Source organism: Mesoplodon mirus, assembly GCF_964341445.2.
Source record: "Mesoplodon mirus genome assembly, chromosome: 8".
NCBI lineage: Eukaryota > Metazoa > Chordata > Mammalia > Artiodactyla > Ziphiidae > Mesoplodon > Mesoplodon mirus.
In genome coordinates, this window is record NC_138984.1 from 36,670,006 (window position 1) to 36,958,363 (window position 288,358).

The 288,358-nt window shown below is 38.7% G+C and overlaps 1 protein-coding gene across 2 annotated transcripts; it reads left to right on the forward strand.

The window, feature by feature from the left end:
• The first annotated feature begins 1,421 nt into the window (after nucleotides 1–1,421).
• SATB2 (SATB homeobox 2) lies at nucleotides 1,422–193,623 on the forward strand. 2 transcript variants are annotated; one of them, XM_082630128.1, is made up of 11 exons: nucleotides 1,422–1,842; nucleotides 6,210–6,437; nucleotides 28,001–28,177; nucleotides 77,899–78,025; nucleotides 79,149–79,272; nucleotides 94,343–94,445; nucleotides 114,814–115,286; nucleotides 136,341–136,553; nucleotides 140,946–141,101; nucleotides 157,888–158,085; nucleotides 190,558–193,623. In XM_082630128.1, exons 2-11 carry the CDS (start codon nucleotides 6,269–6,271, stop codon nucleotides 191,017–191,019), a joined length of 2,202 nt encoding a protein of 733 aa, XP_082486254.1. In that variant the 5' UTR covers nucleotides 1,422–1,842; nucleotides 6,210–6,268; the 3' UTR covers nucleotides 191,020–193,623. The 2 variants fall into 2 exon arrangements, with proteins under 2 accessions (XP_082486254.1, XP_082486253.1); XM_082630127.1 differs by lacking the exon at nucleotides 1,422–1,842 and adding an exon at nucleotides 4,901–4,978.
• Nucleotides 193,624–288,358: the final 94,735 nt, after the last annotated feature.

Below are 288,358 nucleotides of genomic sequence, written 5' to 3' on the forward strand. Positions count from 1 at the left end.
GGGGGAGGGGTGGGGGAGAGGCAGGCCCGCGTGGGTTCCTAGGAGTCGTCAAAGGTTGTTGACGCTGGCCATTCCCATAGAATTTTCTCCTGTGCTTGCGGCAGTGGAGGGGAAAGGCGGCACAACTTTCCCGTGTTCTCTAAGGTGCAGCGCACGGCCGGGAGGGCCTCTTGGGTGACCGGACCTGAAATCCTGGGAGCCTGGTGATAGACTCTGGGCACAGGCCACGGCGGCCCAGCAGAGAGCCAGGATCCCACGCCCAGCACCCGGCACCCTGCGCCGGGGCAGTCGGGCCTAGGCCGTCCCGCGCGGGCATCAGGGAAGGAAGGTTGGCCAGAGTTCACAGCTAGCACGGCACAAACCTCGGTGTCGAGAGACAGAAATCAAGAAATGTTGTCATTAAAAGTGCAGGCCATAAAATAAAGGAGAAGAAAGGCCTGACGAGAGATAGAGAGAAAAAGGAAGAACACGGAAATAAGAAAAAGCATATATACTTAAGCCCAGCGTATAAAGACCCGTTGATTTTTAAAATAACAAATCTCGGTGTGATTATGAAAGACAGACGACCTTTGACTAAATAACATATGAAAAAAATTGGGAGTGGGGGAGGAAGGGGGGAAAAGTCTGAGTAGATTCCCGACAAAAACGTCAGTGAGAAGCAATCTGAGGTATAAAAATGTCCCCCAAAGTGAACTTTATGCTTTGAGCACTGGCGCAAACTATCATGTAATGCGCAAAAATGCGTTCGGGATCAAATTATTTTTTAAAAAAGTAATTAAAACCAATTCTTTTCTTGAGTGTGATTTTGTTTTAAAACTGTTTGGAAATAAGCCACTTGAGGAATATAAAACAAAGCCAAACAAAACTTTTGAATCATCATAATTTATTTACTGTTTTAAAAAGTAGAATATCCTAGCAAAAGGTAAAAATATTATTTAAAATTTCTTATTGTCGAAATTAAACATGCTGGAAATAATCACTTACTTCAGTTGAAATAAGGTCAATACAAAAATTGTGTAGTAAAAAGCTTAAGTAATTTGAAACAGAAAAGGCCTTCATTAGAGACAAAACTCAAGGGGGAAAAAAAAAACCCCATACCGGGCATATATCACAAAAATCCCTAAAACTCTTCCTTTTTAAATCGAAAGAAATTTGTAAAATTTCTAAACACAAATCTCCAAACATTCAAAATACATTTCTGGTAATAATTCATAGTATTTGACATTTTCTTCTATGTTAAATGCAATTTAAAATTTTTGAGTTCTTTTGCCCCAAATGATAGATTTGTTCATTACCAAAAATGATCAAGATTAAACTCCAATTAAGAGAAAAATCAATGAATTAAAAAAAGTGCAGAATCTGAAAACAAACTAGCCACAGTGTACATTTAATTGTACTTAACTGTAAACTTTATTTAAATCGCCCGTCTCAGGAGTTTAATAATTTAGAATCAATAGTTCCTTTCAAAACATAATAAAATATTTACACTTTATAAAATATTAACCGATTAACAATACGGCTGTGTTGTTTATAAGAGTGTAACTGAAGTCCCCATAATCATGCTGTTGACATAAGCCTGTGAGGTTAGCGAAGTGATCCTTCGCAAAATGTAAATGAAGATCTTCAGACAGTGGTGTTTATAAAATAGCTCATTAATGACTTAAGATTGAATCGCTCCAACCATTCGCATCATCAGATATAATAATAGTGACGAATCAGACAGGAAAGATCCTGGCTAAACCATTTGCATTTTTTTCCAGAAGTACTGAAGTCCTAATATCACCAATTCTTCTAAGTTCCTGGACATTGATCCGGAGGAGGGTTCTGCAGTTCAACACCAAGGTAAGGAAAGAAACAGCATTATTATCGTTGTTAAGTTATTAATAAGAAATGCGCCTTTTCCCTATTTTGAAAACGGGCTTAAACTTTTGACAGTGGTAGTAGTTGGCTTTTGCAACACCCTCTTCCCATTCCGACTTGATATTACAGATTTTTTAAAAAAGTTTGTCAGTCGAACTTACAGTTTGTTTCTTTGCAGCCCCAAACCTTTTAGCTACCACCACGAAGTTGGTTTGCTAGAGCCACTTTGTTCTCACAGACTCCGAATTGTGCATTTTCTCTAACCCGTTCTTTTAGGGAGGTGGGAGGGGGATGAGGTTGTGGAGGGCGATGAGGTTGTGGAGGGCACAGGGAAAAGCAAACGCAGCCTAAAACCCCCAGGCTGGCTCCCCGAAGCTTTGCTATCCATCTCGCTTCCTTTCTCCGCTCGTCTCCCACCGCCTCTCGGGTCGCCTAGCGCTCCTTTGGAACTTGGTGGGCGGCGACTGGGTGCGGGGTCCTTCGGATTCTGGGCTCTGAGACTTAGGTCGGGGGCAGGTTTCACTTCTGGGACCCTTTCTCTTCCAGAGTCTCCCCCGCCTCCCAGTTTCCTGCTTTTGAGGGGAGGCCAGGTGCACGCCGCGCGCCGGTTGAGTGCGGCGAGTGGACGGCGGCCTGGCCCCGGGTACACTGGGCTGACGCGGCTTCCCGCAGCGGCTGCACCCGACCGAGATTTCCATAATTGCCCCCCGAGCGCGTTTCCCGAGATCGAATTTAGTTTGGCCCTCTGGCGCCGCCGTAGAGTCAGCGCTTCTTAAGGGAGACCGGCGGCTCAGGCGACGAGATGGTTGGGAGTCCTCGGGGTCCCAGGGGTTAGGAGGGAGAACCAAGGTGTGCGGGAGCGACTAGAGATACCGCCAGCTCAGGGGGCTTCATTGGCCTCAAGACGGGCGGGGACGCGTCCACATTTTCCCGCTTCAGGTCGGGACCGCGAGTGTCAGCCGGCGCCCCCGGGGTCTCGCGGGGGCCGCGGCTCCTGCCCACGTGCTTTCTTTAAGGAGGTTCCGCGTCCAAGAGGGATCTTAGGGACAAAAGCGCGGCCAGAGCCCGGCCTGCTCGGCTAGCGCCCGGGCCACCTTAAATGAGCACCACGGCCGGAGCCGGGCTACGGGCGACTGCGGCCGCGGGAGTCGGCAAAAGTTTGTGGCTCAGTTACGCCTTCGCGGGACCTGCTGGGGACGCCCCCGCACGGCCTCCCCCGGGATGGGGAGGCCGGGTCCCCACCGCACAGCTCTGACCGCGCTCTCAGCCTAGGGCCCGAGCGGCTTGGGATCCCAGGAGTCCCAGCCCAGCAGCCAGCGGACAGGGAGCCCCGCCGCCCTCGCTGCCACCGCGTCACGGCCTGCAGGCTGCCCGGGCTGCGCCGCTCGAGATGTCGCCGGCGCTGCGTGCGCTCCAGGGACGTCATCCAGGGATGCTCCCCGCCCTGCGACCCTCCTGCAGCCCCCTTCCCTGTGCCACCCGCCGCCCGGCGGGCAGTGCTGGTGCTCCTGCCATTCGGGACACCCGGGCTATTGTTCTGGACCCACGGCAGCGCCAACTCTGAGGGAGAGGCGGCCTTCCTAGCGCGTGCGGCGGTGCGGCGGGCCCGGACGGCTGGCTCCGCACGGAGGGGGAGCTCGCAGGCACCGGGAAAAGTTGTTCGGAGGGGCGGAGGCGGTGCGTGGTGGGCGGAGGCGGTGGGTGGGGGAGGTGATAGCCCTCCTATCTCCAAAGTCGAAAGTACTCCGCGTAGTTAGCAGAACCCGGAGCCGAGGCAGCCGTGGTTGCCTCCTGCGCGTGGGTCTGTGCCTCCGCCGGGAGACGAGGCAACCAGCGCCTGCCTTGCCGCCGCCTCCGAGCCGGGACTAGTGCGCCTCAGGGCTGGGCGAGGCAGCCGCGCCCTGGACCCGCCGCGAGGAGGAGGAGGAGGACGAGACCCCGGGCCCCAGCTCCCGCCTGCACCCGGGCGCACCCACCCACCAGCCGCGGCCACCGCCTCGCGCGGCCCTCGGTTCCCTGCCAAAGGTCCCCCGCCGCGCCGCGCGCGCGCGGTCCTCGCCACACCGCTCTCCCACCGCCGGCTCTCTCCTTCCTTCTTCTCCCTCCTCCCTGCTTCCCACCCGCCCCTCTCCAGTCCCTCTGCCTCCTCTGCAGCTCCGCCGCTGTTCGGTCGCCGGCCTCACAGCGATTGATTGATTGATGTTTAATTTCCTGCCAGGCGGGGCCCCCTCCCCCCGCAACCTCCCCGGCCCTCCTCCCCGCCCCCCCACTCTCCTCCTTCAATGCGGTGGACCAGTCTGGCTCGGGTTTAGATCTTTTCCCCCCAACCCCCATCCCGAAATAACCCAGAGACTTCCCCTACCCCCACCCCAAATTATTATTTTGAAGGCGCTAGATCTGGGGACGGACAGGGGGAGGGGGAGAAATCGGAAACCGAGGACAACCCAAAAGGACTCACTTTGCCTGATGACTCAACGCAACTAATAATCATCTCCCTCTCACTGTGTCTCTCTCTGCGGCTTGTCAGTGAGTCCGGCTTCGGCTGCTGGCGGCGGCGGCCGAGAGGGGAGAGGCTGGAGGTGACAGCTTGGGCGACGGCCGCTTTTCCTCCCGCGTGCGGTCCCAGGTCCCTGCGCCTTCTCGCTTCTCGGTGGCACCGGCCCTACGGCTCCGGCCGCGCCTCCTCGCGAGCTAGCCGCCCTGCGAAGCGGCAGCCCCGACCCGCCTCCGCCGCCTCCCAGTTTTCAGCCCTTTCTCGCCAGAACGGGTCTCCTTCCCGAAGGTGTGAAAAGGCTTTTTCAGCCTCCTTCTCTCTTCTCCCCTCCTCCGTCGCCTCCTCCCGCGCTCGCTCGGGTGTTCCTTTGGAGGAGCCCTCCTTTCCCTCTTCTCCTCCCTCTACTCCCCCCACCCCCATCATCAGCATCATAACAACCATCGCCGCACTAAGAAGACACCCTGACCCAGGACCCTAAACGTTTGGACCTGGGAAAGAGGAAAGGGAAAGGAAGACTAGGAGAACACTGCAAGGCAAATCACCAGAAACTTTCCACCCTGGATTCTCTACTTTTGCTCCATGGACAGAGCCCCAGCCAGCCAAGTTACAGACAGACTGTGAGCAGTAAGTACTCAGCGCGAAGGCGCCCGCGCCAGGCTCGGGAGTTCGGGGAAGCCCCGGGTCCTGCTGAGTTCCCTCCCCGCAGCTCTCGCGCTGTTCGTTAGACAGCGCAGCCGAGGGAGTCCGGGCGGAACCTTCGTCCTCAGCCCTGGCGCTCCGTCTCTGCACCACTCGCATCTCTTCTCACCTCTCCTCTGCCACCCCCACCTTGTCTCCTTGAGCCGTGGCGACGCGGCTTCTCCCACGGCCAGAGCGCCCGCGAGGATTCCCAGCGCACTTTGTTGTGCCGGGTTCCTCCTGCTTCTTGGGGATGTCAATGACAATGTGAGTGCCGTTTCATCAGGTGTTTCCTCCGCCGCCGCCGCCCCCCAAAAATCCGGGGGTGCCGAGATCTGCGGGTTCCGTGAGGAGCGCGCTGCCAGCCAGGCGACCCAGGAGACAACTTTTTGGAGAGATTTTAAAATTGGGGTTGATGAAGGCTGCTCCCGCACCTAATAATTTAAATGCTTTTGCTTTTGTAATTTATGCGGAAGAGCTTTTTAAAAAATCGCTCAGGATCGGATGAAGATTAGAACGTTCCAAAATAATAACGATTGTAGACCCCGCTTGAGGTTATTCTGATGAATTCCGCCAAGTGTTTGGGGATGCTTATTAATGTGGAATCAGGGTTGATTTTGTGCAGAGTGTGTGTGTGTCCCAGGACGTGCTCGGTAAAGGTAAAAAGCGGGGATTCAAGGGTCTTTTTGGCGGGCCTTTGCCTACTGCCCCGCGATTCAGAGCGCATTCTTCTTGTGGTTAATTTGTTTTCATATGGACTTACGTACACCCGCACCCACTCCTTGAGTGAGTGAGATGTCTTCTTAGGAAGTTCACTTCTTCCTCAACCCTGACCCCCCGACAGCAAGGTCGGCGCACCGGGGAACGGTTTATGCCAACCCTGTCCCAATGAATGGATTACTTCTGGGCGCCCTGGGCGGACTTCGTGACCCAGAGCTAACTTATGGGAGCAGCGATTGGGCAGAGTCGCGGCACCCCAAGTTCTGGGTTTCCTTTGGGCCGCCCAGTGTAAGGTTGGGACCGGTTTCCCTGTTCAGGCCCCTCGGGCAGCGTGGGAGGAAGTTTGTGTGGCTTTGGTGCAGCGCTCTGCCACTGGCCTAAACGTCTATCACGTGTGTGAGCGGTTTTCCCTCTTTTTTTTTTCCCTCCCCCTTCCCCCCCCCCGCCCCCTCCCTAGGTCCCTGTGCATTTTATTGCGACCTGCCGGTGGGAACTTTGTCTCCGAGTCGGAGCAGCATGGAGCGGCGGAGCGAGAGCCCGTGTCTGCGGGACAGCCCCGACCGGCGGAGCGGCAGCCCCGACGTCAAGGGTCCTCCCCCGGTGAAGGTGGCCCGGCTGGAGCAGAACGGCAGCCCCATGGGAGCCCGCGGGAGGCCCAACGGCGCCGTGGCCAAGGCCGTGGGAGGTAACAGCCCGGAGCAGGGAGGCGCGCGCAGCCCGCGGCCGGGTGATAAAGGCCCGGGTGTCAGGGTTCAGGTTGATTAGGCGATGTCGCGGTGTAGGATTACAGGAAGTGAATTCCAGGTTGCCAAATAATGCCCCCGTCGCCTCTCCTCTGCAACTGGTAGCTTCATCTCGAGTTAAAACAAGAAAGTGGTTTACCCGGAGGGTGGCATTTTTTGGGCACTTTGCCACTGTGTGCTGAGGTGTTGGCAGGTTTATGTCACAGCCAGCTAACTGTTTCTAGATTTTCCTAGAGAGCTTTTTAGTGATTTAACTCTTTTGCCTTGCCTCAGAGTATCTGTTGTAGGGATGAAGTCTAGGTGCGTTCGCTTTTATGGACTAATGTTTAATGCTCAGGTTAGTACAGGAGCAAGTGTTGGTGTTCCTTTGTAGTTAGGACAGTGCTTCGAGACAAATGATTAACAACTGGGAATATTTCCAGCCACATTTCAAGTGGGAAATAAGGAATCACTACGAATCTGTCAGGCCCTTAGAGATTTTAATGCTACCGTTTTTTTAAAAATAAAGTTTAAAGTCATATGCATTTGTAACTTTGTTATGAATTATAGCACAACAGGTAAAAATAACATAGTAGTCTTATTGACTACCTGCTGTTTTTCTTTCCAAGAATTCGATATTACTTAAAATCTCTCGTAGTTTTTGCTACTTAAACAACCACTTTCTTTTAAAGTGGTTAGGGAAAGTAATTCTATAAAATAAAGATATGCAAGAAGTTTAAACATTATTAAAATATTTTGAGGTTTATATGACATTTCCTTAGTTGTTTTTTAAATATAAACGCACAGTTCTACATGGCATGCAGTTTTTTTGTGTTTGACATAAATTACAAGTTTAATCTTTTTTTTTTTTTTTTTTGCTTCTAAAGACTTTTTCCCCCTAATATTTTCAGTAGTAGCCTGTTTAATATAATTCTTATATTGGCCAGCCTGAAATGAAACAAAACCCTGGCAAAAGTTAGTGATAAATTCCCATGTTCTAAAGAGCCATAGTTTGTATTTCCAAGTAAAGCCTTAATTCGAAATATCCACTCCCTTTTAAAGACATTTTATAAACAGACAACAGACAATTTATAAAAGAACAGGTTTTTATTTTTACTTATTTTGCTATTACTATTTCTTCATGGTAGACATTCAAGATGGTTTGCCTTAGTTCCTTATATTAATCATCTCCCTTGAGAAGCACTCATTCTCTCAGTTTTAAAAGCTTTAACAAAATTATTTGACCATAGATTGTGGCTTGTGTATCTTTCATTTTAGGGACTTGAAGATATACTTTAATGAAGCAAAAGAAAACTTGATAGTTTTGTGACTCACTTTTTAGAAATAGTGTTTATTAATGTGTTGTCTTGAGATTGAAGCAATAACTTTGGACTTTTCAGATCATTTTTTAGTATATGCATATAAGAAAGAAAAATATATGGTGAATATGGTGGGACCCAATGTGAGATGGTTATGATAAGTTCTGGTAATGTTGGATTGAAATCTTTTGGAAATCCTTGGAGAGGATGTGTTCTCAAAGTGGCCTTATGCATTAAAGAAAATAACCTGGACTGAAATTTTGGTTTCTTTCTAAGCTCACTAAATTGAAAGAAGTCTCTAAACATTTTAGAATGTAATGGTTACCAATCGTGCTTCCCTACAAAAAGTTTTTTTTTCCCCTGTATCTTACTGAAGGAAAGAAACTGCCTGATTTTGTTGACCTAGGGATACCCTCAGTGTAAAATTGTGGTTACTTTTCATATTTTCTGAGACTATAATTCACATTTGGCCACTTACCATAAATTTGATATAGACAAATATTATTAAGTCTTGGTGAGGAATAATAAATTTGTTTCGACAAGCGCGTATAGTCACTTTTTTCTGAGCTTTAACTTAATTTAGTAATATCAAAGGTCTTAGCTGCTTCCCAAACTGAAAATAAAGATGACATTATTTTGTCTCAGTAAGTACCATTTATGATACTTAACAGTAAAGCGGTTACAATAGTTTACCTATGGTGGATTTTTAAAGATTTTTTTTAAAAGAAAGGTTTTACTCGATAGAACTTAATAGATTGTTTGGAAAGATTTTAATTTAGAAAGCTTTCAAATATTACAACTTAGAACGTAAAATTTCAATAGTACAAAGTTTTCTTATGAATGTTAATGATTATTTTGTGGGTTTAAGTTTTTATAGTTTCCAAATGTACATTGAGGTGTTAATAATTTTATTTCATTATGACTTTTAATCATGTATATAGACTGGAGAAAAGCAAAGCCTTTTTAAAAATGCACATTCTAAATTTTAAAAATGTTTAAAATATATTTCTATTTAGTCGTCCTTTTATAATTGAAATAAGTTTTTTTTTAGAACATAGAGTAAATATAAAATAGATTAGATTTCTATCACCCTACCTCCTTTTGTTTAAATTTTCTTTATGAAGCAATATAATAAGTATAGAAAACTACAAAAATATTTGTAGCTCTGCATCATTTATCACCATTTTCAGACATATTGCAGTCTTGTCAATGTTGTAAAGACGGCTATAATAATATATATTTTAAAAATAGAGCTCAAAATGTTGGGAGGGTGTATTTGTCAATCTTCAGTGATTCTCTTTTTAAATGCTCTCCCCCTAAAAATAGGGGAAATCATTAAGTTAATTGGTTGCTCAATAAAATGTCAGTTTATCTTACTGCTTCTGATAAACAGGTGAATAAATGCCTCTGAATGCATTGATTGCCCTAATAAATTCTGTTGCTGTTATTCTACCTTTTTTAGGGAGAGAGAGAGTTTGCTATGATTTTGATGAGAACTAAAAAAAAAAAGAGAGAGACATAATTTTAGTGTCTGGATTTGACTAGATGAGGTGGTAGAAACACTGTCACAGTCTTCAGGGTTCTGTTTTAATAGGGGACTTAAGAGTGTGTTGTTTACAATGTGGTTAGCTTTAGAAGACTATTAGAAAGTAGATCAATTTTGTTTTGTATTTCTAACACTTTGTAGGCTATATTTGCTCTTATCTAAGCAGTGCGTTTTAAAGCATGTATGTAATAAAATATAAGTGCTCATATGTGTATGACAGTCAGCTTTTATAGAAGGTCCTGGAAAAAAAAAAAGGCTAATATCTCTTTAAAAAACATATGAAGGCTGGGAGAGAGTTTAGAGCAAGCAAGAGCACCATGGTGTTGACAGCTTTATATCCCTGCTGGGTAACATTCACTTACTAGAATTGGCGTCCTCTCTCAGCTAGTAATTCACTCCATAAGGATTTTGAAAAAGGATGATTAATGGTGGGGAAATTTATATTTGTGAAATTGTTGATTAAAACTTACAGATCTTTTTGAAGATTTAGAAAAAGAAAAGATTATTAAGGATGATGAATATAAGAATCAGATGATCCTTTTACCACCATTATCATAAGTACCTAAAATGTTCTGCTGTATGTAATGCTTCAGCCACACAACCTACAGCATAAAATGAAAGTGATGCCAATCAAGTTTCCAGAGGAAACAAGGCATTCTGCTTTCCTCCTGGACTGCTGAAAGGCGCTGGCCAGTTGTTCTTTAATAGCAATAAATTACTGTGCTTCATTCATTGTTAACACAAGCATTTTCATTTTTTAATGTTTGGCTTAAAGAAGAACTTTTCAGACAGCTTTATTTAAACTGAATGAACAGCGCTTGAGTATACCAGATGGTGTATTTGCTGATAGGAGGCATTAAACATCAGAAATCTTTTTGATATTTTTCATTTTCCTATGAATTTTGATGACTTTTTTGTGTTAAATCTAATAGAGTTCAAGGAAAAATGTTTAAACACTGAGAATATCTTGATTTTTTTTGAAAAAAATTAGCTTTTTGGGGAAAAATTAGTTTTTAAAATAACTTTAATTTTGTTGAAGAATTGTCTGTTGAAGTTATCTTGTAACTCTTTGACCCGAAGTAAACCTATTCTTCTTGCTACCAGGCAGCCCTTTCAAGAACATAACTGTCTTGTTGCAAGGGGAAAAAAAATCATTATGCAATACACACTGATGTACTCAAATAGGGAAGCAAATGTGATCATGATTGTTGCGCAGGGCCTCATTTAGAGCTGAACACTGTCTACAACAACAGTTAGTTTAATCGTCTGCATGTGGAACATTTCCTTTTAGATAAGAGTAAAAGAAATGCAGTTCAGGTCAGGTGTAGTCACCATATGAGCAGTTGTAGAGAGATGTTTGACTTTTTGAAAAGAGGGCAGATATGAAAGAGTATAGATATTGACCTATTGAAATGTATGAAATATTTAGAAATTTGAAACGTATTGTCAACATAGGCAAAATGGAGAAAACTCATTAAATTCATTTTAACCGAGGATGTATATACCATTATGCTTGTAGGGAAGACTCATGTTATTACCTTAAAAGTGAAAAGGTTGTATTTCGGTCTTGTACTCCACTTTTTTTTTTTTTTTTTTAAGGGTTTAAGATCTTTTAAATAGAATGAACTTAGGCTTTGGGGTCATCCAACAATCTAGCATGTCCTCTGTAGTTTTGCTGAGGTAGAAAAATAGCCCTCTCTAAAGTGTTTTCAGTCCTTGGCCTGTTATTAAAATAAAGATATACTTGGTTAAAAAAATATATGCAATGGAACATACACATTAAACAGAACATAGGGTATCCGCCCCTCAAAGTCTTGAGCATAATTTGATGTTTTGAGTAATTTTGGAAGCTTTATATTCCATCATAAAAACCCCACTGACCATTATATATTCAAGATCATCTGCAGTGAAATGTGTGTGTGTGAGTGTGTGTGTGTGTGTGTGTGTGTGTGTTAGAACTACATAGATATCCCTTAAGGCATCTGTTTTCTAACCACTGCAGACAATAAGCAGTATCCTCTTTTTTCAGGGGGTTGTGACTAAGAGTATCAGTCTGTACATATTAGATATCCTGTGTTAATTCTTTTCTCCTTGTGCGAATGTGTGTATATATTTTGCCTATCTATCTCTGTAGGGAGGGAAACAGACTAATCATACTTTATTAGATATCTAAGCATATTAATTTTGAGTTATTTTAAGAATATGGAAATCAGTTTTATTCCAGGCAAGACATGGTAATTATTTGGTATATCTGACAAGGCGTATCTGGTAAGCAGTCAAATTTGGTGGTGCTACTTCGATAATTTAAAACTCTCTTTTTTTTTTTTTTAAGATTCAATGTGGAGACAGTTTACATGATATATAAAAAAGACAAATTGACAGAGTTAGATGAATTTCAAATTGTATTATTTTCTGTGGTCTTTTTAGAGTTTTTAGGTTTCTTTTTTTTGACTGAAAATAAGGTAGAAAACTTTATGTTTCCAGTATAGAGCAAAATGACAATTTTTCATCATTAAAAAAGTTTTTTATAACTAGGAATCTCACATTAGGTGCAAAAAACATGTACATAGTTTATTTCATTTCAAGAAGCCAAACTTTATCTTACATAGCATGTAAATAAAGTTATTTATACTCTTTTACCTAATAAGTAGGCTTTTTTTTTTTTTAACCTATGTAACTAACGTGTGGTAACATAGTTTTACTATCTTCCTTACATGAATGCTGAGATACAATGGCATTTTGGAACATATTTAAGGATGGAGCGTTTGACAAAAGTTGTATGTGTAACAGTTTGTCAGTGGAAAGTGACAAGTGGGAAATGACAAATGAAATGTTGGCATCATCACTCTTTATTTTGATAAAAATGTCTCAATTTGCAGTGATATAATACTGTTTCATTTTATTTCATGAGTTGTGTGAGATGCATAAGGGGAATTTAGATTTTGTGAACGGAAAATTAGCAGCCTAAACTCTCTTTTCTGAAGCTTTGGCAGCAAGTTCCCCCTCCCCCCCAACTCCCCAAGAATAAAAACAGCAGTGAAATGTTGGATCTAACTCATACATTTTAACTCATTACTTTTTGGAAAAAAAGAAAGAAAGAAAGAAAGGAAGGAAGGAAGCAGGGAAGGAAGGAAGGGACAGGGAGAGGGAGAGAGAGAAAAGAAAGAGAAGAACTGAAAATGGTTTCAAGTAGGAGACATTTATGCTTAGCTCAAAAAATGACGAGAGTTTGCCTTTTGTTTTCTTTATAGCGATTTAAAGATGAGTGATTTCCTTCTGCTGACTTTGTATTGGGCCTTTCTCACTTCCAATTACCACTGCTCTCCATCCTTAATTTAGGGTGTCAATGTGGAGAGCCGTGAATTCCTTTTATTTTAAGGTGCAACAGAGGTTTGGAAATGTCTATGTGTTAAAAATTGATTTTTATATACAAAGGATTCATCATCCTACTACTTACGGGTAATGTGATAGATATTTCAAAGTCAAAGTAGACTGCCCTGAGTGGAATTGAGGTGTGAGTTAAAACAAAAGCCAGTTGAGGACTTACAGATTTCCAAAAAAGTACAGATGTGGCCTCTATAGTGTGTGATTTTCTTTATTTTTTGAAGTCAGTGAGCAACCAAACATTTATTTTCTTCTTTTACATGAAACAAGCCCCACAAGGACTTCATGCTATATAGTGTTTATGTAAAAATGCTCTATGGTGGAGTTTTCAAAATCATGGAACTCCATCTATACATATAATTTTTTTTGCTTTCAATTAACAGAATTGTTTTGCTGTTTAATAGCAAGTGATTTAAAAATTGTGGTAACATCAGGATAATTACGAGGCAGTGAAAGGCTTCATCAGAAATTGTCTTTTACAACTTGTCTTTGGCTTCTCATTTGCAAAGTTTTACTTATTCCAGATTTTTTATTAACCAGGTAAAAATGACCTAAAATGGAGTAAATGTGCCATAGACATACAATTATGACAATTGGGTTTATGGTGTGTATTTTTTCCATTTTTAATTGATGTGTATACCTTTAAAAAATTTTTAAATAAACTAATGAATATTATAGTTATTAGTTTGACAGATGCTTAAAATGAAGAAAAACCCTTAACAGAAATTTAAAGAATTTTAACCTTGCAATAAAGTTATGAGCAAATTATGGCAGTCTTATATTGTACTAAGAATATTATTTGTGTTTATGACACATTAGGGTCGTAAAACCCTCTGGGGGATGTATATTTCAATTTTAATTGCTCCCAGTATTATTACTGTTGGTTAGTGGGTGAGGCAGATTAGGTTCTGCCCTTAACTAGTTGCCTTACCATTGGAATGGAGTTCTACTTTAGCACAGTGGGCTGTTAAACTATAGCATAACGTAACAAAAAAGTTTAAAAAGTTAAGGGGAAACCCTTCAAGCTACCGTATATGAAAAGGGGTGCATTTCACACCAGAGTAAGTGTTTGGTGCCTACTGATGGTTGCACAGTTATTGAAGTGTGCACAGCAGCTCAGTGACTTTCTTTGTTTTGTTGAAGACTTGCACAGATATGAACAAAATTAATAGAGACTCTAGTTAGAGAAAACGTTTTCCAAAGCACTAAGATCTGACAGAGGTGATTTTCACTTTTCATAGAAACAATTTTAATTTCATAATGTTAAGCACAGATATCTTTTTATTTCTTTTAAAAATATTTTTTACTTTTTAAAAAATTTGGCTAGAAAGCAAGTGTATCCATTCTTTTATAACTGACTAAGATTGATTTTTAAATTTCCTGATTATTCCCCATATTAAAATTGCATGTTTTTCTTGCATGGGTTCCAATTATTTATACATACATATAAGAAAAGCAAAAATTGATAGCTTGTAAGGAAAACGAATTCATATCAAAACTTCAAATAGCAATGTTTTCAAAACATTATTATTATTTCTTTTTGTTTAACAGAACAAGAGCTTTCTTTAGTCATAACCCAAAGATGCTAACAGAGCGGCGTGATAAATGTCTCTTTAAGTGTCGTAGTAAAAGAAAATGACATGCCTTCTGAGGCAGTGGAGAGTTTATGTTGTTTCGGACCCATTTCCCAAACAGTGATCGAAAACAGATTACAATAACAATTATACAGTCAGAAGATGCAATATCCATTTCTGCTTTAATTGAGTGAAAGAATAATAAAAACATCATTAAGAAAGATGAGGGGGACCTGTCACACAACGTACACATTTTTAATCTTGAAGAAGATGCAGAATAACTCCAGTACTTTTCACTTACTTTGCTGTATTTATTAGCTAAAATCTGTTTTGGGGAGAGACCATTTGGTTCTTGTTCCTCCCTGGGAAGTTCAGAGAGGAGCCCCCGGGAGGTAGTTGCTCAGGAGACATGAGAAGTGCTCACTGATTTGTCTTCATATACAGTTTACAATGGGAAATCAGTTTCTTATATTCCACCTGAGGTGTAACTACCTTCTCTCTTTCTCTCTCTCTCTCTCTTTTTCATCTATGTAAATGGGAGTAAAAAGTAATGAATGTTCCTCTTGTTACAAAGTCCTGCAAAGTAAGGGTTAGGTGTGGTCCCTGGATCTGCTGTTCTTCCTCCCCTGGCTGAAGCGGGGGGAGAAAGTTGAAGGTGAATAATGAGCACCCTTATTTTTTCTAGGTTCACGTGGGGTTGTTGGGGACCCCGAGTTTCCACATGGACACATCACCTGACATTCATGTAGGTGACATAGACTGTCACCTGAGATGCATAGGCTCTGGCCTCCATCTGCAATCATTGGAACCACTGAATCGATAATCCTTCACAATGCTGAGCCTCCAGCCCTCATTACCCAGAGTAGAGCTTTCAGCAACTTGGAGCGAGCTGGCTGGCAGCCGCTGAAATCAGTGGCTAGCGTTCTGTTCTTTCACCCTAGGCTGTATTTCTTACTCTATTCATAGAATTGCGTGTGCCTGGAAACTTGGGTGATGACAGTGGAGTTAGCCCAGACAGTGGAGTTAACCCCTGCTCGTTGTGGGGATACTAAAACCGCAAATGGTGTTGGCCATCAAAGCAGCTGGAGCCCAAGGTTGGACTTAGTTGACAGAGTTAGAGGAGACTGTTTCTTTGGTCTGTAGCTAAGAGTTTTCTTGGGTTCAATATTTAAAAACCTTCCTGAGAGCAAAATGAAAGGAATAAGGTAGGCAGTAAACCCTTCCTGGTGGAGGTCTCATGATCCCAGAATTGTCCCAAGCATAATCCCTTTCAGACTGGAATTTATGTCATACAGCTCAAAAGGCTTTTTAAAAAAAAAAAAAAAAAATTCAGTTTAGAGAGTCTAGTTAATAGTGCCTTCATTAAAATACTTTTGTCAGCAAAAGGTTTTTCAGTTTTAACATTTACATAACCTAACATCATCGAGGAATGCCACGAGCTTTAAGGGTCTATTAGTGGTTCCGTTTTTTTTCTGGGCTTTATAATTTAAACCTAAACATTAATTCTGGGAGGAACTTGGCATAATGTCTTTTTGCCTTGGAGGGAATTTTTGTTGTACAATCAAAAAAAAAAACCTATATATTTTTTCATACAGTCACCTTCTCCATGTCTCCCCTCCCCTAAGTAAATAGCAGTTAAATAGTCAAGGTTTTAAAAGGGCTTATTTAAATCAAAAAAAGAAGTGATTATTTAGGTGAATTTAACAATTTTCCATTAGTTCATATTGCAAACTAGTGCTTTTGATATTAACAAAAAAGATCTGTGAGGCTGCTAATGCAATGAAAATATTTTTCCTCTCTCTCATACTAAAGTGATGTGGCAAATTTTTTTAATAAAATTATATTTGAGAACCCTTGAAAGTTACAAATCAGTTACCTGTCTTATTTATTAGAAGCTGAGAGACGTAAAAAATTCTTTATGTCACCTGAAATTATAGCATTGACTAGGAGGAAAGAAGTTGGGATCTCAGTATTAAGTAATAAAGGGACTAAGTTTCCCAGTATATTAGTTTTTTTGGAAAATATACTTAAATTAGGATTCTTAAAATGATCTTTTAAATATATGATATTAATACTATGTGAACGTTGAGTTATTATAGGAATCTGGTTACAAGGTAATTGTGAAATCAAGAAACAATTGAGGAAACCCTGTGACGATCAGTTGCCATGATATGCAAACCAGAAAGTGTTCAGAACGCGAGGAAGAATGCATGCCTGGAAATCGCTCATGGAGGAGAGTGAGGCTAAGCCAGGGTTCTCCCGAAGCTTTGCCGGCTTTCAGCTTACCAGGCTCCATTTAGACAAGATTTTGTCCTGTATGTAGGTTTGGCAGATGTGGTATTAGATGACCAAACACCCTTCATTATTGAGGAGCAGTATTATAAGAGGAGCAAATTGTTCACTGAAAGGGAAGTTATTACACATTTAAGACCCAAGTAAAGACATTTTACAAGGGTAAACCAGGTGATTCTGATTTTTTTTTCCTTCTCAAATGGATCTCCAGGTAATATTCAGCACAATCACTCTATTTACAGGTCCATTCATATAGTAAGCTTGAGCCTTCAGCACGTTTTTACAGGTAACTTATAACCAAACCCCACCGCCCCCCAAACTAGAGCTTACTACTGAAAGCCTGCCAATGCCGTCACAAATGGTCATTACTTCCCAAGAGACTTGGAGGAGAAAAAGAACTGGAGGGGAATGCCATGATTTCAGTAAGAACCATTTTGCTGCATGTGTATATTTTTGCTGCCATGGCAAAACTGTCTGGGGGCTGACCTTCATATTCAGAACTGATACCGCACACTGTCCCATGGAAATGTATAGAATTCCAATTAGCACAGGGTCAGAGTATAAATGTACCTCTTTTCACACTGTTCCAAGTGGTTAGTGGAAAACAAGCTGCAAAGTAATTCCCTCAGTCCCCCAGTAAAAAGATTTATAGCAAGATAATTCTCAGCCCCATAATGGGAGTGTTGTAGGTTTGCGTTTGATATTTATAAGACTGAAATACAGTCCATGTACCCAAACTAAGCATTTATTGTAAACAAGTTAACTGCCGAGAGGTTATATTCTGTCCAACTGATGTGTAGCTTGAAAGCAGGTTTGAGGGAGACAGTTCTTTTTAACCAAGGAAGGCTTCTGAGACGCAGCTCTTTTCTTCCTTTGCTGTGAGTCAGTGAAGTCGTCTTTCCCACAGCCAGCCTCTCATGTATATAATAAACACAGGCTTGCTCTCTGAAAACATATCTGTTTGTCGATCCTACTTCTATTAGCAAAATAAAGAAATGAACGTATATTCACCGAAGCTGTTAGGTATAGTCTCTTTTATCGTCTTTACCTGGACCTGGGCAGTGATGGTGCTAAGATAACATAGTTGCTGTCAGTATGGCAGGCAGGTGAGTTAACCCACAAGCCTAAACCTACGCCTCTGAGTTAACCTCCAAGAGAACCCCTTTCTCCTTTAATGCAAATTTTGAAAAAGAGCCTTTGCCTTGTCTTTCTGTTATCTTGTGTTGAGCTTGTGAGATAACTATTTTGAAATTGTGGCCTCTCGGGATGGGGAGAAACTATACTAATATGCTTCATTTTATGGCTCAGAAATTATTCTAGAGTTAAAGAACTTGTGAATCCAGGGAATCTAAGGAGAATGAAATCTTTCTGAGGTTGAGATATTCCATATCTGGGATTACCCCCAATTTAAAATGGTACAGTGCTCTTCCAGGGTTTCTGTGCTTTAAGTAAGGTAGACACTTACAGTTTCTTTAGGATAAAGATTTATGACTTTCTTTTTTTCCAGGAGAAAAAAAAAAAAAGGGGTTTTGTGACACTTTTCAAAGATAGTTAAAAATGGAATAATATTCCTCCTTTGGTTGGGTGGTATCCTTTAGATAACATTAAGAATGAGAATAAGAGTTTCAATGGATTTACGTGCAGTGGCTGAAATGGTCTCTTTGGTTTTTTAATATCAAACTTAATAGTGTCTTTTGGAATGATATAAATTGTAAAGGGGATGTCAGAATCATAACATGAAAAAAAAACAATATAATAGTTTTCTCTGTTCTGTTATTCTTATTTAAGTAATTGCTATAAATTGTACAGGTACATATAAGCTTAAAGTATCTTGTGTGGGAAGTATTCCATCAGTGGGAACCCGAGTTTCCCCAGTCTGTATGCTGGGTTTTATTAACTTCATCTCAGTCACGATAATAATATCCTATGTATTGCCATCCAGAGAGCCCAGTGTACCCTTAGGGGACTGCAGAATACACAGCATGATTTTGACTTTCTTGCTCTCTCCTCCTGTTCTTTTCTTTTTCTTCTCCCAGTGTTAGCCATTTCAAGGACCTGGTTGCTGTTACATCTCAGTGGAGGCATTTGTTGGGTATAAGAATGAGAGTGGCTTTTAGTGGTTGGGAAAGGATGGTAATGGCTGCCTGTCTGTTTAAGCTCGGCCTTGTGAAATCTGCATTCATTTCACAGTGACGATCTTTATACATCTATTAAACATCCATATATGTTTTGCTGTTTGAACCCTAAACATAGACAGTAGGATTTCCTCTTGTAAGGGAGAAAGTCTTTATTTTTCACTATAAAAACTTTACCTTTTCAGGTTTTTATTTGATAAAAATCTCTCCACTCTAGTATGATTTCCTTTGGGGCTTTGCACCACTGTTTGATCTCAATTTTTAATAATTTTGGTGAGTTAAACTCCCCAAAGAAAACATGCTTGTGCTCTGAAATATTCCCACTAGAAATCTGGGTAGTCTTGTCTTATTGAGAGCCGAGTGCTTGATTCCTTTATTAATTCCTTGCTAGAGAACCTCAGTACAGTTAAGCTTTCCTTACCACTACACTGGAGAAATTAATCAAGGGTTTTAATTTTAATTATTAAATTAGATAAAATAACATTTAAGGCAGAGCTCAAAACCTGAGATGACGAAGCAAATGTTAGTATAAAGATAATTTTTATTAACTCCTTTTTGGACTCCTGGGGCTCTGAGTTGCAAATAGCTTTTCCAGAGAGGATAATAAGAATGAAGGGAGCGGCAACTACATCTCTAGTTCAACAGTATTTAAAACATTATCCTCCCAGAAACCTCCAGAATAAAATTTTACTTAACGGAGGAAGGAAATCCTAATGTTGATGAATTATGGTACAGTCATTTCAGCATGCCATTGAGTCTCAAGGCTTACTAATATATACATTTCTAACCCAGTGAAAAAAGAACCTCAAGAACTTAGTTTTGAACTTGGGGATACTTACACAGTATGCCATATGTTTGAACTCTTCTGTGATACACAAACTTGCATATTCTACTTTTTTTCCTTTTCTTAAATTTTTTTTTTGATTCTGGGATCAGTAAACATTTTGTCTCTCTGTAGTTACTACACTTAGAAGAGATGCCGCAGGCCTTCAGTGCAGGACATGGGTAGGACTGCAGATAAGATGCCCAGGGCTCCAGGATGTGCACAGTCACAGAGCACAGTGCTGCTACCCAACAGAGTCCTACACCAGTTGACTGTGATGCCTTCGTGGTGATAAACCAACAATTTCTGTGGACAGTGGTCATGCAGGGCCCTGTGGTCTGGTGCGCTTCCCCCATTCAGGAGTGAGCTCCTGAATCCACTTGTGCGATCCTTTCCTAGAAAGCTTTCCTTGTCTACCAATGCTGAATGCTGTGTAGTAGGGCCAAAGTGATGTGGACAAGTTAGGTGGCAAGGGAGTCATGGGACTTCAGAACCGGTACTGCCTATTAATGGTGGTTACTAATGTCTAGGTGGAATTAGCATTTTGTTAAGATAAACAAACATTTCTTTTGGGCCTGCTGCAGGTCAGCCTGGGAGTGGAAGGGAGAGTGGGAGGGTGAAGCCTTAATCTAAGTCCAGTTCATGTTGGAGAAGGAAAAGACCGGCCTCTCCTTCACTCTAACTGGACATTCCTGACAGCTGGGAATTTAGTTCCTTGGGTCAGGCTTGTTGTGGCTGTGTTCCCAGGTGTAGCTCAGGCATTTTTGTTTAGATAAGTAGCCACATTGTGCCTCCTGTGTGCCTGTGAAATCCTGTTTTGCAGATTTCCAGGCCAACTTGATCGTGCCACTGCATTTCTATAACTGAAGAGTATTGAGAGACCTGGAGTTTATCCTTCAGCCTTCAGATCTGACTTCAGGTTGAATGGTGGCCTCTCAGTTTGGGGACAGGCCTGGAATCAGAGGTCTGGAAGACCAGAACCCGTCTCCCTTCCCTACCACTTTAAACCCAATTTGAGCCTTTGGGGTGATAAGTGAGAGGACCAGAGTTTACTAGGCCATCCCTACCCCTGGCCTATTTTTTGTTCTTATCTTCCAAAGTTAAGATCTGCCCCAGGGGCTGCACAGTAGTGTCTGGTTTTACTAGAGAGATTTCTGAAAATAAAATATTTCTTGGTAGTCTTACCTCTCCCCACATCCCCACAGAGGAAGTGGCATCAAGGAACTATATTGTTAAAACTTTACTTGGAGGCGTAATTCTCAGGTCTAAGCAACTGGGTCATGGATGAACAGATCATCGAATTTCTGCATATGTGGCTTCATTTGCACTCAGAGTAATTATTAAGCGCATTTTGCCTTCCGTAGGATTGACTGGTCCTCCACCTGTAAACAACCCAGGACTTCCAGCTGTCCCACCTCTGTCTCAGCTCCTGCTTCCTCTTCGGGAAGAGTTAAAAACAAAACCAACAACAAAAACAAATGAATGAATCCTTCTGAGAATCTGTAGTTCATAAGCAAAAGACAGAAAGGGACTTTGGAAAGTGGAGCAGTTTAGGGGAGCTTGGAGGTCCTCTGGGCCACCTGTGGATGGCTCCTTTCCCCCAGATGTTTTTGCTCTCCCCCCCAAGACTGGGAAGCATGTTTTTCTTTATGACAGTACCTCAGTTTCTTTCCATTAGAAGTTAATGTGGAATACAATGTACTACTTTTACAGTGAAAATATATCTGAGGAAATTAAGGGACTGCCAAGCCATTAAAACAGTGAAGTGTAGCATCTTTTTATTTATTAATCTCTTTGGAATTTCAGCCCCTGGGGGAATGGGAGGCTGGAGTGGAATGTGGAGCCTGGGGCCACCAGAGCTCAGGAGGTTAGTCCCTGGGAGTAAAGAGCAGGGGCAGAAAAGAAGAGAGTAGGGAAGACACACTGGATCCATGTTGGAATTTTGCCTGGGACCCCAAGAAGGAGGTGAGGAACACCCTGTCCTTTCTTTCTATCTCTGGTAGCAATTTCTTGGCGCTCAAACCTGCCTTTATTGTTTTAGGGTGGGAGGAAGCATCTAGAGGTTAATATTGGCGAGTTCTTTCTATTCTTGTCTGTGACGCAGGGTGTGTGTGTGAATGTGAGTGTGTGCTTGTGCATGCGTGAGAGGAACAGAGACAGAGAGGGAGAGGGTATGAGGTTGTAGAGCAAGGAAGTGGTTGTTTTGTTTTTCTAGTAAATTTGCAATAAGAAAAGATAGTTGCCACCCCTCACTCCCTTCTCTGCCAGTCCTCTGGAAAACGCTGTATTATTCACTTGGTTTCCAGGGTAGAATTTGCTTCAGTGTTTCTGGGGTTCTATGATTTATCGATTGTGGTGGTTGCTGAGCGTGATGTTTTACTCCAGGTTAAGTTTTATACAAAGAACAGATATATATGAGAGACTCTGCCCTAAAGCCTTTGTAATCTTCAACTAGCCCAGGGACCTCCTCAGGTAATAGAACCATATCTACTGCCAGCCCGAGGGAAGGGAGTGGGCCCTGTGGCTGCCTTTCTTTTGGAAACAGATGGTTTTAGGAGCCCTTTGAAAGAGGGGAGGAGAAAGGCTGGCCTCCTGTCATCTCAGACTGACTCCTGTCATTCAGGGGGCAGGTCCAGGAATGAAGGTGGACCCAGGAGGCAAAGGGGCTGGGGAGGAGACCGGAGCCCGTGGACACCACACTAGAGAAGGACCCATTATTTGAGCCTTTCTTTGTCTGTGAGAGACTGAAGGGCAGGATCTGTGTTTGGTTCCTCCTCTGCGCCCAGCATAGTGCCTGACAGGTGATAGGCCATTGAAAGGTAAATTCACTTACAAGCGACGCAGGTCACCCACTGGACACAGCAAGTGTGGTGAACGGTCCTTTACTAAAAGCGCACGCCTTTAGATTTCTGTGGACATGGGCTTTGGAGTGTTGTTTTCGACCCCCAAGAAAGCTGCATGCTTGGGATTTAAAGTTGGTTAATCGGAGCTGCTCCACTCTTTCTTCTCCTGGTTTCTTTGGACATCTTACTTATCTTCCTATAGTTTCAGCTTCCTCATTTATCAGATGAGAGTAATAATAACCCTCCCACAGGGTAAACGTGGGGAGGAAACAAAGGTAAGTATGTATGTCAGAGTACACGATGACTTAGGAGGCGCTGTGCAAATGAGAGTGTTGTTTTGTGTCCAGCTCTTCGCAGAAGGCGGTAGAACCCTGTCATCTAGACCCCCTGCCTCCGGCCCTTCTTTCATCTTTCTCTGTTAGGTTAGATCTAGCCCATTAAAGAGTACTTGTTCCTCGGGTCACATTCATGCCAGTGTCTTGTCATTTCCTGAACACTGTAACTGTTCTCTAAAATGAAGGGAAGGGAAAAAAAAGCCTTTCTTTAATAAAGAAGTTGGATTGATATAATTAGGAATAAAACAATAGCCTGCAATTTGCTCAGTGATACGGAGAAGATATCACGTTAGATATTGGAGTTTAACTAAGAATACATCTGTAGTCAAGTCTCCTAAGATCTGGAACACAGACGAAAGATAAGTGAAGGGCATCAAGACAATCGCACAATTGTCCTGCTTATCAGTTTGTGGTGTATTTAACCTGGGTCAGAAAAACCGCTGTATATGTTGGTATTTGGCAGATTGCTTAGAGCAGCTTTGTCTGATCAAAATGTAATAAGAGCCGCGTGTATAATTTTAAATTTTCTTGTAGTTTCTTTTAAAGAAATGGTAAAGAAATAGGTGAAATTAATTTTAATAATACATTTTGTTTAACTCAATGTATCTAAAATATTATCTCTACATGCAGTTCATAAAAAAAAGTTTTTGTGTTAAATATAATTATTTTTTATTTTTTGGTATTAAATTGTTGAAATTGAGTGTGTATGTCACACGCCACATCTCAGCGCAGGACTAGTCAACATTCAAGTGCTCCGTCACCACTTGTGGCTCCTGTATTGGACAGGCAATTTTAGAATATATTTTAGAATATAAAGTATGGTGCTTTTAACACTTTCACCCTCTTGCTCTGGGGCCTGTTGAACATTTTAAGACTTAATTATTTGCATCTTCAGTAATTAGGCCATTCAGTGATTATTAGTATAATTTTTATTCTGAAGAAATGCTTTTTAGGAAGTATCATGAGCATTGATTATGGACCCTGAAAAAAATGATTGGTCTCTTGTTTTCCTCTGTAAAGTGGTATTAATAATGATTTTGTAAAAAGAAAACCAAATAGGGACTTCCCTGGTGGCGCAGTGGTTAAGAATCCGCCTGCCAATGCAGGGGACACGGGTTCGAGCCCTGGTCCAGGAAGATCCCTCATGCCGCGGAGCAACTAAGCCCGTGCGCCACAACTACTGAGCCTGCGCTCTAGAGCCCGCGAGCCACAACTACTGAGCCCGCGTGCCACAACTACTGAAGCCTGCGCGCCTAGAGCCCATGCTCCGCAGCAAGAGAAGCCACCGCAATGAGAAGCCTGTGTACCGCAACCAAGAGTAGCCCCCGCTTGTTGCAACTAGAGAAAGCCCGCGCGCAGCAACGAAGACCCACAACGGCCAAAAATAAATAAATTTATAAAAAAGAAAACCAAATAGGTTTCATTATTTGAGGGCTACCTGTCAGACAGTTTAACTACCTTCCACTGTTTAATTGTCACAACCAGTCTAGGATGTAGATGTTATTGTTCGCATTTTAGCTGGGAGGAGTTTGAGCCTCAGAGAGGTCAGGTAAATTTCCCAGGGTCACTCCCACAGGTTAGTATGGCAGTGCCAGCACTCCACCTAAGAGTGCCTGCCCCTGGGTGCAGAGCGGCCCTTTCCCTGCACGCCTCTGTTCCCTCTGTTCCCAGGGCTGTGCTGGTGAAGACCAGGTTAACGCTTCATCATTATGCGCGCTTCTTCAGAGATCATGTCATAATGAAAGTGACAATTGAGCATCATAACTAATGACAGTTGGGAAAATGCATTTTTCCAGTAGAGAAAGTCCCGTTGCTTATTTTTCCTCTGTGATAACAGAATTAACCATTTATCCCTATTGTCAGGACAGCTCTTAATTTTTAGCAAATGGCTAGGGCTGTGTGCCTGTCCACTAGATTAAACCATTTGCTTACCTCCTGCAATTGTAAAAGGCTTAGTGAGGCTTATAATCAAAAGGTTCAAAGTTCTCTACTTGATCATCTGAAGATGGGTCTGTGCTACAATAAAAGAAAACTAATGCCATAAGCCGTAGGTATAGGGCTAGAACAAGAGTGTCTTTCTTTTTCTTCTTGATCATTTCTCAATTTTTATAGATGCAGTTTAGTTTTATTGCTGTTATTCTTTTGTTGAACTTATCTATTAATTCTTCCCATTCTTTAGTTTTTGAAGTGCTTTCCACATACTCTCCCTATTCTTTCATCCACTGTCACTTTTTTCTTTTTCTTCCTTTTTTTCCCCCTCTTTTTTCCTGGACCGAATGGGGGGACAAAATGGATAAATATATTTTTTTGATATATATTTCTACTCATCCTCTTATAGTTTTCTTTCCTAGGGATTTGCTGTTTTTAAAGGCATTTAAAACCTATGCCTTAATTTTCTTCTTCCTTAACATTTGACTTCAATGGTACTGTTTTACTCGTTTTCATTTCTCTTATCATTGTCACTAGTAACTGCATCTATTTTTCCCGCCTTCTTCTTCTTTTGTAAAAATTGCGTTTCATTGTTTAGGTTGATCCAATTCTACTAAAAAGGTACATTTTTTAGTCATTAAATATAACCTGTTTATGATCGTTTTTGGTATCACATGTATATGTGCTTTCAGAACAGATTCTGTTATCATACACTTCTGATTAATACTGTTTTGCTTTATAAATGACTTCAAAGGCCTCTTTTCTCCTTCTTTTTTTGACAGTAGGCGATTGCCTATGAGGGACTGGCACTTGTGTTTTGGCTGTGAGGAGTTACTGCTGTCATGTCATAACAATTGCTTCCTTTACTCACTGAACTAAAATATTTAGGAAATATTTTGGTCATTGCCATTTTCAAAACATAAATCTCTACATGGTATAGATCCTTGTGCTTTAGTATTGTATTTCATCTCTAACTCATGAACTGTTAATATTACTAAAAAATATTAATGGGGTCTTAAGTGTTTTCAGTTGACCATAGACTTGAGGAAGATTTGTGGTTCCTAAGTAATGGATACATGATAGCTTGTGGAGCAACTGGATTCATTTAAAGGTCTTATCTGTGATTCCCAGATGAGTGACACTTAGATGTTGACATTAGGAACTGCACATGGATTTTCAGCTTTGAAACTTATGTACACACAGGTATTAGTGGTGAAGTAGCTTATGGCACCACTGACTGCACGGCCTTATGTGTGCTTACGTTTAAATCATTAAAAAAAGAAATCAACCTACTTCCTTGGACAAAGATCATATACCAGTATGTGAGAGTTAAAAGGTCTAAATGGGGGCTATTCCCTGCTGGTAAGGACTCTCATGAATGGGTCCTATAAAATGCCATTATGCTTGCTTAGGAAGATTTTACAACACTTTTCAACTGCATTGAGGGCAGGAGCAAGGTAAGGCTTGTTTTCATTTGTATCACTGGAGCCACGAGGGATACCTGGCACACAGTGGGTGTTCAGGGAGTAAGAATTGGATAAATGAATGACCACAGAGACAATTTGGAGGAAATCTATTTTATATTATTCACTACATGTCTTACATGCAATGGGGAATAAGCCGGACATATAAGTAAATAAGCATTTGATATGTCAGTGCTGGTCACAATTAAAAAAAAATGTTTTGTAAGGCACCGTGTGGCTAGGCTCAATTCTCCTCTTTGTGTAAAACAATCAGTCTGCTCCATCCTTATTTCCTATGTTCCGTGAGTCTTATACCATGGATAGTATGTGAGCAATGGACGATAATGCTGCTTTGTTGTTCCTTGGCGTGAACACTAAGTTAATAGTTGTCCCAGGTCTGGTATTGTGTGGCTTGCTAGTCTGTCGTGCAGGCTTAGTAATAACTACCGTGATCTTTAATGATAACAATTCTTAATGAGTATTATTATTGTTAATAATGATTATATTTAATAATCACATCCAACACTTACTGTCTTTACTAATAATAATTAGCACATGGGAACCAGTTGCACCACTGTATTATCTTTAGAAGAAAAATCTAAATCTGTGACCTGGTAGTTTGCAGAGTATCTCTTCCCACCCTCTGCTTTCCAGATCAGAGTGAGTCAGGAGGCTTCTAGGGTCTGGGCAACAGGGAGGGGCTTCTAGAGAAACTCCTCTGCCTTCTGTGTGTGAGAGGCCATACTTGCATGTGTCATTTTACGCAGAGGTCTTATTTTTATTGTGAAGTGCCATCATCATGAACAGCCCATCTTCCACCTCCCCCATCTCTCCACCTGCCCACTCTTCCTTCATAACCTTTGATTTTTCTTGCACGAAGAGAAGACCTGGAGCAGATCCTTACTCCGTAACATACTAATCTGTGTGAATTGTGTAGGGCAGAGTCCATGTTTATTACTTGTATGTTGGTAAAACTTTGATCTTCTTTTGCCATGGCTATGTTTAGATTTAAATACCTGTATGACTTTTTAAAAAAAATAAAAAACATTTTATAAAACACCTTTGGCGAATTAAACATTTTTTAGCTTTTCACATATTGATACAAAGGAGAGAAATATTTCAGTGACAACAGATTTCAACAGATTTTCAACTACACTAATTTGCTTTACTCTTTAGGGTAGTTTACTTCTTTTCTTTGAAAACCAAGCAGAGGTATTCCTTTCCAGTGATAACTGGTGTTATTATATAAAATAATAATTTTTTTAAAAGATTCATAATTGTATGTATATTTTGACATAAATTAAATGTCAGTTAAGGCTTACATGAGCAGGGTATTTTCAGGTTAGTTGATGGCCTGTTTACCAGGATTTAGAAAGATAAAAGATACAAGAGGGGCTTCTTTTAAATTCCTATTGATTTTCTTGTACATATTCACATAATAGCTTAGGACCATTACTAGGTATCTTACAACATTTTTAGACAAAAGCAGATCGGATCTGAAAATACTAGTCCTGATTAATAGTTAATGATAGGACCATAGATACGAGGATGCTAGGGTCTGGAAGGTCACTTTGATCTCACCTATGCGCCGGCTGTGAACTTGAGGTCTCTCAGTCAGGACACCTCTGATTGGTGTGCTCCACTTTTTAATGACTAGAATCTGAGGGCTTCTTCCACTGCTCGGGGCAATTCTGCTGCAGTCTGATAGTAATAATGGAGGGACCCCGCCCCCCCGCCACAGTTTTCCCATTAGGCCCATCTGACTAAGAGGCTTGTTTAATCCAAACCACTGTCCACAGATGATAACTGTCTCTTCCCTTCTCATGATGACTGGGGTTTGCTTTGTAATGTTTGTGTTTTGCTCTTGGGTTTTGTCCCTGCAGGTTTGATGATTCCGGTCTTTTGTGTGGTAGAGCAGTTGGACGGCTCTCTTGAATATGACAACAGGGAAGAACATGCGGAGTTTGTCCTGGTTCGCAAGGACGTGCTTTTCAGCCAGCTGGTGGAGACCGCGCTCCTGGCCCTGGGCTACTCCCACAGCTCCGCGGCGCAGGCACAAGGTATTCTCGCGTCTCCCCTCTCCTCCCCGTGCCTCGGGTGTGTCATGATTTGAGGAAGAGTGTGTTCCCCGAAATAATTCTCCAAACAGGGATCGGAGGAGAGTGGTTACATCTAACATCTTTCCCAAACAGTGAACAGCAGGATGTTTCATGGAGAGTCTGGTTTTCTGGTTGCATTGGCAAGCATTTGACCAGTACCTCTAGAGCCAACAAAATCCCATTTCAAGCCATCACTTGCATTTCAGAGTGATCATCTTGGGTTTTGTTGCATTAATAACTCTTTATTTTCTCTAAGTCCCCAAATCGGTATTCTCAGAGTGCTGAGACATTTGACTCCAAACTTATCCAAACTTTAATATGTGAATTATAAGCTTTTAGTTTTCTAAATTTATTTATTGCTTTGGGCCTGCCACTTTTGCACATTATGATCAGCTTTTAGTTAAATAGAAAAAAATGTATGCCTCTTATATACTGTACTTTTGTATCTCTGAAAACCTCTCTGTAGTTCTGATGTGGTCCATTCATTAAAAAAAAATGCTCAGTCTCTTTGTGATCAATTCATTTTACCTATTTAATTAAATATAATTAAATATTAAAATCGCATCATTATTTCAGTGTGAATTGTACAGCACTGGGGAATCCATTGTGAGCTTGTGTTGCCCATTGTTCTTTTATGCCAGTTAATTGACAAAACAAATAGCAAAAATATCCCCAAACCTTGGAGAATGGGAAAATAAATTTTTGACCCAATGGAATGATTATCTTTGTTTTTTAGCTGAAATTATTGAACTGTATAGATTATGATAATGGTTAGAACTAAAGGATAGAAACAAGTGACTTCCAGGTCTTGTTCCATATATTTATTTCCTTTATTACTGCCCTTACTTAACATTTGTGTATGTGCCATGGATTTTTGTTACTTTTTCAAATGAATTCCTCTTCATATACTTCCTAAGAACTATTAGTCCAAGCCTCTATTTATTGAGAGAAGGAAACTATGAGAAATTAAACAGTTTATAAAAAGTTACAAAATATGGTGACCAAAGACATGGGATTTAAATTCCCCAGCTCTTGACTCTGATTTTGTAAGCAGATTATTACTGTTTAAAAAAAGTTTTAATTAAATATTCAAATTATATCTTAGTTCTACCAAAAAAGCAACTCATCTGAAACCAGGAGGTCAAGAATGTTTTTCCAGGGCCATGGATTATTGTGAGTTGAAGTGCAGTCTGAATCCCAGCACTTGGCCTGTCTGGGTGCAGTAATACATACAGCTGAATTGTAGAGTCCACTGCTTTCAAAGCAGCGTGATAAAGGATGATTCATTTCCTTTCCCCGGCAACTTTCCTTCTTGTGTGAGGGATTCAAGATTTGATCCCGAGCAAATTGCGTACTGGGCACCATTGCTTTTATTTCATGCTATGTACCTAAATGAAATAAAAGAATCCCCCCTCCTTCCCCCACCGTAAACTTTTCATGCCATTTTAGGGATATTTTTCTCTGAATGTAAAGGTCATTGTATCCCACTGCTTGCATCCTGGTGTGCCAGCTTCCTGTTTGACAGGGCTATCCATCTCAGTTAGCATGGCTGCTCAACACGCCGTGAGCTCACATGTGGAGCACAGAGCACTAAGTGGCCAAGATTTGATTTTTGGCACATGCTCAGGGAAGGGGCTCTCAGGAAATTTGCACGAGGGAGCCACACTGTTCCATTCAGTGGTGTGGACTGAGAGTTCTGCTCACCAAGGTGAGATCCACTAGCAAGAAATGTGGTCTACAGTGGAGGATTAAAGAAAAAAAGTCAAAAGTGAATATTTGCTTCCCCAAAGTTTTTGAAAACCACGGTTAAAAATGACTAAATATTACACTTTTTAAAAGTTGAATCAACATCCTGAAGGTGCTCTAGATCATGATATAGTTTATTTTGTGGGTAAACAAGGGTTTTCTCGATAGGTCCTGTACTATAATTTTACAGAGGGGGAAGAAAATCACAGTTTGTTTATTTTGTTTTAAATTAGATTGCTGATCTCTGTTTTGGGTAAATGGAAAAACTTGGAATTGTTTATTTGCAAATGAGTGTATTAGATCTCTGTTGTCATTCAGATCATCACACTTGTGCATTTTGCTGCGTATTTATTACAGATGAAACAGAATGCATGGTAAGACAGGTCGTTCATGTGCTGGAGAAACAGCAGAGTGGGAGGAATCTAGAAAAGGAGGCAGAACAAAATGTGACTGCATAGCTGAGGCCTGAGGTTTTATGTGTCTAGTTTTTTGTTTTGTTTTGGTTTTATTTGTTTGTTAGTTTAGGTAATTCCCCCAAGATGGGAAAGTCATTGGGTGACCTGCTAGCAAATGCATTTGTGGCAGAGAAACTGAGTGTTTCTGAACCTCTTCTTCCTGTGTTGGAAAAGTTGGGCCAAAGTAAACTTCAAGGAGAGCTGGTTTCGTGAGCCTACTTTACAAATTGAGACTCTTGAAATGTGATTTTTCATTTTGACATGACCAGAAAAGAGCTTCAATAATTGAATTGGAATAGTGTTCAGATTAGCAATGTCATTATTTTGGAGTGATACTCACGTTCCAATGAGAGACAGCATACCCATGTTCTTGTGGGCATAGGATAGTCAGTTTCTTTTTCTGAGATGGCATTTCCTCCAGGTGAGCTGAAGAGATTTTATTAAGAAAGAATGTTTGCTTATAAAGAATGACAGAAATTCCACTAAAATGGAATTTAGGGGTTGCCAATCCTGCCCCCCCTCCCCATTTTACAGTACCTTCTTTATTTGAAGCCAGATATTTGGACCCAAGAGAGGATAAGGGCACAAGATAATGTCATAAATCATGGGCATTATGTTTTTAACTGACCTAAACCCTCCGTATCCCAGAACACATACCATTTACTCTCTGTGATTCTCAAGGATATGAGATGCAGGATTCATCTGACCTGCTGTTTTGCATATGCAAAAAGCCTAAGGATGGCAAACTCTTGGCTTTTTCCAGAATAGGTAGCCTAAAGTCTAATGAACAACAAGCACGTTTTATGTTATATGTTGAACTATGAGTCAATATATGTGGATCAAAAGTAGTCTTCCAGTCTTTTGGAAGAGGAGTATTAACCTAGGGGACTGCTCTGCAGTAACCCTCCCCCACTAAACTCTTCATTCCCTTTATTCGTCTTTCTTGTTTCCTTTTCATCCTTTCAGTTTTGCTCCATAATGCTTTTGGTAATAGTCATGGGCCTCTCTGCATTGTCGAGAGAGTTCTTTATCTCACTGATTAAGTAGCTATTTGTACTTGCCAAGGTGGTTGGTGGACTCTGGGAGGTGGCAGTGATGGCAACGTGATTCCTCACTGTGTACATTTGACTTAATTTGTAAATGGATATCTTATCTTTTTCCTGCTTCCTATTTAAAATTTATTTTAAAATTTATATTAAAATTTATTTTTGACAAGAAAATTTTATTTAAGAACAAACATGCTGAACAATAAATAAGCAAAAATCCTTTCTGGCTGGTTATTTTTGGGGTCATGAATATGTAAAAATTATGAGTTCAAGAGGAAGTGTTATTAGTCACCGGTTTTTCTTATTTGTGTTAGAGTAATTAAGTGTATATAGTCATTTAAAATGATGTTTTTAACAAGTGACACAAAAATGCATTTAATACAATGTTATGTGAATCAAACAGAGTGCCAAATACAGTCTCAATTATATAAAATTTCACTTATATGCAAAAAAACAAAGGAAATATATTAAAATATCATCTGGGTGGGTAGTGGGATTATGTGGGATTTTCTTCTTTTTCTAATCAGAAAAAAAAAAGTACAAGATTCCACTTCCTCTGTGAATTCCTCTCTGAATAAGTGGGAAGTTGTTATTTTCACCATATTATCCAATTTTGATAAACAGTTCACTTTGTCCCTAATTTATCCATAAGTGTGAAAACTTGTACATGATACAGATGCATTTCTGTTGTTTTTTCAGTTTAATATTAAAAAAGGAATCAGGAAGTCATTAATGAGCCCCTGTGATGTACAAAACAAGGGATTTCTTAGAGTTTTTTTTTTTTAATTTATTTAAGTATAGTTGATGTACAAGGACTTCTTAGAGTTTTAATAGTGCTAGGTAACATAAATTGAGCAATTGCTATTTGTCAGACACTATTCTAAGAGATTTACATGTACTGACTCATTTAATTCTCATAACAGCTCTCTGAAGTAAGTTATATGTTTCCCATTTCATAGATGAGGAAACTGAGGCAAAGAAAGAGAGAGAAGTAACTTTCCCTGGTGCACAGGGCTAGTGGATGGAAGAGTTGAGATCTGAAGGCTAGTTAACCACCTCCTGAGTCAGAGTCCTTAACCACAGGGCTGTCCGGTGACAGACCTGATCACTGGGAATGTAGACTTGGGGTAGGAGTCCATTCTTATTTAATGCTTGTTCTTTTGCTCTTTGACATAAGGCCTAAAAGGCAGGACTTTTGGGATTGGGTTCTTACTAAATATATAGTGATTATATTTATTTGATAATGATTACATATATTCAATAATGATAAATTATACATATTTCATTTCCATGATGAAATATATAGAGATATTTCTTCAAGGTAACTGAGACGGATTTTGTTAAAAACAAAAACCTCACAGAATTGTTTATTGAAACCAACTCCTAAAACTAAAAAGTGGGCCTACAGTAGGTTGAGTAATTCAAATATACATTTTTTGCTTATGAAGCCAAAATGATTCCTGATATGGAAATAAAGCATATTCCTTAGCAATTCTCATCTTCAAATTAATTAATTCAGTAGTATGAAATGCCTGCTGTGTGTCGGTCATTGTTCTAGGTTCTGGGGATAAAGAACTGAAAAAAAAAAAATCTTGCTTTCATGGAGCTTACAGAGAAAAGTTTAGTATGTGGATGACTAGTTGATTTTCACCCTCTAAGCTCAGAAATATTGAATATTGAGGCTCAGAGAATAGAAATGCATATAAAATTTGTTTACAGGTCTTGTGCTAATTTTTAACTAAATGTTCATTTTACTCCTGAAAAAACGCTTAAGAATTTCTCTTCCTCTTGTTAGCTTTTGGAAATAGATGACGAGATGGGAAATAATGGGTTAAAACTTCTAGGAAATCGTACTTTGCTTTATTAAAGGAAAGCTGTTTATTTGCCTCTTCTGTCCATTGTTGTCTTCATTTAAAAAATAGGCCTAATGTTGGCTTTGATTTTTATTGGTGAAACTGTTCCGCTCTCACAGGCCCATTTCTTCAGAACCCAAGGGTGGTACTTGTGCTAGGCATTTAGTCGATGTTAGAAGAATGAACAAATGAACTTGAAGATATTTATTACCCTGGAGAAATATGGATTCCTAAAAAGTGCCAGTTTACTGTCTTTAATTATTAGATTTGGACTCATGAACTGGAAACTATTTTGTTCCCTTATAACAGAGTGATACATAGCACAATGTGAAGTCTGTAGGAATGCAGTAATTGTTTTCTGACTGAATGAAAACAGTTTTTAAGGTTCTTTTTTGCTAAATTTTATCCATGAAGAATTTTTTGTGTGTGTGTATCACTGTGAAGTTGGCTCCCATTCATTAGCTATTTTTATCAGAACTGAAATATAATTTAACTCCTTATTGATCAGCTATCACCATTTCCAGGTTATTCTGTGTCATCATTCCACAGTCAGTGATGTTTTGGCTATGCTTGGGGTGGCAAAACACTCCAATAATAACTGTTAGACTCAAAGAAGTAGTTATTCAAAGGGTACTTAGGGGATTGCTGAGATCCAGATTCTTCTGATCAAAACTTAGAGATGTTTTGTCAGTATTTATCCGGACCTCATCTGTTTGAAGGCATTGTATGTAGGGTGAATAATTTCAGCCTATGAACTAGTAACTATGATAAGAATAAATAGAATAAGATTTAAAACCAAAGCAGTGAGAATATTTATATAAAAAAGAATGGAAGTAGAGTTCCCTGTGCTATACAGCAGGTTCTTATTAGTTATCTATTTTATACATATTAGGGTATATATGTCAATCCCAATCTCCCAATTCATCCCGGCCTGCCCCCGCTTTACCCCCTTGATGTCGGTATGTTTGTTTTCTACATCTGTGTCTCTATTTCTGCCTTGCAAACCAGTTCATCTGTACCGTTTTTCTAGATTCCACATATAAGCATTAATATATGATATTTGTTTTTCTCTTTCTGACTTACTTCACTCTGTATGACAGTGTCTAGGTCCATCCATCCTCTCTATACAGTAGAAACTAACACAACATTGTAAAACAACTATACCCCAATTAAAAAAAAAAGAACTACCATATAACACAGCAATTCCACTCTTGGGTATATATCCTAAAAACACCCCCAAAACACTAATTCTAAGATACATGCACCCAATGTTTATAGTAGCATTATTTACAATTGCCAAGATATGGAAGCAATCTAAGTGTACATCAACAGTGAATGGATACAGAAGAGGTGGTACATATATGCAATGGAATACTACTCAGCCATAAAAAGAGAATGAAATTTTGCCATTTGCAGCAACAGGGATGGACTTGGAGGGCATTATGCTAAGTGAAATAAGTTAGACAGAGAAAGACGAATACTGTATAATACCACTTATATGTGGAATCTAAAAAATAAAACAAACTAGTGAATATAACAAAAAAAAAAAGAAGCAGGCTTACAGATATGGAGAACAAACTAGTGGATACCAGTTGGGAGGGGGAGGGGCAATACAGGGATGGGAGAGTAGGAGGTACAAACTATTTGGTGTAAGATAGGCTCAAGGATGTATTGTACAACACAAGGAATATGGCCAATATTTTGTACTAACTAAATGTAAAGTAACCTTTAAAAATTGTATAACAAATTTAAAAAACCTTTTTAAATAAAAAATATTTTATATTACAAAAAGGAATGGAATGGCTTAATTTATGTATTATTTATTTATTATTTTACATATTATTCATTTATTAATTATCATATACTTTCCAGTGGACTAGCTCTACAACATACCACATATTGGGAAGAACTTTACATAGAAGCTACTGTTAAGGTAAATTTCATCGTTAGAAATGAATACAATTTCATTTTAAGTTATTCAGTGCTTGAAATGCTCTGTTCTTAAATTAATTATCTAAAATGTTATGGGAATATATAACATATACAAAGTTGAGAGACTAGTGTATTAAATACGAACTCATCAGCTAGGATCACCAATTAGCAATTTATGGTTGATTTTGTTTCATCTACGCCTTACCCGTTTCGCACCTCTCTCCCACTGGATTATTTAAAATAATCCTAGACCTCGTATTTTGTCCATAAATATTTTACTGTGTCTCTTAAAGACTATTTTAAAAACATAACCACAATACCAGCATGACGCCTAAAAAGAAAGAAAATGATTCCTTAATATCATAAAATATCCAGTCAAGCCTCAAATTTTCCTAATTATTTTATATATATGTATATATTTTTAGTGTTTGTTTATTCACATCAGGAGCCATACTAATCTATATATTGCACTTGGTTGATGTGTCTCTTAAGTCTCTGTGGGTTTCCCATTCTCTTAAATTTTAAAAAACTCTAAAACTTAGGTTTGCAGCTTTAATTCAGAATTATTTTTATTTTGCTAAACTTAATGAAAACCCTAATCCTATAAATGCCTGCAAATACTGTGATTTCAAATAAAAAATTAATAAGCTTAATCATAACCTTGGAAAGGAATTCAGAAAAATCACTTTTTGTTTTTCTTTTTGAGAGAGGATGGTTAAAAGACATATGTTGTCTAGAGCTGAAAGGTTTTTCATGTTCTAAAAGTTTGACATTCTCCCTACTGCAAATGTTTTAAATGATCTCTTGCCTTGTCTTTCTTAGTTTCTTTCTTTGGTTCTCTCTCTCTTTTTTTCTACGTTTTCTTCTTTAATTAAACTCTTATGTTTGGGAGACTCTCAGAAGTTTTTTCTTCATAAGGGCAATGTTGAAAAAAAGGTACATATTTAGAAATTTTAGGCCTTGGAGCAAACTTTTAACAGACAAGCTGCTTTTTACAAAATTCTGTGGCTCTCAAAAGAGAGCTAAAAAAGTTACCCAAAATTGCTGTTAACCATGTTTCAACCCTCATTAGAGCTGGATGGGCCAAAATATAAAACACTGGCTGGGCTGACACAAATCTCTAACAAGCCCCCATGCTCTTCCCTCCTCTGCTATATAAAATTAAATATTCATGTATGTGTGTGTGCATACATATTTGTTCACCGGCACATAGAAAAACGTGAAACACTACTTTTTAACTAAATGCCAGGGGAAAAATAATGCTCGTCTTACTTTTTTGTCTAATATATACTTAGAAATGAATATCTAATATAAGTGTTTATAGTTCTGTATTCCTTATGTTTGTTTATATTGTCATAAATATGTTATTTAAAATATATAAATATGTAATTATGGCTCGTTTAAAGGTCAGCTGATGGAATTATTGTCTACAGGTAAATTTGTAGAGGGTGAACACCCCATCCAATTTGATTTGTGGAATGCCTAGCTGTTGGGTAGGAAGTACTTGATAAGAAGTGTTAAGGGCAGTGAATTAAAAAAAAAATCTGATCTCACTTTACATCTGACCTTGCAATTTCTGCCAGAATGTACAGTTGAAAAGATCATTATCGGTGGAAATAATTCATTTAAAAAAACAGGCTTATTATTTTCTCTATTATGATGGAAGGGTTTAGCAATGTTTACAGTTATCTGTTTTGTTTGGGGCAATTGGCCATGGTGGCCATTAGCTTTGGTGTATTTTTAAAACTGCTTAAAATCCTTCTTTTTGGAATTTGGGCATTAATGCCAAAGACGTGGAGGGGACTGATCATCTTAGTTCTGCGTTTTGACATTCATGTAAAATGATCCAGGTTAAACAGATTGACCCACAGTGATATGTAACTTTTATTTAATAATTTAAGTATGTCCCATTAAAAATATACAGCTCTTGAGGAGTTATGAGTAGGAAACCTACAATCTAAAACTGGTGATACTCTGATACAATTTATATTGTGATTAATTTTTTATTCTATTCCCTTCAAGAGTATAACTGTCTTTTACTAATGTATGGATTTAAAATGCAGGGTAGAGTCATTTGCTGAAGACCCACTCTTTTTTGTGCTTTAAGAAGATGCAGTAGCGATTCCGTTAAAGGAATTTATTTGGTAAAAAGCACATTCAATAATGATACAATAGACAGTGCTGTTACCTTTTGGGTAGATCCTTTATATTTAAAGCTCTCCATTGGTACAACTCTCAGTCTTGGTGCTATACCAATCATATTCCAACTCTTAATAAAGTCTGTTTTGACATTCATGATAAACAGTGAAAAATTCTTGGCCATAGAGCATTTTGTAATATTCCAACGCTTTTTAAAAACTCCCTGCTTTCCTTTTTTTTCCCCCTTTTTTATATGGATAAGAGCTCTGTCATCTAAATCTTATCATTTCAGTTAATTCTTTGCGAAATTGTGAAATTTCAGAATTGTAGGTCCTTTTACTTCTTATTTTAGTGTACATTTTACTTTATGTCCAAATTTTCTCAGATACAATTATAATTGTATTTAAGCATTTTTATGGGATAGCGACTCCACAGTAATTCATTCATTGCATAGTGTCAGTTGGTGGGCAGCTTATTTGTGACTTATGTAGGCACCTTGGCACACGAAGAGGAGCCCTGCAGTGTCAGGAGCCCCTTCTGTCTGCAGTGTGACAGAGCTCAGAGGCGGACTGTGCGGAGGCAAAGGGTATAGAGCAAGCGTGCAGCTGGCTGTTGGTCACTCCGAGGCTCCTTGGTTTGGTTTCCGAGGTGCCACGTAGATTTCACATGATTGTGATGAGCATTTAAAATCCAGTGCTTTGAAAAGCAATTTTTTTTTTGACAGTAGCTTTGAGAGTTTTAAAGAGTCATATCAAGGTTCTACTTGCTCAAAAGCAGTAATTGGCAAAATTATTTGTGTGCCAATGAGGGAAAACACAAAGGTTTTTCCCTGTCTGCCCCTTTTTGGTTTGAAGAAATACCACCCAGGACAGAACGGCGAATCTGTGCTCTTGTTTTACAAGTTCCTTACTGGGTTGGAAAAGATCGCTGCAGGCTATATGCAAATAGACAGTGCCGAGGTTTCTCTCAGTTTCCAGCTCCAGCTCGGCAGGGAAATGCATCCAACACATTCTTTCTGTCGGTTTTGTAAATCAAAGAATGAGATGCAGGAAGGCTCACAGCACAGTCAAACCTCTGTCCTCAGTGATTTGGCTCTACAAGGCCTAATAATCTCCCAGGTGTGAAAACTGGGCCCCCCATCCTGGGAGCCAAGCTAAGAGGGTGGTCTGTTCTTAATCAAAAGCTTTGACCAGTTTTACCAGCTTAAGGTGATACTCCAGAGCCAGAGTAATAAATAAAAATTTAAGTGTCGTGTTTTATTATTATGAATACAGTGGTTCCTTAAGGGAAGAGGGAGATTTCTTTGAAAGGGCGTCTGATTTAGATACTCTGCAAGGGAAGAGAGAGATCAGAATTATTTGGGAAGGAAGCACTTTATTAAGATCGTTAGTCTTTTAGAGCATCGTTGGAAGAAGTGTAGCTGAGTTTTACTGTTCCCTTTACAGAAACTTCTAAAGATTATACCTTAATTTTCTGGTTCTTTCACACCCTATGATATCATTCATTCACTTAACAAATATTTCTTGAGTGCCTATTATGTGTTGGGGACACAGTGAAGAACCAAACATACAATGCCTCCGCCCTCAAGATACATTCCAGTAGGAAAGATAGAAAATAAACTATAAATATATAATAAAATGTTTGGTAGGACCTGGCAATAAATTATGCTTATGTTGACTCTGTTCTCTCAATCTTGTCTAGAAGGAGGTTTTGGCAAATTTAGGCTTCTGGAAAGTAGCCGTTTAGCCAGAACGAACTTGGAAGGTTTTGAATGGGGTTTGAGGATTAAAAATAAAATGATGTAGGTACTGAAAAGGGTAAGCCTCAGTTTTCTGAGAAATTTACCTATTTGGACTATCTCATGTTTGGAATAGGATAAATGTAATATGTCAGAATTAGCTTAGACTAAGCCATAGTTTAGTTTTTGCGAGGGAAACTGAAACTTTTACATAATAGACATGCTATGAATATATTTGATAGAGTTAATATTGTTAACTAATTAGTAATATTAAGCTCTACTATTTATTTACTGCTTCTTATACACCAGGTACTGCTCTAGGTGCTTCACATATATTTGCTCATTCAAACCTCATAATAACCCCCATGAAGTACATGATATAATTGTCCACATTTTACCAATGAGGAAACTGACATTCAAAGAGGTAAACAGCTTAGCTGACACTAAAAACCAGCTTCAGAGAATGTGTACTTAACCAATATCCCCTTCTGTGGCATTATATTTGTAGTCTGCCAATTTAGTCTAGAATTCAAACTCATAGTAACTATATTTTACAGGCATAAACCAAAGATTGACATTTTGGAATTGGTAACTGAACATATCTATGTTTAAATTGAGTGGGGAGCTTGTTTTGAGTTTAAATAACAAAATGGAACTTGCTGTCTTGGGATGGCATTTTATGAGAATTTATTTTGTGAGACCCCCATTTTTGTATACCTAAGCTGCTTATAAACTTATAAAGTAAAAAACAACTTTTTCTAATACCAAGCTAGTGCTTGTTAATTATAGAAAACTAAAAAATACAGAAAAAGGACAAAGAAGACAAACCCCCCACACCCTCCCATTGGACCAACCACCTAGAAATAAATGTAGGTAACATTTTAGGACACTCCTCTTTAGTTACAGTGCTAGGCATTTTTTTACATAGTTGAGGTCATATATGCAATATTTTCATCTGTGGTTTTTCACTTAATATTATAATGTATAATTTGCATATTCTTTGTTATTATTTCTAATATTTTATAATAGTCAAGTTTTTGGTTTTCAAAGCAAATGTGAAAGATTCATTTTCTTTTGATGATCTAGAAGGATTTAGGAGTGGTCAGTAAATTAGGTGTTAAGTACAGAGGCTGTGCCTAGGCCATGCTGGACAATCAGAGTGACCAACTCCACTGTTTACGTGAGAACATAGTTATCCTTTGAAAATAAGTTTCATGTAAGTTATTTCATTGCAGGGACTTCCCTGGCGGTCCACTGGTTAAGACTCCAAGCTTCCAATGCAGGGGTCGTGGGTTCGATTCCTGGTCGGGGAACTAAGATCCCACATAATGCGCGGCCAAAAAAAAAAAAAAAAATGGCTAAGTTAGTTCATTGCAGGTGAAAGGCTGATTATTTAAAAAATAATTTTGGCATTGACCTGCTTTCTTCCTTACCTCTGCCTTGTGGTAAAGAGTTAAGTTTTTTAATGTGGGAGAAGAGTTAAAAGACATTGTGTCATTCAGGAAACCTTAATTGATTGCTTATTTTGTTTTTATAACAGTCTCGTTCTTACCACATTTTGGTCATTCTCCTCTTTAAAAAACACATACACAGCATTGTGTGGGTTAGTTACTGAGCGCTTACTAGTTTCACAATGACAGTCCTGTGTTAACGATGTCCCTTGGCCCAGGAATTAATAACTGATGACAGCTTGTCTATTTTTTAGCCTCTGGTTTTTGCTCTGTGCAGTAAGATGGAGATTTTCTGAAAGAGTCATTGGGGAAAACTCTTAGGGAAGGTTTCTCCTGTGTTTGAATTGACTGAGCACAGCTCACTATGGGAGGTAGGGAATTTGTCAAACAAATCATGAAAACTCCCAGGCTTGCAGGAGCAATGAGCTGTAATCCCTTTTTGGTGGTTTGTTTCTAGAGGACCTCAGATCCTGCTGGGCATGGGAAAGAGATGATCATCTCTCCGTCTCCCTTCTGTATTTTATACTTCTAAGACTGACCCAACTTCTTTTCATAGTCTTCTCTGTAGCTTAGAAGGTGTGAGATGGTCCTAGTTAGAAGTCAGATGTATTTGGCCACCTACCCTGCACCCTTTCCTAACAGTGTCATCGGTACCATTCAGCTCATCTCCCTTTTGTGTGCTTTTCTGGCATCATTCGGCTCACACTGAGGTCTGTCCTCAGAGGTAGGGATCACTCGCTTCCTATGTGATAGTGTTGGTGGCTCTTGGATAGAGAGAAGTATTTGACTGCACTAAATATTTAGGTGGGTTTTCATAACGGGCATAGCAAGGATTGGTCAGGATTTATGTAACCCAAATCAGATAGCAGATGTCAAAATGTACTCATGTGACCAAAAATATCAATTCCTGTGAACAAAGAGTTTTAATTATGAAACCAGTGTTTTATTGTGAGATGTCTTACATAACACATTAAGTTATAATTTGCTACTATTTTCCTTTTTTCACTTGTAACCCCTAGTGGACATTAAAATGCACCCATTTGCGGTTTAAACAAATGCAATTAAGACCAATAACTGCTTTTCTGTCTTACTTATTAAAGGGAAATTTCCTGTTGTGACTAATAAGATTATGAATTTGTCTGAATCTCTCAGCAGGTACTAATTCAGCCAGGTAAATGAAAAAGAATAGGCCCAACTCTGTTGTAAATCGGGGGATTAAAACACTTAATGGGTGTCCCCCCAGGAGACTGAGGTGTCATTTAGTACTTAGTCAGGAATCTTGGCTGCATTGTCTTGAAGTTTACAAAATTAACCAATTTATCACCCCAAAAAGGATGCACCAATAGGATATTTTTCTCTTGTCTATCATTGGAATACCTCGGTATTAATCAGTAAGACATAGTTTTGTTATGTTTTCACCTATGTTCAGTCCTTAAAAAAAAAAGGAGTGGTGTGCATATTGTTGCTAATTATAGTGCTAGTGAACACAGAGCTTACTGTGTGCCAGGCATGTGGCACATTTAATGCTCCCAAACCGTGTGTGGCATAAGTATGATTATCTACATTTTACAGCTGAGGAAACTAAGGCACCGAGAGGTTAAGTGAATTACCCCAGGGCGTCCAGCAAGTAAGTGATGGAGCCATGATTCAGATGTTCAAACCCAGGCATTCTGCTTCTTGAGACAGTGGCTTAGTCACTATCCCCTGCCTCTCTATGGTATCATTAGACATTGTTGTGATAGTGAATATAAATAAAAGCCTAATACAGGGCCTAATATAACTAGACTAACTCATTAAAATGCTACTTATTTTCCCCTCTTTTTCCTTTATTTATTTATCTTTTCTTCTTGTAGTAGATTGGGAGACAAGAACTTCAAAGACATTATGAGTGCATTCTACTTAATCTGAAATATTTTGATGCTTCTGGAAAAGTGAGATGACTTAATTTCATATATAATTGCATGGGGAATTATAAATTATGTTTTCTAAAATACCTATGACACTAAACCACAAAATGAACAGATAAAACTGATTTGTTCTCTGACAAATCAGGATATATGGCAGTGTTTTCATTGCAAGTGCCGTTCGTGGGGATGGAGCAGCTGAGTGTGCTACAATATGACACAAACGTTCCCAGGCAGCACTGCTTTCACACGGGCATCATGAGGTGATTTACAACACGTACTAAACATTTTTTGAAAACAGTGTCAGGCAAAGCCCAGGTTGAACTTCTAAAGTCATGGAATGCAGATATATTTTTCTAACTGACCTTCTTTAGCATTAACTTACTCTTCAGAAATAAGGTTGTTTTATCCTGTGGAGAGAATGGACTATTTTCAGGGCCCTGGGGGAGTGACATTTAGAAAATTCTGTCTTAAGTGCATTTAATAGTTTCCTGGAAGGTATGTGTTGTTCTTCTGGAGGGTAATTTATTCATAGTAAGACTGAGTAATAATTCCTTTTTCTTCCCACTGGACTAAAAACAGAGTGTGTTGTAGGTCTCTGTGTGGTGAAAGGCTAAAAACTCAAAATTTGGATGTTGTGAGCTCAAGCACTTCTCAAAGGACCTGTGTCCGCAAGCTGCCACAAGTCATTTGTTTGCCCTGAATTTTTAAGTCTTTGAAATGTGTGGAACCAAAATAGTTCTGTTTGTAGTACTAGGGAATCTGGGAAAATAAGTGTTGTCTTCTGTGTGGGAGAGACTGATGTGGGTTGATTGCTGGTAGCACCTAATCATTGCGTTGGTTTTGTTGGGCGGTGATGGAGTTTTCACTGAGTCTGCCAAAATCACTCACCTGGTCCCTTTTGTGATCCGTGACAGGTGATTTATGATGGGTGGGTAGGAACAGGAGGGGAGATCAGATCTTTGGGTCAAAGACAAAAACAGAACTCCATAAGGCAGATCTTGGTTTATTTTGTATGAGATTCCAGCCCGATAGATGAATTCAGACATAACAGGAGATGCTATTGTGTATCACTAATACTTGTCTTAGATGCTTTATTTAATGTTTTCTTTTTGGGTACGTTTTTTATTATGTGCAACAAAAAGATGGTTGAAAATGGTTGTCCAATTTAAATGTGAGAGTTTATTAAACAGACCAAATCAAACAACAGATAGTATTGTACAGCACTGTGAGCAGGCAGAAGGAAACCAGGCTAAGTTTTGAAAGTAAAAGTCACTGATAACATTTCACAGTTGTACATTAGTTTTAAAAAAAATATTTAACTTCCAACTTAACGAACATAAATGGTTAAAAGCATATGGGTTTCCCAGTTTCTTTTCTTTAAGACATTGTTAGGAATTGTTCATGGTGAACAGTTGATCAAGTGTCTCCTGTCAGACCAGCTGAGAGCTATCTAATGTGGTGGGACAGGGCTTTGGGTCTCCAGTTCTGTGTCTCCTATGGTGCTGCTCTTGTTGAGGACGGGATAGTATAGTGTGTTGTTAGGTGTTGTGAAGTCGGGAGAGTGACTGCTGGGCTTTTAGCCTTGCTTTTACCACTTCCCAGCTCTGTGACTCTCTGCCCCTCATCCTCATCTACAAAGTAGGGGTAACAGGGACTTTCCTGGCGATCTAGTGGTTAAGACTCCATGCTTCCACTGCAGGGGGTGCGGATTAGAACCCTGGTAGGGGAAGTAAGATCCCACATGCCCCGTGGCCAAAAACAAAAACAAAAACGTTAGCACTGACAATAATCACCTCCTTCCTAGGGTTGTTTGGAAGATTAACTGAAACAATCCAGATAAGGAGCTTTACACCGGGTAAGCTGGGTACCTGTTAGTTGCTAGTATAATTACTATTGTTATTATTATTACTTTACAAAGCAGAAGCTAGACATAATGTGTTAATTTCTTTTGTTTTCTGTGATCTCCATTCATAGAGCCCCTCATTCTGAGATTCTGGATGTGAATTACCAATATTATTTCCATAATCATTTTGATTTTCTTACAGTATAGGAAGAATAGATCCTCTGATATTCATTGTGTTTTGATCAACAAAATCCTATTCCATGGCTCTGCATCAACTTGGAAAAGAATTGATTTCTTTTTTTGTAGACAAAGTATTCTGTACTACGTTGATTTCACTTTTTTCAAAGAATTTAATCTGTATTTTATATATGCTGACAGAAATTTTATAAAATTTCTCCCCCCACGTCATCTGGTTGAAATTGTGTGTTTTAAAAAATGAAATAGCCTTATTAATAACAAATTTAAAAAGTTTTACATTTCACTAATGGCTTTGTAATAAAATGAGCTAGTTTTTAAGTCAAGTGACAAACACTTTGTGTCTGTTCAATCTTCTCCTTCTACAGCGTTCTAAATATCAAGTTACCTCGGTACAAATGCAGCTTGACTACAGTGAAACCATCTAGTTTAACACAGCTTTTCCACAGTTGGGTTGAAAACCAGGGTATTTCCCCTCTCATTCCTCTTCCAAAATAGTTGTTCATATCTTTTCTTCTGATGTGGTTCCACTTGTGGGACTGCCTCAAAGCAAATCTGGGGCTGTGTGGAGCGGAAGGAATGTAAATGTTTTCCCTGGGGACACATTGTCAATAGGTATTTGTGTCCTAGAAAATTTGAATGTCATGTTACCTTTGAATCACGGCTCCTTCTTTTCATTCTCCTTCCTGGAGCATCTCACAGGAGATAGCTTCACTTTGGTACACTTTTACCTGGACTAAATGATCACAGCTTAAAGAAAAAAAAGTAAATAGTGGTATTTGTGTGACTAAAGAGGCCAACTAGATAAAGATATTAGGTCACGTTATGCTATATTCAGTTACGTTGCAGCATGATGCAGTTAGCTTGCAAATAGGGCAATAAGAAACGAACCGGCAGTGAACTCCAAAGTAGCAGTTTTAATTTATTGTGATTTATTAATTTCTTTCCCCTGATTTCTGTAGTCTTCTTCCATTCTCACTGTTTCTCTCCCTTTTCTTAGTATTTAACATATTCCTGTCTCAACGTTACTTTTCTGATTACATAAGTCAATATTTCTTTTTTTCCCCTTAATATTGTTCTTTTGGGTATGCCAGATCCAGTGTCAATGTGAATAAAATTCAAAGTTTAAATCAGAAAAAAAAAATTCCTGTCTCCCCTCCCTGCCCTTTTTTGAGCAATATTCTATTATTAAAAAAAAATTAAGCATGCATTTATTACTTGTGGGAAAATACAGCATTTGAAGACCTTTTTCCTGCCAGCTAGTAGATGTGTGGTCCCACTGTGTTTTGGTGTGTGTTTATTTTAATATTAGAATGACCAACTGAAAGCTATTAATACTCTAAGGAAAGTATAATTATGAAGGTAAATCTGTATCAAAAATTGCATGGTGTACCTCAAAGTCAAATATAATTATTAGGGGATAGTCTCCTATTTGATAATTATCCATTCATAGATTTGTACATAAAGTAGTGTTTTTAAAATTGTGTATTTTTAAAATTCATTCAATTCCCCACAAAGTATAATCCACTAGATTTTAAGCAAAATAACCCACTTTGGTATAATAGAACCACACCTATATCGAAATAACTAAAACACACTAAAATAGAAATATAATGTTTCTTCTGCCAAATATTATGATGACTCCTGCCAAGTCCTGGTGCCCACTCCCTTCTGGATCCAGTTGTCCTATTTTTAACTTGCCCGAGTACTCACCCCGGCCGAGGCCTGTGCATCTGACAGCTACCCTTTACCCTGTGGCCATTTGCAGTGGCAGTGGGAGCAGCAGTGATGCTACAAGTCGGTTGACAGGCTTGATGGGGCTGGGAGCAGCCTGCAGAGAAGGACAGCTCACAGGGAGTGGTGCTGGGCCTGGAGGCTGCCCTCAGAGGGCTTGGAGAGTAGGATGGAGTCTCACTCCAGTCAGGAAGGAGACAGGCTAGACCAGGAGGGGCACAGTGCAGGTGTCACGGGGACTAGCTTCTAATCATAAAGGTTTACATGGCCACCACAGACCTGTAGGGGAGGCATTAGAGAGGTAATGGGTCACTGGACACCTAGCAAGCACAATCTCATCTGGGGAGTGAGGGATGAATTCATTTAACGCAATTTCTCATGAATGAAGGAGTCACCTTCCCATCAAATCAAATATCTACAGATTTTAATGCAATTTTGATATTATTATTGTATGTTATTATTGTATGTTATTAATGTTCATTCATTTTAATGCAGCTTTGCTATTATTATTGTGTTATTATTGTATTGTATTAATGTTCGTTCAGTTATTTTTTAGCCAGCATGCATTTAGTATTAAATGCTTGTTAAAGCAATATCATTTTTAATTATAGTATACATAGTAGCTAATAAGTTAAAACAATACTATAAGGCACCGTCAGTGATACATATGGCTAATGATTAGCAACTTTCCTCAGAGATTTACAGTAATATTGATGACTTAGTCTCCATTCCAATTAATAGTGTATGTAACAGTTACTTTGTTTTAGCTTACTTTGAACACTTACTTGGCCATTGGGCAGATGACAAACTTAAGTCTTCTGGTGTTTTTTTCTTTTTGGCTGTGCCACATGGCTTGTGAGATCTTAGTTCCCTGTTCAGGGATTGAACCAGGGCCCACGGCAGTGAAAGTGCTGAGTCTTAACCACTGGACCACCAGGGAATTCCCAAACTTAACTGTTCTGTTACGGAAGATAACGTTTTCTTTAGGGGCTTGCAGTCGTGGAGCTAGTGCGAGTTATAGGAACCCTGTACCGTGAAGAAGGACAGCATGTTTCTCGCTTCAGGTCCTATATTTTAATATGTAAATGTTATGGCTCTCATTCTTATTTGAGTTATTTTTGTTTTTTAGATTGTATTCAAATTGCACAGGCTCTCATCCTGTAGACTTTTCCTTCTTTTATGATTCCCAACTTTTTGCTGTCTGAACTGAATGCTTCCTCAGTATTGCTAAGGTGTAGCCTTTACGTAATCAGAACACACTGTTCTTCTGCCCTTGGCCACCCCGTCCTGCTCTTTACCCCTGTCTAGCTGCCGGGGATCATTTCTGGAAGGACAGGTGTGTGCTGACGGATCCCATTGAGACCCTGCTCCTGCTGGAATCATGCTGTTTCATTTGGGATCCACAGGGAGAGCAGTGACCAGCTAGAGGCTTTTCTTAAGCAGAAGCCACATGGTGCTCCGAATGGAAGGCTTTTGCAGACTGGGGTTTGTTACAGGCGGGAGAGGCTGGCGCAGGAGTCTTGAGTGAGCGCTTTGACACACCGAGTAACAGCCCATTATCACTTGTGCTGGTGTCAAAACAATACCGCAGTTTACTCCTGCTGTCACACATGCTCCCTCGTAAGTCATTAGAGTGCTGGCGTGGACTCTTTCCCGGAGCAGTCAGAGATGCATTAGGAGAGGGGGAAGTGTTTATTAATTCAATTTAAGAAGTGCTATTAATCATCTGCTCTGTGTCAGGCGCCGGGCCGGGGTTGGAGGGGGGGCTTCCATGCCAGAATGACAAGGTCCTGCCTTCAGGGTGCCTCTTGCCTAGGAGAGCACACGAGTGCAGGGGCTGTGGAGTCATCTTGGAGGGGGCAGACAAAATGACTTGGAGAGTTCAAAATGGGGAGACATCTTACCAGGTTGGAGGGATCCATGTAGACTGATGAGGGAAGTGATGTGTGAGAGGAGCCTTGACAAGACTGTAGGATTTTGATGGGCAGAGATGAGGTGAGAGAGGCAGTTGGCAGGGAGTTCTGTTTAGCTGGTAGGCAGGGTGTGTTTAGGGGAGCTATCAGGACTCAAGAATCTATCATAAAGAGCTGTGGATGCCAGGTTGAAGAGTTAATGTTGATTTAGTGGCCTCCTGCGTGAGACCTCTGCTGAAAGGTTTTTGAGTCTGGGCAATGATATGTTAGGAATATGTCACTGCATAGTAAGACGTTAGTTTAGGTATTAATCAGTTAAGATTGCAAGTGACTACATGTAGCAGAAACTCTACGGTGGTAGTTTAACCACATAGGGGCTCTATTTGTCTTACGTAGTGACCCATCCAGGATAATACAGTATTTCCCAGTGCTGCCAGGGACACAGCCTCCAGCTGTCTTCCTGGCTTCTCTTCTTATGTTTGCTAAATGGCTGCTGTACCTCTAGACATCCAGTGCAGATTCCAGGCAGGAAGAGGGTGGGGAAAGAAGGACAAAAGGCCCAATCCCTCTCCTCCTGAAGCTCTGTCTTTATTATTCTGGAAGGGCTTTCATCCCCTAGGACTTTGTCATTTCTCTCAGTTTCAGGTCTAGAGAGCCTGGGAAATCAAATTTTTTATTTGACACAGTGCTTCTAAGAAAAACATTGGGATTCTTTGGGAAGAAAGAAAGGGAGAGTGGATATTGGGTAGATAGGTAGCAGTGTTGGCCGCAGCTTGTTTGTGAATCTGTCGTGGGAAATCAGGGAAGACTGAGAGCAGAGGGGCAGAAAGCTCATCGTGCCAGCAAGGATTTCTGATTCGATTCCGAGAGAAAAACTTCAGAGTTTGGTTTCAGTTTTAGGTTTGCTTAGTGAAAGACTATGGGACAATGAGTTAGGAAAACTAGGCTTTAAATCTGGCACTATTATTAAAAATGCATGTTTTTGAAGAAGTCACTTCTCTGAACTTCAGTTTTCTTATCTATAAAATTGAGGACTTCAAAACCTGTGAGCCAAAATCTATGATGCTAAGAAACGATTGCATATGTGCTTTTGAATACTATTCTCAGATTAAACACTGAGTAAGTTATAAAAATAAACATACGGATTATGAGAAGATATAAATTTTATTTAGAAATGTTTTCTTCTAATTTGAGGAACCAAAGAGCTAGCACAAGCATTTCATGTATTAATTTTAAATAAATTTTTTAAAACAACATTGTAATATTCCTTGGCACTGGTGTTTTCTGTTATCAACTATACTTGCATTTAGTTACTGTAAGCGAAGTAGGAGATAACAGATTCACTCCTGAGCCCCTGCTCTAACAGGATTATTTATAATGTGACAATTTATTACACGGTCTTTTCCTGATAAATAGCTCAATTACATTCTCCATATATTTTACAGTTCCATCTGGGACAGCTCGTACCATGCAAAGCAAACTTGCACAGTTTCTATTTTTCATCTGTGACTTGTTCCCGTTAGGGGAGGTGTTGTCTCTTTTGATCCATCCCTGATTTCCTCCCAGGCCCACCATGACAAGGTACACATGCCTAGCTCAGATGTGTCCACATTGTTTAAGTAAGGAGGGAGATTCAAAGAAATAGAAAACCTGGCCGCTGCCCTTGAGGGACTTATTACTTAGTTGGGAAAAGAAGACAAAGACACCTAGAATTGAGAACAGTACAAAAGACGAACTAACGAAGTGCTGGAGCAGGCATTGTCGTCTCTGTGTGTTGGGGGGTCTGTGTGTTAGTGGGGCGACTGGCTCACTCATTTGCTTACTCTCTCACCTTTTGGGGGGCTTTTCTTCATCATTTGTCCTGAGAGTTCTTGTAGCTTTGATTTCTCCCTTTCTGTCGCTTCTTTCTGTTTGGTCTACAGAAATGCTCAATCAAGACTGCCCCAAACTGAAACAGAGATTCTCAGTATTTATTCCCTGACTCAGGCCACCACCATATTCTATCGTTTCCTTGTTAAATGTATTCAAAGGTTGCATCACTCCATTCTTCTAATCTAGCTTCCATCCATCTCAAATCACTTTTCACCGTGCTTTTCTAGTCACCACATTTAGGGGCCCCATGATCTAGCTTGTCGTCTTTGCATCCCCTTGCAATCATGTAACGGCTTGCATTTTCTGCCCTCGTTCAGAGTTGAATTTCTCCTTGTTCCTCAGATGCACCATATTCTCTCATGAATCTTTGTCTTTATGCATTTTCTGAAATGTTTATTCTCTCTCCAGGTTACGTGGGACACTTAAGAACCGATTACAATTGTAGTTATCATCCTAGGAGGATCATCCACTGTCCATTCACCAAATAGCATTAATTAGTGCTTTCTTCTCTATGCTCCTAGAGCACCTATCTTTGTAACAGCAGTTAGCACAATAGATTCTAGTTTATCTGTTTACCTATCTTTTCTCCCCTGGTCTGTGAGTTATTTTAGTCTAGAGACCATGTACTGTCCACACCCACTGCTTGCCGTACAGTCCATACTATTGATACGTTATAACCACTCTCATTGCTAAAATACTGGCTTTAGAATCACACTGCTGGAGTGCATATGTTGACTACCACTTGCTTGCTTTGTGACATTGAAAAAGTGTGCAAACTTCCATGAACCTCAGTTTGTTTATCTGTAAATAAGAATAGTACCTACCCTCATAATGTTGGGAGGATAAGATGACATACAAGTAATGTTCTTAGCATAGTGACTAGAACATGGTAGGTATTCACGTTAATAGAATATTTGTTAAAAACTATGTTAATAAATAGAACAATACTCATTTGGTGGTAATACTGTCTACGGCCTCTTTCACTTTTTGTTTGAATATAAATATAAGCAAGGAAAATTAAAGGGGGTTGTCGTGCATACATATGCTTGGTGAGCGTCTGGATGACAAACTCTACTCAATAAAGATGAGATCTTTATCCTAAGAAGAAAGAAACTACACAAGATCAGTAAATGCCATTTATTAGCAATTACTATTTGGGCTTCTTTAATTAGAAAAAAGCCGCTAGGCATCTAAGATCACTAATAGAGCTTTAGAAGTAAGAGGCACAAAGGACTTTTATGACTTTTTAGAAAACTTTTTATTTTTGTATTTACAAAGGTGAATGTAAATGTTTTACCAGGACTTAAGTGTATGTTTTGATCTACTTTTACACTTATTAACTGCTTCTAGGAGGAAAATTCATCATAGGTTTTAACACTTGCTTTTATGATAGCCTTATGATGTCATTCTTGTGTAGTATACTGCATTAAAAAATAAAGTGACCACCCTGAGAAGTCGGTTAAAATAATGGAGCGTTCATTCTTCTTGAACTGCAGCCTAAAATATTCCATAGTTAAAGTTATAACAACATGCTCTGGGAGGTCAGTTTTTCAGAGTTGTCATCTCCCTTCAGGATTGGAAATTGGTAAAGATGACAATCCCCTGCATTCTTTGTCCAATTCTTTGGGAAGATGATACTGGAAAATACTGAGTTCTGATAAATGAGGCATTAATAGGTCCTATTCTGACTGTCAAGTTATTTGCATTGAGGAATGGGTGGGTGATCTGTAACAGCAGTTTAACTCAAATACCAGTTGAGATGAGAGTATTCCGCCCCAAGGAACAATGGCTCGTTTTACAATGTGGCCACAAAATTCAGCATGGTTGATCCTAGCTGCCTCAAATATCATTAAACTAACCTCAGAGCCTGGGATTAAGTTTGGCTGACCAAGTGTCCTTTTCAGGTCAGAGTTCAAGGAGTCCTGGTAAAGTTTCAGGGAGCAGGGAACACAACCTGCCCTTGATATATTTTCAACAAAGATTTTGTTCTATAGAGTTTTAACAATCCCTCAAATACCCTTAACTGCTAAAATAACACAGAGAAAGGCAGTTCATAGTCTCTAAAATAGTCTGTTTACACAGGTTATTAATGACTCTGGCCTATAGAGTGTGTACAAACCAAAAAGAAAAGTCAGTGGGGTGGGGGATGGCATTGATGGAGAGCGAGGGAGCCGTGCTGACGCACTTCCTCTCCGCTTCATTCTTTGCACTCCTGTGATTAAATCCAGACTTAGCAGTGGTATCATTACATTGGGAAGATGAGCTACAGACTCTTTTGAAGTTGAATTTCTTAACATTACCCCCTGCAGTAGAAAGGGCATTCGCACTGTGACCAATCTTTAAAAACAAACCAATGCTAGACAGCATGCATATTTTAAGCAAGATTCCTCCTTTATTAAAAACTTGACATTTGTTGCAGGTGATGTTATAACACCATGGCATAGAAAAATCTAGTTTTGATTTTTTAAGTAAGGTATTAAAAATATAAAGTAGGCAGAACTGTGGGGCACAGATTAATTTAGCCATGATAAATGTGTTAATTCACCATCTTGTCCATGGAACAAGCTATTCCTCGGGGAAATGGTATTAACTATGCAATATCTTATAGCTGAATAGTGCTCTGTAAAATGTTGGAGATTTACACATGATCTGAATTCAGCTTTCTACCTATTATTTTATTCAATGCCTTTTGTACATCAATAAATCTACTATAAATTCCCCCCCCCCTCCAGTGCAGTGTAGATCACAGCTGAGTAGTGTGTGGGGCTGCCTGTGAAAAGGGAAAAACTGGAATGGACTATTAGGATTGGGGTTGAGCCCTAAAACATAATTAGAGATCATCTCTTCCCACCTCCCACCATATTCCGGAATCTCCTCCAGTTTCTCTGGTGGAGTGTTACTAGTCTGTGCTTCTAGGGATGGGGAACTCACTCCTTTCCGAGGCTATAGATGTCTGTCACGTTGCTCTAGTTTGATCATTTCCTGAGGATTGTAAAAGAATAAAGGAAACAGTCTTCAGACAGAGTGTACCAATACTACTTCCTTTGTAGGACAGTTAAGATATTTGGAAAGTAACGATCATGCCCTCTCTAAGACTTCCTTTCTGTAGGCTAAACAACCACAGATGTCTGCGTGTATATTTGGTCCCTCTTCTATCCTTTCATGCTCTGTATCACCCTTGTCTTTGGTTGCTCTCCAGTTGTCCATGGCCCTTTGAAACTAACTCATCTCATTACCTCACATGTGATCTTGACTTTCTAGAAATGCATTAATTGTTTTTGGCAGATGTTCACAGTAGTGGCTCATGTTGAATAACCTTAATGTAATCAATTTTCGCTCTTTTGTTTTTTTTGCAAGAATTTAGGGAAGGTCAAAATTTATATATATATATATCTGTCATATATACTGTATATATATCAGTATACATGACACTAATATATTAATTCTTGGTAAATTTCATTTTGCCTTATCTATTCAAGTGTTAATGGCCCACTGAGATAATTTTTTAATTAATTAATTAATTTTTGGGCTGCGTTGGGTCTTCATTGCTGTGCGCAGGCTTTCTCTAGTTGTGGCGAGCAGGGGCTACTCTTTGTTGCGGTGCGTGGGCTTCTCATTGCGGTGGCTTCTCTTGTTGTGGAGCACGGGCTCTAGGCACGCGGGCTTCAGTAGTTGTGGCTTGCAGGCTCTAGAGCACAGGCTCAGTAGTTGTGGTGCATAGGCTTAGTTGCTCTGCAGCATGTGGGATCTTCCTGGACCAGGGCTCGAAGGTGTGTTCCCTGCATTGGCAGGTGTATTCTTAACCACTGTGCCACCTGGGAAGTCCTGAGATAATTTTTAATCTAAATTATATTATCAACTATATTGGCTTTGTGGACTCTACCCATTTTATAAGCATCTTCATCCAAATCATTAGCAAAATGTTGAATGGGCAGGGCCAAACACAGAATGCTGGGTCATAACCCTGAAGACCACCTTGGAGGCTGACTGTTTACTTGGAGACTAGTTATTATTGAGCAAGGCACAAACTACCTAACTGTACTGTCTGTCTGGTCCACTAAGGTATCATGAAAGCTTTTCTCAAATATTTCTGCCATTCTTATACCCCTGGTCAAAGGACGTGATTTTAATTTGGCTTTATACTTTCTTTGTGGACTGAACTTTTTTTACTTCTTACATTTTGAACTTGGAGTTAACAGTTTGACTTGTTCTGGAATTCTTCTATTTCTTCATGATTTTATGTATGTATGTATTTACTTATTTTTACTATCGGATACCACATCTACAAATTCCTCCAATACCCTGGGATGTGAGTTTTCTGGGCCAGGAGGCTTACACTCGTTTACAGCAGTCTGATGTTCTTTTATGACTTTATTTCCTGTATTAGCTTTCAGGGCCTTCTCAAGCCGTTGTTCTAGCATTTCTAGTTTGAAGCTTCTTTTGCTTTAGCAGAAGAAAATGGGGATAGATGGGTAATTGGGTAGTTTTGCCTCCAGTCTTTTCATCTTTTTACATGATATCATCTCCCTTAAACAGTTGTCCTGTCTTTTCGTAGATCATCATTTGGTCCCTGATTTTACCAAACACCTTTGTGAATGTTAGCAGGTTTCGCTTGTCTCAGGTGTTTTGGGGCTGTGCCCTCTTTGTTAAGATTCTTTTAGAGATTCCTGCTTATTTCTCCACTCTACTTTCTACACTCTTTATGTAATTTTCAAGTTTTAAGCTCATAGGAGAACTTCCGAGGCAGCCACACAGAAGGCTTTCTAGTGCAGTGTTCAGATCCTGACCTCATTTCTTACTAGGGGAGCTGACCTTAGGAGAGTACCTGAAATTCTCTACACTTCATCTCGAGAATGGGTTCAGAGCCCACCTTACTTTAGGACAGTTTTAAAGATTAAGTGAGTTTTTTTTTTTTTTTTTTTTTTTTTTGCGGTACGCGGGCCTCTCACTGTTGTGGCCTCTCCCACTGCGGAGCACAGGCCCCGGACGCGCAGGTCCAGCGGCCATGGCTCATGGGCCCAGCCGCTCCGCGGCATGTGGGATCTTCCCAGCCCGGGGCACGAACCCGTGTCCCCTGCATCGGCAGGCAGACTCTCAACCACTGCGCCACCAGGGAAGCCCTAAGTGAGATTATTTTAATGACCAATGAGTGGCATCATATTCAATGAATGTTATTCTTATTACTGTTATTTTTCACGACGATGCCCATTCATATCTTTCCCATTTTTGTGACTGTACAGGCATTTTTACAGCCTCACATCTCTTTTAAACCATCTCCCTCAAAACAGCACTATCCACAGAATCACACCCATACTTTCAGCTTTTTGATGTCTGCTTTCCTAAGCTATAGACTACATACCTCTTTCTAACAATGTCATTGCTTAACTTACTGTAAGTTTCAGGAGAAGCGGGCTTTTGTACCTCTGAGACTCCTATGGCTCCATATCTTTCAAGTTTATTCTTTTGATTTAAGCCCAGCATAGTTTAGCTTCATAAAGGTGTTCCATATGCTTTCCATAGTGAGTGCCATGAGCCAGATGACTTCTGGGGGTGGCTTATGGCTCTTAAGATACTAACTAAGCTCTCAGAAGGCTCTGTGGAAACCTCTGTTCTTCAAGGGGGTAGACTGTCAGCTGAAAATGTTGGTATTTCCCTGGGTTTTCTCACAAAGGAGTATACATGGTGAAAACTAAACGTATTATTAGCATATAGGGCTGGGAATTTAATGGGCTTAGGGAAAAATAAGTAAGAATTGTGGAAACATAATTATGAAAATATAGGGTTTCACCGTGTTTACATTTTAACTTCCTACCTTGTTAGGTGTGTTAATTGTAAAGACTGCCTGCTTTTTATCTGTAGTATGCAGAGAATAAATAACAGTACTTACCACGGACCATGCAATATTCATATAATTAAGCATTCCTAAATTTTTGGAATTCCTAAGTAAGAATGAATTTGAAAGTGTCTGGCCCTGAGAGCTTTTTTCTTCTTTTTTCCCTTTTAAGAATATATATTTATATATAGAAATAAGCATGTGGAGTTTGATTTCCTTACCATGAATAATTGTACTAAAATATTTCTAGGACATGTTCTAAGTTTGCAGCTCTATGTGCGAAGGTTCAGAGAATACTTTTGAGGAAACTCCTTTCGTTTTCCCTGAAAAAATGATAGTGGTAGAGTACTTAAAAAAAATGTAGCTCCCCTGTCTCACCCATCACTTGCCTGTTCCCCCTGGCCTTCCTATACTTCCCCTGGGGAGACACTCTCTATCCTAGTATCTCCCTGAGGGGCCTGCTTTGCTGTGAGGTACTTCTGTAAGTGCAGATTCCTGGGCTTATCCTGACCTAATGCATCCAGTCCCGTGGTGGCAGACGCCAGAATCTTCATTTTCACAAATTCTTTTTTTGTTGGGCGGGTCTCATGTCCCCAGGTTTTGAGAACCACCTCTCCAGTCCAATTGTCGCTGGCTTCTATAATGTCAGATGAAACCAACATTATGCAGTGTTCCTTCCGAAGTGCTTTGTTGTTGAAGAACAGGCTGCTGGTGGGCCAGAACAGATTGTCACCATGTAAATGGGGTGTCAAGGGACATAATTTTATGGGCTCACACCTATCTCTCAGCCAAAGACATTTCAGGTTAGTCGTGTGCCTGCACTGGTAAAGGAATATAGTCTCATTTGAACTGGGACAACCCTAGTTCTGGGTACATTCTGTGGTATTATATTTGCCAACTCATATTCAGCCCATGCATTTATAATTACTCAACTGTTTCCATGCATTGAGTCATTGCAGAAAAGCCGCTTCTTTGTAGAACCTCATTAAGATTTCAGCTGCTAACAGATTTTATTTTACAGTTCCAGCTTTCATGATATTAAGATATGGAGATTTAGGCTTCTGGGAGGGGTTATTTACAAGTTTAAAGCTCTTAGCTATGGGAGCATCACAGTTATTTTAAGGGCATAACCAAAAAGGGGAAAAAATGGGTAGTCCGGTGTTCTAATCAAAGTAATGTAATACTATGAAGGCAAAAATAAAGAATACCAAATTGTTTTTTAAAAAATTACTTGTTTGGGATTTGCATGATTTTATTTAAAATGTCTTTTAATTTAACGCAATGTTTTTATAAATGTTATTTAAAATTCTGGGGGCCTAAAAAGGCTCACATAGCATTAAAGCACTATTCACAGTGTTTGTATTTTTTTTTAATGAGTATACTTTCTTTATGCTAAGTATACATGGTAAATGAATAATCTCTGGCTTAACTGGCACATTTTTCTTTTGTGGTTTCACCCAAAATTATACTGAGCCATTTTATATCCTATATTGCTCTTTACCATGGTATTTTAAAACTTTCTTCTAAATAATGTGCACTATTTTAATTAAGGTAAGTAACCATTAACTGAGAGTTATTGGTTATGTCAATTAGAGCTGCCACTTATATTTTACCTTCTATCTGTTAACATAATAATCATTCTTTAGGCAGCCCACAAAGGGAAGTGAGCTAAATCAGAGCAAGCAGGTCCATGTCAGGAGTCAGGAGTGCTAGTCTTTGAGAAGTTCTTATCTCCTTCCTTGTCATGGTGTTAGCATTGCTTTCACTGAATAGGCATTGGCTGCTTGTCCTGTTTGGTAATCCTCTTTGGTATTTCCAGAGGGGAAGTCTTACTCATCCAGCACTTAGGGGCCCTTCTTTCCCTCACTGGGCATCTGTCCAGGGATCATTTACTTGCTGATTTGTGCCTGGTGTCCTTGCCTTACCTATTCTTTCTCCAGCCAGGTGATAAGAAGCCCCTTGTTGACATTGTTTTCTGACTTCCTGTGGTTTGGTGTCCTGCCACCCCAGGAGGCACTGTGTAGATGTTGCTGGATAGAGGATGAAGACTAGGAGAGGAGTTAATTTCTGCTAACTGACCAGATTGATTTAATTTGCTGGTGCTCCTATCCAGCCACTTTGAATATCAGGCTTTCTTGCTTAATATCCTTTTAGGCAACATCGGAACTGTTCATGTTTCTATCTAAAGGTTTCTAAATTGGACGATTTCTCATCTGAAAATAGTCTAGAATTTATAAAAGAACAGAGATTTCTGAATGCAAATAGCTTCCTTTCGTGTGTAGGTTGTTTTGCTTAATGATTTGCAAGGAAAGCACAGAATTTTAACAGTAATAAATTCATCCATTATAGGAAGTTTGAAAAATACAAAACAGTGGGAAGGATAAAGTAAAATTGCCCTTTGATATCACCTGTGGTCCAAGATATTTCTTATCTTAAAAGTTTTGCTGATAAAGTTAAAGATTTCTACATCCCTTTTAGTTTCTTTTCCTTTCCCTCCTCATAGGCACAGGACTATATTTGTATATACTTAATATAGCAAACATTTTCCGTGGCATTAATTTTTAATGATTTCCTAATGGTTGATGGTGTGGGTTATACCATAATTTACTTAACCATCCCGTTTGTTTTAGGCATTTAGGTTGTTTAGAGCTCTTCATTTTTGCAGATAACTCTTTAATAAATATCTTTGTATTTGATGTCCTTCTATGTTTATGACCAATTGGAGTAATGTTCAATACTTTTTAAAATTCTCGACTATATTCCCAGGTGACAAATTCATGATTAATTTTCACTGATATTTAAGATGTTAAATCGTCAGACTTCAGGCTTTAAATTTAACTTAAAACTTAATGAGTTTTCTTGTTATTATAGTTAACCTGGAGTTAGAAAATACTTTAAGTAGAATTCGGGCTGGTGAAGGGCTTTATTGTCCTGATTTAAGGGTCAAACTGAAGAATTTATAAAGCATGCCTGCAATTACAAGACAGCTATATCTGAGTATTCTAAGGTATAGCAGTCATTTAAAATGCATAGCATTCATAGTATTTAAATGTTTTATTATGAAATATGGCACACTCACAGAAGAATATGTCATGTATACGCTTAACACTAAAGAGTAAATAGTAAGACAAGTACCCTTGTGTTCACCACTCTGCTTAGGAAATAGAATATTACCAGTACCTATGAAACTTCTTCATGTTCTCAATATGATTGGTGTTTGTTGTCATCTGCGTTTGTGTTTGTTTTCAATGTCAAGGAGCTCAGTGATATTGGGTAAGAAGATTTGTAAATGTTTAATCATCTTCAGTTGCACTGCTTCCACCTCATCCAGTTGACCATCCCTTCTCACCTAGCCTGTTGCAACAGCCCTCAAACTGGCTTCTCTGCCTTTCACTCCTGAGCCACTTTAGTTCAGGACCTCAACACAACACTCCCTCCACCCCAGCCTGCCAGAGTCATGGCTTAAATACAAAAACTGAATAATGCCGTTCATTTACCCAAAACCCTTCCCTGGTTTTCTGTTTGATTTAGACTAAAATTCAAATACTTGCTGTGACCTGCAAAGCTCTTTCTAACCTGTCCTGGCCTCCATCCTTAAGCACTTACTCTCCCCATTTCTGCTCTCAGCCACACGGGCCTTCTTTAAGTCAGCCTAGGCCAGATCTTTCCTGCTTCATGACCGTGTATACATTCTTTTGCCCACTTTTGCTCACTACCCTGTTTTCACCACATTTTAGTGAAAACTTTCCTTTTCATTCCTTGAGCTGTTTTCCCTATCTGATTATTCTTTCTCATAACATCCTATTATTTTGTGCTTAGCACTTGTTGAATTTCTCATTTTGCCTTTGCTTATTGGTTAGACCTAGTAGACTCTTAAGTTTCATGAGTGTGGGCACCATGCCTATCTTGTTCACTACCGTGTACTTCTAATACCTGGGTAAACACTCCAGAAATGTTAAAACAATTGAATGAAAAAATTTAATGCTGCATTTGGAAGAGAATATTAACGTTACAAAGCTTTTTATGTTCAAAAATGATACATATTGGGCTTCCCTGGTGGTGCAGTGGTTGAGAGTCCGCCTGCCGATGCAGGGGGCACGGGTTCGTACCTCGGTCCGGGAAGATCCCACATGCCATGGAGTGGCTGGGCCCGTGAGCCATGGCCGCTGAGCCTGCGCATCTGGAGCCTGTGCTCCGCAATGGGAGAGGCCACAACAGTGAGAGGCCTGCGTACCGCAAAAAAAAAAAAAAAGATATATGTTATTGTGGTCCAACAAAATACAACTGATTCAGTTCATTGAATTAGGCCTACATTCCTGTACCACCTTTTGCTTGCATAAATATATTATTTTTAATTCTGACTGACCCATTTATTAAATGTGAGCAATTTAGGTTTAAATACTCCATTAGGGATTTATTTTCTCTCAAGTGCTTATCATAAGTATTTAAAATAGAAAGATTTAGGCAACATAATATAGTAGAAAGGATCTTGATATAATGGAAAGAATGTGGGCTTTGGAGTCATAAAAACTTGAGTTTAAATAGTAGATATGCTGTTTGTTAGCTGTATAATCTTTGGAAACTACTTAACCTTTTTGTCCTCTGGTGTTCTCATCTGCAAAATGTGATGATAACATCTACCTTATTGGTGTGTTGAGAAGATCAAAGGAGGTAAGATATGTTAAATCCTAGCACTGTGCTTCCCACAAGATAGGAACTTAATTCATGATATTATTATTTTCATAATTATTGTTAGAAGCTATGTGCCTATAGCAAGCTGCTTAATCTTTTCCTGCTACTATTTCTTAATCTGTAAAATGGGGATAATTCTTACTTTATGGGAATAACTTGAGGATTAAATGATACAGTGTATGAGTGTATTGATGTAGGACATCTAGAGCAATTCTACCTGACTCGTAGTTGACCCTCAGTCAATGAATAAGGGTGATTGATAAAAAAGGACTTGAGATCGAGTTACTTAGTGGGAATTTGGAGTCTTTAAATTCCATTGATTCATTCAGTACCTATTTATGGGGTGTCTGTTTGGTGCTTGGCTCAGTGCTACAGCTGCAAGGATGGCTAAGATGAAACTCCATGGAGTGGCCTACAGTTTAATGGGGAAACGGGATTTTACATGAACTGTTTAGTAATTTACCTCATGAATAAATACCAGCATAGTGAGATTAATTATCTTGGGGGGAATAGGAAAAGGGCTGTTCCATCTGGAGGTATTGTTGGAGTTGGATTTCAAAGGCTAAGCAGGAGTTCTTCAAAGGGTAAGAGGTGCCATGATATGGGGAAAAAATATTGGCTATGACATCAGGCACACCTGGCTTCCAGTCTCTGCCACTTAACATCTTTGCGATGTTAGGCAAGTTATTTAGCTTAATCTAAAATGGAGCCTCTCATATCTATGTCATAGGATTTTTGTGAAAGTTAATACAGTGAGAAAGTGTTCAGCTCATAGTAAGGACTTATGTATGTGGGTTCTTGCAACCACCTGGAATTTTGTCCTCTATCACAGGAAATTACAAAATGACCTCCACTCCCATGGGTCCATAGTTATACTGTCTTTATCTGGTCAAACATGAATTTTTTTCACTTGGTTAAATCTTTTTTAGATCTTTGTTTTTAAAAGTTCAAAGACTGACTATTCATCACGACTTCAGATTCAACTTGTTAGAACATTTACTTGGCTCTTTAGGAGCTTCACTCTCACTCATGGTCAGAGAAAATACTGTCCTCCTTCCCCTGGGATTCTAAACAAGAAATCAGTCTTTTTTTTTTTTTTTTTGCGGTACGCGGGTCTCTTACTGTTGTGGCCTCTCCCATTGTGGGGCACAGGCTCTGGACATGCAGGCTAAGCGGCCATGGCTCACGGGCCCAGCCGCTCCACGGCATGTGGGATCTTCCCGGACCGGGGCACAAACCTGTGTCCCCTGCATCGTCAGGCGGACTCTGAACCACTGAGCCACCAGGGCAGCCCAGAAATCAGTCATTTTAAACTCTTTGTCATCCTGCTTACTCTTTATAATGTCAACAATGGCAGCTTACATTTGGTTAGCAGTTTAGAATTTACAGAGAACCTGAATTCGTATTACTTCATTGAATGCTCTCAACAACTCTTGAGATGGAGGCCATTATGATCTTGTTTACAGGGGAGGAGATGGAGAGGTACAGAGGGGTAAATGACTTGGTCTTCTGATTCTAATCCAGTACTGCTAACTTGATAGCACACCTGCCTTTCTCTTTTGCCTGTCTTCAGATCCCATCATTCCTTCCAAGGTTGCCAGCATTCATCCTCCTTTTTCCTTTAGACTGCAGCAGTCTTGTTTAGTTCTGTATGGCCCAGTTTATGCAGCAGTCTCCTATGACCTAGATTCTGTAGCTCTAGGAAAGCTTGTACCTGCCTTTTGTTGATTTTGATAGATTGGTATTTCTCCATCATTTCTTTTTTTTTTTTTTTGCGGTACGCGGGCCTCTCACTGTTGTGGCCTCTCCCATCGCGGAGCACAGGCTCTGGATGCGCAGGCTCAGTGGCCATGGCTCACGGGCCCAGCTGCTCCACGGCATGTGGGATCTTCCCGGACCGGGGCATGAACCCGTGTCCCCTGCATTGGCAGGCGGACTCTCAACCACTGCGCCACCAGGGAAGCCCCCTCTCCATCATTTCTTGATGCTCTCCAGTGGCTTCTCATTGCCCCGTGAAGCAACTTCAGGATCCTTTTACATTCCTCCTCAAAACCACCAGTGATTCTTCATTTCTTTTTTAATAAAATGTTAAATTTTTATTTATTTATTTTTGGCTGCTTTGGGTCTTCGTTGCTGCACATGGGCTTTCTCTAGTTGCACTGAGCAGGGGCTGCTCTTCGTTGCGGTGGGCGGGCTTCTCTTGTTGCAGAGCACGCACTCTAGGTGCGTGGGCTTCAGTAGTTGTGGCTCGTGGGCTCTAGAGCACAGGCTCAGTAGTTGTGGTGCATGGGCTTAGTTGCTCCGCGGCGTGTGGGATCTTCTTGGACCAGGGCTCAAAGCCATGCCCCCTGCATTGGCAGGCGGATTCATAACGACTGTGCCACCAGGGAAGCCCCTGATTCTTCATTTCTTGACCTTAATTCCACCATCTGTTGAGATGTGGCTTCTCTGAAGTGGAGCCATTTTTCTTGTAACATCCTTGGGCTCCTCAGCACCCTCCTAAGCACCTTCTACATGTCTTTCTAAAACAGCAGAAACCAAATTCTTCCATGATGGCTCTCTCTTGGGACACCCATGTCTATATTAACTCCATTTAAAAAAATTATTTGATATACTTACCTTTGTGAGTGTATTCTTCTTTTCTAGATTTTGTGTGGCTTACATTACTCATCATTCATTATTGCTGAGTTATTTTTCAGAGTCACCCAGGCTTGAACTGAATGACTTAGATTATAAATTCTTGGGCTATAACGAGCACTGTCATTTAAAATTATTCTACGAGCAGCAGAAGCCAGTGTTGAGATGATAATGGTGATACTTAATATAATGTTTTTCTCTGTTAGACAGATCATAGGTTTATAAATAATGATTAGTCTTGGAATCTCTGCTAGCTGCAGCTTGTTTCCCACATTCAGGGTATATTTCCATTTAGCACGTCTTTACAAAATATAAAAACACTAAATTCAAATTCAAATTGATAAAAAATTATACTGTAGAGGATGTGAAGATCTATTACAAGATATGACTTTTTTTTAAGCATTTGTGATCCCTGCCCACTCCTTTGCCTAGCACCTTTTATTTTGTTATCTTTGTTTTAGTAAATAGCCATTCAAGAAGATGGTTTTGCACAAAAAGAATGAAAATAAAGGCATGAAGGAAAATGTATGCACTACCATCTCCTTGTCTCTCCCTCTGAGATTTTATGTATGCTCGGCTTCAAAAACCAGTTTAAAAATAAAAAAGATGAGGGCGGTTGCAATCTGCTCCATTTTATGCAGATTAGGTATGGCCCTCAGGCACCTGCCAAATTGCTAATATGGCCTTCCAGTTGGGTCTGATTAGTGTCAACCCAGATCTTCTTTTCCATTGAAATAGAAATATATTTGCCGGGAATAAGTTAACAACAGAGGTGATATTTTCACTAATAACCGTGGGTATAACCGTGTTTTACTTGGACAGTTTCTCAGTGTAGATGAAGCAGACTAACCTGGACATTTATGATTTCCTTCACTCTCATGTGGCTTCTACTCCCTGAGGACTTTGGGGTTTCCAGAGTCCAGTGGGACTGTGACTTCCCTTTGTGCTATGATGACTTTGAAAGGTCATTTTCCTCTGCAGTCCAAATGCAAAGCGTTATTGTCTTTTTTTTTTTTTTGGTAAGACACATCTGTAGGCTTTACATTTGCAAAAGCAAATACCTTAAATTGTCCAGAATGAATGTTTGTTTAAGGATACCCACTCTGGGGAATTGAATTTTTGGATTATTGCAACAGTTATTTTCAGTGCCTCAGGGTGAAGCATTAATTATCTTCCAAAAAGATAATTGAGACAGCAAATATGGAAATCTCAAGCATCTCTTATGACTCTATTAGAGCAGATTTTAAGAAAATATTTTGATAGCAATGATTGCGTTTTGTAGGAAAAGAAGAATAAAAGGTTTGCATGACCAAGCAGGGGCTGGAAGTTCAGGAAGAAAAAAATTGGGGCCCTATCTCCAGATTTGGGTGCATAAAGAGTTATAGAAAATAGAGTCAACTTTGTCAGTCATCTAAATCAAGCCCATTTTGAAAATCGCTGCATATTTAATGTGAGCAGTATCTCCTATGGAGTCATTTTGTAACTCAAATTATTTTTTTGCCAGTGGAGGAGCAAGAAACATATTAAATAGTTGACAGAGTCTACATCATCATGACTAGACCAGAGAGAGAAGTAACTGTGCCCCAAATACTGTAATAAGTTCTTTATGTGGGTTTGCTTCACATGGAATGGTTTATGGATGAATAAAAAAATTTGTTTTTTAGGGCTCTTATTCTGGTTTATTATAAGCATTATTACATGCACCACCCCACCCCAACATTTTGCATAATTAATTAATTACCATCAGGTAATTCAGTAGCAGGGACAAGAATTACAAAGCTCTTGTTTCTCATTTCTTTATTTTACTTGGTAAAATGCAAATTGAATGCTAAAATTAATAGTCATATAGATGTGATTGGGGAAGAAATTTGCAATCATTTTTGAACTCATAGTTCTTAGAACATAATCATGTTTCAGTATTACTATGCCAGCGTTTTTTTGAGCCTCTACTAAGTGCCAGTCATCAGGTGAGGGCACTCAGATGAATGAGATAGTCTCTGATTGATTAAAACTAGTTTTGAGATGTTTCCAAGTGTGTAAAAACCACAAATTGATAAATAAATGTCCATGGGCATTTAACTTAAGTACATTTAATGAACTGTGAATGATATGGAAAAGTATTTTATCAGAACTTAAAATTTAATAACTTATTCTTTGTTTCTGGTGTGAAATAATTTTACTGTGATATTGGATAACTTTAACTGCTTTCTTCTAGTATAGCAACATAGCAATACCATGATAAACATAAAATAAACACCCAGTTTGGATCATTATAAAGTAAATATGATAATATACTGTTGAACAGCTAAAGTGAGCATAAAAGGAAAATTTGGGCCCATGAAGGTACATGCTGCTCATCAACATATGAAAGAGTAGACATGAAGAAAATCAGTCTTCTTGTTGTAAATATTTTCTATACTCCTCCCATATATCATAGAATATATATGTTAAAACAACAAAATAAAGTAACAAAAAGTGAAGTAAACTGATTTTTTTTTTTTTTTTTTTTACATTTGACTTAGTGACCTGACTATGTTTTTAAGATTTGTGATTTTTCCTTCCTGTTAGAGGTGGAAAGGTGATGGTGGCTTGACATTAGAATCAAAACGAAACACCACTCAAGATGTTTCAAGAATAATTGAATTAAAAGTCCGCTTGATATCACAGCTCCTGTGGGCTTCTTTCCAGCCTTTTTTCTAATGGAACACAACAGAAATTTACAGTATTAGGTCTCATATAATCCCTGTCTTCTCCTTGTCTTCCTTACCAGTTTTTATTTTTTAATGCCCTGAATAAAAATAAGTCTGTTTATATTTTGAGGAGCTTGTGTATCAATGATTCCTAGGGAATTTCTTAGTATTTATAATTAGATAATTTTGAAATTTCAGTACCTTGCATAATACTTCCTGAATGAATTAGATTTATTTACTTATGTGGGTTATGCTAGGGGCTTAGTTCATATACAAATATATCTTTAAGGAGAGGAAATTACTTATTTGTGGAGGTATAAAACACTATAGTTCTTCTATTTTGTACTATGGAAATGCAAAATTGATCTGAGTGTAACTTACTTTTCTAATAATTGGTTATTGTCTTTCATTCACATAAAATAATCCCTGGGGAAAGCCACTCTTAGCTAATAATTTTAATGTAAAGAAGTGATGAGCACAATTATATTTATTCAGGTAGCGGTCCATTAGTAGTCTGTAGGCAGCAGCTTTTGTTATTTAGTTAGAAGTGCAGTTGGCAGAATGATATTCAGTTAAAAACAATCCTGATTGAGCCACGTTCCCTTTTTTGGTTGATATGAAAGCCATTGTTGTTTTGCTCACCAACTGGCAGACCTTCAATTATCCTGAATTTAGAAGTTGTTTACTATACTTTGAAAGTTTAAAAATGAGCCCTCCTTGAGAAACAAAAAGCTGGGTGCTTGCCATTTTTAAATTTTTTTATAGAAAAGTAGAATTTTAATGAAAGAAAAATCAATCCACCAATTCAATGTTGAGTTTATTTTCACAGTTTTGAAGTCTTAATGTGTTTTTTAAATGCTAGTAATCAAAGCCACCATTATTGGTCCCCAAAGTATTTGGGCATTGTTTTGACTTAGAGTGTCAGAGCTGTGAGGTGGAGATCATCAGTAAGTCTCTGTGGGTGGGGTGGATTCCTTGAGAAGATTTGGTTTGAGAGTTTCAATCCCTCAGGCCTTTCTCCGTGGCTTCAACAGCTGTCTAGAATATCTGGTCTTCCTGGATGTCCAGGGTGCCAAGAGTGTGAAGGCTCAATTTTCTACTTGTTGAGGGTTAACAGGATGCTAGGGATGGAGTCCGGGTAGGAAACATCAGCTGAACCTGCCAGGTGAGCTAGTGCTGCCCATGGGCCATTGGCAGAGTGGCCGGCCCCCCTCCCTCCTCACTCCCTCCCCCTCCCTCCTTCTTCCCTTCCCATCTCTCCTTCCTCCCTTCCTCCCTCCCTCCCTTCCCATCTCTCCTTCCCTCCCTCCCTCCCTTCCTTCCTTCCTTCCTCCCTCCCTCTTTCTTCCCTCCTTCTACCCTTTCTCCCTCCCTTCCTTCCTCCCTCCCTCCCTCTCATATCTTTGTGCCTCCACCATCTGCCAGGAACTGTGCTTACAGTCTAGTGAGGAATCGAGACAATAAGTATTTACAAGTACAGAGGATCTCTGGGATGCTTTGCAGCAGAGGGCAGGGGTGAGATGCAGTTCCTGACCTCCCTCTCAGATTGCAGCCACTCCTAAAGATGGTAAGATTTCCTGCTCAAAGAAATTAAGTGACTTGCCCCAGTCACTGAGAGAACAATTTCCAAACCCAGGCTCTTTTGACTAAGTCGGGTGACTTGCCATGTTGGCCAGTGACATTTTGGAAGATTCACGTTTTTGCTTAAGTAAAAACATTGTAAAAAATGTAATGCTTACCTCTTTTATGTTAACTTACAATTCATGAATGCCAGCATATGTTTATGCAGCACTTTATAATTTTCAGTGCCATTTAGCTCATGTTATTTTATTATAATTACCATTTTGTGAGCCAGGCAGGGGAATTTTTGTTGTTGGTGGTTTTATTCTGGTTTTGCTTTTAAATCCCCATTTTATAGAAGAGAAAATAGGTGCCCAGAGAGGTTAAGTGAGTTCCCCATAGGTGCAGAGCTACAGCCAACAAGGTTCAGATCCGACACCAGACCTGGGTATCCTGATTCCCAGTCTGCTGCTCTTTCAGACAGAGTGGCTTTCTTGTTTCATGACTGTCATGCACACACTGTATTTTAGGCATCCTCATGCTTATGGGCCTGTAGCTAGGGTTGTATGAACAGTTAAACTGTCACGGCCCTTGCCTTCTGGCAGCATATAATGTAAATAAGGTAAAGAGTTTCTGGAGTTTCTGCCTATACAGGAAACCGTTTTCTTCTGCTATCACCTATTCTGCTCATGCCATATCCTGCAAACTTAAGGAGGTCTGTAACTTTGTTACAATGCACTCCTAACTCTATTTTCCTTCTCATGTGCCAGAACTTTCTCCTTTCTCTTTGCTTATCCTCCTTGACAGTAGTGAGGGTATTTGCTGGTGAGTTGGAAAAAAGGAGTCTGGGAATCTCTTGGTTTCCTGCCCTTCTTTTGAGGAGAATCAGTGGATTGATCTTCTCCTTGCTCACGTTCTCATTTTTACTAGACGCTTGGGCAGTGCTTCCCAAACCTGGTTCATCCTCAGCATCTCCAAAGATCTACTCTGGAGCTCCTGTTCCACAAGTCCAGGTGGGGCCCACAACTGCTCTAGGGATAAACTTGATCTTGAATGCTTTAGCCATTCACTTAATGTGGCCACTCTCAACAGGACAGTCTTTACTAAACTGCAAATTCCTGGGAATGGGGAGAAAAAAAAATCCATTTCTGACCTTCCCCTACCCTCCAGATCATCTGAAACTGTTTAACCCAGCTACCATGGGATAACTAGACATCCTGTCAGGGATAATTGTTAAGTCTGTACTACAGTTCGGTTACCCATTGATTCACATGGCATTTTTCTGACATGGCTGAATATTTTAGGGGGCTCAAATAGACCACTGTCATCACCATGTAGATTGTGACTATAGATCTACCTTTTATTCACTTAAAGAAACATTTATCTAATGAGAGCATACCTCATATGTACTGGGCCTTTCGCTTCTTTAGTATAGCCGTTAAAATGGTAGTGCCATATTTAAAAGTTTGGTTTGCCGCTTTTAAATACGATGTTTCCAAAAACTGGAAATCAAGGAACTATCAAAACTTCTTTGAATGTAAAATATCTGAAACCTGCAAACCATGTACATTTTTAGATTTAATAGTAGAGTATATGTGAAGATGTACTGAAAGTAAAACTTATTAAAATGTTCTTAAAGGAAACCCCCAAGAATTTAAACAAAACAAAACCCCTCCAAATTAATAGCAGTTGCCATTTTGTAATCATTATAGCTGTATTTGCTTCCATGTTTTGTAGTTTCTTAACAAATTACTGTGAAATTAGGTTAGTTGGAACATGAATAAATGTACAACATAAATGAGTATACTTTTGCCTTCATATTATATGGCAACATTTTCTTTGATAATCGACATGCCCTCATAATATTTCCCTTAAGATCAGATATTATATAACCTTAAATTATAAGAAACAGAATATGCCTGAAGGACAATTCTGCAATATATAATTGGGAGCATGCAGTTGACAGAATTTCCGAGGGTGTTGAGCCCAGTGACAAGGTACCTGGAAAGCTGGGTCCTTAGGGAAAATTTGTTGCAACATTTGAGCTTCCATCTGAAAAAAATACATGTAATTAATTAAGATGGGAAATATTCATGCATAACTGTATTTTTAGATCTTCAGTGCATACTTCTTACCCCAGAGGATGCAGAAACAGTGGCTAAACCTAAGTTATGAATAGCATCTGCTAGAATATAGCAAAGCATGTTTTTTTAAAAGAGTATACATTTTCCCCTGTGTCTTTGATTATTGAAGATACTTTAGGGGGACAAATGCTAGAGGAAAATCTCTTTATGCAAATGTATTTCTGAGTTGAAAGGAGGAGAAGTTTGTTTGTGTTACCTGCCAAAATTAATCATTTAATTCTAAACTCTTTCAGATAATGATTAAACTGAGAACAATAATAAGAAAATATATACCAGATGAAATAGTTTTTAAGCAGTGGCAGAAGCTTAGAACTGATCACAAATAATTTCTCATAACGCTTTTCTTTCTCATTTGTCCTATTCCCCCATGTAATAGTTTTAAATGGCACTCTTATGAAATAAATAACTAAACACCAACCATATTTTTTTCATATCCTGAACAATATTTTGGCTGTTTTTCAGAAGAATCGGAATTCTGAAAATTAAATAAAGGTTTCTAAAATACCAACTTCAGAAAGTTTTATTTAATTTGTGGAATAATTTTGTTCTCTCTTTTTTTTTTCAATAGGGTCTTTATTAATTTAGTCTAGTTACTTAGTGCTTATATTAAATAATCTAATAAAAGTAAGGGTTATAACATAACGTTTCCCAAATGTGAAGCAGCATCTATTACATGAGACAAAATCTTTATGCTGCAAAATGTAAAAACCATGTATTGAATTACAAGGCATCAAATGGTACTGTATGTATTTTTTTAAGTAGAACATTTTTGTAGCATAAGGGGGTAGCCAGCTCAAGAAAAGATTGGCAGACAGCTGTGTATCACTATAGTTTATTCAGAAAGTGCTCTAAAATTCATATTTCAGTTTTTCAAGGCCAATAATATTCCTTATGATCATTTCTCCTGATACAGATATGATTTAAGATTAAAGTTAATGTCCTAAAGAGTAGAAACCTACCTTATTTGTGTTTGTCACTAATACCCAAATTGCTGCAGGTAGAGCTTTCTCTGTGTGTTTGTGTGTGTGTGTGTGTGTGTGTGTGTGTGTGTGTGTGTGTGTGTGTTTAGATAAATTCATTTAACCAGTACAGCCTCAGTATTTATTCTGAATTGTCAAATCATCTGTTTTGGTCCGGTGTTTTCTTTTGTATTGTTATAAATACAGGATTAAGTGTATTGTAGATTCCCAGACAAGTATGTTTTGAGGTTTCATTAATTTGTGTATGTTATAATGGTACTTGAATAATGTAAAATGCTGGAAGAATGCTATTTCATTTACCATTTACTTTTACCTCAGTACAAGACATTTGAAATACAGATAGTCTTTAAAATCAAAACAATGTGTAGGAGAGTTTCAGTAAATTGTACTGGGGTACTGCTAAGCTATGGATTAAAAAAGGAAAATAGGGCCTCCCTGGTGGCGCAGTGGTTGAGAGTCCGCCTGCCGATGCAGGGGATGCGGGTTCGTGCCCCGGTCTGGGAGTATCCCATATGCCGCGGAGCGGCTGGGCCCGTGAGCCGTGGCCGCTGGGCCTGCGCATCCGGAGCCTGTGCTCCGCAACGGGAGAGGCCACAACAGTGAGAGGCCCGCATACAGCAAAAAGAAAAAAAAAAAAAAAAAAAGGAAAATATGTACACTTCAAAAACCATTTTTGTTTTGCCTTTTTTCTCTTTCCTCATTGAAAAGTCATTCCTACCACAGGTTTCACAATAATAACTACAATTTATGTCCTTATGCTGCTACAGTTTGATGATATACCACAGTCAGGCCACAGGTTACAAACACAGGCTGAGTTATTATATACTGCTGGGTAGTGATTTCCTGTGAACTGATTTATGGATAAATAATTCTATGTTCTTATTATATAGGACAGTTTTTAATTTCTTTAACAAAGCATAGCTGAACAACAGAAAATTACATGCTATAGCATAGGGACACGACCACTCTGAGGAGGATAAACAGATGCGATCAATGTCATGAGTTCTCCTATTTTTAAAAGGGGCCTCATCAGCAGTTGGTTTATTGTGGAAATAATACCGCTAACCAGAAGCCCCAAGGCTTAGTTACTCTGAGACTGGGATTTTTTTATTGATACTCTTTTGCTGAGATCTTTTCAGGGAGTTAATGAAATGTATAAACCCTAGCCTTTAGATATTAAAGCTAATGTCTCATTTTTTTCCCAGGCTGAGTTTTCATTTTGCTTTGAAAATTAATGTTAAAATGCACCTGGAATAAAAGAAAATTATTCATTGGGCTCTTCTACAGGAATACTGCTGATATCTTGCTGGTTTCCTATATCTGTCTCACAGATAATTTGTGGGCTTTATTCTACAATATACCCAACATATACCTATTTTATCAGCATCTATCTGTATGCTACCACAAACCATGAGAGCTGTTCTCTTGTACTTTATAGGTGATCTGTTGCAGGCCTTCATGAAATAAATATTTCTTATATTTGAGGTACAGGGGATAAAACTATCATTTTGGTTTATTTATTTATTTATTTATTTATTTATTTATTTATTTTTTGCATTACGCGGGCCTCTCACTGTTGTGGCCTCTCCCATTGCAGAGCACAGGCTCCGGACGCACAGGCCCAGCGGCCATGGCTCACGGGCCCAGCCGCTCCGCGGCATGTGGGATCTTCCTGGACCGGGGCACGAACCCGTGTCCCCCGCATCGGCAGGCGGACTCGCAACCACTGCGCCACCAGGGAAGCCCCATTTTGGTTTATTTTAAGAATGGTTTCACTTAGCTATGTGTTTAGCGATAATAAGCTTCTCTACTCAATTGTGAGCTCCATAATTACAGGGATAGTGTGTACTGGGTTATCTTTGCATCTTAGTGACTTATGCTGGAGACACGAAAGAAAAATTTGTTAAATGAATGATGACTAATGCTTAATACAAACCCTTGTGATGTTTTATTGCTTATATTGTATTATCGGCACATTTTATTTATCACTCAGAAGTGATCGACTTTCTAAAAACTTGAATCAAATATTGATGAACTGTAACGTGTATTATCACCACTCTTGTTTTCACATAGTTAGAGGTACGAATGATATGAATGATGCATATGAATTATGCATCTACTGAGAAGAGTATTTGGTTTCTTTGAGATGGGCTATAAACTGATAAAAATAACAAATACATATGAACACAAACAGCTATTGATATTTCTCTTTGTGATACATCCACTCTGGCAGAATACTGCATTGAGAGAGTAAAAAACTGGTTTCCATTATTGCATCTTTTTAATTTTAGACAAACATTGCCTCCATTCCCAACCTAATTTTATGTCACTAATGGGAAGTTTACCTACAGTTGCATTTTTTTATTTGGTCTAAAAGCATTACATGAAGAGTGGATTGGTCCTCTGTATTTTAGTGAACAGATTTGTCTAGATATAAACACTTTTATTTATATTATGCTCAATTCAATCATGTTAACATTTGTATGAATTTCAACCCCAAAATAAAGGCCCATAATTTGGGACTCAAAGACCTTGAAATTGCATCTGTAATAATCCTTAGCACCAGGCATTTTGTAAATGTTCACAGATGATAAATTCTTTGGAAATAGGAAAGATGATGTGGGAAACAATGTTTATGTCTGAAATGGCACTATTGAGGGAGAAGATTTTTTCCAAAGAAGCTGGCTCTTCAGGCCTTGTCACATGTTTGCTCATTGGTCTCATACGTTCCTTTGTTTAACATTAAATGTCAAGACCCTGCCCCATGTGTGACTGTGTGATTGGGCACTGGCACACAGGCAGAGCTGAGTAGAAAGAATATTGGTCCAGTAGTTAGAAAACTTGTCAGATGAAGCCCTGGGGCCTAGTTCTGGCTGTCACCCACAGATGTCCTTGAAAACTCACTCTTCTCTGATCTTCACCTCACTTTCAGGTGTAATACTGACCCCCTGCTCTCCTTGTGAGGATGAACTAATAGTTTGGAAAAAAACACTTCATAAACTGTAAAGTAACATAAAGGGATATTGTGATAAAGTAAGCTCCTTCTAAGATACACAAACTAACCAAGAGTATTTGTTGTGCAGCTGTATAGAGAAAGGAATTACTTCAGGCTGGGTTGATCAGAGTTGGAATTATTCTTGGTGCAGAATTTGAAGAATGTGTACGATTTCTAGAAGTGAATGCATGGGATCAGTACTCCAGACAGAGTGAGAGTGTGATATATATATTCAGAGAAGAATTGGGAATTGCCATTTATTGAGCATGTACTGTGTGCCTGGCTGGGCTTGAGGGTGTGTGTGTGTGTGTGTGTGTGTGTGTGTGTGTGTGTGTGTGTGTAGAGTACTATCTAATCATCATTAGTTTTCCTCATATTTTGGATTGGGGCTATAAAACCTACTCATGGAGTGTAAGCATTAGAAATAATTCTGTATACTTATAGTTATGCTGTTTTTATTGAGATTTCTCCAACACTGCGAGTCAGATATCCCCAGTGGGAACATAACCTCTCTTCCTTCTTTGTTCACCTTCACTGTACTGAAGCATTTCTTTGGGTCCGTATCCCTCCTTAGGGGGAGCCAGGAAGAGGCTGTTATAGTTGTTAGATACACCTATCTGGATTATTTCAGCTCTTTTTTTTTCTCCCCTCAGAATGCTTCCCTTTTCCAATCCACCTGAATTCCAGTATACGTTAATCATCCTAAAGCTTTGATGGTGTTACGTCTACACCCAAGAACTTTCAAAGATCTATTTTCCCCTAACTTTTACTGAGCACTTATTGTGTGCCATCCCACTGCTACATTCTGATGCTCATTTTAAGTCTTGTGGCAACCCTAAAGAGTAGGCACTGTTTTTATCCCCATCTTACAGGTAATGGAAACCAAGCCTTAGAGAGACCAACTAAATAACTTGCCCAAAATCTTGCAGCTGACAAGCAGAGGAGGCTGGGCATGGACTCACCTCTGACTCCAGGCCTTGCTCCTGCCTGACCTCTGACCCATATGGTGCGTTACTGAGCTGGGCATCTGAGGCCTTCCAGACTTGGAACCAAGATCTTTTCCAGTCTTTGCTTCTGAAGTGCCTCACACTTGAACCAGTATGACTTACAGGCTACTAAGAAGAGCGAGTGATTGATGTACAGTCTTCCTTTGTGATTTAAAATAATGAGGGCCTTTTATAGGCACTTGACTAAATTAAAGATTAAATGATATTGAAGTCATCCTTGAGTAAATATTTTTGAAATAAATTGACTGTATCTTTCTTTTAGGGAGCATTAAAAGATGTCTAAATAATTACTGTAAATGATTAATAGTTGCGATTAATGATATCCAGGCTCTGTACTAAGGGCTGTACATTCAATCTGCACAATATTCTTATGAGGTCAGTACTTTTATTCCATTTTACACATGTGAGGACTGAGGCATAGAGAAATTAAGTAACTTGCTACAGTTACATGGTTAGTAGGTGGAGGAGGCAGGATATGAACAGAGGCAATTTGACTTGGAAGCCGGAATTCTTCGTCACTATGGTCTACTGCTTCCCATTTTGATTTCCTCAATTAATGCTTGACACCAGCCCAAGAAATATTTTTGTCTGTTTTATATCAGGGAAGGAGGACCGTATTTCCAAAGGGGGTTAACACTTTAGACAGAGACCTTATTTGGAGGAAAGGCTTATTAAAAAGAGTTACTCCAAGTCCGTGCCAGGCTGGAGGACAGCAGCCTCTGGACATCACTGTCCTACCGGATCTGGTTCCTGCAGACTCTGGTAGGTAGTTGAGCAAAGAGCATGACTTCTAGGTGAAGGTTAGTCAATATGGTGCAAAAAAGAAAAAGCACACGCGCTTCCCATTGCCTGAAAATAGCATGTGTCAGCAGCTCTCTTCCAAGATGTAGAAACCACCCTGTAGCAGCTGCTCTCTGTGGAGGCATTAAGTGTTGTGAAGACACCTGTATGTGTCTAATTCCAGCCCAAACAAGTCTCCTTCCGGCTCATCAAGGTGGGGAGAGAATTTATCTAAATGGAGATTACTATTTTCAATAGAGTGACTTGTCTGTCATTTCCTGTAGAGATTCTTCCCCCTCCCCCTTTTTTAAAATTGAGGTATAATTTACATACAATAAAATATATGCATATTAAGTGTTCAGTTACATGGATTTTGACAACTTTCATACCCATGCAACCACCAGCCAAAACTAGAAAATCCCCTTTATGTCCCTTTCCAGTCATGCCCCTGCTGTCAGGAGGTAACCACATTCTGACTTCTCATAGATGAGTCTTGCCTGTTCTTGTATTTTATGTAAGTGAAATCATTCAGAGATATTCTGTTGTCTCTGGCTGCATTGTGGTATAAGCTTACAGCGAAACACTCCTCAACAATAAAAAGGAATGAACACTGACACACACAATGGCATGGATGAATTGCCTCTAGAGTTATGCGTTAAAGTTTACAGGATTCATTTGCTTCATGCTACCTTCATATTCTTAGTAACCAGAATGACCCACAAAATTGGCTTCTTCTACTTGCCTATGATAGTGTGCAATTGCTGACTTCATTTTTTCTCCATCTAATCTCTTATAATAAAATATCATCTTTAGAAGATGGTCAGTTTATACTCAACTTATGGGCTATCACAATAATGAGGTTTTAAGGGGCTTAAAATTATGGAGTGATTTTTTTAAAAAAGGAACTATGTTAGACATGTTACATGGTATCTTTTTAGTACTTTCAAATGTCAGAAGGAGTAAAGGAAGCCACAAAGCAGACTCAGCCTCTCCTGGATGGCTGTCCAGTAGGCCCTGGATGTTCATTTTCATGACTACTACATGCTGTGTGCTGTGCACTTTTCATTGTCATGAGAGAGAATGTTAGGAAAACTATCCCCACAAGAAAACAGCTTTTCTTGGCAAGTGAAATATGATTTAAGGAGCCAGAACTGGAGACATACGGTACTATGAATGAGAGCTGTGTTACTTTATTGGATCTGAGTCCAGGCACTATTTATACTGCAGCATATTCAGCACCAGATTGTTAAATCTTAATACTGAAACAGTGCATCATTTTAATATTTTTGTTCTGTTTATTCCCTGTTTTCAAGCATTATGTCAAGCTTTGCGCATTCATTGATTTCATCTTGGACAGGACGTGTGCCCTGACCAGAAAGTTCATTTCCTATTATTGAAATTTCGCCCCATAGCTATAAAGCAGCATTTTTTGAAGCTTTTAAAAGTTCACTTGTATATACAGGTGTTCTCTGTCTTTGGTGATAAAATATATATTTTTGAAAGAACAGTGTAGTTGGACTCACCTGCATTGTCAAAAATAAAAATAAAAATGCTGTTTCTCTTCTATCACTAAAATATAGCTGTTTTGGATATGGGACAATTTTTGATATCCTGGGGACCACTGGATTTTTCATAACATACAAATAAAATGTTTGTTACTGTGTTGTTTGTGAAATGGGCTTCTCTTTATTTTTCTTCATCTATGTTATATGCGCCCTGTGCACCAGATAAGATGGGTCCATCTTGTGAATAACTTAGCACTTTCACCGCGTGTTGCTGAAGCTGTCCCATCAGTCTGCCCAAGTTTGACCAGGATTTTTATTCTCTCTCCATTGTCACGAGCATTTACCATATGTAGCAGGAAACCCGCAGGGAAAGGGTACCACTGTCACTGTAAAAAGAACTGAGGAATTAAAAAAGAAAAAAAAGAAGCTGAAGGCATCTCTGCTATTTCGGATCTGTGGTCAATCATTGTGCTATGGAAAACAAGCCCTCTGCCTCGTGAAATGTGAATCTGGAAGTGAACTCTCACGGCTTCTTCAGCTCCAGATGCTATTCGCACTGGGGTTCACACCACAACCAGGATGTGACTGTGTGTGTGCTGAGCCCACACACAGGAATTTTCTTGTACAATTCAAAACCGAATCTTATATTTACTTAAGCCTTGCTTTTTTTTTTTTTTTTTTTTTTTGTCTATGAAATCAGCAGTTCGGTATATTTAGCATCAGTCTTAAGTTAGACTGTGAAACAAGACTTTGGGGGAAGGAAGTAACCGTATGGTTTTCTAAGTAATTTAAGAAAGAGGAAAACATAAAAAAACTGATTGTCCATGATTAAACCTCATCCTTTCGTTCTCATCTTCCTGTATAGTTAACTCAATTGTCAGCCAGAAAGAAATAGTCTATTGCACTGGGTTGTAAAATATCTCTGAGTGGGCCTTGAATGTTGACTATTGGATGACCTTCCTAACATTGAACAAACAATGGGAGGGTTTAATAAATAGCAGATATGTGTTTATTATGTTTTTCTTCCCGGTGCAGGAATAATCAAGCTTGGGAGGTGGAACCCTCTCCCCCTCAGTTATGTGACAGATGCACCCGATGCGACAGTGGCCGACATGCTGCAAGATGTCTATCACGTTGTGACGTTGAAAATCCAATTACAAAGGTGGGTGTCTCTGAACATCTGCCCTTCCTAACTCTCAGAGCTGATCTGTTGATCATAGAGTCTCTACAGAGATCAGCTCATCCTGTCTTTGTTAATTTCTAGACATTGGATGAAATGAAAAAAAAAAAGAAGAAGGGGGGTGCGTCACCAGGCATCTTTATAGTCCACATTCCAACTGTTTTATGTTTTGTTTTCAGAAGCAGTGAAGTGGTAACCTAGGGGAAGCTTGATAAATCATTAAAAATCTGCAGCCTTTAAAGGGGAACTTTCCACAGCCCCTAATTTAATGAGTCCTCTGGTTAAATGCTTAGCACATAATATTTGAAGAATAAACACCTCTGCTGTTTCAGGCTTGTGTTTGAGGGGTGAGTTTGGCGTCCTTGTAGCCTGCTTACCAAGAAGGTGCTGGCACTGGACGTCTCTTGCTTTCCTCTCTGGTGGCCTGCAGAAGTTCTGGGGATGATTTCTTTTTTTCAGCTACAGCATCCAGAGCAAATTATGCCTCTAAAGAATCTAGAGTTTCTCTGCAGAGTCTTGTATTGTAAAGTGCCTGCAACTCATGTGATTTAATGAATATTGTCCTTTACTGTAAAGGTTTTGAATCTACCCCTTTTGGAGAATTTACACTTTAATAGGGACCCACCATTCCTGTCCTTGTCTAGGAATGCTTTAATGTCTTTTCTTTAGTTAGTTTTTTGTTAGCGAAGTGACATCTCTGGATTGTTCTATGAGGGTGAAGGATAGACCTTCAAATTTGATGAAGCATTTGTTCACATTTAACCTTAGGAATGTCCAATAATTAAGTTTAAATAGTGGAAGTTTATAATCACACTGTCATGCCATTTCTATCAGTAGATTGGAGAAATCCTGTTTTAAAAAATTGGCATTTCTTCATATCCGAAGTGACCGGTTTTCTCAGGCTAGTGTGATAACCAACTGAAAGAGACCATGATGGGCTCTATCAAGGTCCTAGAGAAGCAGTTTTGCTCCCTTCCCCTCATTTTGGGCCCACATTCAACCCTGTTCTTTGGTGGTTCTCCTAATGCTTCACAGGACCCAGGGGTGACTGCTATACTCTGCATTTAAGGGTTTGCACGTCATTCGTTCTTGCTCTGTTTTCCAGTTGTTCGAAGTTGGAAGACTTGCCTGCGGAGCAGTGGAACCATGCCACGGTCCGCAATGCCTTAAAGGAACTGCTCAAAGAGATGAACCAGAGCACATTAGCCAAAGAATGCCCTCTCTCCCAGGTCAGTGTCTTCAGGAGAAATGAAGAAGCCAAGGGTGGGCTGTCTGGCAGGAGGGCACTCCTGCTCAGACAGCTGTCTTTTATTTATATTCACACTACATCTTAGGTGGAAAAAAAATATGGAGGTTGTGGTGCTTTTTTTTGTAGAGGAGAACTTATCACTTATTGAGAGCTCTGATATAGTGGGAGCCACATTAAAACATTTTACACTCACAGTCTTCAACTTCTCACATATGTCGTAGGAGGTAGGTATCAGTGTCTCCATTTTACAGATCAAGAAAACAAGGCTCAGAGAAGCACTTTACCTGCCTAAGCTTACTCAGCTGGTTAAGTGGCAGGTTGCAACGCTAGCTGAGACCTCCCTTGCCAAAGCTCAGGCTCCAAATCACTGTGTTCCTTGGTCAATGAAATGGGTCAGCCATGCCAGACCCATCTTAATTTGTTTTTTTTTTGTTTATTGAGCCTTTTCTAGGTCTAGGAGAGAGAGGTGATCTTTGCATGATACGCACTTGCAGAGATTTGGGAGTGAGTTCACCACATGAAAATGCACCATGAGAAAAAGTGATACTCTGTTTTTACTGAACTGATCATAAACTAAAACCAGCCACAAAAATAAGAGATTGAGAGGGTCAAAGGGAGGAACAGCAGAAGAAAGGGCTTGCGGTTCCATTTGTGTTCATGGGTGAAGGCCCCACTTTTCCTAATGATAAGATAATATTTTGGTGGCTATGGGGAGTGGCTTAGAACTGCTGTGAAATGAACTCAGGTTAACATTATTTAAAGCCATGAATGGAAATCCATTTTCTGGTGTGAGTTGCTACACTTGATTTAAGACAGTAGACTGACTACATGTCTGTCAAATTCAAGGGAAGATGACAAGAACCTTAGAAACTTCATGTGTCCTGAGCTACGTTCCAGGATAATAATAATAATAGTCTTTGGAGGAAACGGGAAGCCTAGTGGTTAAGAGCTTGCATTGTGGAATCAGTCAGGTCTGGATTCGTGTCGTGACTTACAAGCTTTTGTGACCTCATCTTTATAAGCCTGTTTCTTTGTATGTAAAACCAGGAGAGTAATAGTTCTAAGTCATATAATGAGGAGTAATGAGATAAATCACATAAATTCTTGGCCTGGTATGTCGCATACAGTGATACTCCATAAATAGTACCAGCTGTTATTCCTGAGACATGATATTATTGGTGTGAACTGAATAATTTTTATATGCGTCTTGGAGAGTGTTTTGGAATTTAGATTCTCTGAGACAAAGCCTGCTATTAATATTTTTGCTTCCAGAAAATCAGGACGGCATGTACCTGAGTGGTAGATTGAAGGGGACACCATCAGTTACATCCCTACTTTTGTGCTTACAGCTTTCACATAAGCCATTTCAATACCTACCTGTAGGTATGTACATAGGTGCTAAAGCTTGTTGCTAGAATTTTGATTTATTCCAATGTGATTGCTTATGAAGTTCTAAAAATAAATATTTTGAATTATTCTGATCATATACAGGGACTGGATAAAGAACAATTTAGGGAAAAAATTTCAATCATTTCTCCTAAATTTTACGATTAGTCACAATTAATTTTCTCTTGGACTTACTTGAAAGTCAAATTGGGCTTTGCCTAGAAGTGGACAAGGTCCTAACAATATCACCAATTCAGAATTTTATCCAGGGCTTTTGAGGCCTATGGGAATTTGGTCAACATTGATCTATTGTGATTATTAGGTTTGGTTATAACTATAAAATGTGGCTAGAGGGACAGCCTGAGTGGAAAGAACCCACATTAGGGGCTGAGCACCTTGAGCTCTCATCTCAGTAATTTTTTTGTTTGTTTTTTTTGGCCATACCAAAAAAATGTGGCTTGTGGGATTGAACCCGGGCCCCGGCAATGAAAGTGCTGAGTCCTAACCACTGCACCGCCAGGGAATTCCTGAATCTCAGTTCTTTTATGTTGAATGTGTGATCCTGGGCAAGCCCATCAACTCTCAGAGCCTCATTAAACTCGTCTGTAAACTGGGCATGATTGTATCCACATATGTCACATAATTTGCAGGGTTGTCTTGAGATTCAAATGAGAACATCTTTACCCCTGCTGTAAAAATCCTCTTTTCTCCCCCCGTTTTCTGTTCTAATTGCTTGCCCACCTAGTTGCCCAACCTAAAAAGTTTCTTTGCTGCCACTCTCACATTAGATATAATGGATCTACCACCGCTGTATCTAAAATCTTCCTCCTTCGTGCCATTGCCTTGTTTAGACTTTTGTCACCTCTCATGTGAAATATTTTCAGTCATCCCACATCATAATCTTTCTTCTGCCACCTGCTTCTCCAAAGCTAACATTGTGCCATTTCCTCGTCTACAAGCCTCCAGCGACTCCCCCTGCTCAGCCTGTAGGAAGAACAGACTGCATAGCATAGCCCGTGTATACCGTCAAGATGCCACTAACCTGATTACCCACCAGTCGCCTTCCTCCCTCTACCTGCATCCACTCTGTGCTCCAAACCATGCAATTAATTGTTTTGAAACATTTAACATTGCTCAAACTTCACCAAAATATTCCCAAGGGTGGGAGCAACCTAATTAGTACCATTAGCACTTCAAGTTTGACAAAGCAACTTCTTATGTTACTTTTACAGTCCATGAAAAGTAATACACAGTTTACTCCATATACCTGTGTTTTTGCTATTTTTAAAAATGCCATAAAAATCGCTTTACCTGTTAAATTATTAACCTCCCCTGTCCACATGAGAGTAGTCCTCAAGGGAGATGTGCCATGTTAATCTGTGGCTTCGGTGGCCCCTGCACACAATGATGGTGACCTCAGAGTCCTGCAGTGTGACACTACCTTGCTTTTGCTATGCAATTTCTCTTAGCTAGCGTGTACTACTCTCTCCTCTTTTTTATTTATTTATTTATTTATTTATTATTTTATTTTTTTTATTAGTTTCTGCTTTATAACAAAGTGAATCAGTCATACATATACATCTGTTCCCACATACTTTTCCTCATGCATCTCCCTCCCTCCCACCCTCCCCATCCCACCCCTCCAGGCGGTCACAAAGCACCGAGCTGATCTCCCTGTGCTCTGCGGCTGCTTCCCACTAGCTATCTACCTTACGTTTGGTAGTGTATATGTGTCCATGCCTCTCTTTCGCTTTGTCACAGCTTACCCTTCCCCCTCCCCATATTCTCAGGTCCATTCTCAAGTAGGTCTGTGTCTTTATTCCCGTTTTACCCCTAGGTTCTTCATGACATTTTTTTTTTAAATTCCATATATATGTGTTAGCATACGGTATTTGTCTTTCTCTTTCTGACTTACTTCACTCTGTATGACAGACTCTAGGTCTATCCACCTCATTACAAATAGCTCAGTTTCATTTCTTTTTATGGCTGAGTAATATTCCATTGTATATATGTGCCACATCTTCTTTATCCATTCATCCAATGATGGACACTTAGGTTGTTTCCAGCTCCGGGCTATTGTGAATAGAGCTGCAATGAACATTTTGGTACATGTCTCTTTTTGAATTATGGTTTTCTCAGGGTATATGCCTAGTAGTGGGATTGCTGGATCATATGGTAGTTCTATTTTTAGTTTTTTAAGGAACCTCCATACTGTTCTCCATAGTGGCTGTACCAATTCACATTCCCACCAACAGTGCAAGAGTGTTCCCTTTTCTCCACACCCTCTCCAGCATTTATTGTTTCTAGATTTCTTGATGATGGCCATTCTGACTGGTGTGAGATGATATCTCATTGTAGTTTTGATTTGCATTTCTCTGCTTGAGGAAATCTTTCAAATTCCAGCTGGAAAGTCACTGCTGGTGAAGAACCCTGACCTTCTGATGAAAGTAGTTGCTTCTTCTGCTTTTAGTAGCCTTTTGGACACACCCCTGTCACAGCGCTTATCACAGCCTGTTGTTAGTGTTATCTGCCAGTTCTCATCACTTACTGGACTGCCCACAATAGCAGAAAACATCTCTTATCTCCATGTTCTCAGCATTCAGCACAATGTATATCTTTTTTTTTTTTTTTGGTGGTACACAGGCCTCTCACTGCTGTGGCCTATCCCGTTGTGGAGCACAGGCTCCAGACGCACAGGCTCAGTGGCCATGGCTCACGGGCCCAGCCACTCCGCGGCATGTGGGATCCTCCCAGACCGGGGCACGAACCCGTGGCCCCTGCATCGGCAGGCGGACTCTCAACCACCGCCCCACCAGGGAAGCCCAGCACAATGTATATCTTGCATGTTGTTGTTACTCTAATGCAGGAGTTCTAAACTTTGGCCCAGTTGAGCTTTGGGGCTGGATATTCTTAGTGGTGGGGGAATGTCCTGTGGTCCTGTGTATTGTGGGATGTTTAGCAGCATCCCTGATCTCTATCCACTAGATGCCAGTAGCATCCCCCCTACCCACACCCCCTGCCCTGTGACAACCAAAATGTCTCCAGACATTGCCAAGTGTCCTTTGATGGGAGGAAAACCACTCTTGGTTGAGAGCCACTGCTCTAATATATTAATTTAATAAATTCAATATTAAAATGTTTTAGAAAGTTTTATAAAGTGTAAAGTTTTATTATTTACAGTGTTCTTGGCAGCTGTAAAATGTTTTGAACGAGAATACAGTGAATACAGTACTTTGGTGGTTGATGCCCAGTACATTTTCAATCAAACAGGGGCTCAGTTCTGTTACTTAGATATGGAGGAGATTTGATTTAGGCTTCTGGTATGCTGTGTGATTATGGAAAATCTCACTGAGGTAGTCCTTCTCAGCCAGCATGGGCATGTAATGTGGGCACCTGAATTAATCCTATGGCTGTTACCCTGAAACGTTCCAGATTATTCACTTAAATTGCATAGCTGGATTGCATTTGGTGTGGAGATAAGCTCACTCATTTTGTTGGTGGTTGTCATAGAATAGGTGCATACATTTTTGTTCAATCTGTGCAGTGTGAAAAAGAATGAATTTTTGTTCTGAGACAGTGAAACAGTAATTAAAAAACGTATTTTACCAGCTTTAGTGGAGTCCCAGTTAAGAGTCAGGTACTTTACAATGGGCTGGGGGTACAGTGGTGAGGATGAGAGAGAGATGAAGCTTTCAGTGTAGGAAGAAGAGTGTGGAGCACCAAATACTACTAACTTTAAAGCAGAATGGTAGATTATTGGGCTATGTAAAATATTCTCAGTTCATGAGTAAAAGATGACTGCTTTTAACATAATTCTCCCTTATTACTGCCAAGCCAAACCATATTAGGTATTTCCTCACTTAAGTTTGGCAATTGCATAAAAGAATGATTCAGTGGCTAATATATATTTTCTTGACCATCCCAGTGGGCTACAGTTCAGAAGAGCAGCCTTGAAGGCAGAAGGAAAGAGTGGAAAAGTCCATAAAAGGGCAACAATTGTAGGCTGAGGCATATATATTTAAAGGGAGGGAAGTCATGATTTAGCTGTACTCTGTCTGGCCAGGTGCTTGGAAAGTATAGGTTGTGTTTGTGTGTCTCTGTATTTATTTTTGATTTCACCTTTCAAAATGTGTTTAAGTGCTGACAGCCTCTTCCTTTTCCTCTGATGTCCCCCTGAGTCACCACTTCCAGCCTCTTCCATCAGCCCATAGTCTGTCCCAAGCATCCTAATTTCCTGTACTTTAGACCCAGGTCTCCCTTATTAAAATGGTCTCTAACTGTTCCAATTTGAAAACATTATGAACACATCTTTCTGTGGCTCACTAATTTTTTTTTACTGAAGGAAGAGTTAAAAGACAAAACCCCAGGTCCTCAAGGTTTCAATCCATTAAACTAAGAAGAGCTAACAGTGCCTGCCTTGATCACCTCATAGGTTATTAGGATGATCCAGTGGAATGACAATTTGCAAATGTAGGCGCACCTTCCAGTGTCCCCCTGCCTCCCCTCCTAACTTTATCTCTGCGACACTAGACATGCTTTAAAAAATGTTTTTTGTGGTAAAAATACATAACATGAAATTTATCATTTTAACAAGTTTTAAGTTTACAGTTTTTAAGTTTACAATTCAGTGGTATTAATTACATTTACATGTTGTACGACCATCACCCCCCCACCATCTATTTCCAAAATTTTTCATCGCCCCAGACAAAAGGTCTGTAACCATTAAGGAATAATTACCCATTCTTCTCTCCCCCAACAGCCCCTGGTAATCTCTATTCTGTTTTGCGTCTCTATGAATCTGCTTATTCTAGATGTCTCATAAATGTAGAATCATAGAATATTTGTCCTTTTGTGCTGGCTCATTTCACTTAGCATACAGATGCGTTTTTAAAACAGCTCTGTCCCATGCCCCTGGTTGAAGTTCTATTGCCAAATATTTGAGGAGCAAGATGACTGATGGGAGGTTTTTTTTTGTGGTACGCGGGCCTCTCACTGTTGTGGCCTCTCCCGTTGCAGAGCACAGGCTCTGGACGCGCACGGGCCCAGCCGCTCCGTGGCATGTGGGATCTTCCCAGACCGGGGCACGAGCCCGTGTCCCCTGCATCGGCAGGCGGACTCTCAACCACTGCGCCACCAGGGAAGCCCTGATGGGAGTTTTTGAACTGTGAAAAGGTTACTAGATTTCCAGTATGATGGTGCTGTAGCGTTTATATAGTCTTTTAAAGACACAGATTGTAAGATAATGATTTATGTCACCCTAGGCAAGTCTTGCCCATTTGGGGATCATTAAAGGAACAACTTAAATGTACAATATGCCAAAATAATGAGGCAGTGGAATCAAGCAGCCAATTGGGTCAATAGAAAAGAACAAATTGATCATGTGCTCATCTACGGACAAGTGACTGATCAACTGCCTGGACCAGTACTGTCTTAACCAGTTGCCACATGTTCATTTCATTTAATCTTAAATTCATGGGTGTAGTGGGGATGCATCCTGTCCCGTGTGAACGAGGTGCCAGCTGTCCATTTCAGTTATTTTCATGCAAGGTTGTTTTAGATCGTGGCCCAACCTCATGAACTCTTGTTGAAGAGGGCTCACAGGTGACAACTTCTAAATAATTCCCAGCGGGTGATTGAGATGACCATCTGAAATGATTGCATGGAGAGGAGAGAGCCGGCGTCCGCTGGCTCCACCTCTTCTGTGCTAGGCCTTCTATGCGGATCAACTCTGAATCCTTACAGCCTCTGAGGCAGGTATCAGTATTCCCCTTTCACAGACGAGGGTGCCCCTGTCAGACAAGCAGACCATTCGGCAGTCCCCTAGGGGAGGAGCTCTCGAATCAGCCCAGAGGAAGTGTTTCTTTCCACTAGAATGGCAAAAGCTTTCCATTCTGATAGTATAACCCAGAAATGGGGATGGAAAGGGACAGTAGAAAGTGGCCAAGTAGCATTAATTTTTCATGATAAAGTAATTCCTCCAAATTATTTTTTTCCCTTTCCTATAACCTTAATTGGAGTATCATTATGATCTCATGTTTAATATGTTATTTAACATATTACCAAGCAGAATGACAAGGCTGAAAACAAGCAAAGAATGCATATATCATTCATTGCCTGCATCATGCTCTGTCCTCTGTGTTCAGGTGGGAAGGGAGGCCGTGAGATGCCAGCTTCTCCCCCTACTTCTTGCTCAGACGGGGCATTCTCACCTATGGAACATGTAACCATTCACTTTGGTTTTCAAATGTTCTTTTTTACAGTGAGTGTATTATGCATCTGCAGTTTAGCTACTCTTAGTATAATTTTGCTGTTCAAACAAATCTCACTAAGCCAAAGGGAAAGTGGTGAGAGATACCCAATTATTTTATCTTTCTTTTTTGGGGGGAGGAAAAGGGGATGGTCAGATCTCTGTCTTTCCAAGTATATTGTACAAATCATCTTAACCTGTGTTTATTGTTTTGCTTTTTCTATTAAGTTTTAAATTGCCTTTAGGTTCCTTAGCTTTCTCTGATTCTACACTTCTTAACTCATATAAGGGGCTGAAACTTTTTGTTTTATTTTTTGTCACCTTGTTTCTTGCTTTGTCTAAAGCATTGGTTGCAGAATCCGTTTGGAGCTTGTGCTAGCTGATGGAGATGGTGATGAACATTTCCCATGAAACAGTGTGGCCTGGTGGTAGCGTCTCTTTGTGGTGCTTCCTGATGCTATTTGACTTTGGGCAAGATGCTTCTTCATTCTGAGTTTCTGAGCCCTTGGTTTGAAAAATGCAGCCATACTTATAATCACAGGTGACATCTCTTCTCTGGGCTAGTCAAAAACAAACAAGTGAGTTTAAAATTTGTCTCAGGAAGCTAAAAGAAAATTTATTTTTCTTAGCTATAATTTCTACTTAGCTGTAATAAGTATTAATAACAATGCTATAATATTCTCTTGCAGTTGGCATAGAGCAAATTCAAATGAGCTAATAAGCTTTGCAGTAACTAATTCTGATATATTTTGATTTCTCAAAACCTTATGTTATTAAAAAATAACTTGTAAGTATAAGTGGCAGATGTGCCAGAGCGACTGCAAATGAGGAAACTTAGATTTTTATCCCCCATCTACAATCTTCATATTTAAAATTTCATGATTGATTACAAAGAAGCCTGAAACTTTCAAAATTTTTTCTGTAGTTAGGAAGACATGTTAATAAACCCTCCTATTTATTTTAATATGTAATATTTTTCATAAAATAGCTTTGTCTACAATCACTGTCTGTGTGCTGTTTATGGCTGTGACTGAGTATGAGAGGGGCTGCCTCGATTGCCCATCGCACACGTCCTCCTCCTTTCTTTCTCACATCCCACCACCATGAGAAGTGAAGCATGCTTCCTAAATGCAAAGTCATTTTAATATTATTAGTCAGTTAATATTAGCCTATTTAATTATAATATAAATATTAATATTTAATAAAACATAGTCCCTTTGTTTAAGTGTTAAAAATAACAGCACACATGTCTTCTGGGTTATTTGTATCAGTATTGCTTTATATTAACATGGATACTGAGGAGGTGGCTGTATTCTGGATTGAAAAAGTGACTCATATCATGTTCATTTATCAAAAAGATGGAGGTATTCTAAAAGTCCAATTGTCTGGTTGCTCTTGAATGATTGGAAAACATAAAAGAGCAATGTAGACTACAAAGTTATATACATATTTTAAAAAGCAGTGAATGGAAATTAGATATTTTTTGGCAGGGTGGTAGGTGGGAGAGATTTTAATTATTACTCATCCCATTTTGCAGCAACTGTATCTCATCAGGTCTAAGATGCTACTGATTGTAAGATGCATCCCAATTTCAGTGATGTTAAAATACAGTCATCCCTTGGTATCCCAGGAGATTGGTTTCAGGACCTCCATGCGGATACCAAAATCCTCAGATTCTCAAGTCCCTTGTATAAAATGACATAGTACTTGCATATAACCTATGCACATCCTCCCATATACTTTAAGTCATCTCTAGATTAAATGCTATGTTAATAGTTGCTGAGGTGTGTGTAGAAAATTCAAGTTTTGCTTTTTGGAACTTTCTGGAATTTTTTTTCCCCAAATATCTTCAATCCACAGTTGTTTGAATCCCTGGATGAGGAACCCATGGATACGGAGGGATGACTGTATTTTTAAAATGTGGCTGTAGAATGGATGCAATGTGGTAAATACAGATTCTCTGTGCCCCAGGACCTCTGGAGAACACTATTCCTTGTAGAGTAAAAGTCAGCATGTGCTGGGTCTGTGTTAGCCCCTTTCAATTTTGTTTATAATGAATTAAGTTTTGATGTTTTAAAAGCAAATTGACATAACATTAAGATGACCTTGTAGTGTGCGTCCAGAGTATTCTAGCGAGGCCTAGTGGTTCAGACTCAGGCTTTGAGAATATAGCAGTCTAATTTAGGGTTAGAAAATGTTCATAATTGAAACTGTAATGGTAAGACATAACATGACCTTTCATCTTAAATATCCCCAAGATGTACCTCTTCTGTTTTTAAAGCTCTCTCAGGTTGAATTATAAAAATTTGTATCAGTAGAGCTACTTTAAGGGTCAACTAACTGTAAAGACCTGCAGGGAGTTAATATGAATAATAGGTGCCACAAATTTGAAGAGACATTTCTGGTGACTGAAGTTTCTCATGTTATAGGATACTGTCTTTATTTGCTACCCAGTTCCTTTGCTCAGTTCATAGCTTAAACCTATTTATTTTTTGTTCTGTGGTCAGCAGAGTTAGAAACTCACTTATAATAATATGGGGAAGAGAACAAACCTGACTGAGTCTCTGGGTAGCCAACTCCTTTTTTTCCTATTACTTTTTAATTATTATTATTATTTTATTATGTACGTTTGAGATGTACAGCATTTACTGTTTGACATCTGTGTATACTACAAAGTGATCACCACCACAAGTATAGTTACCCTCCAACACCACACAGCTGAGCCCCTTCACCAATTTCACCCACCCCGAAACCCACCTCCCCTCTGGTAACCACCAATCTGGTCTCTGTATCTATTAGTTTGTTTTTATTTTATTTTTTTTTAAGATACCACATGAGTGAAATCATACAGCATTTGTGTTTCTCTGATTTATTTCACTTAGCATAATGCCTTCAAGGTCCATGCATGTGTTGCAAATGTCAGGATTTCATTCTTATTTTATGGCTGAGTAGTGTTCCTCTGTGTATATATACCACATCTGCCAACTCTTACTTATTATTTTTTTATTTTTATTTTTTTAACATCTTTATTGGAGTATAATTGCTTTACAATGGTGTGTTTGTTTCTGCTTTATAACAAAGTGAATCAGTTATACATATACATATGTCCCCATATCTCTTCCCTCTTGCGTCTCCCTCCCTCCCACCCTCCCTATCCAACCCCTCTAGGTGGTCACAAACCACCTACCTGATCTCCCTGTGCTATGCGGCTACTTCCCACTAGCTATTTTACGTTTGGTAGTGTATATATGTCCATGCCACTCTCTCACTTTGTCACAGCTTACCCTTCCCCCTCCCATATCCTCAAGTCCATGCTCTAGTAGGTCTGTGTCTTTATTCCCGTCTTACCCCTAGGTTCTTCATGACCTTTTTTTTTTTCTTAGATTCCATATATATGTGTTAGCATACGGTATTTGTTTTTCTCTTTCTGACCTACTTCACTCTGTATGACAGACTTTAGGTCCATCCACATCACTACAAATAACTCAATTTCGTTTCTTTTTATGGCTGAGTAATATTCCATTGTATATATGTGCCACATCTTTATCCATTCTTCTGTTGGTGAACACTTAGGTTGCTTCCATGTCCTGGCTATTGTAAATAGAGCTGCAATGAGCATTGTGGTACATGACTCTTTTTGAATTATGGTTTTCTCAGGGTATATGCCTAGTAGTGGGATTGCTGGGTCGTATGGTAGTTCTATTTGTAGTTTTTTAAGGAACCTCCATACTGTTCTCCATAGTGGCTGTATCAATTTACATTCCCACCAACAGTGCAAGAGGGTTCCCTTTTCTCCACACGCTCTCCAGCATTTATTGTTTCTAGAGTTTTTGATGATGGCCATTCTGACTGGTGTGAGATGATATCTCATTGTAGTTTTGATTTGCATTTCTCTAATGATTAATGATGTTGAACATTATTTCATGTGTTTGTTGGCAATCTGTATATCTTCTTTGGAGAAATGTCTATTTAGGTCTTCTGCCCATTTTTGGATTGGGTTGTTTGCTTTTTTGTTATTGAGCTGCATGAGCTGCTTGTAAATTTTGGAGATTTATCCTTTGTCAGTTGCTTCATTTGCAAATATTTTCTCCCATTCTGAGGGTTGTCTTTTGGTCTTGTTTATGGTTTCCTTTGCTGTGCAAAAGCTTTTAAGTTTCATTAGGTCCCATTTGTTTATTTTTGTTTTTATTTCCATTTCTCTAGGAGGTGGGTCCAAAAGGATCTTGCTGTGATTTATGTCATAGAGTGTTCTGCCTATGTTTTCCTCTAAGAGTTTGATAGTGTCTGGCCTTACGTTTAGGTCTTTAATCCATTTGGAGTTTATTTTTGTGTATGGTGTTAGGGAGTGTTCTAACTTCATTCTTTTACATGTAGCTGTCCAGTTTTCCCAGCACCACTTATTGAAGAGGCTGTATTTTCTCCACTGTATATTCTTGCCTCCTTTATCAAAGATAAGGTGACCATATGTGCGTGGGTTTATCTCTGGGCTTTCTATCCTGTTGCATTGAGCTATATTTCTGTTTTTGTGCCAGTACCGTACTGTCTTGATTACTGTAGCTTTGTAGTATAGTCTGAAGTCAGGGAGCCTGATTCCTCCAGCTCCAATTTTCATTCTCAAGATTGCTTTGGCTATTCGGGGTCTTTTGTGTTTCCATACAAATTGTGAAATTTTTTGTTCTAGTTCTGTGAAAAATGCCAGCGGTAGTTTGATAGGGATTGCATTGAATCTGTAGATTGCTTTGGGTAGTAGAGTCATTTTCACAATGTTGATTCTTCCAATCCAAGAACATGGTGTATCTCCATCTATTTGTATCATCTTTAATTTCTTTCATCGGTGTCTTATAATTTTCTGCATACAGGTCTTTTGTCTCCTTATATAGGTTTATTCCGAGATATTTTATTCTTTTTGTTGCAGTGGTAAATGGGAGTGTTTTCTTAATTTCACTTTCAGATTTTTCATCTCTAGTGTATAAGAATGCCAGAGATATCTGTGCATTAATTTTGTATCCTGCGACTTTACCAAATTCATTGATTAGCTCTAGTAGTTTTCTGGTAGCATCTTTAGGATTCTCTATGTATAGTATCATGTCATCTGCAAACAGTGACAGCTTTACTTCTTCTTTTCTGATTTGGATTCCTTTTATTTCTTTTTCTTCTCTGATTGCTGTGGCTAAAACTTCCAAAACTATGTTGAATAAGAGTGGTTGCCAACTCCTTTTTAAATGAGTGTGAACTGACTCTAGTGTAAGACCATCTGTTGATGAAACCAGCAGAAGCCCAGATATTCATTTTCTTGCCACATAGATTGACACTGGCCTCTAACACAAGAGTGTTAATGAAGATGCATCTGGGGCAAAGACCAAGTAGGAAGTCCAGGGAGTGGGGAAATGTGGATTATCTGAGACCAGAGTAATGTGGATTTGTGTCCTGGTCTTATGTGCCAGGAAGAGTTGAGGGGCAGCTTCAGGCCGCACTTAAAACACGTTCCATTTTAATCTGCTTTCTAGATCACTTTGTGATAGAAGGTTTAGCTCTGGCTTCTGCCATGGCTATATATCTTATGCCTTTCCAGAGGATAACATTCATACAAACAATGTAGAAAGATGACAAGTACATTTGCAGTTATTCACATAAACCAGAGTAGCTGGTGCATCTGTTATTAGGCTGCTTTCATGTTAAATTTTTCATTATTTTGACATTTCAGTTTGGCATTTTAAAATTTCATCTTTGTCCCTTTTCATCTGTTATATTTCAGTGACTCAGATATCCCACATCAGAACTGTGTTAGACACAAGGGAGAGGAAAAAAAAAGAAACAGACATAGTCACTGTCCTCAAGGATCTCACAAACTGGGACAGAGAGAAAAGCTCAGCCCAGAGAGGGAAGGAACTAGCCCAGCTAGCCAAGAGACTTCTTTACTCCTTTGTTAATAACATACAAAGCAGAACCCTGCCTCAGGAAGATTAGGATTCCATTGATCCTCTAAGGCAGCAGGCAAGGCTCCAAGTTCTGTGATACACTCAGGTGAGAGTGGCTCTTTGTGTTCCAGGGCTGTGTTCAGATCCTCAGATTAAAAGAGTTCTCTTTACTATCTCCCCTTAGAGAACAGAATTGTCACTTGGAGATCAGCAACTGCAGGGAGGATAGCCAGCCATCTGCTATACAGAAAGAACCAGAGGTTTCTGTGAATTGAATTAGGACGTCCCTCCCCCATCAGTACTGCATAGTGATTAAAAAGAGGGAGTCTGTGGGCTTATAGAGGAAACTGTCTTAAATGGGAGTCTATGCAGGACTGTCTACTGGCATTTGAACCTAAATAACTTGTCAATGCCTTGATTTATTGTTATCCTTTTTATCTTGACTACTCTGTCGAAATGACATTAGAAGTTCCAAGATTTCCCTCAACTGTTCCATATCTGGGGAAAACTTTTTTAAGAAAGATGAGATTTCAAGGCAGGATATAAAGCCTTATGTAGGTCATTTGGATCTCTTGACTCGTTTGTGTCCATTTGTTTTTAGACAGAATTTGCAGAAATAAAATCTATGTATAAAACATATACATGTACTATCACAGTCATTCAGGTATAAGTTAACATCTGCCACGAATGTTGGTCCAAACATGCCATATTGACTGAAAACATATATCTGTATGAAATTGAATTCAAGGTGTGCAGTTATAATTTTTAATTTTTCAGTGGTAAGTTAGGTTATGCTCCCTTTCTCTTTCCTGTTAACTGCAATTTCAAACAAATCAGCTAAAGGGTTGAGCTGAGGAGAGAGAGGAATATGAAGAGCAAGAAGGAATCAGGTACTTAAACACTCAAAGTTTTAGCTTTGATGCATTTTTGCTTGAAACACAGAACAAGTGTTATGTTTAGTTTCCCCTGCTCTAAAATAGCACTGTTAATTTTTTCATTTGGTGAATTTTCACACAAGTGCTAATCACACGTTTCTATAAATTATATTAATTTAACTTATTTCCCTAAATGTTGTTCTGTAGTGTGTAGCACGGATGTTCTCAGATTCTTGGCTGTGTAAGCTTGTTGCAGTTGGAAGCGGAACAGAAACATCTGAGAGGCATTATTTGGATTACAGATGCAGGAGCATCTGATCTCACCTTTTGCTCGGGTTCCTAAATCACAAGTGTTCTTTCCCTTTGCATTCAATCTGCGTGTCCTGCCCCCTCCATCTTTGACCTTGCTCCAGGGTTGGTTTTATGGAGAATGCACTGTCATCGTACAAGTTAAAGGGATAGTAAGTTTCGTTAATCATATTTAATAGTTTAGTTTGCAAGAGGGTGACTGCTTCAAATTTAAAAGACAAAGGAGATTGGTATGGACTATAATGTGCCCTTTCTTGTCCCTGAAAAGGAATGCTCATATTTATGGAAAAATAACTGTTTTTTTTTTCTTTACAGAGTATGATTTCATCCATTGTAAATAGCACATATTATGCCAACGTGTCAGCAACCAAGTGCCAGGAGTTTGGGAGATGGTATAAGAAGTACAAGAAGATTAAAGGTAAACTGACTTATTTTTGAAGCCTATTTTCAGTTTCTTAGGTCAAGGAGTTGTTGATTCTTGGGAATTTATGCTAATTTAGATACAGTTTTTAATAAAATTTTATATACTTTTTTATAAAGGTAGGATTCTTTTTTTAAATTGAAGTATAGTTGGTTTACAATATTGTGTTAGTTTCAGGTATATAGCAAAGTGATTCAGTTATACATGTATATATATATGTATATATATATGTGTATTTTATTCAGATTCTTTTCCATTTTAGGTTATTATAAGATATTGAATATAGTTCCCTGTGCTATACAGGAAAGCCTTGTTATTTATCTGTTTTATATATAGTGGTGTTTATCTGTTAAGTCCATACTCCTAATTTATCTGCCCCCTTCTCCTTTGGCAACCACAGGTTTGTTTTCTATGTCTGTGATTCTGTTTCTGTTTTGTAAATACGTTCATTTGCATTATTTTTTCGAGATTCCACATATAAGTGATATCATATAATATTTGTCTTTCTCTGTGTGACTTCAGTCAGTATGATGATCTCTAGGTCCATCCATGTTGCTGCAAATGGCAATATTTCATTGTTTTTCTGTGGCTGAGTAATATTCTGTTGTATGTACATACCACATGTTTATCTATTCATCCGTTGATGGACACTTAAGTTGCTTCCATGTCTTGACTGTTGTAAATAGTGCTGCTATGAACATTGGGGTGCAAGATAAGATTCTTAATATTTTCATCAAGAGATCCAGATTGGCTTCCTTAGAACTAAGATGGTGTTAGAACTAAAATAAAATTCTTAGCATAATATATGAAGTGTGTAGTTTTCACAAGAGATGCTTGTGAAGGCTGAGATCTTTAAAAATATTTTGAAGTTGTATACTTCAGGGAGGCATGTCTATTTAAAAAGCTCAATCAATAAATCATTTTCATTAATTTATTAATGAAAAAAGCAGTCATTCTAGGTTAAATCAGCACTTATAGTTTAAGTACCAATTAGCAAATTGAAATGACTGTATCAGGAAATTTTTGGTCAGAAATGGAGTTTTGATGTTGTGTTTATTTGGAGACAGTTCCAGAACAGTGGTTAAAGCAAAGGGACTCTGCAGTCAGGAGGACTTGTATTCAAATCTTTGTCTTCTGTTTACTAGCTGTGTGAGCTTGAACAAATTATTTAACTTCACCAAGACTCAATCTCCTTATCTGAAAATTAGAAGTAATAAAAGTAAGTCACTGGCTAGCTGCGAGGACTAAGTACGTTAATACTGGCACAAAGCAATCTCTTAATAAACAATAGCTGTATAATATTGTAACAATAATTAATAGTAGTAATTCTACTAGCAGCAATATATTATATATAGAATTATATCTGGTCCTGAATATACCATTCTCATATAATAAATGGCATGCTATTTAGGCCATCCAGCCCTTTAAATATATGTGATATTTTGCCTTTGCAAATTTGTCAATGCTGGAAAAATTCTGTTGTTCTCACCCCACTTCAAATGCTATTCAATTCAAATGCGACCAACCCCTGAGGGGATTGGGGGATATTTTGATAACAGAACAGGTTGATGTTTGAGGGTCCTTCTAGTTCATATTTTGCATGATTATGACATCATTCATCATGCTTTATTATAGGTTTTCAGAGACTTGCTGATGGTTCACTGCCCCTGTTGAGAGGGTTAAATGACAATTTATGGTGGGCAGGTAAAAGTAAAGGATTAATTTATTTGTTTTTACTACCTGTAGTTTTCCTCTAGGGAGACAGTGTGGAAGTAATGCCTCTTGGCTGTTGAGTATTTGGGAGTTTGTTTACAAGGTTACCTTTTGAGAAAATGAGCCTTGTTTGCATTGGTGACACATTTCTGATTACAAAGGAATGAGAGCATTTTATGCTAAATATACAATTTATAAGCTAAGTCAAGTTGTTGAACTACCCAGGAGAAATTAAGTTCACTAAAAATTGAATTAAGATCCATTCCTTTTCAATATATTCTAAAATTCTTAGGACCCTCTAGTTTCTGGCTTGGGTACTTGCTTTACAATGTTATTAATATTAACTCTTGTAGAGGATAAGATGAATAACTCCTTCTCATTATAAGACATGATTGTGTGGTTCGGAAGTGTTTCTTTTCTGTAAGTGTTGTCTCCAAGTTTTTCCTTTAAAATCAGATTGTTAAAGTGCTTGAACAATATCCTCTTTGGCTAAAAATCAAAAGAATCACACAGCTTCAAGGTCATTTGTTAGATCCAATTTACTTGCTATTATAAGAGAAAGGAAGAGAGCGTTCTCTTTTAATAGTCTGGAGTATAATTCCAGATTCAAAAAGACTGGAAACTCTTCACTCTAGTGTTTTCAGAATCGCCACTACAGAATCTCTGTGTGTGTGTGTGTGTGTGGTTTGTGTGTGTATATATCTGTTCACACACACATTAATACATATGTCTTCTACTTTTCTCCTTTCTTTCTTAGCAAGTCAATTCTTCAAGCTCTATTTTTTTCTTCAAGATAGTAAATGCACAGTTAAATCTTTAAGTGCCATAAAAGCAGACTGAGACCTTGATTTCAATCAGGAGGTCAAGGATCCACACCTGAAGAGGTGGCCAGATGCTGTGTACACATGCTATTCAAAGAGATGGAGCTAGTCATTGCTGTTAAAAAGTGTGTGTGTGCATGTGTGTGTGTCACTAGGAGGAGAAAAGGGAAGGTTAAGGTATGTGTGAAGTAAACACAAGCTGCCATAAAACAGTTCAAGTGGTGTTGATTCATCAACCAAGGGAGTGGGAGGAAAAACAAAGAATTCATGACAGGTATAATGGTGTCGAGAAAATAAACACCCCAGAGAAGTGCATTTTATTAACTTTCCACCTTCAGAGAAAAGGAAGTGTTGGACCTATACAGGAACATTTCAGTCCTTACAAGCTTTATGCTGTGAATAGATGTCACTGTGGGAGTTCCTATCTAGTAGAATCCATTTCTCATGAGAAAGCAATGATTTTCTTTGTAAAATTTCTATTTGTGTCCATCCATTTTCAAAAAAAAAAAAAAGTAATGAATTTCAAATCCGGAAATAAAGTAGCAAAACCAGAATTCTACCTTAGGGCTCTTCCTGAGAGCGCAGAAGTCAGAGTTCTCTGTCTTTCCTTGTCTCCCCTCCCCCACCTTGTTTCCATTCCATAGTTACCAGTTTACATGTATCATTGCTGATATTCAGTACAGAAGAAAATCTCAAGCTAGCTTACTGATGTCTCAAACTAAATGCAGGCTACATTGTTAAATATGTTTCCTATTATCTGCTAATGTCTGTTTTAATAAAACAGTGGGAACTAAATGGTTGCTTCTTAATCAAAACCATGATTTCCCAAACATAAGCTATGTGATTCTGTTACAAATTGCCACATATAGATCTCCTAGGTCAAAATTTTTTTCTCTTCTCATAGAAATAAACAGTAAAATAATTATATACTCTGAAAGATCAAAGTAAACATGACTAAAACCTGGCAAAAATAAAAGTCTACTGAAAGGTTTTAGGAAAAAAAGATCAGATTGCAAATTCTATAGTTAATGCTTAAATAAATATGAGAAAAATGAATAATCAATAATTTGATATCATTAAAAACAGATGTAAAGACTATATACAAATGGAATTGTCTAAATTTTGAAGTAAACATTTTAATGTGCATTTTTTGAATTTGTTGTTATTATAGCTAAACTATTTACACTTATTCCTTAAAAAGTCCTAAGTTGGTTTGGCTTAGCATGTTAACGTTATTTTCCCCAGTGATCACAGCAAAGCACATTCTGTTTACCTTTTTCCTTTAATTTCAAAGGCAATCATAGTTGACACAGACATATTTGAGTTAACATTAGTGTTAATTCAGGATAGATGGGGAGACAGTTTGTGTACTCTGGTTTTAAAGTTCAGAATCATGAACCTGCTACCCAGGAGTTTTTGATACTGAAGAAAATGAAGTGGTTGAATGTGGTAGTTGGTTGGTTCAGATGGCATTTTTTTAATTGCTGTTCATCTCATGCTGTAATTGCTTCTGGCCTAGATTTTACAGTATAGCACTCATAAGCTCCCAGGATTCAGAAAAATACATACATTTTGTGGAAAAACAAAACAAAACAAAAAGACCAATATTAACGGTTGTTTAATGTGTAGGAGTCTTAGTGTTGGACCTAAGGATAATCCACTGGGACCTAGAAACATTCATGCTATTAATTATTTTCAAGAATTCTGAGGGTTATGTGGGATTTACCTATCAATTTTGCTTTCATAGGTTCTACGCATTTTATTAAAACAATATTTTTAACTTCTTCTTTTGGATTAAGTCTATTTAGACATACACTTGCCCCATCAGTTTTATGAAACTAAGTGGCAATTCTGTGCAGTACTATTATTAATTATACTATTATGGCAATCTAATTCTGCAAGGGATCTTATAAGAATAAGAACGTACCTTAACAAAGAAGCACTCATATGTTTTAAATGTTTCCTAACTAAAAATTAATAATTTAAAAGAAAATAATTTTATATTTAAAGTGTTTTTCATCTGGCACCAAAAGCAAAATGAACTGCCGTCTTTGGTCAGGTCAGTTTCAAGTATTTAATATGTCACAAGAATTAAGGGGTCATTGAAAGTTCACACAATTCTAGTGGATATCTCAAAATTATTTGTGTCATAAAATAATACCACTAGAATGAATGGACCTAACCAAACCCTATACTGTGGCCAGAAAGCAAAATTATCCCCATCACTTTCCGTTTCTCAGTCATTGCTCACGAAGCCCCTGATTGCTAGTTGTCTTAATTTTGTTTGTTTATTTGAGCTTATTTTGCAAAATATTAAAAAGCTGGGAGAAATGAGGATTTTAAAAACCAGTGTTACTTCCTCAAGCCTGGTTTAGCCTAGTAATCAGTATTTTATCTGACCCTGTCTGATCTAGTCTTGCAAGATCAAACGTCCAGGCCAGCAAGCAGACAGTAAACAAAGCCTGTGAAGGGTTTCAGTAAACACAAAGATTAGATGTTGAATGAAAATTAAACTCCTTGAACTAGTTCTCTGTACTAAAGTGGTTAAGTGGGTTGTGATTAAAAGAAATAAGTAATTATGATCATTATAGCTGAAATGATATAATGTTACCACATTTAAAGCACCTCATACCCAAAAATGATTGTGTCATTTACAAAGTGGTGCCTCGAAGTTGAATAGAGAAATCAGTGTCCCCTGACCTGGTTCCATAAGGCAGCCCTTGCTTAGCCATGGTGGTCAGGACAATGCCTTTAATCAACTGCTGGTACTTCTGCCTCTGCTGTTGTTTAGCTCTGATGAGGTAAAAGTAACTTAACTTTTTTTGTTTTTTAACATCTTTATTGGACTATAATTGCTTTACAATGGTGTGTTATTTTCTGCTTTATAACAAAGTGAATCAGCTATACATATACGTATATCCCCATATCTCCTCCCTCTTGCGTCTCCCTCCTACCAGTAACTTAACTTTTGTCTACCTAATTCTTCTGGGTCATGAAAGAAATTTACTTTCAGTTCTGGATCTAAATTAAGGTGCTTGGCAAGGAAGTTTGTCTGCCCTCTGCCTATATTGCTCCCTGTGTAAAGTAATGGCAACATCAAACCCTTGAATTTTATATATATATTAGATTAATTGAAATAGAAGCATCACTTCTGCAAACAAGCACTTTCCATCTTACTGGTTTTCCAAAAATTGAAAGAGCCTTGTGCATTTACACTGGTAATCACTGATGTGCCTTCATTGATCACCTTACCCTTCCTAACCTTCCAATTAGGAGCTTATTGGTAGTGTCACCAAGTGGAAGAATGGTACGTGGGGAATGCCTTGGATCCTAAGCTCAGATGTGGACTCATTTCTTGCTTGGATCTTAAGAAGCTTATTCTAGCTGTACTGGTAGCTGCTTCTTTAGCCTGAATGTGTTTATTCATAAATGTTTAAAGAAGTAAAAACAATCATTTGTCAACAGTGTGGTTTGTAGGTGGAAAGAAACACACTTGCTATCTTCTCATATTTATAAGCCATTTAAAAAAGAATGGAAAGGGAAAAAGGATCTGCTTTTCTAACCCCTTCCTTTCTTCATCCATCCATCCATCCATCATCTATACTTACTATTTGAAAGAATTATAAGACACAATTCCTGGTTTCAAAAAGCCTACATTCTCTATGAAATAATGAACAATATAACATATTTTACTATCATTCAAAAGGAAATTTGAGCATCTACTATATATACCTGGCAGGATTTTAAGTGGGGATCATTACCTAGTCCTTCCTTGCAAGAAAGTTACAGTCACAATTAGATAATTAATTTTAATAAAATGTTTAGTGAGTTTCTCTACTACAGCCCATATTCAGTGCTAGAAGCAGTGAGAGACATTCAGAAACACTTAAGATATGGTTCTTACCTCTAGTTGTGTCACCCTCAACCTAGCAGGGGGGTGGCCGTATAAGTATATCTGGCAAATATGTAACAGTGGTATAAACTAGTATAGCGGTAACACAGAGAAAGGTCCATAAATTATACCTGCTGGGTGTCAGGGGATAATTCGAGAAGAAGTAGCACATGAGTTATACCTTAAGTACAAAGAGAGTTTTGCAGAGAGGACAAGGAGAAGGAAGAACATTTCAGGCAAATGCAAGTTCATGAGTATAGATGCGGGGGTGCAGAAGAGCATGATATATTTTGGAAATTATGGGTGGTTGTCCAGTACGTCTAGAATGGCAGTGCATTTATCATGATACTGTAATATAACATGCCCAGAATGGCTACGATTTTTGATTGGTGAAAAGGAAAAGATAACAGCATGGCAGGGTGTGGGACTGATGGTGGCACCAAACATTGGTGAAAGAGCAGAAATGTTTGGGACCTGGCTGTGGGGAGCGTTCGTATTCTAGTGATGAAAAATAAAGTTGGGAAGGTAGTAAACACATCTTAGGGAACTCTGAAAGCCCAGTTGAGAATCATTGAAGTTTTTTCAGCAATGAAGCAATAATGAAAATGGTGGTTTAAAAAAAAAAAAACCAAACACATCCTCTGGAAGCCATCTAAAACCATGTATGGATATGAATATGTTTATGGCAGGAGGGGAGGCAAATGGGAGGGAGAAGGGGTGGTGTGCACACCCTGGAGGATGCAGACAAAATAGAATCTATTGCAGTAAGATGGTGAGGGAGGTAGAGCTTTGGCTCTGGTGGCAGGAATGAGAAAGAGAGAAGTGACCAATGCAATATGTGTGTGGGAAGAGAAAGGGAAGTCAAAGTAGAGTCCAAGGTTTTGAGCTTAAGTGACTCTTGATGGTTTTGACAGAAATGGGATGATATAAACGGAGAGGAAGTTGCTGATGCTTCAGTGAGAGTTGGTGAACTAGGTAGAAACATCCACTGGGCTGTTCAAGGTGTGGAGCCACCTGACCAAAAGACAGGACTAGAGAATAGATTCTGGAGCTAATGTTTTAGATGTAATAGTTAAAGTGATACCAAAAGAGGATTCTCTGAAGGGGAGAGCGAGGATAGGAGGGGTTGGAAGCTTTGAGAGGTAAAAGGGCCATGGGTTAAGAAGACATGATTAGGAAGAAAGTGAGATTTCATAGAAGCCAAGGGAAGATGGGTTACCAGTGGAGAAATGTCAAGGGTGACAGGAGGAGGAGAAGGAGAAGAGGTGTTTGGAGGCTCTTAACTTTGGCAAAAAAGGGACCATAATGACATTGAAGGGAGCTATTTCCCTGTCGTGTGAGAACAAGGAGAAACTATATGCATCTGAGATGGAAGGTGGCGAGGAAATGAGGATAGCAGATACTGAGTGAATGAGGAAAGGATATAACAGCATCTAACTGCAGCATTAGGGTTAAGTGTACCCATACTTCCACCCCACCCCAATACTCAGGAGAAAGACGATGGAGCCACAGGAGGCCAAGGGCTCTGAAGGGGAAGAGGGGTGGTAAGCAACAGTTCACGAACTAGGAAGGGATGGGGCACAGAGGATGCTTTGCCTTTGAAAGAAAGAGAAACAGCTTTGCTTCAGACCTGGAGGAAGGGAAGGAAGATGGATAAGGAGACAAGTTTTTGGAGATGGAGTGAGTGGTAGAGAATGAGGCAGCTCAAGCCATGTGGTAGGGGTGGGGGTGGGCTGTTGTGATTATCTAGCAGTGAAGGAGAGAATGGTTGGTATGGCGGCTTGGTGGCGAGCCCTGAAACAGGTTCTGGACTAACTATGTTTGGGAAACAATGAGAGAGAAGCAGGGAGTTGAACTGAGATGACATATTTAAGGGTTGTGGTCCAGGTCTCTTTAGTTCTTAGCGTTTTCTTATAGTGAGCTTTAGATTTCTCATAGTTTCAGATTTCCTTTTGTCTTGCGGAGAAACAAAATTAAAAACTCAAAAACAAAGATCTGGTGGTGCTTGATGAAGAACGTACAGAGTTGTGAAATGAGAGCTTTTGTGTGTAGGCCAGGAAATAACCAGCTTATTTAAAATCTGGTATGATTGTGGTGACACCCTCTTATTTTGGGGAAACCCATAGGTTAAAATCAGAGAACTCTCTTGGTCTCTTGATCGACTAAATAAAAATTATTACTTGTGTTTCCTCAGATGATTTACAGAGTTAAAAGCTGAAAAGCACTTATGTTTGCAGAGTGCTTGAAGCTCTTAAATATAAGTGCTATGTAAGATGCTAGGACTACCGTGACAATTGTCTATGGTAGACAGTTGTTTAACTTGCTCCTTGTCTGACTGGTGATATGATTCTTACCCTATGCAAGAACTTGAGCTTATCTGACCTTGGACTTCTGAACTCTCAAGGGGATGGACATAAGTCTAGAATCATCTGGAGTACAAACCAGGCTATGAGTTCTAACATTTGGCCTTTCAAGCTGTCACTTTCCAAGTTCCATGTTCCGTAGTAATTTTGATTCTTGAATAATCTCCCTACTAGACCAAAAATCCCTTGAAAGAACATCTGGGGGACTCATCCATTTTGTGCCATCCTCCAAGCCCTGTGAACTTAGGACTTTGTATATTGTAGATGCTTAGTAAATATTAATAGAATTGAATTTAATATAGATGAATTTATTTGAACATATGCACTTAGAATAGTTTTATTTTTGGACATATTATATTGTTACTAAATCTTATTTGCTATCGGACATCTCAGTTGAGAGAAGAAAGAAAACCTTTGTCTTGTTCCTGATCTTAGTGGAAATGGTTTCAGTTTTTCACCATTGAGAACAATGTTGGCTGTGGGTTTGCCGTATATGGCCTTTATTATGTTGAGGTAAGTTCCCTCTATGCCTACTTTCTGGTGGAGCCCTCAACTCCCAAAGGTTAGAAGAGACTTATGTTAGGAGTGATAAGGACTTGCAGTATGAAGTCAGTGGGTAAAAAGGAATATTCTGTGGGGACTTGTGTCAGGTGTGGAGGTTGGGGCAGAAGTGAAAGATGTCATAAATACATCAAGTCTGATGAAAGTTGTAACATGTTATAATCACATATACATGTTCATAACAAACTCAGAAGGTCTGGAAAAAATATATATTAAAAAAAAAGAAAACCTTTGCTTGTTTAATTCATATTACAAGTGTCCTTAGCAAATTAGTTATCGGTTAAAATCATTCTTTTTTTCTGTTAATTAGTTATTGAGCTAAGGATTTAGCAATTGTTAATCAATTCCACTGAAAGAGACGGTAACACCTTTGTTAAGTAAAAATTCGGGACCATTTATGTAACCTAAGAAAAACATCCCTTTGAGGTGTTTCCAGCTAGTTTATTGAGTATTTTACTTAAAATAATGGCCCCAAACATTTAAGTCCTGTGAAATCAGAGAGAATGGCCAATGGAAAATAACGAATTATGGGTTGATTATTTCTTTGATTCACTTTTCCTTATTAGGTTGAATTAAAGAATTAATCCACATAGAATGCTCCTGAATGACAATGTTAAGTTTCTGAAATGTCATTTTTTTTTCCTATCATGTGTGAATTCACCTCTGAAATTATAGTTTTAAATTAAAACAAAGAGTAAAAATCAAGATATTATTAGATAAGTAGCTTTAACCTATACAGAAAGCTATAGGAATATTTGAAATGATCAGTGTTATCAAACTATTATGAAGCATTGTTTGAAACCAAAAGGGACAGTGGCATTCAGACACAGTAAAGGTGGACAATGCTTACTTTTTCTATGGAACATAATGGGTCCTATGAACTTTTATTGTCAAAAAACAAAGGTGTTCAGCTTCAAGTTGCTTTATGGTAGATAATATATGTTTTTGTGGATCTTAATATGATGGGAAAAGGAAGTTGATAATAAGGGGAAAATATACCTAAGAAAACCAGTCATATGGTATTATCACAATGCTGGCTGGTACACTTCGCTTTTGGGGCTGGAAGCATTTTCCTTCCAAGTCTTGTTTTATTAGGAGTTAACAAGTTGGCTCTGAATATCTTGCTCTAGGCAGAGACTTTGCAAGCAAGTTCTCAACCCAGAGACAGATTCTCTTTAACAAATTTAGAGGAAAAAAAAAATCTTTAGGTTTCATAGTCCTAAAAGACTTATTTTTTTTTTCTTTTGCCCTTCAGCCCTTTCAGACTCCTAATATTTTCTTTAATTATATATAGTGAACTCTTCTGGTTATAGCTTTGTTTTTAATTTCCAATAGTGTGGGATTTGTATCTGGTATATATGGAATATTGGCTTTAGCTCTTGAGATCATGTCTGTCTATGTTTGTGTTAACAGAAAATCAGTTTTTATATAACAAATTGACTTTGTACCTACAGTTATTGACTAGGAGATAATAAGTCAGAAGTATTTTCAGTGATTGGGCATGTTCAGTGTTGGCAGACAGGATGCTGTTCTGGTTTGTCAGGAAAATTAGGGTTATGTTTACATTCTAAAAAGAGTTTTAACTCAGTGAAAGACTTTGGGTGGACAGTAGGACTTTTTAATGTTAATGTGTAGCCTAGTTCAGAGAGAGGAGTCTAATAAATATCAGGTTGAATCATATGTAAATGCCATTTTCGTAGGTCAAAATTGTTGTATGTCGCCAATTTCATATAGTAGTTCAATCATATATGAATTTATTGTGATTGCCTGAGATTCTCAGGTTATTGCCATGTTACATGAGTGTGCATACCCCATTTTATTTTTTGTTGGTTACCTATTTCAAACAAACACTTCGTATTTACGGAGTTTATAAAGAGTACTTGCAAAAGCTCTCAGTTGCGTGATTCATCAGTCAGGTGGGACTCCGTGCTGATGACACTCATTTGGGGACAAAGCCTTTTGGCTGCAAGAAAAATAAAAGAATGGAAAGATTCATGAAAATAAATATAGTGAGTGTGAAATTGTATTACAGATGACTAGAATGAGCTGCTAATAAACAACAAAGTAGGGATTAAAAGGAGCTATGTTTTATCATCAAATAGAAATACATTTTATATCATAGGCAGTTGTTACAGGCCCATCTATACTCAGTTAAATTGTCTGAAGCAAATCTATAGATGGAGTTCTTTCATGCTAGTATTATTCAGTACTGTATTTGTAGGGGCTGTCATCATTCTGGTACATAGTAGTTGATTAGTAAATATCTATCATATGAATTAAAACAATAAACAAGCAAACGCGAATAATCCTATTTTAGTGATTAGCTCATTCAGTTGGGAAGAATCAGTAATTTCCTCACTGTTTAGAACTGACTGGTTTCTGTAGTCTGTCACATCAGGAAGGTTTACAGGGCACAGAGTAGAGGCTTCAGGATGAGCCCTCACCATTCAGATAACTCACCCACTCATGTCACCTATGCATCATCTTCATGCCGCATGTGCACATGCACACACACATACAAACAGAAAGCAGGGCTTGTCTGTCAGAAAGTTGATGAGTCCTGACTTGAACCCTAAAATTAATAACAACCACATGTCCCAAGTTGGGCAGTTTAGTGTAAGCAGTGAAACAAAGACTTTAAAGGTCCTAAAGACATTGGTTTGATTTCTGCTACTTGCTTTAATAAGTTAGCGACATTGTTTTCTTCTGAGCTTCAACTTCTTTTTCAATAACGTGGGCATAATAATATCTATGTCATACAATTGTTATGTGAGAATTAAATGACAGTGATATGTAAAGGGTTTAGCTCAGGCCTCAGCTACTGTATAAATGGTAGAAGGCTTGATGTTACCTGCAATGCACTTATAATAAAAACATTTTTCTCTAAAGGAAATATAACAAAAGTACTTGTGAAGCATTTAGGCCCTGAGAACTTCACTTTGAGTCATGCAGAAAAAGAGAAAAAAAACCCACTAGTTTTCACTGGTCTTGTGATTTGTTTATTATGCTTATGAGGCTAGAGCCAGTAGTCCTGGCTTTAATTTTCCCTAAATATTTGTCTACATTTGGACTGCTATTTGTCCCTGAACAAGTTACCTGACTTCTCTGGTATCAGACAGGATCATTATCCTTAAAATTGGGGTCCAATGTTGGGGTTGAGTGTCACGGGAGCAGGGAACTTGGGGTGGAGGTTTGGAAGTCCAAGGCAATGATATGCTCAAGAATATCTTTTCCCTATGCTCAAGGTTTGGGTGTCCATTCAAAATGGTCGATTTGATTGGCAACTTCCCCACCAAGAGTGCCAAATGGCCAGCCTATGTCTTACCTTATAGAATCACTTCCAGAGTACTTTTTGAGGCTGAAGGAGTCACAGAGAAATGCACTATCCTTTTTTATTTGGCTTATATTCTTCTATCCAGGGTTTCCAGGATTTGTTCTGGGGAATACTGCAGTGTTAGCTTATTAAGGAATCCATTAGCACTCATTCTTGCTAATCTGTTTACATTTGCATAAGCATCTTAATGGTTTAAGGAAAAATCCATAGGCCAGAAATTCCAGAAATTTCTCAGTGCAAAGCCTTTTACCCAATTCATTTCTTTCCACTCATTATAACTATGGACAAAACCCCAGGGCTTATTTCTCAAAGGCAATTGTGTTAAGGTTTGCGTTGAAACACTAGGTTCATAGTTCTGGAAAAAAATTATCAGTCTTTTAAGCAGTATTGATAGATGAACTTGCAAGAGCAATACTACAACGGCTGCTATTGCCACTATAATCTACTATGATTCCTGTTGCATTGAGGAGTTTCACAAAGGGAGATATCTTGGGAAAGTCTTGAATTTTTGCCGAAGAGTCAAAAAACAGAAGCAATTATTCTGAGAAAGGGAATTGTTTTGAAAATCCTAGCAGCAGTACTCTTTAAGATGCTATCAAGATGCTGGAAGTTTGCTTTAAAACCAGTTTACAGGTAATCTTTCTCATTTTACAGGTAATCCCAAGATCACCCAGCTAATTAGAACTCAGGTTTAAAAATCCCAGTTTGCTCTTCTTTCCACCTATCCTATGCTATCTTGCTTTGATTGACAGACATCTCTACATATCAGATGCTTTACCTTTTGCTCATAAATCCTCTTCAGAAAGTATACTTTGGGGCATAAAGTCATTGGAGTATATTTGGAGTATTGAAATTTTACTGGGTTTACTTTACATAGCATCTATAGCAAATATAGATGTAATAAAAATAATGAAATCTAACAGAGAAACACTAAACTGAAGAAGAAAAACTAGTGTGTGTGTGTGTGTGTGTGCGTGTGTGTGTGTGTGTATTTCTTTTAGTTAGGACGTTTTTGATACCTACTCATTCCCTGGAAAATAAAAGCAATCCATTAAACATTTGCTTTTTAAAAATACTGTTGTAATAAACTATAATGGAAAAGAATAAAAAAATAGGTATATACATATATATGTATAACTGAATCACTTTGCTATACACATGAAACCAACACAATATTGTAAATCAACTATGCTTCAATTAAAAAAACTGTAGGACACTTTCCTTCTTTCTTTTGGTTAATGCAAATGTAACATGTATACATTTGAAGTTTGTTTTATTCCTTAAGTTTTCTTTCCATTTTTTATTTATAATAAATTTTGAAACTTAAAGCCGTATTTATGTAGCATTCCTGTAAATTTAATTTCAAGAGTTGTGAGATTGCCATTTTATCTCCTATCTATTCTGCTGTCTCCTAATATGAAGGTCAGGATATGAACTATTAAGCCTCATTTGGAGAAGCTGAATCCAACATATTCCTGCGTATGCCATGAAGCATGTGATTCTAAATTGACAACGAATTCTTCTAAACTGTAGGGATTTGTTTTAAAAAGTAACATGATGTAACATGGCATAGTTACTTAAACCAAAGGAAAGGTTGCAATTCTTTAGATGACCTTTGGGAAACAGCAGACATTGGTCAGAATGTCCTAATCAGGAAATTTTGAAATGTCAAGCCTAATCTGTTAATCGTAATTATATAGATATTTTCTGAAATTTACAGTAGCCCTTTAATAAAGATCTTTCACATAGACACTGATCATCTAAAATTTACTCTTACAACTCTAAGATAATAATATTTTCCCTATGGCAAAACTGAGATCCAGAGAATCTCCAATTTGCTCAAAGAGACCCCACAACTAGTAAGAGTTAGAATGTAGATTTGAATGCAGTTTTATAGTATCAGGTCCAGTCAATGCTTCTTCAGTATAACAAAAACTAAACTAATCATCAACAAAAACTAAAAATATATCATAGAGAAGAAAATTTAAAATGTTTAGATACATTTATAGGATAGTGAACGTTCAGTCAGATTGAATCCTTAATGTCATTAGGGTTTAGAGAAAAAAATGGAATATGACAGTTATAAATGTCTGGTATAATCTCAAAAGACAACAACAACATAAAAGTAAAGACAGTATAGAACAGCGATTCTCAAACTTTAGCATACATAAAAATCACCTGGCAGCTGTATTTTGTATAATCTCAAAAGACAATAAGTAAAAGCAAAAATGATATAGACATTGATTCTCAAACTTTAGTGTACATAAGAATCATTGGAAATTTGGTATACATAAGAACTCTAAGAGATCCTGAGTTTGTGTTTCTAAGAGTCTTCCAGGTAATATGGATGTTGATGGTTCAAGGGACTATATTTTGAATATCTCTGACCTAGTGCAAAACTGAAATGTACAATTTACGTCCATCCATCTATGCCAGTACACACACAGACACAGACACAGACACACACAGGCAAGGTGAATGTAATAGTAATGGTAAACTGCATAGTGCCAGATACTGTTCTAAGTGTTGATATATATTCTCATTTAATCACACAGTAATCCTTCATGGTAGGTGTAAGTTTTAACCCACATTAAATATACAAGGAAACTAAGGCACAGGGAAGTTAAGTAACCTACCCGAGGTCACACATCTACCAAATGGTAGAGCTGAGATTTAAACCCTGGCAGTCTGGCTTAGAAATCTCTGCTTTTAACTATTATACCATACATCTTTCCCAACAGCTGAAAACAAATTTACCCCAAATTGCAATAAAGAAATTATAATAAAAAATTAAGTGCCAGAGAGGAATATAAGACAAGATTTATATATAGACATATATTTTTTTGAGTATTTAGAATGTTCTTGCAACCACCTAAAATACATATGTGTATATCAGGGATTTGTGATTATTAAAATAAGTACTTGACTTCAAAATGTACTTAAAATTGCATGAAATAAAATGAGATTTTTAAACCAAATATCTTTTCATTGTAATGTGGATAAATCCCTGGGAAGGAGTGTCCCTTTCTTGTCTATGAACAACCTGCCATAGCCAGCGGTCTTGGACATTGAATAGCTAATGTTCATAGGGTGCTCTTGGTTAGAACATCAACTCTCTGAGCTTGGGAAGGCTTCAGGAGCCCATGGGATTCTAATACAGGGCTGCAAAGGCCTCTCCTACTTTGGAGTTATATAGAACCCCAGAAGCTCAGAGGGTGGTTACATAATTGTTTCCCAGTCTTTGCAATTTTCACTCAATCCCAGAAAGCTCAAAGGAATTGGCGAGGTCCTACTGGAACTGTGAATTTCTCAGAAACCTGAGCAGACTCCAGATCTGAATTATCCACCGGCAAGGCCCCAGGACTGGGACCCTCCTCCAGAGGTTAAAATAGCTACAGAGAGCTGCTCGGCTACCCAGTGTAGAAATATTTCAGCCCCACTTGCCTCAACAGCCTCAAGCCACACTCTGTTTGGGGACTTGTACTTGAAGCTGGGGTAATCATTCCTTCCCAGGCACTTCCCACTCCACAGATTACCTTTAGGACTTTGGCAACCGTAGAATCAAATTCACTGTGAATTAAATTACAGCTCTGATGTAAAGTCCTGGAAGCAGTTGTGTTTTTAATGTCTCTTTAATAAGTAAGCATTTTGGCTTTATTGAGAATCTTTTCTGTTGTGAATGTGAACATTGCGTTCATCACGAGAGGCAGTGCTGCCTTTTATCCTTCATGTTTTTAAGGATTTCTGATCCATGGCTGAGTATTGCAGAGATAAGATGGGCCCTCAGAGCCAGGGAGTTACCTTTGGTCTTGGTCTGGTTTAAGATAGACTTAACATGATGTTTTCTATCAGAATGAAAAAGCAAAACACAAAATCAGGCACTGCTGTTAGGTCTACATTTCAGTCATTGTGGTTACTTTCAAAAAATTTAAAAAGAAAGAAAAAGGAAGGGAGAGAGGGAAGGAGGGAGGGAGGGAAGGAAGGAAGGAAGGAAGGCCAGAAAGAAAAGGGAAAAGAAATACTGAAGGCCCAGGCTCAGCTTTCAGATTGAGTCTGGTACATTGTTGATGCTCCTCTGACTTTTTTAAAAGCATTTGTATTTCATCTGCTGTGACATAAGAGGTTAAAATATTATTCTGATATTATCTGTATAAGAGTGGCAGCAGAAAAAAAAGAAAAAGTTTTTCAGATTTGGGAAAATCTGTGCAAACTGTTCCTGAAACCATGAACCGCCTTGGTCAGGAGAGATGCAGCCTGTTGGTGAGCATTTGATTTTTAGGCATTCTTAAAGTTGGGATGATTGTTTTTTTTTTTTTTTTTTTTTTTTTATTCTTGGAAGTAAAGAACTTGGCTTTTATTGATAGAGCTGTCAGGGACTGGAGAACATTAACAAAGATTCTTTGCTTGACCAAACTCTAGACAGGCTCCTGAACATTCTCCTAGGCCTATCTGTGTACTTCCTTGTAAAATCCAGTTTTACAAGAACCCTGCTAAGTCAGTTTAACCAGAAACCCCCAGCCTTGTATCTGATCACCCTCGATATCTCATTCTCATCAGGTTCCTCATCCTCCACCATCCCCCAGGTGATGTCTGATCACCCTAGCCTGTCTTTAGCAAAGAATCCTGTTAGGTTGGTTTAGCCAGAATCCCACTTACTCCTGATGTTTCCTTTTAGTAATTTTCCATCCCCTGACCTCCACCCTGCTCCTTGGCTATAAATTCCCACTTGCCCATGCTGCATGCTGTATTTGGAGTTGGGCCCAATCTCTCTCCCCACTGTAAAATCCCATTGCTGTGGTCCCTATATCTATTGCGATGGTCCTGGATAAGGTCTACCTTAACATCTTTAACAAGTGTTGGTGAATACTTTTTCTTTAACAACATAGGGGGTGTCTTTAGTCTCGTAGACAAAATTTTGACACTGGTAACCCATGGATGGGCAGGATCTACTTTTCAGAAATGTTTTGTTTGGCTTTTATTGTGTTTTGAAAATAGAATTATTTGCCAATACCTAAATTTAGGAGCTATCATGTAAAAATCCAGATTTTTCATTTTTTTGAAAAAAAATCTAAAGAAATGACAATATGAGAAAGACAACTGGCTGAATCAAGTTAGTGGCTGCTTTGTTTGGAGTGGGCAGGGTTTCTCCCTCTCCTGGTATCTCTGCAGCTAGCTTCTCTGGCTGTTGTGCTCTACCTGCATGTGTAGGCATTTGCATTTGCAATGCCTTCATTATGGCTTACTAATCAGTTAGTACTTCATGGTGTTACCACATGTCTCTAAGGATGCTTCCATAGTTACTGTTCTTAACAATATGAGACTATAATGCTCTGGGAACTCATAAGGAAAAGGAGAATTATTATATATAATCTTAAAGGACTATGGACTGACATTATTCTGATTCTTACTGCACCAATTTCATAGAGGTTTCATGGAGCTCTGACATTTGTTTTTTTTAAATTAATGATGGGATTTAGATGTATCTTAAGAAAGTAACTCAAATGTAATTAAGTCATTGAAAGATAAAAATACTGACATTTTGGAAAATCGGCTTTTGATCAAAGAATGTATGCATTAAGAGGGTGCTTCTATGCTTTTTAAGTAGAAAAAGAAATGGATAAACCGTCTGCTTCTTAAGTACCCGAAAACATAATTTGCCACTTAAATTTGCCTTTATTTTGGCTGAATTAAAAAGCAAACAAACAAACAAAAGCGAATCAAATGTCTACCTGAGGGCAAATATTTCTGCCTATAGAGTATGACCTTACTCTGGACGCAGTCCGTGGTCTCTTTACTTCTTTCAATAAGGAACTTACAATAGTAACTTCTGTTCTATGAAAACTGTGTTCGATTACCTTGTTTGAAGGCTCTTAACCATTTGCTAGGTTTGGTTTTCCAGATTGTATACCTTAAGGTTTAATTAATACAATGACTGAAAAATGTTTGCCTTTAGAGAATAAGATTAAAATAATTTGTTCACCTTGAACCTTATGAAGGAAAGGTGAATACAAACTATATGAATTACATTGAAAGGATTAGGTTGGAAATTGAACTCTTAAAGAAGTTTGAGGTAAACTTTTGACTTATTTAGGGGTTCATAGGAAAGTTAAGCAATCACTCAGTTTTTTTAAAAAGCAGGAAGAAATACTGTATATGTCTGAATATAAGGTGCTCCCAAGATGTGGATGTTTATCTATTTTCCCAATGAGAAGTTTTAAATATATAAAACCTTTAGAAATACAGATAAAATGATCAGATATCTATTTACATATTGTTAATGTATTAATTTACTTCCACATATGTATTTGAAAATCACATATTACATAAATATTAATTTAGAAATATCACTTTCCTTGCCTTTATAGTTCATTGGTTGATTTTATTCAAATGGTTCTAGTGACTTTTCATCACTTTGAGTCATCTCAACTAGTTTTCCAGCACACATAATTTCCGAAATTTTTTGAGACTCAGCACTTTTTTGATCAAATATGATTCTGTCACTGTAAACCATATACCAATTTACAAGCACTATTTGCATATAAGGGGGCAGTTATTTTAAAAATTTTGTCTTATAGGTGAATACTTTTCTGCTCTAGCATGTAACCACTCCAAGTAGTGTTCTTTAACATTATATTAATATGATTTTGCATTATCATATCAACCACTTTCAACTGTAGGAAAAAATTACTAAATCTGTGAGGAATTTTTACTTTAAAACACAGATTTTGTTAGAATTACATCTATAAGCATTTAAAGCAAGTAAGGATAGAGGTTGTTTCAGCCTAATGTGTTTTCCCCAAACAAACCTTTGCTTTACATAATAATGTAATACAGAGTTTTAGGTAAGGATTTGACTCTGATGTGACTCTTTCCTGAGGAATATTCTTGAGGGAAGAAAAGAATCTGCCTCATGTATGAACATATATGATACTTTCTTTTTTTCTCCCTTTCAGGGTTATTCCTTAAATCTTTACTAAAGTTCAACAAAACATAAAAGATAGATAACCTGGAGAAAGGGAGAATTTTATTTAATGGCAAATCAAGGCGATGTTATTAATTTTGTGACTTTTTTCTTATCCTAGTGCATATCACAATCATTAAAATATCCATTTCTTAAAGAAATATTCCTATAAAAAAGATAGCAGGTGAGGAGACGAAAGGATATACTATGTGACAGACATTTTGTATAAATGTTTCCATAGCTGTAAAATAGTATTTATGTGAGATTTTTATTAGGAGGTAGCAGTTACTTTGACAGGAGACGTTGTCCTTGTCATTTCCTGATAACCATGAACTACACCATTAACCACAAGCTACAGAAGATGAAAACAGCTGGTGTTTTTATCACAGAGGGAGATGATACAGCTTGGGAATATGAGAGGATTTAGAATTTGTAATGGTTAGTGGTTTCTGTCTTGGCTATTTAATAAAATGCCTAGTTTTAGGAATTAAAGAAAATTGAACTGGCAAATATTTTTACTTTCATATCATAACCTATGGAAAAATCTGTTATTGTAACATTTTCCAGGAAAGGATAACTCACTTTTACTCTGGGGCTTCCAGCTTTGTATGAAAAAACTACATCATTAATATACCAAAAATATAATTTAATACTACATGTATCAGAAACAAATTATGCCAATGTTAATAATGATGAATTATCATTTTTATCTTTTAACAGTGGAAAGAGTGGAACGAGAAAACCTTTCAGACTATTGTGTTCTGGGCCAGCGTCCAATGCATTTACCAAATATGAACCAGCTGGCATCCCTGGGGAAAACCAACGAACAGTCTCCTCATAGCCAAATCCACCACAGTACTCCAATCCGAAACCAAGTGCCCGCGTTACAGCCCATCATGAGCCCTGGTCTTCTTTCTCCCCAGCTCAGTCCACAACTTGTCAGGCAACAAATCGCCATGGCCCATCTGATAAACCAACAGATTGCCGTTAGCCGGCTCCTGGCTCACCAGCATCCTCAAGCCATCAACCAGCAGTTTCTGAACCATCCACCCATTCCCAGAGCAGTTAAGCCAGAGCCAACCAACTCTTCTGTGGAAGTATCTCCAGATATCTACCAGCAAGTCAGAGATGAGCTGAAGAGGGCCAGTGTGTCCCAAGCTGTCTTTGCAAGAGTGGCATTCAATCGCACACAGGTACCGTTAGCAATGAACGTCATAATTGGTGATTCAGAATAATACTAAGGACAGATTGTGGCAAATATTAGTTCTTTCTTACCTCTTTAAAAATTTTTTTTGTGGATCTCAGAGCATGTAGAATTAGATTAATTAATAATCCTTTGTTAATGAAATACTATCACCATTGATCCATACTTGGCCATATTAATCAATCAATTTCAGTAATGTAATGAATGTCTGTGAACCCACCACCCAACTCAGGACCTGAAACATTACCAATGACCTGGGTCTCTTTATGTGCTCCTCCTCTCCTCCCTTTTTTTTCATTTGCTTTTCCCCAGACGTAACCCTGATCTTGAATTTTGTGCTTATCATTCCTTGTTTTTTTAAAAAAACTAGTTTTAGAACTATTCATACCCAAACAATCTATTATTTACCTTGTCTTTGAACTTTATAGAAAGAATATCACTATATGTCATCATTTCTATAATTTTTTAATAAACCCTTCAAAAAAAAATAAACCCTTCAAAATGTACAAGTTAGATTTAAGACATTGATAAAGTAAAAATGGATAGATTACTCATATTTTTAATGTTTTGAGGGAATTATATGCCAAAATAATATTAAATGATAAGACGGTAAACAGTTTATTTATTTATGTCTTATTTTATTGAGGGCTGCTTATAATTAAGTTCTTTCCCACCAGTGCTAAACGTGAGTGTGCATCAGAATCACACTGTTTTAAGGCAGTTAAAACACAGATTGCTGGGCCTCTTCCCAGAGTTTCCGATTCACCAGGTCTAGGGTGGGACCCAGAAGTTTGCATGTCTAACAAGGTCCCAGGTGATGCTGATACTGCTGGTCTGGGTCACACTTTGAGAACTAGTAATCTAGCTCTTATACTGTTGTCCTTCTGGTATCTGCACAGGATTGGTTCCAGGAACCCCCCACGAATGCCAAACTCCACAGGTGCTCAAGTCCCTTACATAAAATGGTGCAGTACAGTTGGTCTTTCATATCTGTGGGTTTCACATCCGCAGATACAGAGGACCAACTGTACCAGTAACAGAAAAGTAAAAGTGCATAATCTTAAGGAGCTAACCAACCTGGTAGTGAAAACAAAAAATGTACCCAGATAATTAGAGTAATATGTGAGGTAAGGTGAATAATGCAGGATAATGTGAGCAGTGATTACAGGGGGTGTTCATGAGGAGTCATTAACTGTCAGTAGAGTGAGTATGGTAAGTCTTTAAGAGGACGGTGGGTTTAAGTTAGCCACCCTACTAAATGCAAGGCAGGAAGCCAAGCTCTGTGCACATGCAAAGGTGAAAAAGACCATGAGTGAGCACACATGTGAACAACTGATTTGAGTATGAGGTTGCTGGGCGGTTAGACCTTGAAGGATAAATAAAATTTAACAGGAAAACACGGAGAAGAAGGGTATTTTAGGCTACAAAAATGCACAAGAAAAGTGTTGATTCAGAAGAAGGCGGGATTAGTTGGTAGTTGATAGCAAAGCTAGATAATAAAACTAAAGGTGGAGGGAACAGATCTGAAAAGGTCTTGGGGCCATGGTAAGAACTTTGAACTCTATTTAATAAGCACTGGAAACACTGAAGGTTTTATGTAGGAATATGCTATGATCCAGTGATCAGAATTGGATCTTAGGAAGACTTTCTTCCCCTTAATGATAGCAAGAGGGTTAGGAATATCATTTAGGAAGCCGCCTGAAGTGTCCAGCTGAAATGTGTAGAAGTTTGAACAAGACTGACGGTGATGGAGTAGACGGTACAGTCAAAAAGCATTGTAAGAGTGAAGTTGACAGTGCAACTGCCTGGAGTGGAGATACCACCAAGGTCTGAGCCTGGTGACTAAGAATAAGGTGAAATTATTTAGAGAATCAAGGAGGGCATTGAAAGAGATGGTTGGAGTAAGGTTAAAGTGATTATTTTGGATTGGGCTATTTTGACTTCGAAGTGCTAGCAGACTTCTTAAGTGAAGATGTGCAGCAGTCATTGAAAATAACAGTTTAGTGCTAAGAAGAGTGTCAGGGTTAGAGAAAGAGATCAGAAGTTTATTCACAGAGCCTGGGATTTAAGAGACAGGGAAAGGAGGGGAGAGGCCACCAGCGCTACTAACACCAGAAAAAGAGACAGAAATGCCCAGAGAGGTGGGGGCAGATGGAGGTGGAAGAAAAGGGAGATGCTGATAAAAGTATAGAGGACCTGGGTAAAGAGTTTCCAGAAGGAGACTTGTCCGTGTCTGGAGAACTAAGAAGTCTGGGAAGGGGAAGCTTGAAACCGTGCCATGAGATTTGGCGATTGGTTGGGAGAGATCTTTGGCAAACTTTAGAGTATAATTTCATTAGAGTGGTGAAGGCAGGAGAGAAAATTTAGGAGTTCAGGAGTGATTAACTCTTGAGGATACAGAAGCAGTGGCTGCAAATTACTCTTTCCAAAATTTGGTGTTGAAAGGGAGACCAGAAATGGGTTGACAGTTTGAATGTGAGAGGGAGTCAATTTGAGATAGAAGAATTTGTGAGGTAGTTTGGGGCCTCAGCTGAAGTCAAACAGCATGAACTAGTGATGGACCCAACCACTGTGGTTTGGTAACAGTCTTCAGCCACGCTGGAACTGCAGGAGTCGGAGCAGGGGACAAACGCAGTGGGATTGTTTGAGGTTTGGTGCTGACAGCTTAGGTATGGCCGGAGACCAAGAGGGGTGAAATCTCTAGCTCCCTTGACTCCTAGCTAACTTATACATTCTATTATTGACAGGCTCAGTACATCATTTGAAAATGAGTTCGGAGGTTCACAGAGGACCGCACATGTTCCAAACATCACTCTACCACTATTCTCTTGTGACTCAAAGTATCGGGGCTGCATTTGTGTGTCCACAGTTATCTGAACTGGGGTTATGAAGAACTCTGATCCTTTGGGGCAAGTCTGTTGCATACTATTATAAAACACAGAGTAGAAGGATGCGTCTTTTAGTCTGTATCTTGCAGTTCTCTGTGTGTGTGTGTGTGTGTGTGTGTGCGTGTGCATTCTTTCCTCTATCATTCATGTGCACGAATAGGCATTTCAAGGCTAGCCAACACTTTATTGCTGGTTACTTATACCGCTCCTTTGGATAAGGATAAAATTGAGAGCATGGTCGTATTGCTTTGGATTTTAGAATCGAATACTATACATTTAATCCAAATAGCATGAAGCATGAGAGAAGAAGACTCACGATGAGGCTAGACAAAAGGTGGGCCGTGTTGGTGTGAGGAAATGCTCTGCCAAGGCCCTAGACTCCTGGAGGTCTGTCTTCTTCTGCACAACTCTTTTTGTCTATTTTTGGGGATTAATGATTTTTCTTTGGCATTGCCATCTTTCAAGTGCCAAGTTATAAAAGGTCTAATTGAAGCATGGAACGCATTTTATTATTTTCCTCCTGCCATTAAATTTGTAAGATGGCTACATCCAGAAAGAAACATTCACATTCAATCAACATGAGCTTGAGTTCATGGGCAAGCCTTGAGGATATCAAATGGAAACTGCATAGGAATGTATGAGTATTTCCTTTTAAATTTCTGTTTTTAATTTGGGAAAGCTTTTCATCCCTCTGGGATCATAACCTGTTGTGTATAAAGCCCAACCTAATCAAGGTAGATGGTATTGACAGAATGACATAGTCTGAACTTAAGCTGGAGGTCAACAGACAGATTGTTTCTGCTGTATATACTGTATTCACTAACAGCAAGGTTGGACAGCTAGGTTTCACCAGCAGCCTTGTTAAATGGAAACTATGGTGTACTATGCCCCATGAAACCAACTGTGGATTTTCCAAATGGTAGGCTTTTTTTTTTTTATCACATGAGTGGTAAAATGATTTGTCAGCTATAATAAACAAATAAGAATTAACTTTATAGATAATAACATAAACAACTTGTTAATCTTTGGATAGAAAAGAATCTCAACATTTTTTTCTTAAAGCAAACAAAATCAGATTTTAGATGAACACCTAAGGCCAATATTAGTCTTGTACTCAGTTGTTTTACTGATATGTAGCATATCCTCAGTTTACTGAATATTTTTCAGAAATAGTTTTTGATAACTATTATTCATTTATTATCAAATTCAGTAAAAAGCAATTTGATTTGTCACCCTGTAGTTTGTGCTCCTGGATTTGTTCTTGATGATTAGACCAAGAACAAATCTAGCAATTAGTTCCTCTGTGTGTGTGTGTGTGTGTGTGTGCGCGTGTGTGTAGAACAAAAATCACATGCACAACGTTCATAAATGAATCTAGAATTATAAAAAAAAAATAGTCTAGTTTTCATATTTAAGTCTTCCAGATGAAAAGCTCAAATTCATAATAAATAGCATTTGAAAATAACAGTTCTTCAAAGAAAAACTATTAATTACTTTGTGTGTCTGATCCATTGCTACTATATCATTTGGTGTTGTAAAGTAACATAATTAAGGGAATGGAGCTATATTTCCAAGAACTTGCTTTTTAATACATTTAAGTTTTAATCCGTGTGTCTTTTAAAAACATAAAATATATTTGTTTGAAAAAATGATCCCCTACCCATACTTCATGGCAAGGTCATGACTTCTGCCAGAGTCAGAGATAGACAACCTTTTGTCAATCTGATTTTATTATTTATTATTATTTTTTACATTTCTCTACTGGTTTCTTAATACTGTCCAAACTAAGAACATAAATTAAGTCACATGTTCTGGGCAAGGGAAACAGCACGTTTGAGATCATGTAATGCCAAGATGTTGAATCTTCAGCTTGGGCATGAGACTAATGTAATTCTAGATGCAGGGAGTAGCAGAGCATCACATCCTATCTGAGCCATCAGCATGGTAGAAGCCTATTTTTGTCCTTATGACCTTATATAAAATATACTCGAGCACCATCGCTTACTTCTTTGCTAGACTTTTGAAAGAAAAGGTTAGCCCTACTTTTCATGCCTCTAAAGACTTTTATGACAAACGGGACCCTATGAGAAGAGTAAGATAAATGTGATGTTTTCTGATCTGATCATTAATATTCAGGCAATCCTATGACACATTTCTAAGCATTTCTGTTACGTGTGGTCACAAAGTAATGTGATACACCAGAGGAGGCTGAGGCAGATAACAAGCCAGCCCTTTTTCCATGCTTCACGCCTTCCCCAGCACCACCCCCCACTGTCCCACCCCATGATTTACTTATTTTTTTAATATTTAATTTAATTTAATTTTTTATACAGTAGGTTCTTATTAGTTATCTATTTTATACATATTAGTGTATACATGTCAATCCCAGTCTCCCAATTCATTCCCCCCACCTCACTGCTTTCCCCCTCGGTGTCCATATGTTTGTTCTCTACATCTGCGTCTCTATTTCTGCCTTGCAAACTGGACCATTTGTACCATTTTTCTAGATTCCACATATATATGTTAATATACGATACTTGTTTTTCTCTTTCTGACTACTTCACTCTGTATGACAGTCTCTAGGTCCATCCTAGAGACTCTACAAATGACCCCATTTTGTTCCTTTTTATGGCTGAGTAATATTCCATTGTATATATGTGCCACATCTTCTTTATCCATTCATCTGTTGATGGACACTTAGGTTGCTTCCATGTCCTGGCTATTGTAAATAGAGCTGCAATGAACATTTGGTACATGACTCTTCTTGAATTATGGTTTTCTCAGGGAATATGCCCAGTAGTGGGATTGCTGGGTCGTATGGTAGTTCTATTTTTAGTTTTTTAAGGAACCTCCATAGTGGCTATATCAATTTACATACCCACCAACAGTGCAAGAGGGTTCCCTTTTCTCCACATCCTCTCCAGCATTTATTGTTTGTAGATTTTTTGATGATGACCATTCTGACCAGTGTGAGATGATACCTCATTGTAGTTTTGATTTGCACTTCTCTAATGATTAATGATGTTGAGCATCCTTTCATGTGTTTGTTGGCAATCTGTATATCTTCTTTGGAGAAATGTCTATTTAGGTCTTCTGCCCATTTATGGATTGGGTTGTTTGTTTTTTTGATACTGAGCTGCATGAGCTGCTTGTAAATTTTGGAGATTAATTCTTTGCAAATATTTTCTCCCATTCTGAGGGTTGTCTTTTTGTCTCGTTTATGGTTACCTTTGCTGTGCAAAAGCTTTGAAGTTTCATTAGGTCCCATTTGTTTATTTTTGTTTTTATTTCCATTTCTCTAGGAGGTGGGTCAAAAAGGATCTTGCCGTGATTTATGTCATAGAGTGTTCTGCCTATGTTTTCCTCTAAGAGTTTGATGGTGTCTGGCCTTACATTTAGGTCTTTAATCCACTTTGAGTTTCTTTTTGTGTATGGTGTTAGGGAGTGTTCTAATTTCATTCTTTTACATGTCCCTGTCCACTTTTCCCAGCACCACTTATTGAAGAGGGTGTCTTTTCTCCATTGTATATTCTTGCCTCCTTTATCAAAGATAAGGTGACCATATGTGTGTGGGTTTATCTCTGGGCTTTCTATCCTGTTCTGTTGATCTATATTTGTGTCTTTGTGCCAGTACCATACTGTCTTGATTACTGTAGTTTTGTAGTATAGTCTGAAGTCAGGGAGCCTGATTCCTCCAGCTCCGTTTTTCTTTCTCAAGATTGCTTTGTGGGTCTTTTCGGGGTCTTTTGTGTTTCCATACAAATTGTGAAATTTTTTGTTCTAGTTCTGTGAAAAATGCCAGCGGTAGTTTGATAGGGATTGCATTGAATCTGTAGATTGCTTTGGGTAGTAGAGTCATTTTCACAATATTGATTCTTCCAATCCAAGAACATGGTGTATCTCTCCATCTATTTGTATCATCTTTAATTTCTTTCATCAGTGTCTTATAATTTTCTGCATACAGGTCTTTTGTCTCCTTAGGTAGGTTTATTCCTAGACATTTTATTCTTTTTGTTGCAATGGTAAATGGGAGTGTTTTCTTAATTTCACTTTCAGATTTTTCATCACTAGTGTATAAGGATGCCAGAGATTTCTGTGCATTAATTTTGTATCCTGCTACTTTACCAGATTCATTGATTAGCTCTAGTAGTTTTCTGGTAGCATCTTTAGGATTCTCTATGTATAGTATCATGTCATCTGCAAACAGTGACAGCTTCACTTCTTCTTTTCCAATTTGGATTCCTTTTATTTCTTTTTCTTCCCTGATTGCTGTACCACATCTTCTTTATCCATTCGTCTGTCCATGGGCATTTAGGTTGCTTCCATGACCTGGCTATTGTAAATAGTGCTGCAATGAACATTGGGGTGCATGTGTCTTTTTTTTCTTTTCAGAATAAACTGGATTTAATCAATTTTTTCAGGTTCTTTCATGAGTCTCAGATATTCTTCTATCCTGTATTATTTTTTTCTTTCAATTTCCATATATATATATTTAATATCGTTATTGGAGTATGGTTTCTTTACAATGGTGTGTTAGTTTCTGCTGTATAACAGAGTGAATCAGCTATACATATACATATGTCGCCATATCTCCTCCCTCTTGCATCTCCCTCCCACCCTCCCTATCCCACCGCTCCAGGTGGTCACAAAGCACCGAGCTGATCTCCCTGTGCTATGCAGCTACTTCCCACTAGCTATCTATTTTACATTTGGTAGTATATATAAGTCCATGCCACTCTCTCACTTCGTCCCAGCTTACCTTTCCCCCTTCCCGTGTCATCAAGACCATTCTCTACGTCTGTGTCTTTATTCCTGTCCCGCCTCTAGGTTCTTCAGAGAGCTGGAAATGCTTAACCAATGTCTGATAGGTGCAGGAGGGTGAAAACCCAGCTCCTTGCCTCCATAGTAGGGGCAGCACTGAAGTGTGACTTCCCCTCCAGAGCTCTCTGCAGGATCGGGCTGAGGCTGGGACTTTGTTTGGATCTCCTCCCTTCTCTGACCTGCTTCTCCCACTCCTTCACCAGTTTCCCTCAGAAGCACTTCCTGAATAAATCACTTGCACAGGAATCTTTATCTTAGGATGTGCTTTTTATCCCAGATTATAGATCAAGGTCCTTGCTAGTCTAATTGGCATTTGGATATGCCATGGGATAGTAGTTTGAATAAAACTTATCTTCAGTTTTATACCTACTACCTTCACAAAAGATGTTATTATGGGAATAGTATAGAGGTTTTTATTGTACTACTTTGTTTTGAAAATATTATCAGTATTGTTCATAAATCATGAGCAAGATGTTGTTAAGGAAATAATACAGAATTGTATAGAATTTTTTACTGTACTACTTTCTCTTGAAAATATTATCACTATTGTTATTTTAAACTGAGTCCCCTGAATTCAGTGGGCTGATATTGATATTAGCCAGATTTACTTGTGGATATTGAATGTGTGTGTGGGGGGGTGTTTGGTTAGAAGGATCGGGGAGAGAGAGAGAAGGAATAAGACAGAAACAGACATTGGATATGAGGCCCTATGAGATCTTTCAAACTTGACTTAAAGCCATCCTTACTGAGTCTCCAAGATGAATTATGTGATTTATGTGAGTTTCAGAGTAGCTTTGCTTCTCAGCCCTGCCGAATTGCCAGTGCTCTGTCAATGATGCAAGTGGGTCTGTTAGGCTGATAATTTCAAGAAGTAATAGGACCAGTGCTGTCAGGTTTTATTTTTTTGCATATTCATTTTTCCTTGCTTCTATCCCAAATTTATTTTAGTGTTGGCACACTTTCACTTATCAGTCCTATGGACATGAAATAAGTTGCTTGGCTATTTACTGTGTTTACATCTTTGCATTTTGACAGTTTAATTATGAATCCTAACCTAAAGCATTCTTTTGCTCCTGTCACTTTATGGACTTAAAAAAAATCAATCACAGGCTTATGACTATATGAAAAGGTTTGTGACTATTTTACAAGGCTTAATATTGCCCAGGAATGGTTAGGGGATGTCCACTGACCTATAATAAGAATGGTTTCATGAAATATGTACAGTAAATCTTCCTTAATAGATAAACTATTCTCTAATTTATTTAAAAATCCAATGACCTACATATTCATATGTTCAGAAATCCCCGATTTACTAACATTATTTCTCCTTTGAGACCTTCCATCTGAGCAAATCTGTTAAATGAAGTAGAGGAAGCTTTGATCGAAACTAGGCTAAATCCATCGTAACGAATGCCCTGCTACGTGTGAATGGGAGCATTAGAATGCCAGCAAAGGGAAATGAGGTGTGATTCTCTGCCCCTGTCTGCACCACTATCCCCTTACCTTGAAGGTGGGGTTCAGGAAATATCCATACACAAAGAATTGGCATTAAGAGATTTGTATTGTTTGAAAACGAGACTTGCCACATTCGTTATTTACACAGTGTAGTTATTTTTCTTTATCCTCTAGCAGATTATACCATAACTCAGAAAGTTCGGGTTTATTTTGTGTCTCGGGTAGCTCTCCTGAGCCAATTCTTAAAAATATGTTTTCAGTAGAAGCCCTTGTGTGTTTTGCAAAATGTGTTATTCTTCTGCAACATAAAGGCCTCTAATTTGGTGTCTTGTTCCTTCTTTAGTTTGTTGAAAAAGTTACACAGTTTACAACCTTTTGTCAAAGGCTTTTTTGAAAAAGCTGTTCATCTTGGTTTTATCTGATAGAGAAGAGGATTTTTTAAATCCTTTGGGAACTCATTTGGTTGACCTGTCCTTATTTGCCTACTTTTTATTTTTTATGAGACTTTGCAAAAAATCTGCTGTTTACATATCAAAGCCACATCATTTGAAGAAACTTAAGGCCAGGGTCATAAATACAGCTCATGAAGTCACTCAGCAACCAGAGAGTGTTTTCAGCAGATTGGAAAATTAAATTGAATTATGTATCAGAAAAATTGGCAGTAAGGTCAACAACTAGAAATGTAAATGTCTTTGTGTGAAATGACATGGACTTTGCTTTTATGCTTTATTGGCACTGTGTTTATAGTATTTGCCCACCCGTATTATTAAGGTTAAAAATGTCTAAGGACTTACTAAACATATTTCAAAGTGGCACAGTTAGGAGGAGATGTGTAGCAACAAAATGAAAATTTTAGCAACCAAAATATTTGGAAGTCTGAGCTTTTAGTGTGTTACCAGTTAGTTTTTTCGGGGTTGGGGGGATCTTCTCTTTTAACTTTGTGCTTGATTTAAACATATTGTTAGCCAAAGATAGGCATGATTTAATTACATGTACAGTTTATATTTGTAGAAAACTTGACCTCCAAGATATTTAGAATTCTTTCTCAGCTGACCTCTGGTCTCAAGTCATTACTTCTCAATATCCAGTAGAGATACAGGCACTCAGCAAGTCATACAGGAATAGAATACAATGTAAATCCAGGAGTCTTGACTCCATGGTCCAGTAAGCTGGTTATAAAATGACAAGGAAACCTGTGAGAAAAAGGAAGTCCTCCAACTGAAAGATGGGCTGTAAATATGAACTGCTGCAGATCAGGCATGAACATGTTATTGGGTTTTGAAGCAAATAACATACCCTCTTTTGATTTCAGCATTAAATTAATAAAGTAGGAAAAGATGGCCCTGCAAGCTTCATAAAATAGGTACTCTTTCATTTCAGAATCACTGGCTTGAATTCATAGATTTAAAGATTTTAATAATATTAATATCTCCTAGGATAGCAGTGTCTCAAAGTTATTCAGTTACTTAAGGATGGCCCTCTAGATAGTGGTCTCAATTTAGTCCTCCTTACATATAAAGACTATCATTAATTAGCACTTTTTAGGCAATTTCAGCCAAAAAGCGTGGGGGAGATGCTGTCTCTGTCTGTGCTCTGGGTAAAGAGAATGTTGATTCAGTAGCTGTCAAACGTATACCACCCCTATTCCCATTCCTAAATCTAACTGAAATAGAGCATTTTATGTAAAAGAAAATATGAAGACTCCTTTTTCCCCGTCCTTCACAAAACTTGTACCAAAGAATCAGAGGAAAGAAATATGACAGCACAGTCTTCTATCTATTCCTTTCATCCCTGATCAGTGTGCAAAGTCCTTAAAAATTAGTTGCTGAACTATTATAGAAAATTCAGGTTTATCTACTTTACTCAAAAAGACTGCCTTTTGATGATGGTTTTATAAGTTTTTGTCACTATTCTCTAACAAGGAGTGATTGACTCGTTTCACACAGATGAAGGAGTCTCTGTCCTAAATAAGGTATTTCACTTCTAGTGAGTGTGTCTCAGTAGAGACCTGCACTTTTATTGGGAAAGCCTAGTTTTATTATTTAACTAGTTTCTCCAAGTCCTGGGTGATGTTTATAATTAAAGTAGAATTTTTATAGAAGAAATATAAGGAAACACTAGCTTTAGATTCTATTATTTATATGCTTTTCACCTTTGCTTATTCAAAGTAACTTTAAAAAATACATAAATGGTTCCTTTTTTGGCCATTGATTGAAATGATGGCCTGGGGTTAAGTACATGTTTGTTCAAATAAAGTGAATTAAGTTTAAAGGCCAAAAATTCTGTGAGAAAAATATAACTGAATCACTTTGAAGTCAATTGGAAATTACAAGATTGTTTAAATTCTATCTGCCAGTTTTGTGCCTAAAATTATTCCTGTAGACAACAGTATTTACTTTCAAATTTATCTGGCTACAACACCCAGTAAGAAATAATTTTTACATCATGAGCTAGTACACATACACACACTCACACATTTGTTCACATATGTATGTATGTCTGTTTTGAGTTCTGTCTCATTTCCAACTATATCTTTATCTATCTATATATTTATTCATGAAAGAAGAAAAAAGCCTTCATGAAACAATACATGTATCTTCATACACTGTGGTAATTTCTAATCTATTTAAATGCATTTTGTTATAAAAAAACTAGTTATGATATGCTAAATTAATTTTATCATCCACTAATAATTGTGACCCATGCTTCAACAATGATGCAGATTAAGGCTGATTTTAAAAGTTACTTAAGGAAGGAAAGTGGTTTTACTTCCTTGAAGTATAAATGAATATCTTAGTTTAGTGCTGTCCTGAATGTCCATTTCACTTTAGATAATTTATGAAAATTTTTTTTACATTCTCCTCTATCCCAAATAATTTTAATTATTCTACTTCCTAAAATTTTTTAAAAAATATTTTCTGTGTTCTGTATGGGAAGCCATATAGCAAAATATAAGTGGAGGGCCTTGAATATTTGAAGTTGCAAACTTAAAATAAGAAATGTACTTTGATGTTAGTTCTGTCTTTATCCATTCATTTAACAAATATTTATTAAGCATTCAGAGACTATTCTGGGGTTATAATGAGGGCTAACAGTTATTGAACATTTAACATATAGGGTACAGTTATAAGCTCTCTAGGGAATCCTATGAGGGAAGTGCAATTATTATCTCAATTTTACAGATGAGGAAACTGTGCCATAAAGAGATTAATTAATCCTTGTCCAGTTGAAGCCCAGTTTTGAACCCAGCAATTCTAACTTCAGAACTCATACTCATATCCCATTTTTTCTCAATCATGTCTGTTATCATAGAGCAGAAAGACACAGTCCCTCCTTCAAGGAGGTATGAGGAATAAACAGACTTTTAAACCAGTAATCCCATTGTGGTATGATAAGTACTGTAATATGTTGCATGTACTGTGTAAGAACAGATGCTTTTGACCCTGGAGGTGATTGAAGCTAAGGCAGAAAATGTTCAGCAAGAAAAAATAATGTTTTATAATTATTTCAGGACAGAGTCAACTCATATGTTAATAGACTGCTTTACTTCTTATATCTGAATGCATTTGATACATTTGAGATATAAATATGCAATAAATGTATGTTTTTGTTTTGTTTTTGAAAGTACTATTTTTGCCAATGTTTTGACAAAGTAGCCAAAGCTAGTAAATTGTTTGGAAGTTTGCCAACAGTTGTTTCACAGAATACTCATGGAAACTAGGAGTAACCAGGGCCCAGCACTTTGTGAATTCAATAGTCATGGTGCCAGGTACTTGAGGTGTTAGTAGAAACCATGTATGTGCCCAGAGCTGAGAACACCACTGGTAAATGTTTCCAAAAGGAACCTGTTCAGTTCTGTGTTTGCTTTTGCTTTTTGGTGCTAATGTGTTTAGGAAATTTTGACTTAGATTGTGCACCATCCCCCATTCCAGTACCTAAGACTTCCTAGAGATAAGGAGGGAAGGAAGAAAATGAGACAGGACTATTTATTTATTTGCATCTATCGTTGTATAGATTAGGTAGGTAAAAAGTAGTAAAGTTGCCAAGGAATCTGGTTTTGGCTAAGTTCCTCCACGGTACATGCTCAAGTGTGGCTTGGACAAGGGGATTGCAGTTAAGAAAGCACAGACTGCTTTGTTTTCGAGAATGCTCTGTTACACCTACTAACTTTGTTTTGCATGCTTATAGTATTCTGATGTGTCAGATGGCACAAGCAAAGTTTTATTATATATGCTAGAAAGAAACCTGTCTGTGAGGGAAGTGTTTCATTTAATAAATTGTGGGCTTGGGGTGCATGGAATATTTGTTCTAAAGTGGAGTTTGCATGGCACAAAATTTCAGTGTTTATTATCTTATCATTTTCAATAGGTTGTATGAGAAGATCTGGAGTTATTGTGAATTAGGCTTTTAACATGTGGTCCATCAGGGCCTGCTCCTGACTGTTTAGCAAAGATGGGACTCTCCCACTTCCAGAAAAATGAGAAATATGCATTTGATGCTTTCTTAGGGCTCTATATTCCTGTATATCCCCAACTAACCTCTAAGCACAAAATGTACAGATTCTCCTCCCAAGGAGTTTACTATATGATAGGAGAAAGAGGTTTTATAGTTACACAATGTAAAGATGATAAGTGTCATAAATGTGAAATAGAACTAGTGCCATCTCCCTTCAAAGGAGGGAGAAAGTATTGCCAACTGCAGTGTATATACATATACAGATATATACATAGTCTTTTAGTGCATTACAGAATACATCTCTACAGCAACAACATTTGTCTGCAAATGTAACTTTTATATATGCATTTATATTTGCAGAGTACATTAATTCCCTTTAGATGCTCAATTCTATCTACCCCCATGGTACAAAAGTGCTATATGCATAGGCTGTCTTTTCTAATAAAGAAATATTATAGTAAAAGAGAGGTTTTTATTAAACTAATGCAATAACAACATTTTCTTTGAGGATTTAACACATCATTTTTAATAATAAAAATCAAATTGTCATTGTTGTGCCCTGTATACCTTTTATTCAAATCAGACTAAGTACTCTGGCTTCATGGCTGAGCAGTACTCTAGGGGGTGATGGGGCAGGTGAGTATTTTTTAGCATAACACAAATTAATTTCAGTAGTTGGCTTTGTAGTGTGGTTGTAGATTATGAATATGGGACCCAGGGAAACCTGTTTATATTTGTGAGCAGAGGAGAACATGCCTCTCAGGAATGTCTAGAAGGACATGAGACTGGAGGTTAGGAGAGAATTGATTTCGTTAGGTCAGCTTTCAGGTGGTAGGATGTCAATACTCTGTTCAGCCAAGAGCTCAGTTCACAGCTTCAACTAACTGTGCCTTAACCACTGAAACTGAAGAGTTCACTTTGTACAATTAGGCTAAGAATTTGGTATCACCTGGTTTTCATCAGAGGATACCATTTTTGGGCTCTCATGTCAGCTGGAACCAGACATTTCAGAATTGTATGAAGTTAAGGCTAACCAATAAGCATGCAAAAAGGGTGGTGAAATGTGAAGAGTACCTTCAGAGGGAACTATGTGATAGGTCGTGCTCAGTGGCAGGATGTGGGGTTAGCCCATATGGGTGCCAGGGCCTCTTCCACCTCTGACCCTCTGTAATTTTAATCTATAAAATGGGGGTATATGTGCCTTTGAAACTTGATTGGTTAGGACATCATTTGTTTTAAGCAAATGATGAACTAAAATATATTTTCAGACTCACTACTACAAAGTAAATATGTTTCAACCCATACACCCTTAAAGAAATGTAACTTGATTTCTGAAAAGGACCTTCATTTTAAAAGCTTATATGCTTTATTATTGATACATCCAACAATTAATAATTAAAATACATTATAAAGGAATAGGGCTAATTTTCTCTAAAATAACCAGTCCAAATGATTCTGTAGAAGTGGCAAGCATATATTTTTCCCTTTAGCATTGCAATCAGTAATACATATAAGCTTTCTTTGGGATTTATATGACATTCTAATATCTATCTTTGTTTGGGTTGTAACCTAACACTTTCAAACTATGATATGCTATGTATGTTATATGATATATGAGTATTTTGGAGGTTAACTTCAAAAGTTTATGTTAGAATAAATATGTAAACAGAAATATAATTTACAGAAATGAAAATAGTCTCCGGCTAGTTTGAGGCTTTTTCCAAAGAATAGCACTGGGGTTTGGCTGGGCCAGTTTTTTCAATACACACCTGGTGTATATCACTTTAAAAAGTAAATTATGCCTCATTAAATTACAATTAAATGGAATCATGATCATTTGTTTTTCTGGAAGGAAGATGTTTTGCATATTGAAAGCCTAATTTGTTGCAGGTGACAAAAAGGCTGAACAGATTAATATCACTTCATTTTGGGGGTAGTGTTTGCTGGTTAGTTTGTGTATACTACAGTAGCTCTGAATTATATTAATGTGGACTATATTATTTTCACTTCAAAAAGTCTTCTACCACTTTATCAGTTTTTACACTTTGTTTTTCTTTAAGCTTTTAAGGAAACAGAAACTTCTCTTGGTATTCTGGATTAGTCATGCTCTTTCTTTTTCTTCAAGTGTTCTAATACCATCCAATCCTTCATTTGCCCTCTCCCTTCGCCTGGTCTCATCACTATCTCTATGTCTATGCATTATGTACATTTTGAATCCCTGCCAAGTTAAACGCCACTTCTTCCAAAATGTTTTCCCTGAGTCTTGTGATGGCAATACTTTCACCCTCTTTTGAACTGAGATGGTACTAGTTCTATCTGAAATTTATGACACTTATCTTTCACATTGTGCTTCTGTAAACCATTATATAGTAAACTCCTTGGCAGCAGAATCTATGTCTTATTAATCTTTCCATTCTTTTATGAGCTTTGTACCAAGTTGTAAATAGGGAGTGAATTACTAGACTGATCTGTCATTTTTTGGCAATAGACGTATTGAATTTGGGGGTTCTCTAGATAATCAATGGGACATATAACCTAATCATAGAGAATTACAAATGTCTAGGAAGTATGAAGAAGAGATATCTGCTAAAATCTAGTCAGTAATGATCTTCAGTGACCTCTCCTGGAGTGACCTGGGAGGTCTGATGGACTCAGGCTCAGATTCCTAAAACCTGGCCCAAGCTTGGGTTCTCTTCTTGCTCTCTTAAAGGATTTAAGAGGATTCAAGGGCCCATCAAAGGCAGTTTCTCACCCGTCCCAGATGAAGCCTCAAGGGCTAGTACAGAAACTTGGAAGTAAATTTTATAGAGCCTGTCATGGTAATGTTTCCCAAATATTTCTGAGTATCAGCATGTATTTTGCACACTAACGATTTGGAACAAACTATATAAATTGTTGAAGGAATATGAAAATCATAATAATAAGAAAAGCTCTTCAAATAAGAAAGCTCTTCAACAGAAATTGCAGATTCAGAAACTCTAAGGTCATTTAAGATGTCACAAATATTATTAAAATACTAGTAATAATAAGCATAGCAATTTTTTATTTAAAAAATTAGCCCTAGTTCTTTTTTTTTTTTTTTTCCACATCACGTGGCTTGTGGGATCTTAGTTCCCCCATCAGGGCTTGAACCTGCACCCTCAGCAGTGAAAGAGCCAAGTCCTTACCCCTGGACCACCAGGGAATTCCCAGCCCCAGTTCTTTGTTTTGTCTGTAGAGATAGCCTGTATTAGCAATGAAGCTAGATGGCATTATATTATCTCTTGTTTTGTGCTTTGAATTATTTTGCTTTTATTGAAATTTTCTGCCAACCTCATGTATTCTTTGCTGGTGCTGGAAATAATATGAAGCTTACAAAATCCTCCATTAAAAGACTAGGGAGAAGGCCAATTTGAGGCTCTTTTTGCCCAACTCCCTTCTTTTTTCAGTGACCTGTAACCCAAGAGCTCTGGTAGAAGGTGCCTTTCTCCCGTGTGCAGAGGTTTGTTCTACTCCTTTTCAGTCAACATGTTTCCTGGTCTTACACAACCTCAGCTAACACCATGGAGAGAATTGTTTATAATCTCTCCCTTGAGAAGGCTCTCTTGCCTATGATGAGGAAAACACTTAATGACCACTTTACTGAATACTTGCAATATGTTTTAATAAGATTACTGATATGAAATTTTAATAAGCAATATCCTGGTTAATTTATTAATTTCCCTCAATTTTCACATTCTCAATATTCATGACCTTTCTATTCATAAAAGTACATCTTTTTTTCAGTGCCCAGGTGCCATGCCATGTTCTCTATATCTCAGGCTGCATAATGGGAATGTCCAAGTGACACCTCCTGCCTGGCTGGTTGATAATTAAATGCCAGACAACATAGTAGCAAGGGCTTTAGAAATATTTATGCAAGATAAATTATTAATTTATGTTCTATTCAAGACAGTTTCAGTATGATAAACATTTACTTATCTTGATAATTAGGTGGGGTGATTTGTGGTATATTTAAGTTATGCCATACATTTTCTTCTGATCTGTTTCCCCTATGATGATTTTAACCTAACTAAATAAAACGTGCTTTACATTTATGTGCCTGCAAAATTTTGACTATGTTTTTAAAAATCCCTGCTTAAGTCGTTAAAAGCACATAACCAAAATGAAGAAGGCTCAATAAAACAACTAAAACTCTTCTTGTGCCCACCAGTTAGCCACTTGTTATTGAAAATGTCTGAGGTAAAAAGAATCTGTTTTGGGACCAGGGTTACACAGATGAGACTTTAAGTAAATAATTTAGAACAGTGTTCTCATTCTCTAGGGCAGTAATGGCCACCTTGTTGGTTTGAGACTTTATCTTCAATTAGGCGAATAAAACAGAGGCAACAGTATATTCCGCCAACCCCTTAAAATACAAATATTGTGTCTCATTCACTTCAGAAGTGATGCTGATGAGCAGTCATTTACAAGGATGCTTTGTCTTGATTTTTCTTAGAGATGGATTCATTTCCCTGTAAGGTTGTCCAACATGTAAAAAATGCAGGGGAAGGAACTCCACAATTTCAATGTGGGAAAAAAAGGTAAACCAAGCTGAACAAAAAATAAATAAAAGAGCTCTATCCTTAGGAGTGATTTTGTTTTCTATTGATTAGGAATAAACAGACTTACAATTTTGAACCTCATCCATTAGAACAATATTTTTTGTTTTTTCAATATTTTGTATGGAAGATTTTTGCCATAGTGTCCTCCACAATTTGTGAAAATAATTTCACGGAAGAAAGAGTTTACAGACTTCGCCTTTGAGAGATCTTAAGTATAATCATATAACCAGCATAAAGAATATATCCATGTAGATCCTAAAACTTTTCCAAATTTGGTAGTCTGACATTTAGTAAAATGCTAAAGTTACTTACGAGATAGATAGAGAAAAAGACAGAGAGAAGGAGAGTGGATACCAACTTGTCCTTCATGTGCAAAGTTCATTGTTAAAGAAAGCTCAGAAAATATCAATCTTAGTATCTTATTAGTATTGGAAATTGGTATTGATCGTCTTTTATGCTTTAATTTTTTATTTAATTTTAATTTTATTGAAGTATAGTTGATGTACAATGTCATGTTAGTTTCTGGTATACTGCAAAATGATTCATATATATATATATATATATATATATTCTTTTTCATATTCTTTTCCATTATGGTTTATTACAAGCTATTGAATATAGTTCCCTGTGCTATACAGTAGGACCTTGTTATCTGTTTTATATATAGTAGTTTGTATCTGCTAATCCCAAACTTCCTCCCCTGCCCTTTCCCCTTTGATAACCATAAGTTTGTTTTCTATGTCTGTGAGTCTGTTTCTGTTTTGTGAATAAGTTCATTTGTATCATATTTTAGATTCTACATATAAGTGATATCATATGATATTTGTCTTTCTCTGTCAGACTTACTTCACTTAGTATGACAATCTCTAGGTATATCCATGTTGCTGCAAATGGCATTATTTCATTCTTTTTTATGGCTGTGTAGTATTCCATTGTATATATAGGAAATTGGTATTGATTTTAAATTCACATCCCTATTGCTTCTGCACATATTAATTTGGAGAATTTTCTCTTAGAAACAAATTTGTTATTAATATTTCAGTTTGCTTAGTCCAAGTGGAAAGTAGGATAACTTAAGGCAGAGCTGACTTTTAATTTCAGAAAGATAATTAATACTTAGATTGTGTAACATTTTCTGGAAGACAAGTGTCTCACTTGTTGCTTCTTTCTGAAAGCATGACAAGAAATCAAGATTTTCTTAGAATAATTTCAGCAGTAGGGTAGTTTTATATACATGCCCTACCTTGACCTTTCCTTGGGCACTCACGCACACAGACACACTTGTTAACATTTTTTTCCTAGCTTCATTGTATGGCATATTATAGTCTCATTTGTAAAGACTTCTCTAATCAAACTGGCAAGAGGTATCAGATGGCATGCATCTTGTAGGTTCCTTATAGTAAAATTGTCTTACATGATGTTTTGAGTGATGATTACTCCCAGAAGCTGATAACTGTGTGATGCACATTCCTGTAAGTGACATTTACTTCACTACATTATAATGCATTATTTTTTAAAACAAAAAACCGCCTACCTTACCCTGAGGATTTTTGGCCAACTAGAGATGGTATATTTCTTTGGTATCCAATGCCTTTTTGGCCTATTGGCCAAATATGGCCTATTTAGCCATCTATTACAAATCTGATAGTGTTTCTTTGCATTAATATCCCCTAAGTGGAAATGCCTTTGGCATCTACTTTTACAAGTTGGGGTTATCCCCATCTGTTGTAAGATACAGAGGTTAACATCTTAGCTTTTTCTGGGGGATAATCCTAGGCCCTGATCTCATACTGCCCTGAGAAGGGATGTTAGCTGGGAATGTGAAGTGATGCCTCTGTGTGATAATCTAACAAGTGTGCAGAATGGAAATGGATCTGCTTTTGCCCCAAGTACTGCAATTTTCTAACTCAGGTCTCTAGCCTTTTTTTTTTTTTTTTTGCATCCGTACTACTTTTCTTTAGACTTGTCAACATTTTTCTTTTCTTTGTGAATTCTCTGTCAGCAGAGCACATGAAAACACCAGTTTTTTTATGTTAAGCATTCTATTTGGATGGGTCACACAATCAGAAAGTATCTGAGCCTATCATGGCATTCTCTGAGGTGCGCTGTGGCCTGTTACCGGCTGTGACTATACTTCCATTGCTTTAATGGTGGGATTGGAGCGTCCCCATGAGGGCATCTCATAAAAAGGTTTGGGTGCTCTCTGTTACATATGCAAGGAAACCTATTATGTGTGTGGATTGGGAAGTTAATAGAGGCCAAGTTATAGCCATTTGCTTTGTGTCTTTTTTTTTCTTCTTCTTCTTGCCATAAGAAACATCTATATTGAAAACAGTGTCCGGTCACACAGAAATTCAGCCAAACTTTTTTTTTTAAGTCGATGTAAATCTCCCATGCTGTTTAAATGTCGGAACTAAATTTACCAAACTTGGCAGATTTGTAAAGCTGAGCAGGACTGCCAAGTGTTCCCAGTTTCAAGCAGAGAGAGTTCTAACAGTTCCTGAAATACTTGTAGGAGGCACCTGGTGGTAATTGCAGTTTCACAATTCTTCTGAGCGCCTACCTTGCTAGCTGGCATCTCTGTACACTGATGATTATTACAGTGATGATAAAGTGTCAGAATAGAATGTTCCAAAATAAGGCACAGCCCCCAGAGAGTGAGCACGTTCCCACCAAATCTTCCTGCTGGAGAACCCTCGGGAATTAGGCTGAGGTTCTTGACATCACAGCCAGCTGGTTACACCAAACAGATAAAGGGGAAGAGGGGCGCAAGACGGAAACCACACACGCATACCTGCAGATATAACTTGGCCTACTTTTTTTTTTTTCCCATTTAATCAGGGGTTGTTGTCTGAGATTCTGCGTAAGGAAGAAGACCCTCGGACAGCATCTCAGTCTCTTTTAGTAAACCTGAGGGCTATGCAGAATTTCCTCAATCTGCCGGAAGTGGAGCGGGACCGCATATACCAGGATGAGAGAGAGCGGAGCATGAACCCCAATGTGAGCATGGTCTCATCGGCCTCCAGCAGTCCCAGCTCCTCCCGAACCCCTCAGGTGAGATATTTGCTCCACTGACTTTTCATTCTTAGCCTTGGGGATATCTTGCCTTCACTGCTACTGTGTTTTCCCTCAAAAACTAAGAGACATAATTCCAGGACTTTTTAATCCACTGAACATGTGGGTCAGAGGATATGAGCCTCTGACCATATGCTAGTGGTTATCTTTTACTATATCATCCATGCCATTTCTGTCCCTTTAAGAAAGTCCCATTCTTCCACATGTGGCAGGAGGGTAGCAGTGGGTGGCAGGGTAAGCACTAGATGTCTACATACAGCTGTTTGGTTATCAAAGAAGGGGTTAGGGGATTTGTATTGAAGCTGAGTTTGCGAAGCATTGCTTTTCCTTCAATTGTGTATTTATTTGGATGGGGGCAGGGGACAGCTAGCGTAGTCTAAGTTCTGCTTGATGCAATCTGAAAGAGACAAAATCAGGGAGGAACCTGTGTGTGATGGAAGCATGCAAATGCAGCGGCTAGATCAGAATGACTGGGAGCTCATTCAGTGATCCCTTAGAAAATGGTAGTGGAAATGTAGGCCTTAATTATTTTCCTTCCTACAGTGATGTCCACAGGACCCTGACTCAGCTTTCCATCCCTCCTTTCTTCACACTTTAAAAGCATTCTGGGGCTTTCCTGGTGGCGCAGTGGTTGAGAGTCCCCCTGCCAATGCAGGGGACACGGGTTCATGCCCCAGTCCGGGAAGATCCCACATGCCGCAGAGCGGCTGGGCCCGTGAGCCATGGCCGCTGAGCCTGCGCGTCCGGAGCCTGTGCTCCGCAACAACAGTGAGAGGCCCGCGTACTGCAAAAAAAAAAAAAAAAAAAAAAAAAAAAGGATTCTGTTCTCAGGTCCTCCTGCAGATGCATACATCTAGTAATGTGTGATTTAAAGATTTTAACTGAAGGGTCAAGGTCTCAAGTCAGCCAAGAGTCATTTCCAATTCAGATCTGAGCCCACTTATTTTTAGCCTACTCCCTACTTCCCCTAAACTTTTACTAATCAATGGATTTATGGTAAAACCACCCCATTTACTGTTGCTAGCATGGTTGCAAGTTCCTTCTTGAGTGATAGTTTTCACAACAAATATTTAACAGGTACACATTTGTACAAATCAAAAATATGGGTACTTTGAAAATAAAGGGTTTTTTTTTTTTTTTTTTTGCTTAGATACTATAGTTTTGGGTATAGGAGTTTGTTTTCTGGTAAGTTCTAAGGAACTGATTAAGCAGAATCTTATTCTAATAGAAATATTTGAGCTTTTTCAAGTATATCCATTTTTTCACACAACTTAACTCTTTATATTTTGCACTCTGCAATAGATTTTTTAACTGAAGATAATTTTCTATTGTGCACTGCCAAACTGTGATACTGAGACTTTAGTGTTTAGTGAATTATGAATTTTAGTTACTGTTAAACCAAAAATAAGTCTCTTGACTGCTTACTTTGGACCACTGTAAACAAGCTTTTTTATCTTTATTTTTATTTTTTAAAAATTTTGGAGCATACATGTTGAGCTATTGAGTTGGACGAGTTGTTAATTTGCACTAATATTTACTTCTATTAAATTCACCAACATTTTTGCCACTTTTGAAGCCCATTAAATCATTACAGGAGAATCCAGCCATGTTTCATGGCCATTTAATTGGGCAACTCTTCTCAGAAAATCATTCCTCCTTGTTACAAAATCACACAGGTCTGTGTGTTTTGTTTTCCACTCCTTCATAATATTTTTCCAACAAGATTATATCTTAGGCATCTTTTCAAAGACCTGGTAGCTTTCACAGCCAGACCAACTTACAACACCACACAGTTAAGGTCAGTATTTTGCTCTTTTAACAGCAAAAAATCCTGTCTAGAAAATTCCTAGATAAAGGTGCCCTTTAGGGACAAGTATAACAGGGAAATTGAACGTTTAATTTCACAGTTTTGAGATTTCTGAAAATAAATATAAAATGTTTTTCTCAAAATAGTTTTGAGAATACAGTCATGGCACTGACATTTTTACATTGTCTGGAACGTTCTTCTTTTTCTGTTGGTTAAACATTGCGAAAGTTACTAAAGACTTTTAAAATATTTCATGATTACCTACTTATTCAAAATTCTTTACAGAACTATCTCAGTAGCAAAGATCCATAGTACTATAAGGCTTTCATTGTGCAAATAAATGTCAGAGGGGTACCCACTGATTCAGCCTTTGAGTTGGAGCCAGCAATGCAGGGCACACACACACAGAACCTTGCCATAGGTCCATGGAGATTATTTTCCAGACCCCGTCAGTACTTTGTTATCGGTTTAAAACAAATTGAAGACTTTCAGGTTTCAAATTCAACCTCCAGAGCCTCTTCTCATAACCTTCAATTGGCCAGGATTCCTCAATGTACTTAAAAATAACAAAACAACAGTACAAGTATAAGAATGATCATTTATTGAGCACTTACTGTATCAGGTATTGCAAACATTTTGCATGAATTGGATTCTCACCATTTTGCACTGTTGTTCTCATCTTATAGATGAGGAAACTGAGGTTCAGATGGGTTAAATACCTTGTGTAAGGTCACATGGCTGAGTGGTAGAGCTAGAATTTGAACTTTGGTTATTCTGATTCCAAGGCTGGGCTCCTAACCATATATTTCAATGCTTTGACTTTAGCCCTCAGTGTTCTAGAGAAGATTTGACCAGTCAGGTAAGATTAGTCAGTGAGGCTAATAAGAAACCTGCATTGAGAAAGGCAGAAATGGTATGCTAAAATACGCACTTAACAGGAAAAGCACTGAACGTTAATTAGAAGTTTTAGGAAGAAAAGGGAGTTTTGTTGAAAAAGATGAGAGAGGATTGGACTATTACGGGAATAGCTCAAACTTGAGGGCAAGAAGAAACATGTAAAAACAGCACCACTATGAACTGGAGGTTTTTGGAGGCAGAGTAGCACAGTGATTCCTGAGCCTGTGCTTTGGAGCCTGAGAGACTTGAGTTCAGATCATGGTTATTTCACTTGCTGCTGCATGTCCCGTCAGCAAGTTAAGTATCCTCTTTTATTTTCAGTTGTCTTCATCTGTAAAGTGAAAATAATAATGTCTAACTCATTGTGTTCTTAAAAGAATAAGATGTGATAACAACAACAAAAAAGCACTTTTTGGAGTGCCTGGCACGTAAAAAGTACTACATCAATTATTCTTATTATTACTTTGCAGTAATTAGAAAGTAGTATGAGACAGGAAATTCAAAGGAGAACGGCAAAGGTCACTGAGCGCTCGCAGGAATCAAAGCCTTCCTGGGAACTTAGGACATAACTCCGGCTTCAAGACACTGTTGAGAATGACCCCATGGTGTCCACCCTGCATGCCATGTCTTTCTCCAAACCTGCATACTGTCAATCCAGCAGGGGAACAACAGCTCAGGACATCCACAAAGGGAACATAGTGGTTTAGGATTCTAGGGTTGGGGGGGGATGAAAAGAAAAAACAATCCACTTTAGACCAAATCAGCTGGCCATGCTCAGGAATCCAACGGTTGGGGCAGACTTTTCCCTTTGACCTGTTGCCCTGGGTTCTGAGAAGGCTGCCCAGAACCCTCTCCTTACACACCAGAGCAAATGCTCTGCAGTCTTTTGGATCAAGTAGATTCAAACGTTTTAGGGTTATCCTAACCCCAAGAAGTACAGACACCTTCTATATTGTCCTTCATTTGTCTCTGAAGCTGATGGGAAATCATTCAATTAAAACGAGCACGGCAGAATACATAAAACCACAATATGAGTTTAAGAAAATGAAAACGGCACTTCAAAGGCATTCTGAAGCCTTTTTTTATGAAATGAAATTTTGTTTCATTTCCACTGATTTCCTAGGTGAAATTAGGTGACTGTCTGGGTAGCATAATGATGATAATGGTGGGAAGCCATACATACTCGAATGACATATGTAAAGCTTTAATAAAGAATGAGAGAGACTCAGGGGAGTGCATTAAATTGAGTAATAATTTATTATTTAGAGACCTCTACCCATTTACTCATTTTTTCTGGAAGAATTGGCTCTTCCTCCAAGGTGTACTATTTTCAGAAAGAAAATGGTAACTGTGTGTGTGTTCTGCATGCTTGTGTTGCAGTTAGGTGATCGCTTGAGTTTGGTGCCCAGAGTAGCCATCGTACCTGTGAACTGTCTCAGCTACTGTGAGGAAAAGAACAAGGTTGACAGGACTCTGCATGTCCTATAGGAATGCACTGCAATTATTTCCAATCACAATTAACCTGATTAGAATAATGGACAGGAAGTGTCCCTCTGTAGCTAATGCAGTTTGGCATCAGCTGACTGAAATCCTTTGATAATTTCTGCACAGATGGCTGGGCTGAATGCAGCACTTTTTAAATTATTATTTTCATGGTCTCTTGGTAGGCCAAAACCTCGACACCGACAACAGACCTCCCCATTAAGGTGGACGGCGCCAACGTCAACATCACAGCTGCCATTTATGACGAGATCCAACAGGAGATGAAAAGGGCCAAAGTGTCTCAAGCCCTGTTTGCCAAAGTGGCTGCAAATAAAAGTCAGGTGAGTGGTTTTTAAAAGAGCAAAAGTGAGGGCTGGAATTAGACCGTTCTCCTCCTCCCACCAATAAAAATACATCTGTTCCTATAATAATAATAACAACAATAATAATCCCTAGAGAACCTGTCGTGTTCTGCATTTTGCTCTACGGTTTGCTTTCATTCCCATCAGAGTTCAAAATAGAGACTAAGTCAAAACCCAGTTTTTTTTTTCTTTTAAAGAATTTATTTTTCAAAAGGAATCAGCCTTGAATGATTTCTCTCCTAATTCTGAATATTGCTATGTATCCTTTCTTTCTTTCTTTCTTTTTGGTATTTGAGCAAAACTTAGTGTGTTCAAAACAGCATCTTCCTGAGACCAAGTTTTAGCCAGGTCTCATCACCTCTCTTATTCCCACCAGGGAAATGGATGACTTTGTTATAATAACTACTCTTCCTCAGCCCCAGAGACACCTTGCAATGTCAGGTGTTTCTTTTATGTATAGAATACAGTTGTTTTTCCAGGAGAAAACACACATCGGGGAGTGCAGAGTGAGTGCTACAATCTTTAACAGAAAAACATAGACGCTTATCCAGTACAATTTTTCAGAGTGCTGGGATTGTGGGGAATGGAATGCTCCAGGGAAAAGGGTAGACAGATGCTTAGGTTTTTTATTTCTGAAAGCAGAAACAGTTGATAGGATCTACTCTGTTTCAATTCATTTAAAGGGACAACTACCGCCCTATCCTAGAATGGGTTAGGTTGAGTTGCCTACTTATTTATCCCTGGGTTGAACAATTACCCAAATGCAGGGTAGAGGAAACAAAAGTTAGTTAAAGCTTAATTTTGAGAGTCCTTTGATTCTGAGCTTGATTTCCTCTGTGGCCTTGCATGACAAATGTTTTCGTCCCTACATATGTAAATGGTAAAATGGTCCGCCATCTCCCTAACAAATCTTCTGTTGTGTGCTATAAAGGAAGGAAGTTACTGAATATTGTATTAAGCAAGGTGGTTTTTAATGAAAATTAAGTTTTTAAAATGATAGTCAAATGCTATATTTATACTAATTATATGGTTTTGGGAATAGCCGTTTTTTCCTGTGGTTTTGCAGTAACCTGACTTAAGTTATTTTTCAGATGTTAATAAAGGGAGAGCATAGAATATCCAGCAATTTCGAAGAGGATTGAAATATTGGTTTCCCATTTCAATTTCGATGTAGCGATTTTTCCAGATTATTCTTTCTCTCACAATGAAGTCATTGAAATACAGTTTGCTAAGATATAATGTCCAACCATAGTATGAAATACATGAAAAGAAAATACCATAGAGCTTTCTTAAACTGTTAAATGCATAAAATCCCGTGTACCACATGGCAAAATATAATGAGAGTTGGAGCTGTTAAACGAATAAAGCTGTTAAATGCATAATGCCACTTGGCAAAACTACTGTGCATTTAATGGTTTTCCACTGTGTAATAAAGGACATATGTGGTAAATGTGCAGTAAGTATAAAGCTACACAATTGATTCTGCAAACCTGCCCCTTAGTTGTGACTTGACATAAATATCAAAGTTTCACTCAGTCCTCCTTTTATAAGCAGCTTTCAAGAAAAACCGAAGGCCACAGTCTGAGAACTTGACTCAGAATGCTTGTAATCTTCCTGTTGACTTGGCACTATTGCTTCTGGAAATAGTGATGCCTCCAGCCTCCCCAAGTAATTCAGGTGGCTGATTGAAAAGTGTGTTTGCCAGTTGGACAAACATAGCTCTCCAAATTTTTGTTGCCTCCTGAAGAACTCAGTAGCCCTGTTTTTGCCGAATCTGGAGGAAAACATAGTACTAGGAATTAATATGCTAAAGGATGAGATTGAGCCTAAATGGGGATAAGATGCTTTGTTTTTCCTTTTTCCTTTGGGACAATGATTTCATTCTCATTTGTGAATAGGGAACTTTATTTGTAAGTAGCTGACTAGATTTGCAAATCAGGCATTAAGTTTTTTAAAAATGGCATTGCCAAGCAAAATGAACTTAACTGACAGTTTCAAAGGCAATTTAACATAAGTTATTCACTCTACTTTGTAAGCACTACCAGCATTTGCTTGATAAAAAGCATACTTAGTGAAATCAATTGATGTGGTACTTTGCACATGTATTTGGTGTGTATCCATAAGATGTGTGTGTGTGTGTGTGTGTGTGTGTGTGTGTGGAGTGGCTGAGAAGGCAGACGAAGAGCAAGGGCGCTCCATTCTCTTGGAGGTGAAATTAGGAGAACCTTTAACAGGAACGCTTGTGAACTGTAGTGGGTTTGGAGCCTGGGAGGCCCAGTTCAAACATATATAGTAACCCCTCCCCTTCCATTTTAAATGTCTTTTAAAATAGAAAGGAAACCCTCATAAAATCTCATTCACTGCGTGGTGTGAATTACTGTCACCATATTAAGAATAATACCTAACGCTGCCTGTGTGTTAGGCACGCTTTGAATGAAGAGTAGGAAAACGGGAGGAAATTTTTAGAGATTACGGGTGGGTGGGGGGCCAAGATGGTCCTCAAGGGCTGGAAGTGTTTAGGGAACAGGCACAGTTGGAGGAGGGGTTCAGAAAAGGAACTGAAAGAGTGACAAACGTTTGCAGTTTTGCCTGTGATCCTGTTGGGGAAAACAGTATTACTGGAAAGTGTGTGTTTTCTTAGTGGGTGGGTTACATCAGGGCACATTTGTAGGGTCGTAGACCACCTGTTCCTTTAACTGAGCTTCAGCTCCTCTGTCATGGCCAGGCCAGTCCATCATCTGATTCCCCTGAGTGCCTCCTATCTGACCCTTGCCCCTTTCTTCATGGGAGAGAAGTCAAAAAAGTAAAGCAGGGGTAAAAATAAGAGGGAAAAGTATGCTTATGCACATTTCACCTTTTACTTTTGCTTCATTTTCAATTTAGGATCAATTTTAGGTGTTGTGTGTGTGTGTGTGTATGTTCTGAAGACTGCTTTCCTTTTCTTTCTGCAGAATATTCAGATTGTTGGTCTTCATGGGATAGGATGTACTATGGTCCATGGTTGTTCTCTGTGAACTAAGAGTGGGAGTCCTCAGTAGGAGCCATAGTGCAGAGGCATATGGCATTTTCTGCACACCTTCAGTATGGCCCTTACATACAAAGGGCCTCCAGGGAATGAGTGCCCCAGCATGCAATTTAAGTGGCTATGGGAACTGTTTGTCCCTTGATAGCTTCTTGTATTCTCCCTGTCCCTCTTACTCAAATTCTGTAGGGTTACTTTCCCCTTTCCTCCCCAACTGCAGCTTATCAAATGTGATCTGGGCAGTGGAAATCCAGTAGGGAGCAAACACAGCGACCGTGGGCACCCTCCCTGCAGTCCTCCAGGGCCGGCCATGTGCCTTGTGACAGCATATTCAGCCACATTTCTTTCCTTTGACATCAGTTGCCCCCTTCCCCAGACATTAATTCACTGTTTCTCTCCTGCCCGCTTCTCTTTTTTATATAGCTTACAGTATTCAGCTCATGAAATGCTGAGGATCATCCGAGGCTGGTTTTCTTTTGGAAAGAGAGTGAAACTTTCTTTGTTATTTGTATACCCAAAGACCCAACTCTACATATATGAGTGTCTTTTCCTACTAGGTTTGGGTGAAAACAGAGTAGGTAGAGGAATGGGAAGGGGCTTATTTTAATCCCTGTTCTACCTTGCCCCCATTAAAAAAATAAAAACAAACGAACAAAAATGTTAGAAGGGCACTGGGTTTGCTTTCTTTTATCTTTTCTTTCTTCCTTTTTTTTTTTGGTGGGTGTGGGGTCTTGCTTTCTATATTAGGAAGGTAGAGAGAATCTGAGACATTGCAAAAAGGAGAAATAGACAACCTAGTTGTAAAGCTCAGTTGGTGGTAATGAAAGGGCCAACCCCAGAGTCTTCTGGGATAAAAGAAAGGGAGTGATCTGGGAATAAATGGACCCAGAGGGGTCTTTGATGAGATGACATTGGAGATGCCTTCATCTCCACCAAGATTTAAAGACCCCTGCCAATCCTCCAGTTCTCCTCTCTGCCACGCACACCTTCCCAGGCCCACAGGCTGCAGGAGCTACCACTGGGATCAGGAATGGGGGAGTCCTCACTCCTACTACAGAAGAGGGAGGGAGGCACAACTGTGATCCCACTGCATCTGGGGAGGAGGAGTTTCTGGCCTTCAATATACAATCCTGAAATCATTTCCTCTATAGAAGCTGTGTTCTTCATGGTGACTGGATTTCAATGTGTTCTATGCTTTACGTACGTTAGATTTTGTGTAGCCTTTATTCCTTATCACTGTCTCACCAAAAAAAAAAAAAAAAATTCTGTGTTCTCACCTACTGACTTAACAAGTTATAATGCTAAATAGAAGGCTTCTTAAGCTTTAGATGTAGATTACAAACTCAGATTTTTATGGACATTCTTCTTTATTGTAAAATATCTCCTTACAGATGATCTAATTTGCTTAACAGGCTAAATGATTTAAAATATACAGGTCTTTCAGACATAGAGAATGGACTTGAGGACATGGGGAGGGGGAAGGGAAGCTGGGACAGTGAGAGTGGCATGGACATGTATACACTACCAAATGTAAAATAGATAGCTACTGAGAAGCAGCCCCATAGCACAGGGAGGTCAGCTCAGTGCTTTGTGACCACCTAGAGGGGTGGGATAGGGAGGGTGGGAGGGAGACACAAGAGGGAGGGGATATGGGCATATATGTATATGTATAAGTGATTCACTTTGTTATAAAGCAGACACCAACACACCATTGTAAAGCAATTACACTCCAATGAAGATGTTAAATAAATAAATAAACTAGAAAAAAATGTATACAGGTGTTCATGGCAGATCCTTTTATAAGCAAAAATAAAGACAGACAGCTGTACATAAAGAAAAATAATTGGTATATTATTTGGTTTGTTTCCTTCCTTTTATCGCTCTTTGCTATTGGAGTTTATATCACATTCAGTATATGTGCTAACATATTTTTTTCATTCAATCATGGGTTACTATATTAATCTTTGCTTTTGTGTCTCTTCTTAAAAATATCCCAGGCACAAGTTAGTTGTACATATTTCCTTTTTAAAGAAATAGCTTCTATTTTATGATTACTTAAGTAAAACATCCTCGTTTTATTTTGTATTTTTTATTTTTAATTCTCAAAGGCATTTCTTTTCTTCTTTAATGTTATTTATTTTGAATAGGTAGCATATGTTCATTGTACAAGCTTCAAAGAGAAACAGAAGCGTATACAGTGAATAGTTTTCCTCCATCCCTCACCCCCTTAGCCATCCTTAGAGGCAGCCACTGCTAACATTTCTCCTCTATCTTTGGAAACACAAATGTATATACTTTTTTTGTCCCTATGCACAAATGACTAGCATACTTTACATGTGATTCTGCTTGATTTTTTTCTTATAAATCTCAAAGATCTTGCCACATCAGCACACAGAGCCCCTTCTTCTTTTAAGCTGCTGTATAGTATTCAATGGAATGGATGCGCCATGATTTATGTGACTCTCTTCCTTTGGTGGATGTGTAAATTGTTTCCAATCCTTCCATATTAAAAATGATGGTGTTGACATTCCAATTGACCTCCTTGCCAGCAATGCCCAAGGGTCCCAGCCCCTATACCCTCACCTAAGACATTTTAAATGACTCAGCTGACTACAGTTTTGGCAAATATAAAACATTTACAATAAACAAAAACAAAACAAAACAAAACCCTGAACAACTGGAACCTCCCACGTCTCCCTCTCCCATGAGTTGGGCCACTGAAAGTGAAGCTAGGGCTCCCGCAGGCAGGGCCCAAGCTAGTGGTCTGGTCTGGCTCCCCTGCACGTGCAGCGGCATCTGGGGATGGAGCCGCATGCCGCCCTACTGTGCTCTTCCCGGGGCCCACCTCCCCTCTGGGGCCTGTGGGCCCATGCAAGCATTGCAGAGGCCCATCAAGCTGAGTGCCACCTGCCATTTGTGGGGCGGCAAGCAACAGGAAGAGACCACGCACCCCCGAACTGTCACTTGCATGCCCCAGCTTCATTTTTTAAAATGTAGAAAATGAAGAAAAGTGTAAAGGCAAAAACATGAATCACCCATAATTCCACAATCCAGAGGTAGTTGCCATTAACCTTTTAGAGTCTTCTAATGTGTAAGTGTGGGTTTGCACATGCGTGTTTATATCCTAGTTGGGATCACACTGTAATAAGACAAGTTAAACCTATAATTTTCTTAAGGTCAACTTTTCATGTGGGAGAGTAAATTTATGAATTATAAAATATCTTCAGTCTCATTATTTTGTTTCTTAGCCTTTAGAAACTATTGCCCAAGGATTGTTTTTGCCACTTTGCACAAAAAGTGGTTTGACAGTTACCTTATTTATTAAGTTCTCTTTACGGAGATGGCTTTATTGGGGCTGGGATTGCTCAGGCTATTGGAAGTAAATGTTTGATTACCCCAATCTCTGGTGTAAAAAGTGACAGGAAAAACTGGCCGTATGATGCCAGTTGGTGATGAGTTGGTGGTCTAAGTCTCACTCACAATGCTTTTGCTTTTGTTGTCTTGTCTTCAGTGTGTAAGGCAGACTAAAATGAGGCATGTGGCCTTGACTGAGTAGCTGCCCCTTGCTGCTGGGCAGGTTTCTTTGGAACACATTTTGACAACCTATCAAAAAGCAGTTTCTACTCTTGTCAACTGGGGCATGTATACTACAATGTCAGGTCTGTCCACCAAATTCAAATGAAAAAAAATTAATATATTTACACTACAGTTACCTTTTTTTTTTTTTTTGCGGTACGCAGGGCTCTCACTGTTGTGGCCTCTCCCGTTGTGGAGCACAGGCTCCAGACGTGCAGGCTCAGTGGCCATGGCTCATGGGCCCAGCCACTCCACGGCATGTGGGATCTTCCTGGACCGGGGCACGAACCCATGTCCCCTGCATCGGCAGGCAGGCTCTCAACCACTGCGCCACCAGGGAAGCCCTACAGTTACCATTTTTAAAAAACTGTTATACCAAGTAGTGAAGAAATTAGGCTTCTCAATATTCTCAAATGGCAAACTAAGTGGGCAGTCAATACAGTGATGCCCAAGCGTCAAGTTGAACCCTTCACTTTCTTCCGTTATCTCTCAGCATAATTCAAAGGATTAGATTCTTTTGAGAAGTGATCAACAGAAATTCCTGCAAGATCTCAGTTTTTACATCAGTCTTATAATAAGGAATTGGGTTCTTTTTACCACTCTTACAATTAATTATATTAACGTTTCATGCCCTAAAACTAGCCTTTATGGGAACCCATAATTAGATATCAATGAAGGTTAATTACAGTTTGTATGCAGTTCATAAAATGTCATATACCTTTGCTAAAGTTTCTGTACTGGTTTTAAGCACATTTTTATGTACTGCAGAAACCCTTGAGTTGCATTATTTTGCCTGTTCATGACATGGCACCTTTAGGAACTTGCATTTGACTTTGAAGCAAATCAGGTTGACATATTAAAAACCATCTTTCTGAACTCTCCAGACCTCTTTCAAAGATGACATTGAGTTAAACCATGGTTCTTACAGTTGGAGAATGTTGGTGCCTGTGAGTGGTTCCTACTGTTTTGATGTAGAGACCGTTTAATCATCTTGCTTGGGACTTCCCTGTTGGTGCAGTGGTTAAGAATCCACCTGCCGATTCAGGGGACATGGGTCTGATCCAGGTCCTGGAAGATGCCACATGCCGCGGAGCAACTAAGCCCGTGTGCCACAACTACTGGGCTTGTGCTCTAGAGCCCCTGAGCCACAACTCCTGAGCCTGCGTGCTGAAACTACTGAAGCCCGTGGGCCTAGGGCCCATGCCCTGTGACAAGAGAAGCCACTGCAATGAGAAGCCTGTGCACCGCAACCAAGAGTAGCCCCAGTTCGCCGCAACTAGAGAAAGCCCGTGTGCATCAACAAAGACCCAACACAGCCAAAACAAAAAAAGATCATCTTGGGCTTCCCTGGTGGCGCAGTGGTTGAGAGTCTGCCTGCCGATGCAGGGGACACGGGTTCGTGCCCCGGTCCGGGAAGATCCCACATGCCGCGGAGCGGCTGGGCCCGTGAGCCATGGCCACTGAGCCTGCGCGTCCGGAGCCTGTGCTCCGCAACGGGAGAGGCCACAACAGTGAAAGGCCCGCGTACTGCAAAAAAAAAAAAAAAAAAAAAAAATCATCTTGCTTTCACAGGGCCAAGACTAGGGTTAGGCATGTAGGCTTGCTAGGTCTTCAGGTGCAAAATTCAAGGAGGCACACACTTTCAGAGTCACATTCCTTAAATTTTGCCTATTAGTCGCTTGCTTGCCTCACTCTAGTCCCAGCCCTGATCTTTCAAACAAGTCTTATGCCTGGTTTTCTGCTGTGTCTGCTTCCCCCCCGCGCCCCCGTACTTACGAGTTTTTGAGGCAGTGTGCATAATAATGAAGGGTTTTTTTTTTGTTTTTATTTATTTATTTTTTTGTGGTATGCAGGCCTCTCACTGTTGTGGCCTCTCCCGTTGCGGAGCACAGGCTCCAGACATGCAGGCTCAGAGACCATGGCTCAAGGGCCTAGCCGCTCTGCGGCACGTGGGATCTTCCCGGACCGGGGCACGAACCCGTGTCCTCTGCATTGGCAGGCAGACTCCCAACCACTGCACCACCAGGGAAGCCCCCATAATATGTAGTTTTGTATCATAGGTATGCTGGAATTTGGACCTGAAGTCAGGGACTAGAAATGTTTCAGTTGTTTTCTCCTTGATATTTTAGTCTAGTACATTTTGCTGTTAATATCTTTCTAGTATTTAAGTGGAGAAGATTCCAGATTCATTCTTTTTGACAGATATGGATGGTTTTTTTCAGGTACATGTTCCATCTATGTGTATATGTATGTGTGTGCATACTTATATAAAGTCATACTAAATCTCTGTACTATTATATAGCTATGTATATCCCGTATTTCTATGGTAAGGAAGGCAACAAGATTTTATGAAATCCCCTCTTGACGTGGGCCTTTATAACAGAGGTTAAGGAGTTGTTCAGAAATAAAATTTTCATTACTGTCAATTACAGATTCACTCTTTACAAACACATCCATAGAAATGTGATACACATGCCCAGAGACAGCTGAAAATTAGTCCCCATGAAAATACAGTTTAGAACTTAGTGTACAATTTTGAGAAATAAAAAAAGAAGCAGATCATTTTTACTTATTACATTCAGGGTATAAAATAATTAACCTTGAACTGTAACCAAATGCTCAGCACAAATCTTTTTTCAGGTTTAGATGACCTCCTCGTCAGGGATTCATTGAAGCCCTTGACAAGTCTCCCTTGCAGTTTAGCCTTTTATCCATTTCAGTTTTCTTGATTAGGTTATCTTGAATCATTAGGGGGTTTATTTATTTTAATAGACACTTATTGGATTCATGAAAGGAGAATTCGGTGACTAAGAAACAAGAGCTGAATATTATCTGGCTCATTTCACACTTCAGAAGAGTCTCAACCAGCTGAAGAGAAATTCTTTCACAGTTACAAAAGTTTGTTTGGGGACTTTATGTGCTTCCGTTTAGAAAGTGAACTGCCTGTGGTTCATAATACGAATTTTCTTTTGAGTCGCTCAGAAAACATTTCCTTTTGGTTACATATGCTGACATTTTCTGTATTGAAGATGTGGGTGAGTAAATGGCCTTTTACATTTCTGTTGCAAGAAGCCTTGTGTCATTCTCCTGAAGAACTGTTCATTTGCCGACTTATTCATTCATTGGGGTTCCTAGATGGGCAAAGGGGAAGGGGGCTTCTTACTATTTGTAGATTGAGTTCACTCGTCACCTCTGTGATAGGTACATCAGGGGGAACAGTAACGACTGTGACAAGGCCTTCCCTTCAAGGCCAGTACAACCTTACTTAACAGGAACAAACGTATTTACTACATCTCTTTTTGGAGATCAGAGCAGACTGTGAACTTGCATTTGTTTCTTAGCAAGTCCTGGTTTGTATTCGTTTTGAAATATTATAAAAACTAGGAAATTTGTCACTAACACAGAACTTAATTTTCTTTTTAAAGGAAAAAATATGGGAACAGGGACACGTTGGAGTTATTACCTGTGTCCTGGGGTAGGAAAACAAATAACTTAGGACACAGTGAAATTTCAGTACCACGGACAGGAGCCCCAGTCTTTTCATCTCCTTCCCCTCCCCCATCACTTAAACCTAAGGCCTGGAGCTAGGATTCAAACCCATATCTGATGGGCTCCAAATTCAGACCCTGGGCTCTATTATTGTTTTCTGAAAGACCTCCTTGTTCATTTGAATAGTCTCAGCATTTGGTATGTAGTTTGGAGAACATGTCACTCATTTATTATCTACTTGAATTTTTAAACCTTTCAATATTTTTATAAGTGTAATAGATATTGTCCTTCCTCATTCATTTTCAATGTGAGAGAGCTTTACAAATTCTCATTTGAACAACAACAGCATACACACGCACACACACATACACGAAAATGGTTAAAATGATGAGAATAGATTTTTTTAAATGATTGATAGTGTTTGGTGCTTATGATATATGTCATTTTTTTAAGAATGAAAACTTCTGGAAGATGAAGCTTACCAAGTATGTAATTTACCACTAGCAGGCCGCTGTGGGCCTTCATTGATACCCAGCAACATGATTTCACTATGAAAAAAAAGATATCTAGGCTAGGGTAAGTGGGGTTCTTGACTTTATCGTAGTCTTTTCTCCAAGAACTTCTTGTTAAAAAAGAAGGAAGGAAGGAAAGTAGGAAGGGAAAGGAAAGAAGAAAGAAAAGAATTCTTTGTCATGTCAGTTTAAAAGCCTTCAATGACTCCCATGGCCCATAGGATTAACAAGAAATTTCTTTGCATGGTATTCGTTATGACCTGACCCCCACCTCCATTTCTAGACTGTGCTTTAGCCACACAAAGTTGTTTCTGATTCCTTGAATGTGATCATTTTATAAGCCCCTGCATTTGCTGATAATGTTATCTCTGCTTGGAACATGATTCCGATCACTTCCTCTCCCCACCTGGTGAAATGCATCTTTATCTTTCAAGGCCCACCTTATGAGTCCTGTTCTCTGTGATCACATATTCCCTGAACTTCATGGTCAGAATTACCTACTCATCCTTTGGTGATCTCAGTTAACCTTTTAAGTAAAAAGCATGGCCCACAGTAGATGGGTGATCAGTACAAGCTTATAAACTAATGTTCTGAGAGACTTCTGCCACTGTTTGCACTTACATAATGTGGTAAATTGGATCACCCTCTTTTCTTTATCTTCTTCATGCATTAGAGATGGGTGAAAAAGAGCCCTCAGAATGTTGACAGGGTTGCTTTTGAAAACTAGTACTCTACCCCAACACTAACTCTTTTAATTTGAGGCCATGAAACATTCGTCTGGGCTAATTTCTATGCACTCTAATAATTTCAGTTCAATCTATGGAGCATTTATTGAACATCTATTATGTGCAAGAAACTATACCGTGGTCTGAAAATGCTAAAGTGAGTAAGAAATCAACAATTTCCCTCCACCCCCATTAAGAAGCTGACTGTTCTGATAGGGGTGCAGGCATGCCCAGCAGTAACAAAAATAATCATCAAATTGTGAAAAGGTGTAAGCAACATGCTTTCAAATTATGCAGGAGTGAGTAAGCAATTCTTACAAGAGATCAGGTGAGACCATGTCAGCTGAACCTTGAAGTACAACTTCTCATAGCGGGGGTAGAGGGTTGAGTAAGATTTTCCAGGAAAGGGAGTAACATGAGCAAAAGCATGAAGATGGGAATATATCAAGCCTATTCAGGGACTGTGAGTAACTCACAGTGGCTGGAGGACACGGTCCATGGGGAAATTGAGGGGAGATGAGACCGTGAAGGAAAAACAGGAGCAAATTGTGGTTCTTATTGTTGCCTCTTCTAATGTTCTTGAATTGTGAACTAGAGGTGTCTCATTTAAGTAAATCCTCGATAAAACTATCAGTTTACTAAAATATAAACTATGGGGTTATTATTCATCTTTCAGAAAGAAATAATGATACCTTTCTTCAAGTAGTAAGGATTCCTAATACATTTACAACATTATTTGTTTTGTAAATTCAGATTGACGTACAACTTTGTAGGAAGATGTGGATTGTAAACAAAATATATCTTGACTGATGTGAGTGTCACCTCACCTGCATAGTTGGGGAAAGGTGGTCAGAGTTGTTTTTTCTGCTGAGGGAAATATATTTGTTTAAGAGGCTGATGAGATGACTAAAATGAGATGTTAGTAGGTATTATTTGCTTATGCCCTGAATGCTTGGGAACTCTTTATCCATTGATCACAAGGATGTAGCCTTTGAACTTACATTCTTTCTCTGGGTTCAGATCTTGAAGGTAAAAGTGTTTTAATCATAAATTCCTTAACATCATTATACTTAGGTTCCATGTACATTTTCCCATGTAAGTTCCAGGTATTCTCTGTATTTTTTTTAAACTTTTTATTTTGAACACACTTTAGACTCACAGATTTTGGAAAATAGTACAGTTTCCATATATTTCTCACATAGCTTCCCCTAATGTAACAGCTACATCACCATAGTGCAATGCTCAAAACCAGGAAGTTAGCATTGTTTTAATACATTAACTAAACTGAAAACTTTATTCTAATTTCACTAATATTTTTAATTAACATTATACTAAATATTAATAGTATTTCCACTGATGTCCGTTTTTTGTGCCAGGATCTCAATCAGGAACCATATTGCATTTAGTTATTTATCCTTAGTTTTCTGCAGTCTGTGACCATTCTTCAGTCTTTCCTTTTTGTTGTTGTTGTTTTTAATGATCTTGCCACTTTTAAAGAGTACTGATTGGTTGTTTTGTTGAAAATCTCTGTTAGGGTTTGTCATGATTGGACTGAGGTTATGCATTTTGGGCAAGACCTCAGATACTATGTTGTGTCCTTTGCAGTGAGTCATATCACAGAGTTCATGGTTGTGAATATGTCATCACTGGTGATGTTGACCTTGATCACTTGACCAAGGTGGTTTTATTCTTTGTACTTTGACCCTGATGGCTAATCATTATCTGTTGTTTCTGACAAATAACAAGGTAATAGATCATGGAATGTGGACCTGGAAGGGAACTTAGAGATCATCTTTTGTAAACCCCTTCTTTTATAGTTAAGCTTCCAGAAGATCCAAGAGGGTAACCACTTATCCAAAGGTCACCCAATAATTTAATGTAAGAGTAGGAACTTAGCAGTTTGGTCTCCAAATTGAATATTCTGTGCTTCCTAGCTGTGCTCTGGCACATGTAACTTACTTAGCCTCAGTTTTCCCATACTAAAAATGTGAAACTGACTATGTGAATATACAGCCAACCTTTGGTCAAAGCTCACAACCAGACTAAAAGAGAAATCACAGCTAGGTATATACACCACAGTTCCTGGTGCCCGCTCCCAAGGCTGGCCAAGGCTGGAAATCAGATGAACTTCTGTACTAGCATCTCCGAAATGAAAATAATTCTCCTGGAATGCTCCACATAACACATAGGGAGCAACAACAAAAAACCTACTTGAGATTTTAACAGAAAAAGGAGATTTGTTTATTAATAATTCATGAGTTCCCATTGAACATGCACGACAGAAACAGTGCTATTCAATAGAGAATACTGTCATCTGTCACTGTTTTATTTGACATTTACACTTTTTTTTTGCCTGATACTGCAAAACTTTCTTGGATGGCATGCAAAAATTATATAAATGAAAAACATCCCAGTGTGGGGACTCTTTATCTCTTCTGTGATGGGTTCACTCAGTTACATATGTGTGTGTTCAGGCAATAGCGTGGCACTTTCTGGCACATGCATTAGCCACCAAACAAGCTAATAAGAGACACTATTGAGAAAACAGAGATAAGCATCCCAAGTGGGCTGGTGGAAGGATCATGTGAATAAAAAGATGGAGGGTGAGATGGGAAGTGAGGTGGAAGAATAGATTTCCGGGAGATGAGTGTACAGATCCGTGGAGTGAGCAAGTGAGTCAGAGTGAGGGGAAAGCGAATCATGGCTGCCGTGAAGAAAACTGACAAAAATACACTGCCATTTCCGATGCAGAATAAATATTTATAGATGGCATCAGAGGAACTCCACCAGCAGGGAATATCGGCATCTAGTAGAAGAGCAAGTTAGAGTTAGGAGCACCTTGCAGTTTTGTGCCACCGTAAGGCTCTTGACAATCTTTCTGCTCAGTAGGTTAGTTATTATTTATAAAAATCAGAGAACCAGCTGATACATTCATAAGCTAATTATTGAAGCAGCTGGGTACACATGGTGCAATATGTCCAAGGCTGTGAAGTATCACAGATTTCTTGGGGCCTGCTGTGGTGAGGGTGCGCTGTTGAAGGCTCCATCCCTTAATCTGATCAGCCAAGCAAACACTTTGAGGGGAAACGAGATTAATAACCCTCCAAATACCATGAATGTGCTTCGTCTTCAAAACTGGGTTCCCTTAAACATGCTATTAGCTCAGCTCCATCCGGGATTTGAGGAAGTTCTCTGGTGCCCTAAGAACAGGGTCTTGTTGCCTACCTCCCTGTGCCAGAAATTAATTTGGTTTGCTTATGTCTGCACACATGATCACACTTGTGTCTAATCCGCTCCCTAATAGCTTCAAGGTCAGGACCTTGCATGTCAGTGGGCAAATTGAGCACTACACTTCTTAAAGACGGATGGCAGACAGCACACAGTCCATAACAAGGTCTGTAGTTTGTTCTAAGTGGTTGTAATGAGTGCAGATTATAACAGCGCACATAAATCAAATGCGGCAGTGAATGTTGTGCGAGACATTCCGAGTATCGTAAGTGGAGATACCACTCAGCTGTCACCTGTCTCCTTTCAAGCTGTGGCTTCCCACAATGCAATTCACTCCTCATGCGGAACAGCAGGTGCTGTCCTCCTTAAGGTCTGGGTATCTCAGAACTTCGTCTTTTGACAGATGCAGGTTTTTGTTTTTATTTTCTGTTTAACGATTGGTCTCCATGCTGTAGCCTCCCCTGGGAGATGTTAAACATACCTGTTTGAAACATTTGAAAGAGTTCAGTTGGAGACTTACTCAGATCTGTGAAAAGGCAGAGAAATGGAGCTTACTTTTTCCACAGATGGTTTGTTTTCCGTTTCAAGAATTCTTTGCTTTGTACAAAGAAACCCTCGAGGAAACACTTGGGGACTAGGAGATTTTTTTAAAAATATAACTTATTTCCTGATAGGGATAAAAATTTAATCGTCTTCAATTTTCATATATGTTGCACCTTGAAAATCAACCATTACCTGTCTCTCAATTGAGTTGGAAAAAAAGAAATCTATGAAAATACTTGGAAAAACATTTCCAAGCAACTGATCAGATATCTTGTTTTCATTCTTCCTAACCCTCTAACTCTCCCCAGCTCCCAGTTTATTGCAAGAAAAGATCAGGTCTGCACAAATGTGGCCTCTCACTTGTAAAAACAAGGCAGTGTTGTGTTACAGATTAGTTTATAAATCCCCAGTGGCTTCACAGTTCAGTGCCTACAGCTGCTGCAGATGGGCCTGGGTTTTTGTCTCTTTGCGGTGCTGCAGCCGGCAGTTGAAGGAGAAAATGGAATGATCAGGTTATTAACATGGAGGCCGCGAGGAAGAGGCTGCACAATGAGAACAGCTGGTGTTGCTGTCTTGGCTGATGCAGCGGAGATAATCAAATCTTGCCTTTTTTTGGGTAAAGGCAGAAGACACAGTGGAGAGTTAGACAAACAACAGCTTATGATATTATAAGGGGTTTTTATAATGCGTGCCAGGAACTTTCATTGGCTTACAAGTTATGATATAGAATTTGTTGAGGTTCGGGATTTATTTTTTACAAAGTCCTTTGTGTTTACTTATGCACCTTTTTAGAAAAATTCTTACTCTTGCAGGAGGCGTGATGTGGGACAGTTCTTGTTTTTAAAATTAGCATCGTAGCTTGGAAATGATGGGTTAGAAAGCTACCGGGTAAAATATTTTGACATGAGTCACTGAGCGATGTTGACAGCATCCTCTGTATTATTTTCATATAATCCATCATTATTTGCATTACATTTTCTTTCTTGTGCAGTTGCAAGAGAACATCCGGATGCCAGAGTTGGGAGGCAGACATTTGCAGGTGTGACCCGTCCGACTGCCTACCTTCCTGCAGGTGTGGCTGAGGCAGGAAGGTGATGGTTAAAAGGGCCTGGAGCCCATGGCATTCAGAGATTGAGCAGGAACACAGTTTTACATTCTAGCTAAGGTTGTTATGGAGGAGTTATTGATAATTGTGAGACTATTTCCTCCCTATTTATACTTAGGTATTTTTTCTTCTTTAGAATTTGCCATTTTGCAATGGCAAAAGTGTTCATCTTCACTTTTTTTCTTGGAATAGAGTACTATCCAATTGGGTAATTTTTAAAAATTGTTGCTGACCAACATGAATTACTCTTTCTGAGAATTGGATAGCTACAATCTTCCTTGAGTATCTTTTACAAAGGAACTGTAAATTAATTGAGAATATATTCAATAGGAAGGGTGATAAGATAATTAATAAAGACCAAAGATTCTCAGGTATCGGTGTAACTATATGCGTGGTCATTGGTTGGTTTTCAGAGTTGTCAGGCTGTATCACTATTTTCCCAGTTTGGTGGGAACAAGTTTGATGTAAAAATATGATAAACCGGTATGGTACTTGACTGCACTCAAGCCCCCCTCTGCTGCTCTGCACTCTGCAGGTTAATTCAAGTGACCTTCTCTGTTTCTAGGGCTGGCTGTGTGAACTGCTCCGCTGGAAGGAGAACCCCAGCCCAGAAAACCGCACCCTCTGGGAGAACCTCTGTACCATCCGTCGCTTCCTGAACCTTCCCCAACATGAGAGGGATGTGATTTATGAGGAGGAATCAAGGCACCATCACAGCGAGCGCATGCAGCACGTGGTCCAGCTTCCCCCTGAGCCAGTGCAGGTGGGCGTCCCCTTCTCCCACAAACCAGAACAAAGCTGTTGGTGCCAGTAGCCATGAAGGGTCAAAGGGGCACGCCACATCACCTCCCCTTGGAAGGTGTCTCATGCCATGTCCCCCAAAACAGAGGTCCCTGTTTTCACAGTGGGCACAGTGTGTGTGTGTGTGCGTGTGCACACATGCTCTCTCTCTCTCTCACACACACACACACACACACACCCACAAATGACTGAGAAGTCTAATCCAAAGGCAGCTGCTTTCCTGAGAGCATTTTACTTGTGGGATTGTGAAGCCAGAGAACTCATGGAGAATTAAATCTCCCAGTTGGAAACCATAGTTCATTGTTTGCATCAGTTCATTTTCTAAAGAAAAAACTCTGAAGTAGCCAATGAATTGATCCAAAATTCCTCAAGGAATATTTCATTAGGCTGAGGAAAAGAAATTTCCACATGAGCTAGGGAATACCACTGAACTCAGTTCAACCTTTGAGAGAAATTGTGACAGATCTTAGTATTTTTTAGATGAGTTCCTGCTGTGTTTGGTTTCCTGTCTTTTAGAAATCTACCTTCATTTGGGTTGCATGTTCTGTTTGCTTAGATTTTTGCTCTCACTGAGAGAAATAATATTTATTTGTGAGAGTCATTGATCTTAACTACCGACACTTGCTGTAGTATAAAGTCAATTACTTTCGGGAAGAAATATTAATGAGGGTTTCTACAGTTAACACCTCTTCGAGTTGTGCCACAAATTGTTTTGTCGGACTGTGAGACTTGTCCTCCTGTCCAGTACCACCAATCCCAACTGCCACCAAAGAGGATCCTCTAGGGCCTGTCTGAATCTCCTTGTGTGTAGTAAGAAGAGGGCCATTGAGGCAGGAGTGCATGCACGTGTGCACATGTGTGTGAAGAATGGAAGATGGGGATGAAGGAAGTGTGGGGCATGGGGTCTTGATCAGAGCATAGGAGAGATGGTAAAGGACACAGTGAAATGCTCAGCCTGAGGTTTCCTGTCACCTTTCCCCTTACTCCACCCTCACATCCCCGGGGGAGAAGCCAGAAGCCAGTGGGCCCATTATATCACTTTTCATCCAGATACTGACATCTCAGTGAGTGCTCTCATGCTCTCATTGGTCACTTTCCAAAGTCATGGAGTGAATCGCCCAGATCATTAGACTCATGAGTTCATAGAGCTATACACATGCAGGAGTCTCTTATAATATCCACAGTGAACTCAGAGGGGAGGTAAAAAGGGGTACTTGGTTAATAAGTGGGAGAGCCCGCTGTCCAGGCTCTGGATTAGTGCTTGGGTGACTCATTCCCCAGAGATGAGCCCCAAGTCTTACCCTTCAGGACCAGCCTTCCCTCTCTTGTCCTTTCCTGGCTGGGGCCTCATCCAAACACCAGGGCACCTCCTTATAGATAATTAGACCAACGTGCTGAGTCACATGGAGGGGTGGTTTTTAGATTTTGAGATTTAGTAGAAATTAAAATTAAACAGGGGCACATTGTAGGTTCACCAACCTTTTATTTTAGAAAATAAATTTATTCAAAAAATTCAAGGTGGTGGGCGTAAGAGCAAATACTGAAATGGAATGTACTTAAAAATATTATTTTGGCTGAATTAGAAAGACCATTAAAATTAGTTGTTATAAAATATATTTACAAATAAAAATTAATAAAATTGTCTAAGTAAAAAAAAATTCAATGGGCACTCACATTTGTTATTCATATATTTCATACAATAAAATAACAAATAAATTAATGAAAAGGATAGCCTTAGGCAAAAGATCTTACAAACGTATAAATTCAGTCATATGAAAAACTCACCATCACCCTTGTTTTTCTCATTTTGATGTGAATTGATCCAAACTTCTGTGTTGAACCAACACAGGACCAATGACTAGCTTCAGGAAACTACTGACTTTGTGTGGACTTTTCATTCAGGGCCCATCTTAGTCAACCCAAGCAAAATAGAAACAGAACAGGAGTGAAAAAAATTGATTTATTATAGACATTAGTAGCATTTCTTTTTTATCATAGGATGATGACAAAGTTGAAAATTTAGAGAAGTTTGAGATAAGAATACTAATACTTGTTTTCCATTAAAATGAGGACCTCCCTTCATTTGGATGATGGCTCTTGTATATTCCTGTCTCCATTCTTTGTCCAGAAATTCTCATCTCTGTGAGGTCCCTGTGTTTAGGTAGCTAAAATGACATTCAACATCATATTTTGTCTTTTAACTGACCATTCTGAGTAAAATAAATCTTAGAAGCAGACAGCCAATTGATTTATGAGTTTTATTACCTTTTATGTTAGTGTGTCAGAACTAAAGTGTGCTAACAATATTTAATGGCTAAGGGTCAGTCTGTAATTTTCCTTTTTAGTTTTAAGCAGTCTGTGGCTATTAACATTAACTTCTGATATCACTAAGAGAATTCACTTATTTTATAAAAGATTATTCCTATCACTCAGCTCTTAGCTAAAGAGTTTACAAATAAGGTAATTTTCTCTACACTGACATTGTCTTAGCCATTGACCTTGATCCCATAACAACTGTGAAAGTCTCCAATACATCACTTTTTTTTTTTTTTTTACATCATGCCTGTCTCAGTGGCACTGCTTTGAATGCTGTATTTCTCTTTCGTGATATGAAAAATGAAGAGAACTTGAACTAACCAGCAAAACTCTTGAGAATGGAGAATAGAGTTAGCACAGCCTCTGTGACTTGGGAAGGACTGTATTCAAAAAGGTCCCAGACTACATAAAAATGTCTGTAATTGTCCAGAAGTTAAGCCGTTGGACTCAGGGTTGGGATTCACTTGTGCCTTTGTATCAATTAAAATTTTAGGAAGATATAATTGCTTACATGTTTTAGGAATTTAAAAATTCATACGTCGGTAATACTACTTTGGTGACGTTACATTTTGTCTCATTAGGCAGAAAACACACCATTTTCAAATTAAAAAAATTTTTAACCTCTTTATTGGAGTATAATTGCTTTGCAATGGTGTGTTAGTTTCTGCTTAATAACAAAGTGAATCAGCTATACATATACATATATCCCCATATCTCCTCTCTCTTGCGTCTCCCTCCCTCCCACCCTCCCTATCCCACCCCTCTAGGTGGTCCCAAAGCGCTGAGCTAATCTCCCTATGCTATGTGGCTGCTTCCCACTAGCTATCTATTTTACATTTGGTATTGTATATATGTCCATGCCACTCTCTCACTTCATCCCAGCTTACCCTTCCCCCTCCCTGTGTCTTCAAGTCCATTCTCTACGTCTGCATCTTTATTCCTGTCCAGCCCCTAGGTTCTTCAGAACCATTTTTTTTCTTTTTTTTTTCAGATTCCATATACCTGTGTTAGCATACTGTATTTGTTTTTCTCCTTCTGACCTACTTCACTCTTTATGACAGACTCTAGGTCCATCCACCTCACTACAAATAACTCAGTTTTGTTTCTTTTTATGGCTGAGTAATATTCCATTGTATATATATCTTCTTTATCCATTCATCTGTCAAGGGACACTTAGGCTGCTTCCATGTCCTGACTATTGTAAATAGAGCTGCAATGAACATTGTGGTACATAACTCTTTGATTTATAGTTTTCTCAGGGCATATGCCCAGTAGTGGGATTGCTGGGTTGTATGGTAGTTCTATTTTTAGTTTTTTAAGGAACGTCCATATGTTCTCCATAGTAGCTGTATCAATTTACATTCCCACCAACAGTGCAAGAGGGTTCCCTTTTCTCCACACCCTCTCCAGCATTTATTGTTTGTAGATTTTTTTTTTTTTTTTTTTTTTTGCGGTATGCGGGCCTCTCACTGTTGTGGCCCCTCCTGTTGCGGAGCACAGGCTCCGGACGCGCAGGCTCAGCGGCCATGGCTCACGGGCCCAGCCACTCCGCGGCACGTGGGATCTTCCCGGACCGGGGCACGAACCCGTGTCCCCTGCATCGGCAGGCGGACTCTCAACCACTGCGCCACCAGGGAAGCCCTGTTTGTAGATTTTTTGATGATGGCCATTCTGACTGGTGTGAGATGATACCTCATTGTAGTTTTGATATGCACTTTTCTAATGATTAGTGATGTTGGGCATCCTTTTGTGTGTTTATTGGCAATCTGTATATCTTCTTTGGAGAAATGTCTTTTAAGGTCTTCTGCCCATTTTTGGATTGGGTTGTTTGTTTTTCTGATATTGAGCTGCATGAGCTGTGTGTATATTTTGGAGATTAATCCTTGGTTAGTTGCTTCATTTGCAAATATTTTCTCCCATTCTAAGGGTTGTCTTTTCGTCTTGTTTATGGTTTCCTTTGCTATGCAAAAGATTTGAAGTTTCATTAGGTCCCATTTGTTTATTTTTGTTTTTATTTCCATTTCTCTAGGAAGTGGGTCAAAAAGGATCTTGCTGTGATTTATGTCATAGAGTGTTCTGCCTATGTTTTTCTCTAAGAGTTTGATAGTGTCTGGCCTTACATTTAGGTCCTTAATCCATTTTGAGTTTATTTTTGTGTATGGTGTTAGGGAGTGTTCTAACACCATACACAATTTCTTTTACATGTAGCTGTCCAGTTTTCCCAGCATCACTTATTGAAGAGGGTGTCTTTTCTCCGTTGTATATTCTTGCCTCCTTTATCAAAAATAAGGTCACCATAGATGCGTGGGTTTATCTCTGGGCTTTCTATCCTGTTCCATTGATCTATATTTCAGTTTTTGTGCCAGTACCATACTGTCTTGATTACTGTAGCTTTGTAGTGTAGTCTGAAGTATGGGAATCTGATTCCTCCAGCTCCGTTTTTCTTTCTCAAGATTGCTTTGGCTATTTGGAGCTTTTGTGTTTCCATATAAATTGTGAATTTTTTTGCTCTAGTTCTATGAAAAATGTCATTGGTAGTTTGATAGGGATTGAATCGAATCTGTAGATTACTTTGGGTAGTAGAGTCATTTTCACAGTGTTGATTCTTCCAATCCAAGAACATGGTATATCCCTCCATCTGTTTGTGTCATCTTTAATTTCTTTCATCAGTGTCTTATAGTTTTCTGCATACAGGTCTGTTGTCTCCTTAGGTTATTAAATTGTTAAATATGGGTAAAATCTGTGATTATTAAGAGGCTCTGATGATGCAGCATATTAAAATACATACAGAAGTCCACCCCACTTGTGGTCACTGAAACGTGCCATTTAAATTTCTTTAAGTAGTTAGGGTACACTATTCCCCAATTTTTCTTAAATTATAAAGATATGAAGTGGTGACCTTTGTGCATAATTACTCACCAGATATAGTCTGTTAAATTAGGGCTCCACAGATGTACTGGATAAAAGAAAGAGCTTGGAATCAGCCCCTCCCCATTCAGTGCTTTCTGTGATGTTGAGAAGTCCCTTAGAGTCAGAGCCTCTTTCCTCACAGAAGGAAGGAAAATTTTCTTGCCCTTTTTTTGCAAATAGTTTACTAATTGCTAGTCTTATACTGCATGCAGATGTGTTTCTTTTTTTTAAGCCCATGAAAGGTTTGAAAAATTCAAGCCCACATTTAGAAATTAGGAGATTTCATTTAAAATCTGGATTTCATGTAACAATCCAGAAATTCGGAAGATCTGACCCCTTGGGCCACATGGCTGGAGCTGACATACTCTATTCAGGACACACACTTGCCATCCTGCTGCAGGATCCCCACTACCCACATGCTGTTTCCATGTGCATATGTTCCATCCACTTTGTTCACTTAGGGTGCTCCTATCCCGTCACTCTGTCCCAGTGAGGCCAGCTGGCTCCACGAGTCCTACATCTGAAGCTGCCACACTAAAGCCACACACGCCTTTGCTGTGTGCTTCTGATTTCTTCCATGGTAGCCATTGTGTGCCATGTATTTTTATAATTTTAACACCTAACAATCCTTGAAATGCATATTTGTTGGAATTTCCCTTCAGGGATGAAGCTAGGTTATAGTTGGGTTTGGGGCTGCTAAGGGGTATAGTCGGCCCCAGAGACTTGGGGGTCCTGGAAGAACGAGATGTTTATTCGTGGGAATTCAGTTCTCTCCAGGTGATGTAGATTTGATGTCATATGGCATTATCCCGTTTCTCCAATTTTCTTTCTGATATTCTAAGTCTCTTTCGAACCCCCATTTAAGTTCCTGCTGTCTAAAAAGTGATTTTCCAGGCTCTGAACACACTTTGCAAACTAGATTCACCTACACTATGGACCCTCAGTGGGGGCAGTATTGCCCCAGGGAGTAAAAATTGATTCTTGGGGGCATAAAAATCTTATTTACAGTTGTTTATTGCCCTCCAAAGGGACATAGTACATAAAGAGATATTCTGTATATCTGGTATTAAAATTTCATGATGCAGGGAAAATGATTAGGAAAAAATGCCTACAAAGGCTCCTTTGGGGAATAATAATGAAAAATAAATGTTGCAAAATGCTAATATATGTAATATTTCTAGTTCATGTATGGATAGCACAAAGAAGACCAACATAGGTGAGATGAAATGGTATGACAAACTAAAACATTCCATGAAAAAGGTGAAATAAATTCCATCATTTACCTCAAAAGGTTGGAACCAAAATTATTTCTTGTGGTTGTAGTGATTTTACCCCTAGTGGTTATTATGACCTGAGGCCCTATAGTGAGGGGATATCCTCAACTCAGAATCAAAAACTAGTTAGGTCAGGGGATTCATTATTACCAATTCCATTTTACAATTCGAAAAACTGGAGCAGAGACCAAGAGCCTTGCCTGAAGCCAGGATCGCCAGCTGAATGAAAACACAGGCGTTTTTGGCATTCAGTCTTTCCTCTGACTTCACTCTCAGTGCAGTAGAGAAGAAAGGACATTGCTCATGCTATGACTAGGTCACTGAGTGGGGTTGATTGGGAAGCATTTGCCAAACTGTTCATGTCTGTGTAGTTTGTGCTTTATTGCTTTATTATATTTCCACCACAGTGTTTCCATGGGTTATTTTGTAAGTTCAGGAATTCTGAGCTTGCTGCTATGTGGTTTCCTGACAAGTACTTGTTTTAAAATTCCATGCCGTACACTGAGTAAGAATGTGAGAGACCTGGTGGATGACAGCTGACACCAGCTTTATACTTTAGCTTGTCTGGATTGCCACCCACTCAGGGTATTCTCAGCATTTTCTAAGCCTAAGAGTGATTTTAAGTTTGTGTGTATCCAAAGTATTATGCCTTTATATTTCATTGCAGTTTTTCTAACATTTATCATGTACATCCATGCTTTCAAGCACTGTGCTATAGATCCTGATAGGAATTAAACTTAAAATTTTATAGTACTCTTGTTCTGGGTCTGCCTATTTACTGCTTTAAAGCAGGTTCAACATTTTACCAGGCTTATCATTTTAATAATTGGAGTTAGCTTTCTATTTCTCATTCTTCATGGGGTTGTTCCAGTGTTTTTGCCAAGCAGAGCTTGCCCTATGAGTGACTAAATCTTCACAACACACCACCTTCCAAATTAAACATCCAGGGTTAGCTATTGGTTGGAAGTGAAATGTCAAGCAGCTGGGTTCCACTTCTCCCAGTCTTTTCCTGTCCTGTGGCAGCATAGAGAACCTTGGTTTCCTGAGTAGCTTGCTCTTCCATAATTGCTGTGTTCTTTAAATAATAGTCTAATTGCATTTTTGAGAGGCAGCGCTGTCCCTTCAGCTCATGCTGTGGGTTACTGATATACTCCTTGTTTCTCAGATCCTAAAACTGAGTAGAAGGCACTTTGCCCAATGCCACTCTACAGGTGAAGGGAGGAAGCAGGATTCGCTGTGTCACTTACGTCAGGACAAATACTCCTCACTGATTTGAGTTTCTGCACTGCTCAGTGCTCAGAAACCACTAAGATCACTAATATAAATTACCTTTATTTATGTCTGTTTTTAAAGGTTTGGGGACAGCAAGGTACTCCTCATATATATTGTTATATTCTTTTCCTTCTGGTAAAATTAAAGTAAGAATATTATCAAACCTTTAGCACCTTGGCCTTTTCTTGATGTTCTGATAGAAAATGAGACTAAACATACTACTTCTGAACATAAAGCTTAGTTGTCTTTTAAAAAATATATATTGCTATGGAATAGTTAGAGAATGTTCTTGCTATTGTCCTGTTGGCCAACTCAACGTAGCTATTTTCTCCCTCCCTCCCTACTTCCTTCCTTCCTTTCACCCTCCTTTCTTTCCATAATCTGAAACATCTGAAACACTTTTTTTTTAAGCTGAGAGAGCTTAGGGCAATGACTAATAAATTTTGTGATGGGGCAAACTGATTAAATATGAGCAATGTGGAGCAAATTGAGAAAGAGAGGCAAAATAGACCAAGTCAGTGCGTTCACATGCATCCTGCCTTCTTCCCCAACCACAAAAAAACCAACAATAAACTTAAATTAAGGCACTTGTGGACATTGATGTGTCATTGTTCTAATGAAGGGCCTTGCCATATTTCGTCTGTGAGAAGGAAAATACCTCCTTTATACTTTTACAGATATCTAGCAAAGTCTGGCTTTTGGCAAGGCTGATTAAAATTGACTGATAAAACTGTTTTCAGACCCAAGCTGCAGACACAATTGAGAGGTTGCCATTTTTATTCATTTATTCAACAAATATTGGTTGGGTTCCTTCAGTGTGCCAGGTAGCGTTCTAGGCACCACGTATATAACGGTACATAAAACAGAATTTCACACATCTATTGAGCAGCTTTCCCCTTTACTCACATAGATTGCATTTTAAAACAGACTTCATTTTCCCTCTGGCTGCCTTGCCTTAACCTAGAATTCAGACTACGATTTAGTGGAATCCATAGATTGCATTCCTTTCTCCGATCCCGACCTTGGGTACCATCTCTGTGCCTCAGTTTTTCCAGCTGTTTCCCGAATGTACTGGGTAATATCTTTAAAACACATAGAGCCTCTCAGAGATGACATTACCTTAAAAAAAATGTTTGAAGATACCAAAGCTAACAGATCTTCTGAGTCTATTCTCTAGAGTCCAAAGAACTTCATCCATGTGGAGAAGCCCTTCTCTGCAGATGTACATTTCTGTTCCTTCTGCAAAGAGAACGAATACCTTTCATATCAACAATTAACTATGAATGAGAAGCATTCCAGTAGAAATTTTAAGGAGGTAGTGAGAAGCAGCTCCCGTAGTCCTTGAACAACGCATTTTCTGCCACAGCAAGCTCATTATTTAGAAGGACTAGTTCACACACCTGACCCTCCAAAGGCCCCAGCTTTATCAACACCAGTGAGCCAGGTGGTTGGTTCAAAACAGTGAATTAGCCCATACCGCAGTACCAAATAATAAGGTTGCCACTTGGAGAAATCACCCTGGGTGAAGAGAGAGAACATGACCAGGACAAAAAAAGAAGTGTCTGTCTGTGTGGTCGGGGTGAAATTAGGGGTGGAGTAGACATGCTTATTATCCATCTGTTTTTCATCAAAACTGTCTTTAAAAATGCTACTTGGGTCACTAATCTACATATGCAGTTCTTTGTAAAACTATGTTAATCACTTCTGTAACACATTAGAATCCACAAAGTTGTGAAGATGCAGTGATGATGTTTTAGTCTCTTTGGTCCAGGATTAAATAAGCATTTACTATCAGCAGCTCTGTACAGGCTCTCATAGACTTAAGGGGAATGAAATTTTCTCTGGTCTTGAGTCACTTAGAGGCTACCAGGGAAATAAATACAGACTTTTTCAGAACAGGCTATGTATTCGTAGGTTGAGCAGAGATACAGAATTTGCTAAGATTTTAAGACAGTCTTTAATGGGTCCCACATACTGAAAATAATAATGGGTGGTTTTCGTGTTAAGTGATTCAATTCCTGGCATCACGACCTGGAATTCTACCTCTTTCCCTCCTAGATAAGCAAGTAAACAGAAGAGGAAGTATGTATGAATAGTGTCATTGTAGAAGAATAGAAATCAGTTCTAATTTACCAAAAACAAAACAAAGGTAAAAAAGTAAAACATTTGCAAATTTTACTGTTGAAGGTAATGAATTATTTAAAGTGTAGTTCATGACAAATGTGTCATGAACTCCATGACTGAACGACACAGGGTTAAGAACCTGATGATAAATATAACCATTTGATTTTAATTTCGAAAAATCATGATGCCTTGCTCACATAATGGTAGAAACAAACATAAATGCTTCTTTTGAGGTCAGCACCTTCTGATTATAATTTTAAAAAGCACATATAAAGTAGATGACTGGGATTTGCTTAAATCTGAGTGTAGTTGAAAAGTTCTTAAATCCAAAAAATTTTTCTGTATATGTTTGTTAACCCCTAAGCCTTTCTATTTAGTGTTTCAGGAACTAGAGCATCTTGTAAAGAAAGAAACTACTTTCTATTTCCAATGAACCTTTGACCAAATGGGAAAAAAGATGATAAGGTAAAGAAAAGGGCCTGTAAGCGACATTGACTCCAGTCACAGGGCTGTGACCTTGGACAAGGGGTTTTATCCCTTAGAATTTCCTTTTACTGTTTTGTAAACAGTTATAACCTGGATTAGGTGATCTCAGAGACTCTTCCGATCTGAAACACTCATTCTGTGAGTTGGTTCATCTATTTCTCATCCCCATTTGAGTATTTTCATGCAAATGTAAAAAACAAAAAATAACATAAAAACACATGGCCCCTGGGAGGTTTAAATGCATTTTGGAAAAACAAATTAGCAACAACATAACAAATTATGAACACCTTATAGGGGCTCAGAGAGATCCAGTTGATTTTCTTATGATTGATAGTTACGACAATTACAAGAGAAAGCCAGCCACTGAGTTTTAAACTATCGTAGCCAAACCTACCTACTGTGGCTTCTCAGCTGTTTCTGTTTAGTGTGGAAATCTAATGTAGCTGAAAACTACTGCTGATTTTTATTAAGTTGAAGTCTAGAACTTCCCCTTGTAATGATAGACAAGCATACTTTCAATTAAAGGAAAACTGCCAAAGTCCTGAAATTCATTTATTTTATTATTACTCGGTTTAACCCTAGAAATGGGAGATCAAGCAAACTAGATAGATTTGACAGTTCTGAGGTCACAAGTTCAATTTCCTCACAAGTTGTTTCTAGATCTAATTCACTGCAAATCATATAGCCCTTCACCTTTTGATATGGAATCTTTTAGGGAATTGTATATCACATCAAGGTCATCCTAATCCCTTTGGGGCTGGGGAAATGACAGGTAAGTTGGGCCAGGTGAAGGAATTCCAGTGACCAAGTCTGGAAAGCACAGGAGGGATGGGTATCACTTTCGATAGCAGATCGGGGTGTGCTGGAGTAAGCTTACACCAGTTAGCAGGATCTGATGGTTAAGTTTTCAGGAATTTTGGAAGCTGGTTTTTCCACCATTAGTAGAATGGAACTGGCCATGGTTGAATTATTCACACTACAAGAACTGGCAAATGATTCAATTGGAGCTTTTTTTCTGTAGAGAGTCAGTTGTTAAACATTTACCAGCACAACACTGAATAGACTCCAATTAGCTTTTTTTTTTTTAAAGCTCTGTGGATATCCATGTATTTATTTTTCATAAGTAAGACATGCCAAAAACCATTGTATGAAAAAAAGGTTTAGGTGTTTCCATAGCTGAATGCTGATTGGTATTACAGCTACCTTGATCACCCAGGTATCAGAAATAGTTATATATTTAAACAGTCGTCGTTTCTCCTCTTTCCTCTTCATGCTGTCCTTTAGTTTACATTTATTGCTCCATGTTCATGGCATTTGTCTTTGTATTTCTTTCTGTGTGTGGTATACAAGGCTAACTGAAGTAACTGGTTAGATTCATTTTGCAGAATCAGAGCCATGTAACATAATAAGTCCATTACGTTGGGATTCCCTAGTGCCAAACACCCAACAGATTTGGGTAGAACACAGGGGAAGTTATTTTAACAGAGTTACTTTGTTAGATATGATAAAGTGAACCCTGACAGTGCACTTCAAAATGAGGAGTCGATTAGTTTTTAAAAGTACTCTAAACTTAGGGAGCTAAAATCTATGATGTGAATGCTTAAACATATGTAGATATGGAAAGGTCTTTTTATTTCCATTATGATCTAAATGAACAGAATGTGCCAAAGTGAGCATATACTGTTTAAGTGCAATATATACATGCAAATGGTTTCTTAAATATAGTTTTTCTCATTTCAGTTTTTTGACAATTCATGTCAACAGTGTACTCAAAACTGTGGTACTAGAAGAGCAGAAAGGGAATTGTGGTTGACACATGTCAAATATTTCCATGTAGGTATAATTCAGGAGTATACTTTTGAGAGAACTCCTTATTTGAGTTTATGCTTCATGTGAAATGAAAGCCTCCCAAAGAGATAAAGCTAAAATAGTCAAACAGTGTGTGTAGTAAGTTAATACAGTCATTTCCTTAGTAATGAAAGGAGAGAAGCAAATTGACGGATTCTTTTGCTTGTAAAACATAATCTGGATCAAATGCATCAGTATGTTCTATCAGTTGATAATTCTTTGATATATCTTCATTTTAGAACAACTGAGGTACCAGAGGAGAAGTTTTCTTGTCACTTTATTTGCAAGAAATCAACCAATTTATTTTGAGCTCCTAGAATAGATATGCTAGAGATGGCATGCTGTACTTTGATGATCTCTTCATGTTTGCATATGTGAAGCACAGTTGTCCAGTACACTCTATGAACATGTAATGTCCTCTGTGTTCTATGTCACCATTACTCACGTATAGAACGTGTATGTAATCAGTTCCTATTTTATGTCACATTCATCTGCATTTGCAGCATTTTAAAGACTAGTCTGAAACATCTTGGCACAGATGGGGAAAGCAGAGTTGCTTATAAGTTCCAGAACTACAAAGACACAGATCAAACATATGATATTAATAAATAGCTTGGATGGGGGAGGGGAAGGATTAAAAATTAGTTTATTTATTTAGAAAGTTGAAACTCTCCATTTGTGATCATTACTCTGTTCTTGAAAGGAAATAGGTGCTGGATTTTGTGTTTTGTTTTTTTGCTCCAATCCTCACGTTTCCCTCCTCCCCCTTCCTCATGTTTTGAATTAAAACCTAAAGACAGACTGAAAGAGTATATATAACTGCAAAAAGGATGTGGTAAATCATGGCAGAAGTTTGTGATCTCACAGACATGGTGGTGTCAGGGGCTGAAGACCAAAGGCGAATCCTTAGCTTCCAGTGGATTTACTTGAAATCCTTCACCCTTGTAGCCTATCATGGATAATAGCATATCATGGATAATTACATTTTTACAAACGGTAGAGAAAATCATTTTGACACACACATAGTATTTTCTAGCCAGACCAGCTTTTCAATCTTTTACAGCTTTCATGCATTAAGGCTCATATTTTCTTTGTTTATTTTTAAAATATTATCATTAATAATAGGTTTGTTCTGCGGTCAACCTCTGAGTAGAAGATACTGAGGAAGACCCTTTTTTCCCTATTTGCCCTAAGTCAAACATTTGATACCTTTTCCTTTATAGAAGTTTGTGTTACTCGTGTTTTTCATTTAAAAAGTTATGGCAACCAAATTTTCATGGAGATTTTTAGGAGTTTTGGTCATTTTTCAGCTTATTGCTATGTGAAACAGAATGAATTATGTTCAGTGACCAATCACTGGGGGAAAAAAAACAACAGAAGAAGAAGTCATAGAAGAAATACTGTCATTGACTTTGCACTACCATGAGATGATGTGAATTCTGACCAGGTGAACCTAAAGAAGTCTGTCCCCATTAGCCACTTAGCTGCTTCAAAATTCCAGGGCCCAGAAAAAACTGGGGGACAATATTCACTTTCTTAACCCTTTCTGATCAGATGTGGTATTTCATTTTGAAAATGAAATTAATTCCCCTGAGGCCTTTGAAACTTTAATAATACCCAATAAATAAAATCATATCTAATAACTCAACGGTTTCATTTGGCACCATCATCGTCTTCTAGATGTACTGCAACTGCAGAAACATAAATACTTGCAGGCTTCGAAAGCCCAGTTTCTATTTGCTAAATAAACTTGGCTGCTTTAAATTCCTCTGTGTATAGTCATTAATACAATCCACTTTGACAGCATTTAATTAAAGTGCTTTTCTCTATTAAATTCATTAAAAGTTCTCCCCCAACCCCACAATGTGTATAACTGCTTTCCAGATGCTGGGTGGCAGGGACCTGTGAGGCTCACTTTAAATAACTTCTCATTTCTCTTTGAAAGTGTTTATTACATTCAGTTTAGAAACTGTTAAGTATGACTTAGAAAGAAAGTCAGATTTCAGGACATACTCATCCCTGCAGCAATTTCTTGAAAAAAAAAACAATTAGTTTAACTCATCTGAATAAGCATTTATTAGCTGCATATTCTTCTTATACTGTGTCAACACTCCTAGGCACTTAAGCTGGGAGGTAATAAAGATATGATTTCCATATCAGGGTTGGCGAATTTGCATTAGTTCTCAGCAGGTCTTGGCTTGAATGCCTTTTCCTGCAGATTCAGGGAGAGTGAGCTGAACAGTCCAGTATTAATAGATTATTGACAGTTTAATGTCTTGGCACCTACTTAGCCCATGAAGTATAATAACCAGGAAGCTGTCTGATATGAAAGCAGTCAATAGCATTCAATCAAAACCTTTCAGTTAATTGCTGGTTGACCTTAGAGATTTCCTTTAGGCAATGCCGTCTTCAGTTTAGACCAAAAGGACTGTATTTATTTGTAGAGTTTATTCAGAGATGATTATTTAATATCCATTGCTCCAGTATATGTGGTAAAATTTGCCTTTTCTGTGTCTACCAAATGAATTGTCTTTTTGGCAGTGCTTTTCACAAATATTCCCTTTACCAGCTCTACTTTGAAAATATCTCATTAAATCTGTTCTCAAAAATAGAAAGTTGGGAATCTTGAGGGAACACATGATCAAGTGTTTTAATATGATAATAGAGGTTTTTTTTTTCTGTTTTTTTTTTTTTTTTTTTGCGGTACGCGGGCCTCTCACCATTGTGGCCTCTCCCACCGCGGAGTACAGGCTCTGGGCGCGCAGGCTCAGCGGCCATGGCTCACGGGCCCAGCCGCTCCACGGCATGTGGGATCTTCCTGGACCGGGGCACGAACCCGTGTCCCCTGCATCGGCAGGCGGACTCTCAACCACTGCGCCACCAGGGAAGCCCGATAATAGAGTTTTGATAGAATTCTTTGCTCAGTCTGGAATTATAATTCCAACGGAGAATCTGACAAAGCTAAAAAGTATGCTCTCAATAAGAGTAATTATATAATACTTTAAAAGCACTGCACCTGAAAACAAAAATGTTCTTTAATGCCAAAATGCTTTTCTGGTCTCTGTAAGTATAAATGAGATGGCTTATATTTAGTTTCTAGATTCTTTCTTCATGGATTTTTTCCCCCATGGTTTATTTAGTTTTAGTTGAATGTTTCTAAAAACAAATTTTAATAAAATCTAAATAAACTACAGAGGTGGCCAGGAAGCAACAAAGGCCATTTCTGGCCCTAACTTTAAACCATTGGCCTTACTCGCTTTGGACTGTGTGGTGTTGGAACCACAGTGGTTAACTCAAAGTGGTGACAAAAATACATACTTTGAAAATAATTTTGTTACTTTCCTTTCTTTTTGGTTCTTCCCACGTGAGTTAACGTCATTCTTTCTCCTCTAAGGATAGGCATTTAATATTTGTTTTGGAAAAGACCTACAGTGCTTTCCATAGCATTGTGTAGATAGGCAGCATTCCTTCGCATTTCATTCCATTGAGGGCCATTACTGTCTCAGGCTTTATTGTGCTACCTATGATCCATTTTTAAGCAAATACATCTAGTTTTTATAATTTTCTCTCATTGTTACTTGTTTTGCCGCCAGCAGCTTTTTTTGTTTGTTTGTTATAGAAACTGTCTGCTGCAGGCCTTTTGAATTCTCTTGATAGTAGAAATATTTCTGGAGATTGGGGAGGGGGAGAGTGAAGCAAGCTGATGAATATGTCAGTTTTTATCCCTGACAACAGTGACACCCAGAACGCATGTCTCTGAATGTCAGTAATTTTCAGGCAGATAATTGGGGGGTGGGCAGGGGCGGAATTAAAGAACTGCTTGAGCCGCTGTATGGTACTGGTGGCTTGTGCCAAGTGTGTGTGTCTGTGAGTCTAGTAAGTCATTACGAACTAGTGTGATTTAGCCCTTTTCAGTACTAAGTGTATTTTTAAATGAGTGTCGGTGTGAACTGGCCATTTTTCCCCCCTTACAGCTATTAGACGTGTTCTAATTTTTTTTTTTTTTTTTGCGGTACGTGGGCCCCTCACCACCGCGGCCCCTCCCGCCACGGAGCACAGGCTCAGGACGCGCAGGCTCAGCGGCCATGGCTCACGGGCCCAGCCGCTCCGCAGCACGTGGGATATCCCTGGACCGGGGCGCGAACCCGTGTCCCCTGCACCGGCAGGCGGACTCTCAACCACTGCGCCACCAGGGAAGCCCCGTGTTCTAATTTTTAAGAAGACTTTTGGTCTATATAATATGGCTATTACCAATACAGAAGTATTCTGGAAGTTTTAGGATAAATTTTAAGTTTCCACTATTCTCTCAAAACACAGTGCCTGACCCTGTGCTAAGTGCTGAGTGTGTGGAGGAGAATGTAACACAGAATCTATCCCTAAGGAGCTCACAGATTCGTGGACAGACAGGTGTGTGGACAGATGACTGTAGTACCGCATGTAAGTAAGTACAGAGAAAGAAAAGCACAAAAGATGGGCACATATGCCCAAAACCGAGTGGGCCGGAGGACCCCGAAGGCTTCCAGGAAATAGTGCTGCTCAAGTTTCCTTACAGAATTCCTCACTGGAGGCGCTTTCCAGGTAGAGGGGACAGAGGAGGCAAAGGCACTGAGATTAGAGGGGCAAAACAGCACGAGGGTGGGAACTATAGCTTTTAGAACCGTTGGAGCACAGCCTGAAAGGCAGGGTTCAGGAGCAAGGACAGAGCAGGGTCACCTGCTGTGCTCAGGTTATGGAGCTTTCTTGGATGTGCCAGAGCCCTTGACCCATCTTGAGACCACTGAAGGCCTTTTGCAAGATGCTGTGTTGGCTGTCGCCGGGAGGCCTTTTGCGAAGTAATGGTTACTAATTCAGGCAAGAGATTTTAAAGTCTAAATAACATCAGTGAGAGAAGAATGGAAAGGGGAAAATTAACCAGCAGCACGTGGGATTGGCTAGATGTGGAGGCTCAGAGGAGGGGGAAGGAGTCAGTGAGAACTCTCAGATCCTAGCTGGGGCAATGTGGGGTCTTGGAACACCAGTCGAGAGCAGTAATGATTAATTCCCTGATAATGTCAGTTGTAAGTATGTTTGTTTTGTACTGAGTTTTCAGCTATTAAATTAAATCCACCCCTAAGCAGATTCACATTTGGAAGTGTAATGACTTGACAGTTCTAGTTTCTGAGGACGACCTACACAGGATAAGCAAATATGCTTAGAAGAGCCAAGGCAACGTGGCACAGAGACAAAATTGGACTTGCTTTGTGAATCTGAGTAGATAAGGATGCTGCATGACTGGCCTCATGGGAATATAATGGTTCATCTGGAGCTTGGAGACTAGAATCTTTCTTGTGGGAAAAGGAATTGCCAATCCAGTTACTTTGCCCTGGGGAATTAGGAACTGGGATTTCTCTTCCCAGTGACCATCCTTGGTACCCTGGGAGCAAAAGACTTATTTTCTTGAGTAAACCACGGTCTGAGTAAGAGTGCCTGGCCCTGTTTGCTTTTCCTCTTGCACCTGGTGTATTTACCACAAAGTTTAGAAGCAAAAGTTTCTCCATACCTGATTACCATTAGTAAGATGATCGAAGTGGACAATGTAAAACCAGTATCCTCGTCATGAATTAAATGTGGTTTCAAATTTAAAAGAATACTCTAGAATTAACTTTTGGGAAGTTTCACCTCACATGATTTAATTTTTCCATATTCTTTTTTCCTTGAAAGAAAAGAAAACCAAGGAAGCCAGTCTCTGATGAAATTAAATGAAATTGAAAACTAAAGTCTGTGTTTGATAAGCTCTCATTTGACACCTTTTCACTGCTAAGTCACAAGGAATCTCTGTTGACACTCCCTAGAGATCAGTGGCCCTTACCTCACAGTCTGAGGGGAAAACGCTTCTTTGATCATTTGACTTTGTTTACCCAGTTTGGATGTTAGGGAATAATAAGCCATAATATGTCCGTGGTGTGGTAATTCTAGAGACTTTGTCTTTTACCAGAGTGGTTGATTATAATGCACTGCTTAAGACTTGCTTTCTATAAAAGGAATATTTCTACTTTTATGTGTTTGATTCACACAGTGCAGTTTTCTCAAGTCCTGTTATTAAGTGGTTACATCCAGAAAGCAAAAAATATGCTGAGGTAGTGTTTTGTTGGTGAACATCTAATATTTTCACTAACCATAACTGTCAGATTGTTCTGACTTCTGAGTGCCCCAACTGTAAAAATTATACAGAAAATGTGGCCTATCAAGGGATTCTAAACAGCCCCATGTGAGACCTCAAACACATGGATTACCTTCTTTCTTCCCCCCACCCCCCTAGTGAAAAATCTAATCCAAACACCCTTTCTCCTTAAGTAATTTAAACACTCTTCTTTAAGAAGCTGGAATGCAACATAACTGCAGTGTCACTAGTGCCATTACAATTATGGGGATTTTTCTTCTTATACTGTCTCGGCTGAGTTGTGTCAGGCAAAATCTCTCTTTTTTGTTCTGGCAAATTTTGACAAAATTGGGTATATATATATTTTTAAATGGTATCCAAAGATAGAAAAAGTAAAAATTCCTTTATTACCCACTCAAAATTAACATTTGGGAGAGGAACTTCTCCATAATGTATTATAATTTTTCTTAACTTGTTTGTCTTCACTTTTAACCATACACTTGAAACATTGAATAGTTTCCTCTGTCATTTTTAGTGTTATTTTTATATTTTAATTGGAAGATGTTTATTCACACTAAAATGAATTTTTGTTCAAAACTTTTAAACAGAATAATTTTTGTATTTTTCTCAATTTTCCACCTAAACAGCAGTAAGGGCATGTTTGTTATATGTTAGACTCAGGGGTTTGTGATTTGTGGATCAGAGTTCAATTTTGTATATGCATTTTCTCATCCGAAGAATAAACACAACAGGACCTTTCGCCATTGTGAGGTTAGTTTGTTATTGTTTTTAAGAAACAAGAAGTCCAAACGATGGCGAACCACTTTGGATACATACTAATTGTAGGATTTGAATGATTAAATTTAACATACAACCCCCAACTCACATCATATAATCCGTATGTAAATCAGGAAGAATGATGTTTTAGTTCAATTAAGCTTATATAATTTATTGAGATCCTATGACTTAAAGTGTACACATTCTTTCCCCCATATCATCTTTGTTTCTAAGTCATTCTTTACCAAACAGGTGTTTTCAAGTTATTTTTGTCATTGGCTTTCTAAATAGTAAGAGATTTCTAAGTGGTTTGAATTTTGACTCTAGTGCTTTACCTCAGGAATCATTATTTTAAGTCTTCGTTGATGCAGTTCTTGGCTGCCTACATGATGTCTGTTCTTGTAGAATATATATATTCTCTACCTCCTTTAACTTAACATGTTTTCACTTAAAAGGAATTGAAACTCTGCTCTAGTTAAACTTGTTGGATGAAATTTATTTATCTGAAACAGTTTCTGTACAAGCATAACTCAGAGGTACTGCCAGTTCAGTTTCAGACCACCACAATAAAGCGAATATCACAATAAAGCAAGCCAGTGTATATGAAAATGATGGTTACACTCTACTGTAGTCTATTAGCTGTGCAGGAGCATTTTGTCTTAAAAAGAAAAAAAAAACAATGTATATACCTTAATTTAAAAATACTTTACTGCTAAAAAATGCTACCCATCATCTGACAATGTGGTGTTGCCACAAACATTCAATCTGTAAACAACGCAATATCTGAGAAGTACAATAAAGAAAAGCTCAATAATGTATTCTATTCTTTTAAGCTTACCTTGAATCTGTTTTAAAAAGTCAAATTTCAGAGCTTACTGGGTCATGTATCACTGGCATCTGATGAAGTTGTTTTCATTTGGTTTACATTTTACTTCACTTGAGAATTATTTAGCCAACTGGATTAACTGTTTAAGAATTCTGATGGATCATTCTTATGCTGAAGCTTTGCACATCTTTCTCTCTTGCCCTTTTGCCATTGATGAAGTGTCATGAATTTCCACGTTGGTTCTTTTAATACCATTATGAATTCCAGGTACGTATATCATCCTAGCGTTTTACACTCTTCATTATCTTTAACTTAACTTTAACTTGATGTAGGAGCTCTTCTTTCATCCATGCTGGTGCAAAAACCACTCTTTTCTCAACTATACCAATGAAACAAGTCATGCAGTCATTTATAAATCAGAATCCCAGAGGTAACTGTCAGCTCTGGTCATGTTACTCTTTACTCATTTTAACTCAAATATAAGGTCTTTAAAGACACTTTAATATTATCTGTACCTTGAATCTGATCTTCAAAAGATAGGCCTTCTCTATTCATTTTGAGGCAAAGTTTTGTGTTTTGAGACAACATTGTGAAAGGTGGTGGAGGTGTATGGAAACAGGAGGAAATGGATGCTCATGGGTGTCGGGCAAATGGGATTGGGGTAGGTGGTCTGGGAGATGGTTTCTCCCAGGAAGAAGGACACATGGTTGTGGCCTGGACTTTCCTGAAGAGTCTGCTCTTCCTGAATTCTCCCATGAATTCTGTTACGTTTGTGGAGTGATTTTGGTCACGTTAGTTCCTAAATGGGCAAATAAACCTATTTATCATAGAACACTGATGAAGGGAAAGTTATAATTGCCATTAGGTTCAATATATGTCTATGTTTTATTTCTCTTACATTCTAATAGGAGAGAGAATTGTTTTTTATGTGTCATGGAGTCTATTTGATTGAAATATGGCTACTCATCTTGACCCTGCTTAATTTGCTATCAGCTCATCTCCTTATATTGGAAAAGCATCTCACCCAGCTAGCTACCTCTTCAGGGTTTACAGATTCTGGCCACTCCCCAAAGTCAGATTGATGACTATGACACATTTTTTAACCCAAACCATACCAAAGTCATTGGTATAGTTGTTCTCAATTTGTTACCAAAGAGGATATGATATAAGCCAAAGGCTGTTTTAAGAAGCTTCCTCTAAACCCCCAAGTTTATTTTAACAGATTATTGTGTCACAGTGTTTTTATGCTTTTATCTTTGGCCAAAGTGTTTATTTTGAGAAACAATTATTAAACTGCATTAAAAACATACATGATGTTCCAATACCATCTTGGTTACAATATTAAAGGAAACTCAGACTAAGGCTGGATGAAATTGAACACATATTTCCGTGTTAGACTTCCTACCATTTTGCTTGTTTGTATTGATTTCTCTCAACATGGTCTTCTTTTATTGAACTCTACTCTTTTTTTTTTTTTTTTTTTTTTGGTTCTTATTCTCTCCCCTGACCCCCAACCCCCAACCCCCTTCCCATAGCTGTATGTGCTAAGAGCAATTGTAAAAGGAGACCAACTTATATTAAACCTGCCTGGAGTCAAAATGTAATCTAACACCTGTAGTCCGCAATTTGTCATCGCTTCATGGATACTTTTTTTTTTTTTTTAATAACAGATTTCCTGAGTTTTGACCTTAGGATACTGTATAATCCAAAAAAAGCAACAAAACTAAACCACGGTTTTTAATAAGTCTTATAATGTTAGGATGTGAAATTAGAACCATAAGAGCCAACTCAAGTAACATCATTTGAAGTTAGAAATAGTGCTGAGTTGTGTACGTAGGTGGATATGTTTTGCCTGTGAAAATGTCTCTGAGAGATAAAGTCAGGGGCAAATCGTAATGCATGTGTACTTTCTCCTACACTTGTTCTTTCAGACTTTCCTAGGTGACTGAGATCAAGTATGGATGGTATTAACTGTAAGGTCCATTTTGTATTTTATAGGAAAGTGCTTGGTTTTCATTAGGGGAAAGACAAGGCTATATATTCAAAGCGATTCATGTGGTACAGAGTTTTCAAAGTTTTTGGTGTCAGGGTCCCCTTTCACTCTTACTATTAAGAACTCCAAAAATGTACATATCTATCAATATTTACCATATTAGAAATTAGTTCTGAGAAATCTTTTAAATGTTTGTCTGAAATAATTATAAATAATATTTACATGTAAATGATATATTCTTATGAAGATAACTATCTCCAAAACAAACAAAAAAATAAGAGTACCATTGTTTTACATATATATTTGCAAATACTTTTAATGTCTGACTTAATGGAAGACAACTGGATTCTCATAATTGCTTCTCATTCATTCTGATACAAAGTGTAGTTTTGGTTGAAGTAAATGAAGAAAATCAAGCATCACACAGACATGCAATTAGAAAAGGAAGGGATATTTTAATACCCTTCCCAGGAAATTATGATCATTCTTCTTTGATACAAAACTCTACAAGTGGTAGTTTCTTAAAGGTTAGCTGCAAAGTAGAATCTAAAATCATATCAGTGAACTTTCATACTTTTTTACATTATAATTCATTGGTCTGCCTTGCACTTTGAATGGACCTTTTACCTATTCGTAATTTTATAATACCATGCAATGCTCATTTAGAAAATATTGATATATTGAATTATTCAGATCTTCTAAATGTTGACACATTTCATTGTATGACATATTTTTTTAAATTTCTTAAATCACCGCCAGTATCATCAGGGAAGTCTTTAAGTATTAGGGAACTGTTAAGCTTTTAGTGGAAGCTACAAGTTTTCCAAAATTCTGATTTTTGCTTGAAAGGTAAAATTTAATCATTGGCAACAAATACTACCAGGTTTTTTTTTTTTTTTTTTTTTTTTGAATTGACAGGCTTACTTTATTTTTAAGAAAATATCTGCCACATACCCAAGTCTGAACAATCATAGTTTGCCTGTTGGTTGTTCTTTCAAGTAAAAATGATATTTATTCCAAGACAAAGGTGCTAGTTCAGCTCTCAGCTCATACCATCTCACAAATGCTCTTTCTCATGAGAACCATCTTCACTTCAGTATGCCACAGAAGTGCATTCTGTGTATTTCCCAGTTCCTCACTCAGACTATTAAAATGAAGTATACCCAAGAGTTGAGATTTAATATAATTAATGCCACATTACTGCTTCATCAAGGATATTCTTAAATGAAAGTTGCATTTTTATTATGTGTATGTGGCAGTGAAGAACACAACTACTGGTGAAGTTTGGTGCCACTGACTTGACTTATGCTAACAGGCCAGCAGTTTCCCCACCATTGCTTTTGTACCATCAGTACAAGTTTTAGCACTGTCAAAGAGGCAACTAATGTCTCAGTTTTGCTATGAAAATAGTTTTGATTCATGGACCTCTCTGTGGGGATATCGGGATTCCCCCAGGGGACTGTGGATCACATTTCTAGAACCAATAAATGAGGTCATCTTAAGAGGATCCCAGATTGTGCATATAGAAGGTGTCACCCTGAAAGGGATTATGATGATGAGGTGTAATTCCATGTGACAGATGCTTTAGCGGCAACTTCCACGTGCTAGGTGCCACGTGGAAGAACTAAGATGTGTGCAGTATATGAATGAAAGAAATAAGACAGCTTATTGGTGGACTTTCTCCTTTGTAGATCTGTAGATTTTGGGACTGAAAAGGACAGACAAATCTCTGAATTTGTTGCTGATTTTCATAATAAGTGTAGTTACAGAAAACTACGTGAGGCATTATACTGCTGATTCTTTAATCCTCCTCTCATTTTTTAATGACAGAAACTACTTCCGGAAACCTTACTTATGACAAGAACTCTGCTAAGTACTTAGCATGCATTATCTCACTTAATCCTCATAAAACTACAAGGAAGATTTTACAGATTAACAAACTCTGTGGCTCTGAGAAAGAAACTTGCTCACAGCTGCAAGGCTAGTAAGCAGATGTGCTTTTGGGGATAAAGATTGGATTCAAAACCAGAACTTTGTGACCTCACAACTCCTGCTAACAAGGTTAAGTAAAAGCAATCTTAAGGATTATGTGATTGTGTTAAACCATTTTAACACAAAAAAAATGGTTAAAAAAAATATATATATATTTGCTCTCGGATACCTGCTAGATGTAAGTTCCTATAATGAGTGACAGTTTCTTTACTTTTAAAACATAGTTTTGCTAAAAGTGAATAATAGAAAAAATAAACAATAAGTTGTACAGAACAAAAATAGTAACTGGTCTTCAATTAAAAGAAAGAGAGAATATGGAATTAATCCAGTGCAGCAGAACAAAGATGTACTGAGCACTTATGTGTGCCCATATGTAGCTCATAGTCCAATAATGAGATAGATGTATAATAGTTCTATTAATTATTAATTACTAATGCTAAATTCTCCCCACTGAGGTTTTGAGCTAAAATTAATAGTCTTAATAAATGCTGATTTTGAAAAAAAGGGAAAATTAGGGGGTAGAGCTAGGTTGCTGAAACTTAAGACAAATATCTCAGTTATATGGTATTTTATATATAGTATATTTTAAAAATAGCACTTATTCATTTAACAAATTCTAATTGAGTTGTGCATGAGGGCTTTCCAGTTGTGCTAACCAATTGTTCTTATTGCCTGGTAAATATATTTTCTCAGGATTTTTAGTGGAAGAATGCTTTCCTTCTTTGGATCAACTATATTACATTCTGTTATTTTAGATGAGGTAAAATTAAACAAGTAAAAATAATTCTGATATTAACTCAGATGCGGTTAGAAGTCATCTCCTATTGATGCGCATGTAGGACCTGAAGCTCTGATGAGGCTCACTCCTATGGGTGAGGCTTGTCAGAGAGAGGGGGATGTGGCCACCTGGGAGCCAATTTTAGCCTATTACCTATTACCGCACTGGATCAGCCACCCTATACAGTCACCTCCTTAATAATTTCTCATTTTCTCTATATAAAAAAGACCACAAAGTCTTGGCATATTATAAGTAATCCAGTTCACCCCATAATGATACAGTGAATTATATACTTTCCTAAACTTAATCATTTAGGATCTCACTTCCTTCCCTGCAGGCAAAAGCCATTATTTTTTACACATGGCTTCCAGCTGGCTTTCATTGAGGCCTTCAAAATCTATTTGAACACTGAGCAGTTTAAGAAGAGCTGCTTTATCTTTCTTAGCTTTTGTCACAGTACCATTTTGTCCTTGTGTTTTTAAAATTTTCAGTTTCGAAGGCAGAAAAACAACATATATCCTTATTACGATTGTGTTTTGTCACTGGGCAAGGAGGTGTTGGGTTTTATTTAGAAGCTGATATCTCTTTTGAATATATTTACAACCTTTCTTTCTTCATCGCCATCTTCATGTTCATTTATACACATGTATGTCATATTTCAGCCTGATGAGATTTTAGTGAATAAATAGGAAGGCAAGACTTATTAAACTTTTACGTTTCTATTTGATTATGTCTTACCCATAACTTGTTCATCAACACCCAACTGTTGGAGACAGGACTCCTTACTAGAAAGCTTTGTAAATTAATAGGTCCAGTTACTATAGACACTCCATAAATATTTGATAAATGGAATTTTATTTTTTTACTCAACCCAAGGTCGATGGTTTTAAACATAATTTCTTTTAGACATGATAAGCACTTCTGATGAAGAAGGCAGCCATCAGTTAAATGTAAGTTTACCATTCTTTTTTTTTTCCAATTTATTTATTTATTTTGGCTGCACTGGGTCTTCGTTGCTGCGAGCAGGCTTTCTCTACTTGCGGCGAGCGGGAGCTACTTTTCGCGTTGCAGTGCGCAGGCTTCTCATTGCGGTGGCTTCTCTTGTTGCGGGGCACGGGCTCTAGGCAAGAGAGCTTCAGTAGTCGTGGCACGCGGGCTCAGTAGTTGTGGCTCACAGGCTCTAGAGCGCAGGCTCACTAGTTGTGGTGCACGGGCTTAGTTGCTCCATGGCATGTGGGATCTTCCCGGACTAGGGCTTGAACCTATGTCCCCTGCATTGGCAGGCAGATTCTTAACCACTGCGCCACCGGGGAAGTCCCCGTTCTCTTGAGGATAGAAGTGCCGATGCATGCTTCTGGTTGTTTTTATGATAGTGTTGCCATTTGTGATACTATGTTGAAAGTCCAGTAATATATTGATATTATGAGCTGAGTATTTCTTACTTAGTACGTGGATACATGAATATTTCTCTTCTCTCTAGTGTTAGTGGTGGTTTCAAGTCCTACTGTGTTTTGTGCTAGATCAGAGGACATGACTGCAGGTCACAGTAAGGGTAGACCTTACTGACAGTAGAATGCCAAGGCCCTGCTGCTCTGGCTCTGGCCCTGGCAGCCCCTTAGTTGTCATTTCTCTCTAGCGGAGGGCTGTCCGAGCTATTCCTGTGATGGCAGTGCTGGTGGCAATGTGCTGTCTAGTATGGTATTGCACAGGGTGGTAATCTAGCACTGGAAATGTGGCTCGTGTGACTGAGGGAACCCAGTTTTTTCTTTTTTTAGTTTTACTGAGTTTAGATGTCAATAGCCATATGTGGCTAGTATCTGTTGTACTGGGTGGCACGGCTCTAACATGCTGCCTTCCTTGCAGTTCTTCAAATATACCAAGTGTACTCCTGCCTCCCTGCCTTTTCGCTTGCTGTTTCCCTTGGTCTGGGATGCTCCTTTTCATAGTTTGGTCCTCCCTTCCTTCAGGCTTCTGCTCAAATCCTACCTCCTTAGGGAGCCTTCCTTGAACCACCGAACCTAAAATACCTTCCTCTGCCCCCAATTCTCCTCCTTATGCTTGGCTCTATTTTTGCTTCTAGTATTTATTACTACCTGATATTTATGGTCTGTCTCCTCTACTCTAGAGCCTTTGTTCAATTTTCTTATGTGATCTTGCTCACAGAAGTCAGGAGAACATAATGTTTAAGGGCATGGGATTTAAAATCAGATATGTTTTAGATATCCAACCCTGCTAATTAGAAGCTATGAGGCCCCACACAAATTACCTGTACTCTCTGAACCCCAGTTTTCTCATCATAAATGGAGTAAAAATGCTTACTCCAGGATTACTGTGAAAATAAAATATATTTATAGCATTTAGGCCAGTGTGAGGCTCATAATAAACTTTACATGAATGCCAGCACCTATGATTAATATTAACAGTATTATCCTTGATATTTCACTGCTGCGAACCCTAAGAAACTAACAATCGAAGCGACAAAAAAAGAAAAAGGCTTTTAAATAAACCTTTTAAAACTCTCTTTGTAGAAATTATCAATATCAGAAATGAATTGCTGACCAGATTAATTTAAGTTCCGTTGTGATGGAGAAAAATCCAAACCAAAATGAGATAGGATGAATTGTCAGGCTGCAGTCTGCAAAGGTCAAGAGGAAAGGGATGGATAGCTCTCTTTACAGAATGATCTATTCTGTTATTTGGGAAATTCATGTGAAGAGAGATGAGAGCCTTTAGGAATAGAAAGGTCAACTGCTAGGCCCATTTTGAAAAAGGGGGAAAAGGATGAGTCTGGAAAGTGTGCAGACTTGGGCAGATGTACATAAATATCTGGGTTGCTGCTCCATTATACTTACCTTTTTTAAAAAAATACCAGAAAACAATAATCTGGGCTTGGGAAGAACCTGTTAGGAAAGAGCTTATTTCTGTTCGGTTGGCGGCGCATCCTCTGTCTTGGTTGCAGTAATTGTAAATTTTGTGGTTTCAAAAAGTCAATCAGCCAGAAATATATGCCCAAACTGTCAGATGAGCTGAGGAACAGGATGGCGTGTAGTCCATCCAGCGGGAATCAATGACATGGCCTCAGGCCGGAGTTACTCAGGGCACTGGCTGGGGGACAGGGACCAAACTTGGGTCATTCTAGTGAACAAACAAGGAGTTTCAAACATTTCTGAGAAGTTCGGACAGAAAAACTAAAATTCAGTTAAGTGGGTGTTCAGAAACCTGTCCTGTGAAGACGAGACTAAAAGAGTTGGCATTAGTTAGTCAAGATGTGGGAAAGTGCAGAAAAGGTGACTTGATCCTGCTGTTTAGATGGAGGCTTTGTGGGGGAGCATTTGGAGTGATTTCCCCGCCTGGGGAAATACCACACCATAAGCAGTAGGCTCTACTCTGTTTTTGTTCAGAGTATTCACACCACTGGAAGAAGCACTACACGGCAGTAAGAAGAAGTTCCTGATTGTTTGTCATAATAATAAGCTACTGCATGTGGCTAGTGAGGAAATGTATGCAGTGCTTTTTGCTAAAAATTATAGAAGACAATAAATAACTCTCTGCCTGGAGTAATCAGATCATTTCAGGGGAATGAAGATAGTTGGGACAGAGTAACTTGGGGACTCTTTTCATCTCAGATATTATGAATATTGTGCTCCTTCCTATCTGCTTGAAGATACCAGAAATATTATTTAACCTTCTTCATGCAAATATTGTCATGCCTCCCAACACAATATAGAACATTGTCTGACCTGACACAGGATATCTCACTTTGTAGATCATTTCCATTGCTGCTAGGTCTCTGAGAAACATCTTCCTCTCCTATGATGGCAGCGACATTGTCATTGTTCCTTGGAAACCTACTATCTTAGACTGACAGCTCTCTGTGTTTAAAATGTCCAATTTTGAGGGTGTTCCTGAGATGCTCCATGTTTCTAGGTTGTTCTGGATCCAAGTAGCACCTTCACAGGGAACTGTGAGGACTAAATGAGTTAATCCATGTAAAGTTCTTAAAACTGTCTGGCACAGAGCAAGCGTTCAGTCAGTGGTAGCTACTATGATTATTCTTTCTCCGTTTCATGTGTGGCTTCTCTGTATCCGTGTGTTACTACTGCTAGGTTCAAAGTTAGAAGGGGGGTGAAATAGGCCAATTGGTGGGACCTCAGGAGAAGAACAAACCCTATCGTGCAGAAAGATTATAGTAACTTCAAAGTATAGTTTTGGAAAATCTCTTTAAACCTAACCAATGCACAATGGAAAACCCCTAAAGAACCAATCTAATTATTTAATTAAGTGGAACCGTTATGCTGACTTTTACTACAGAAGGCAAGCATAATTTAAAAAATGGGGCATTTTAATTCTCTTTTGTTTTCCAATTATCGCAATTGCTCTAAAAGGGGGTCCTTGTGCTTGAGTATACATGTTCTGTGAGTACATATTCCTATGTAATTTCAGTCTCTCTCTCTCCTTCTTACCGACCCCTCCCCCCAAAAAAAATCTTCACATGTTGATGTAGAGTTTCATTTATTACAGTGCTCAAGCTGCCCAGGTTACAACCTTACAACCTCAGAGCAAATATCTTCCTGCCGTCAAAGCTGCCATGAGCAGCATGGGTCCACAGTGCAGATCTCCTCTCCCTGCCAGCTATAATTAGGATGTTGAAGTAATGGAGCTCTCACTTTTTTGCTGATGCCTGCTTACCACAGCAGACCACATGCGTTTACTCTTAGTTGAAAGGGGTAAAAAGAATGCCAAGAACATTCATTTTAATTGGTCGACACTATATGGACCTTCAGTGCCACTGTTTATGGTCTTCTGTTTTAGATTTCTTTCAGCCACCAGCCATCAGCTTATTATAATGGGTATTCTTATTTGCATTTGATTATCCTTTTATTGTTATTTTGATTGTTACTTGTTAGGAATTATTTTAAAAGTTTCATCCTCTTCTGTTACCTAAGTAACAATGTCATCTGCCCTAATATCTATTAAATTCTACAGAAAAGACTGACATTTTCACATCAGTAAGAAATTAGTTTTTCATCAGGTAGTCCCTGAGACTAGGATAAATGGCAGAGATTGTTTTCTTAAATGCTTGCTTTGATGTTGATGTTTTGTAGTTTAAAAAAAATTTGTCATCTGGATAGTGTGTGGTGGTGCTGGTAGCGGTACCAATGCTTCTCTCATGTAACTAGACATGTTTTCTTCATTGACGGGACTGAGTTCCCCCTGAACTTTGGAAAATGTTTAATTTGTTACTCCAACATGGAAAACACCACCTAAAATAGGAGAGAGTGGTAAAAGAGAAACATGTGTTTTTTAAAAAGTGAACTCACTATTCTTAAAGGTCTTGGGAACTTCCAGGACATTAGACACTGATCTGAGTGGAGGAAATTCGGTCTTTGCCTTTGGAGTTGACATAATACTTTCTAATGGGGACCTTCCTGGTAGCCTTTTACTGCTACAGCACTGCCACTGATGTTGCAAGGTGTGAGCAGCAGCTGAGTTCCTCTTCAGGGTCCCATGCGCCCTCTCCAGGAAGCCCTTCTCACAAAGGCCTCTGAGGGGGACAGGGGCGAGTTGTTTGGACAATCTCTTTCGTATTGCTTTCTCTTTCTTTAGTCAGATTGAAAAAGTTCATAAATAGATATTAAAATGGGGAACTATTTCATGTAGAGATGATGCTGAAGAAGCAGTTATGAAGATCAAGAATAAGCTTGCCTAACGAGTGTCAAATGACAAAACTAAACCAATGTAGTGATCAGTTTGATGTCCTTTATTCAAGGGGAAAAATCCATGGGTTATAGGGGGTACAGTTCCTCACAAGCAGTGGAACACTCTTCCGCTGGGATTTGGGGCCAGTTTTATAGAGCATTAGAAGTGGCGACACAGAAAACAGGGCATGATTGTCTGGGGTTGCATATCTGACCTTATTTAGAAAGATCAGAGAACAAAGAAGTGAGTATGGAGCCCAGAGCTGGCGTTGCATTTGGGGATTTGCTGACAGGATACTGTGTTTCTGGTCAAGCAGAGCGTTTATAGCAACATGAAAGTTCAATCTGCTGATGTGGCACCCCAGGCAGGAGTGGCTCCAACTTGGATCTAGTATTTAAATACTAGAGGTTTTTTTTTTTTTTTTTTTTTTGGTTTTGTTTTGTTTTCTAATGAGTGGGGAATAGGTAGATATGAAAGAGAAATTTAAATTAATTACAACTAGAAAACCTTGACATGAAGGATAACAAAAACAAAAAAAGGAAGTGGATTGCAGAACAAAGGATGAGTAGTTAGTTCTCTAGCCTCTGCTGGACTGGTGGCTAGGATTCCTGGTTTTCACCCAGGCTACCCAGGTTCAATTCCTGGGCAGGGAACCAAAATCTTGCTTCAAGCCACCACTCACTGCTGTCTCCTCGACATCAGTAATGTTGAGGAGGTCCATTTATATGAGTATAATCTAGTCATTTAAAGGGCATAATTTAATAAAAAATTATGTCTTTTAATTAATTTGGAAGTTTTTATATTTTTAAAAAACATTCTTGTTTAAGGATTGAGATCAGGGCTAAAAGAAAATAAACAAAAGTTGTCCCTAATTTTATGGAGAATTGATTTTCTGACTCAAATACTGACTTATTCCACTGTTATACTCTAAGAGTAATTATGAGGCTGATATAATAATGACTATCATTTATCGGCTGTTTGCCCTAAGCCAGAGGTGAACAAACTCTGGCCCATGGACCAAATCCAGTCTGCCACCTGTTTTTTTTTTTAATTAATTAAGTTATTTATTTATTTGGCGCATTGGGTCTTAGTTGTGGTATGCGGGATCTTTCATTGCGGCACATGGGCTTCTCTCTAGTTGTGGCGTGTGGATTTTTCTCTCTCTAGTTGTGGCGTGTGGGCTTAGTTGCCTTGCGGCATGTGGGATCTTAGTTCTCAGACCAGGGATTGAACCCGAGTCCCCTGCATTGGAAGGCAGATTCTTTACCACTGGACCACCAGGGAAGTCCCTGCTACCTGTTTTTATAAATAAAGTTTATTGGAACATAGCCATGCTCATTTGTTTATGCTCACACTATAGAGATGAGGCATCACAACAGAGACAGTATGGCCCTGCTAAGGCTAAAATATTTCCTATTTGGCCTTTTGCTGAAAAAGTTTGTCAACCTCTGGTTTAAGGCAAGCACTGTTCTTTACATGCATTATGTCATTTAATCCTTCCAACATCCCTAGGAAGTCAGTGTCTTATCTTTCTTTCCTAGATGATGAAATTGAGGCTTAAAGATGTTTAGTGTCTTGCACAAGGACACCCAGCTAAGGGGAAGAGTCTGGACATGAGCCCGTGTGATCTCATTTGTAGAGCCTGCACTTTTCCTCTGGGTCCGGTTTCTTTGTCATTGGGCTTCAGAGAGGTGGCACACCACGCTGGTTAACAGCAAGGCCCTGGAGCCAGATCCTTTGAATTCGAATGACCTTTGGCAACAAATGACTTCACTTCTTTGCGCCTCAGAATGGAAACATTACTATTATTAACCTCTTGCTTTGTAGATGAGATTCTGAATCTCCAGAAATTCTTTTAAGTTTTCAGAAGACCTGAACTTACCATGACTACAGCATCACTACAGTGCTAGCTAGACAACACGTATTTCATTGGAACGATGGCTTTTGAAAGGTGAGCTTGTGAATCACATGTTAATCTTGTTTAAATTTTAATTATCAGGTCCTGCATAGACAGCAGTCTCAGCCAGCCAAGGAGAGCTCCCCTCCCAGAGAAGAAGCGCCTCCCCCGCCTCCTCCGACTGAAGACAGTTGCACCAAAAAGCCTCGGTCTCGCACAAAGATCTCTTTGGAAGCCCTCGGGATCCTCCAAAGCTTCATCCATGACGTGGGCCTGTACCCTGACCAGGAAGCCATCCACACTCTTTCTGCTCAGCTGGATCTCCCCAAACACACCATCATCAAGTTCTTCCAGAACCAGCGGTACCACGTGAAGCATCATGGGAAGCTCAAGGAACACCTGGGCTCGGTGGTGGACGTGGCCGAGTATAAGGACGAGGAGCTGCTGACAGAGTCGGAGGAGAACGACAGCGAGGAAGGCTCGGAGGAGATGTACAAAGTGGAGGCTGAGGAGGAGAATGCGGAGAAAAGCAAGGCGGTGCCTGCTGAAATTGACCAGAGATAATGTGAACTGCCACCAGGCAAAGCAATACATCGGTCCAAGGATTTTCTGTTTTAGTTTCTTTAAAAACATTTTTTTTTTGCTTTATTTTATTTTTGTCTTTTTTTTTTTTGGTCTGTTTTGTTTTCCTTACCTTTTTTTGACATTTCTCTGTTGCACAGGATACACCTGTAGACTGAATAAGTTCAGTATTTCTGAATCAGACATCGCCTTGGCAAAGACACTAAAGTGTTACGCTTTACAATGGACTGGATCATAGTCATTATAATCACAGGAGACTCTGCCTTCATTATCCTTGCACTTATGGAAGAGACACCAGGCAAGTTCCAGGATGAAAAGACCTATGAAATAAATGAAGGAAGCTACAAGTGTGTGTGTATATGTATATGTATATATCTATATATTTACATATATATATTAAATTGCATGGGACAGAGAACTTTACAATCCGAAAGAATAGACTGTGAAATGAGTTCTTAAAGAAGAGACTTGTTTATGTATTAAAAAAACCACTTCACAGTGAGTCGCTTTGGCTTTTTGATAAACTGCGGCCTGCTCTCAGGGTGGGGTGACTATTTTTGAATTCCTATTTATTTTCTGTGTTTGTCCCTGATTTTTTTTTTTTAATTCTATGGCTTCCTATCTGGCAGCTTGATGGGTAATTTTTGAGGTATGTATTTAACAAAACAAATCAACACTGCCAAAAAAAAAAAAAGTAAGGAAGAAAGAAAGAAGAAGAAAGTAAAGTGAAAAAAAAATCAGGGCACCTTAAAATGATACCAGTCAAATTAATCTTAAAGACACAAATGCACACTTAAAATGACTCTCATTCCGTTATTCAACTTGTCGTTACTGTAGTGAACAGATGCATTTCTGTGGAATTCCAAATGAGTAAAGCTGAAATTCAGTACAGAGAAAACTTGTCCGTTAGTGCAGTCTCAATAAACTGACATACTGATGTCAGACAAATGGAATTCACAGTATGAGCCACATTTTATTGTGAAATTTATGTACCTGCTTGTGGCTTCAGATCTTAAAATTAATAAGCCTGCTCATTTAAAACTTGTTTATTGTTGCTGTTTTCTTTTTCTTTTTTTTTTTAAATAGAAAATAGTTCAATGTAATATTAAGTTAGAAAAGAAGTTGCTGCCCAGTTAAAGGGGCTCCCTCTCAAATAAATCTCCATCCCTTCATCTCCCAGAAGACGTTTCTCATTTCTGTTTCACTTTGGGCTTCCTCTTTGTACGTATTCCATCCACCTAACCAGATGTTTTTAGTCCTTGCTCTCACGCGCCTCATCCCTTCCCTACTATGGGGGCAGCCCTAACAAGAACCTGTTTTTGAATCATTGTGCAGCTCCAGGCAATAGAGTAAGCAAAGCAATTTCAGTGGAATCACCTACTCCTCTAAATGGAAACATTTTCCCAGTTACCTACATAGCAGTTACCTTACATAAAGCAGAACTAATGCCGACTGGCTATTTAGTGGAATGAGCATTAAAGCTGCAATCTACTATAGTCCTCCCCCGCATCTAGCTTCCCATCAGAAACCATTACTTCCCACTCCTACTTCTAGTCATTGCAAGAGGAGACCTCACCTTCAGGACTGGCCAAGTGAAACTAATCTCATGCTTCAAGGTGGCGGTCAAACAGTCCCACACGGTTGGATTTTTTTTAGAGTTGTGCTGTCATGCAACCTTTTCAAAGACCTCATGCAATATCACTTTGAAAGTTATTTTCTGTTTACTACACAAACATTGTAATATAACTGTTAATACTATTTATATATTTGAAAGGTATAAAAGGTCGGAGTTAAAAAAAACAAACCTCTATGTGTAGATATTAACTCAGAACTTACAATATACAGGGAGAAGACATGTTGCAATACAAGCTAATTCTAGCTGCTCAGTAACCTCTGGAGTTTTTAAAGGGACATTTTCCTGTACTTTTTCAAATAACGATGTTTAAAAAATTATCTTGACATAAGCGTCATATACCTTTGCAAAAGGATGGTTGTTTGCAGTCAAGCCCTGGGCCCATCCTTCCTATTTCTGTAGTATGCTGCAGCTTTAATCAGAAAGTCCATGGTTGCTGCTTCCTGATACCCGAGTTACTCTTTTCCAAATTGTCTTCTTACACTGTTGCTGAAGGTCACTCTGTACACGTAATGGAAACTGATTTTGCCAAGCTCTTACAAGGTGGTTCATCTATCGATGGCATCCGCATTTGGTATCTTTTACACTTCAACCAAAAATTTATTAGGTATTTTTCAATGCTAAGTCTTGCCTTTTATTTTTTAATTTCACTGCCAAGTTTGCAGTGGTTCTAAGTGAATCTGTGGGCATTTTAGCCTGTGGTCTTGCCAGATCTTTGCGAATTACAATGCATATATGTCTATTTATTCAATATCTGTCATATAATATCTATTTGGAAGAAGAAACTTTCTCTTGTAGTGCCTCTTGACAAAGCACAATTTCCCGCCTTTTTTTTTTTTGTGAAATGAAAAAACAAATTGTGTTTTATTGCGATATCAACAATGTGAATAAGGATTAACATATTGTAAATGTTCTTTTTTCCATGTAAATCAACTATCTTTGTTATCACTAAGTGATAATTAATTTTTAACTTATGTGCATTGTTAGGCTGTTAGAATTTTTTGGTTGTTAAAATAAAATGCATTCAAAAAATACGACTTTGTCAAGTATTTTGCTGGGCATTGCCCTCTTTCCCACTTGATTTTTTGTGTGGAATGAGACCTGGTGAGTGTAAGGAAAATCCACTCCTTTATTTACAAGACAGCTTGTACCTGCAATTACAGATGTTTGAGTCCTGTCCAATGCAAGAATTTAATTGCACATGTGAATGTATGTGCACCTCTGTGTGTTTATAAACGTATGCATGCTCACATCCTGGAGCTGGCAACTGGGGGAGTCATTTGCCCAGATGTTTTGTTGTATACAAACAAAACTCAATTTATAAAGATATATTTATGGGCTTGCTTCTTTATTTTTCTAGTGAATATTTTCTGTTTATAATTAAAAACCCACAAATGACTGCGTGTCAGGAAACTTTTGGAGCACATATGTCCATGGTTAATGGACATAATAAAAGTCTTTTATATTTAGAGCCGGGTACCATAATGTGAGCATAGAGGAATGCCGGAAGGATTGATGTATCTGAGAAATGTGTGAAAATGATTTTTTAGAAAGTGCTCACAATGGAAAAAATTGCTCTAAAGACTAAAGTTAATAAGGAAGGAGCAAGTGCTCAGCTTCAGAACTGACAAAGAGAACGTCAATTAAAAAGTGTTTTTTTCTTTTGATATGGTAAATTGTTTTTCCTGTCTTTTTTTTTTCTTTTTTCTTTTTTTTTTTCATTTGGTTGGCATACAGATGTAATTTTTCTTTCCTTTCTTCCCCAGTTTCACTTGCCTTTTTTCGCATGATAGTTGACAGCCCGTGGACTGTGTAGATAAGTTTTAAGGACAGTTTGTGGAAACTGGGTGTTTGCAGAAAGGCGGACAGCCCCACAGCACAGTGCTAAAGGTTTTTAAAGAAAAAAGAGATTCAGTAGGGGGTGAAACAAGTTGCTTATGCAAATTCACATGAATTCTGCATTTGGGATTAAAGACATAGAAGTGAAGCATGTGTGAGATAGTCTGCCTTTTAACACAAACGCTTTCCACCTGCCTGAGGTTGTGTTCTGGGGGGTCATAATTCACTGGAGGTGACAAACTCAAAACCAGGTTGCTCTGCCCATGGATGGATTGGCTTTGGCCTAGAAGGTGGTCTCTGTGCTAACAACTTTTATTTCCAAGAAAACAAAGTAAGAGATTTCTTGACTATATGTTAAGTCATGCCATCTCAGAGCCATCACTTTATGGGTTGAGTTTTTGTCTTTTCTTTTTTTTTTCCTTAGAAGAGATACTTTCCTTTACTCTGTTATTTCGCTTTCTGCAAAGTTTTAAACAAAGATTTAAAAGTCCGCACATTTTTTCTAAAGAGCAATTATGGCATAATTAGTAAACACTTATTAAACATGTACTCTATACAACATAATTTGCTAAGAACTGAGGTGACAAGGAAAACTGTATGATTTAGCGCTCTCCCCTCAAGGAGCTTATAACTTATTGGAAATGTATGATATAAATCCAGGAAAAGTGATATTGTCATTCAACGGTTGTCTCCAGACAGATGTTTATTTGTTTAGTGAGTGATACAAATGTGCTATAATGCAGAGAAAGAAATTATCATTATTTGTGAGCTAGAATGGTCTTGAAAGGTGTGTTACTTAGGATTTGCTGCATATAATTTAAAAAAATACAAAGTAATCGTAAGAGAAGAGTTTACCTATTTCTTACATAAAAGAAATTGCTGAGGTATTCTGGCTTCACAAAGTTGTCAGGGACTCAAACTCCTTCCAGCTCCCAGCTCCATTTTTCCCTAGGTTCCTGTGTTCCATCTTCCTCTTAGTCCAGGATGATTGCTAGAGCCTCGCCATCACATCCACCTTTCAGACACCAGGGTGGAAGAAGGAGTAAAGAATAGCATACTCCCTTTCTTTTATGGGACTTCTTCAAGTCCGCCACGTAATGCAAGGGAGACTGGTAAATGTTCCCAGCTGTTCCATTAATTCCAGAGAGAAGGGTAGAGTGGATATTTAGTAGGCAACTCACAGCCTTTGCCAGAGAAGGTATCCAGAAGGATGTTGAAGATAATAGATAAGAAGAAGATAGTGAAAAGGCACATTTATCCTGCTGCTACTTCTGGTAACTTGTACATCTTCCTCCTTCCCACCCTGAGTTCTTTTCCTTGCTAACTTTAAGAATCAGTCCAAGCACCACTTCTTCCAGGAAGCCTTTCTGAGCTGCCCTGCCAGTGTGGTTACAAATCCTCCTGTGCTCACATAACATTCAGAGTATTCCATCATGACAGGACTGTCCCAGTTCTTGTGGCATATTGTGGTTGCTGTATTTGCTCAGTGGGAAAGTGTGACGTTTTTCTTTGCCTTTATCCATGCAGAGAATGGGGGTGGGCTGGTGGAGGTGACACGAACCCTGCGGAAATAGGTGTGACACTGTTTCCTCTGGATGAGCATGTCTAGGACTGGCACATTGAGTTGGAGACAGAAATGAAGAATGAAAAGTGCAGCGAGGGCCAGGTGATTGAGAACTCTGCCAGCTCAATATTTCAGGCAGGCGGTAGAGTTAAGACCTAAAGCCAAGCCTGCGTGTCTCCAAAGCTTACATTTCCACCCCCAGTATCACACCACCTCTCTTTATGTTCTCGTGTGTCCTAGAAAGGCTGTATGAACTGAACATCAATTTATTGGCCAACATATTTTGTATGAAATGGCCTTTTGACTTCTCTTCACACACTTTTTCATCATCTTGTCTGAGTATGACATTTCTGATGGAGTTTGGTTCTAAAGGAAAAACCTATTTTAAAAAACACCATGCTCTGCTTGTAAAACTGTCCCAGAAAAAATCTAGAAGTAGCTTCTTAGGAGACATTTTAAGAGATCTAAAGTGTTACCTTCACATATGGAGAAATAACTACAAAAATATTCCATTAGCACTGTAATGAATAGTGTAGAGCAATGATTAATTAAAGAGAGAACTATAATTTATTCACTATCCATTAACAACCATAATCCCGTTTTAATGCAAAACAGCACAGACTAAGGGAGTCCTGGTAGTCTCTGTAGCAACTTTGGACTGTGCAGTCCGAGGAACCCTCGCCCACCTTAAGGAAAAGGTAAGGAGAAAATTCTTTCTAGATTTACTCTCTCTCAAGTTGATTGTGAGAAGGCAGTGAGCTATCCTAGGTTCTATTTCTTACCAGTTTTGCAGCTTGTTATTTTTCAGATCCTCAGTTTCTTCAACCATAAAATGGGGCTGATAATTCATAGATCTCAGAACTGTTGTTATGATTAAAGAAAATAACTAGGTAGAAGCATCTAGAACATATCCTTCCTTTCTTTCTTCCTTCCAAGAGAGAAAGAGAAGCAGATATAGTAAGATGCTATAAATGACTTAAAATACTTCAGATGAGTTTTATAGTAGGATTAAGTCTAATGTTTTTAGAAGTTGTTTTACACTATTTAAAGCATTTGTACCTGAAGGGCTACTGTGTGCGCTGTTTACGTCCTGCTTTTGTCCCTCCTTTGTCCCTCTCTTTCTTCCACTGTCTCTTATTACAATCTCTTTCTGTCCCTCCCTCTCCTCCTCTTTCCTTCTTCCTGTCAAGAGCTATAATATGGTTTTCTTTCTAAATGAGTAAGAAAATGAAAGAGACAGTTTAGTAGCCTTCTGAAGTCTTCAAAATTAGATGTTTAAACACGAATGACACCCACTCTCTTTTTCTCCTGCTTCACTCCTGCTCGTTTCTGGTGTGTTTTGCGGATTCCTTCTTTTCCCTCCATGAATGCTCAGGTGCTGCAGGTGCCTTCTTTGAGCCTCCTCTTCCCAGATCCACACTCCTTCCTCATCCGCTGTCGGGACACTAAGTGTCCCCGGGTGCCGACGACCTCCACTTTCTACCTGCATCCTAGACCTTTTCCGGGTCTCCAAACTGTCCAGTTGTACTGCCTGCTCACACTTCCACTGAACATGTCCCCAGGTGACCTTATCTTCCTCCCCAAATGTGGTCCACCCAGCTGATGGCAACTCCAAACTTCCAGTTGCTTGGACCTAAAACCTTGGCTTTATCCTTTATTATTTTTCTGTCAGCAAAGTTCTTTTGGCTGTACCTTCAAAACACATTCACGGTCTGATGGTCTCTCACCTTCAATACCGCTCCCAGCTCGGTCAGAGGCACCATCCTCTCTCACCTGATCTGACCCTCTCTAACCTCCTTCCCTTCCGCTTTCCTGCTGCTTCCTGGGCTCCAGCCACAACGGCCTCCTGGCTGTCCCTGGAATAAAGGGGTCACTCTGGCCTTAGGGCCTTTACTCTTCTCCCTCTTCACTCTGCCAGGAGAGCTTTTCCCCCGGACAGCTGCACGCTCACGCCTCAGTCCCCCTCAGGCTGCTCAGACGTCACCTCCTCAGTGACAGCTACTCTGACCACCTTATTTAAAATTGCAACAGGGATTCCCTGGGGGCACAGTGGTTGAGAATCTGCCTGCCAATGCAGGAGACATGGGTTCGAGCCCTGATCCGGGAAGATCCCACATGCCGCAGAGCAACTAAGCCCGTGCGCCACAACTCCTGAGCCTGCGCTCTAGAGCCCGCGAGCCACAACTACTGAGCCCACGTGCCACAACTACTGAAGCCCGCGCACCTAGAGCCCCTGTGCTCTGCAACAAGTGAAGCCATGACAATGAGAAGCCCGCACACCGCAACGAAGAGCAGCCCCCGCTCGCCACAACTAGAGAAAGCCCGCACGCAGCAACGAAGACCCAATGCAGCAAAAAATAAACAAATAAATAAATAAATTTATTTAAAAAAATTGCAACAGACCCCACGCCCACCTTCTGGATCCCTTTTATTCTACCCTACCTTATTTTTTTCAGAACTTCTAACATAATGTATAATTTACTTATTTTTCATGTTTTTGTCTACTTGTCAGTTCCTTAACCCCAGTGAAAACACCAGGAGGGCACAAAGCCTGTTATTTTTTAAAACCAATCAATATTTAAGTGGACTACATTTCATAACAGTTTTCACCTAGTTGGATTTTTCCATTTTCCCAACTTCAGCCTGGATTAAGGATTTAAATTACTTTCTAGAGATGAACTTCATCTGAATATTTCTTTAGTGCATAACCAAGGTACCTGAGGCCTCAGGAACTTCCAAGACTGAAATTTGTAAGCCCACATTTGGGTAATTTATGGCCTGTGATTCTACGCTGTCTTGGAAGATAGAATCACTGAACCACGGATTCTGTTGTCTAGTGCATCCTCTATTCAAAGCAGAAATCCCTTTTCAGGTTGGAGGCGTCTTTGGCTGGAGGCCAGGCAGTCTTTGTCCCTCCATAACTAGGAGCTTATGACTTTGGAACTCAGCCCAGTCCACCTTGGGTCAGCTCTGCTGTCCCTGGGCTCTTATGGATGCCATCTAAGACTGCACGGGCTCTTCCTGTAACCACCTCACATATTTGAACTCACATTGGATTTATGACCACTAAATCCCTTAAGTTCTTAGGTTTCTTTTATTAACCATGTGATGTAGCCACAAAGAGAGCTTATGTCATTCAGACTGCGTGAATAGAGATACACTGCTTAGGTCAGGGAAGTGATCACCCTAACCTCTTCAAACCTATCAGGCCACATTATGGCATTATTTTCAATTCTGATGATATTTTGGAAATGTATCAGTAAATTGAGGTATATTCAGAAAACACAGCGTGATCAGGATGGCAGAGGACCTTGAGAGCTTATTTTCTATTAATTTATTCGATTCAATCATTTTCTTATTCATTGACCAACAAGCCAAATTTATGAAATGTCTATTGGATTGAAATCACTGTGGGAGAAACAAAGTTAGGATCTTTAGTTGACAACAACAGAACTAACTCTAGCTAGTTAAGCAGAAAAAGGAATTTACTAAAAGACATGAGAGTCCTCAGAGAATTTCTGGGAGGGTCAGAAAATCAAGTTCAGAGGTGATGGTCAAGGTCTAAGACTACTCCAGTGGAGACTACACTGCTGTCCTATGAGGTGCAGGCATCAGAACTTGGCCCCCTGATCGGGGGCATGGATGCCACCTGTAGAACCTCTACCCTTGCTGCCTCTGAAGGAAGGGGCTCTGCTACTGCCCTTTACAGAATGGAATCCACATGGCACATTTTTCTTCATTCCACTCCCTTCCAAGTCAATGTCTCATGCAGATGCGAATGAATGAAATAGTCTAAGTCATATGAAAGGAAGGTGGGAAAGTGAATTTCTGTCCTCTGTCTTGGGGAAATACAGATTCATAGATGGGAAATTCTCTAAACATAGGAGAAATAGTCAGAGGTACTCAGGGCCCCAAAGCATGCCAAATGCCAACAGCAATGAGATTACTAGACTGTGAGCTCTTTGAGGAAAGATACTGTGTCTTATTCAGACAATATGGTGTTTGGTCTGAAATCAGAAAGATCTGGTATGAATTCTGACTACTCCACCTCTTAGCTCTTTGTGACTTTGGGCTATTGTTTAACCTGGATCTCAATTTCCACATCCGTAAGAAGAGGAAAATAATACCTACCTTGCAGTATTTTTGTGTTTGAGAAGCATGGTTAAAGCTTCTAAAGCACAGTGCCTGCCTATAAATGAAAGTTTTCCCTCAACATCTTTGTATCCCCTTTACCAAGGATGGAGCCTGGTACATGGTGTTCAATTTTTTTTTAATATGGGAATGTTTGTAGAAGTCATGGTATTTGTCTTCAAGGAAAATATTTCAGTGGTTAGGAACATGTAAACCCCAAAATACTAAAACCCAAGATGGAACAACTTAGATCCACTGTGGATGGGAAGGTCAGTGTCCTCCAAGGTACTGATGACTGCTCTATTAGCAGAAACTAGGAGTGGCCTCACACCATACTCAGTCCTGCTATCTCACTCCTGTAAGTGTGACTTAGTGTGCACTTGGTCAAAGGTAAAATTATCTCCATGAATCATTCTTCTTCTTTCTTCTGTATTCAATTCAATCTACTAAATATTTCCTGATGGCAGGCCAACTCATTAGATTATCTGGGAACATGTTTTATAACCAATTCCATGGTGGGCAAGCATCAAGTTGGGGTGCTTAATAGCAGAAGGATGGTCAAAACATAGGAGAATTTTTTCTATATCAAAGACAGGTCACAGATGACACAGCTTTGAAAGCCTCCAGACTCAAATCATGGAGGGAATTCCCTGGTGGTCCAGTGGTTAGGACTCGGTGCTTTCACTGCCAGGTCTGAGTTCAATCCTTGGTCAGGGAACTAAAGTCCCACAAGCTGCAAGGTGTGGGAAAAAAAATCGTGGAACAATGGGGTTTCAACAAATTGTGTGTCAAGATGTTTGCACATGTCCAACATTGCTTTCTTCTTGAGGCCCAGGTCTGGTGGCAGTGAGGAGGCCCAGCCCTGGGAATAGTGGGGAGACTTTGCAATCTCCAGCATCAGCATAGAAAGATGCACTTATGCCCAGCCCCGTGTCAGCAAGTATGGCTCTCAAATATTTGCTATTTTGGGAAATCCTATGTTGGGAAGATAGTCCATGGTTATCACTGCAAAACACTGGGATTTTAGGGAGCAGTAATAGCCACCCCCTCAGACGCGGTGGCCAATAGTGTTGTCAAATTCATATTGGCAAATAAAGACATTCAACAAGCAATAAAAGTTATAAAACTACCATCTGCTCTACCATCATTACATCAGAGAAAGGACCTTTAATCACTCCCAAATTTGGGGCACATACTCTTACAATGAAGTAGGTCCTAAACAAGTGAGGAAAGTTAGACAATTTGCAATGAAATGTTTGTGTCTTGCTCTTCTTTTTCTCCTTTTTCTGGGGAGCAGTGAAAACTTTGTCACCTCCCAGAAGTTAACTGCAGATGGACATTTGAGAACCACTGTTCTGAGTATTAGGCTGGATATTTACTTCCCCAGAAACTCTTATCTTTTGATTGAATCAGGCACCAAAATATCCACAGTGAAGCCAAAATTAGCTCAGCCTTCTCAGAATTGACTCAACTGTGCTTTTCTGATATCAAGGTTTGTTACAAGAAACCACTTATACGGACCTTGCTATTGCACTTGCTGTTACATTTTTGATGCCACTCTTGCCTGTAATGTCTCTCAGTGGCTCCCAAGTGAAATTCCACTTGAGAAATTGCTTTTCCAGTTGAAAGTAAAAAAGATCTTTGTCTCTCCAGTAGAATGGATATGCTATTTACTTTTTCTGTTAATGAGAACAACTGAACTTCTTGAGTTGCCTTTTTTTGCCCTAGCCACTAGGAAGCTCAGCCTTAACTCGAATGTGTACTCATAGCTGCTGAATTACCCTGACTTCTAAATGGGAAGGAGGTGACACCTCGAATTACCCAGAAAGCTGAGTTTGGAGAGTACAGGGGTTTTAGTAGCAATTCATTAAAAATTTAACCTAACAAAATTTCTTCATACAGGCAAATCCATTCTTTTAAAGAAACCAAAGAGCTCCCCCAAGTTCATACTTGGGGCCACCTCATATGAATGTGCTGTTCTTCATAGCACAGGTGTGCAGGAAAAGGGCCAAGTGGAGGCTCACTAAATCCTGTGCTCTGGTGTGGGGTGTGCTTCTGACCAGAGAAAGGGGCCCTTCTCTCTAATTAACACCAAGGTACAGAACGGGCCAGGAGTGCCTCTGCCTGTACTCGTGCACAATCCATTTGCGGATATGTATCGCATTCCAGCATTGACTCCTCCGAGGTCGGAATGCCTCATGTAAAGATCTCATGATCTGTGAACAGGGAGCTCTCCTAGGCTGTCGGGCTTTGCACTCTGTGGGGCGGAGCTACATCTCTGCTTCGGTGGACTTTGGACAAAGGACAGAGCTTTGCCTGAGTGAAATCGCCAACCTTCTTTTTTTCTTTTTTCTTTTTTCCCATCTAGACTTTAGTAGACAGGCCAAGACAAGAAACAAGAGAGCTACCAAAAGCAGTGAAAAATTGTTAGTCAGAACTTTTGACTGATTGGTGCCTCCAGTTTCCCGCAACATGCCAGATGTACAGCTTCTTACTGTATGTAGTTACATATGTGTCCTTTGCATAAAACCTCTCTGGCTAAACCTCAATCCCTGACTATTATATATTCTGAATAAAAGCGAAACATCTCAGCATTTGCAAAAATTCAAGATTTATCAACATATTGAGCTTTTACTAAGTCATGAATTCTTGATTTGTATTCATAGTGCTTTTGCATATTCATAGCCCTCTTTAGCCAAAGATCTTCAATATTCATTTACTATGGAGTGGTAAGTATATATTATTCAACTCCATTTACCAGTGGGTAAACTGATGCCCAACGCAAGGCCTGATCAGAGAAGCCGAATAAAGAGCAAGATGCTCTTAGCCCCTCAGAGAGAGAGCTCCAGCTGTCTCCCTCCAGAAATAAAGGCCCACGGCCTGCTTGTGATTCTCACTTCTCAAGCATCAGGGGAATCAGGATTTTTTCCTTCTGGATTTGTTGGAATGTCTTGGATAGAGTTTTCTCTTAAAGTGCATGAGACAAAAGGATAGCCCAGAGAAATGAAAAATAGCCTTCTTCCAAATTGCTTCGAATCCATGATGCCAAAGGTTAATTGACCAGATCAGTTTCTCTTAAACCTAGAGGAGAACAGGTGAAGAGAATCATTCATTTGCTCCAATAACCAATTAATGGCATTGATTGGGCTGTAAGGATCCTCTCTCCCACTTTTATTAGAGAAACAGAGGTCGATTTTCTTAATACCTTCCTTTAATACAATCTATTCCTTTATTTTCTAAGTAATTTATTAAGGATTATAACTACAGATTTACCAGGTGCTGACTGAAGAGGAGTGTACAACATAAAAAAATATTTCTGGCTAAATTTAGAAAATTAAAAGAGAAGAACTCAAAATGATCCCTTGAAAGTAACCAGCTTCTAACACACGTGTCAAAAGAATGTCGACTTATGATTATTTTTGAAACTGTGCAAATATGTATTAAACATTTCTCTATGGAGATTGCATTTTGCAATAACAGTGTTTTTAAAAGAATGCCTTGTGTGATATTGAAAGGAAGACCATCTCAAAAGGTATGTTGTTGGGAAAAATGACTATCCAGCTCCCTAAAATGTTAACTTGAAAGCTGGTGTCAGAAAGCTCAGTCTCTATTTCCCCTTAAAAACAAATAAAATAAATGTAATTGCTCAGACTATCAACTACACAAATGCCTGTTTTTATCCACATGTGTTGCCCTTTAGACAGCAAGAGTGTGAAGAGTAGCATTACTGTTGGTTTTTATTACTAATAAACACATAATGTAAACTGAGCTCATAACAATCTAGAACAAAACTCTCCAATAGAATTTTCTGCAATGATGGAAACGTTCTACATCTTTGTTGACTAATAGCCCCTCACACATGTGTAGAGTTGCCAGATTGAGCAAAAACAAAACAAAACAAAGCCTCTACATTTAAAGAAGCAGGGCACCTAGTTAATTTGAATTTCAGATAAACAACAGACAATTTTTAATATATATACGCCCCATGCATCATTTGGCTCAATAAATGTTAGCTATTATTATTGTTATTGAAAATTATTATTGATTCATTTGTTTGTGTTTGACTGGAAAGGAATCTATAGCTATAAAGTGTAAAAGGCAGCAAAGTCAAGTTCTTTGAGGCGATTTTTAAAAAAAGAAACTGAAATCAAAGCCCTACAACTTGGAATAGAATGGGAATTAGTTTCTTCTGGGTTCTGTAGGCTTTCACTATTTAGTAGCTAAAACCATGGCTAGAGACCAAGGTGCATCTTTAAACATTTCTTCAGCATCAAACTACAATTTCCAGGATCCCTCAATTTATGCAAACAGGTGTGTCTCCTGAAAAGTTGCTTTAAGTCAGTTTTACCTGAATCAAATAATTCAGGCTTACTCTCTGTTTAAAGGAATATTAAGGGAGTGGATATGTAGACAGATGATAGATAGAAGATAGATAGATAGATAGATATGACAAGTTATCATATATAACAAATAATCAACCCCATCATTTAAAACATCTTTGATATCCATATTTAATTTCTTTGAAGTGTTGTGTTTCTATGAATGCCTGGGCAGGGAACAGATAGCAGATGCAAAGTATTTAACCAAAATGAGGTTAATGAAGTGCCTGTCTATAAAGGTGTGGCTATTGTTAAAGGAACCAGGAAGGGATGTTGGGCAAACCCAGTGAGTAGCAACAGCGGAAGTTGTTACCGCAAGTCGGTCTGAAGGAGGCAGGATGTGGAAAGGTAAGAGGGGCTGCACGACAGGATCTCTGGTCTCAGAATATTGAAGTCCTTCCAAGCCACAGCAAGGTAAGGGCATAAACCATCACTTCTCTCCACGTTCCAATCTACTGTCAGTTCCTTCCATTTCCAGAACAACCTGAATCCAGAGGGCAAATGGTCCTGGGTGGTGAAGCAACAGAGATCAGCCTCCAGGACGCTGAGCAGAGAATGGAGGGTGTGGGGTAGATTTGAGAGCCGAATAGAGAATAACCAGCACACTGAGTACACATTATCTTTCTTTAAAACTCAGATCACATGTTCGTGAACATTTTGGAAAAGGACTACCTTTTCTTCTTGTGTATGAGTTTTCATCGTTGAGTTAGTTAGGAAAATTTTATGCAAAATTAAATCAGTCTTAGAATGTCTAGTCAATTTTGTTGAATGTGGGAGTCAAATTATTTATATGGAACACAGACAAGAATTTTGCCCTAAAGTTGTATTGTGTGTGATATGAGTATTAACCACACTAAAAGCAATTATTTTCACGTGTTGCAATATATCAAGATAATAGTCCTCTATCTTGATCTCAGGCTCATGTGTATGCACTCTCTCTATTCAGAAGAACCAGATGGTTAAAATGAAGATAATTCTCATAGTAATTGGTGGTTTCTTATAAGATTTTATTGGGGGGGTGAGGGAATATCTAATTTGCTTATGGAAGTTTATGTTACTGAATGCTGCCATCTTTCTCATTGTACAGTAAGGGAATATTTTTAAAAATTAATGAAGAACTGTTTCCTTTGTCAGGAACTATTATAGATATTAGATTAAAAAAGGAAGGGGCCATGCGTCATGGTAATAAACTTTTCAAAGTATAAGCCCTATTAAAAGGAATTTACCCTGAAAAAAATTTACCCTGAAAAAAATTTACCCTGGAAAAATAGGACATTCCTTTCGCATGTTTGCTTCCAGAGACACACTTCTCATTTTATCAGGTTTTCCTTTAGAAATCATAATTCCAAAGAGTCCTCAAAATGCCCCCTCCATAATAGAAATGCTATGGTTCACTTATTTAGAGTGGAATGATTAAATACAATGGGGCCAGGTATGAGAACTTCAGTAATTTATTTAACCTCTCAGTGCATTCATTTTACCCATCTTTGAAATGGTTATAGTCACAGTATCAATCTCATTGAGTTGATGGGAATTTAATAAGTTAACATATTCCTGGCATGTGGGAATTTAATAAATTAATATATTCCTGGCATGTGGTATATGCTCAAGTGTTAACTATTATTGAAAATTATTCATTTATTTCACTTGTGTTTGGGTAAAAAGGAATCTGAGTGTCAAATGCAAAGGGCAACAGAATAGAGTTCTTTGAGGTGACAACGGAGGAAATAACAATAAATCAGAGCCCTACAACTTGAGTAGGATGTGTCTTAAGAGATTACCTACTCTAACCACTAAAGCCAGAAAAGTTCAGCAGGTTGCCTACAGTCTCTTAACCAAAATCCAGGGCCCTTTTTCTTACTGCAATGATTGTTCCATTCCTCCACAATGCTGCCTTTCCAGAGCATGCTGGAGCCCACTCAAACCAGCTTGCTGATTGTTACAGATTTGGGAATGTTGTGAGCTAATTCTTAAAAATTAAATTATATAAACTTAGAATTAAATGAATTATATTAAAGTGAAGATTATAAATACTCAAAACTTATCACTACATAGTTATTTTCCAGCCAGTTACTATCATTTGTGCTCTTGAGGTTATTTACACCTGTGTATGATGGAAACACTATAGAATTATGTGCTACTCTGAATCTCTTCCCAACTCAACGCTTGGTAATGTCGTGTTGGTAGTTCAAAACTGGTCATGTTGGCAGTATTTGTAGCCTATGAATTGGCAAACACTACAAATCAGCACCCTCCCTTTTTTGGGGAGAGGTGGTTGTTAAACACTTACCAGTACACCATTGATTAGACACTGATCATTTTTCTTAGTGCAAAAGTGGGATAGTAGGTATTAAATTGAACCAAACTTGTTAAAAACCTAGGCTGAATAGTTGATTTCAGGTTAGTAAAATGCACAGAATGGGAAATTGATTTTAGCTGTTAGTGAATTCTAATGAATAGTAATGGTAGAATACTGATCTCCTGATGTAAATCGATCCCTTTTAGAGGGCTGTTTAGATCAATGGGTGAGGTACTAATTGGGAAGTCAAGGTTTTTTTGGTTTTCTTGTTTTGGGAGCGGGTGCGGTTTTGCCAGGGCTCTTCCTAAAGACAGCATGCACCAGAGAGGTGACAAGGAAGGTTTGGAGTGACCACCGAGTCCCTTGACAACATTCACTCCCTGTAGTTCCCATGGAAGAATAATTCTCAGAAATCATGTGCCATCCACTAGGAGAGAATCAAGAAAATGGCTGAGGCCACTAGGTCTGTGGGCCTGAGCAGCTGGTCTTGGGGGAGGACTTGTAGTTTCTCACCCTCACCTGGGGCCTCTCCTGGAACAAGAGTGTCTTCCCTTTCACTGTGGAAAGGAGATCCGGCTTTAACTAGCCAGGAACACTGAGACCCTTAATTTAACGCTATGTCAAATTAATTGCCTTGTTTGTCTTTATTCATTTTATCATTGCTGGCCCCAGAAAACTGATTGAACAGTGTATTCAAATATCTGATCATCCCCCTTGTTAGGACAGGATCTCTGAGACCCATTCACAGACTTTGTTAAGTGAGTGTGTGTTGTTGTTAATCCACAAACAAACATTTTTGTTGTTGTTAGTTCACAACTCATCTTTTAAATGTTTTTCTTTAAATTTTCCATCTGTAACTTGAGTGAGGTCAGGATGGGAACTCTAAAGCATCAGTCAGGGATGTGAGACAGACTAGGGGACAGATGTACCTGGCAGGCAGATCTAGAAAGGCTAGTGAATTAAAATAATCGAGTGGCTCCAAAGCCATCAAGCTGCACAGAGTCAAGGATATCTGGCTGCAGTAGCAGGACTTCAACCGTGAGATGGGGACAGAGGCCCAAGTCCAGCTCCTGGGATAAGAGGTCAGAAAAAGGCAGGGTCTGGTGAAGGTGGGACTGGATTGGGTGGGAACATTGATTATGCCAGTCTATGTCCTGAAGCTTGACTTTTCAGGTTTGAATCCTCGATGAAGTTTAAAAGCTCTAGGTACCTCCGTTTCCACCAGTATAAAATGGGAATAATAATTTTGCCTACATTATAGCATTGTTGTGAGAATTAATTAATATATGTAAAGTACTTCTGAAAGTGATCGATTTTCAACAAGGCTGCCAACAGTACACAATGTGGAAAAGATAGTCTCTTCAATAAGTAGTATTGGGAAAGAATATCTACAAGCAAAAGAAAGAAATTGGACCCTTTTCTTACACTATACACAAAATCAACTTAAAATGGATTAAAGACTTAACCATAAAACCTGAAACCATAAAACTCCTAGAAGAAAAATAGGAAAACTTCTCGACATTGGTCTTGGCAATGATTTCTTGGATATGGCACCAAAAGCACAGGCAGCAAAACAAAAAATGGACAAGTGGGATATCATCAAACTAAACAGCATTTGCACAGCAAGGGAACATATCAACAAAATGAAAAGGCAGCCTACAGGATGGGAGGAAATGTTGGCAAACCATACCTGATAAAGGGTTAATATTCAAAAAATATAAAACTCCTATTCAATAGCAAAAAGACAAATAACTCAGTTTTAAAAATGGGCAAAGGAGGGACTTCCCTGGTGGTCCAGTGGTTAAGACTCTGCGCTCTCAATGCAGGGGACCCGGGTTCAATCCTTGGTCAGGGAACTAGATCCTGCATGCTACAACTAAAAATATCCCACACGTGGCAACTAAGACCCAGTGCAGCCAAATAAATAAATAAATATTTTTAAAAAATGGGCAAAGAAATTAAATAGACGTTCCTCCAAAGATGACATACATGGCCAACAGGGGGAAGAATAGGTCCCAACATCACTGATCATCAGGGAAATGCAAATTAAAACCACAATGAGATATCACATCACACTTGTTAAGATGGCTATTATAAAAAAAATAACAGATATTAGCAAGGATGTGGAGAAAAGGGAGTCCATGTACACTGTTGGTGGGAAAGTAAATTGGTGCAGCCACTATGGAGAACAGTATGAAGTTTTCCTAAAAAATTAAAAATAGAACTACCATATGATCCGTCAGTCTCACTTCTGGGAATATATATATGAAAGAATTGAAATAATTCTCAAAAAGATATCTGTACTTTTTTGTTCATTGCAGCATTACTTACAGTTACCAAGACATGGAAGCAACCTAAATGTCCATAAATGAATGAATAGATAAAGAATATGGTATATACATACAACAGAATATTAGCCTTAAAAATGAAGGAAATCCTGCCATTGCAGCAACATGAATGACTGGAGGACCTTATGCTAAGTGAAATAAACCAGACACAGGAGGACAAATGCTATAAAAATTTATATGATGACTCAAAAGTAGTTAAATGCATATAAGCAGAGAGTGGAATCGTTGCCAGGGGTGGGGAGGAGGGGAACAAGGAGGTATTAGCCAAAGGGTACAAAGTTTCAATTATACAAGATGAAAAAGTCCTGGTCACCTACAGTACGGCATAGTGCCTATAGTTAACAATACTCTATGGTATATCTAACATATGCTAAGAGGGTTGATCTTATGTTATGTGTTCTTATTACAAATAATTAGACAGAGGGAGAAAACTTTTGAAAGAGGATAGATTTTTGGCATAGATTGTGATGACAGTTTCATGGGTGTATACTTATCTCTAAACTCACCAAGTTGTACACATTAAATATGTGCAGTTTTCAGGATGTCAGTCATGCCTAAAGTTTTTTCTTTTTTACATATTTATTGGAATATAATTGCTTTACAATGTTGTGTTAGTTTCTGCTGTACAACAAAGTGAATCAGCTCTATGTATACATATATCCCCATATCCCTTCCCTCTTGAGCCTCCCTCCCACCCTCCCTATCCCACCCCTCTAGGTGGTCACAAAGCACCAAGCTGATCTCCCTGTGCTATGCGGCTGCTTCCCACTATCTATTTTACATTTGGTAGTGTATATATGTCAATGCTACTCTCACTTCGTCCCAGCTTCCCCTCCCCGCTGTGTCCTCAGGTGCATTCTCTATGTCTGTATCTTTATTCCTGCCCTACTACTAGATTCATCAGTACCATTTTTTTAGATTCAATATATATGCATTAACATACAGTATTTGTTTTTATCTTTCTGACTTACTTCACTCTGTATGACAGACTCTAGGTCCATCCACCTCACTAAAAGTAACTCAATTTCGTTTCTTTTTATGGCTGAGTAATATTGCATTGTATATATGTGCCACATCTTCTTTATCCATTCATCTGTCTGTAGACATTTAGATTGATTCCATGTCCTGGCTATTGTAAATAGTGCTGCAATGAACATTGGGGTGCATGTCTCTTTTTGAATTATGGTTTTCTCTGGATATATGCCCAATTGCTGGGTCATATGGTAGTTCTGTTTTTAGCTTTTTAAGGACCCTCCATACTGTTCTCCATAGTGGCTGTATCAATTTAAATTCCCACCAAGAGTGCAGGAGGGTTCCCTTTTCACCACATCCTCTCCAGCATTTATTGTTTCTAGATTTTTTGATGATGGCCATTCTGACCAGTGTGAGGTGATAACCTCATTGTAGTTTTGATTTGCATTTCTCTAATAATTAGTGATGTTGAGCATCTTTTCATATGCTTCTTGGCCATCTGTATGTCTTCTTTGATGAAGTATCTATTTAGGTCTTCTACCCATTTTTTAATTGGGTTGTTTGTTTTTTTGATATTGAGATCCATGAGCTGTTTGTATATTTTGGAGATAATCCTTTGTCCGTTGTTTCATTTGCAAATATTTTCTCCCATTCTGAGGGTTGTCTTTTCATCTTGTTTATGGTTGCCTTTGCTGTGCATAAAGTGTTTTTAAAAAGACAAAAAAGATCTCAATAAATGGAAAAATATTCCAGGTTCATGGCTAGGAAGATTCAATATTGTCAAGACATCAGTTCTTCCTAAATTGATCTATAGATTCAACACAATCCCAGTCAAACTTCTAGAAAGTTATTTTGTAGATATTGACAAACTGATTCTAAAGTTTATAAGGAAAGACAAAAGATGCAGAATAGCTAACACAACATGGAAGGAGGAGAACAAAGCTGGAGGACTGATACTACTTGAATTCAAGATTTACTATAATCCTACAGTAATTAAGACAGTGTGATAGTCATGAAAGAATAGATGAATAGATCAATGGAATAGAATACAGATCTCAGAAATAGATTCACACAAGTACAGTCAACTGATCTTTGACAAAGGAGCAAAGTCAGGTTAATGGAGAAAGGACAGTGTTTTCAACAAACTGGACATCCTTGTGCAAAAAAAAAAAAAAACAAAAAACCTGAGACACAGATCTTACACCTTATACCTTTCACAAAACTTAACTCAAAACAGATGATAAACCTAAATATAAACATAAAACTATAAAACTTCCAGAAGATGACATAGGAGAAAATCTAGGGGATTTTGGGTTTGGTGATCAGTTTTTAGATACAACACCCAAATCATGATCCATGAAAGAAAAATTGCTAAGTTGAACTTTATTAAAGTGAAAAGCTCCTGCTCTGTGAAAGACACTATTTAGAGAATGAAAAGACAAACCACAGACTGGGGGAAAATATTTCCTGAACAAATATTGATAAAGACTTGTATAAAAAATTCTTAAGAGTCAATAATAGGAAAACAAACAACCCAAATAGAAAATAGGCAAAAGAGTTGAACAGACATCTCATCAAAGAAGATATACAGATGACAAGCATGTGAAAATATGCTTCATATCATAAGTCATTAGGGAAATGCTAATTAATACAACAATAAGATACCACTACACACATATTAGAATAGTAAAATTCAAAACACTGACCAAATGTTGACAAGGGTGTGTAGCAACAAGAGCTCTCATTCATTGCTGATGGGAGTACAAAATGGTACAACCGCTTTGGAAGAGAGTTTGACAACTTCTCATAAAGGTAAACATAATCTTACTGTATGCCTGATCCTAGGTATTTACCCAATTGAGCTGAAAACATGTCCACACAAAAACCTGCACAAGAGAGTTTATACCAGCTTTATACATAACTGCCAAAACTTGGAAGCAACCAAATGTCCTTTAATAATAGGTGAATGGATAAACAAACTGGTACATCCATACAATGAAATCTTATTCAGTGATATAGAAATGAGCACAAATCATGAAAAGACATGTAGGAAATCTAAATGCATATTGCTAAGTGAAAGAAATCAGTTTTAATGGGCTATCTCCTGTAAGGTTCCAACTATATGACATTCTCAAAAGACAAAACTATGAAGATAGCAAAAAAGGTCAGTGGTTGCCAAGGGTTCAAAAGAAGGAAGGTAGGAAGAAGGAATAAGTGGTCATTTTTAGCACAGTAAAACTAAAAATGTGTCATCATTCCGTATGACACTGTAATGGTGGAGCAGGACATTAGACACCTGTCAAACCCCACAAAAGTGTACAATGCAAAGAGTGAACCTTAATGTAAACTATGAACTTCAGTTCCTAATAATGTATCAATATTTATTCCTTAATTTTAACAAATGTGTCACCCTAATGCAAAGTGTGGGGAAACGGTATGGAGGGTCAGTATATAGAAACATATCTGCTCAATTTTTCTGTAAATATAAAACTGCTTGAAAAAAGTATTATTTTTTCAAGAAATGTGTCCATTTCATAGATGAGAAATCTGAGGCTCAGGACACAGAGAAATTCAGTAGCTTGATAAAGCCACTCAAGCAATGACCGTGGAAATAGGTTATCCAGAGAAGAACTCAGGAGCAGAGGCTCAAAACTAGGAGCCAGTTTTCCTAAACTAAGTGCAAACTCAGTTTCTTTAACTAAGCCCTAAGCAGAAGCTCTTTTATTAAACAGGTATATTCTGTTGTGACGTGAATGTGGGGTCCCAGAAACTATTTTAACAAGCGCTCCATGTGATCCTGATATGCACTAAGACTTGAACGACTGTCCTGGGCTACTGATGGGGAGTCAGGAATCAAGGCAGGGATAGAGCCAAGCTTGGCTTGACAGAATGAGGAAAAAGCTGGAGCTCCATGTGGATGCCTGTCTGCTCCAAGAGACCCTTCCTGAATGTTACCTGGAGTGGCTGAGCTTGCTTGGGCTGCAGAGGATGCATGCAGAAGGTGTTAGGATAGAAGGTGTCCCCTTCCAGGTGCAAAAACTTGTCTATGGAGTTTAGGAGAAAAACACTCAGTTTAATCCCATTTCTTTGCATTGAGACTAAGGAAATACATTGTACTTTTCTTCATCTTCATGACTTGGTATTTGAAGGAGGAATCTTTCATTCATTTAACATGTATTTATTGAGTATCTACTCTATGCCAGGCATTATTTAGGCTCAGGGATACAGCTTGAACAGGTTGTACTGGTCTCACAGAGCCTTCATTCTCAAGGGGGCAGACAGGCAAATAATAAACAGATTTTCTTTTCTTAAATATGGTATTTCTAGGTTCCTTGCCTCTCATAAAGTTGTATTTTTGCATCTCTCCTGAAGTGTATGTGAGAGCCTCACAGGAGACTTCCTCCCTTAGTTACTCTGTGTAAATGTACCACATTGTTCTGTAGATCTGGAGTGAGCAGATGTCCAGCATCTTCCATGCAGAGAAGAATTACGTGCTTGAGTTGTTGCTGAATTCATTCTCCATGTGATGAAGAATGTACATTTCACATCGTTTTGAATATTAAATGACAAAAAAAGGAAAAGAAAATAAACCATACAAAAATAACTGCATGACATTAGGCGAAGGATTTAAATTCACCAAAACAAGGACATTCCAAATTAAGGCCAGATATTCAGGACCACACCGCCTTTTCAGCCACATTGATGTGAGCGTTACCAGGATTCTTTCTTCACTTGGTGTTTTCTTGGCTTTTCATTTTGACACTCAGCAACTTAGTCACTGCATGATCTCCACTCCCTCAGGTTATCCTGTTTTCTTTCCTGGGATTGGTATTTAGAATTTTGACTAAGCAACTTCAAACTGAAGGGTTTGTTTGTTTCAACTTTGCCTGACAGTTGACCCTCTTTATTAAAAATTGCGGCATTGTGAAAGTAAGATCATAATTGATTTCAATACTGTCTTAAAAATACCTCCACTGTAAATAAAAATCAAAGAAAACTAAGGAGTAAACTCCATAAGAAAAGAGGCTCCCAGGGAAATTGTAGAGGTAGTCAAACCCTAGAACTTTGTACCAGTAGGTACTGGAGTATATCAGGAATTGCCATTTGTAAGACTGCTTTACCAAAGAGAAATCAAGATATCTTTATCCCTATTATTATAATTTTCTCCCCCTGACTTGCTAAATCTACTCAAACTAGTCTTTAAGCTCTAAATCAGTAGCTTTCAGACTTGACTGCATTTAGAACCCTATAGGGAGCTTTAAAAAATCCCAGTGTTCAGGCCACACTCCAGATGAATTATATCAGGATTTCTGAGGATGAGATCTGGGCATTAGCATTTTTAAAGCTCTCCAAATGATGCCGATGGGCAGCCAAGTCTGAGGGCTAGTGCTCTAAGTAACTGGTTAATAAGCCTTGTGTTAGGCAGCTATTTGCCAACACCAAAATAATTGTTCTGTGTCAGAGAAGGATGAGCGAAAGAATGTAATTGATCTAGCTTTTCTTACTTTCCCCTCAGAGAGAGAGGAAAAAAAAAAAGTAAAAGAAGGCTCAAGAGAGATTTGATACTATCAAGGAAAAAGAAACAAATTTTAATGTACTTAATAAATGTTGAGCCGAAAGTGAACCAATTGGTTTTTCTTCTCAGTAAGAATGTATGTCAGTCAGACTAAATGGAAGAAATTAGGAGGCTGTGAAGATGAATTAAAATTTAGGCCGATAATATTATTTAGCAAGCCAAGAATGACAGCGTTTGAACATATCTTTTATCCATTGCAGGTACAATTTTTTACCAGGTAGACAAGGTGGAGTGGGGAGCGGGGGAGGAGTAGTACGTTGCTAATCAGTGGCCCTGGGCCTGCTGTTGACAAGTTCAGGGTGAAGATCCAGGGGAAAAAAAACAAAACTATTCCTGATTTCTAATTGAGGCATTCATGGAAGTAAGTGAGAGAATTTTCATAAATAGTAACTTTCCTAGTATTTGGTGGTGGACTATGAGGGGGCATATTATTTATTTATTTATTATTTAAAAATTTTTAAATTTATTTTTGGCTGTGTTAGGTCTTTGTTGCTGTGCGCGGGCTTTCTCTAGTTGCAGCGAGCGGGGGCTAATTTTTGTTGCGGTGCACGGGCTTCTCATTGCGGTGGCTTCTCTTGTTGCGGAGCACGGGCTCTAGGCGCGCAGGCTTCAGTAGTTGTGGCACGTGGGCTCAGTAGTTGTGGCTCGCGGGCTCTAGAGCGCAGGCTCAGTAGTTGTGGTGCACGGACTTAGTTGCTCCACGGCATGTGGGATCTTCCCGACCAGGAATCGAACCCGTGTCCCCTGCATTGGCAGGAGGATTCTTAACCACTGTGCCACCAGGGAAGTCTGGAGCATGTTATTATTAATGCTAATAAAAGGAAAAGGAAATGCTGGTAGCATTAGTGCATCAAGTTGTGTAGTACTTGATACTCCTGACATGCAGATATGGTTTTCACTCTATCCCCAATTGGTAAACTGGGTACAGAGATACTTGGGGCCTTTTCAGGGTAACAGCTGATAGAAGAATAACTGAGCCTGACTCTGAGCTCAGTGGCATCCACAAAATAATGTGAGCACTCATTACGTGGTTATAGCACCAAGGACCACTTTGGAGTAAGTGTGTTTTTGACTCATCAAAGCATTACTTCTGATACCCCATCTAAGAGATGAGCATCACTGGCTCCCCCAGTGAATTTCTATTTTATGCTTAGAGCAGATGATGAATGAGAAGTGATTTTCTGAACTTTTTGGATAATCTGGATTTAAAACTCACAGAGGCAGGATTATTTAATCAGAATAGTCATAACCGATGGTAACTCTTCATTTTTTCTCCAGAAAAAAAGTGTCTCTAGACAGAAAAAGTGATTTAAATGGAGTCAGAGGCAGGACTCCAGAGTCTGCCCAAGTCACTGTCTACCTTCTTATCTGTCTTCCAGGTCAACACCCTGATAATGTACCTAGAGAGTTAGGGCAGTGAAATTGTTAAGACTTAGACTGTTCTCTGTTGGAAGCCTAGTGCTTCCTTTTACTGGCTGTGAGGCCACCAGCAAGTTCTGACATCACCTGAACATCAGTTTCTTCATCTGTTAAATGAGGAACTTATGATAGTTTTGGACATAAGAGTGCTCAGTATTGGGTCTGGCACGTTGATTAAGTAGACACTCAACCAATGCCAGATGTTCCTGTTGTTTTGTTGGATTATTTGTTCCTATTTAAATAATCTTTCATCAAGTTGTACTGCCAATAGATGCAGTATTTCTGTGTGACAGAGTTAAATAGACCCAGATTTGACCTGATGTCTTGAATCACCAGAGACCTGGAACTGTAAGATATTTGTTGTGCAACTGTGCATTTGTTGTAAGTTTCATTTTGAGCCCTTTATCATAAAGAGAATGGTAGTTTGACTAATAACTGTAGTTGACCTGAAGTCAAAATCAACTCTCTGGGTGCTTTTAAGTATAAATTATCAAATGATGTTGAAAATAACCTCTGACTGGCTCACTAAGAGTTAGAAAATGAAGTACTTCAAATCAATGGAGAGAGTATAAACACCACCAAATGACAATCAGGATTTTTGTCAGTATTTATATATGTGTGTGCTGACCAGTCACGCCACAGAGCTCAAGTCTGCCTGGTTGAGAATGAGAGCTGTCAATCTAATCAGGAAGTATCCAAGCATCTTTGTCACAGCATTTAGGCTTATCCCATATTACACAAGAGGTGGAAACATCTAGCAGAGGGGGGAATTGTGCAGTGCTGAAGAATATGGGGCTTTGGATTCTACAGACCAGGACTCAAGCTCTGTTCCTCTTACTCAATGTTATCTTGAGCAACTGACTTATGTCTTCTGATTTTGTCTATTCATCTCCAAAGATAATAGTACCTACTTCAACAGACCAATGTCAGGCTTAAATGAAATAAAGCACATAAAAGTTTTGGTACGGTAGGTGGCATATGGTATATGTTAACTCTTATCGTTGTTATAATCATAATCATTATTATTATTAGATCCAGGGACTCTTTCCAGAGCAGAGGAGGTTTAGGGAAAAGGAAATGTAAAAATTACTCAAAAGGAAGAAAACTGAGCTGAACATATACTAAAATATACTCCAACCAGCTTGGCATAGTAATTTGACATAGGTTGCGATGTGGATGTGTGTCTTTGTATATTTTGACCACACTCACCGTTTGTCATTTTTTTTAACCAAGAACTACTGTCAGCTTAGAAAATTATGTTAAGTTTTACCATCACAGAAAGATCAAAGACCTACCTAAGTGATCTCTGATAACTCTGTAATAGCTAATTACTAATGCAACTAAAATGAACATGTAATAGAAGATGGTTGCCCCCTTTCCTTGCTTTCCTTTTGGAAATTTATTTTGTAATGCATAAAAATATTTTCATGAGATGTCTATTTCTCCTCGTGTGCATAGCACATCTAAAGAAACCATGATAACACTGCAGACAAATTCCAGTCTAGTTGCTGAAGTCAGGTTGGCTATTGGCTGGAATTCTTACGTGCTACCTCACAGGTCTAAGGGGAGGGGCCCTGAGGTCAGTAACGAAGCAGGGGCAAGAGGCCAGGACAGCTGCCAGGAACACCTCCCATTCCAAGTTGTATTTGTTTTTAAGGGCTACCTAACAAATATCACAAACTGAGTGGCTTAAGACAACAGAACTCTGAAACCAAGGTGTCAGCAGGTCCATACTCCCTCTGAAACTGATAGGGGAAGCCTCCCTTGCCTCTTCATAGCTTCTGGTGGTTTGCCAGCAATCTTGGGTGTTCCTTGACTAGTAGATGCATCATCCAATCCTCTGTCCTCACATTAACGTTCTCCCTGTGTCTTTTCATAGTCTTCCCTCTGTGTGTGTCTATATATCCAAATTTCCCCCTGTTATAAAGACAGTAGTCCTATTGGATTAGGGTCCACAAATTAGACTTCATTTTAACCTGTTTACTTCTGTAAAGATCCTATTTCTAAATAAGTTCACATTCTGAGGTATTGAGGGTTAGGTCTTCAACATCTTTTTAAAAAATGATTTTTATGGGGAGACATAGTTTACCCCATAACACCAGGAATCCTCATATTTAGACTGGATGGATCTCTGAGGCTCTACATCTAGTTATGGCAGTTGAGGGAGGACAGCAGACATCAGACAAATGTCTCTCCAAGTACAGGGCCATACATTTCAATTTCTTAAAAGTAAATCTTGTCATTATGTTGTGAATACACTCCATTGTATTTTTTTTGTGTTAAAAATATAAATTTGCAAAGGGTAAACATTTAGAATTCACTGTGTAAGTTTTGTAATCTTTTTGTGGCATTTCTCTTTCATTGGGAGCCTCAACAAATAAAAATAACTAAGGTCTCTGAGCATGAGTCAAGTGTGTCTTCATGACTTAACATGACTTGAATCTGTTTTTCAAAGATTTATCCCAAGGTGGCAACTATCTTTCTTTAATATTTGCTTTCCAGTGACGAAACATTCAGACCAGGAAAATCTGTGACATATTCCATTGTTAAGGTCAATTTCAGGAAAAGAGAATAATAGTTAATAATAATCACAGGTTCATATATGAGCCAGGCACTATATAGGGGGTCTCCTTATATTACAAAGCCCCATACTGCTAGTTGTTAAATTTAATGAAATTTAATAACATCTAGCAGTGAAAGATATTTAACTCATAACATTATTGACTGTGTAACTTTGAGAATAAACACGGAAAGATCTCTTTTTAAATTCTTGTTTACTTATTCTGATTTTCCCCCCTCGTGCTGCTTTACTCGATTACTTTGTATGATGTATTGTTTCCAAAGTTTCTCTACTTGTTTTAAAAATCCAAAAACAGCATTGAAAAGGAAGTCAGTTTCTGCCCTCTTGACACCTGACATGCATTGAACATTGGCCAGTTGGCTGTATTTAAGAAATGAATCCACTATTTGTGCATTTTATTGAAACATATACATGTTTAAGCACTGTGTGAAAATATCCTCCTGTATCCTATGTTTACATTTACTTTGAAACTTCCTAGTCCTTGAGGTATTTTTATGGTCAGGCACATATGCATGCAATGATTGTATGACTGCCCTTGGATTATATATTGCATCTAATGACATTAGCTTTTTTGCTCACCCCTGGGCAACCTTTGGAAATAAGACAATAGTCTCAGTTGTTTGTTTCCTGGAGAAATGTTAATGATTAACCTGAAAAAAGAAGAATTTCTTTTATCCCACTGCCTAATTTTTCATGATTCCATACAATTGCTGTGTACCTTATCTTTGTTTAATATATCCCATGCAAGATATTAACTTCTATAATACTAGTGTACATTTATTTTTGGCAAAGGAGAAAGCACTACCCTACCTAAAGACTTTAGTTCTTTCCAGTTGAGGTGGTGGGTTTTTTATATTAAGTCTTGTCTGCAGTCAGAAAATGTTGCATTCAGGCTTTGCTTTAATGGTGGTTAGATAAAGCATCAATCTGATTTGGATACTAACTACCTTTTGCCTGAATCCACATAATAACTAATGTTTTCCACATGTGCCCAGCAAATATTTATGGGTGTACTCCAGCATGACGTGAAATACTAAAGAAATGTGAATTACTATGACTGGGCTAAGAGTCTGCAGCATCTGAGGAGTGTTCTTCAGGGCATGCTTAAGTGGACAACTCAGTGTAAAATGTGGGAGGTGACATTACCCTGGGGACGATGAAGCATCTGCAGGGTATTTAGTTGAGGGTTGGGTCCTCTGTTAGGCTCAGGAAAGTGGTGTCTGGGCTAATCCAGAAGTCCTGCCTGACAGGCTGGGCTGAATAGAGAAGCCAGTTTGCTTGCCTGATGGCTTGATGTCTGAGTGTCTGGACTGGGTACAAAGATAAAAGCATAGCCCTGAGCCTTGTATAGTATGCCCTCTTTCATTTGCCTAACAGCACTGCTAGGTAGGTACTAGTATTTGCTCCCATTTTATTCTGAGAAAATATGATTAAATGCCTTCTCCTTCTTGGTCACGGATAGAAAATGATGGAGCAGATATTTGAAGCCTGGAAGTTTGACCCTGTGTACCCCTTTTTTACAGTTAGCTCTTTATTATTCCCTAAGTAGGCTATATGGTAGAATGCAAAGTCTTGGGTCTTATGAATAGACGGCCCTGGGTTCAAATTCCAATTCTACACTTAATAGGTGGGTGTCTTTGAGTCCATTATTTAACCGTTCTGGGATTCAATTTCCTCATCTGTAAAATGAGATTGCTGTGATGATTGAATGAGATCATCTATATTATTGCCCAGCCTGACAATTATTAAATGTTCAAAAATGGTAGCTGATTTCCCTTCGAGCTACTGGCTTATATTCCATCCAGCACCTTAAGTGGGTCTCCCGGTATGGTCCTTACTTGTTGTGCTGGGAATGGTACCATCGTCATGCTGCTAACCTGCCACTGTTCTAATAGATGCTTCTCAGATTTAGGGCTTTGGCCAAAGTTCCAGGAGTTTTGTTTCCCTTCAAGCAGAGGTAAATCCACCAGACACCCTCCTTTTGAGTACTGAGGGCTGCATCTGTTTTAGACCAAAAATAATACCATGTGATTGGAAATGTTTCAGTAACATTATTTGTGTGTTTTATTGAAGCAGAGGTTACAATTATTAGCGACACCAGTAATTTCAGACATTTAAACACAGTCTTGACTTCTCCAGAGCAACCCACATACCTGTGCAATTGTTAGTTTATCTAAATAACTTCCATCCAGACTTTAAACTGGAGCCGGCCTCTGTGGGAGGTGGTCCCTCTGAGGACACACTCTCTACCGTGCATGTGTCAGTGGCAGGCAGACAAACCTGGAACTCAGCTGGGGGTCGCGATAAAGGTGACTTTGTTCTATTAGCTAGTAATTTGCTACCTGGCTTGGGTCACTTCCTAGTCACTGCCAATTTGGTTAGGTTATCCCAACTCCCTATTTGAAGCTGACCTTAAGGATTTAAAAGAATTAAATGCAGGGTTTCCTTCCCTTGGAGTCCACTCCTTCTGTCACATGATCTCCTGACAGCATCCATTTCAGCCAGTCTCTCACATCCCAGCATCTGTGCAAGAGAAGGAAACTCAAACAAATAAAAAACCAGCTTATCCTACAGAGACTCCAAAACTTCCCTCTAGCAGTGGGCTAAACATTTTTTGTTGTTGTATTTGCTTATTTGTTTCATTTTAACAATAGTTTTTAATATAAAGAAACTATAATTCCTTTTAAATTTGAGGTAAGTAATTATCAATAGAATGGGTAGGCATATTGTATTACTAAGACAAGATGAGTTACGTCTCTTCTGAAAAAGGCATACCTACCACTTATCCTCACAATTACTATGATATAAGAATTATTATCTCTACCTATAGGTAAGGAACCAAGGCTCACAGAGTAAGGCATTTGTACACGATCATACATAGGTGGGGCCTGGATTTGAACCAAGGTCCATGTCGTCCAAAGCCAATAGTTTTCCAGCCATTTCCTGCTGCTTAAATTTGGGAGAGGCAAAGAGGCAAGGCTTGCAACCTGAACCACAGGCCCCAAATTCCTGTCACAAGAGTGGTGGCCTCTGACAGGCTGGTGTTTTTTTAATGTATTTATTTTATTTATTTTATTTATTTTATTTTTGGCTGTGCTGAGTCTTCGTTGCTGCGCGCAGGCTTTCTCTAGTTGCGGCGAGCGGGGGCTACTCTTCGTTGGGGTGCGCGGGCTTCCCACTGCAGTTGCTTCTCTTGTTGCGGATCATGGGCTCTAGGTGCGTGAGCTTCAGTAGTTGTGGCATGCAGGCTCAGTAGTTGTGGCTTGTGCGCTCTAGAGTGCAGGCTCAGTAGTTGTGGTGCACAGGCTTAGTTGCTCCGCAGCATGTGGGATCTTCCCAGACCAGGGCTTGAACCCGTGTCCCCTGCATTGACAGGCAGATTCTTAACCACTGCGCCACCAGGGAAGTCCCAGGCTGATGTTTGCTGTTGTTGTTTTTTAAACCTGTCTATTCTCATGTAAACATTAAACATGTAGTTGGACCAATCTGCAATTTACTAATACACTTACATCCAACAGGAAATTGTGGAGTGTGCCACGCATTACACTTGGAGAATATGTGGAAGACATTCTCAGGAACCAGGTAGAAGATTGGGAGCTACTAAAGACTTTAAGTAGGGTTGTGATGTGAATCTATTTGAGGTTTGGAAAGATGTTGACAGCAGTATGGAGAATGGATTAGGAGAAGGGCTGAAGGCAAGACAGTACTGAAGGCATTTTGCTGGTCCAAGCAAGAAATCATGTGGGTCTGACCGATACTTTCTCACAGCAAAATTTTAGGAGAATAACTCAGACCTTCAGTGAGTTAGTGTTCCAGGTGGGATTTCTTAGTAAGCAGTCCCAGTATTAGACAAGTTTCTCTCTTTTAGTACCTCTCCCATTCCAACACTTTGGAGGAGGAGGTGATTTAGTTCTTGAGTGCCACCTTCCCTTTTCAAGGCCTGACTCCTCTGGTGTTGGGGGAAGAAGTGACATGCTGGATTATAGTGAGATGCATCAGTGAACCCCAAGGCCCTGTGTCTGAAACAATTTTACCCACTGAGAAGCTCTGTGTAGCTCAAATGGTTGAAGGAGAGGAAGCAAAGGAAGAGTCTTGTTGAGAGGTAGGACAGTGTCTAGATCATGAAAGCTCAGTCGTATCCCATGAGACAGTGGGGAGGTTTTAAGTCAAGCTGTGTGGAGAGGTGAGGTAACATGCACATGTTCATTTTATAAAGATCACTCAGGCAAAACTGGAGGCAGGGAAACCAGTGAGAGATTGTTGCAATAATCCCAGTGAAGATAATGAAAGACTGAACTAAGTTAGTGGTTATAGTAAAAGAGAAGAGGATGGAAGAGAGAGGTTAAGGAATTAGAATTCATTGGGCTTGGTGACTGATTGGATGTAGTGTGGGAGATGAAGTCTGAGAGGGATGCTGGATATCTCCAGATTTCTGGATTGGCTGTTGTTGGTGCCTTGTTCACTGGGATGGAAGACAGGGGAGGAAAAGCTTGTGTGGGTGGGTGGTCAGGAGCTCAGTCTGGGACTGTTGTATTTGAGGGTCTGTGGGACCCCCAGGTGGAGCTAGAGGTCTAAGAAGCAGTCAGATAGAAGAGCCCAGTCTCACAAGAGAGGCCCAGAGTGGATAGCCTCTGGGCACAGGTGTCTGTTGAAGAAAGAGGAGTAGATGATGAGGTTGGCAGAAAGTGAGTGAGGAAAAAGAACCTGGTGATTCGCAGCTGGTTTTAGAAGAAAGGAGGTAAATTCTCACCTACCTGCCTTCTTTAAACCACTCTTTTTGTGGGGTAGGGCATGTATAATGAACCTCATGTTCAAACAGCAGAGAATTTCATCTAACCTTCAGGTGCCTAGTTCATTCATTCTTTATTATTGTATTTTTTAAAAATTTAAATCTTCAAACAAAATGTATCGACTAATTAAAAAAATTTTTAAATCTTAATTACTCTCATCACTCAATTTCACTCAATCTCTTCTATCACAACCCCTGCAAAAATTGAGAAGCCATGTCACAGACATCTGCTGCTTTCTCCAAATGTCATTCATTCATTCATTCCTTTTTGCATTTATTTGCCCAATTTTCCACTAAATATTTTTTGAGCATCTCTTATGTGTCAAGTGCTGTTTAGGCCCTGGAGTCCTAGTGGTGTATAAGACACAAAGGCCCCCTAATCTCATGGCGTTTATATGATAGTGAAGGGTGATATTCAGAAAACATAGAAATAAATAAGGAAAAAAACTTTAGCATGTCCATTGAAACATTGCCATACACTTACCTTATCTCATGAATGTAATTTAAAAGAAAAAATTATTGGTGGAATTTTGACATGCATGCCAGTACCAACAGATTTCTGGGTGCCTTTATAGTGTATTTCCATTGTTAAATTTTCTGAAATCTGTTGATCTATAGGATGAACACTCAGGTAACTTTCATTTTTTTGTTATGGTTTCTGAATAGACTTCCTCCATCTCCTCTCCTGTTAACTGTCTGCCTCTGGATCCTGGAGAATGAGGAAACCAGGTACCACATTGTATGACTGCTCAGACCCTCCCTCCATGAGCAAGGAGGGAGGCTCCTGGGCTGTCTGCAGAATCCACGGGTGTGAAAGTGCTTTCGCTCCCCAGGAATGCCCTTCTCGAAGCACAGGGAGCCAGGAATGCAGAATAGACTTGACTTGACCCAGGTGTATTTAAACAATCTCTTCCTTAGTAACACCCATGAAAACAAAGCTCTTCAAGTCACAGAATTAAGTGATCGTACAGTGAGGCAGTTGGGCCAGTCAAAACTGGACTTGATGAATGAATACTTCGAGAGCTTCTTTATAAAAGTGATGGGTTTTTCAATGGCCACCATATGGGGGCAGGCAGGTGGCTGGCAAAGGTTTCTGTCCTGCTTTTGCTAGACAGGCTGCCCTCCAGCGTGCTGTCAATGAAGGGCACTGATACAAAGTGATTCCTGAGTCTCTTCCCAGGCAGTGTCTTGACAGAGGCCACTCCTGCCTGAGCAGGCAGCAGGTGCCGGACCAGGCTGAGCCCCGAGCTCGCCCGCAGTTATGCTGTCAGCCTCTTTCAGCTCTAATGCTTCGTGACAACTGCCTACCTGGACTATGATAATGGCAGAAAACCTCTGCAAAATTGATGTGGGCTTTCACACCGAAGAGTGGCTTCTCATGTTATGTGAGGCAGAACACTTTGGGTCTCTTTGTCGCTGGGAGACAGAAGGTTAGGGTCAAGACCTGGGCAATGGTGTAGATTTGAAAATTCAAATTTGCGGTTGACTCGACCCCCCTCCCTGGTTCTGCGTGTCACATACATTTGTTTTCTCTCGAATGTCTGAGCCTCGGCTGCTCTTAAAAAAATATATTACCAAAAGATTATCTTTGAACTGGATTCCATATGACATTAAGTAACATAGAAGGCTGACAATGAATGTAATGCGTCAGTGCTTCCACTCTGGATGAAGTAGGATAAATCCCACGTTGTCCCTGCTTGTCTGGATCAGGTTGAATGTTTTGAGTGAATTATACAGCTGATTGAAGCTTGTTCAGTGGTTCATAGTCGATCATTTATGCTGAGCCACTTAACATCCCTCCTCTGCACAGATCAAAACCACATTTTTATCCCAAACCTTGTCATTTAGCTCATCAAAATTATGAAGACTCAATTAAATGGACTTAGTTGTTTTGTTTCCTGGCCTTTAGGAATGGAAAAGATACAGCTACCCTGAGAGGCCATAAACAGCTAAGCGGTAATCAATGAAGTAAAACATTAAACACTACTTATTAGAAAATCAAATGAAATAATGCATGTAACATGCTTATCAAGATGCCTCAATAAATGTTAACTTTTATTCTTTATTATTAGACAATGGACTTCCCTAGTGGTCCAGTGGTTAAGAATCCATCTTCCAGTGCAGGGGACACGGGCTCGATCCCTGCTGGGGGAACTAGGATCCCACATGCTGCGGGGCAACTAAGCCCATGCGCCACAACTACTGAGCCTGCGTGCTCTAGGGCCCGTGCGCCACAACTAGAGATATGCCTGCACACCACAAGAAGAGATCCCACATGCCACAACTAAGGCCTGATGCAGCCAAATAAATAAATAAATATTTTTTAAAAAGACGCCTCAATAAATGTTAGCTTTTTTTTTTTTTTTTTTTTTTGGTAAGCGGGCCTCTCACCGTTGTGGCCTCTCCCATTGCGGAGCACAGGCTCCAGATGCGCAGGCTCAGCGGCCATGGCTCACGGGCCCAGCCGCTCCGCGGCATGTGGGCTCTTCCTGGACCGGGGCATGAACCCGTGTCCCCTGCATCGGCAGGCGGACTCAACCACTGTGCCACCAGGGAAGCCCTAAATGTTAGCTTTTATTCTTTAGTATTAGACAATGATTTATCACTAGGATGTTTGGCACTTCTGTGAGTGTTCAGATGCTGATATTTTCCTCTTATCTTTGTGGCTGGAGAGGTAGGAACGGTACAGGGAGGTGGTTCATTTGTGTGTACACGTCTGTTAGGTTCTAATGGAGCAACTGTATGAATGTGTAAGGGTGCTTCCAAATGAGCGTCCTGGGAGATGCACCTCTGCTGTGTCTCCAGAGCACACAGATCTCTAAAACATGTGAAACTTAAGGCCATTTCTAATATTATCTAAGCAATAGAGTTACTGGTATTCTACCATAAAGTTGAAAATGGACTACATAAAAACATATGCCTTGAGGAAACATTGTGAAATAAAAATGTCCTCTCACTGCATACTCTTGGCGTTCCAGGACAGTCTGTGCTATAGTCCTGGTTGCATCTATCAGAGAATCATTTTTGAATAGGCAATGGTGAACCCATTTTGGTGGCAAAGATATTTTTAACAGTTAAAAAAAATTTAATGATGTCCCAGATCTCAAACATTTTCTATAATGTTCACAGGTTTAAATACTAATTTTGGACTTATTATATTTTATCTTATGTTACTTTATTTAGCAAACACTTTTATAGAATTTATTATATGCCAGTACTATTCTAAGCACTTTTCAAATATTGACTTCACATGACTATATATGAGGCAATTACTATTATTAACTCCCTCTTACAGACGATGAAACTGAGGCAAAGAGGATAAGTGATGAGCCCTGAGTTTATGTTCTTAATCACCATGCGGCCATTCTCTTCAGTGTTTCAGGGAAGCCATGCTGTATTTCAAAGAGTACATCAAGCTTTGAGGCTAATTTTTCCCATATGAACTTGGGTGTCTTATAGGATATCTTACTAAACTTCAGAGAAGTTTTAATTTTGTAGTTTTCTCTTAAAAATTGGAAATTGCTGCTAACTGGTTGTTTTAACTTTGAGCATGTCAACTTTTTTGTGTGTAAAATTGTTTCTTTAATATAAAAGACTTTGTCATAGTCCTCCCCTACCCTCATCCCCTCAGATAATTTTTAAATAAAAAATGGGGAATGGTAGCCCCCAAACATGCCCATGACTGCCATCTACCTCTGGGAACCCTGCAGGATATACTTGGGTTGAAAGAAAATCTCCCCAGATCTGGGATCCTTAAGAAGGTCAGGACCTGAGGGGCAAGGGGTTGCAGGTGCAGAGTACCGATGTTTCCAGTACCACTGCTGTGTGCGTGTGTGCGTGCGTGCATGCGTGTGTGGTGAGGGGAAGCCTTGCTGTTGGAGCCTGGGGAGGAGAGAGCAGATCCTGCAGCTGCTGGACAAGGCCTGCACTCTCGGTGCAGAGGCCCTAGCTGGCTGCTGGCCCTTCATGACCAGTCTCCGAGGGAAGAAACTCCCACCTTCTCCCTCACAGCCAGCCAGTCAGCACTGCCCTAGACTACAGATGCTTGAGCTGTGTGGTGCTCACGGACCCGCTCCATGACATGAGCTGACAGGAGCAAGCAAGGGGAGCTCAATTACTTGAAGAGGATGCAGTTGCCATATTTAGAGGAAGAGTTCAAGAAAGAAGAGGAAGAGAACTTGAAAAACAAAACAAAGAAAGAAAAACAAACAAAAGAATTGAGGGGGCTTCCCTGGTGGTGCAGTGGTTAAGACTCCCCCTGCCAATGCAGGGGACACGGGTTCAAGCCCTGGTCCGGGAAGATCCCACATGCTGCAGAGCAACTAAGCCCACGAGCCACAACTACTGAGCCCGCGTGACACAACTACTGAAGCCCGTGTGCCTGGAGCCCGTGCTCCGCAACAAGAGAAGCCGCTGCAGTGAGAAGCCTGCGCACCACAACGAAGAGTAGCCCCCGCTCACCGCAACTAGAGAAAGACTGCGCAGCAACAAAGACCCAATGCAGCCAAAAATAAAAAAAAAATTATTAAAAAAAATTGAGAATGCTTTAGCAGTACTTTAGGAAATGATGAGAACAGTAAAACCATAATTTTCAAATGAAAACAATTCCTTAGTGGAAGGGATAAACAGAATTCATACCACTAAAAACAAAATTAGTGATCTGTAACTTCAAATAGAGGGACGATTTTAAACACATAGCAAAGAAATGAAGTGAAAGAAATGAAAATCAGGAGTGAAAAGATAGCATCAGAGACAAGGAAGACAAATCCAGGAGATCTAATAAACAACTTATAACAGTTACTGAAGGAGAAAAAGGAAGAAATAGAAATGAAGCAATAACGGTATGTATGCATGTGTGGTACCATGCATGTGTGTATGTGTATGAATAAATCCCTGAGCTGCAGGAACACTTGAATTTTCAGATTGAAAGGGCTCATCAAATCTCAAGATGGATTAAAATTAAAACATGCTCTCAAGTAAGCACATAATTCTCCCCTACCTCCTCTGCATTATTATCTAGTTTAGATGGGTACACTGAAGGAGGAAGATTTTTTTTTTCTGCTTTGCAAAGAAAAAAATACAGTTAAGTCCAGTGCAAAGTACTTTTTTACAAGGTGGGGTTGCAACAATGACCAAGACAGATTCAATCCTTACTTCAGAGGTTAGAGTCCAGCGGGAGTAGTTCATAAGTATTAAAATGGTGTGTTATACACTCTAATAGGGAACCCAGGGAGCTCACATAGCTGATGGCTATGGAACTCAGACCGGAGGCAGTGCATGAGTTAGCCAGAAGAGGAGAAAATGTTCCCAGAGAGGTAAGGGAACTCATTTTGGAAGACTTGGGAGAAATCTTTCTGGTAAGATTCAGGGAGAAGATTTGGGGGTAGGGAGGTAGAGAGAGATGAAGCAGAGAGTTAAGCTAGGGCCAGATCGATTAGAAAGCACTTTCGATGGTTTGGGCACCATTCTGAGTGTTTTCATCTTCATGATGACCATATGACAACATACGTTCCCATTTTTCAGATGAGGAAATTGAGGAAAGGAGAGGTTAACTAACTTGCCCAACGTCACCCAGCTAGTGAAATGGTGGAGCCAGGCAGTCTGGCTCCAGAGCCCACACCCTAAGAATGTTGACAAAGGAAGGCTTTTATTTTTCAGCACTGGTTGACCTTAGGAACCGTATCTAGTGGTTTCAGACATAAGAGGATAGACTTGGCTGAGCTACCCTCACGTAGCCCCACTGCAGTAGCTGACACACATGCCCGCCTGTCGCATCTGTGGACTTATCTGAGTGCTCTTAAACCATGGGTAAATGATCCCCAGGCTGTCTTTAAGATAATTAGAAACAAATGGAAAATAGTTCTCCTGTATTATCAACAGCTTATCAGAAAAACTTGTGTCTTAAAATGTGCATTCAATTTCTAATATTAAAAAACGTAGTTAAAGCCATATGTTGGATATTATCACGCATCTTTGTGAAATTAGTAGGGGACCCATTTGAATAACCATTTTGTTTAGATCAAACTTACTGGAGGTTTTCTTTTTCTTTTTTTTTTTTTTTAAGTCTTTCCTCCCTTTTCCCTCTGACCCTTCTGCAAATCCAAATATGAAAGAAAAACTCTGTGTGTGTGTGTGTGTGTGTGTGTGTGTGTGTGTGTGTGTGAATGTGTGCACATATGTGAGTGCCTGCAATGGGGATGAATTGTCAAAAACCAGAGCCTTACTTTTGGAAGGTCATTGTTTGGAGAGATGCGTGAAAGGTGAGGAAGTCAGCAGTTGTTCAAGAAGAACATAGGTTGCTGGAAATTAATACACGTTGGGCCCAAAATGTCTTTCTTTCCCTTTCTTTCTTTGGCCTAAAACTTTGGTGAGAAGTAGGGGGGCTGTTGGAGGAGTGCTCGTCTGCTTTGTCTAATCTTCTAATTTTCCCCTAAATGTCTAATGACCATATCATGTAGCTCTAGGAGAAAAGCCTTTTAAAACCTCTGCCCAATCAATGCTTGGGAAACTTTAATCATTGTTGTTTTGCTAATCTTCCCATTTAAGTCATCATACGTAAGTAAACACTGGGTTGCCTAGATTTCCTGAAATGAGCAGTCCCTTGAAAGATATGCCTTCAATATTATCTTCTATTTCTAGAGAATAAGAGTCATGCAAGGAGTTACACAAGTATATTTGGGAATACAAAATATTAAACAACCATTTTGTACCAACAAGTGAGCCATCTCCATCTACATGTTGTGCAGACGTGAAATTACAATGGGCCTTAATGAATGCTGGCAGAAAATCCATCAATATCATCAACTAGAATGTTAGATGTCAAGGGTTCTATGGATTCCTACAAATGAAAGAAAATCACATTTTGTAACAAATTAGTTGGCTTTCCATAGAAGACATAAGCAAAGAAGTAAATGGCTTAAAAAAAAAAAAAGGGTAAAAGTATATTTCTGATCACTGAAACTGAAAGGGCCTTGTAAAACACAGAGTTTAGCCAAGGTAAGAAAAACAAAAATCAGGAATAAACATAAAATCAGTTGATTTAGTCTGCCTTAAGTAAAATTGAACAACAAAATCTCTTGATTGTAGGAGCTGAATCAGCAAATAGAAGAAAAATCTCCCAGAGAATCAACCCTATATTTACAACCCACTTGAGGTTTTTCACTCTGACAGACTAGTCACTAAGTATAGACGGTCCTCCCACTGTTGGTTTGTACAACTTTAAATTTGTCTCTTTCTTTGGTCTGGGCCCCAGGATATATTCTAGGTTCAGACTGCGTCACTTTGTGTCTTTTAATTGATGCTTCATCTATAACAAAGAGGCTAAGATTTTCCATGAGAAGCTTTTCCATGCAAAATCTTGTGGACAACTCACCTCAATGCTTAATAGCGGCAAAAATAAGGAAGGCCATTGGGAATGTCATTCGCTTTGGTAAATATGTATGGCGTATCTGCTTTGTGTAAGATAACTGGTTAGATGGATCAAGATAAGCAAACCTTAGTCCTTTATGGCTGTGTACATTCTAGTGAGAAGGTAAGACAGGTGAATTTCCACTTTGAGACAAGTAGGATTAGAAAAGAAACAAGGCTAGGTCTTTCCATGTAGGCTGTCGTAATCTTCCCTCCTCTGGCACCTCTGTCCTGTCCATCTTTGCTCGTTTGAGGTTGGAAACTTAATCTAGTGATAGTTCTCAAGTCCAAGGTGCATGAATGAGAAAATGAGAACTGAAATAGTGACAATAGAGAGGAAGGGATAGATTGAGGGACCTTCAGCGGCAGAACGAACAATAGGATTTAGCAGCAGATAATGTGCAAAGGAAGGGGAGTCAAAGGCAGCATCACAAATTTAAGTGAATGGTGAAGGGGTTGGCAGGTGGACGGAGAACTCTGGGAGAGGCGGTACTGAGGCAAGATGATGATTTCAATCTCAGTAGTTGACATACCAATCCTGGGGTCAGTTTAGATGAATATCACAGAGTTTTAAGGAGGGAGAACATTTTTTTAAGTGAAACGCTCAGATCAAAGTTTAACAGACAGGTTTTCACAAAGAGATGGGCCATTTAGGATGGGCAAGGTTTTAGCAGGTGGCATGATGAGTAAAGATATTGTGAAATGCCATTTTATGATATTTTGTCTTTATCCTACAGGCAATGAGAAGTCACAAAGTTTTTGAGCTGAGTGACTTTTAGACTTTTTTTTTAAGATGAGGTGAAAATTACAGGTTGAAAGGAGAGACAGGAGTTGGGGAGAAATGCAAGATTTTTGCAGTAATAAAAGGGTGAGGGATTAGGAAACTTAGGTTGGTAACAGTGGGAATGGAAAGGAAGAGACAAAATGAGAGATGTTTTAAAGGAGGGAGTGTGTCAGTGAAGACTGTGGTTTAGGGCTCAGGAAATCTGGTTCCAGTCCATGCTTTGACACTTCATCACTATGTGAACTTGGGCAAATACAGTCATTTGGTACCTCCCTGAGCCTTAATTTCCTGACCTGTAAGATGAATATGAATAGCACGCCATCTCATTGCACTGTTATAAATATTATAAAGCAAAAGTCACATAAGGTTCTTAGTACACGGTCATAAAACTAGTTAAGAAGGATTTTTAGTACTAAAAATAGAAAAATGTACATTTGCCACAGTAATGATTGTGAAGAGTGAAAGAATCAACAGGACCAGGACCGCTAGCCTCTGAACAACATTCGAGGTCATTCTTTTTCTTGAACACCATCACATGTTTGCAGCCAAATAGTTGTATAAGCTCATTTCCTGCCTGTAGAATCCCAGAAGTCTAATAGCCTTCCTTCATTTTGTCCTGTCTCACCCCTTCAGTCCAGATTGGCAGTGTTTCTGCTGAGATGGTTGCCTGGAATCCACAAGTCACGTGCCTAATCTCTTTAGCAAATGGTTGTCCAGCCACACCCTTGGAGCTCTCTCCAGAGTGTGCTTCCATTGTTTTACAACATGGATAGGCTGAGTATTTCCCAAATCTGAAAGTTGTGGTTCCTTCTGCCTCTCCAACTTATCTCTCTCCTCTTGCATTTTACTTTAAGCAGCAAGGAGAAATCAAGGTGGGCCTTCAGCACTATGCTTAGCAATCTCTTCAACTAAATATTCAAGTTCATTGGCTATAAGTTCTACTTTCCATTGCGCAGAATACAATTCAGCCAAGTCTCCTACTGCTTTATAACAGGGACCATCTTGCCTCCAGTTTCCAATAACGTGTTCCTCATTTCCGCCTGAGACTTCACCAAAAGCACTTTTAACTTTCACATTTCTAGCAACATTCTATTCAAGGCATTTTAGGCTTTTTCTATCATGTACCTCAGAACTCTTCCTGCTTCCATGCATACCCTATTCCAAAGCACTTCCACATTTTAAGGTATTTGTTATAGTAGCACTCCACTTCCCAATACCAAAATCTATATTAATTTGTTAAGGCTGCCATAACAAAGTACCACAGCTGGGTGGCTTAAACAATAGAAATTTGTTGTCTCATGTCTCTGAAGGTTAGAAATCTGAAGTCGAGGTGCTGACAGTGTTGATTCTTTTAGGGCCATGAGGGAAAGAGCTCTTTCAAGCCTCTCTCCTTGGCTGATAGGTAACCTCGTTCTCTCTGTGTCTCTTCATATGGCATCTCTCTATGTGATACCTCTTTCTGTCCAAATTTCCCCTTTTTATAAGGACACCAGTCATATTGGATTAGGACCCACCCTAAGGACCTCATTTTAACTTGATTACCTCTATAAAAACCCTATCTCCAAATAAGGATACATGCTGAGGCGCCCATAAAAGTTGAATTACAAGGGTTGAATTAAGAGAGTTTTACAATCAAATTTTTCACTTGTGGATTTTCTAAATCAGTCTCGTGTTTTCAGAGGATTACAATTTTTTGGCATTTCTCTTCTGTTTTGTTGAGCACCTTCAAACCCAGGAGAAAGCAGACAAAGGGAGAACTTTTTGCCTTTTGCTGAATGAGAGTAGCTTAATGGTGGTGGGGGTTGGGATGGGGAGAGCAATGAGATGGTAAAATTGGTTCCTTTTCCAGCCTTGCCATATATGGGTCTCTTGGCTCCCAACAAAATGAGCTTACTTTGACAAACTGCTTTTCCATTTTAGTCTTTTCTCTGCCAAAGTAGAAACCCCTTCTGCACAAAGCTCTTAATAAGGACATATAGAATTTATATCTTCTAATAGAATTTAATCACAAGACTGTCTAGTAATCTTCTTCAGATTCTTTCATGTGAAAAAATTATCATTTTTTTATGGCTATTTGAGAGTTTATGTTGGAGACAACCTCATAGAAATTGCAGAATAGGCTCTTTACGGTAGAACAACTGAATGTTGTATAATTTTAAAGAAAGTTCTAACCTATAGAAAATCCTAAAATTCCAGTGTATTTGTACTCTAAGAATGATATTAGAAATATTAACTTCTGAAACACCTTCCTCCTCACATCATTATATTATACTCTATGGACTCAAAATTCTTAGGGTTTCTGTACTACTAACTTAGTTGTTTGCTTTTCCTTTATGTTTGACCCTCCTTCTTGCCTCCTTTCTTTTTATTTTTCACTGTGATGTACTTCCTGTTCTATGTAAAAATGAGGCACTTGACCAGAAATATTCAAATCTATGCGCATGCACACGGAAAAGAGCCTGCTTATTATCTAAGAAATCTGGATCAGACACTTCCTGATTGTCTGCAACATTTTGTCAGACTCTCCGTGAGTCCTGTCATATGGCACAGATTCTTTCCCTCATGGAAGGCCTTCCCAAGCCTGTGTCTGGTTTGTCAGTTCCTATCTTCTGACTGACAGAGCCAACTTACTCTGCGTTGATCGTCACCCCCTTCACCATGCCAAGGAAACAGATGGAATGAAAGAAATAGGAATCAATAAGATTAAAAAAGTTTAATTTCCTTGGTCTCCCCACAGTATGCCACCTTCAATTCCAAAGCTACAGTTTTCAGAGAAATGAATATAGCTCCTTTGAAGAAAAGTAGACTTTTAGAAGCCTCTTGATTGCTTTGGTGTTTGCTTTGCCACAGCCTGTTTTCTTCATTTTCTTTTTCCTTTCTTTATAATTACAAAATTTTTTCTGAGTATAATTTTCCCTCACATTCACTTTTGTTTTGACTACATGTTAGTTATTAAAAATGAGAAATATGAAGAAGCCCCACGTCAATGTATGACTATATATGCTTAGGTTGTAAAGTGTAATAGAAAGAGCACAGACTTTGAAGTCAAACAGTCTATGATTCAAATCATGGCTCCATTATGTACAGGCTCTGTGATCTTTGGCAGTTTGTTGAACCTCTTTGAATCTCAGTTTCCTCATCTTTAAGAATATCAATCTTATTGTGTTGTTGGTAGGTTTTGAGGGGAAGCCCGTGGAGTGTCATGAACAGAGCCTGATACTGTCAGCACCCACTGATGGTAGCCATTATTACTCTTTACTTGTGAACTGCTAAAATACAGAGACAGATGCAGAAAACAATGAAGGGTTAAAATATGGAAAACCTTTAAAAAGGTGGTCATGAGATTTGGTACTTTTTCAATTGGAGTAGATAATATACTTTTTGGCACAAACCAAGAGACTGATAGTAAAGTTTTAGGCACATGCTAAAAGATTCTGTAGTTTTTAATGGCCTATGGGATTTTATGCTTGGAAATAGTTGTCTAACGTTATTCAAATTATAACCATATATAAGCCCAATATTTCTGGTGGGATGTAAGCAAAAAAGTATCAAACCACACAGAAAATGCCAGTTGATTGATACCATTGTCATAAAACTCCCTGCAGAAGCACGTTACAACTAATTTTGTTAGAATATTTGGTTCACTAATATTAGCTAAAATGGTAGAGAAGACAAGGATAAGCTTCTGTCAAAGAAAAGTGAAGCTAGACACTAGTTAAAATGGTAAGAACAGATTTTAATCAGTAACATACTATGGCAATAGGGAAGAGGGTCCAGAGTGAACTGAACTCAATTTGTACAGAGGTGACTGTTTTAAAGAGTGAATGAGGGAGTAGGGAAGGGGGTGAGTGGGAGCTCTGCAGGGTAGGGGAAGTGAAAAATTACAAAGGGTTGGTCAGTGTAGATGCTAATTGGACCAGCTGTGTGTTAGCTGACAATTATTGAAGTTAGGATTCTATCCTCCCACAGAGGCTGAGGTACACAGGCTCTATGCTTCCTGAAGGTTACATTTTAAAGGAATGGCTTTCAGATCCTTGAGAAAGACACTCGTGAAGTTATAGGAGAAATGTATCCATCGCCAAGGGATAGAGGAAGTAGTAACAATGGTAAGCCCCTTTTTAGTAAATGTTCTAAGAAAAACTAGTGAGTGGCCTACTATCAGGCATTGGCTAGAAAAGACAGTAAATCATATTGGCAGCCTTGAGCTTTCTCAGGCAGGTACTTTAAGGGGGTTGGGATCATTCTAGGGGTGTAGCCTTGAACTGTTAAAAACTATTTTAGTGTTTGTTTAAGTCATTTAATGTTAGGAGAGGGGGATGGATGAAATAATTTGTTTTGAGAGTCTCTCAGTTCTCAAGGTTGAGACCTAGTCAAGAAGAGGGCTCAGGGGAGCCTGACTAGAGTCTGGTCGAAGAGAGAAACTTTGTCATTTCAAGTCAAGCAAAAATGCTGATATACAAAAGTGGATGTAAAAAAAGAAACAATCATTTATGCACCCAATGAAAATTTTAACCACAAATTATGTACCAGGGCCTGTGCTAGGCTCAAACAAGCATGGAAACTTGTCCTCATAAAACTGATAATCTACAGGGGAACACAGACAAAAAAAAAAAAAAAAAGACAAAACAAAACAAAAACCTCATCATAAATTAATTATAAATATAATTTATATTTTACATCCATAAAACTTTTTAACAGATAGGTTGTGGTTTTCTTTGGCCTATCTTTTTTTTTTTTCTGGCTGTTTGTTTTGGCAGAAATTTTAAAAACTGATAAGATTCAGGAAGCTATTATGTTGAATAGTCTCATAGCCTATTGATGAAAGCATACATTGGTACTATTATTTCTAGGCAACTATTTCAGCAATATATGGGGAGTGACTTAAACATATTCATACCTTTTAGTTCACCATGTCCACTTCTAGAAATTATTATTAAAGAAATAATCAGAGATATGTATAGTTATATATGTAGTATATGTTTATCACAGTATTATTTAAATAACAAATAATTAGAAACAGTCTAAATGCTCAGTTTGATGGATTATTAAGTAATCAAGGTATATATTGTAAGTTTTATTTTATAATATATATATTTTAAATTAAATATTTATTATATAAGATACAACTGACCCCTGCACTTTCAAAATGCTATTAAAATGCTTGCTTGCTCCCTTTGTGGTAGTTGAGATGTCTGTCGTGTGGCTGACAGGGTCTTGGTGCTCTGGCTGGGTGTCAGGCATGAGCCTCTGAGGTGGGAGAGCTGAGTTCAGGACATTTGCCCAAAAGAGAACTCCCAGCCCCATGTAATATCAAACAGTGAAAGCTCTCTCAGAGATATCCATCTCAATGCTAAGACCCAGCTCCACTCAATGACCAGCAGACTCCAGTGGACACCCCATGGACACCCCATGCCAAACAACCAGCAAGACAGGAACACAAACCCACCCATTAGCAGAGAGGCTGCCTAAAACCATGATAAGATCACAGATAGCCAAAAACACACCACCGGATGTGGTCCTGCCCACCAGAAAGACAAGATCCAGCGTCATCCACCAGAACACAGGCACTAGTCTCCTCCTCCAGGAAGCCTACATAACCCACTGAACCAACATTACTCACTGGGGGCAGACACCAAAAACAATGGGAACTATGAACCTGCAGCCTGCGAAAAGGAGACCCCAAACACAGTAAGTTAAGCAAAATGAGAAGACAGAGAAATATTCAGCAGATGAAGGAGTAAAGTACAAAACCACCAGAACAAACAAATGAAGAGGAAGTAGGCAGTCTACCTGAAAAATAATGCAGAGTAATGATAGTAAACATGATCCAAAATCATGGAAATAGAATGGAGAAAATAAAAGAAATGTTTAACAAGGACATAGAAGAAATAAAGAACAAACACATAATGATGAACAACACAGTAAATGAGTTAAAAATTCTCTAGAAGGGATCAATAGCATAATAACTGAGGCAGAAGAATTGATAAGTGAACCTGGAAGATAAAATAGTGGAAATAACTACTGCAGAGCTGAATAAAGAAAAAAGAATGAAAAAAATTGAGGACTGTCTCAGAGACTTCTGGGACAACATTAAACACACCAACATTCAAATTATAGGGGTCCCAGAAGAAGAAGAGAAAAAGAAAGGGACTGAGAAAATATTTGAAGAGATTATAGTTGAAAACTTCCCTAACATGGGAAAAAACCCAGTGAATCAAGTCCCAGGATGACAGAGAGTCCCATACAGGATAAATCCAAGGAGAAACACACCAAGGCAATATTAATCAAGCTATCAAAAATTGAATACAAAGAAAAATTACAAAAGCAGCAAGGGAAAAGCAAAAAACATACAAGGGAATCCCCATAAGGTTAGCAGCTGATCTTTCAGCAGAAACTCTGCAAGCCAGAAGGGAGTGGCAGGACATATTTAAAGTGATGGAAGGGAAAAACCTACAACCAAGATTACTCTAGCCAGGAAGGATCTCATTCAGATTTGATGGAGAAATGAAAACCTTTACAGACAAGCAAAGGCTAAGAGAATTCAACACCACCAAACCAGGTTTACAACAAATGCTAAAGGAACTTCTCTAGGCAGGAAACACAAGAGAAGGAAAAGACCTACAATAACAAACCCAAAACAATGAAGAAAATGGTAATAGGAACATACATATCGATAACTACCTTAAATGTAAATGGGCGAAATGCTCCAACCAAAAGACATAGACTGGCTGAATGGATAAAAAAGCAAGACCCGTATATATGCTGTCTACAAGAGACCAATTTCAGACCTAGGGATACATACAGACTGACAGTGAGGGATGGAAAAAAATATTCCATACACATGGAAAGCAAAAGAAAGCTGGATTAACAATTCTCATATCAGACAAAATAGACTTTAAAATAAAGACTATTACAAGAGACAAAGAAGGGCACTACATAATGATCAAGGGATCAATCCAAGAAGAAGATATAACAACTGTAAATATTTATGCACCAAACATAGGAACATCTCAATTCATAAGGCAAAGGCTAACAGCCATAAAAGGGGAAATCAACAGTAACACAAGAATTGTAGGGAAGTTTAACACCCTATTTTCACCAATGGACAGATCATCCAAAATGAAAATAAATAAGGAAACACACACTTTAAATGATACATTAAACAAGATGGACTTAATTGATATTTATAGGACATTCCACCCAAAAACAACAGAATACACTTTCTTCTCAAGTGCTCATGGAACATTCTCCAGGAGAGATCCTATCTTGGATCACAAATCAAGCCTTGGTAAATTTAAGAAAACTGAAATCGTATCAAGTATCTTTTCCAACCACAACACTGTGAGACCAGATATCAATTACCGGAAAAAAAATCTGTGAATAAATACAAACACATGGAAGCTAAACAATACGCTACTTAATAACCAAGAGATCACTGAAGAAATCAAAGGGGAAATCAAAAAATACTTAGAAACAAATGACAATGAAAACATGAGGACCAAAAACCTATGGGATGCAGCAAAAGCAGTTCTAAGAGGGAAGTCTATAGCAATACAATCCTACCTCAAGAAACAAGAAACAACTCAAATAAAAAACCTAACCTTACACCTAAAGCAATTAGAGAAAGAAGAACAAAAAACCCACAAATTTAGCAGAAGGAAAGAAATCATAAAGATCAGATCAGAAATAAATGAAAAAGAAATGAAGGAAATGATAGCAAAGATCAATAAAACTAAAAGCTGGTTCTTTGAGAAGATAAACAAAATTGATAAACCATTTGCCAGGCTCAAGGAAAAAAGGGAGAAGACCCAAAACAATAGAATTAGAAATGAAAAAGGAGAAATAACAACTGACACTGCAGAAATACAAAGGATCATGAGAGATTACTACAAGTAACTATATGCCAATAAAATGGACAACCTGGAAGAAATGGACAAATTCTTAGAGAAGAACAACCTTCTGAGACTGAACCAGGAAGAAATAGAAAATATAAACAGACCAATCTCAAGCACTGAAATTGAAACTGTGGTTAAAAATCTTCCAACAAACAAAAGCCCAGGACCAGATGGCTTCACAGGTGAATTCTATCAAACATTTAGAGAAGAGCTAACACCTCTCATTCTCAAACTCTTCCAAAATATAGCAGAGGGAGGAACAGTCCCAAACTCATTCTACAAGGCTGCCTTCACCCTGATACCAAAACCAGACAAAGATGTCACAAGAAAAGGAAACTACACTCCCAAATCACTGAACATACATGCAAAAATCCTCAACAAAATAATAGCAAACAGAATTCAACAGCACATGGAAAGGACTATACACCATGCTCAAGTGGGTTTTATCCCAGGAATTCAAGGATTCTTCAATATATGCAAATCAATCAATGTGATAAACCATATTAGCAAAGTGAATGATAAAAACCATATGATTATCTCAATAGATGCAGAAAAAGCTTTTGAGAAAATTCAACACCCATTTATGATAAAAACTCTCTAGAAAGTAGGCATAGAGGGAACTTACCTCAACATAATAAAGGCCACATATGACAAATCCACAGGCAACATCTTTCTCAATGGTGAGAAACTGAAACCATTTCCACTAAGATCAGGAACAAGACAAGGTTGCCTACTCTGACCACTATTATTCAACATAGTTTTGGAAATTTTAGCCATGGCAGTTGGAGAAGGAAAAGAAATAAAAGGAATCCAAATCGGAAAGAAGAACTAAAACTGTCACTGTTTACAGATGACATGATACTATACATAGAGAATCCTAAATATGCTACCAGAAAACTACTAGAGGTAATTAATGAATTTGGTAAAGTAGCAGGATAAAAAATTAATGCACAGAAATCTCTTGCATTCCTATACACTAATGATGAAAAATTGAAATAGAAATTAAAGAAACACTCCCATTTACCACTAAAACAAAAAGAATAAAATACCTAGGAATAAACTTACCTAAGGAGACAAAAGACCTGCATGCAGAAAACTATAAGACACTGATGAAAAAAATTAAGGATGTTACAAACAGATGGAGAGATATACCACGTTCTTGGATTGGAAGAATCAACATTGTGGACATGACTGTACTACCCAAAGCAATCTACAGATTCAGTGCAATCTCTATCAAACTACCAATGGCATTATTCACAGGAGTAGAACAAAAAATTTCACAATTTGTATGGAAACACAAAAGACCCTGAATATCCAAAGCAATCTTGAGAAAGAAAATCAGAGCTGGAGGAATCAGGCTCCCTGACTTCAGACTATATTACAAAGCTACAGTAATCAAGCCAGTATGGTACTGGCACAAAAACAGAAATATAGATCAAGGGAACAGTATAGAAGCCCAGAGATATGCCCATGCACTTATGGTCACCTTATTTTTGATAAAGAGTCATGTACCACAATGTTCATTGCAGCACTATTACAATAGCCAGGACATGGAAGCAACCTAAGTGTCCATTGACAGATGAATGGATAAAGAAGATATGGCACATATTTACCATGGAGTATTACTCAGCCATAAAAAGAAATGAAATTGAGTTATTTGTAGTGAGGTGGATGGACCTAGAGACTGTCATAGAGAGTGAAGTAAGTCAGAAAGAGAAAAACAAATACTGTATGCTAACACATATATATGGAATCTCAAAAAAAAAGTTCTGAAGAACCTAGGGGCAGGACAGGAATAAAGACGCAGATGTAGTGAATGGACTTGAGGATATGGGAAGGCAGGAGTGTAAGCTGGGATGAAGTGAGAGAGTGGCATGGACATATATACACACTAAATGTGAAATAGACAGCTAGTGGGAAGCAGCCGCATAGCACGGGGAGATCAGCTCGGTGCCTTGTGTCCACCTAGAGAGGTGGGATAGGGAGGGTGGGAGGGAGATGCAAGACGGAGATGATATGGGGATATATGTATATGTATAGCTTATTCACTTTGTTGTACAGCAGAAACTAACACACCATTGTAAAACAATTATACTCCAATAAAGATGTTAAAATAAATAAATAAATAGATAAAATTAAAGGGAAAAAAAAAGATACACCTGAAAAGAAATTTATCAACATTTTATTGTTAGTTTTTGTGTGCGGGGGGGACAGGGGTTATTAAAGTGCTTTTCATTATCTTATTTACATTTTTCCATGTTATTATTTTTTTTACAAGAAACGTCTTTTTATCAATAGAGGTAATCGTTATACAATTTTGTGAAACTGCTTTAAATATTATTGCTTAAATGAAACTCACCTTCTAGTAAAAGTGGTTTTTAAATTGTAAAATGTGATAAAAATTAAAGGATTTCCTATTATTGTCACTGGAATTGTTAGTTATTTGTTCTGTGGACTGCATGTCAAGTCATAAAAATTTAGGGCTGTGTTTGACTTACATTTGGTTTTTGTCTTGGCATGTATGTTTTTTGAAGGAAGAGTGTAATTCGAATACTATTACCATTAAACTACATTGTATCCCTCAGAAATACAACATTTTATGGAATTCAATATAGAAACAGAGTAGATGTGGTAAAATATGAATTACATACACTTCACCTGCATCTGAGTGAATGCAAACAGGGAAGGAATCCATGTTCTGTGTAGATAAATGGGGTCACTTGTCTCAATCCCATGTATAAGTGCCATCTCAAAAGTTTCCTTTTCTCTCAAGAGCCTCTCTGTCTTGCTCCAACTTTCTGTTCTTTGAGTCTTCATTCTTTATATGCCCTTTGGTCTTCATGTTGCATCTTGGGCTATATCATGAATAGCTCTTCTATGAAACTTTCCTTAGCTGCTGATGGCTCAGCTGTGCATAATTTAGAGTTGTGCACGATATTAAAGGGTGGACAGTATCTTTAGAATGGTTCATGGACCTTGTCACAAGTAACAATAAGCATGTGAGGAGGGAGTTGGGAGTTGGGTTCCACAAGAATGTTCACTGGGTAGCAGATGTTAAGAGGCCTGTAGATGTGGATGAGGATTTTTATTATTATCTTACTAGGCTTTATGTTGGGTGGTTGAGCTTCCATAGAAATGCTCACAATGCTCTTATTGCTTGAATCAAGGTTAAATAGACAAATGCATAGTAATGTCCCTGGCCCCTTAGTTAAAGCTCTCTTAGGTTTTTTCTAACAACCTGCCACATAACAGTATGATTTTCCTGGATTTATAATGGTCAATGGCTATTGAATTCATGTAAGAATTTTGATTGGAATATTGTCTGCCAAATATTTACAATATATGCTGAAAAGAAGGATTTACATATTGCTTCTGATCTTCAAATATACATGTATATACATAAATATATATTCAGATATACATATATGGTGAAAATTAAAACAAGAGTCTCCATTAAATCAAAACAACAGAAAAGCACCAATTAAAAACCCCCAAAGATCTGACTTGTATACAAAGAAAGAAGAAAAGGTTTTAAAAAATTGTCAGATTTTGCAAAATATGGATACTAATTTGTCAATATAGGATATAAAAGAAGGAGGTCAAACTAGTTATAATGTGGTCAAATTGAAGATTTTTTAATTAAAAGAACAGTTTAAAGAGGAATATAAAATAATTAGTAGGCTTCCTTGAGTTGGTGATAATAAAAGCAAACAGGATAAATATAAATCTATTTATTTAACATGAATTTGTTTGCTACAACTGTCCACTAGGCACCATGTGAAATATATGGGGAATGCACAGTTGAATCACACACATAACCTGTCTTAAAGATGGGCAGAGGGAAGACCATGTGAAGACATGAGGAGAAGATGACTGTGTACAAGCAACTAGACCTTTGGACCTCCTAGACAGCCAGTTGTGTAAAATCAATGAGGTCACTTATTTACTTGATAATAGTTACATTTTGCGTGAGTGCTGGGTCATGGTGGGATTTTGCCTCAGAGGCTGAATCAAATAGTTAATTAATGGTTCAAGATGAAGAGCATCAAAATATTTGAAATTCACTATCTTCTCTAGCTGAGATGTAGTTACAAGGGAGAAGGTAATACTTAAGAATTCTCTGACAGGCATGTAAAAGAAGAAAAAAAATGAATTAAAATCCAAAGAAAATAAGTAGGAGATGAAAAGTTAAAAATAGCAACAAGAGAAAGAAAAGTAGGTCTTATATGACTAGAGATGGGAAAGGGTATTTAAGCCTATGAGTCCTACCTCAAATAACACCGGGTTTTATGGTTTGATTATTTCAAGACTAAAGAAGTTGTAGTTTCAATAAGGTTTCCTGTTTTCTAGATTTCTCAGATATTTCAAAACATCCCACTATAAGTAACCACAGCACATTAACCATAGAATGCATTGTTCCATGGTTGTTGCAGTATTTGGCTTTTAATCACCTTTAAGTGTAGAGGACATTTAAAATTAAATAATCCATGAAGTCATCTAGAAAATAAGAAAACATGTGATTACCATGCATTTATTAGTGAGCCACAGATTCCTTGCTGTTGCAAGCCAGTATGAGTACATGAAAAGAAGCCTTTCATAATAATTCAGCTGTAATAACATGCCCCATTTACAATATATTAGGAATATACTGCTCTTACTGCTGATTTAAAACAAAGAATATATCAAGAAATTATCTCTTCATTTGAGTTTATTAGGAAATTGTGTATCAGTTATGTTCAACGGCAATTAAATTCCTCCAATTTATTATGGTATACTTTACATGCGTTGTCAAAGAAGACATGGTGTAAAATGTGTATAGTACAAGGATAGTTTGTGTAATATGGTAGAATGCCTGTATCACAAGATCTGGAAGACCTTGAAATCAGTCAAATTCTAATGATTCGTGCAGCTAGGAGACCGTGTGGTGCAATGCATGGTATAATCTCCTCTTGTCCTGAATTATGTATTAGAAATTGTGAAAGAATTCTTCAGTTTTGTAGCTTCCTTTAGGCTCTACACAGAGCATCTACATAGCATGATATTTTACTTTGTTTATTTGTGCAGCTGTTTGCTATAGAAACATAAAGAGGGGTTTTGAAAACAATTGATTTTTAAAAGAGATTGGGGGTTAGGAATACTTTGGAGATGTTTGTTAGTCTTCCCATTTGAATTTAAAGCAGCTCTGAACAGCCAGTTCACTGTTAGGTGTTGTGATTATGAATGGAGCCCCTCTGTGTGAAACTATCAAGTTCTTTTTACAAGATCTTCTAAGCAGAAAGTAACCTTTCATTTCCTGGCCTTTACCTCCCAGAAGGAGAGGAGGAGGGTTGCAAATAAACCCAGCTTTATGCAAACACAAGAATATATGGTGTAGGTCAGAAGAGCCTGAACCAAGATGGCAGAGTAGAAGGACATGCTCTCACTTGCTCTAGTGAGAACACCAGAATCACAAGTAGCTGCTGGACAACCATCAACAGGAAGAAACTAGAAATCACCCAAAAATATACCCCACATTCAAAGACAAAGGAGAAGCCACAATGAGATGGTAGGAGGGGTGCAATCACATCAAAATCTAATCCCATAACTGCTGGGTGGGTGACTCAAAGACTGGAGAACAATTATACCACAGAAGTCCGCCCACTGGAGTGAAGGTTCTGAGCCCCACGTCAGGCTTCCCAACCGGGGATCTGGCAATGGGAGGAGGAATTCCTAGAGAATCAGACTTTGAAGCCTAGTGGGATTTAACTGCAGGACTTTGACAGGACTGGGGGAAACAGAGACTCCACTCTTGGAGGGCACACACAAAGTAGTGTGTGCAGTGGGACCCAGGGAAGGAGCCATGACCCCAAGGGAGACTGAACCAGACCTAACTGCTAGTGTTGGAGGGTCTCCTGCAGAGGTGGGGGGAGGCTGTGGCTCACCATGGGGACAAGGACACTGGCAGCAGAAGTTCTGGGAAGTAATCCTTGGCATGAGCCTTCCCAGAGTCTGCCATTAGCCCCAACAAAGAGCCCAGGAAGTTTCCAGTGTTGGGTTGCCTCAGGCCAAACAACCAACAGGGAGGGAACCCAGCCCCACCCATCAACAGTCAAGCAGATTAAAGTTTTACTGAGCTCTGCCCACCAGAGCAACAGTCAGCTCTACCTACGACCAGTTCCTCCCATCAGAAAACGTGCACAAGCCTCTTAGATAGCCTCATCCACCAGAGGGCAGACAGCAAAAGCAAGAACAACTACAATCCTGTGGCCTGTGGAACAAAAACCACATTCACAGAAAGATAGACAAAATGAAAAGGCAGAGGACTATGTACCAGATGAAGGAACAAGATAAAACCCCAGAAAAACAACTAAATAAAGTGGAGTTAGGCAAACTTCCAGAAAAAGAATTCAGAATAATGATAGGGAAGATGATCCAGGACCTTGGAAAAAGAATGGAGGCAAAGATCGAGAAGATGCAAGAAATGTTTAACAAAGACCTAGAAGAATTAAAGAACAAACAGAGATGAACAATACAATAACTGAAATGAAAACTACACTAGAAATAATCAATAGCAGAATAACTGAGGCAGAAGAATGGATAAGTGACCTGGAAGACAGAATGGTGGAATTCACTGCTGCAGACCAGAATAAAGAAAAAAGAATGAAAAGAAATGAACACATCCTAAGAGACCTCTGGGACAACATTAAATGCAACAACATTCGCATTATAGGGGTCCCAGAGGAGAAGAGAGAGAGAAAGGTCTAGAGAAAATATTTGCAGAGATTATAGTCAAAAACTTCCCTAACATGGGAAAGGAAATAGCCACCCAACTCCAGGAAGCACAGTGAGTCCCATATAGGATAAACCCAAGGAGAAACATGCCCAGACACATAGTAATCAAATTGGCAAAAATTAAAGACAAAGAAAAATTATTGAAAGCAGCAAGGGAAAAATGACAAATAACATACAAGGGAACTCCCATAAGATTAACAGCTGATTTCTTAGCAGAAACTCTACAAGCCAAAGGGAGTGGCATGATATACTTAAAGTGATGAAAGGGAAGAACCTACAACCAAGATTACTCTACCCGGCAAGGATCTCATTCAGATTCTATGGAGAAATCAAAAGCTTTACAGACAAGCAAAAGCTAAGAGAATTCCGCACCACCAAACCAGCTCTACAACAAATGCTAAAGGAACTTCTCTAAGTGAGAAACACAAGAGAAGAAAAGGACCTAAAAAACCAAATGGAAAACAATTAAGAAAATGGTCATAGGAATATACATATTGACAATTACCTTAAATGTGAATGGATTAAATGCTCCAACCAAAAGACACAGGATGGCTGAATGGATACAAAAACAAGACCCATATATATGCTGTCTACAAGAGACCCACTTCAGACCTAGGGACACATACAGACTGAAAGTGAGGGGATGGAAAAAGATATTCCATGCAAATGGAAATCAAAAGAAAGCTGGAGTAGCAATACTCATATCAGATAAAATAGACTTAAAAAAAAGAATGTTACAAGAGACAAGGAAGGACACTACATAATGATCAAGGGATCAATCCAAGAAGATATAACAATTATAAATATATATGCACCCAACATAGGAGCACATCAATACATAAGGCAACTGCTAACAGTTCTAAAAGAGGAAATCGACAGTAACACCATAATAGTGGGGGACTTTAACACCTCACTTACACCAATGGACAGATCATCCAAAATGAAAATAAATAAGGAAACAGAAGCTTTAAATGACACAATAGACCAGACAGATTTAATTGATATTTATAGGACATTCCATCCTAAAACAGCAGATTACACTTTCTTCTCAAGTACACATGGAACATTCTCCAGGATAGGTCACATATTTGGTCACAAATCAAGCCTCAGTAAATTTAAGAAAATTGAAAGCATATCAAGCATCTTTTCTGACCACAACACTATGAGATTAAAAATGAATTATAGGGGACAAAACGTAAAAAACACAAACACATGGAGGCTAAACATAACGTTACTAAATAACAATGAGATCACTGAAGAAATCAAGGAGGAAATCAAAATATACCTAGAGACAAATGACAGTGAAAACACGATGATCGTAAACCTATGGGATGCAGCAAACGCAGTTCTAAGAGGGAAGTTTATAGCTATACAAGCCTACCTCAAGAGAGAAGAAAAATAAAAAATCTAACCTTACACCTAAAGGAACTAGAGAAAGAAGAACAAACAAAACCCAAAGTTAGAAGAAGGAAAGAAATCATAAAGTTCAGAGCAGAAATAAATGAAATAGAAACAAAGAAAACAATAGCAAAGATCAATAATAGTAAAAGCTGGTTCTTTGAGAAGATAAACAAAATTGATAAGCTACTAGCCAGACTCATCAAGAAAAAGAGGGAGAGGACTCAAATCAATAGAATTAGAAATGAAAAAGGAGAAGTTACAACAGACACTGCAGAAATACAAAGCATCCTAAGAGACTATTAGAAGCAACTCTATGCCAATGAAGTGGACAACCTGGAAGAAATGGACAAATTCTTATAAAGGTATAACCTTCCAACACTGAACTAGGAAGAAATAGAAAATATGAACAGGCCAGTCACAAGTAATGAAATTGAAACTGTGATTAAAAATCTTCCAACAAACAAAAGCCCAGGACCAGATGGCTTCACAGGTGAATTCTATCAAACATTTAGAAAGAGCTAACACCCATCCTTCTCAAACTCCTCCAAAAAATTACGGAGGAAGAAGCACTCTCAAACTCATTCTATGTGGCCACCATCACCCTGATACCAAAACCAAAGATACTACAAAAAAGAAAATTACAGACCAATATCACTGATGAATATAGATGCAAAAATCCTCAACAAAATACTAGCAAACAGAATCCAATGACACAGTAAAAGGATCATACACCATGATCAAGTGGGATTTATCCCAGGGATGCAAGGATTCTTCAATATATACAAATCAATCAATGTGATACTCCATATTAAAAAACTGAATAAAAACCATATGATTATCTCAATAGATGCAGAAAAAGCTTTTGACAAAATTCAACATCCACTTATGATAAAAAGTCTCCAGAAAGTGGGCATAGAGGGAACATACCTCAACATAATAAAGGCCATATATGACAAACCCACAGCAAACATCATTCTCAATGGTGAAAAGTTGAAACCATTTCCTCTAAGATCAGGAACAAGACAAGGATGTCCACTTCACCACTATTATTCAACATAGTTTTGGAAGTTCTAGCCACAGCAATCAGAGAAGAAAAAGAAATACAAATTGGAAAAGAAGAAGTAAAACTGTCACTGTTTGCAGATGACATGATACTATATGTAGTGAATCCTAAAGATGCCACCAGAAAACTACTAGAGCTAATCAATGAATTTGGTAAAGTTGCAAGATAAAATTAATGCAAAGAAATCTCCTGTATTCCTATACACTAATGATGAAAAATCTGAAAGAGAAATTAAGGAAGCACCCCCATTTACCACTGCAACAAAAAGAATAAAATACCTAGGAATAAACCTTCCTAGGGAGACAAAAGACTTGTATGCAGAAAACGTTAAGACACTGATGAAAGAAATTAAAGATGATACCAACAGATGGAGAGATATACCATGTTCTTGGATTGGAAGAATCAATACTGTGAAAATGACTCTACTACCCAAAGCAATCTACAGATTCAGTGCAATCCCTATCAAATTACCAATGGCATTTTTTACACAACTAGAACAATATATCTTAAAATTTGTATGGAGACACAAAAGACCCCGAATAGCCAAAGCAGTCTTGAAGGAAAAAAATGGAGCTGGAGGAATCAGACTCCCTGACTTCAGACTATACTACAAAGCTACAGTCATCAAGACAATATGGTACTGACACAAAAATAGAAACATAGATCAATGGAACAAGATAGAAATTCCAGAGGTAAACCCACACACCAATGGTCAACTAATCTGTGAAAAAGGAGGCAAGGATATACAATGGAGAAAAGACAGTCTCTTCAACAAGTGGTGCTGGGACAACTGGACAGCTACATGTAAAAGAATGAAATTAGAACAGTCCCTAACCCCATACACAAAAATAACCTCAAAATGGATTTGAGACCTCAATGTAAGACCGGACACTTTAAAACTCTTAGAGGAAAACATAGGAAGAACTCTCTTTGACATAAATCACAGCAAGATCTTTTTTGATCCACCTCCTAGAGTAATGGTAATAAAAACAAAAATAAACAAATGAGACCTAATGAAACTTAAAAGCTTTTGCACAGCAAAGGAAACCATAAACAAGACAAAAAGACAACCCTCAGAATGGGAGAAAATATTTGCAAATGAATCAACGGACAAAGGATTAATCTCCAAAATATATAAACAGCTCATGCAGCTCAATATTAAAAAAAACAAAGCCCAATCCAAAAATGGGAAAAGACCTAAATAGACATTTCTCCAAAGAAGACATAGAGATGGCCAAGAAGCACATGAAAAGCTGCTCAACATCACTAATTATTAGAGGAATGCAAATCAAAACTACAATGAGGTATCACCTCACACCAGTTAGAATGGGCTTCATCAGAAAATCTACAAACAACAAATGCTGCAGAGGGTGTGGAGAAAAGGGAACCCTCTTGCACTGTTGGTGGGAATGTAAACTGATACAGCCACTATGGAGAACAGTATGGAGGTTCCTTAAAAAAACTAAAAATAGGATTACCATATGATCCAACAATTCCCACTACTGGGCATATACCCAGAGAAAACCACAATTCAAAAAGACTTATGCACTCCAGTGTTCTTTGCAGCACTATTTACAAATGCCAGGTCATGGAAACAACCTAAATGCCCATCGACAGATGAATGGATAAAGAAGATGTGGTACATATATACAATGGAATATTACTCAGCCATAAAAAGGAATGAAATTGGGTCATTTGTTGAGACATGGATGGATCTAGAGACTGTCATACAGAGTGAAGTAAGTAAGAAAGAGAAAAACAAGTATTGTATATTAACGCATATATGTGGAACCTAGAAAAAGGGTATAGATAATCCGGCTTGCAGGGCAGAAATTGAGACACAGATGTAGAGAACAAACGTATGGACACCAAGGGGGGAAAGCGGCGGGGGGGTGGGGGTGGTGTGTGATGAATTGGGCGATTGGGATCGACATGCATACAGTGATGTGTATAAAATTGATGACTAATAAGAACCTGTTGTATAAAAAAATAAATAAAATTAAATTTAAGAATTAAAAAAAAAGAATGTATGGTGTAATTGGTTCTTTGGATTGGCCAGATCTAACTACAGGCAGAGTGATCTCTTGGCCAAATCATCTAGAGTTCATCAGCAAACTGCTCTTTTAGAAATTTAAATCATCTAGTCATACCATTTTGTTTTAATTCTTACAGTATTAATACAGAAAGGATGAAATATTATAAATAAATGATAACAGAATTGATAGGCTGATTAGAAATGCCATTGTTTAATTGATATCATTGTCTCAGTCTTTTCTTTTTTTCCTGAGTATATTTAGTTCTACTGAAGTTATTTCTTGGAGGTACTTTCTCATGATGACCTTGTTTTTGAGTTTTGTTCCTTGTATTTGGTTGCAGTCTATATTCTATCATCTATTAATTTTCTCTGTTGAAACTGTTGGAAAAGCCCTGTATAAAATTCAGTAAATTTTAGATATTTTTGGTAAATTTGATAGATTTAGCCATAGTTACCAGATCTTATTATAAACATGGCTAGAATGATCCAGTTTGTAGTCACTTAAAGAGATGTTAGGTTTTTATTATTTTTGTGAGGTACAACTTATGTACAATAAAATGTACAGATACTAATTATAGAGTTTAAAGAGTTTGACAAATGTATACCCATAAAACAACCAATCTATTATGATTTAGAACTTTTCCATCACCCTAGTAAGTTCCCTCATGACCTTTTCCCATCACTCTCCATCCTCCTTTCCAACCAACCCATACAAACATTATTCTAAATTCTATCACCAGATTTTAGTTTTACCTCTTCTCAAACTTTAGATAAATGGAATTATGCTTTGTGTTTGACTTATTTCTTTCAACATGATTTTGAGATTCATCTACATTGCATGTACTAGTGATTTGTTTCTTTTTATTGTCAGGTGATATTCTATTGCATGAGTATATCAATTTGTTTAACCATTCACTTGCTGATGGACATTTGGGTTGTTTCTAGTTTGGGGCTATTGTAAATAAAGTTGCTGTGAACATTCTTCTACAATCTTTTGTAGAAATAAGTTTTCATTTCTTTTGGGTAAATACCTAGAAGTGATATTGCTGGGTCATATGGTTGTACATGTTTAACTTTACAAGTAACTAGTAAAGAGTTTTGCAAAGTGGCTGTATCATTTCATACTCCACCTGCAACATTTGAGAGTATCGTGTGTTCCACATCATCACCAACACTTGGTAGATGAACTCTTTTTTACTTTTAGCCACTGTAGTATGTGGGTGGTAGTATCTTATTATAGTTTTAATTTGCATTTTCCTTAATGAACATTTTGAGCACTTTTGATGCACATTGGTCATTTTAATATTTTTTACATGAAGTGTCTTTTTCCTACTCTTTTTATTTGGTTGTCCATTTTATCATTGAGTTATAGAAGTTCTTTAAATATTCTGGATATGATCCTTTACAGATATATATATTGTGAATGCTTTTACCCAGTCTGTGGCTGGCCTCTTCATCTTACTAGTGCTGTTTTCTTGGTGAGCAGGTTTGAGTTCTGATGATGTCTAATTTATAAATTTTTTAATTTTATGGTTTATAGTTTCTGAATCTTGTGTAAAAATTTATGTCTACCTAAGCTTGTGAAGATATATTACAATTTCCTTTCATAAGTGTTACAGTTTTACCTTTCATGTTGGGTCAATGATTTATTTCAAATTAATTTGTATGTATAGTTTGAAGTAGGAATCAAAGTTCAATTTTTTTTTTCCATCAAATATCCAGTTGTTTCAGCACCATTAGTAGAGAAGACTTTCCTGTGTTTGCCTAGTGGGTTGTTTTGGTACATTTGTAAAAACAAATTTACAACATAAGGGTGAGCCTATTTCTGGACTTTTTTTCCTGTTCCATTATGTATTCTTACATATTTGTCCCTTAGGTATGTTTCATTATGTATTCTTATCTCAACGCCGTACTTATCTGATATTATAGCTTTAAAGTAAGTATAAGTCCTCCAACTTTGTTCTACTTTTTCAAGGCTATTTTGACTATTCTAGTCATTTTCATATAAATTTTAAAAATCAGCTTGTCAATTTCTATAAAAACTTTTATAGATTTTTTTAAGAATTAAGACTTTTTAGAGTAGTTTAAGATTCATAGCAAAATTGAGGGAAGGTACAGAGGTTTTCCAAATAACTCCTGCCCCCACAGATGCACAGACTTCCCCATTATCAACATCCCCTATCAAAGTGGTACAGTTATTACAATTGATGAACCTACATTGACAGATTATATTCACACAAAACCCATACATTCTATGATTTGGACAAGTTATGACATGTGTCCAACATTATGATATCAGACAGTATTTTCACTGCCCTAACCATTCTCTGTGCTCTGCATATTCATCTCTCCCTCCTCTCTGTTCCCTGGCAACTATGATCTTTTACTGTCTCTATGGTTTTATCTTTTCCATAATGTCATATAGGTGGACTCATACAGTATATAGCCATTTCAGACTGGCTTCTTTTACTTAGCAATATGCATTTAAGATTCCTCTGTGTCTTTTCATGATCTGATAGCCCTTTGTGTGTGTGTGTGTGTGTGTGTGTTTGCTGAATAATATTCAGTTGTATGTATGGATGTATCACAGTTTATGCATTCAGCTACTGAAGGACGTCTTGGTTGCCTCTAAGTTTTGGCAGTTATAATTAACGCTGCTTTAAACATCTGTGTGCACATTTTTGTGTAGACATACGTTTTCAGGTCTTTAAATACTAAGGAGCACAATTGCTGAATTATATTGCAAGAATATGTTTAGTTTTGTAAGTAACTGCCAAACTGTATTCCAAAGTAGCTGTACCATTTTGCATTCCCACCAGCAATGAATGAGAGTTCAATATTCAATTTTTCCTAATTTGTTTTTCTCTCTGTGCTTTATTTTGTCTTCAAATTAATTTATGCATTCTTTTATTCTGTTCAGTTATTAATATCACTCAAAATTATATTTTTCAGTTATAACCTATTTTTTACTTTCAAATCACTACTGAAAATTTCCATAGTTTCATTATATAATACCTTGTATATTCTTTAACATATTAATCATAGTTATTTTAACTTCCTTGTGCATTTATTGGTAAATTTCTGTTGACTGACTTTTCCCTTGACTATAGCTCATATCATCCTGTGTAGTGATTTTTATCTTGGATATTCAAGGTGATGGGTTATTTAGATGTTGTATTCTGCTATCTTCTCCTAAGTTAAGGTGTAGTATGCAGTTAAATTATTGGCAGGTAACCTTGGAGGCTTGGTTTTTCTTTTTTAGAGTGGATCTATTTTTAATGTTTTCTTAGTCCTACAATGAATCTCTTAGTTTTGGGGAGTAGTTTTTATTCTCACACATAGTCCTTCTGGGGTTTCCATAGAAAGGCTGAGATGTTTACCAAGCCCCTCTCCCTTGTAAGGATGTGAATCTAAACTTTGTCTCCCCTGTGCTGGACAGCACCTGAAAATTCTGCTCATATCTTTCAATCTTCCAGATATTGTTTTCCTCTTGAACTCCTTGGAGTTTTAGGTGAGCATGCACAGCTTAGGTGTCAGCCAAGATTTGCGGAAAATTTATAAGCAGATTTTAAAATTTCTACTTTCTTTGTATCCCTTATTTATAGGATTCCCTACCTCTTTTACAGCTGCTCTTTAAGTACTATTCACCTTTTTTTAACTCTATATTTAAAAAGTTGAATGTCTCTGCTTTATTTCTAGACCTCATATAGTATAAACTGAGAAGTACCCTCAAATGATAAATCTAATAAGTATGTATTTCACCTCAGGGTGGGTCCATTTTTTTCAAGGGTCAAACCCTCTCCAGTTTATGCTTTTTTTTTTGGCTACTCTCCATTACCTTCAAAAAAATTTTAAGTTCTTATCCAGAGGTCATAATTGTTAACTATAGAGGGTTAGTCCTATACAACCTGCCAGAACTGAAACTCCAAAGAAACATTTTGTTTGTGTCTTTAGTTTACCCTTGGAAATTAAAAAATAGTATATACTTATATTTATCAACATAATTAAATGCATAAGCCCTGTATCATTATACCATAACAAGATTTCCTTAAGTTTTTCATGCGGAGTTGGGTTTCTTTCTAAGGTTGTGATATATATGTCTATCTTTGTTTTGTCTAAAGCTGAACTCATTTTTCTTTAAAACATGGTTTTCCTCTAATTTTCTTTTCAGTAAGTAGTACCCAGTTGTTTAACCCAGAAACCAAGAATGTATCCTTGAATCCTCTCTTTTCTTTAATCTTATCATCCAAGAGGCCATAATGGCAAAGACTTAGAGAACAGGATCTGCCGGGATTTAAACCCTGCACTTTCTCTTATTAGCTGCAAGATCTTGTATTAAGTCTCTTAAAATGCTTAGACTAGTTCCTGGCACAAAGTAAGTGTCAAATAAATGTGTTATTTTATACCAGCAATTAAAAAATTGTCAATCAATTGATCAATTCTAAACCATTCATTATTTATCATCACTTAAATCTTCCCATTTCTCTGCCATTTCCTAGTCTAAGGCCCCACTCCCTCCTGAACTGCCATAATAACCATTTAATTGTTCTCTTGATTCTACTCCCCTGCCCCGATTTATTCTCCACACTACAGCCAGATTGAGCTTTTCAGAACAAATTGGCCATATCAACTCTGCTATGAAATACCCTCCAGTGGCTTCCATTCATTTTTGGCATAAATTCCCATATTAATTCTTACCATGACTATATGGCTTTGTGTTATGTAGCCTCTGTTTTTCTCTCAGGCATGCTCCAACCACACTGGCCTTTTAAAAAACAATATTATTCCTGAACTCACCTATCTCCTATTTACTTTGGGACATTTGTACTCACAATGTCTTTCAAGTCTCAGCTTCATTGTTACTTCTTCAGGGTAAACTTTGTTTTTTAGCCTTCCTTTCTAACATATCCTGGTTCAATTAATCTAAAAGCTGGTTTTTGAGAAGATTAATAAAATTGGTAAGACAGACCATAAAAAAGAGAAAAGACCCAAATTACCAATATCAGAAATGAAAGACAGAACATTACTGCAGACCCTGAAGACATTAAAGGATAAAAAGAAATTTATAAGGAATTTTATGGCCATAAATTGGACAAATTACATGCAGTGCACAAATTTTTTGAACAGACACAAATTGTCAAAGCACACTCAAGAAGAAATAGGTAACATGAATAGTCCTATATATATGTTTTAAATGGAGTTCATAGTTAAAAACCTTTTAACAAAGGCTACTCCTGGCCCAGCTGGCTTCACTGGTGAATTCTGCCAAACAGTTAAAGAGGTAATACGGCTCCTACACAAATCTTTCCCCAAAATACAAGAGGTGGGAATTCTCTCCAACTCATTCTATGACGCTTGCATAGTTTCTGACAGGAAGTGTTTTGCAATTTTTATCTTTATTCTTCTGTATGTAATACTTTCTTTTTCTAACTGCCTTAAAGATTTTCTCTGAATCATTTTTATTTTCATTTTCAACTGTTTGAATATGATGTGTCCAGGTGTGTGGTGTTGTTTGGGGAGTGCTGGTGGTGGTGTGTATCATGCTTGGTGTTCTCTGAGCTTGGATCTGTGTTTTGATGTCTTTCATTATTTTAGGAAAATTCTTGGCCATTATTTATTAAAATGTTTCTCATACCCCATTCTTTCTTGCTTACACTGGGATTCCAATTACATATATGTTAGACCTCTTAATATTGTCTGCAGGTTTTAGGTTCTTTGCTCTCTGTTTTCTCTCTCTCTCTCTCTTTTTTTTTTTTTTTGCTTTAATGTTTCAGATTGGGTAATTTCTATTGACTGATCTTTAAGTGCATTCATTTTTTCCTGGGCTCAGTAGTGTTGAATCCACTTCTGAAGTGTTGATTGAAGGCATTCTTTATCTCTTACCATGATTTTTATTTGTAGCACTTCCATTTGCATTTTTCTTTAAGTTTTCATCTCTCTGCTGAAACTCTCCACCTATTCATGCATGTTGCACACATTTTTTACTAGAGCCTTTAACATAATAATAGTTACTTTAAATTCCTCTCTGATTGTTCCAACAAGTGAGTCATATCTGGGTCTTGTTCTGTTGTCCCTTAATAGTAATTTTTAAAATCAAATCTAATAATTTTTGGTTGGTTGAAATAAGACATTACAGGTAGGATAGTAGAGACTCTGGTAAATAGTATTTATGCCTGAAAAATGGGCAGGCCTCTTCTTTTATGTGTTAGCATATGGTATATGTTTATCTCTTTCTGACTTACTTGCCTCTGTATGACAGACTCTAGGTCAATGCACCTCAGTACAAATAACTCAATTTCATTTCTTTTTATGGCTAAGTAATATTCCATTGTATATATGTGCCACATCTTCTTTATCCATTCATCTGTTGATGGATGCTTAGGTTGCTTCCATTTCCCGGCTATTTTAAATAGTGCTGCAATGAACATTGTGGTACATGTCTCTTTTTGAATTATGGTTTTCTCAGGGTATATGCCCAGTAGTGGGATTGCTGGGTCATATGGTAGTTCTATCTTTAGTTTTTTAAGGAACCCCCATACTGTTTTCCATAGTGGCTGTATCAACATACATTCCCACCAACAGTGCAAGAGGGTTCCCTTTTCTCCGTACCCTCTCCAGCATTTACTGTTCGTAGATTATTTGATGATGGCCATTCTGACTGGTGTGATGTGATAACCTCATTGTAGTTTTGATTTGCATTTCTCTAATGATTAGTGGTGTTGAGCATTGTTTCATGTCTTTGTTGGCTATCTGTACATCCTTTTTGGGTACATCTATTTAGGTCTTCTGCTCATTTTTGGATTGGGTTGTTTGGTTTTTTGTTATTGAGCTGCATGAGCTGCTTGTATATTTTGGAGATTAATCCTTTGTCAGTTGCTTTGTTTGCAAATATTTTCTCCAATTCTGAGGTTTGTCTTTTCATCTCCTTTATGGTTTCCATTGCTGTGCAAAAGCTTTTAAGTTTCATTAGGTCCTGTTTGTTTATTTTTGTTTTTATTTCCATTTCTCTAGGAGGTGGTTCAAAAAGGATCTTGTTGTGATTTATGTCACAGAGTGGTCTGCCTATGTTTTCCTCTAAGAGTTTGATAGTGTCTGGCCTTAAATTTAGGTCTTTAAGACATTTTGAGTTTCTTTTTGTGTATGGTGTTAGGGAGTGTTGTAATTTCTTTCTTTTACATGTGGCTGTACAGTTTTCCTAGCACTACTTATGGAAGAGGCTGTCTTTCTTCCATTGTATATTCTTACCTCCTTTATCAAAGGTAAGGTGACCATATGTGCGTGGGTTTATCTCTGGGCTTTCTATCCTGTTCCATTGATCTATATTTCTGTTTTTCTGCCAGTACCATACTGTCTTGATTATTGTAGCTTTGTAGTATAGTCTGAAGTCCAGGAGCCTGATTCCTCTAGCTCCGGTTTTCCTTGTGAAGATTGCTTTGGCTATTCAGGGTCTTTTGTGTTTCCATACAAATTGTGAGATTTTTTGTTCTAGTTCTGTGAAAATGCCATTGGTAGTTTGATAGGGATTGCATTGAATCTGTAGATTGCTATGGTCATTTCATTTAGTCATTTTCACAATGTTGATTCTTCCAATCCAAGAACATGGTGTATCTCTCCATCTGTTTGTATCATCTTTAATTTCTTTCATCAGTGTCTTCTAATTTTCTGTATACAGGTCTTCTGTCTCCTTAGGTAGGCTTATTCCTCGGTATTTTATTTTTTTGTTGCAATGATAAATGGGAGTGTTTCCTTAATTTTTCTTTCAGATTATTCAATCATTAGTGTATAGGAATACAAGAGATTTCTGTGCATTAATTTTGTATCCTGCAACTTTATCAAATTCATTGATTAGCTCTAGTAATTTTCTGGTAGCATATTTAGGATTCTCTGTGTATAGTATCATGTCATGTGCAAACAGTGACAGTTTTAGTTCTTCTTTCTGATTTGGATTCCTTTTATTTCTTTTTCTTCTCTAATTGCTGTGGCTAAAACTTCCAAAACTATGTTGAAAAATAGTGGTGAGAGTGGGCAAACTTTCTTGTTCCTGATCTTAGTGGAAATGTTTTCAGGTTTCACCATTGAGAATGATGTTGGCTGTGGGTTTGCCATATATGGCCTATACTATGTTTAGGTAAGTTCCCTGTATGCCTATTTTCTGGAGGGTTTTTATCATAAATTGGTGTTGAATTTTGTCAAAAGCTTTTTTTCTGCATCTATTGAGATGATCATATGGTTTTTATCCTTCAATTAGTTAATATGGTGTGTCACATGATTGATTTTTATATATTGAACAAGGCTTGCATTCCTGGGATAAACCCCACTTGATCATGCTGTATGATCCTTTTAATGTGCTGTTGGATTCTGTTTGCTGGTATTTTGTTGAGGATTTTTGCATCTATGTTCATCAGTGATATTTGCCTGTACTTTCCTTTTTTTTTTGAGGTCTTTGTCTGGTTTTGGTATCAGGGTGATTTTAACCTTGTAGAATGAGTTTGGGAATGTTCCTCTCTCTGCTATGTTTTGGAAGAATTTGAGAAGGAGAGGTGTTAACTCTTCTCTAAATGTCTGATAGAACTCACCTGTGAAGCCATCTGGTCCTGGGCTGTTGTTTGTTGGAAGATTTTAATCACAGTTTTAATTTCAGTGCTTGTGATGGGCCTGTTTATATTTTCTATTTCTTCCTGGTTCAGTCTCAGAAGGTTGTTTTTCTCTAAGAATTTGTCCATTTCTTCCAGGTTGTCTGTTTACTGGCATATAGTTGCTTGTGGTAATCTCTCGTGATCCTTTGTATTTCTGCAGTGTCAGTTGTCACTTCTCCTTTTTCATTTCTAATTCTATTGATTTGAGTCTTCTCCCTTTTTTCCTTGATACGTCTGGCTAATGGCTTATCATTTTGTTTATCTTCTCAAAGAACAAGCTTTTAGTGTAATTGATCTTTGCTATGATTTCCTTCATTTCTGATCTGATCTTTATGATTTCTTTCCTTCTCCTAACTTTGGGGTTTTTTTTTTGTTGTTGTTCTTCTTTCTCTAATTTCTTTTTTTTTTTTTCTCTCTAATTTCTTTAGGTGTAAGGTTAGGTTTTTTATTTCAGATGTTTCTTGTTTCTTGAGGTAGGATTGTATTACTATAAACTTCCCTCTTAGAACTGCTTTTGTTGCATACCATAGGTTTTGGGTCCTCGTGTTTTCATTGTCATTTGTTTCTAGGTATTTTTTGATTTCCTCTTTGATTTCTTCAGTGATCTCTTGGTTATTAAGTAGCGTATTGTTTAGCCTCCATGTGTTTGTATTTATTTACAGATTTTTTTCCTGTAATTGATATCTAGTCTCACAGTGTTGTGGTTGGAAAAGATACTTGATACAATTTCAGTTTTCTTAAATTTACCAAGGCTTGATTTGTGATCCAAGATAGGATCTATCCTGGAGAATGTTCCATGAGCACTTGAGAAGAAAGTGTATTCTGTTGTTTTTGGATGGAATGTCCTATAAATATCAATTAAGTCCATCTTGTTTAATGTGTCATTTGAAGCTTGTGTTTCCTTGTCTATTTTCATTATGGATGATCTGTCCATTTGTGAAAGTGGGGTGTTAAAGTCCCCTAGTATTATTGTGTTACTGTTAATTACCCCTTTATGGCTGTTAGCATTTGCCTTATGTATTGAGGTGCTCCTATGTTGGGCGCATAAATATTTATAATTGTTATATCTTCTTCTTGGATTGATCCCTTGATCATTATGTAGTGTCCTTCTTTGTCCTTTGTAATAGTCTTTATTTTAAAGTGTATTTGTCTGATATGGGAATTGCTACTGTAGCTTTCTTTTGATTTCCACTTGCATGGAATATCTTTTTCCATCCCCTCACTTTCAGTCTGTAAGTGTTCCTAGGTCTGAAGTGGGTCTCTTGTAGACAGCATATATATGGGTCCTGATTTTTTTTGTTTGTTTGTTTTTGTGGTCCACGGGTCTCTCACTGCCGTGGACTCTCCTGCTGCGGAGCACAGGCCCCAGAAATGCAGGCTCAGCAGCCACGGCTCTTGGGCCCAGATGCTCCATGGCCTGTGGGATCCTCCTGCACCGGGGCATGAACCTGCACTCCCTGCATCGGCAGGCAGACCCCCAACCACTGCACCACCAGGGAAGCCCTGGGTCCTGATTTTTTATCCATTCAGGGAGTCTATGTCTTTTGGTTGGAGCATTTAATCCATTTATGGTAATTATTGATATGTATGTTCCTATTACCATTTTCTTAATTGCTTTGGGTTTGTTACTGCAGGTCTTATTCTTCTCTTGTGTATCCTGCCTAGAGAAGTTCCTTTAGCATTTGTTGTAAAGCTGCTTTGGTGGTGCTGAATTCTCTTAGCTTTTGCTTGTCTGTAAAAGTTTTAATTTCTCCATCAAATCTGAATGAGATCCTTGGTGGTTCGAGTAATCTCGGTTGTAGATTTTTCCCTTTCATCAGTTTATATATGTCTTGCCACTCCCTTCTGGCTTGCAGAGTATCTGTTGAAAGGTCAGCTATTAACCTTATGGGGATTCCCTTATATGTTATTTGTTGTTTTTTACTTGCTGTTTTTAATATTTTTTCTTTGTATTTGACTTTTGATAGTTCGATTAATATGTGTCTTGTTGTGTTTCTCCTTGGATTTATCCTGAATGGGAATCTCTGCACTCCCTGGAGTTGATTGACTATTTCCTTTCCCATGTTAGGGAAGTTTTCAACTATAATCTCTTAAAATATTTTCTCAGTCCCTTTCTTTTTCTCTTCTTCTTCTGGGACAAGTATAATTCAAATCTTGGTGTGTTTAATGTTGTCCCAGAGATCTCTGAGACTGTCCTCAATTCTTTTCATTCTTTTTTCTTTATTCTGCTCTGCAGTAGTTATTTCTACTATTTTATCTTCCAGGTCACTTATCAATTCTTCTGCCTCAGTTATTCTGTTATTAATTCCTTCTAAAGAATTTTTAATTTGATTTATTGTTTCATTCACCATTGTTTGTTTGCTCTTTATTTCTCCTATATCCTTGTTAAACATTTCTTCTATTTTCTCCATTCTATTTCCAAGATTTTGGATCATGTTTACTATCATTACTCTGCATTATTTTTCAGGTAGACTGCCTATTTCTTCTTCACTTGTTTGGTCTGGGGGGTTTGTACTTTGCTCCTTCATCTGCTGCATATTTCTCTGTCTTCTCATTTTGCTTAACTTACTGTGTTTGGGGTCTCCTTTTCGCAGGCTGCATGTTTGTAGTTCCCCTTGTTTTTGGTGTCAGTCCCCAGTGTGTAATGTTAGTTCAGTGGGTTGTGTAGGCTTCCTGGTGTAGGGAACTAGTGCCTGTGTTCTGGTGGATGAGGCTGGATCTTGCCTTTCTGATGGGCAGGACCACGTCCTGTGGTGTGTTTTGGGGTGTCTGTTAACATATTATGATTTTAGGCAGTCTCTGTGCTGATGGCTGAGGTTGTGTTCCTGTCTTGCTAGTTGTTTGGCATGGGGTGTCCAGCACTGGAGCTAGCTGGTCATTGAGTGGAGCTGGGTCTTAACGTTGAGATGGAGATCTCTGGGAGAGCTCTTGCCAATTTATGTTACATTGGGCTGGGAGGTCTCTGGAGGTCCAGTGTCCTGAACTCGGCTCTCCCACCTCAGAGTCTCAGGCCTGACACCCAGACGGAGCACCAAGACCCTGTCAGTCACACGGCTTGACCTCTGGTTTTCTAGGTGCTTCTGGTGTTGATAGCAGGAAATGTCCCAGCTCAAGCACAAATATGATTCAGGTATGTACAAGCAAGCCTGGCGTTAGAGGGAAGTCTCCAGGGATTAGTTGCAGGAATCTCTGAAGAGACTGGGGCTTACCTAAGGCTGTCTGTGCCATCATATCTCTTCATCTACCATCTTGTAGGACAGTCATCTGCTAGTGTTGGAGGGTCTCCTGCAGAGGCGGGTGGTGGCTGTGGCTCACCATGGGGGCAGAGACACTGGCAGCAGAGGTTCTGGGAGGTGCTCCTTGGCGTGAGCCCTTCCGGTGTCCACCGTTAGCCGCAGCCTACAATAACTTCTTAACTGGTGTCTCTGGCCCCAATATGTACAATATATTCTCCTTACTGCTGCTAGAGCTATTATTTAAAAGTAAAACCTATGTTTCATTGTGCTCAAAATCCTATTCCAAAAGGTTTCTTTTGCCTTCAGAAGTAATCATGGCATTTAAGACCTTTTATTACCTGGGGCATGTATCTTCCCACTCTCAACTCACACTCAGTAATCCTATTCAAAACTTTAGGTGGCTCAAGTTGTATACAGAAGAAAGAGTAATTCCTTATCATGGCATTTAATACCTTTCATCACACACAGAGCATCAGTTTGTGTGCTCAACAAATGATCGTGTTCAACTGAACATGGAATTACCATGTACTTATTAATACTATTGATTTGTCACTTTCTTCTTTTATGCTAGTATTAGCCCTTTATGTATGGCTGTCTTTGCATTCCTTGAACACACAGTCTCCCTTCCTGCCACAGGATTTCACTACATACTGTCCCCAAGGCCTACAGTGTTCCTTCCACTGCCCCCCACGCCCAACTGCTGACTATTCTTCCTTCCTGAATCCTCAGAAATTAGCAGAGCTCTTTGCACATAGTAGATGTTTCATACATGTTTATTGAACGAATAAATAAATAATTCTCCAGCCAAACTGGAGCAGCTTTAAAATTTTGTATTTAGAAGCAAAAATATCTTTATGAAGGAACTCTTACTTGGAACCCCAGTGCATAAAGAAGAAAAAGCAGAGTGCTGTAGCTGCAGGTGGGAGGGGGAGGGTACTGGCAGGGATGGGGTGGGTGCACAGAAAGCTTAGAGCTCAGTATGCCTGCTGAGTCTTTAGTCTAACTCTAAGGTCTCTTTCCTGGACCCTAAGGCAGCTTATAAGAATTAGCAGGCTCCACGGAAGGCAGCTGGAACACCTCTGCTCCAGGCAATTATTCTGGGGAAAAAAAGAGGAGGCGGTGGTGTGATAAACACCTGATGACCCAGTAGTGAACTCAGGAAGCTCTCTCTGCATTAATCAAAGTGAGGGTAGTTACCATTTTCAGGCATATTTCTATCCTGGCTTTTTAATCATAAAATGTTTATTTAAAAGTCAACAGAGAAGACCCTTTCCCTCTTGCCAACTCTTGTTTTATCTCTACTTGGTCAGAATCACTTAAGGGGCAAATTCATAAAATGATTATTCAGGGTAATTTCCTATTCTGCATTCAAAACAAGGCACTACCTTGTGAAATGGTGTTGTTTTGGGGCAGTAATATACATATTGTAGCATTCCATTAAATCCTTTTCATTTATGTTCTTCACTTTGTGAAGGTTACTGACAGTTGATTTAAAATATGTATTACTTTAGTGGGTAAGAGTACATAAAATCACTAAATCAAATTTGCCACAAACATAAACTCAGAAAAATTAAACATGTGGACATTCACCAAGGACAAAGGGCCAGCACACTCCCATATATTTTCTCTTCTTGAGTTTGTGTTAAGTGGCTAATTCTTCTTGCTTTAAGCATGACTATGAAGTTTCTATTGGAATCATCTCTCATTTTTAGTGGCTGCTACCTCATGCATCAGCGGGATCAGAGTGAATGTTACAGAAAAAGAAGTGTTTAAAACCTCTTTTTAAAAGGTATGGGGAAATCAAAAGTGTATTTTTAAACAAACAAACAAAATCAATGGGCTTCTTGTGTCTTTTTGTGTATATTGCTTGAGTCAGCACATTTACTTCTGACAAGTATCCTTGGCAGTACTTTGTTCTCTCACAAAGGGGATGCCAATATTCACAAATTGACCAATTGTGAAACATCCTTTTCATCCCTACTTTCTTCCTATGTCACTTCCTCTCCTTTTACCTTCATAATGTCTGACATTTTATTGCATAGAATGCCAGGTGTAGGTGATCGAATGTGCTTGTAAAAAAACAACCCCCCCAAATAAAAGCTGGTTTCTCTTCCATGATTCTATACTTTGTAGTGGCCCACATATGAAAAGGATTTAAAATATACCAGGGCTTGTAGACTTTCCCTTAACAAATGAACTAGTTAAGATGATAATGTTAATTTAATTTGAGTGGCAATGGATCAATATCACTCTATTTAAAAGGTACTAACACACTTATTTTTCAGTACAGTGCAAGCTTTATTTTGAGAACTTCCCATGCTCTAGATACCATACTAGGTGCTGGGCTTACAGAATAGCCTTTACTTTCAGGACACTCAGAATCAGCTGCTGGGAGAAAGGGGCAGGCAGATGAACAACTCAGTGCACTGTGATGTTTACTTTAATAGAGATTATGCTCAGGGTACTACTGGTTAGGATTACTCCAGGATGTGCAGGGCCCCAGGCATGTATTTATTCAGGGACCCCAGTCTATATAAACAATTTGACTAAAAAAATTTATTACAATGGCAATCATCGTGTAATGTATAGAAACATTGAAACACTACGTTGTGTGCCTGTAAATAACAGTGTTGTGTGTCAATTATACTGTAATTTAAAAAAAAGTATTACAAAATCATGAGCCCATATGAGGTATATTGACTTACTGATGAAGATCTAGAATAGTAGGAAGAGAAGAAGTACCTAGGTATTTGTTTTGTGTCCAGTCAGTGTACTTGAGGATTCTTGTAGTGTCTGGACACTATTTCTTGATGTTTTTCATTGTCAAATGTGCCATTTCTGACTAAGTTGATAGTCCCACCATGAGGAAAAGATGGATAGCTACATTATTATTACTCACAATGCCATGGCTGTTAGGGGCTGTTTGTATTAAAACAATATAGATCTTTTGGCTTCTGCAATTTTCTAAAATTATTTAATGCTCATTACAACAGTAATCATGATGTTCTATCAACTACCAGGACACCCATGAAGACTTACTTCCTAAAAGCTGTTACCGTGATTCACTGATGATAACAACATATTCAAGTCTTACTAAGAATTTTCAGGAGAACGTGAAAAATAATTCATTTTCTGATCATCTTAAGTTTAATGTTCATGATGTCATAGTATAAAAGTAGAACAACACATCTTCCAAACATGTCTTCTCTTTAGCCCAACAATCACTGTGTTTCTAGAATATGATCTCTTTCAATGTTGATTGTACTTATGACTTCTGTATATCTCCACCCATGGAATAAAGGAGCAAGGGGCCCATGGGTAAGTGAAAAGAATGATCCAGTTAACACAAGGTATTTCTGGTCCTCATGTTCCGCATTCAGCAACCTTAAGAAGACCCAACACACCATGATGTCAACACAGTGATCAGAGGCAAGAGAGAACATTGATGAGGAGGACCTGTTTTTACTGCAAAGCACAGAAAGCCCTCAGAGGAGATAGGTCCTGGGGGACTATCTGACACATGGTATAAGGTTTTGGGGGTGAAGGGATCTCCTTAGGTGCCAGTAGTGGGGGGGTGGCACATAGAATCAAGGATGCCTGATGACACCTCTGCCACCCTCAGGTACTATAGACCAGAGGCAGCACCATGATTAGAACATAGATGAATGTGAACAGAAACAAGGGCCTACATAGAGGGCTAAAGCAGAAAGGTTGGTGGTGGATCATCAAAAATCCATACTCCTGGACTTGTCTTGGGTTCCATGTGAATGAGAGTCATCCCAAATCAGCATGTCAGCACCATTCTGGCCACTAAACTACATGCTATCCTGTGAAAGAAATACTGCAGTGGCCAATAAAAGCATTTTGCTTACTAGGCCACCTTCTTGCCATCAGAGCCCAGCCATGGGGCCCTCCAGAGTTCCTTGGGGCATGTGGTCAATCCTACCTGTGGGATAGTGTGTGGGAGTGTGGCTTGAGGGAAAAAATGGGGACAAAGTCCCATACACATCCAGGTCTAGTCTCAGGGCATCACATCTAAATGGTATTGCTGGCCCTCATTCATTCCAGGTGCTGGAAGATGACATGGAAAATTTCAGGGAAGGTACTACAAAGTTCAAGTCCCTAGAGACACAGGGCCTGGGATGTCAGCCTGCTGATCTGAATCTAAAAGTGGTACTGATTGACACAAGGGCAAAGATGTAGGCATCCAATTAGCCTGGGGGAAAGGAAGACCAGGCAGGCTTTCTGAAGGGGTTCTGTTTTAGCTGTGTTTTGGAGGACAATGTGACATTAGGTAGCTAGAAAGGGGAGGAAGAACATTGCAAGCAGAGAGGACCATGGGTTTAAAGCACAGAGACTGTGAAACCACAAGTTATATTGTGAAGCTATGAGTAAATTATTGTAGCTGCAGTGAAGAAGGCATGTAAGGCCTTGTTATTCCAAGTGTGGTCTGCACTGGCCCATTAATAGCATTAGTATCACCTGGGAGCTTGTTAGAATGCAGAATTTTGGGTCCCACCCTAGACCTACTGACAGTACCCCTATTTTCTTTTTTTTTTTTAATTTATTTGCGGTGCGCTGGCCTCTCACTGTTGTGGCCTCTCCCGTTGCGGAGCACAGGCTCCGGACGCGCAGGCCCAGTGGCCATGGCTCACGGGCCCAGCCACTCCGTGGCATGCGGGATCCTCCCGGACCGGGGCACGAACCCATGTCCCCTGCATCGGCAGGCGGACTCTCAACCACTGCGCCACAGGGAAGCCCCAGTACCCCTATTTTAACAAGACTCCTTTACCCTTCATTCATGTGAAATTTGATGTTTGAAAAGCTTTTAAGTTCCTGAAAATGGGCGTTCAACGGTGAGTCGAAGTCAGATACCAGAGTTTGGATTTTACTCTATAAAGTAGGATTTCAAGCAAAGGATTAAAACGATGATATTCAGGTTTTAGAAGAGTCTGTAGCTGCAGTGTAAAGGGACTGCAGATGAATAGGCTGTGGGAATGAGATGATTGAGAAGTCTACTGCCATAGCCTAGGCAAGATAAGAGCAGAGGTCAAATTACAGCAGTGGAATGGAGAGGTGGGAAACAGAATTGTAAAACATGCTGGTTTGAGGGTGAGGCAGACTGAAGAGACTAGGAGGCAGTAAACTATTCTGAGTGATTGGGCAGAAAGCAGCAAGAAAGAGGATGTAAGATGAAGAGATTTTGTGGAAGAAGATGAATTTGAGGTATGTGAAAGATATCCAAGAAGAAATGTTCAGAGGAGATGAATATGGGGTTAGAACTCAGAGGAGAGTGTGGACTGAGATGGGGCTAGAACTCAGAGGAAAGTGTGGACTGAGATGGGGCTAGAACTCAGAGGGGAGTGTGGACCTAACTGAGGTCTAGTCCTCTGAAACAAAGGCTAATGGATAATCTCAAATACAACAACAACAATAATACTACTAACAAATGGGAGAAGCTACAATTTAACAAGCATCTACTCTATATAAGACACTTCTACTTTCTGAGAAAAACATTCTAATATGACGAAAAAATTTAGTGGGGAAAGCTGATGGTTAGGAGAGATGAAAACAATCACATGTATTCCTAGACAAACTAAGGGCTACATATGAACATGAACAGAAAGAGAATATGTGATTATTTAAATATAAATGTTAATTTAAAAATGCCACTATTATAGGAGAACAGATAAACAGCATTATTTACATTTTAAAGTAATGAATGAACCCATGTTGTCCCCAATTTACTAATTATCTTCTTGCATCACAGCTTAATTGTTCCCTAATGAATGCCTTGCCATTTTCAAATACTGATTAATTACATTAAAAAATTCATAATTTTCTGACTTCTTGTGTAGATTGGTTTAGATACACAGACTCCAGTTACACATTCTGGGTGGGGTACCCCCCAAATCTAATAAGGACATTGTTAATGAAACTATTACCCAATCCATGTTAATTTTGGGAAGAAATGCAGGAAAGCATTACAAACCCAGGGAATAAAAAACAAATTCCCCACATTTACATGTTTACCCTTGAATTTTTCATATTAAAGGATAATGAAAAAAGACACAGAAGTCTTATTTGATAACTTCTTCTGGTTCCCATAATACTTGATATGTTTATCTCATTGTGCTGGAGTATCACCAATTGCTGAAGGGCCTTTTTTTTTTTTTTTTGTAGTATTTACAGGTATATTTTCTCCTAGTTGTATATAAGCATTTTTTTTAATGAAAAAACTTTTATTTTAGGAACCTAGATTCCTGTCTTCTAATCTGTCGGAATCGTCTAAGTTAACATGGGATTCACTTACACTTGTTTGTCCTTAAGCCTTTAGGGGCTACCTAAAGTTAGAGTACCAGTACTCTGGAGGGTGGGGCCCATGTAACCTACATTCACCATGATTGTGAAATGGAGCTGAGCACATTAGAAGTACATGCTCTGACTCTGTGGGATATGCGCCATTCTGACCTTGACTTTGACCTCATTAGCACTTGGTCCAAATAACTGAATTCCATTGCTGATGGACTAGTTGATTGCCTGATGACTGATTCACCTAATATTGCTCTTTGGTAGCCTCAAGTTGGAATTTTTTAGCCTTCTGGAAAGAAAAATAATTCTTAAAACTAAATTCTCTCTTTCTTTCATTTTTGACATCATCATCAATCCTTCCAAGAGAGCACTGCTCAGTATTACCTTTGGAGTTCAGCAGGTACTGATTTGAATCCTTCCTCTGCCATTCACTTAGTGTGTGACCTGGACAGTTCATTCAAAGAAACTGGGCATCAAGGAAGCTCTGTATATTGGATGAGATGTAAGTTAGTTGATAGGTGCAAAATATTTCTACAGTGTATGGCATGTGGTAAATATTGAAAAAATGGTGACTAGCATTATTATTATTATCACTATTACTGTACTCATAATAATCTTGGAATAAAATTATAGCCCCTTAAAGGTGGAAGGAAGCAAAAAGATCATGTGGAGAAAGAATCTGAGACCCAGAGACATGAAGTGAATTTTCAAGGTCACACAGTTTGTGAATAGCTGAACTGGGACTGGAACCAAAATTTCTGGATTCCTGTACCAAAGCCCTTCCCATCTTGGAATGTGGCTTTACTGTGTAACAGGTTTGAGGTCTTCCATAGTGAGAAGCAACACCTAAAGCACATGCTACTAAATAAAGAAGATACATGAGAAAACTAAGTGCTAAAAACACAGTCTTCAGCAAAGAGATGGCAAGATGGGGTGAGATTAGATGAAAGCGCAAAGAAAGAGGTGCCTGCCTTGTAGGGTCCCAAACACAGGGGAGCCCAATATTAGAGGTGAGATGATTTAAATAGCCCCTTATGGAGGTAATTAATTCACCTCATAGAAATGTCCATCTCACTGCCAATGGCCACCACCTGATCATACCTAATTATCTTTCTGCTGTGGTTACTTTTTTTTTTTTTCAATATTTCTGGAGACATACCTCTGTACTCATTTCTACATTGGTCTGTTCCCTGAGAGAGCAACTGAGTTGTAACCCCTCTCTCTGGCAAAACAAAGGAGACATTTTCTCTCAGTTTCTAATGCCCCAGCAAAATACTACATACAGATTTATACATTTAGCCTGGGTTTAAATCCTGAGATGCTCTAGCCAGCACTCTAAGTTAAGAAATTGTCTATTATGGATGCTGAATGGCAAAAGGTCAGAGACAGTGTAAGACTGTGATGAGTTCCTTATTTAAAAGTAATGTGAATCATTCAATACTTGAATTTCTTAGATCACCAATATAAACATTTTAGAGAATTTATGCTTTTGAAATAATGTACATGCTGAGTGTACAACTAATATCCATAAATTAACCTCTATTATTGGTACACATATTCTTTAGCATCTGGATTATCTTTTTTTTTTTTTCAGCTGCACTGCGTGGCTTGAGGGAGCTTCCCCAAACAGGGATTGAACCTGAGACCATGGCAGTGAAAGCACTGAGTCCTAATCATTGAACCACCAGGGAAATCCTAAAATACATTCTTCCCCTTTGGATTCCAAATGAACACAGGTGCTCCTTGACCTCCTCTGCCCTCACAAACTGGTGTACTAATCAATTTCCAAATATGTAGATTGGGCTTGAAAAAATATTAACAAAAGCTCTTTATTTTACTTATGTATCAGTAATTTTAAATGGCACTTTCTATGTACCAGGTATTGTTATAAATATTTTATAAGTATAAACTTATGTAATCTGCATCACAAATTTATGAGAGGGCACTATCATCGTGCCCATTGTACAGATAGGAAATCAGAGGTATAGAGAGGATAAATTGTGTACCAAATCACACAGCTCATAAGTAGGAGAAGCAATATTCAAATTTAGCCATCTGGCTCCTGCATCTCTGCTCTTAAAGATGAGGAACATGAGACAGGAAGAGGTGAAGCAAATTGGCTAAGGTTACAAAAGTAAGGGGCAAAGCCAGGAATAAGAACCAGCATTTCATACTAGTACCAGTACGTACAGTTGACCACCACTGCATGCTTTTGCCACCTAATCACTGTGCTCTCATAAGCGATATACTTCTGCTAAACTTAAAGACAAGTTATGTTCCTCATTCAACCAACATTTGTTTATTGCCCTGGGAATTGAAAGTTGAATAAGATTTGGCCCTTCCTTCAGAGAGTTCCCAGTCTACAGAGGATAAAGAAACAAGAGTTTAGCAGGAGGCATGATGGGTAAGTGCTGCAAAAGGGGCAAAATAAAGAAGCAGGGATAATTTTGATTGGAAGGAAAAATGGGAGGAGACTTCAGTGATGGTGCTATCTCTGTTTGACTTTAATGGATGAGGAATAATTTAATTGATGTTCCTTCCTGATATTTTCCAACCTAGCTTCTCACCCCCGCCCTTAATCTAGGGCACTCTGTGCTTACGATTCAGGGAAAGTATGTATTACCAGAAAGAAGAAGAAAAAAGGAATCTCCTCCTGATTTCTGTTTCTCAGAATCTTGGCTTTAAAAAACTCCAAGAATGAGGGGTTTCCAAGATTACTTCCTCTCCTAATCATAATACCTCTCTGCCACCCAAAACATACTTGCCAGAAAAATTCCATGGGCCTTGGGTGGGGAGGGGATCAGTGGGGTTAGGGAGGGTTGTGGGAAATGTAAGGGGTAGTGAGGGGAGGAGAGAGACATGAGGCATGTGTCCTGGTGCTCCCAGTCTGAGTGCTAGGAAGGCCAAACCATTCTGCAGAATCTAAGAGCAGAGGAATCATCTTTTGTTTTTTGGTTCAAGGTCTTTAGTATTAAAAGGCTCAGGAGAAAATGTCTGTCTGGTGTGTGTCAGATGGGGCCTAACAGAGCTTCATCAAGAAAATGTCCTGACCTCAGGGTAGCATAGGAAGAGCACTGCCATTTCCTTACTCCCAAGAAAGGCCTGGGAGTGGTGGAGAATCCTACCAGAGGAGAGGAGTATGGGATGGGAATGAGAAGATCACTGAAGCAGGTATAACTAAGGATTGAGCCCAAGGGCCACGTGGAAGGAGGAATACGTCAGCAAATGCTATGTAGATAGATGGCATGAGCACTGCCTCTCTCTCCCCTTTCCCATCAATGTATTGGTGCTATTTTAGACTCTTGGAACTTACCATGCTCTCAGGAAAAAAGGAGAGCCCAAAACCAAAAGGACTTTCAGTTTCCAACAACCCAGTGGAAGGGGGAGTTGAAACAGAGATTAAGATGTATAAACAGATAAGGACAGTTACATTTCTTGTACAGTTAAATTCATGGATTGACATTCATACTTACTATAGACATATTTCTTTCCTCTTCATTCCTGTTGAATATCTATTCATTTATTGAACAGCAGTTTATGAAGGATCTCTGGTTGCCAGGCTCTGGCCCAAGATGGATGTGAGAAAATGATCTTGGATGTAAGACACTCTTGAGAGTAAGTTTAGTACAGACACTACAAAAAAGACTTTAGTTTGAACAAAACACCATTACCTTGGTGTTTGAACTCTCATTCTTTAAAGGTAAACCTTTGGCATTTTTGAGGCTTCTGTGAGAAAACCAGAAGTTAATAGAACTTGTTAAAAGAAAGCAAAGTTTCCTTCCTTGTACCATTTCACTGTTATTTATTAATCTATTCTTATTAAGTGTTAACTTGCAAAATTAACAATCCAGTGTATTAATGGGGAAAGGAGAAAAGAAGTTGAATACTGAGTGCTTAAACTGTCAGTAGAAATTTTTATTGGAATCATTAACTGGATTGCAATTAAAACTGATATTGTACTAGTTACTTTTTTATACAATTTACTTCTGACCAATTTTTCATTGTGCGGCCATGTTGGAAAACTGATTTGTGTCGAGTTTAGATTCTGTAACTCTAAGCAATATTTATTCAGGATCCCTCTTCACACACCTCCATTTCTGTATTCACAGAGAGAACTCACTTGCATCCCACTCCCTGGAATTCTATCCATTTCTAAGCACAGAAGCCACTTCCTGGGCTCCAGTTAGTCAGAAAGTTAATGTCTCAAGTTGGGTGCCCTATAAGCAGACCTTGTGATGAGGGTCTGTGTAAAAGTTATTTCCTGGAAGTGTTTCCAGGAAAACCTAGTAGGGGAGTGGAGAAATGGGACTAGGAAGGAAAGGAGGATGAGGGGGGTGTGTGTAACATCCTCTAAAGTCCCATAGAAAAAAACTTTGGCTCAGTTACTCAGGGAAGTCTGGAAACAGCATAAGTCACACCTCAGGCAACTTTTTTCAACAATTTTGAGAAAGAATTAAGTCCTAATTTCTTAAAGCTTCCATTGTATGTAATGCATTAATTTTGTTCCCATGTATTTAGAATGGTATCAGTCGTATACTATCCTTGGAAGATATGAGAAAATAGTCACTCAAATTATGTATGTGTTCTGTGATTCAGATGAGGAAACCCGGTTGAGAAAGGCTGCTGGGGTGTCTTGATAAGGGGGCAGAAGAGCTGATGTCTTTTGTACTCTATTTTCATCAGTCATTGGTTAAAGGCTGCCATCCAGGGGAGATACAAATTCCTTGGCCTTTCAGGCTCTTTCTGTCAGCAGACTAAATGGATTCTCACAGTCTGAGGGCAGCAGCCAGGCAGAGACAGGGATGCTAAGTATTGGGGTGAAAGCATACTGGGAGTCATTATACATGAAAATGGTGAAGGGATGCAAAGGGATATGGCTGGAGCACTGAGGGCCCCTGCTTCAATCTATTCCTCTGCCACACAGATCTGTTCATGCTTCACATTAACTTTACTCCATAGATTCTTCAGGATAGGGTTGGTCATATTTCCTAGGGGGAGAAAAAAGGACCTTCAAGGGGAAGATTGGTGGGATGAGCTACAGCCTCTCCTGTTGTAAATGGAGATTAATGACCTACTTCCTATCCCACCTATTCTAGATTACCCTCACCTTTGGCCACACTGCAGCAGATGTGGCGGCTTGCCTAGTAGGTGATCCAGATATGCATCTCTGTGGAGACTGGGACATAATTAGCATACTTTTGCTATAATTGCCTGTCTGTGGTTGAAACTGGGCAAACGTCTATCACAGGATGCCCAAGAGAGTTCTTTGAGTTCCAGATGTCCTTCCTGCCTTGTTATACTCAGGATCATTACCCCTGGAGCACCTCCTTTGTCTACTGGCACTAGGGGTCCAAAATGACCTGAAAGTTGTAGCTTTAGGTTTAGGGGAGGCCTTGTTATTTCTCCTGGTGGAAATGTTCTCCTGACTCTTAGCCAGTAACGATGGCATCTAGACACACTGAACCTAACATTGCAAGGATGAAAGCAGAAGTTCCCCAAGAGTGGACTGGACATGATGGTAAGAGGGGTCCACTCCTACTTTGACACTTGGTTCCTGGGCCCATGTGTTCTACTTATTGGGGGCACAACACCACATAATGGTTATTGGTTCAAGGTATATATATTAACCTGAAGAATGGAGTCCAACCCCCGAAGAGTATCATTTCTAATCTGGACCTTAATTGCATCTTTAAGGAGCCATTCTAAAGTTCTATAAGGTAAGCAACTTTGAGGTGACATGGTATATGGTAGGACCAGTGGATCCTGTAATCAAGTGTCTATTCCTGCATCTTCTTTGCTGTAAAATCGGTCCTTTGGTCTGAAGCAATGTCATAAAGGATCTGGGGTCCCTCAGATAGGGGTGTTGGCCAAGGTTATTCTGGTAGGAAATGCAAATCCATATCCAGAATATGTGTCTATCCTAGTCCAGACAAATTACTGTATTATTGGTTTTTTCTACAGTAGAAGTGATATGATGCAATAAATTTGCCACCAAGGGGCTGGTTGATCTCCTCAAGGGATGATACCATATCAAAAGCTTAGCTTTTGTCTCTGCTGTTGACAGGGTGAGCATTCAATAGCAACTGCAGCTAGATCAGCTAGGAATTCATGCTATTGGGTCTGTGCAGAGTCTCCATCTTTATGGCTATTCCATATATGGCTAGTCCATTCTTGAAGTCACTGTTGAAGCCCTGGAATGACTCAGAGCAGAGGTTGGCTAGTATTTTTCAGATGAATTTTCCTGTCTACTTCATTGTATAGTAGCTACCCTACAGTGGCTATCTCTTGTGGGCATTAATATGTGAAACAAAGATGTACACACTTGGTGTCTACTCCCACAGGTATACAGGTATATCCACATGACTTTTCCCAGATTTTATTCTTTTTTTTAAATCTGCTAATCCCAAACTCCTAATTTATTCCTCCCCCACTCCTTTTCCCCTTTGGTAACCATAAATTTGTTTTCTATGTCTGTGAATCTGTTTCTGTTTTGTAAATAAGTTCATTTGTGTCATATTTTAGATTCCACAGATAAGTGATATCATATGGTATTTGTCTTTCTCTTTCTGACTTCTCTTAGATGATAATCTCTAGGTCCATCCATGTCACTGTAAATGACATTATTTCATTCTTTTTAATGGCTGAGTTGTATTCCACTGTATGTATGTGTGTGTGTGTGTGTGTGTGTGTGTGTGTGTATATATATATATATATACCACATCTTCTTTATCCATTCATCTGTCAATGGACCTTTAGTTTGCTTCCATGTCTTGGCTGTTGTAAATAGTGCTGCAATGAACAGTGGTGTGCATTTATTTTTTGAATTATAGTTTTCTCCATATATATGCCCAGGAATGGGACTGCTAGATCATATGGCAACTCTATTTTTAGTTTCTTAAGGAACCTCCATACTGTTTTCCATAGTGGCTGTATCAATTTACATTCCAACCAACAGTATAGGAGGGCTCTCTTTTCTCCACATCCTCTCCAGCATTTGTTACTTGTATATTTTTAATGATGGCCATTCTGATCCGTGTGAGGGGGTACCTCATTGTAGTTCTCTAATAACTGATTAGAGAACTGATTTGCAGTTCTATAATAATTAGCCATGCTGAGCATCTTTTCATGTGCCTATTGGCTATCTGTATGTCTTCTCTGGAGAAAAGTCTATTTAGGTCTTCTGCCTTTTTTTGATTGGGTTGTTTGTTTTTTTTGTTATTGAGTTGTATGTGTTGTTTGTGTATTTTGGAAATTTAGCCCTTGTCAGATTTTTTAGTATTGAGCCTCATGAGCTGCTTGTATATTTTGGAGATTAATCCTTTGTCAGTTGCTTCATTTGCAAATACTTTCTCCCATTCTGAGGGTTGTTCTTTGGTCTTGTTTATGGTTTCCTTTGCTGTGCAAAAGCTTTTAAGTTTCATTAAGTCCCATTTGTTTATTTTTGTTTTTATTTCCATTTCCCTGGGAGGTGTATCAAAAAGGATCTTACTGTGATTTATGTCACAGAGTGTTCTGCCTGTGTTTTCCTCTAAGAGTTTGATAGTGTCTGGCCTTCATTTAGGTCTTTAAGACATTTTGAGTTTCTTTTTGTGTGTGGTGTTAGGGAATGTTCTAATTTCATTCTTTTATATGTAGCTGTCCAGTTTTCCCAGCACCATTTATTGAAGAGGCTGTCTTTTCTCCACTGTATATTCTTGCCTCCTTTATCAAAGATAAGGTGACCATATGTGCGTGGGTTTATCTCTGGGCTTTCTATCCTGTTCCATTGATCTATATTTCTGTTTTTGTGCCCATACTGTACTGTCTTGATTATTGTAACTTTGTAGTGTAGTCTGGAGTCTAGGAGCCTGATTACTCGAGCTCCGTTTTTTGTTCTCAAGATTGCTTTGGCTATTAGGGGTCATTTGTGTTTGCACACAAATTGTGAAATATTTTGTTCTAGTTCTGTGAAAAATAACCTTGGTAGTTTGATAGAGATTGCACTGAATCTGCAGATTGCTTTGGGTAGTATAGTCATTTTCATAATGTTGATTCTTCCAATCCAAGAACATGGTATATCTCTCCATCTGTTTGTGACATCTTTAATTTCTTTCATCAGTGTCTTATATTTTTCTGCATACAGGTTTTTAGGTAGGCTTATTCCTAGGTATTTTACTTTTTTTTTGCAATGGTAAATGGGAGTGTTTCCTTAATTTCTCTTTCGGATTTTTCAACATTGGTGTATAGGAATGCAAGAGATTTATGTGCATTAATTTTGTATCCTGCTACTTTACCAAATTCATTAATTGGCTCTAGTAGTTTTCTGGTAGCATCTTTTGGATCCTCTCTATATATTATCATGTTATCTGCAAACAGAGACAGTTTTACTTCTTTTCCGATTTGATTCCTTTTATTTCTTTTTCTTCTCTGATTGCTCAGGCTAAAACTTCCAAAACTATGTTGAATAATAGTGGTGAGACTGGGCAACCTTGTCTTGTTCCTGATCTTAGTGGAAATGCTTTCAGTTTTTCACCATTGAGCATGATGTTGGCTGTGGGTTTGTCATATATGGCCCTTATTATGTTGAGGAAAGTTCCCTCTATGCCTACTTTCTGGAGGGTTTTTATCATAAATCAGTGTTGAATTTTGTCAAAAGCTTTTTCTGCATCTATTCAGATGATCATATGGTTTTTCTCCTTCAATTTGTTAATATGCTTTATCACATTGATTTGCGTATATTGAAGAATCCTTACATTCCTGGGATAAAACCCACTTGATCATGGTGTATGATCCTTTAAATGTGCTGTTGAATTCTGTTTGCTAGTATTTTGTTGAGGTTTTTTGCATCTATGTTCATCAGTGATATTGGCCTGTACTTTCCTTTTTTTGTGAGATCTTTTTCTGGTTTTGGTATTAGCGTGATGGTAGCCTTGTAGAATGAGTTTGGGAGTGTTCTTCCCTCTGATATATTTTGGAAGACTTTGAGAAGGATAGGTGTCAGCTCTTCTCTCAATGTTTCATAGAATCCACCTGTGAAGCCATCTGGTCCTGGGCTTTTGTTTGTTGGAAGATTTTTAACCACAGTTTCAATTTCAGTGCTTGTGATGGGTCTGTTTATATTTTCTATTTATTTCTGGTTCAGTCTCAGAAGGTGTTGCTTTTCTACGAATTTGTCCATTTCTTCCAGGTTGTCCATTTTATAGGTATATTGTTGCTTGTAGTAATCTCTCATGATCTTTTTTATTTCTGCAGTGTCAGTTGTTACTTCTCCTTTTTCATTTCTAATCCTATTAATCTGAGTCTTCTCCCTTTTTTCTTGATGAGTCTGGCTAATGATTTATCAAGTTTGTTTATATTCTCAACAAACCAGCTTTTAGTTTTATTGATCTTTGATATCATTTCCTTCATTTCTTTTTCTTTTATTTCTGATCTAGTCTTTATGATTTCTTTTCTTCTGCTAACTCCAGGGGTTTTTTGTTCTTCTTTATCTAATTGCTTTAGGTGTAAGGTTAGGTTGTTTATTTGAGTTGTTTCTTGTTTCTTGAGGGAGGATGGTATTGCTATAAACTTCCCTCTTAAAACCGCTTTTGCTGCATCCCATAGGTTTTGGGTCATTGTGTTTTCATTGTCATTTGTTTTTTGGTATATTTTGGTTTCCTCTTTGATTTCTTCAGTGAGCTCTTGTTTATTTAGTAGTGTATTGTTTAGCCTCCATGTGTTTGTGTTTTTTACATATTTTTTTCCTATAATTGATATCTAGTCTCATAGTGTTGTGGTCGGAAAAGATACTTGATATGATTTCAATTTTCTTAAATTTACCAGGTTTGATTTGTGACCCAAGATATAATCTATCCTGAAGAATATTCCATGAGCACTCGAGAAGAAAGTGTATTCTGTTGTTTTTGGATGGAATGCCCTATAAATATCAATTATGTCCATCTTGTTTAATGTATCATTTAAAGTTTGTTTTTCCTTATTTATTTTCATTTTCAATGATCTGTCCATTGGTGAAAGTGGGGTGTTAATATCCCCTACTATTATTGTGTTACTGTAGATTTCCCCTTTTATGGCTGTTAGCATTTGCCTTATATATTGAGGTGCTCCTATATTGGGTACACAAATACTTACAATTGTTATATCTTCTTTCTTTCTTTCTTTCTTTCTTTCTTTATTTATTTATGTCTGTGTTGGGTCTTAATTTCTGTGTGAGGGCTTTCTCTAGTTGTGGCAAGTGGGGACCACTCTTCATCGCGGTGCGTGGGCCTCTCACTATCGCGGCCTCTCTTGTTGCAGAGCACAGGCTCCAGACGCGCAGGCTCAGTAGTTGTGGCTCACGGGCCTAATTGCCCCGCAGCATGTGGGATCTTCTCAGACCAGGGCTCGAACCCGTGTCCCCTGCATTAGCAGGCAGATTCTCAACCACTGCGCCACCAGGGAAGCCCTACAATTGTTATATCTTCTTGTTTCATTGATGCCTTGATCATTATGTAGTGTCTTTCTTTGTCTCTTATAATAGTCTTTATTTTAACGCCTATTTTTTCTGATATGAGAATTGCTACTCCTGCTTTGTTTTAATTTCTGTTTGCTAGGAATATCTTTTTCCATTCCATCATTTTCAGTCTGTATTTTCCCCTAAGTCTGAAGTGGGTCTCTGGTAGAGAGCATATATATGGGTCTTGTTTTTGTATCCATTCAGCCAGTCTATGTCTTTTAGTTGGAGTATTTAATACATTTACATTTAAGGTAGTTTTTGATATGTATGCTCCTATTACCATTTTCTTAATTGTTTGGGGTTTGTTATTATACCTCTTTTCCTTCTCTTGTGTTTCCTCTCTATAGAAGTTCCTTTATCATTTGTTGGAAAGCTGTTTTGGTGGTGCTGAATTCTCTTAGCTTTTGCTTGTCTGTAAAGGTTTTAATTTCTCCATTGAATCTGAATCAGATCCTTGCTGGGTAGAGTAATCTTGGGTGTAGGTTTTTCCCATTCCTCACTTTAAATATGTCCTGTGACACTCTTCTGGCTTGCAGAGTTTCTGTTGCAAAATCAGCTGTTAACCTTATGGGGATTCCCTTGTATGTTAATATTTGTTTTTCCCTTGCTGCTTTTAATAATTTTTCTTTGTATTTAATTATTGTTAGTTTGATTAATATGTGTCTTGGCATGTTTCTCCTTGGATTTTTCCTGTATTGGACTCTCTGTGATATCTGGACGTTTTTGACTATTTCCTTTCCCATCTTAGGGAAGTTTTCAATTATAATCTCTTCAAATATTTTCTCAGTCCCCCTTTTTTTTCTCGGACCCCTATAATTTGAATGTTGGTGCGTTTAATGTTGTCCCAGAGGTCTCTGATACTGTCCTCAATTCTCTTCAGTCTTTTTTCTTTATTCTGCTCCCTGGCAGTTATTTCTGTCATTTTGTCTTCCAGCTCACTTATCTGTTCTTCTGCCTTAGTTATTCTGCTATTGATTCCTTCTAGAGTATCTTTAATTTCAGTTATTGTGTTTTTCATCACTCTTGGTTTACTCTTCAGTTCTTATAGATCCTTGTTGAATGTTTCTTGTATTTTCTCCATTCTGTTTTCAAGATTTTGGATCATCTTTACTATCAGTACTCTGAATTCTTTTTCAGGTAGACTGTCTATTTCCTCTTCATTTGTTTGATCTGGTGGGTTTTTACCTTGCTCCTTCATCTGCTGCATATTTCTCTGTCTTCTCCTTTTATTTAACCTACTGTGTTTGGGGTCTCCTTTTTGCAGGCTGCAGGTTTGTAGTTCCCATTGTTTTTGGTGTCTGCCCCCAGTGGGTGAGGTTGGTTTAGTGGCTTGTGTATTCTTCCTGGTGCAGGGTACTGGTGCCTGTGTTCTGGTGTATGAGGCTGGATCTTGTCTTTCTTGTGTGCAGGACCACGTCTGTTGGTGTGTTTTGGGGTGTTTGTGAACTTATTATGATTTTAGGCAGCCTCTCTGCTAATGGGTGAGGTTGTGTTCCTGTCTTGCTAGCTGTTTGGCATGGCACTGTAGCTTGCTGTTCATTGAGTTTAGCTGGGTCTTAGCGTTGAGATGGAGATCTCTGGGAGAGATTTTGCCATTTGATATTACATGGAGCCAGGAGTTCTCTTTTGGACCAATGTCCTGAACTCGGCTCTCCCACCTTAAGCCTCAGGTTGGTACCTGGCCAAACCACCAAGACCCTGTCATTCACATGGCTCAGAAGTAAAGGGAGAAAAGAAAGAAAGAAAATGAAAAAAAATGAAGTTATTTAAATAAAAAATATCAAAAATTATTTTTAGGGCCTCCCTGGTGGCGCAGTGGTTGAGAGTCTGCCTGCCGATGCAGGGGATACGGGTTCGTGCCCCGGTCTGGGAGGATCCCATATGCCGCGGAGCGGCTGGGCCCGTGAGCCATGGCCACTGGGCCTGCGCATCCGGAGCCTGTGCTCCGCAACGGGGGAGGCCACAACAGTGAGAGGCCCGCATACCGCAAAAAAAAAAAAAAAAAAAAAAAAAAAATTATTTTTAAAAAAAGAAAAAATGAAGAAAGAATACAGCAACCAAACCAAAAAACAAATTCACCAATGATAACAAGCACTAAAAACTATACTAAAAACAAAAACAAAAAAACAAAGGAAAAAACCATACAGAGAGAACCCTAGGACAAATGGTAAAATGAAAATTATACAGCCAACACCACACAAAGAAGCATACACATAAACACTCATGAAAAGAGAGAAAGGAAAAAAAATGTATATATATATTAGAAAAAGGAAGAGGGCAACCATTTCAATAAACAAATCTACCAATGATAATAAGCTCTAAATATTAAATTAAGATAAACATCAAACCAGAAATAAATTAGATGCAGAAAGCAAACCCCAAGTCTACAGTTGCTCCCAAAGTCCACAGTCTCAATTTTGGGATTATTCATTGTCTATTCAGGAATTCCATAGATGAAGGGTAAATCAACTTCATTGTGGAGATTTCATCTGCTGCTCCTGAGGCTGCTGGGAGAAATTTCCCTTTCTTTTATTTTTTCACACAGGTCCTGAGGTTCAGCTTTGGATATGGCCCTGCCTCTGCATGTAGGTCACCTGGGGGCATCTGTTCCTTGCCCAGACAGGATGGGGTTATGTTAGCAGCTGATTAGGTGTCTCTGGCTCACTCAGGCCAGGGGGAGGGAGAGGTAAGGAATGCGTGGTGAGCCTGCGGTAGCAGAGTCCAGCATGATGTTGCAACAGCCTGAGGCATGCTGTGTGTTTTCCGTGGGAAGTTGTCCCTGGATCACGGGATCCTGGCAGTGGTGGGCTGCGCAGGGTCCCGGGAGGGGAGGTGTGAATAGTGACCTGTGCTTACACACATGCTTCTTGGTGGCTGCAGCTGCAGCCTTAGCGTTTCATGCCCATCTCTGATATCCGTGTTGATAGCCACGGCTCCTGCCCATTTCTGGAGCTCATTTAGGCAGAGCTCTGAATTCCCTCTCCTTGTGCACCCTGAAAAAAATGGTCTCTTGCCTCTTAGGCAGTTCTAGACTTTTTCCTGGACGTCCTCCCAGCTAGCTGTGGTGAACTAGCCCCCTTCAGGCTGTGTTCACGCAGCCAACCCCAGTCCTCTCCCTGGGATCTGACCTATGAAGCCCTAGCCTCAGCTCCCAGACCCCACCTGCACTGACAGGTGAGCAGACAAGCTTATCAGGCTGGTGAGTGCTGGTCGGAACTGATCCTCTGTGTGGGAATCTCTCTGCTTTGCCCTTTGCACCCCTGTTGCTGTGCTCTCCTCTGTGGCTCCAAAGCTTTCCACCTGCCCACCCCCCATCTCCACCAGCGAAGGGGCTTCCTAATGTGTGGAAGCTCTTCCTCCTTCACAGCTCCTTCCCACTGGTGCAGGTCCCATCCCTATTCTTTTGTTTCTGTTTTTTCTTTTTTCTTTTGCCCTACCCAGGTACGTGGGGAGTTTCTTGCCTTTTGGGAAGCCTGAGGTCTTTTGCCAGCTTTCATTGGTTGTTCTGTAGGAGTTGTTCCACATGTAGATGTAGTTCTGATATATTTGTGGAGAGGAAGGTGATCACCATGTCTTACTCCTCTGCCATCTTGAAGGTCCCTCTGTTTCTAGAAACTTGTCCATTTCTCTTAGGTTGTCCAATTTGTTGCCATATACTTGTTCATAGTAATCTCTCTCTCTCTCTCTCTCTCTCTCTCTCTCTCTCTTTTGTATGTCTGCAGTATTAGTTCTTATTTTCATTTCTTTCATTTCTTAATTTGTTTATTTGGGTCCTCTCCTTTTTCTTCTTGGTGAGCCTGGCCAGAGGTTTGTCAATTTTGTTAACCCTTCAAAGAACCTGCTTTTGGTTTTATTGATTTTTTTTCTATTTTTTATCTGTATTTTATTTATTTCCTTTCTGATCTTTATTATTTCCTTCCTTCTACTGACTCTAGGTTTTGTTTGCCCTTCTCTTTCTAATTCTTTTAAGTGGTAGGTTAGGTTGTTTATTTGAGATTTTTCTTGCTTTTTGAGGAAGGTATGTACCGCTATGAACTTCCCTCTAAGAATGGTTTTTGTTGCATCCCATAGATATTGTATGGTTGTATTTTTGTTGCCATTTGTTTCAAGATATTTTTAAATTTCCTCTTTGATTTCATCATTGACCCATTGGTTTTTTGGTAGCATGTTGTTTAGTCTCCATGTAGTCATTTTTTTCTTGTTTCTCTTTATGTGGTTGATTTCTAGTTTCATGCTGTTGTGATCAGAACAGATGCCTGAAATAATTTCTACCCTCTTAAATTTTTGCATCCTACTGTATGGTCAGTGTTAGAGAATGTTCCATGTGCTCTTGAAAAGAATGTGTATTCTGGTTCTTTGGATGTAATGTCCTGAAAATATCAATTAAGTCTAACTCTTATAAGCTATAATTTAGGGTCTCTGTTGCCTTATTGATTTTCTGCCTGGTAGATCTGTCCATTGACGTGAGTAGGGTGTTAAAGTCTTATGGGGTGGGGCCCACCATAACAACCTAATTCTCAGTGTGCTCATAGTGGGCGTAGCTCTGCCTCTGGGAGCATACAAGTGTTGGTGGGTTTTCTACATGTGGAGGCAAAGCTGAAATCCAAGCCAATTGCCAGGGACCACATGACTTCGGAAGCAGGGCTGAAATCTGAACCATGTCCCAGAGGCTGTGCAATCTGTAGATTAATGCATCACCACCAGCAGCTTTTTTAACTCAGTGCCTACTGGACATCTGAGCAGATTACTGGTGCTTCTGTGGCTGAGACAAGTCCAATGATAGTGGCTGCAGGTTCTGTAGGCGTGTGCATGCAATGGTAGAGCTGGGTGCTGGGCTTATTCAGTAGCTCCCATGGCAGGTCCTGGTATGTGACTACTGTGGTCTCAGTGCCTGACCTCAGTTGTTCTGTGCCAACGGATCTGTGCTAGTGGCTTTGGGAGCACAGCACCTAAGGGGCACTAGGCTGATTGCCTGAATTCCCACGGTTGAGGTGGGGCTCAGGGCAGTGCCCAAAACAGTGTACTTTGTGAGCCTGCAAAGCAGGTGACAGAAGACACCACAGAGCACACTTCCCCATGGACAGCTCCTGCAGAGGAATACTCAGTGGCCCCCAGTGGGAGCACTCCAGGCTCACCTACCTCACATTACAGTTCAGAAACAGATCTGGGGGGGGACATCTACTCCAATAACTGGGGAGCAGACCCTGCCCCTGACAAGGCTGTGGCAACCACAGAGCAAAAAGGAGGCCTCAGTCAACACCCAGTGCAGGCTCTGGTCACCATAACACAAATCACATGCCTTATCAAGGGGACAATGTCCAACACACACCAAGGAAAGACATGGCAGGCATCCATACTAAAAACAGCCCTTGCCCCCAAAATATTAGATTCATGGAGGCTACACAGGGACACTCTCACATTAAAAACAACCCTTTAAGACCACCGTAGATAACTTTCTCCTAAACTCATAGAGTCAGACAAATATAAGTAAAATGAAGAAGCAGAGAAGCCACTTCCAATTAAAGGACCAAGAGAATTCCACTGAAGGAGCAAACAATGAAACAGACCTCTCCAGTCTACCAACTCCTGAGGTAATGAAAACACTGAGGAATTAAGGAAGGTTATTGATAGAAATGCAGATTACTGTAAAAAGGAGCTAGAAACTATAAAGAGGAGACAATTAAAATTAGAAAACTCATTTGCTGAGACAAAAGCTGAGCTAAAGGCAATAAATAGCAAACAGGATAATGCAGAAGAATGAATAAGTGATCTGGAAAATAGAATATTGGAAATCACCTGATCAGAACAGCAGACAGAAAGACAAACAAACAAAAAAAAATGAAAGCAATATATGAGGCCTATGAGACAATATAAAGCATCTCAATCTATGCATAATAGGGATCCCAGAAGGAAAAGAAAGAGAAAAGAGAATCAAAAATGTATTTGAAGAAATTATCGCTGAAAACTTCCCAAACCTAAAGAAGGAAACAGATATCCAGGTACAAGAAGCAAAGAGAGTCCCAAACAAGATGAGCCTAACAGACCTACACCAAGCCATATTATAATTAAAATGACAAAAGTTAAATAGAAGATTCTAAAGATAGCAAGAGAAAAACAAAGAGTTAATTACAAGGGAAACCCCATAAGGCTATTAGCTGATTCCTCTACAGAAATGTTGCAGGCCAGAAGGGATTGGCAAGATATATTCAAGGTCCTGAAAGGGAAAAACCTGCAACCTTGGATACTCTACCCAGCAAGATTATCAGTTAGAATAGAAAGAGAGATAAAGAGTTTCTCAGACAAGCAAAAACTAAAAGAATACAGCAATACTAAATCTATCCTAAAAAGAAATATTGAAAGGTCTTCTCTAAATAGAAAAGAAACAAGAATCTATAGGAAAAAGAAAATCACAATTGGAAAGTAAATCACTTAAATAGGCCAGTACACAGATTAAAACAAAAATTTTTAAAAATTTTGAGAAAGTGATGATAAGTACAATGAACAGCAAAAGGATAAACATGAAGATGTAAAGGAAGGCATCAAAATCATAAAATGTGGAGAAGAAAATGTAGATTTCCTTTTTTTAGAATGTGTTTGAGACTGTATGACTACCAGTCTAAAGCAAGTAGATATAGCAATGGTTTAACATACTTGAAAAACAGGGTAACCACAAATCAAAAACATACAATAGATTCACAAAAACCAAAAAGAAGAGAACACAAGCATAATACAAAAGAAAACCATCAAACCACAAAAGAAAACAAAAAGGAAAGGAAAGGAACAAAGAAAAAATACAAAATCAACTGGAATACAAGGTTTAAAATGGCAATAAATACATATCTATCAATAATTACCTTAAATGTCAATGGACTAAGGGCTTCAATCAAAAGACATAGACTGGCAGATTGGATAAAAAAACAAGAGTGTACAATATATTGCCTACAAGAAACCCACTTTAGGGCAAAGGACACACATAGATTGAAAGTGAGGGGATGGAAGAAAGATATTTCATACAAATGTAAATAACAAGAAAGCAGGGGTAGCAATGCTCCAGACAAAACAGACTTTGAAACAAAGGCCCTAAAGAAAGATAAAGAAGAACACTGTGTAATGATAAAAGGATCAATACAAGAAGAGGATATCATTAACATATATGTACCCAATATAAGATTACCCAAATACATAAAACAAATACAAAGACGAAGGGAGAAATTGATGGAAATACAATAATACTGTAGTATGAGACAGACTTTTCTTCTATCTTCCAATCTTTTTCCTTCTAGTCTTGGCCAACTCATTTGCCATTTCCCAGAAGCTCATGCATATTTTTAACTTAGACTACTTCTTTCTCCCCACAAAATGAATGACCATGTGTACTGCTTAAAGTTCTGCCCAATGTAAGATTTTTCCCTTATCACAGTCTTTCAGGGCCACCGATTAGTGGGTGAGAAGGTCAAGATAGTCTTGGGATTAGACTAGGGATGTGACCATGTGTACCACTGTCTATTCCAAATGAAAGAGAAACTGGTTCTAACATATCCTATAGTTGGGTGTTTTAAGTAATTCATTAGCCAGATCCATAGCCGCATATCAACTATCAGAAGTAGTGTTTGGACTTCCCTGGTGGTTAAAACTCCCTGCTTCCACTGCAGGAGGCTCGGGTTCAATCGCTGGCTGGGGAAGTCCCGCATGCCACACAGTGCAGCCAAAAAAAAAAAAAAAAAAAGTTACTCTGTTGTAGTAAACATTTATAGTTATTGCAGCTTGGTTAATTTACTGTGGTTCCCAATCACCTACTATGATTCATTTATTTTTTGTGGGCACCAGACTGGTGAATTTAGAGGGAATGTGTTGGGAAACACCTTGCCAGCATTCATTAAGTCTTTGAGCGTGGTACTAATCTGCCTTTCCTTCGAATATATTGTTTCTGATTTTTCAATCTTGGCTGGATTTGGGGTTGGGGGACAGTTTTAGGGTATCTTACATGGCCTTTTCTCCATTGATGGTCCTTACTCCACAGGTCGATGAACTGATGTAAGCGTCTCTCAAACTGCTAAATATACTGTCTACTTCTGTCTAAATATACTAAATAAACTGCTAAATATACTGTCTAATTCTGACATATCCATTTCATTTAATGTGGAACATAATTTTTATAACATTCCAGAAGCCACTCTATCAATGTATTAGGATTGGCTCTAGGTACCTTATCAAAGATGTTGAATCCTGAATCATAAAAGAGTGCCTCCATATCAACAAACTCAACTTTGCAAAGCCTTATGTTCTGCCTACCACCACCTATTCAGTCTAGTGCCCTCAAGATCCTCCTTGAGCCATGTTCTCCTGGTTCCTACCAATATATATCACCTGGGTTCTACAGTACTTTTGGTGAATAATTAATTACCTCCCCAAGAAGGACTTTTACTTCAACAGATGGCACATGCTAAGACTCAATATTAGTCATGGGTTTAGTAGTCAACGGGAGGCTGTGGTGGATTTTGAAGGGACCAAGTGTCCAATCCCATTTCACAGATGAAGATCTTGTTGATTGTCATAGCATGTTAGGGGGTTATCATTATCTGATTTACCTTCAACAGTGGGATTCTTATTGCCACGTGGTCAGCAAAAAAACCAACTCTAGAATTCTATCCCAAGAGTCTACTACCTAGGACCAAATCCAGTACCAAGTGACTTAGGTTGGATTCTCCAGAAGCAGAACCTGAGGCAGAATCGTTTAGAAGTGATTTATTAGGAAATGTTTCTAGGAAAAACTGGTAAGG

What these genes read in the sequence shown, in the direction of transcription:
- SATB2 (XM_082630128.1), top strand. Translation starts at nt 6,269, where the DNA reads ATGGAGCGGCGGAGCGAGAGCCCGTGTCTGCGGGACAGCCCCGACCGG. An exon ending in CGTGGCCAAGGCCGTGGGAG is followed by an intron (nt 6,438 to 28,000) that starts GTAACAGCCCGG and finishes TTGTCCCTGCAG; the next exon opens with GTTTGATGATTCCGGTCTTT. An exon ending in CTCCGCGGCGCAGGCACAAG is followed by an intron (nt 28,178 to 77,898) that starts GTATTCTCGCGT and finishes TTCCCGGTGCAG; the next exon opens with GAATAATCAAGCTTGGGAGG.